The sequence below is a fragment of the Bemisia tabaci genome, chromosome 5 (genome assembly GCF_918797505.1).
Source record: "Bemisia tabaci chromosome 5, PGI_BMITA_v3".
Classification (NCBI taxonomy): Eukaryota; Metazoa; Arthropoda; class Insecta; order Hemiptera; family Aleyrodidae; genus Bemisia; species Bemisia tabaci.
In genome coordinates this window covers 38,530,878-38,768,586 of record NC_092797.1, presented here as the reverse complement: position 1 = coordinate 38,768,586, position 237,709 = coordinate 38,530,878, and the positions used below count along the sequence as shown (strand labels likewise).

The 237,709-nt window shown below is 38.7% G+C and overlaps 2 protein-coding genes and 1 long non-coding RNA gene across 11 annotated transcripts; 1 reads left to right on the top strand and 2 right to left on the bottom strand.

Annotated features, from left to right (window-relative positions):
• The first annotated feature begins 24,649 nt into the window (after positions 1-24,649).
• Positions 24,650-70,107, top strand: LOC109040783 (proton-coupled zinc antiporter SLC30A2). 9 transcript variants are annotated; one of them, XM_019056847.2, is made up of 9 exons: positions 31,663-31,980; positions 44,227-44,415; positions 51,098-51,321; positions 54,706-54,819; positions 55,954-56,254; positions 59,516-59,708; positions 60,515-60,620; positions 61,376-61,510; positions 67,056-70,107. In XM_019056847.2, the coding sequence occupies exons 2-9, from the start codon at positions 44,342-44,344 to the stop codon at positions 67,199-67,201; spliced, it is 1,293 nt and encodes a 430-aa protein (XP_018912392.1). In that variant the 5' UTR covers positions 31,663-31,980; positions 44,227-44,341; the 3' UTR covers positions 67,202-70,107. The 9 variants fall into 9 exon arrangements, with proteins under 9 accessions (XP_018912387.2, XP_018912394.1, XP_018912395.1 ...); XM_019056843.2 differs by having other exon boundaries at positions 44,119-44,415; XM_019056846.2 differs by having other exon boundaries at positions 44,099-44,415.
• On the bottom strand, positions 55,825-62,821 carry LOC109040784 (uncharacterized). Its single transcript, XR_002009875.2, has 2 exons — positions 62,514-62,821; positions 55,825-56,166 (listed from the first exon to the last, which is right to left on the bottom strand). It is a non-coding gene; the product is annotated as an uncharacterized lncRNA (long non-coding RNA).
• Positions 70,108-71,377: 1,270 nt separating the features above from the next.
• Positions 71,378-227,683, bottom strand: LOC109040710 (protein amalgam). The gene is made up of 10 exons (XM_019056718.2): positions 227,583-227,683; positions 164,586-164,683; positions 135,828-136,035; positions 119,913-120,071; positions 105,236-105,364; positions 104,314-104,451; positions 93,461-93,610; positions 84,554-84,601; positions 78,927-79,004; positions 71,378-75,191 (listed from the first exon to the last, which is right to left on the bottom strand). The coding sequence occupies exons 1-10, from the start codon at positions 227,641-227,643 to the stop codon at positions 75,049-75,051; spliced, it is 1,212 nt and encodes a 403-aa protein (XP_018912263.2). The 5' UTR covers positions 227,644-227,683; the 3' UTR covers positions 71,378-75,048.
• Between the last annotated feature and the right edge of the window lie 10,026 nt (positions 227,684-237,709).

Here is a 237,709-nt window from a genome sequence, read left to right as displayed (position 1 = left end):
TCACATACACACTCCAGAGAACATTATGTGCGCGTTTTAATTCATACTTCACTAGTGGAAGACGTAAAATCGTAACATATTACGATTTTACAACATACATTGAAATGGATGTCGCAACGTTAAAACGCTGAGGGATATTCATTCGCAAATTGAATTTTTTAAAAAAAAAATGTAGAACATTTCTAACAGAAAATTTCACTTATTTTGTGCCTAATCACACGAAAATGTTTGCAACGCTGTCGAAAAAAAGAGCACAATCATAAAAAATTGGATTGATTGAGTCAATTTTGCAATTTTGAATTACAGCAACCTTTCTTCGTCGGGAAGACATCGTTTTTTTTTAAACTACTTTTTGTGAACTGCAAAACATCATGACTACGGTTTGGTTGGAGATTCTTTTGGCAATTTTTGCAACACTGATATACTTCCTTTCTAAATAGGGGTATCTGCAATTTAGGTCTAAGTTTTTCGGTTCTGAGATACCTTGAGTTCCTTTTTCTTGAAAGGGTGGCAAATTTACATGATGCCATTCTTAACATTGAACCTTATAGAATAAATAACCTTTAAACATCTTCTTTTCTGTGTTGACACTATAAGACTTCCTTCTCCATGCTGAATTTAGTCCACGCGTTCATTTAAACTGCGAAAGGACCCTCAAAATGACAAATAGCTGTCCCAGAAAGATGTACTGATAGAGATCTAACAACCACATTTCTGTAAATTATGTTATCATGTAGTTGCGCAAATAAAACAATAAATTAATCACTTAATTCATGCACGGGCAAGCTCCTAACAACGCGATAGCGGTGTCATAACAAGTAATAAAGGCGTTTGTTTCATGATTAATCACGTGAAACGCACATTAATTATTTCCAGGTGAAATTGAAGCCCTACAGGTCCCTTGGATTTGTGTTCGCTCTTTCATGTCTTGCGTGCAAATAGACGGGTCAAGTTACTTGCAAGAGGCCCCCACTGGCGCAGCGTGGCACCCTACACCTACAAAGATCAGTGGCGTGGTGTGCTTTGCGATATATCGATCGATCTGTCATTTAAACCTATAGAAAAGCATCGATACACAGGTGTTCGCAATGAACACCTTCCTAATCGATTCTTTACCATAGCTTCAAATAGGAAAATATCGATAATCGATCATTCACGCTTTGCCACTGACAAGGATCCTCCTTAAAGGTGTCTCTTGAGACCGTGAATTAGCGTCTCAGTGCAGCGGGGTCAGCAGGTCATTTTGACGTGATGTCTACGTTTTCTTGGCCAAGGGAGGATGGACCTTGCAGGAGGGTATAAAACAAAAGGCCATGTCTCCTTAAGACGTTTCATAGGATGTTCCTCACGTTCGACTCGCTGGAATGAAACTTTCAGGCTTTTTCCAAGTCAAACATAATAAATAATTTCATCTTCTGCTCTCTGAGTCGCTCTTTGGACTCCACAACGACTCTACTGTGATTAGTATATCAACTAACTCAATATTTTTCTCAAATTCGCGAGTAAGATTTTTCCTTGGGAAAAATGTCATGAAATTCTCCGTGGAGACCTATAAGGTCCGTGCTATGCCTCAATGCCTCGGGCTACGCTACTCTGCAAGGAGAACACCGTAAAAATCTGAGAATGTGTTAAAATTCCTCCTTATGGAGCACTAATTTTTCAGGAAAGTCTCATATACTTCTTGAAATTCTCAGATAATTTAAAGGAGTCACATACAAATAAATAAATTCAAAATAGGGCACCCAAAGTCTATGTGCATGGTTCCTTGGTTCCATGGTTGCCTTAAAATTTCCCATCCGTATTTCTAGGATTTAAGGAATTTTGAAACAATGTCCAGGCAGTCTCTCCGCAAGGTGAGTCGCATTAGACCCACGAACTATTTTTCAACATTCTTAGGCTCCCTCCGCCATCGACGAAATCCAAGATGGTAGAGTGGATTCTTTGTCCCCAGAGGAGAGGCTTTATTTGAAGTATAAGTTGAGTGCAGAAAGAGAGAGAGGGGGGGGGGAGAGAGAGAGCAATAGAAATTTCCATATCCCACGCGGTCCCTCATTACCGCACTTACGGATTTTTACGAGAAATCCCGGACCGCTTTGAGAGCAAACAAATGGTCTAAAATAACAACCGCGGAATTTCGACCCGAGCGATCTACCGAAATAACAAACATCCAGCTTGTTTTCACGCTGATGATCCAAAGCCCCGTTCGAACTCATTTTCCTTGTTATTTTTTTTTACAATCGAGTAATCGAACGTGCTGAAGACTGGGAAAGACTGACGCGTTGCGGTGTTGTTTCTGAAATATTCTCAAGTTTGAAATTTATAATATTTCAGTGAAATATTTACAAAATTTCTCGAGGTTGCGAAATATTTTTTAAATAATTTTGAAAAATGAATGATTGACACTCGAGCAAAGGGAGCGCTCCGTCTCAGTGGAAGGTTAGTGACAGAGTTTTGAATAGGAAATGAGGGCAGTGGCAAGTCGTGAATGATCGATTATCGATTTATCCCTGTACGAAGCTGTGGTAAAGAATCGATTATCAAGGTGTTCGTTGCGAACACCCTGTTTATCGAACCTTTTTTCATAGGTTTAAATGACAGATCAATCGATATATCGCAAAGCACGCTACGGCACCGAATGAGGGAGTGCCAGCTTCCAGCGAGGCAACGGGAAGAAAGAGGGTACAGTGGCGGTTCGAGTGCCGCAGAGCGCCAGAGAGCGCAATGAAAGCGGCTTGTATCGGTGCGAAATTTATGTTTATGGACTAAGTATGCAAATCGCAATCAAATACATAAATTGCTTCAAAATGATTATTGTGTTTTCCTCCATTCAAATTAAAAATTATTACTCTATTCTGCCCTAAGGAAAAAACGCCGTAAGAACCTTCAGACTTCGCCAAATTTCCCTCAATAAAAATCAAATTCACTGAGAAAATTGTGAATATTTTTCCTCAATTTTTCCAGTCAATTTTGTTCACGATTTAATCTAAAATATCTGAAAATTTCAAGGAAGAATATGCATGACTTTCCTCAAAAATACACGCTTTCTTCCGGAAAATTAGGCAACTCTCGAATGTCCATACGGCGTTCTACCTTAGCACGGCAGTATTGGCATATGACTCATAGAGCACTCAATCTTCCTTAGAGGCTAACATCGAATTGAAAAATTATTACCTTCAATAATCATTCGTTAATTATCATTTTTAGTCGATTGGTTTGCTTTTTTTGGCATTTTTTGCATGATATGCTTTAGGACCTAACTTCTACTTTAATTTCAACCTGTAAGTATTGTAAATGACTTGCTGTAAATTGTCACCTCAGTTGTGATAGAATATCCCGAGTAGAGGGGAAATGGCGACTTGCAAACACCTGAGATGTCGAAATGTAACCTAAGTTCAGTGTTGCCGTGGTAGTAGAGGGGAAATGGCGACTTACGCACACCTGAGATGTCGAAATGTAACCTAACCTAAGTTCAGCGTTGCCGTGTGACCTAACCCAAGTACAGCGTTGCCGTGTGACCTAACCTAACCTAACCTAACCTAACCTAACCTAACCTAACCTAACCGAACCAAACCTAACCTAACCTAACCTAAGTCCATTTCAGTCGCGGGTTGCGTGCCTCGCCGACCTAAGGTGCAGATATGCGGGTTGCATACCTTACGGACGGGAGGCGTCCTATGTTGGTCCCTCACTTCGCCGGTGCTCAGCGATAATTTGTGATATGCAGTCCTCACGACTCCCATGAAATGCGGGTTGCATACCTTACGGACTGGAGGCGTCCTCATGTTGGTCGCGCACCTCGCCGGTGCTCAACGATGATTTGCGATGTGCATTCCTCACGAATCTCCGGAAATGCGGGTTGCATACCTTACATACTCCAGGCGTTAACATGCGGGTTGCATACCTTACGGAAGTAAGGCGCTTGTATATGGGTTGCATACCTTACGGCGAGAGTACGGCGTTTACCTAGCCTAACCTCTACACCCCCCCCCCTCAAATGGATGACGTCATCCCACCCGCTCTTTGATTTTCCCGCGCCGATTCAGGTGATCCTCTGTCAACTCCTCCTCCGGCCGCCGTTCAGGGTGCGACCAAGTTTAAACCGGCGTGGCCCGCTTCGCGATTTATCGATTGATCTGTCATTTAAACCTATGAAAAAAGATCGATTATCAGGGTGCTCGCAGCGAACACCTTAATAATCGATTCTTTACCATAGCTTTAAATGGCGAGATATCGACAATCGATCATTCACGCCACGCCACCGGTTTAAACCTGCATCAAAGGCGCAGAGCCGCGCTCGGATCGAACGCTGTCCGAACGAGTCTGAGCCTGCCGGGACAAGTCTGAACCTGTTCGGGTCTCTTTTCCTTCGAGCGACCGGGAACAAGTTCCGAACCTGCCCGACGTTGCCACCTCGTGACTCCTTCATCTCTGCGACGTTGCCGCTCCGTTCAGCCCCCCGGGTGTAATTTCACGGTTTTCCTAAATAAATAAAAATAAAGAAAATAAGAAATGAATAAAAAATAAATACAAATAAAAAACAAGCAGAAAAATCCAACATGAATATGTTGGAAAAGCGTGCCGAATAACTAAAATGTTGGACACAAACCTACTATTTTCACGTCTTTGTTATTTGCATCAATTGGTACTTTTTGCTAAATTTGGGAGAAAATATTGATTCATGAACGTTGAATGTAAATTGATTTTAAAGATTCCGTCCAATTATCTTGATTTTAAGCTGATATGCGGCATTTCGCACGACCGTGATTTGGGCGAACTGCCGTGCATCGAAATCGCGTTGAGTTAATCTCTTTGGATTTCGAACTGTAACTTCTCTCCTATTCGGCCGATTTTTACAAATGAGGTCTCTTTTTATTTGTACTTTAACGGAAAGTAAGGAAAAACTCGCTAAATAGACGGAAAACAATTTTTGTGAAAATTTGGTGGATCCTGGCGTCACGGTGAATGGTTAATCGGGCGTGGAAGATAATAGGTTCGACGAGGCGACCCTCTCCTCGCCGTCTTTTATTGCCTTGCTCGAAACCTGACACCCAAAGCTATATCGGGAGATAACTGCAGTGGTTTGAGTGGATTTCTGCAGGGGCCACGGTTAGTACATGGTATAAAGAGTCACGAGGCTCATCACAGATTGCACTTGCAGTGCAAGACGCTCATTGGCTAAACAGTTTTGGCGGGAAAGAAGGTTCTAGAGTTGAGTCCTCCGAGCGTAAGAAAGCTTCTATGAGGTTTTTGTCAAATGAAATAATACGGTTTTGACAGGAAAATGTTCTCAAGGGTTCCCAATTAGCAGTTCAGTCGGTTTTTTGGTAAGAGACCATCAGGGCTTGACAGTATAATGGTTCAAAAACAAGAAAACGGGTCCGAGGAAAAAAATATTTGGACGGCCCGTTGAATAGCATTGGTTGATCGGTGTGCTGTACCATGGTACATCCGAGTGATTTCAAAAAGCGAGCCCTACTGGCACGCTTAATAGATAAAATGAAAAAAAAGAGAAAATATACTTTTGTGTCTTAATGGACGAGACGCCGTTAAAATTCATGAATAAAATTTCAAAAACTTAAAGATAGACTCGCCCGTCTTAAGAATCGAACCCGGACCGTTCTGATAAGAACTCGATTAGAAATCCGGGCTTCTACCGACCGAGCAAGTCTATCTTCGGAAACGTAACGGTGAAAATAATCCTACAAATAATTTCCTACCCACCGGTGTTGGAGCTTTAGACACCACCCCTAACCTTATATCGACCCAGTTGAACAGATAAATAAACGTAAAAACAAAGTGTTCCGTTTGCAATTTTTATTTCTAAAACAAAAAAGATTACATGGATTTAGCTAAAAGTAAATAATAAACATTTTAAATTCTTGAAAATTATAAACTTACATTCGTTAACGTATTGAAGTCGTGAAATTATAAACTTACATTCATTAACTTATTAAAGTCTCGAAAATTATAAATTTACATTCATTAACGTATTAAAATGATAGTCACAATTGAAGATGTTATAGGTTACACGAATCCAAATAATAGTCTTTACATCAGATCTGGGAGGGATGAGAGTGACAGAGAGAGCGGTGGAGTGGAACAGCATCGTCCTAGAGGAGGCTCGCGGTATAATTGTTCAGCAGCCGGTCAAATTTTACATGAATCGGGAAACCCAAGTTTAAAACCACTGAAACCACGTTTAAAACCACTGAAACCAGGTTTAAAACCAATGAAACCAGGTTTTAAACCACAAAACACATTTAGGAACCACCATATTTCAGTTTAAAACCCCAAAAACTGAGTCTAAAACCGATATAACCACATTCCAAACCGGAGAATCTCTGTTCAGAACCAGGAAACTCGAGGTTAAAACCATTAAACACAATTGTCATCTCCGGAACCTTGTTAAAAACCAGAATAACCACATTGAAAATAACCAAATTTGAAACCGAAGGAACCCTGTTTCAAACCAGGAAAACCACATTGAAAACCGGGAAACCCAAGTTTAAAACCACTGAAACCAATTTTAAAACCACTGAAACCAGGTTTAAAACCAATGAAACCGGGTTTTAAACCACAAAACACATTTAGGAACCACCATATTTCAGTTTAAAACCCCAAAAACTGAGTTCGTTTTGAACAAGGTTCTACCGGTTATAATTGTGGTTTTTCTGGTTTGAATCAGGGTTCCTTCGGTTTCAAATGTGGTTATATTGCCTCCTTGACCCGGTTTTTGTAGATTAAACTGGATTAAAGTGGTTCCAAAGGGGATATTCTCGGTTCTGAACTGGAGTTTGTCGGTTTCCAATGTGGTTATTCCGGTTTTTAACAAGGTTCCGGAGATGACAATTGTGTTTAATGGTTTTAACCTCGAGTTTCCTGGTTCTGAACAGGGATTCTCCGGTTTGGAATGTGGTTATATCGGTTTTAGACTCTGTTTTTGGGGTTTTAAACTGAAATATGGTGGTTCCTAAATGTGTTTTGTGGTTTAAAACCCGGTTTCATTGGTTTTAAACCTGGTTTCAGTGGTTTTAAACTTGGGTTTCCCGGTTTTCAATGTGGTTTTCCTGGTTTGAAACAGGGTTCCTTCGGTTTCAAATTTGGTTATTTTCAATGTGGTTATTCTGGTTTTTAACAAGGTTCCGGAGATGACAATTGTGTTTAATGGTTTTAACCTCGAGTTTCCTGGTTCTGAACAGAGATTCTCCGGTTTGGAATGTGGTTATATCGGTTTTAGACTCAGTTTTTGGGGTTTTAAACTGAAATATGGTGGTTCCTAAATGTGTTTTGTGGTTTAAAACCTGGTTTCATTGGTTTTAAACCTGGTTTCAGTGGTTTTAAACGTGGTTTCAGTGGTTTTAAACTTGGGTTTCCCGATTCATGTAAAATTTGACCGGCTGCTGAACAATTATACCGCGAGCCTCCTCTAGGACGATGCTGTTCCACTCCACCGCTCTCTCTGTCACTCTCATCCCTCCCAGATCTGATGTAAAGACTATTATTTGGATTCGTGTAACCTATAACATCTTCAATTGTGACTATCATTTTAATACGTTAATGAATGTAAATTTATAATTTTCGAGACTTTAATAAGTTAATGAATGTAAGTTTATAATTTCACGACTTCAATACGTTAACGAATGTAAGTTTATAATTTTCAAGAATTTAAAATGTTTATTATTTACTTTTAGCTAAATCCATGTAATCTTTTTTGTTTTAGAAATAAAAATTGCAAACGGAACACTTTGTTTTTACGTTTATTTATCTGTTCAACTGGGTCGATATAAGGTTAGGGGTGGTGTCTAAAGCTCCAACACCGGTGGGTAGGAAATTATTTGTAGGATTATTTTCACCGTTACGTTTCCGAAGATAGACTTGCTCGGTCGGTAGAAGCCCGGATTTCTAATCGAGTTCTTATCAGAACGGTCCGGGTTCGATTCTTAAGACGGGCGAGTCTATCTTTAAGTTTTTGAAATTTTATTCATGAATTTTAACGGCGTCTCGTCCATTAAGACACAAAAGTATATTTTCTCTTTTTTTTCATTTTATCTATTAAGCGTGCCAGTAGGGCTCGCTTTTTGAAATCACTCGGATGTACCATGGTACAGCACACCGATCAACCAATGCTATTCAACGGGCCGTCCAAATATTTTTTTCCTCGGACCCGTTTTCTTGTTTTTGAACCATTATACTGTCAAGCCCTGATGGTCTCTTACCAAAAAACCGACTGAACTGCTAATTGGGAACCCTTGAGAACATTTTCCTGTCAAAACCGTATTATTTCATTTGACAAAAACCTCATAGAAGCTTTCTTACGCTCGGAGGACTCAACTCTAGAACCTTCTTTCCCGCCAAAACTGTTTAGCCAATGAGCGTCTTGCACTGCAAGTGCAATCTGTGATGAGCCTCGTGACTCTTTATACCATGTACTAACCGTGGCCCCTGCAGAAATCCACTCAAACCACTGCAGTTATCTCCCGATATAGCTTTGGGTGTCAGGTTTCGAGCAAGGCAATAAAAGACGGCGAGGAGAGGGTCGCCTCGTCGAACCTATTATCTTCCACGCCCGATTAACCATTCACCGTGACGCCAGGATCCACCAAATTTTCACAAAAATTGTTTTCCGTCTATTTAGCGAGTTTTTCCTTACTTTCCGTTAAAGTACAAATAAAAAGAGACCTCATTTGTAAAAATCGGCCGAATAGGAGAGAAGTTACAGTTCGAAATCCAAAGAGATTAACTCAACGCGATTTCGATGCACGGCAGTTCGCCCAAATCACGGTCGTGCGAAATGCCGCATATCAGCTTAAAATCAAGATAATTGGACGGAATCTTTAAAATCAATTTACATTCAACGTTCATGAATCAATATTTTCTCCCAAATTTAGCAAAAAGTACCAATTGATGCAAATAACAAAGACGTGAAAATAGTAGGTTTGTGTCCAACATTTTAGTTATTCGGCACGCTTTTCCAACATATTCATGTTGGATTTTTCTGCTTGTTTTTTATTTGTATTTATTTTTTATTCATTTCTTATTTTCTTTATTTTTATTTATTTAGGAAAACCGTGAAATTACACCCGGGGGGCTGAACGGAGCGGCAACGTCGCAGAGATGAAGGAGTCACGAGGTGGCAACGTCGGGCAGGTTCGGAACTTGTTCCCGGTCGCTCGAAGGAAAAGAGACCCGAACAGGTTCAGACTTGTCCCGGCAGGCTCAGACTCGTTCGGACAGCGTTCGATCCGAGCGCGGCTCTGCGCCTTTGATGCAGGTTTAAACCGGTGGCGTGGCGTGAATGATCGATTGTCGATATCTCGCCATTTGAAGCTATGGTAAAGAATCGATTATTAAGGTGTTCGCTGCGAGCACCCTGATAATCGATCTTTTTTCATAGGTTTAAATGACAGATCAATCGATAAATCGCGAAGCGGGCCACGCCGGTTTAAACTTGGTCGCACCCTGAACGGCGGCCGGAGGAGGAGTTGACAGAAGATCACCTGAATCGGCGCGGGAAAATCAAAGAGCGGGTGGGATGACGTCATCCATTTGAGGGGGGGGGGTGTAGAGGTTAGGCTAGGTAAACGCCGTACTCTCGCCGTAAGGTATGCAACCCATATACAAGCGCCTTACTTCCGTAAGGTATGCAACCCGCATGTTAACGCCTGGAGTATGTAAGGTATGCAACCCGCATTTCCGGAGATTCGTGAGGAATGCACATCGCAAATCATCGTTGAGCACCGGCGAGGTGCGCGACCAACATGAGAACGCCTCCCGTCCGTAAGGTATGCAACCCGCATTTCATGGGAGTCGTGAGGGACTGCATTTCACAAATTATCGCTGAGCACCGGCGAAGTGAGGGACCAACATAGGACGCCTCCCGTCCGTAAGGTATGCAACCCGCATATCTGCACCTTAGGTCGGCGAGGCACGCAACCCGCGACTGAAATGGACTTAGGTTAGGTTAGGTTAGGTTAGGTTAGGTTAGGTTAGGTTAGGTTAGGTTAGGTTAGGTTAGGTTAGGTTAGGTCACACGGCAACGCTGTACTTGGGTTAGGTCACACGGCAACACTGAACTTAGGTTAGGTTACATTTCGACATCTCAGGTGTGCGCAAGTCGCCATTTCCCCTCTACTACCACGGCAACACTGAACTTAGGTTACATTTCGACATCTCAGGTGTTTGCAAGTCGCCATTTCCCCTCTACTATCCCGTATTTTTCATACCTTTCATGAATTTTCATGAAATATTCCGCTTAAAATTTTACGATTTTATTTCCCTGAAATTCAACAACAATGCAGTGGTTGCGTGCGCCACCAATGTTTAGCTTCAGTCCGGGCTCAAAGTTTAAATTAAGTGAAATTATGCAGATCGGGGAAAGGGTCCAAAGAGATGCGTATAAGGTCAAAGCGCTCTGTTGCAGAAAAAGCGCAAGCCGATTTTCAAATTGACTTGGATCCTCCTTAAAATACGCGCAGAGATGATATCATTTTGAGACAAGTTCAGCGCTTCCGTCGCAGAGTGGACGAGCTGTGGAAATCACATTGAGTAAGCACTACGTTTCCGTCATGAGAAGTTGGATGAAGTCCACCCGCTTTCCATAACACAGGTCATTGGATGTGTTTGTAATTTCGCGGATATTTTTATTCCGCATGAATGTTGAAATTGTTCGGTCAATCGGCGGGTTTATTTATTTATTATGTGATGATTTATCGGATCTTTTAGAGACTTTCGTCCTTGGCGATGCGATGTAGCAGCTTAATTAGGTACCGGAAGCGTTTGGGATGTAAGTCGCATCTTGACGTATTCCCGTTAAAATAACTTAGTGCACATTATTAAGTTCAAGTATGTTACATAGTTCTTTTTTTTTCAATGTTATGTACATACATATCCCCGTCTAACACAAATACATTCTTCCATAATTCATTTTTTATATTCATGGAGAAAATTATGTTCAAGGAGAAGTAATCATTTTGACGAAATAAATAAAACATATATTCCATAAAAATGGTCGAATTAACGAGGTTTGTTAAAATATACTCTCCAGTCGTGGCAGTGTAAAAATAATTTGAAGTGTGGGTGATCGCCAAAAATAATAAATGTTGGTTCATATAAGTACATTAATTGAATTTCAGGAAAACACGAGAAAAAGTCAAAGGTCTGCATTATTTTCTTTTTTTTTTAAGTTTAAAGCAGTAATAGTTTGCGTAGATGCATACGGTTGATTTTACACAAACAAATAAGATATATTAAAACAAACGTTCATACAAATCATCAAAACAGTTTTTTTACAGCATTTTTTTTCATTATTTAGCAGCCTTCATCATCATTAGCTGCACTCTGAAAAAATGCAGTAACCAATTATGTGAACCAAAGTCTGGATATATGTACACGGTATTACCAACAAAATTAGTTTCATGCGTTGAGAAAGTATTATAGCTCAACTCACATTCAGCAGCTGCGTATGAACATTTTTCTTTCAAATTAAGAGAGGTGTTGTAATTTTTTTTTAAAATTGTAAGCAATTATTGATCCGAATTTTTAAGATTTTGTCGAAGTTGCATTTAATATTTGAACAAGCTTGCTTACTGCCTTGCAGCCAGGATAACACTTTTAAACGGTTGGTAGGGGGACGATGGGAAATTATTTTTAAAAAAAGTAGACGAAACCGTAAAAATATGGTGACTTACTTGAAAATGCACGCTAGATGCACGCGTTTCCGCATGTTCAATCTCCGAAGCCATTATTAAAAACACTACCACGTCCTGCGTTTTAACACTAACGTATTTTGCAGAGGCTTCCTCCGAGCAAAAATGAAACTTTCCTTGTACTTTAAACAATTCTCGGATAATGGCAACATTTTCGTAGATAAAAACTCTTTACTCTTTTGATTTTATCCTCATTCTCCCCTCCATGTCTTTATTGATTCGGTGAATTGCAGACGTACCGTTAATATGATTCTTTTTGCGATACACTACAATTGGCTTTAGCACATTTTTCCTGACAAAGTATATCCTCCAGTAATTTGTCATTTACCATACCATAATATGCTATTACTGGCAAAAAAGGCATGCTATGCGTGAAGTTTCCATAGGAGTTCAGCCTTTTTTGCTAAGCTTGGCAGGAGTGGGGAGAAACTAGTTTTCCTCTCTTTTGGACAAATGTCTCTCTTTCAATGTCTTGGAAAGACAAATTTAAAATTTTTATGAAAGGAATCAAATCACGTGGATGCTGAATGATATGTGTCATTCGTCGAATTTGGAATATGATACAGATTCAGTTTAAAAATTGTGCGGTTGATCGGCTTCAAGTTTCAAATATTTCTCGTTCAGTGGCGAGGCGTGAATGAATCGATTGTCGATATTTCCCCATTTGGATCGAAGGTAAAGAATCAATTATTAAGATGTTCCTTGCAAAGACCCTGGGTAGCGATCCTTTACCATAGGTTTCAATGGCGAATCAATCGACACATTGCAAAGCACGCCATTGGTTAATTTCAAACATATTTCTTCTACTATCTGCCTTGCTCAGGAAAATCACAGTATTTGTAAAAATAGGATCTCAGAGAAAATATCGACGGTGAAACTACTATAAAATTCATGTATCATTCTTAATTTTTCCACGCTATATGACGCACTATCATTAAAAACACTTTAAATTTTATCCAGCTATTGTATTGTTTATTGTACATTGTATTGTTTATTGTACATTGTATTGTTCAATACTTTCCCACAATTTATGTGGTCCCAAGGGGAAGAGGGTGGAGGGTCCGTAAAGCGTCGCGTAATTATTGGGGGGGGGGGGGTCCGAAGTTGCGTCACGAACCTTTGCAGGGGGGGGGGGGTGTCGGAAAAGTGCATTGCATAATGTATGAACGCACCCTTATGAGGACTCCTAGGTGTGAGAACTTATCAAAATATCGAGGATTCGTTCAATACAGTTTTCCACTCGGATGTCTATAGGAACATTTTCAGAACTTTCGTTTTTCCTCTCCTCGGTGCAGCACTTGCAGATATGCTCACTTTTCGCGCGGAAAATATACACGGTAACAGTGGCGTAGCATGCTTTGCGATACGTAGATTGGTCTGCCATTTAAACCTGTGAAAAAGGATCGATGAACATGGCGTTCGGAACGAAGCAGTGGCGTGGCGTGAATTGCGATATATCGATTGTTATGCCATTTAAACCTACGGTAAAGAATCGATTATTAAGGTGATCGCTGCGAACACCCTGTTTATCGATCCTTTTCCATAGGTTTAAATGGCTTAACAATCGATATATCGCAATTCACGCCACGCCACTGCAACGAACACTTTCATAATCGATTCTTTACCATAGCCTCAAGTGGGGAAATATCGATACTCCATTATTCACGCCTCGTCGCTGCACAGTAGCAACGAAGACAAGGAAATACGCGGGGTAAAACAAGGAGCAACTTGTAAATGACGAGTGATAGCGTTGTCAAACTGGCCAAAGACACTGATTATGCGCCACGACTGGAAAGCGAGTGGATTTGCGAGCCGTGGACCATTGTCCTTAGCCTTAGCCATTGTCATTTGCGACCCAGAGTAGCGCGGCGACACGGTCAGACACTCTTACTGCCCTGCTAAGAAAAACGCCGTATATGAGCATTCAAATATTGCCAAATTTCCTCTCGGAAAATATTAATTTTAGAGGAAAATTATGAATATTTTTCCTTGAAATTTTCAGGAACTTCAGATCAAAATACGAACAAAATTCTCTGAAAAATTGGAAGAAAAACATTCATAAGTTTACCAAGGAATTCGTGTTTTATCAAAGACAATTTGGCAACGCCTGATGGCTCATACGGCGTTTTCCCTTAGCACGGCAGTCTAGATCGACTATTAATCGAGGAGGACAAGGAGCTGCACTTGCAATGAGCTCCCGAGATGCGCGTCGCACAAAAGTTCAGTACCGGGAAAACCAGACGCACATCTCATTGGCGATGACTCTTAAAAACTTTTCCACAAAACTTAAAATGAAATTCAAAATAACTTGGAAGGAAACTCAAAATGCACATATTTTTCAGAGGACAACTTTTAAAAGACTTTTAAATTTACTAATAAAGACCATTTTTTTCTGGTTCCTTTGTAATAAAAATTTTACGAGAGGTTAAACGAAAGTGGACTGATAAAAAAATCTTTAATCTTTGGCTCCTTATCGTCTGAAGATTTAAAAAAAAAATTGAAATAACTTTTAAGTCAGTTATGCCAGTTTTTTTTAAAGCTTTTCATCGTAAGTTTCATCGGACGTATATTTTACTTTTAAAATATCTGGAAAATGTCTCCGTCTTAGTGAGTATAAACAGTTTGACAATTAGTTAAAAATTATTTGACAAAATGCATATCAGAAGATTGTACATTTTGCTTTAAGAATTCCCAAAATAAATCTTCTTCTTTGAAAAAAACAAATTCTTGTTGTAGTAAAAAAACACACACACACAAAACACATTCCTGGGGTACATGTTTTAATCACAGGACTAGGAGAATCTAAAAGCCCTGACTCTGCCCTCCTTCCATTTGAATATGCCTTTTGTTGACAGAAATATTTATAACATTGATTTTTTTCTTCAATTTTCGCACCAAATGTGCACTTTTGGTTTGTTAGTTGCTTTTTCGGGTACAGCAAACACTTTCATTAGGGGGATTCATATTTTTTTCACGCAATGTTTTTTCTTCCTGCTTGAAATTAATCATGAACCATTGCCCTGAATTTTTCCCTCTATCCTTTGAGTTGTTTATCAAAATATTCATTGGACGATAAGCCATCTTTTAGTTTCTTAGTGCATTGATTATTTTAAACTTAACAACGATCTGATCTGCAAAATTTCCAGAATTGGTATGCTTGCGAGGCCTCTTTGCGACGAGCTGCGATGATCATAAACAAGCCACTAAAAGGGATATAAATTCATAGTGCAATTGAGGGGCACGGGAGAGGCGTGGCTTTGAAGGGGTTGAATGATTGGATAAATGCGGCAGACTCTTGCATTGGAAATGAATGGAAAAGCCATAGTTGTCAGGTCGTAAGTGAAGGCCGATCTTAGATATGAAAAGTAGACAACGAAAGCAGCCACCTTTGAGCACTGATGACATCATATACCGCAACTATACCCAAAAGCTGGCTGCGCAAACGGAGAAAAATGACGAAAGAGGTCGTGGTCTATAATGTTAAGTACACGGTTTGAAAGTAAACATTCACTTTTAAGTTTGGTGGTTTAATTTACTCACACCTTACGAGAGCCAGCGAACAAATGAAAAATGACTCAAGAAGTCGCTTCATAGAAATTTCTTTCTTAGGTCAGTTTAAAATCAAACATATTCTCTAATAGTTGACTATTTTAAGGAGGCCTACTAATCGTGCACAAAATTTCGTTTCATTTTTCCTCGTTTTTCCTAGAATATTCTCTCCAAATTTTACACGAATGTGTCAAAAAAACACAGTCAAAAAAAAATAAAATATAAGCAAATTTTCAAACGCCGCAAACCGCAAAATTGAGAATGGCAACTTTACGTATTAAATCATATTTTCTTTGCCCCTCAGATATCGACTCCAAAAGGATCCTAATTTTCCTTGACGAGAAATTTTGGTTGACTAAATTATACATTTTTGTACGAATTGTTCAAACCATACCTTGCATGTCCACTGCGAAAGGTAAGTCATGGAAAAAGTTTTAATCGTGCTTGACCATTAGTGCAAACTCTTTTGCACTATTTGAGTGTCCAAGCGAACTTGCCACGGCAACTCGGTCAACGGAACAAGGTCGAGGTCAATAATGGGACCACGATCAGCGAATCCTACATAAGCCGCGGTAACATAGCATTACAATACGATCGGAGGCCCATTACGAAGTAGCAAAATTAATTGTGAAATTAAAAAGAGCATGTACCTCCTCTGGACGTAGTCTGAAATGTTTTATAGTATTCCATCGTAAATCATTGATTCTCACACACTTTTAACAATTTGTTATCAAAATAATATTAAATAAAAGCCGAAATGCTGAGCCTTACTCTTTGACTTTCTTTAAAATTTTTGGGAGAAATCTTCCAAAACGCTCTTAATAATTGAAGAAGCCTTCTAAGTACTTAAACAGACCTTATACCTGAACCAAGCATACTGTCTATTATAATGGCGAAGTGTTGCATATCTGAATCAGTCATAGAATTGTGTCTTCTCCACATTATAATACCCCTTACGTTTTCAGCGATTGATTATTTTGACACTCTCGTCGCGGGGTTGCATACTCAAAATATTGAAGGCGATTTTTACGCAAGCATCAGAAATTGAAAACAGTAAACCTTCATCATAAATCATAGGCGCCGACCGAGAAACACCTTAACTTAATGATCGTCCAACATGGATTTGAAGTACAACTTAACGTTGGTCATCATATTTGAAAAGCACAATTTTTTTCTCCGGAAAAATGTAGATATATTTTTTGAAATCAACAGCTGCAGTGTCATGACCACTGCCAATAAATCCGTATATTTTTAATTTGTAACATTGAATGTTCGCATTGCATACTTTTGCGATCTTAGCACCAAAAGCATTCCACTGACGTATTAAAGATTAAAGATGGTGTACTTGTCATAAGATGGATATAAAACGACATCTCCTAAAAGAGGAAGAGAATGTTTCCCTATGTCCTCCTCCAGGTCTCTTCCTTTGAGTTTTTACGATGTTTAGTGGGAGGGGTCAATGTGTGTGACAGTATACCTCTTGCACGGAAAAAAATAATGACGTCGCTTTCGCTTAGATTCAATTTTCTTAACTGCAGTCGATGGATGGAACCACGTCACTATGCATTCCGAGCCTTGCGGAATCCTTGACATTGCTCAAAAGTAAAAAATTCACATTATCATGCACGTCTGCGGTATGATCCGGTCGCATACTCTGACTGTACTCCCGTGCTAAGGAAAAACTCCGTATGAACCCTCAGGCGTTACTAAATTTCATTTGATATAAAACACAAATTTCTTGGAAAACTTATGAACATTTTTCGTACAATTTTTCAGATAATTTTGTTCGCAATGTCACCTAAAGCTCCTGAAACTTTCGAAGCAAAATTTTCATAAATTTCGCACAGAATGGATATTTTATCAAAGGAAATTTGGCAACTCTCAAATGCACATGCGGTGTTCTTTCTTAGCACGGCAGTATATAGGTCGCATTACTTCGCTCGGCTGTGTCGTTCATGCTTTTTGATGATGAAAATGCAACTCACCGAAAATGTCTCTCCGTGAAATCGCTCTTTGCAGTTTCACTTGTATGCAGGGTGCGGCTTTTGATACATTTTTGTAAGAAAATCTATCGTGCATCTCTCTCGCTCTCTCCTCTATACATGTAGTAAAAATCCTGCCTGCATATCACAAGTTTTTCGCCCCTCCCATCTCCTCCATCCTTCATATTTTCGAGTCTTTTCAGACGATACTCACGGGTAATTGAACTCACATACCTATTTTGATTGAATTTTATCAGGGAACAGCACATTTTGACTTTTCCAAGCTTTCAGTTTTCTATTAGAGACACGCATGACTCATAGGGTCAAGTACTCTCCATTGTCGTCAGGTGTTACTCATATTTTTCTTCTTCTCCCTCTCATATTCTTTCTTTTTTTTTATATCTTAATTTATTCAACGTGAATATGCTGTACAATAGCTTCTTATACAATTGCAATCTTCCATAGCACTGTGCTCAGAGGAGAAAAGGGGGCAAAATTAGAAAATTCCATGAATGTTTTAGAATTGATTAAACATTGTATATCTATCAACTATTTCTATTTGATTACAATGGTTGGATTCCATATTTTCTGAAGCTCGTCCTTACTTTTATACTTCTGGTAATTGTAACTGCGAATCACCATGTATGCCTCCACTTAATTTTATGTATTTATCTTTTTAAGTACCTCATGTTTCTTATTGACCATTTTTTTTTTTTTTAAAGAAAAAGAGCATATCGACGGTGAAACTACCAAACCACGTATCTCGGTTTGCGACGTCGCAGACTTCCTGTCATACTTTATTTCTTAAATGAAAAACTACTTAACGTCCAGTTTTGAAAATTTCTGTGATTTTTCGTCTTCGTCCGGAGAAAATTCTGTGAAAATTTCAAGGAATGATATTGATTTGGTCTACTTCAAAAAAATAAAATGTGAGCGTAGATTTTTAAACACCGCAAACGAGATACGTGGTTTGGTAGTTTCACCGTCGATATTGGTCCTACAACTACGCCCCATTCCATGCACTAGTGCATTTTCTCTTTGGTTTTTTTTTTTTGGCTCGACGTCTTTTGCGGAATGTTCACTGTCTCGATCAATACTCATATCAGTGGCTGGATAACGCGGAAGTGAGTCCGAAGCCGATTGTGCAGGTCAGTTGTTTACGATTCGCCGCCTCTTCCGCACGCTCTCACGCAAGGCAAGTTACGAATTTGGCAACGCGAACCTTGCAAGATGAAGTAAGCCCGGGTTAACAATTGGCGCTGGCGGGGGGTGGAGCTCAGCCGTGCAAAAACGAATAAAAAAGCCATAGACGCCCGCCGCGCCGCCTTGCCGCCCGCTCGCTGGCTGCTAGAGCTTCATTCGAAAGGTTACGCTGAGCCGTGCGTGACGTACCGCAACAGGTGTGCTTGCCTGCCGCTAGGGGGCTCCGTGCCAGAGTTTAGACAGTACACCCTTAACTTCTTCAACGTGTACGCGCGAGGCGTTGCAAAAGAGTGCAAAGAAAGCGACGTAGGGTTGTACCCAATATCGATTTCGATTTATAATTGAATTGATGGGTGCCTTTCCGTTATCGACTAGTGATCAATTACTTCGTCCGCGATTGATCGAACATTCAATTCATCAAAAACTTGTTGGATCGTATACAAATTAATCGGCAATCGAACTTTCTCAGGGAAAAAAATCGAAAAAACCCCTCTACATAAACTCATTTAAGCTCAATTAATTTTATTACAATCCTAATCGCTGTTATGAATTATTTTTTCATTTTTAATCGATTAGAAAAGTTCGATTGATCTAGAGGCTATCGATTAGGAAAGTTCGATTGAAATAGGCTATCGATTAGGAAAGTTCGATTGATCTAGGCGATCGCTCAGGGAAGTTCGTTTGATCTGGGCTATCGATTATGAAAGTTCGATTGATCTAGAGGCTATCGATTAGGAAAGTTCGATTGATCTAGGCGATCGATTGGGGAAGTTCGATTGATCTGGGCTATCGATTATGAAAGTTCGATTGATCTAGAGGCTATCGATTAGGAAAGTTCGATTGATCTAGGCGATCGATCAGGGAAGTTCGATTGATCTGAGCTATCGATTATGAAAGTTCGATTGATCTAGGCAATCGATTAGGAAAGTTCGATTGATTTAAGTTATCGGTTAGGAACTTTCGATTAACCTAGGCGATCGATTGGGGAAGTTTAATTGATATGGGCTTTCGATTTGGGAAGTTCGATTGATAGGGGAAGTTTGATTGGTCTAGGCGGTCGATTGTCAAAATTAAGAGGGTTACAAATTTCGATCTATCGATTGGTCGAATGATCGAACAACCCCAGTATCCAGTTGCACGCCGAGAGAATTCGCGCGACATTTTGGCACGAGCGTTTTCAGCCTCGCGCCTCCCTCCCACCGTCCCCCATGACGTATTTTAGTCCACGAGCTCTGATTGGCTCTGGCCGGCGATGTGCCGAGAGTCACGTACACACGCTCTCGCTTGACATTCACTCGCAAACTGCTCGCGAATTCTCGCCTCATGTGCTCGCCCTGCTCCAGCCTGTCCGCGATTTCGCGAGTCTGGCGCGGCGCGGCGTGGCGTGGCGCCACGTCGCGTCGCGGTTTCGCGGTTGGCTAGCTTGCCATCCGGACCTCGACTGGTGGCAATCACGCTCGGCGGGCGCCCCGCCGCTAGGTCGACAGGGCTCCTCGCCGCGCCTAAGGATCCATCGACGTCTCGATGGATCGATCGATGATTTCCGCAAGCTCATCGGTAGAACTAAGCAGGGGTAAGGGTGCGGCTTAAAATGGAAGTCTCTCCGTATAAGATTTACAAATTCCGTGAATTCTTCTATATAAATAGAACTATAAGGGTCGAAATCTTGTGATTCTTAATTCTGAGAAACCGCCGCACGGTGGATCGAGTCAAGAGGAGAGGTCGGACAAAATTTGGAAACTTTAAACGGTTATAACTCCGTTCATACAAAACTTTGAGGTTTTGAAAGTGGCTCCATTGGTTTTCTCGTGAAATTTCCTTTCCATAACACCCTTTGTAATTTAAAATGTGACGAATTAGACATCAAAATTCGCAGTTTTAGTAAGAAAATTCATGTCCGACCTCTTTCGTTGACTCGAACCACTGTGCGCCGGGTCAATTTCCTTAATTTTTGTCGCAAATGAAAGCTGTTGATGTCCAGATGATACCAAATATCCGATCCTTCCAATTTCTGCTCTTGAAAGTCCCATAATCACTCACTTGGGGGTCCAGGGGGCGGGGCCACCTAGCCAGAAGCGGAGGTGAGCGCAGTGAGCTGAAGCAGCCAGTATTTCACAAAACAGGAGACTTTGAAATGTATGATAATGAAAAATTAATTTCTGAGGCTGAGTATGCAACCTGCACTAAAAATTACCTAAAAATGCGAGAAAACTTTTTTTTTTGCATTCAACTCCTGGATTCTTACTATTTATTCTCGCGTGGACGTGGTCACGTTAAACGGAACTGCAAAGTTCGACTGTCTCAGGGCGCTAAGGGGCAATCACTTCTGAACTTTGGTCAAAAAAGTTCGCAGGGGGTCCTTTATTGGCAGATTTAGGGTCCCTTCGAAACTTTTTTAGAAATCTCGTCGGAAGTCACTGAGTCAATGGGCCTCTGAATCAATGAACCTTTGAGTCACCTTTTTGTAACCCTTCTCCAACTACACAAAAAATCCTTATTGTTAGTTCCCATCATGCGTGAGCCATTTTCTTTCAATGTACCTTACTGAGGCAGACCCTTGCATGCAGTATGATACGTCAAGGGTGATGAAATGCTTCAAAAATTGAACAGGGTCTAGTAGCATTGCAGGCACATTTTCATGGAGGAGGAGGGAAGTTTAAAAACTAAAATTGCACAATGCGTTAACATCATAGAAAAAGTTCTAACCCCTACCACCCACTTCCTTGGTCACGCTTTTTATGTAATGTCTCCTGGTTTGAAGTGGAAATTTTGCATAAAGATTCAAAAAGTTGGGTTTATATAATGATTCGTTGTTTCTTCTGACTGATATATTTGATTGTGTAATTCTAAATAAGGCTATTTCATCTGGGACCATGTATTATAAAATCCAGATGAGTGAGGAGATGAGAGGGGAAAAGAAGAGGGAGGGAGTGGGAGAGGGAGAGGGGGAGATAGGGAGGGAGAGAGGAAGAAGAGAGAGACAAGTATAAAAAAATTTCAGCTCTCTTTTGACTTAATTTCTGAATTTTACACAGTACAACATAAGCAAGAGAAATTACATTCGAAGGAAAGAAAACATACAAAGATTTACTTCAAATTACTTTAATGGACAACTGATATGCACTGTTCATGCTATTATTGAGCATGTAACGGCTTATGTCATTTTTAATCTTAACTTGCAATTGAGGTTTATGTTTTGATTACGCTCTTTTTGATTCCTACCCAAAAATATTTCGAGAGAACAAGGATGGAAAGTATAGAATATAAACTTTTAAAAATTTAAATCATATAATTAAAAATTTAATGATTTCCGATTCGATATTCTAGAGTATTTTTGGAATTTTAGTGTCTTAAGAATCCTTGTTAAACACTTTTGAAATCTGTGAACAATAGTTATAATAAATTAAAGTCTCTCTAAAAAAAGTCATGATGATTTTAGCTTCCATTTTTACAGCTATTTCAAGAATTCCATCAAATTTAAAATTGTCTTCATTCTGAATCTAAGAGAGGGTTGTTTAGTGAAAGTTAATTGCTTCTTTATGCGTTGCGCGTTCCTCACTTCCCACTACACACGAGCGTGTACGATATATTGCAGAGTGAAAATTTGAAGGAGCTTTTATTGAGCCAAGGTAGTTTGCTTCTGCTATACGAGCGCGGCTCTAGCAGCACGATTCTACCAGTGGCGTGGCGTGAATTGCGATGTATCGATTGTTCTGCCATTTAAACCTATGATAAAGAATCGATTATTAAGGTGTTCGCTGCGAACACCCTGTTTATCGATCCTTTTCCATAGGTTTAAATGGCATAACAGTCGATCCATCGCAATTAAAGCACGCCACGCCACTGGATTCTGCATTATTTCTTTCGCCATTTATTCTAATAAGTATAGTCACAAGAAGCGTAATTTCAAAAACTACAAGCGGGGGTCATCGTTAAAATTCCGGAGGTTATTTACTTTTGAGGTTACGCGTTAGACATACTTAGGTGAGCCACCTATTGCATCGTTCCATTATCATCTATAAAGCATAGGATCAGGATGCTTCAAGACAGGATCGGCAGCTAAGTGAACTAGGCACCCGCTTTTAGATTCTCTTATTTACTCAAAATTCAAAATTTGGAAACACAGTAAAACATGTATGCTATCATCACATAAAATTAGAATGATCAGGAAAGTTCTTGTAAGATGTCATTAAATTATGCAAAAATATACTTCAGACCACTGGCGTGGTGTGCTTTACGATAAATCTATTTATCTGCCATTTAAACCTATGGGAAAGGTTCGATAAACAGGGTGTTCTTGACAAACACCTTAATGATCGATTCTTTACCAGTTTCAAATGGGGAAATATTGACAATCGATCATTCACGCCTCGCCATTTCTTCAGACGGTTCAAAGCATGTACGAATTTAAAATTAAAAGTTTGTAGTTAAGAATTAATTGCTCATAGCTTGCATTATTTTACTTGTATTATTATTTGACTTCCAGACATTTTTTTTAAAATAGAAGAAAACATCAATATCAATAAAAGAACCCGCAACTTAATAATTTTCAGCGCATATTGATACTTTTTCAATAATAATTGCAGATCTCAAATTATTCTCAAACTGAATATAAACACTACCCTATCGCTATGCCACGCTACTAACCATAACCATAGGTGTCATTCCACGTCAGCTTAACCAGGGCCGGAACGAAACCCCGTCCGATGTAGCTCAAAATTTTTTTTTTTTTTTTTTGGTTTTTACATCGCTCTCTAAGAAAATATAATTTGCAGGAATTTCCACTTCAACGCTCAGTTCGAGGGATATCGATCCGCAAAGATGAGTTGATTTCAGCTATATTTGAAAGAGCACGTTCCCTCGAATCATAGAGAAAAAAAAGGAGGTGTTTGTATTTCGGGCATCTTGGAATTTTTCATAGAGTACCTATAGCTTTGATGACGTCATTGGGTACAGCGACGTTTTTATCCTGTCGATTTTCTTGGAAATGGTGTAATTTAAGGGAAAAAGTCATTCTATAAAAAGTGCTTGAAATTATATAAAGAGTTGATTTAAGTAAAAAAATCGGACATTATGGTCCGTTTTTACAGCGTCAACATAACCCTCAACGAGCGTCTTGTTTACATTGATGACGTAGGTGGGTACAAATCCTCAAGATGCAAACACCTCCTTTTTTTTCTCTATGCTCTCGAATTCCATTTTCTCGACTTCCCACTATTCGATTTTTCGTTGTGATACTGTCTCGATATCGATTTATCGTATTTCCAAAAAGTGCTAATGGAACAAGTTTTTACGCAAATTCTGTATACGCCATTAAAATTGAGCCAAGCATAATTGAAATGACCGTAATTTCGGATTTTTTAAAAGATCCGATTTTTAGGCCATTCATCACGATCCCTCATTTTTACATTTTTATCTCTACTTCAAGCTTGAGGTATAGATTTCAACTAAAATACTTTTAGCGAATGACATCGAGCAGTTAAAGGCCTATAATGATACAAATCGGTCCCTATAGTGATTAAAAAATTAGCGAAAATCCACGATTTTTTACACCTTTGTTGTAACAAAATACCTCAAAAAGTACCAAAGGTATAGATATCAAAAGTAAATATTTTCTCCGGTTTAGCATAAAAATGTATCAAAATCATAAAATCATTAAAATTCCAAGATTCTCACCAATCGCAGTTGAGGACCTTAAATCAGACCGGAAATGGACCGTAACGGCTCAGAAATGACGAAAAACCATTAATTTCTTTCCCGATTCAACCTCAAGGTGTATAGAATCGAATTATCAATATTTCAAAATACCTATCGATTGGTTGAGGACCTTGGGGCAGACCGGAAACGACCCAAAAGAGGGCCGGAAATGGGCCGGCAATGCTCAAAAATGACGGGAATAGGGATATTTGTCGTGTTTTGTGTTGAATCTTGATCATGATCCACGACTATAAACCCTTCTTCATCCTAAAAATATGAGCAAAACAATAAAATCAATAAATATGTATGCAAACTCCATGAAAGTGGATTTGCGCTCGTGTGAAAAAAGTCCGTCATTTTGAATAAGGCGCCAAACTTTTGAATAAGGCGCTAAAATAAATGGCGCGGACTGTTCTCATTGGTCCCTCACATAATGCAGCACCGGTGTTTATTTACTGTTGGTTGATGTGATGCGGTGTTTCGTGTCACCGCGAAATTAGGTTAGAATATTGTTATTTTCTGAAGAATTTTCACTGCTCTACATTTTTTCTGGACGTCTGCCTATCTCTCGTCTCGCATTTTTTTCCTCCCATCGGCAGTTTGTTATCATCGGTGCTCGTGAATTTTAGTCGCCAAACATGTTATTTCAGGAATCATTTTCGTTACATTAACGCAAGAGATAACGGTTTCCCAGCTGCTTCTTCATGTGGTCCATTAGGGTTATTAGTCAATTTTATAAATATGGAACAAATATCTCCAGCTCATCATTCTATCAATCAAGCCTCCTCCAATGTTTTAGCCACCTATAGTGTCTCATTTTGTGATAAATTTGCTAACGATAGAACCTGCACAGTCGATTACTCTGATGATGAAGATGAAACTCGCGATGATGCTTGCCTCTTAGATGATAAAAGATTGAAGAATTCTGTGTCATCTACCTCTGTACCTGGAGTCGGTATTTCAATCCCCAAACCTGTGAAAACCATTAAGACCTGCAAAAGAGGAAACACCATCTGCTGCCAGTGTCATAGTAAATACACGTATACATGTCCTGTCTCTGCCTCTGCACCGGAATTTGACAGGTAAGATAGAAGTTTCAAATCTTTCCTCTTGTTCATTCATTTTGTTAAGCATTTCTCTTGTACTTTTCCTCCTTAAGTTCTTAAATTTTTAACATCAACCATGCTGTCACTCCTTAAGTAGGTCCTTTCAACCGCAAATCTATGGATGTTTTTTTATTCTTGGTCTTGTATTTTCAGTGATCAATAACAGAATGTTTAGAGCTTATGTGGTTTTTGGGAGGAAGTAGTGGGTAGGTAGATAGACCATTGTTTACCGCACAATTCAAACTCATTGGTGTTGTATATAGTGAGGCCATTAAAATCCGAAGAGCATCTAGGGAAATAAATGGTCATAAGAAGTAGCACTGAAGCTCTCTGCGCGTAGGAAATCAAATTTTGCGACATTCAGGCAGGAATGAATTCTCTGAAAAAAACAGTATCTGTGTCAATTGTAGGTATATTCTTTTGGTTCGCCATTTCAAATTATTGAGAGGACATGGAGGTTCATATTATCTTGACTTTATACTTGCAATTTCAGTATTTTATTTAAAATCAGAATTCTCTCTGTGCTCTTTTTTCAAAGTACACCCATTACAAGTTAAGTATGTAGTATTTAATCCTTATTTTTGATGTTGCACCAATTTACCAACTTCTCCACTGACTTCTGCTCTCTCAATGATGCCCCCTGTGTTATGAAATTTTTTCTTCTCTCAGTGTACTTAATTTTTTATTCATCACAAGAGCAGACATTGATCGAAAGTTATTGTTTCATTAACATTGAAAAAGTTAATGTTTCTCTACTGTTGAGATTATCCTTTCTGTTGGATTAGAAAAGGCAATGTTCACCAAAGATACCATTAGTTGCTAGGATTTAATGGGTTTTCTGTAGGCAGAGGGGACTTCAGAAGGGAGGTTGCAACACTTCCTCTGAAAAAACATAGGCATCCTGTTCTCTGCGTTTTGCAAGTGACACACGGGGTTAGGATATCAGCATTCCTAATGTACGCACATCAGTGCGCGGAAGGCTGTGATAATAGCCATTTGTATCCCCCCCTTCCAATGGACTTAAAGGGGGGGGGGGGTTACTAAGTGAGTGGACCGACAAACCGGTCAATTGCAAGCTCTCACCCAGAAATGGATAGGAGAGATGGATGCTCTTTGGGGTTGACATACTCTTAATATGATGAAATGCGTGAAAACTGGAAAATGGGTTTTTTTTACCTATATTATTTTTTTTTACGAAAGCGCTGGAAAAATCGCGTATGTGCCGTGACAGCGATATACGTGAAATGTTTATGTTTTTACAAAACTGTCGAATGTGTCGCAAATTTGCCGCGATATTGTGATGACCAACGCGTGATTTCTAATTTTTTTACAAAACCGCTGGAAAAATCGCGTGTTTGCCGAGATACTGAGATGGAGGTTACGCATAATTTCTTATGTTTCATAAAACCGCTGGAAAAATGGCGTATTTTTGTAATGCTCACGGAAACTTGCATAAAGACGTTTTCTAAATCAACACAGGTCCAAGCGGACACCAAACGCGCAATTATTCGAACTCCGGAGTAGTCATGTGGTATCACGCGAAAATGAAGGAAAATCTTAGCCTCTCGCTCGTCTCGGTTTTCTGATATTCATGAGAAAATGAGTTAATACCTACACAACAGCTGGAAAAATCGTGTGTTTGCCGCGATATTGACGCACAAAACACATAATTTTTTATGTTTTTAACACTGACGTAATTACAAATGTAAGTATCATATGCTCGCATCGTAAAGTGTGGAAATCAAGCGCGCAACTATTCGAACTCCGGAGTAGGTATGTGGTATCACACGAAAATGAAGGAAAATCTTAGCTTGTCGCCTGTCTTAGTTTGCTGATATTCATGAATGCCTCGAAATTAATGTGAAAATGAGTTAATACCTACATAACAGCTGGGAAAATCGTGTGTTTGCCGCGATATTGACGCCCAAAACACATAAGTAATTTTTTATGGTTTTAATACTGACGTTTAAAAACGTAGGTATCATATGCTCGCATCGTGAAGTGTGGAAATCAAGCGCGCAACTATTCGAACTCTCGAGTAGGTATGTGGTATCACACGAAAATGAAGGAAAATTTTAGCTTTTCGCCTGTCTTAGTTTTCTGATATTCATGAATGCCACAAAACTAATGGGAAAATGAGTCGATACCTACAAAACAGTTGGAAAAATCGTGAATTTGCCGCGATATTGACGTACAAAACAGTTGATTTTTTATGTTATTACACACCGCTGGAAAAATACCGCAATATTAAGGGTGTAAACGCGTATTCTTTAATTTCATCACAAAACTTAAGAACTAATCGTGTATTTGCCATGGTATTGAGATGAGCAATGAATTTAACGATGATGAAAGTTTCTCTCAGAACTAAACGGCACACAAATTTGACGTATCTATGCTAAATTTACGCGAACTCTAGGCATATAGTTCCTTTAGCATAAACACGTCCAATTGAAGGGGTTGACGCAGTGAAAGCTGTTAATCACTCTTCAAGAAAAATTCTAACCAGGAAGCTTAGCGGGGATCAGTTCTTATTGGACGGGGACATGTCCCAAGAAATAACCGTACTTACGTTGAGAGGTATCACCTGGATCATTGCGTGCCCCAGCGATGTGCGAACTGCTGCCTGTCAACTTTTTTCGTAGTGCCGTGTGGAGAAGTCGGGTATCAGCTCGCTCATTTTCGGATCCATCTCGCTCTTTTTCATTAAGACTCGCCACATTGTCAAATCTCTCTGTGGAACTTCGGAATACTTAAAGTGTGAAAGGGGTTTGATGTCAGTTGAGGAAATTTCCTAGGGAAAGGACCTGTAAGGCTTGAAATTCTGCTAAGATTGCAACTTAGGTCTCGGAGATAGTGCTATTTATCTAAAATATTAGCTAGGATTTACTCTATAACTGTCGCAGCCAGTGTCAACTTTTCCAGAATACTCTAGTTAGAATAATGTGGACCCAGCCTTATTCCACAGCTCTGTTATTCATGTGTGCGCATTTCCCCCAAAATAACCTCATTTTTCTATGAAAATATTTGGCTGTATTATAATTTATTTTTCTGCAAATGGTACATTTCGATGACCAAAATGCGAAACCACGTATCTGCGTTCGTGACGTTGTAGCCTTCGACTGATTTTTTTTTTTTTTTTGAAAACTTTAGTCAACGTAATATGTTGAAAACTTCCCTGTTTTTTCTTATCTATGAAGCTATTTCAAGCTATGAGGTTATGGCTTGTCTCTTTTTCCAAAAAATAAAATAGTAGTGGAAATTTTGAAACGCCGCAGTATAGATACGTGGTCTCGCATTTCGGCCTACATAATCTCAGACAAATTGCAAGCAAGTCTTGAATAGGCCCTTTTAGCAAGTATGTCCTCAATCGAAGAGAAGAAATTCAAAGCCCGACTCAAAGAGTTCATTTAAATTTTCTCTAATCTTTGGTCTTATTTTTAAAACTAGTCTTTTAACTCCAAAGGACCCCACAATTTCGGTGCTTCGAATCTGGCCGATCATTGTAATGTTTCTACCTTCTTTTCTTTTCCTTCGAGTAAGTACACAAAAATAAAACTAGACAAAAGTGTTCATGGAAACTTCTCACTATCGTATAGGAAAAGTACGCTATGTGTCGAAGGATAGGATGTACCTAGTGATGAAAATATTTTCTTTGCAATAATGAAACATACTAGGAACTTCAAAAACTATCAATTTGAGACAAGTAAAGCAAGTAATTTTTATTATTCTGCATTTAATCTGACCTCTAAGGAGTCAATCTCTGATCTTAATTGAACCGTTTCTTACAAGAGGGCCTAAGCATTGACATCTAATTAACAATCCTCAGACATCATGGAAGGTTAAGAAAACTGAGAGCAAAAAGAGCTTGGTGATTCGGCTCTTTTAAAAATAAACGGCCCAATTATATGATCGTTACTAAGTCGATGGAAATCACCCAGAACTATCGGCAGCTCTTATTATTTCATCCAGCGCTGAGTTTTGTCCTATTAGTCTTGTGGGTACATGGGATAAATCTGCCCTTCATGTTGCATAGATTATATGCCTCGGAAAACTTGTGGAAAATTCCCATTGAGCACATCTATCGTTTCGAGTTTCTTTTTATTTTTATTCAGTTTAAAATCGCTGTACAACAGAGAAAAAGCAGAAATTTGAAATGAGCGAGGGAGCATCTATGAATGACTTCACATGCATTTTTCAAGATTTTAAAATCCCTGCGTCAAGTACCTCTGAGGAAGTTTTTGGCACAGTTCAGGCGCTTTCACACGCTGCCCTCCCTCCTAATTAGGTGCCATATTCGTCATCGGAAGACGGCGTTGAATAATATTTTTTTGTATATTTTTAATTGTTTTTCGGTTTTTTAATGCCCTATATAAACATCATAACACTCTCTTTGCGAATTATGAACGTCACTGTCAAGGCTGTACGACAGCCTTCCCTTCGCATCAAATACAGGCACAATTATAAACTTCATAGAAGATCATTTTTAGCCAAACGTAAATCTGTTGAACATCTCGTTGTATCTGAATTCTTTGTTCTATCATACTACTTTTTCTTTAATTTTGCATGTGAAGATAGTTGGTCCCAATCGAAGCGAAATAGCATGTCAAAAGCCACAACCACCTTGAAGGAACTTAAACATTCAATTGTCCGCAGTGATAGTTATTGGTAAATATTTCCCCCAAGTGTGTAGATTTATGTAGTCGTAGATAAATTCTCAATAGATATATGAGAACACTTTTGAGATCCGAGGAAACTTAAGTAATTTTTTGGACGCACTGCTTAGTATCTAAAGTTGTTTAGATTCGAAACAGAGAAAATATTAATCACCCGTAGAAATTAGAAGCTTAGGTACGTCGCTTCAATTTTGCCGCAACACTTTCCTTTTTTCTATTTTTTTTTTCATTTATTTATTTTGTTTTAAATTTAATTTACCGTGGTTAATGTATTGCTCTCAGATTTTTTTTCCAATAATATACACTGGGCAGCATATTTCGATGTGTGCTGTTGAGAAATCTGCATCTCATTATTAGTCGCTGCTTAAATACTTTCAGTGGCGATTCTCACAAATTGGCAACACCGTTTTTCCTCAATTCAAATCCATTCTATCCAAATATTGAGATATGTCTCACCTTAAATCGATTGTTCTCCGTGCATTTTAATGGTCAGTATCCAGAGTTGCCGATTCTACACCGTTTTTTTTTTTTTTTTTTTTTTTTTTTTTTTTTTATTGGTTTAAAACATCTTACGATGAGTATTGCACCTTTTGAGCGCAACGAAACGTGTGGTCGATGTGTTTTTTTCTAGAAATCAACGATAAAGGAAATCACGGAACTTGCTTTCTCGCTTGTCTCAACATGCATTCATCATCGAAAAATTATCGCAATGATAATTATTTACTTGCAAGTTTTTTTCCAGTTCCCCATACTGATACTAGCTCCTTCCTTAGTTTGCCGTGCGCATAGCCTTTGAATAGAGTAGTTTATACTAATTGGCATTTACTTTTTTGCTTTTGTCGGTTTTTTATTTTCTGAAATGTATTTGAAGACCCCTTTCTTTACCTCTAAGAAGAACGAATAAACGGAAGAAAAATCATCAGTAGGTACGAAGATCCGCCATTTGACAATTTTTTTAAAGAAAAAATATTCTGCTGAAAAATTTTTAGTCAATTTTCATATTTTATTCGAGTCGAGATGTACATAAGCAGGTGTTGTTTTATCGTCATAATGCATCGCAAAAAATTAAGGAAGCTCATGAAAATGTAAATCTCTAATGTGACGATAGAATTGAAATGTTTGACGAAAGGAGGACCTTTTTGTCATGAAATATGTTGCAAAGATCGTGATACCTCTCCTCAGTATCATAGTGACCCTTCTATTTGCCTTGAAATTATTTCCCCCACAAATTTTCTTGAAATTTAAAGAACATTCAAGGGTCAACATATTTCAAGGTTAATTGGGTTGTTAAGTATATGTGCAATATGTCTCCAAAGTTGCAAATGTTTGCAGAATTTTGTGGTGAAGAGGTCTCTCTTGCATGAAGCCATTACCTTCTGTAATTATCGTGAGATTAACACCCCCCTCCCCCTAAAAAAATAAGACTGTTAACAAAAAGTAAAAATTGTACAGAAAATTTTCAGCAAGGAGTTTTTCCCGAAAAATAATTGTCAGGGCTCCTCTTACACATAATCACGCAAGTGCGGCGGTGACCTATCGAAGAAAGCTCCGAATCCAGCCGAGGGTGACCAGAAAGATATCTTTCAACGCAGCGGAAGATTTCTATCCTTTACATGAATATTGCACACGGCACAAATGAAAACAAATACCTTTAACTATCTGAATTCCCATCGTGTCGAAAGAAAGTGCCGGGCGCAAATCTGAAGATTTTGATTGTTGGGATGGATAATGCGAGGACAGAGTAAGAACACCTAGATTTCTTAACTCATAATCGTTAACGCCTTACTTCGTCTACCACCCCTTCTTGCTTCCCACCTAATTTTGGATGCTACAAGTAGCATTGTTAAAGGCATTTCTAAATATTTTTATCTTTTACGGTAGCTACGGTCGAGTGAATTTATCAAGCGCGCTCTCATCTCTCAACCAGTTGTGCGTTCTCAAAGCTCTTCATCACACGCGGAAGTTAGTGCTCACGTGCGGTTTTTCATCCCTCTCATTTTCTGGAAAACGACGTATCGCATTCCCGCCCCCTCCCCACACGCCCTCTCCCGTTTCTCATCGCGTGGTATGCGATTTTGCTCTGCTGGTATTTTCATCCCTGTTTTTGTGCTTTTTCTACTCATTTTTTTCGGTGTTCAGTTGGCCTCTCCCGTTTCTCATCGTGTGGTGTGCGAATTTGCTCTGCTGGTATTTTCATCCCTGTTTTTGTGCTTTTTTACTCATTTTTTCGGTGTTCGGTTTGTGGTGTTTGTTAAAAAATTTTCAGCCTTGAAGTTAGAATTTTAACCTATAGTTACATTTTCTGCTTGATTTTTCCCCCTTGGTTCATTCGTTTACTTTTTTTGAAAGTTGTATGTTGATTTGGGCGTATTTCTTTGTGCGTGTCTGTGCTTTTAATTTATTTTTAAAAAAATTATGAAATTTTATTTTTCTAGCCCCCAAAAATTATAGTTTTGTCTATTCTGCCACCTCCTCCTTCTCCTTTCTTCCAAGTGTGCCCGGGGCAGAAATACTTACTTTCATATTTTCCAAAGTTCTTTCTTTCACTAACACGTGGTCTATCATCCCGCAGCAAGACTTCTGTTCTCATTTTTCAGATTTTGCATCTACTAACACGAGGTCTATCATCCCTTAGTTATAAATCTCTATTACCTTGTCTCTAAATTTTAATTTTTTCTCCAAATTTTAACGAGGGGTGTCCCTGCTTTGCTTCATTTCTCCAATTTCATCCAACGAAGTAGATGTTTTCCCTCTTAGAATTTTAAATCACTCTCCGTCTTTTTCATCATCTAATTTTAAAGTTTTTCACTTTATGTCCTTAGACAGGCCTGGACATTTTCGGCATGGCTCTTCTTTTAGATTGTTTTCATCTCGACCTTTGTGTAAAATGTTTTAGTTTTTGGAAAGAATAGAGCGTAGGCTCAAATGTTGAAATTTTCAACTACAGGACTTAAGATTTAAATACAGAGATAACAGTTAAGTTCAATACTCAGAATATTTTAACATCAAGGTAATTTTGGTTACCTAACATGAACTTAATTATGAGTAATTGAAAGTTGAACTTGAAGTTTGTTGTGCATTTATTAGTTTATCCACGTGGTGGGCAAACCTTTGAATATGAGAGGCATCACACCAGGAATTTTATTTTCAAGTTAATTGGTTTATTTTCGTATCGGCCTGCTCACGATTTTGTTAATCGGTCCTATGCCATAATTTGATTATATTCCTTCTTCTTTTTTCTGCGTTCAAGTTCAAATGATAATCCCTAGTTCGAATTATTTTCACGACGGCGTGTGAAAAAGGACCAGTATCAGTGATAAAAATTGGAAATTATAAATCTTGATGAAGTTTTGTGTATAAGTTGCATCATGAATACAAGTGGAAGAAATTAGGAAAATGAATAGTCGTAAAACGTCCAGTGATTCGCAACATGTCTCAGATTATGCAATTAAGAAATTGTCTTTAGTTTTTACATTTTTATGGGAGAGTACGCATCTGTTTTTGTGCATTTTATTCAAATTCGTACCGTCGCGGTTCTGTCGAAAATTGAATTTGCTAGCCCAAAAAAAAGTTCTAGTTCGTTGCCTGCTCAATCAATCCGACCTAACTAAAAATCTTGATCAAATTGTCAGCCTATTTTTAAATGGCTCTTCTTATCAATCCTTCTTTTTTTCTTTTCTTTTTTTTCTTTTAAAAAAAACCTTTTTAGCATGTAACATGCACCGAGACAATTTTACTAAATTGCACGACTGAAACACGGAAAATTGCTGTAAAATCAATAACATAGAGAATTGAACGACCGGCCTTGACATCAGAATTTTTTTTTTTTCTTTTCCCAATCGTTGCCTTATCTTTTTCCTCAGTTCAAAAGCTTGTAATCTCATGCAAAAAAAGAAAATTAAACTATTATAACGTAGTTCTATTATCATAATTTCCCCTAGTACCTATTGAATTCAGAGTAAATTTTAGCAACTCTTCAAGGGGAAAAAGATCTTAAATTTATTTCGAAAATGAGAAATTAACTATTGGCAAGCACAAGGTAGATTTCGAGTCTTATGAAAAGAAAAGACATATTATTAGATACAATATTATTTGTATTTGTATCGTAATATTCAAGCACAAGCAAATATTCAAGGCGTGTGACAAAATCTAGTCCGCTGTTCAAAATGCCTGCTTAATCGCTCAAATGTAGTAGTTTGACAAAGACAAGAGGGTCGTATTGAATTTAACCTCTAAAGTGCCCAGATCAGACTCGTGCATCATATTCAAAGCAACTTGTACACCTGTTCTCTTCATCTCAAAGTGAGCTGACAGCTATATCTTTCCATCGTGTAAAAAAGAAATTATCTCTAGTTTCGCTTATCATTTGCTTTTTAACTTATGTTTCCTGCTGTTTTCACCGAGTGCGCTAGAACTTTCTGCCAGAATGGATTTAAATTGTTCCGTCATCATTTTCAACCTGTACTGCCGTACTAAGGAAAAACGCCGTATGAACACTCGAGAGTTGCCAAATTTCCTCGGATACAACATGAATTTTTGAGGAAAGTTATTCATATTTTTCTTTGAAATTTTCAGATATTTTAGATCAAAGTGCGAATAAAATTGTCTGAAAAATTCTAAGAAAAATATTCACGATTTTTCCCATAATTCGTTTTATATTGAAGGAAATATGACAACGCCTGAAGGTTCATACGGCGTTCTTCCTTACGTTACACGGCAGTGTAATTCTCGCGTCACCTTAATTTTTACCCATCTCTTTGATTCTGGGATGCGTTCTCTTCCATATTTTTTATTCCATTATCAAATGCACTAAAAGTTCAGCGCATGTGAAAGTTAGGAAGAGGGGAGAGAGTGAAAGAGCAATTGCAACCGATTGCATTCTAGATACTTACATGCGGGTGAGTTGAACGCATCTACATGCGCGAAACGGTATTAATAATGCCAGTTTTGAGAAACTCGTGCATTTTTTCTGAGCTTATTCAAAAGTCACGCACCACTGGCCATGAGGGGGGGGGGGGGGTGGCCATCTGAAATTTTTGAGTTGCACCCCTCCCCCTCCCCCTGAGCGAGTCAAAAACTGGAAAGTACCTATAAAAAAGTTTCCCTCTCAATATGAGGAAAAACGTCACAAACCGCAAAATATCTTAATTAGAACTAAAGTTATGGCCAGTAGTGCGTGGCTTTTGAATAACCCTGTATGTGATTGTCAGATTTATCATTTATCTGCGATGGCCGGGACACCAACTGGTGTTAAAAGTGTCAACACTTCGAAGTTTGGCTGCCCCAATGTAGAAAATTTTATAAAGCCATCAGAATCTCAATTTGCAAGGAAAGGAAGCTATCGCATTCTGAAGGGGGTTCTCTGGGATCAGATAATTTCGAATAAAATTGGCGGTGATCCGTGGAGATTTCGCGAAGAGAGTTCGTTTGTAACGAGCGATGAATCTGAAATAATGCGGGCCAAGGTTGGTAGCAGGGAGAGAAGGAGATCTGAATGGTGTCAATTGTCTTCGTATTGGATGTTTGATGGAGGATGATAAGATACTTTTCGTTGATCAGGTTGCTTCGATGTTACGATTGCCAAAACAAACCTTTTATCGATGAGCATTAGCATAGTTTTGCGAGAGATTTTTTGGGTTTGAGAGGTTTTCTCTCCAATAGAATACTTTCATAGGCTTCGTCTTGATGCTTCACGCAGAGGTTTTAATTATTAAAACTGCCACTCATACTCAATTATACCGTTGAAAGTCTTGTTGATATTTACACCTAGTCATCTCTATAGAAGTTCAATTATTTCCTATTAAACAGACTCGGGTAACATTAAATTAAAAATCGTATAGGAGAAGGATAATAGACCTTGTGGCTATCGGACGTCAGCAGCTCGTTTTTTTTTTTTTTTTTTTTTTTTTTTTTTTTTTTTTTTTTTTTTTTTTTCTTTCCAAATTTGATGGAGCCCATTACAGAACATGCGAGTGTGGGAGTGTGTTATATACTAAATATTTAAGTTAACATATGCGCGACTCAAAACGTGACAGATTTAATGATGTGTAAAGAAGTTGGAGGCATTGCGGTTGATGTTAGTGTTTAATTATCACTTAATTGGACGTATTTTTGCCGAACGGAACTATGTGCATTATGACGTGAACCCTGTCATGCATATATTCTTATGGGTCTCAGGGCTCATATCTTATTGCGCGTATTTCCGTTTTGCAGAAATACGTTCAATTCGTTCAAGCGGCACGTGGCCCAAAAAGTCCCGATCATCTCTACACTACCTCGTTTAATCTTCAGCAGTAAAAAACGTTGAAATGAAAGAAAGTGGTGTAATATTTTACGATCCTTATTTCTGATAATTTTTGGCGAAGAGTGAGCGTACTTTTTCTTACACTGGAAAAAAAACACATTGGACCTAGAGTCCAGACTCTTGAAAACATTGATAAGAAAAAATACTCTTGATTCAATCGGAATTTTGCTTGAATCAAAACTAAATTCGCTTAAATTAAGAGGCTTGGTTCTTGATTTAAGGTAGATTCTGATTGAATCAAGAGTACTTTTTCTTGTCGATGTTTTTAAGAGTCTGGACTCTAGATCTAATGTGTTTTTTTTTTTTTTTTTTTTTTTTTTTTCCAGTGCAGCTGAGGTTCAAAATTCTCATCGAGTTTACTCAACGCATTCTATACTTCTTTCATGGAAATACTCACTAGTTAGGAGCTTGAGGAGATTGAATCCTGCAACACATCAAACGTACCCTGAATTTTGTGGAATATGTTTAAGTGTGCTAAAAATTCCACAGTTTTCAATACATCCTTAGAATTCCTGACAAAGAATATTCCTTCACCTTCCGGCCAAAGTATCATGAACACCAAGCGACGTATAAAAATTTCCTTTTTTTTTGCCTTTTTATTTTTTATAGAGAAATTGTTCAACGAAGCTGTCCAAAAATTTCACTGAATTTTTTTTTTGTGCAGCCGATAAAATTCAGTGAAAGTCTCAAACAGGTTCAACTTACATATATCTCTGTAAAAATATTAAATGGCGGCGGAAATTTTGAGACTTCGCGTGGCGCTTGTGATACTTTAACCGGGAGGTGCCGATTTATCCAGTTTCAGAGTCAATGTATAAAAGAAATATAAAGAAAAAACGAAAAAGCAGCGAAAAGAACAATATTTTTTCTCAATCGTTCTACGTGTATGTAATAGACTCAGCAGTCATCCCCGCCTATTTTTATCGATTTATAATGAATTAATTGCCGTCGTCGTCAAAAATGGTGCCGCGTGCATGACAAACGTCTTCGCAAAGATATCCTCAGCAGACATAGTATAATTTAAGCAAAAATTAAGTCATTCATACCAATGGATGATATAGATTAACAACGTCACTGAGCGGAGGTTTATGTAATTTCGTCCAATCAATGTTCGTGCTCAAAAAAAGATTTGGACAAGCTCTCACCGTGGGATTGAGTCGCAGGAGTGCCCTAGCTTTGAGTTTTCGTGTACCTTGTGTAAACTCTCGCTCAGTATGTCTTATCTTTCCAATAGTTTCCAAATTTGCCCGAAAACCACACATTATGCATCACATTGACGTTGAGTTTAGTATGGCATCAGGCATTTGTTGGTTTTTAGCGCCAATCTGTCAACGTTGGGATTCATTTTCTGTAATTATTTCGGATCCTCCAGTCGCACCTTCATATTCGTTTTCTTACGAAATTCTCAATGTACCTGTTGTGCTTTTGATAAAGTAGTAACGTAAAATCTCAACAATCATGGGAACGAGTGAGTTGATATATGTAGGAGCCTACGAAATAAATATCTTGTCCAATTTTCTTCAAATTTTTCATGGTACATCCGTCACTCGTATGGCACCATGGTCTTCATGAAGACTGCCCAAGGCCTGAAAATATACACTGAAAAAGTTTCGGTGGCCTCAGATGAGATCCGGTCCAAATTCTCGGCATAATTTCTCATTTTTTAAAATTATTTTAGCGATTCTCTCGGCTTTTTCTTCCACCTGTTTCTCTTCATTCCGATTTTTAACTAACTTTACACCTATGTAAATGGCGTTCTGTTGTGGAACAATAAAACAGTTCAAGGAGTTTTCAAAAGATTATGAGTCTCACGTTAAATCTGCGGCATCGAGAATAAAATGCTCCAGTCTAGTTAAAAAATAATTTGTCCAAAAACTCGATTAGGTTCATGATATTCCTTAGCCATAAATGTTTGAAGTCGCACTCTTTGAGGTCGAACTGTTAATCAAAATATTGATGTAGAATTTTGGAGACGCGGAAAGTATCTCTGTAAGCAAATCTCTAAAGCAGTCGCATGATACAAAACTTCTTTCTTTATCATCGAGCAGTAATCTGGCAACAATGCCAACAACTTTTTCCGCACGCGTATCACTGAGTGGGTAAGGAAAGCCGAAACGCCTTCAGATTTTCGTGTATGCAACACGCGCATCCATCGAGTACGAATAGTCGCATGCAGGCGCCTTAATCAAATTCACGTTGTTGCAGGTGGAGAGGCTGTAGCGAGGGCCTTATGATTCGTCCGACGAAATTCGATCGATCATTCACGAGTTTTTCGATAGACTCACGGGTTTTTCGATAGACTCACAGGTTTTGTCGATCGATTCACGGGTTTGTCGATAGAATTACGGGTTTTCCGATATACTCGTGGGTTTTTTCGATCGATTCAAGGAGTTGTCAACCGACTTACGGTTTTGTCGATCGATTCACGGGTTTTTTGATCGATTCACGGATTTTTCGATCGATTCACGGGTTTGTCGATAGAATTACGAGACTTTCAATAGACTCTTGGGTTTTATCGATCGATTCAAGGAGTTGTCAACCGACTTACGGTTTTGTTGATCGATTCACGGGTTTCGTCGATAGATTCACGGATTTTTCGATCGATTCACGGGTTTGTCGATAGAATCACGAGACTTTCGATAGACTCGTGGGTTTTGTCGATCGATTCAAGAGTTGTCAACCGAACTTACGGTTTTGTCGATCGATTCACGGGTTTTTTTTATCGATTCACGGATTTTTCGATCGATTCACGGGTTTGTCGATGGATTCATAGTCTTATATCTATTCACTGTCGAGCGAATCTCGTCAATCAGTCCACGTTTTTATTTCTCGAATCCATCGAATCGAATCCATACCCTCCGGTTCAAGGTGCTCCCCCATCGATCGCCAATTTTTCCACGGATCGGGGTGTTGCTGCAACGAGCCGCTTGAGAAAGCTCCGTACGACCCGAAGATAATTATGTAAATGGAACCAGAGTCGGCACCCGGCACTCGGTCCCGGCCCGGGTTAATTATCTTGACGCAAGCTTTTTATCGTTTCGAGCACCTCCGTGTCGCACAGTGGTTCGAGTCAATGGGGGAGGTAGGACAACATTTTGAAACTTGAAAAGCTAATAACTCCATTTATACAAAACTCTGATGTTCTAAAAGTGATTCCATTGGTTCTCTCGTCAAATTTTCTTCAAGAAGTACCCCTTGAAGTTTAAAATGTGGCGAAATAAACATCAAAATTTGCAGTTTTAGTAAAAAATTGCATGTCCGACTTCTCTAATTGACTCGATCCACTGTGCGTCGCGCCCCTAGTTACCTCTCTCTTGCAGCGACACCTCATTTTCATCCGGGCGGAGATTTTTCACTCGGCACTCCAAACCGAAAGCCCGCTCGGCCGCTAAAACCCACGCATGCACACTTTCCGAAAGTTTGGTTTTTAAAACAAGTCTGACGTCATCCTCACCGAGCTTTTCCACTGAGCTTTCGAGACTTCATCGGCCATCGTGTCGCGAACTTTTGTCTTCGAGTGTTAGTGAAATTTTCCCGCCATTCGATTCCGTTCTCGAAATAATCGTGTTTACAAGTGTCGCCTCTCCATTTTGAGAGACACCGACAGTGTTACATTCACTTGAAAGAATTTGTGCCGTTCAATTTTCCTGTCAATTAACTTCCGGTTTGAAAAAATTGTGCGCCGAAAAGTCACAACTTGAGTTTTGCAGAAAACAGACGCTGGTTTACAAACAAACTAGTTTTCTCGCCAATTTCGATTTTTGTGCTCTTGAGTGTCGCTTTTTAAGTCCCAAAAACATCAACGATTTTTATAAAGTCAATTATTTTTCTAATTAATTTTTGAATGGAGTTAATTCAATTAAATTTTTGCGACGGTAAATTCCTATGTATTCATGATCGTTCTCCAATGTGTCACTTTTTAAAGCTTGTGGAAAACGAACTTTTACGTACAAGCGAGTATCCATAAAAATTCGCGGGCTGGTTTTCCCCACCAATCTAAATAGTTGTTCCTCAGAATGGCGCTTTCGGAGTTCCCTCAAAACTCGTAGTGTAATTAACTTTTGTAGATAGTATACAGTTTAACCTCAGAAATTTCTAGATATCCATCTACTCATAGCAGGACACAATTTTTTTATCCGGAGTTTCGCGTCAACGCAACCAGCTGTACAAATATTTCGAACTTTTAATTATTGTTTTTTAATGGCCCTGCCATTTTAAGTGGTTGTGTTGCAAATCGGAGCTTTTAATGTTCGCGAAAATCTAATCACACGAGCCTTCTGAGCCACGTTTATCCAAACGGAGACTTTTGCTGACATTCAGTGAAAAAGAACGCGCTCTAGCCAAGTGGTCCTCAAAATGCAGCTTCCAGATTCCTGATTCAGTAATCTTCTTCACACCATACTGGGTTTTTAATCGCGATATCAACTCAAAAAATTTGGATTTGCTGTAGTGAATGTGCCTTATCGCGTATCTTTTTTTCTTGGATAGTTTTCTTGAAACATAATTTGCGCCTAGTTCGCGTTTCCTAATCCACTTAACATCCTTAAAATTCACCTCCAAAATTCAAATTAATGGCGAATTACGCGTTTACGCGTTTTTTAAACTCGATAATGACTTGAAAAAACATTTGCGTCAGTTATAGTGCTATTTTTATCGTGAAAAATTTTTGCGGAACATAATTTGTGTCTTTTCTTGTGATTTACACTACCCAAAGTCACGTCGACTGTTTGGGACCACTCTCGAAAGTTCGGCTTTGATGTGAATCACACGTGTTTTTTGGCGTTATCAATTAACACACGGGCGGTTTACCACACTCTCATGTGTGATACGCCATCCTCTTCGTTCTGGTCTGCGGCAACATATTTCCGGCTTTTCGGTGTAATAATCGTGTTAATTTTGTTGTTTATCTCGTTTTGCGTTCTGGTCGCTTATCTCTGTGCGTTGAGATTTATGATTTTGTGCAGTTCCGCCAGGATATTCGGGATAGTTGACCCGCGACCAATATTGCATGTGTTCGGCGTCAAAGACTTAGAAAACGAACAGTGAGCTTTTTCCGGCATCTCTTTGAGTCATCGATAACTATTGAGTCGTAATTTAGAGTTATACTTTTAAAAACTATCGTGTAGTTACAGTTCCAATTGTTGGTGAGACGCGGTTTGAATTTTGACGAAGAATTAGCTACTTTTTCGGACTGTGCAAATAATTCTGAAGACTAACAAGCGGAATCTCAAAGTTTTTTTATTTCAAAAATTTAATTAAAAAATTGATTTATTTTCGTTTTCTGACCGGCTGCCTTAGTTATATATCATATGCGTCAAGCCGTCGGTATTTTAATCATTATCGTTTATTTTTCTGACCCGTTTTAACCCTGAAATTCGGTAAAATTTCAGTCAGTTAGATTGATTTCAAATTCTGCGCGCGTATTATGCCGAAACAGCCTTTGATGAAGTGGATAGACATTCGATTTTAAATCCAGTTTAGTACATTCATTTGCTGCTGATATCCGGTGTGTGACATGACCCCATATGGCACCTGTGGATCTGAATGTCCTGTTTCTCCAAGGCACGTGCATGGAGCACAAATTAAGATCACATTTTCTAAGCAAGTCCATGGAGACATTCCAGCTATAATTTTCTATGCACTTTAGTGCCACGTGTGTTTTCGATATGTCTGCGACTATTCACATAGCGAACGACCCCCAACATGAGTGAGTTCACTGAATTTTTTTTATCAGTCGTATGCATGTCATGTACTTGAAATGTCTCTGGTGGCGGGAGCCTGATCTCAAAGTTTTTTAACCAAACACTTGGCTAAAAACAATCGGAAACAATACGATCTCTTAAGTCAAATGTGCTGGACAGTATTTCCCGGACGCCTGGAGATCTACCAAATGCTCTACCTGATGTAAATTGTGAGGTTATATGCCAATCACTTAATGTCACATTCATATTTGTACCTTAAACAGTTGCCTTTCCCTAGAAGACCCTAACATTGTGATTAAGGAGGGTTTAATGAGATCTATAATACATACATACATTGTAGTCGTTTTTATACAGCGTTCTCTGACGCTCAGCGACGCCTAACCCCCACAGTACTCGGTCCTTCCACAACCCTTCAAGGAGTTGGCACTCTCTCATTTCATTCAAAAACTCCTGTCTCCGCTCTCTCACCGGGCGTCCCCTTCGTCTCCTCCCAGGAGGAACTTAATCCAGCATCTTCTTTGGCAGCCTCTCTTTCTCAATACCGTATCATAATAAGTACAATTTTTGCATAAACTTCGAGTTAAATTCAGTCTTGAAACTCGAAGAATCGTGCCTTCGATCTGTCTGTGACCGGTGAGAAAATGTTAATTTTTTCCCCAATGTTGTGGTCTAATTATCTAAATCTCCTCCTCCTTCTGACACATGATAGTTCAGAACTTTCCCGTTATCATGCGTGCATAGGCAATAAGTCTCAGATGTTTGTGCATGTTCAATTACATTGATGTTTCGTAAACTTGTTCAACAATTTGTCCTACTAAGGGAAGCGATGTGGAGGGGTTGAGCCATAAAATGACCAGAACCACCACCTCATCATGAAAAGCATAATTTAAAAACTGATTTTATTTTTTTACCTTCCCAATTTTTAGGCTGCCCTACCCTAGGATTTCGGGTCTAGCTTACCATATCAACGCAAAAAAAATTCTAAGTTTTCAATAAATTAAATGAAAGTCGTATACATTTATGAGATATCGTATGTGAACTCGTCGTTTCAAGAAGAAACATTATGATCGTTTAATCTAACATTGTATTGCCTAGATACTATTCCACGATATCTCATCAAACCTATATTTTTCTGTGTTTATATGTATGTCCAACATGACTCTATTTATTCACTAATCTTGGTTCGTAAATGTGTTTTAATGCTTCTTTTTTGGATGTGACAAATTCCCATCAAAATTAAGCTCATCCATATTCATCAGTGTTTATGGATTTGCACATTGGCTAGCCTAATTTTGATGGTGATTAGTCATGAATTATTTGACCTACCACCGAAGTTAGCATACGGGTAATTCCAATAATTCCTCAATGAACTGAAGCATAGAACCCATCTATGTTGCCCTATTATCTCAAGGCAATTCGCCACTATTTGACACCTACCATTTACGTACCAAAATATCAGCTCTCACTTCTGTTGCATTAATTAATCATGTATATATGTGGGTGCTTTAAAACAATTCTATGAATAATTTCATTGAACGAAAGGCAATAGACTCAATGTCGGTCCATCATTGATAATCGAGAGGTAACATGAATATGATATCCAGGAGCCATTGCATCAATCAGATATGGCTTTTTCATAACGTGACGAATATATGAGATTAACATTATGAGATTATAATATGGATTACATTTTGCAATAAGGAACCACTATTTTTAGCTCTTCCATAAAAGCACGTATCCGCATAAGGAAATCAATGGCATATATATGTCGTTTCTACAATGAGCCAGAAATAGTGGTTCCTTATTGCAAAATGTAATCCATTTATGAGTTTAATCATGGCCCTTGCATTCACAAAACTCAGGTGACATGTGTGCTGAGGCCTTAATAAGTATATGCCACAATAAGTGCGATTTTTTTTGGCAAGTGATTTATCCGCAGATCAAACCTGAACAAGTTAGGATTTAACTCGATCTTTTATCTCCTTGAGCTCAAGTAAACCCTTCAGCTTTAAATTAATTATCTTTTAAATATTGTGTGTGCTTGCGCGTGTTCTGCGCATGGGTATGTTTGCATTTCTTTGCGTGGGTGATGGGCAAGTTTTGCTTTATGTGCTATCTCTCATCCTAACCTTCAAATCTTCCACCAATTTTTAAAAAGAGGGATGATGATCGCACAGTGAAAAATTGATCATTGTAGAAAGCTGACTCCTACTCCAAGTTTAAAGCATTTACTTGATCGTAAATTGCGCATAGCCGTCATGGTTTTTTGTGGCATTTTCGAAATCGATGTCCCTGTATTGTGCAGTTTCCGGACGTTGTGATAGTTGACTCTTGAAAACTCTGTTCGGTTCCTTCTCACGGTGATCTTGAAATTGTCACATTTCGTGTCGGAAATAGTGTAGTCAATTTCTAAAAGAGTCATGTTCCCCAAGAAAGAATCGGAAAAAGGCTATTTGGTTTTACGAAGCGTCGACGAAAAAACCAGCCTTAAAAAGTAAGTTTTTTCTTGCTTGTGTTTTTCTCCTGTAGCTACTCTTTTTTCTTTCTTTTTCATCTATTTATTTTTTTATTTTCATTTCCTTTTTTTAAAGATTTCTTTCCTCTCAAACCTAGTCCAACGAAATTTCTATTTTTTCTTTATTCGCTGGTCTAGGGTAAACCGTAGATGACGTGAAGAGGAGGCGTGGCATAGTTGAATATGACGTCAGTCTTATATAGGAGTGAAAAACCTCCTCTATAGAACATTCTAAGCGCGAATTCCCGAGTAATATGTAGGAGGGGGAGGCTTAATTATTGCCGTAACCCTGACGTAATTTTTAAGGGGGCGGGTTTCAACGCTGCTTGATATGTACTTGAAATGGGAGCAGCTGGTCAAAAATCCGAAAAGAACGTGACATCACTAATGTGACGGTCCTTGATTTTAGAACAAGCTGTTTTCAACGCAAATTAGTAAAATTCATTTATTTTCGGGAATTGTTCTTTATATAGCTCTCAACAACCCAAAATTCTTGATCGACCGGCCTAATGTATCTCCTCTGCACCTTTGAAAATCATCGATGCAGGTACGGAATGAGTAACTGAAACTAATGCTGATATTAAATGGAATTCGTCGCTAGGTTGACAAAAAGACGTAACTGTATTTAGAGATGAGCTCGGGACAGCGTTGAGTTCTATGGACGACAGGGTCCATCGCATAATGCAGTTACGCCCTTTGGTCTGGAGGGCGATGGATTGTGGTAATTTTATCACTCGCCGCGGGTTTTCCGCGTATTTAATTCACGCGATTTCCAAGTGAAATCTAACTTGCGGACAATAGTACCCGGATCGCTGAATTGTCCAAGTCGAGTCGTCGCACATGGCCGAATTTCGGCTCTTCACCGATGCAACATCCGATGATCCAAACCGCACCACGGCCATCAGAACGCGATCGGCTTGTCGCTGAAACTCGGTCTCAGTTATTTTTGCAGAGTGCAAGTCCGACAAATCGCACACTGGTCTTTCGCGGCAATAACGATGGCAGAAGGTGATTATCAACTTGTGTTTGAATCAGGTCAATCGCTAAAATGTATTTTATTCATTTTAGGTGGCCTTATAAGCATCAACTTTTGGAATTGGATGTATTTATGCTTAAAGGAACTATATGCATAGGGATTGCGTGCAACAGAGTTCCTTTTAGCATAAATACGTCCAATTGGACTGCATTTTGCAATTTGGAACTATACATTCTGGCTCTTCTAGAAAGACACGTATGTGCATAGGGAAACTAATGCACATACGTTGTTTTTAAACCGGGCTAGAATTTATAGTTCCAAATTGCAAAATGTAGTCCAATTGAAGTTTGCTTTGCACGAGGGCAGACATTTTTCAAACTGTCATTTTAATGTCGATTTTTAGGATAACGTTAATCCTTTGTATCTACTTTTCCTATTTTATTTCTCTAAATGCTCAAAATTCTTGAGAATAATCACAGGAAACTAAATGTGCAATTTTCGTAATTCCTCTCTTTCCTTTTCTTTTTTTCAACTTTTCCCGGGGAAACAATGGATGAAAAATCTATTAATGAGGAACTTTGCACGAAAGTGCAAATCCATTAGTTATTTTTTGTCAATATCACTAAATTCTCTGTATTTAGTTTTTTTTCTCAATATTACTAAATTCTCTGTATTTTTTTTACCCGTCTCTCGATGGAAACAAGCGTAAAGTATTTCTGTCCCCTCTCTCACGAATAGATGAAGACTCCGGTGCTTCGTCAAATCCAATGTTTCAACATTTCGTTCCAAATAATGTTCATCAAGTTATCATTTTGAGGTGTATCACAAGTATCTCTTCTCTTACAATTAGTATAATCTTTTACTTGGAATTGATAAAAATTAACGTTCAACCGTAAGGTGGAGGAATAATTTACAAGAGCAAGCAGCCAATAGCTGTCGAAATCGTTTTGTCATTTATTTATCTTCCATCTCTGTTTCTTTTTTTTCATTAAAATTTCCAATCAGCTGTATGACCCACGGTGCATCACGTCGCGTTGCGCCCGCTGCAATCGGGGGAAGTCATAATTACCTCATCAAACGCGTAGGTGATGGAGCGATTCGAGTATATTTCGCCCTTTGATAATGCAGACTGAAGGATCAAACTGATCTAAGTCTGCTTGAATAACTTTATCTCAAAACAAACAGCAATATGTAAAGTACAACCGCCCCCTGATCTTTTGTCAACAACTGTCATTATTTTCCTTGGTCAACAATCGTCCAAAATGCGCAACAATTTTATACAAGCAAGTTAACTCTTAAGTTTCAGTCTTGACCTTCAAATTTTCGTCTTTCAGAGTGCTTTTTTTCGGTGTTATAAAATAAGGGAATATGGTCCATTGAATTCTACATGCTTATTCCGTTGCTTCCCACAGTTGAGAACGGTAAAAAGAGGAAGAAAAGCCTGGAAAAACTGTTTTAAAAGCCAAAAAGGCATTTTCCCTCGCGGTAGATGTAGCTTTAGATTGAAATAAAAAATATTTTCAAGTCAGACCCCCTCCCCCAAAACTTAAAAAAAAACTCCAAAAACAAAGAATAAAATATAGAGAGAGACAAAAACGTGAGAAATACGAAAGAGAAAGTCATCAAAAATGGGTTTCAAGAAATATAAAATTTCAGTTTCCTTAGGGACTCTCCTGGCTACCAGCTCCCACTATTCACCGAGGGGGTGGGGGTGGAGGTGCATCATTTTTACCCTCAAGGAAGGCTACCAACCCCTGAGTAGTGAAAGTAGTGAATTAATCCCCCCCTTCGTTAGAAATAATCCTTCTGTATGATCAAACGCGTGTCTAAACTTAAAAATAAAACGAGAATAAAAAAACCCGTTAAAATTTGAAGAACCTGTCATCCATCGTCCGTAGTGAGATTTTTTCTGCATTTAAAGGCGTTATCTAGACCCACGTTAGTATTTCCGGTCGATGTGTTTGCTTATCCACTCCAGTTGTAACTGCATTCATCGTGAGATTACGTTCATTCATACCTCTTTATCAGACAGGTGAGCATGGTCGGGATTCGAACCCTGAGTCCGTGACCCAGAGAGCAGCGATTGTGAGGCCATGTATTTATACAAAGCAAACATAGCGTATCTGAGGCGATTGCTCTCTACCTCTCTCGGTGACACAATAAAGTGACGCACTGGCCGGGAGTCGAACTGGGAGCCCGTGACCTAGAGAGCAGTTATCTCTCAACGTAACTGCTTCGCACTCTCTCCCCATCTGATGCACCGACCGAGCGCATTTCCCAGTAGTTCACGGTCCGAAATGAAAGTGTCAAGTTCAATGTTGATGTCATCCGGATCTCCCTCTCGCGCACAGTGGCGAAGACAGAAGTTTTATAAAAAATATACTTCGATTCAACCGATCATGAATGGAGCTCCTGTGTACCTCAGAGTCAGGGATTAGTAATTCAAAAATTTTTTCTCGGGAAAAAATTCGTGAGGGACACGTTACTGCCACTGGGTTTCTCTGAAACGAAATTCTAAGTTCATAAAAAGCTCTCAAGGTCAAGACTGTTATGAAAGGGATCACAGTCCCTGCCATGACAGCGAAGAGAGCAGTAAGTGCAAACATGAAGTTTTGAGAAAACGGGCTCAGAAGCTTCTGACCGGAAAATTTTATTGTAAGAAGCGTCCATTCTTTGTCAAATTGCCACTAATCGTCCGAAAGACTCCTAGAAATCGTTTAGACGCTTAAAAATCGACTGATTTTATTTCAATTACATAAAAAAGGTATTTTTCATTTTCATGCTAGGTTATTGTTAGGCAAGACAGCCGTAAGTGCTATCTTCTGCAATGCTTTCGTGGTTGCGTTTTGGACACACAAAAACAGCATTTTCAGGTTAGAAATTCGCAAAGAGCGGCGGCACTTTACTTGAAAGCACTGTTTTCATTGGCTCTCTGGAGGAATATTGTCATTTACTGCTGTCTTGCCTAAAACTACGTCATTTTTTGCGCACTTACGGCTTCCTCATATGTCTCGTTTTGATACAATTAAGATGAAGTTTCGCTGTTATAGCAAGTTCAGTGATTTCATCTAAAAGAGTTTAGACGAATTTTGAAGAAAATTCGATTTCGAAAATTTTACACTTACTGCTCTCTTCGCTATCCCGACAGTACCCTATGCAGAGACTTCATATCTGTATCCGATCAAACTCTTCATGCGTATGTCTCTTAAATACATTAACAGGGTTGCTCTCTGTGGGTTGATTCCAAAGTTGTAGCAATGGCAACCCTGCCAATGTATTCTCTCTATCTATGCATGGAAAGTTCGACTAGGTTTGGAGGTTGGCTCACAGCATGGGATACTGAGAGTACGCGATCCCTAACTAACACACTTATTTTGATACTCATATGATAATTTTGACGTAGGGCTTATTAGTGTGTCTGAAGTTACGCATCACTGTAATACCCTATCCAACAGACACACAATTTTCTGTTTCTGTCAACATCTATATCTGCGAAAACTTTTAACTATCATTGTAAAGTTTTGCTCCTCGTATGGTTTGCAATGATTGTCTTAATCCGCCGTCAATTAGATGCTTCATGAATCTCTATGTCTATCTACCTTGTAATCGTTGAACTTTACACTTCTCATCCGTGATATGTTTTACTCCTAACCCTTAAGCAGAATTGTCAGTATTTCCAGGCGTTCGAAGATCAAATATGCTGATGCATATGCCTTGTTGCAGTCAGTTACATAATACTGCATGCAAATTTTTGTGATGCAAGGAAGTTTTTTAATTCTTTTTCTTTGCTATGCGCAAAGCAACGCGCGTTGGAGAAAGTATCAATTTTTATTTTGTGATGTATTAACGGCAAAACTCCTATAGTCCACACTATATCTGATTACGACAGTGATGTAGCCAGACTTTTTCAATAACGAATGCCTGTTGAAACAATCTTGCTAAAGATAACTCTTCATCCAAATTTGTGCTAGAAGATACTAAGCTACTGACAATTTAGGCTGCTACAAATTAACACACGCTGCTCTCTAGTTGGAAAAATAAGTACTTTTTTTAATGAGTCTTTACTCTTGGAGCTGTGGTATATGAGGCCTGCAAAGGAGGTCGAAAAATTGGGACAAGCGTCTAACGTTATTGAAAGATAACGTCGTGAGGATTAACGTTGGTTTCAACTTAACGTTATAAGAATTAACGTAACGTTATAAGGATTAACGTTGGCTATTACGTTATTTTGGGATGCCCGCGTGGAACACGATCGAAATTTTAAAAGTAAACATAGGTCGGAATTTAGGGATATTAAACTCTAAGTCGAATTGAAGTTACATTTTCAGACTTTTCCAGATTTATCAGCTTCTTCTCAACTACATATAATTCTGAAACAGGGAAACGGATGAAAAGCACTAGAGCAAATCTCGATGGTTTAATTGAAATCGCGCTTTAATCTGTAACAGCGTGCTAACCACTTTGACATTTGTCCTTAATTTGTCGCGTGAATTTCCGTGTTTACCGTAAATCCCATTTATATTTGCATTCGAGACGTGATTAAGTGTATGAGGTCACAGACATAGCAGATTGAAATTCTCACCGCCAGCGTATAACGTTCAGTGCGAGGCGTCAACTATCGAATTTCGATATTTTCCCATTTGAAGCTGTGGTAAAGAATCGATTATTGAGGTGCTCGTTGCGAACATCTTGTTTATCGATCCTTTTCCATAGGTTTAAATGGCAGATCGATCCATATATCGCAAAGCACGCCACGCCACGCCACTGGATCGCATGTATTTACTGCTGAGTTTGCAGACTTCAAAATGTTATCAGTGGGGATTTTGGAAAAGTAAGCCTAATTTTTTACCGATAGTTGTATTTTCTCGGAAAAACTCAATATTTCGAGGATCAAAAATAAAAATATTGAAGTGAAAAAAGTCAGTCGCTGTTTTAATGTAAGTCAATTTTTTCCACTGCAGAAGCAACACGAAGATGAAAATAGTCTTTCTCCCCTCATTATCTTAATCTTGGGAAAGCGTTTATAGCGGAGTTTACCTCGGTCTTACATACCCCTCATAATGAATCGCTAGATAGCAGAGAATCAAAGCAGCACAAGACTAAATTTTTTCCTCATCATAATCAAAACTCAACGAGCACAATTAAAATTTTAATTATCATCTTGTTAATCAGAAATGAGCGATTAAAGCCCCCCCTTCTCCCCTCATACAAATGTTGCCTTTTCCTAACAACCCCCAAGCTTTAGATCCCTCCAAAAATTGCACCTACGGTTTGATTTCCTTTTCCAGGGTGCCTACAAATCGGAAATTTCCGGAAAGTCCGGAAATGCATCAGCACTGATTTTTTAAGGGCGGTCCAGAAGTATCGAAAAAGTGAGGAAAATCCGCTAGAAGGTCCGGAACTTTTCTCACTCTTTTGTCATTTTTGTCACAATTTAAGCGGGAAAATCAAATTTTTGAAATTTTTCGGATTTCGTCAATTGGAGGTACTAAAAAAGTACTGCATTTTTCTGTTGAGAAGTTACTGAACTTCTCAGGAATGTACTGAAAAAATACTGTAAAAGTGCTGATTTTTCGCCAGCCTGTCTCAGTTGACACCCTGCTTGTCTAAGTTAAGTTTGTTTTAAAATAAGTTTTCTGCCTGACCCACCAGTCATACTCACATGTGTGTTTTTGTCTTTTTCAGTTCGGATACAATTGTGTATGGGGCTGCGCTGCAGAGCGACAACGTGAGCAATGGAAAAGACAACGGAAGCATAACCAGCAGCACCACTCATCGAGTCATATATTGCGTCCATGGCAAAGCTAGCGGCTGTTGCCCCTCACTCACCGGTGCTCCTAGCAAAAATGGCAGTATGCCCCCTGATGGTGGCCCTGCCAGCCCTTTGCCATCAGACACTATCACTATTTGTAAGTCCAAGTTGTTCTCGATATCTGTGCATAAAATAATGTTTTCAAGATTTTCCTTGAAATACCTTAGGTTTTGAGCTCTATTGATATTAGACGCAATCCTAAGTTTTAGGAAGCACTTGACAACAGGATATACATAAAAAAGTCATTATGGCCTTTAGGTTTGAGAATATGGCTTCATATACCTCAAAGCCATCCATCAGAGCCAGTTTTTAAGTTTAAGTCGTGAATGCAAAAAATTTGCTTATAAAATGGTAGAATATCAATAAACTTTAATATTCTCATTCGATTGGAGCAAAAAACTGTACAAGAAAATACAGTATCAAAAATAAAATAATGAAGCAAACTCTTTTGTACGTCAATAAAATTGAATATTTGGCAGACGCGTTTCAGGCGCATTCCATCTCATCCTTTTGCGACTGATCAGCCGTACCGAAGATTGAGCCCAGCTGCATCTGCCAAAAATTTTAATTTATTTTCGTGCAAGTGAGTTTGCTTGCATAGTTTTATTTGCATAGTATTATTCAACTCTTGGTTTTTCCAAAAGCATCAATCTTTCGTTGATAAATGCAAGAGACACCCCAAAAGGCTCACAAAAATCAAGAAATCCACTTGTATATCATTTATTCATATCTCAATAAATTCATTGCCTCTCTTTTCATGGAGTTGCTTCTTATAGCTTTCAGAAAGAGGTGTGTGAAAAAACGGCCAAAAATGCCTCAAGGCATTTTCGAATTTTGATCACTTGGGGTGATACAGTAGCTTTCGAGACACCCAAAACCGGTCGCCGTTTTGCTTAGAAGCGCCGGGTTGCGACGTTGCCATTTTTTAAAGTGGAAACCTTTAAAAATTCATATCTCCGCCGCATCTCAACCGATTTCAATGAACTTTTTTTTAAAATGTTCCTCTTAAATAGAGCTTTCTAGTGATGTATAGTTTCTTGGGGTTTACTTGGCTTTAAGTGGCACTTACGCGGTTTTAGCAGTTTTTGATAGACACAAAAATTTAGTTTTTATTTTGCCACGATCGTGGAATCGACGGAATCTAAACAAAAACCAGTCTAAATGAAAGTTCAGATTCTCACCTTTCTAACGAGCACAAGATCATCCCGGGGAAACGTTTAGTTCCCGAGATATGACCGCTCAAAGTTGGTCACATGCGCTTTTGCGCAATGTGAATGCGTGTTATCACTGAGTCATTCGCGAACTAGGGGTCCCTTACGTTCAATTTACGTTGAAATAATTACACAGAGCAGTAAGGTGTACAACACGAGCCGTATTTTCACCTTCGGCTGCCGATGTGCGACGTTGCCATTTTTTGAAGTGAAAACTCTTAAAGATGCATAATTCCGCTGCATTTCAACCGATTTCAATGAACTTTTTTTTAAAATGTTCCTCTTAAATAGAGCTATCTAATGGCATTTAGGTTTCTGGATTTTATTTACCTTAGGGAGGCACTTAGGTCGTTTATATGGTTCTTTGCAGAGATTTTTCATACAAAAAATAGTGTTGCTATTTATATTTTTTTTTCTCGGCGGATTGTGGGAGGGTTTAAAATGGCAAAATTTAAAAGAAAGAACTTTTAAAAAAAGGGATTCTTTTAAGCACTATTCTTACGTGTACAAATATTGAAAGCGACGCTCTCATTGTACAGGAGAAGGTGGTGTTGCTAATTTACCAAGATTTTTACATTATACTTTAAGCGATGGTGATCTTCCGATCTAGTTTGAATGTTAAAAAAAATCGGGGGAAATACCTACAGACCCCCTCCTGAAAAAAAAGAAAAAAAAATAGCAACACTATTTTTTGTATGAAAAATCTCTGCAAAGAACCATATAAACGACCTAAGTGCCTCCCTAAGGTAAATAAAATCCAGAAACCTAAATGCCATTAGATAGCTCTATTTAAGAGGAACATTTTAAAAAAAAGTTCATTGAAATCGGTTGAAATGCAGCGGAATTATGCATCTTTAAGAGTTTTCACTTCAAAAAATGGCAACGTCGCACATCGGCAGCCGAAGGTGAAAATACGGCTCGTGTTGTACACCTTACTGCTCTGTGTAATTATTTCAACGTAAATTGAACGTAAGGGACCCCTAGTTCGCGAATGACTCAGTGATAACACGCATTCACATTGCGCAAAAGCGCATGTGACCAACTTTGAGCGGTCATATCTCGGGAACTAAACGTTTCCCCGGGATGATCTTGTGCTCGTTAGAAAGGTGAGAATCTGAACTTTCATTTAGACTGGTTTTTGTTTAGATTCCGTCGATTCCACGATCGTGGCAAAATAAAAACTAAATTTTTGTGTCTATCAAAAACTGCTAAAACCGCGTAAGTGCCACTTAAAGCCAAGTAAACCCCAAGAAACTATACATCACTAGAAAGCTCTATTTAAGAGGAACATTTTAAAAAAAAGTTCATTGAAATCGGTTGAGATGCGGCGGAGATATGAATTTTTAAAGGTTTCCACTTTAAAAAATGGCAACGTCGCAACCCGGCGCTTCTAAGCAAAACGGCGACCGGTTTTGGGTGTCTCGAAAGCTACTGTATCACCCCAAGTGATCAAAATTCGAAAATGCCTTGAGGCATTTTTGGCCGTTTTTTCACACACCTCTTTGTAATTCGTACCATTATCTCATCATTAGTCTTTTGGGCTTGAAAATCATTCATGTTTCATTTTTTTATCAGGTAAAACATACAAAAATTGATGTTGTTACAATGAAATTAATACAACTTTGGAATTGTTGACTTGCAGACTCTAATTGCAGTAAAGTTGGTGTGATTAGTATGCAATTGTGATAACTGATAATTTCAGGCCATAAATCTTTCAATTCTAACTACTCAACTCAAATCGATAAAAGTACTTCAGCAATCTCAAAAAAGAAGAAAGAAGACAAAGAAAGAAATGGTTTTCTTTATGTCATTTCATGAGTGTTTCAGCCAGTTGAAAAGATAAAAGAAAAAGGGAAGAAAAAGAAAAGAAAAAAAGAAAGAAAAAAAGTAAGAAAAAAGAAAAGAAAAACCAGCAAGGGTATTTATCTGAAATTAGATAATCTAATTTGGTCTTAAATGAAAAGATAATGCAGGTCTCGCCTTTTCGTCAGGAACTCATCCCTCACTAAGCACTATCTCATGAAGAATCTGAAGCTCAGATAGCATTGAATGTGACGCTTCCAAAATATTTGGATGAAAGAATTTTTCTTTTAAAAAGTAAGCTTACATGTGTTTTAGAAGCTGTAAGCCTGTCAGTTTCTCCTACTTTTAGACGTTGAACTAAGTTGTAGAGAACTTTACCATGCCAGGGTTATTTCTTGAAAATTTACTTCTCAGCTTTGATAATCGTGAGACTTGTTTTAGTGAAAATGATTTGCTTTATTCTGCAGATGATGAACATTACTGCCATAATGAGGAAAGGACTACAACGAACACAAAAGCACGGAAGAAGCTCATTATTGCCAGTATACTATGTATCATATTCATGATAGGAGAAATTATAGGTAAGTTTCTCAAAATAGTCAAAATTCGTAAAAATTTTATTTTAGAACAAAATATTTCAGCTGAAGAGTAATATTTTTAGGTTCAGTAAATCAGTTATTTATAAAATAATATTGTTCTAATCGTTAATGGAGTTTATGCCAAAGAAGCCTCAACATTTTAAGACTGCAACACCGTCTTCATTTCAGTGTCAAAAATGAATATAAGAATCAAGATGGTGTACCATCTCTCTAATTTTAAAAGTGTTGAAATTTGTTTTGCGTATACTCAAAGATCATCAAAAAATGATGACTGGTTCAAACATCAAATTTTCTACAATGCAAACTATTTGAGTTGTCAGGAGTTAAGAATTGGAGTAAATTAGAGGGTCAGCTATGCTACCTTTGTTAGATTACTTTGTCACAAAAATTGCCATGAAAATATATTCCTGATCAGGTGAGGCCACATGTGGAAGGATTTATAATAGTGAAAAAACTTTGATATAAATCAGAAAGTCAGCGTAAAGAAAAAAAGGTCTTAGTGGTAATTTTATTCAAAGGTCAGTTCGAAAAATAAAGATATTATGGAAACCCAAGTTTTTTCTATGGCTTATTAGGCCTAAAATAAATAGACTTGCTTGTGGGAACAAAAGCTCTGGAAGATTTCATACTTTTAACTCTCTGGCAGTTTCTTTTTGATCAGTATGACCTTCACAATTCTCAAGTAGTGTTGCCCTCATTGACTATCAATGTTGGCTTTTTGGTAGAAACTAATTTCTATTGTGAATTAAGTTAGATGCAGCTAATCTGTATCTTTGCATAATGTAGGCTACTCGAGAACAAAAATTGCTACCATCAGAACTTATGGAGCTTCTACTTGTTGGCTTTTCAATTTACAGCATTAGGCGTGATCAGTCACTGATTTCTGTTGTCAATAGGCCAATTATGCCCCTGTTTGCCTAATTTTATCCACAAGAAATTCAATTTCAAGTACATAATATGTACATTGTTAATAAATTAAATAGGTAATTAATTAATCAAGTTGTTTTATTGTGTCAAAAGTACAGCAGAAAAAATGCTAATAAATAACATTTTTTTTTATCAATCGTGTTCGTTTTTCTTCTAATACTTACATGTTTTTGTATGTTGCTCTAATAGGTGGCTATTTATCAAGTAGTTTAGCAATTGCCACTGATGCGGCTCATTTGCTTACTGATTTCGCCAGTTTTATGATATCATTGTTTGCGCTGTGGGTAGCCAACAGGCCTCCTACGCAAAGCATGCCGTTTGGATGGTACCGAGCGGAAGTCATTGGTGCTTTAACATCTGTTCTTATGATCTGGATCGTCACAGGAATCCTTGTTTACATGGCTGTAGAAAGAATAATCAAAAAAGATTTCGAAATTGATGCAAAAATCATGTTAATTACATCAGCTGTTGGTGTGCTTGTTAACATCATGTACGTATCTCAAGAAATATTATCCTACAATTTCTCCATAATCTCCTTGTTCATCGTAAGGTCTCCATCGTTTTACCATCAATATCAAGTTAGAATGATAATTCAGTTCGATGAATGAATTTTTGTATGTAGAGAAAATACCCTAATCCTATTCACCCTGAATGGACCTGTAGACAAGGCACGACTTTCAGCATTCTGATACATGTTTCTTAACTAAAATTCCACGCTGAATACGACGTGCACAACAAAAAGTACCGAAATCAACTCCTTCCAAAGTTATTTAATGATTCTTGATGCGTGAATTCAAAGCACCCGCTCATGAAGACTCAATGCTCTGCATGATTCACATCGAGTGCTAAACGTTATAATGACAGTCTCTGCAATATAAAAATCTGGCAACCTCAATCTTGACACTTTGGCTCAGCTGCAGCAAATTGCTGATAGTTTGAACAACACATGGTGGGAAATGAACATTACTCGATTGAGAAGCTTGTTGAAACCGTTGTAGTGCGCGATTCGACTCATGTAGAGCTTTGAGTTTCTTGTCAGCGGGCAGTTCAAAGTCTTCGTAACCAATGTGACATAGAAACGTTAATATCTTCGTTTGGAGTTTGTTTCATTAGTTTTTGTTGCGCAAATCGTGCTCTACGTGATATCCTGGTTATGAAACATGTATCAGAATGCTTAAATTCGTACCTTGTCTATTTATTTCTAAGGACGACGGACCGGTCTCATGGGAAAAGTGGGCCCGGTTAAATCGGCTGGCGTTTTGATATGTTGTAGGTCTTAACCTACTGATCAAAAGTGTCAATGGGCATTTCTCCCTATCTCGAAGTTTTACCCCCCATTTTGGGGGTCAAAGTTGCCAATTCGGCGTATAATTGGCAGTTTTGACACCCGGGTTTATTGGTCGCCTATGAGATTCTTTGATGGTTTCTTGAGTCTTTTGTATCCTCTGAATAGGCTAGAGACCATCCGAACTCAAAAACTGACAATTTTGCCTTATGGGTAAGGGGGGGGGGGTGTTCACGCCACCGATTTCAGAGTCGGCGAGCCGTATTAAACCGATTCTTTCGCCATGTTTTGGAGAATTTTTTATGCGAATGATTGCGACTGCATCTAGAAAGGTCGACTAAGATGCAGCTCAGAATATACCCCCGGGCGGGAAGGGGGGGGGGGTGCGACCGAACTCGAGCAGCGTAACTGGCTTGCGCGGGTCGGATCAAACCGATCCTTCTATTATGTTTTGGAGAACTTTTTTGCAAATGAGTCAGGCTGCTTCTTGAAAGGTCTAAGATGCAGCTCAAAATCTAGGCGGGGAGGCGAAAACTGGGCCGAAAAGCCGACCGAACTCGGGCAGCGAAAGTTGCCCGAGTTTGATTGTTGATCGGTTGATGAGTTGATAGGTTGACCGATGATTTTGTCATGTTTTGGAGTTTTTTTTTTTTTTTCATCCCAATGAAACAGACTGCATTTCGGAAGGTCGACTGAGATGGAGCACGGAATATGCTGTATGAGAAAGGAGGCTTCTCAATCCGCACCCTCCCTCGCAATAGGATCTCTCAGCATAGGTCAGTGTGGCACTGACACTAGTAGAGTGACACTTTTGAATGTGGCTAGGACAATTAAAACTTCATACCGTTTAACGCATCATTCAATTTTCAGCATATCCTGATGCATTTCAGAATTTCGACGAGGGGAGGGGTTATTTGCTTTTGAAAAGAAAAAAAATTAAAAAGAAGAAGTACATGACCTTGTTTATTTCTTAGATTTTCTGATTACGTAAAAAAATCTCAGCGAGCTCGCCTCACTTTCTGCACTGAGAGCTTCCAGGATTTGATCCATTACTTATGGAGCTCCAGTAGAAAGAATGAAAAACCCAGAACTCGTCAAATACCTTCAGAACTGATTGCATTGCATATATTGCCTTTTTGCGAATGCTTTGCTTTCTTCCTTGCCTTTCTTGACATTCTACAAAACTGTTTAATGCTCGATAATAATGTGCGATTTCATTTAAAAAATCACCTAGATGATATATTTCTGAAATCAACCGACGTTATATACGTCTCAGCCGTAGGAATCATCTGCACCATTAGCTTTTCGCTTATAGAAATATTGGGCTCAGTCGGAAATGCGTGTCAGCTAAAACGACCCTCGGAATTATGTATGAGTGATGGTGGTGGTAAAAAATGCCACTATACTAGTGTCAGTGCCACACTGACCTATGCTGAGAGATCCTATTGCGAGGGAGGGTGTGGATTGAGAAACCTCCTTTCTCATACAGCATATTCCGTGCTCCATCTCAGTCGACACTTCGAAATGCAGTCTGTTTCATTGGGATGGAAAAAAAACTCCAAAAAATGACAAAATCATCGGTTTGATGCAACTCGCGAGAGCTAGTTTCGCTGCCCGAGTTCGGTCGGCTTTTCGGCCCAGTTTTCGCTTCCCCCCCCCCCCCCCGGGGGGGGGGTATATTTTGAGCTGCATCTTAGTAGACCTTTCAAGAAGCAGCCTGAGTCACTTGCAAAAAAGTTCTCCAAAACATAATAGAAGGATCGGTTTGATCCGACCCGCGCAAGCCAGTTACGCTGCTCGAGTTCGGTCGCACCCCCCCCCCCCCCCTCCCGCCCGGGGGTATATTCTGAGCTGCATCTTAGTCGACCTTTCTAGATGCAGTCGCAATCATTTGCATAAAAAATTCTCCAAAACATGGCGAAAGAATCGGTTTAATACGGCTCGCCGACTCTGAAATCGGTGGCGTGAACACCCCCCCCCCCCCTTACCCATAAGGCAAAATTGTCAGTTTTTGAGTTCGGATGGTCTCTAGCCTATTCAGAGGATACAAAAGACTCAAGAAACCATCAAAGAATCTCATAGGCGACCAATAAACCCGGGTGTCAAAACTGCCAATTATACGCCGAATTGGCAACTTTGACCCCCAAAATGGGGGGTAAAACTTCGAGATAGGGAGAAATGCCCATTGACACTTTTGTTCAGTAGGTTAAGACCTACAACATATCAAAACGCCAGCCGATTTAACCGGGCCCACTTTTCCCATAAGACCGGTCCGTCGTCCTTTATTCCCTGTCTCCAAAGTTCATGTAATTTTGCTGATAGCTATGGCTAAAATTGTTTTAAAAAAATCACTTCTTTGGAGAAACTTTGAAGGGTCATCCAATATTTAGGCGCCTAGCACATGTTATCGATATTTTGTGCCTGTCTGTAATTTTTATTATTTTTCTTTTTTTCTTTTCATTTCAGTATGGCATTTTCATTGCATCAACATGGGCATTCTCATGGAGGGAAAACTCACACTTCAACAGGAGATAGTGAAGAAGAATCTCATCATAGTCATAGGGATAACATCAATGTCCGGGCTGCATTTATTCATGTTATAGGGGACTTTATTCAAAGTTTCGGAGTTTTGCTAGCTGCTCTAGTCATCTATTTTAAGGTTGGTACTGATGTATTGTCAATGACAGTTGAACGCAGTCTGAAGCCACAAATTTATGCTGAGATTTTCATCAGCATTGATATAGGTGGATGGATTATGACTCATGCCAAAAGCCTGACCCAAAATTTCCCTCCCTGACTGGTGCCATCGCTGCTGATAAGTGAGCTTACGGTGTTACTTAAAAAACATGAAAAACTGTCACTAGTATTACCATCATAGCATGCTTTTCTCTCTCCTTTCTGTCTCAGAAACTTCTTTCAAAGATTTACTCTGATTTTTTCAATGGGAACATTTTTACAAGATTGAAGATAGCACACAATGAAGGTTCTTGTTTGGAATTTATAAATTAACCACCTTATTTCATCATTGGAACATGAGGCTGGGCATTCCTCTAGACTGACTCTTCTCATTTTTATCTCAGAAATACTTGTTCAAACTACTGCACAAGCATATTGTGACACTTCCTTGAGATGTACACAAGTGAAGAAAGGAAGAAAGAAAAAAATATACTAAAAGTGCGGTTCAAATACTTTAGGTACTTTACAGAATAATAGGTGTGGGTCGTAAGTGACAGGATGATGTTCATAAGTATCTATCTTTTACTCAATGGCAACCAGTGCATTAAATTGGCTTTGGAGAGATTGACAATGCTGCTTGCTGATAAAAAAAAAAGTGCAGTTAAGTTTGAAAATGAACAGTTTAGGCATGAACTTTTTTACTCTGGTATGAAGATTTTTCTTCTTAATTGTAAATTAAATATGTATCACATATTTTTCGAAGTTATGACTCAAATTCTCTTTTTACAGCCTGAGTGGAGCTTGGTGGACCCCATCTGTACATTTTTATTCTCAGTCCTCGTTTTAATCACCACATTTGCCATCATCCGTGATACTTTGGTCGTATTGATGGAAGGTTTGTGTTTACAGTCTTTCTCTAGGTTTTAGTCTATTTTGTTAATGAATTTGAAAAAAGTTAAGTGTAGATATTAGCGTCCTTTTTTTCCTGAACCAAAGTTTCTTTTGACGCATACCTTTAAAGTTTCCCTTTTTTATACATTATTTTCAAAATGGTCCTGACGGAGAACTTGAAAATATCAGGCACTTATTTACCGTCAAAAATCAGGCTGAAAATGTCTAACCAATAGACAAAATTTAATTTGTAAAAAGTTATTAAATCTACTACATACATACATACAGTCGCTCCTATAACGCACTCAGGCGCTCTGCGACGCCCAATTACTACATGTACCTATCTTCATTCTATTATTCTTCCCTCCATTATATCTACTAACTTTTGAAAATGTATATTCATCTGAAGACCTACATTTTTAGCATCCACCAAAGCATTGAAAATTGTTTGAGTCGCAAAGTTGACGATCTCTATCAAGATCAGCATTCATAAAAGCCAAATTGTCCAAGTTTTACATAATCTCTAAAATTTAAGCGTCTATAAGAGCTGAACGGGTTATTTCATTGATTTTCTTTATTTTTTATTTTATTAATTTCCGTTATAAGAGTTATAAAATAGACGAAGTTCCTCCTCAAACCATCCTCATAGGTACAATAAATCAATATTCATTTTATGAAGTCTTCTCACTTGTTTCAAGGATATTTATGCAAATATTTGTTTACATTTATTTCACCCTCCATTTTTTTCATTTCTTTTAGGTATACCAAGTGGTGTCAATTTTGCGGATGTACTGAACACATTCCTCAGCATTGAAGGAGTTATGAAAGTGCATAACCTAAGAATTTGGGCTTTGAGCTTGGATAAAACTGCATTATCAGCTCATTTAGCTGTCCGTAAGTACCTATTTGCCAATTGACTTGAAATTTTTTTACATAACAGTCACTGTTCAAATGATATGTGAGGTAGACGATCACAGCAGGCAGTGACATAGAGTTGATGTAGGGTCGAAATTTCAACTTCTAGCAATTGAGATCAAATCATTGCTGTTACTTAGAGAGCTGTGATACTATTGCAACCAAAATTTTTGGAGTCTGTTTCCTTCTTTTTTTGTGGAAGCTCAATATATTCGGATACCAATCACCATGATTGTAATATTTCAGTCGTTGTTTGATGTTTGTATCAAATAGTAGACCCCACATATCTACAACACACTATTGTCAATACTTCCTCTTTATTTTTTTTTATTTAACATTTTTCACAGAATTTGCTTTTAAGTATGTAGTTGCTGTGGCTCTCCAAAGCCACTGTGAGGTTAAACTTATAAACACTTTCAAATACCTAAAAAAGACAAAATCTAAAATGTTTGCATCATTATGCACCCTAAAATGGGATGACCTCCTCTTTTCCTCCCTGCCTACGGTTAAGTATATCCGATCAGGTTGAATTACTGCATTGTCAATTGAATCGGCGCATGCGAAAACGTCCGTTGTCCAATACAGAGTTTCATAATTGCGGTGGGTTTCTTTTGTCCCACGGCACTGATGAATAGGATTGATCTCTTTTGTAAACGTTTAATTACACTTAGGGGATTATTTATAAAATTGTTCTACATTCCTAACGTATTAAACCTTGTGTTGTTAAGTTACAACGAAATTGTCCACTCAAATTCTGAAACACTGTCTTGGACATGGGACGTTTTCGCATACGTCGATTCAATTGAGGTGGTGACAATAGTGTAGGATCCTATCTAGTCTCAATTTTAAGAGCTCATAAATGGTCTCCTACTTCCGAATTCCACTGAAACATTTATGTGTGTTTCACAGTCTTTAATCACCTTAGTTCTGTTTTTGTGGGTATCATCTAACATTTCTAAACTATAGCCAAGAAATGATATACCTGAGTTTTCCATTCTAATGCTTTTTGTGAGTTGCCTCATTCTGGCGTCAGTGCTGCATCTGCTCTGTTATACCTTTCTTCAAAGAATATCGCACTTAATTTACCACAGATGACTTGAATTAATTCCTTTCTTACCGAATCTTGAAGCAAGAACAATAAAAAACATAACAGAAAAAATAGAGAACGAACTATAACTTGTCTCTACTCTACACCACTCCACAATAAATAAAATTTGCTATTATGTTAAGAAGGACACTACACATGTTCGTATCCTAAAAATGGTGAAAATATAAGGGGAAAACATTAGTGCGTACCAGGGGTCTAAGAGAGGGAGAAATGACCCAGAATACCTGCAAGCAGAGCTTTTATTTGTCTGAAGATGCTGCTTTAAATTTGAGTAATCGAACTATCAATTGAATCATCAGGAGGTAATAGTCCTTCTTTACTGATATGAAGGCAAGAAAGTCAGATGTGCTAAAAAATGATACAAAAGCTGAATTTTGTATGAGAGAGGAAACAGTTGGAGTAACAGAGACATGAACAGAAGAAATTAATCTCGTTGGCATTAGCTTATGATGATATAATTGCTTCGAGTGTTTAATTTACTCAAAACGGCTTGTCTTTGAAAAAGATTATTTTTACCCAGTTCTGTTTCATAATTGTGTTCACTTTTTCAAAATATTTGTTGGACACGACAGCCAATTTTCTTCCTATGGCTAGGCTTGACTCAGACTTGACTTTGTAACTCATCCTTGGATGATTTATTTCACCCTTTGAAGATAGGATTTTTACCTATGTTTTGCAGAGCATTACCTACCTACGTATAGTCCGAGAGCCAGACGACTTTGAGTGACAAACTCGGGATACATGTTTTGACCCCCTAAATCGATAGCCTTGCATGCACTGAAACGGAAAATTTTTGTCTGCCGCCCTCTAGCCTGTGCCATCACCCTCATCTAGGCCCTCAAAGTGGTCCAAAAAACACCATCTGGTGACAAACTCCTGACGCTCGGCAGACAAGTCTATTATTAAAGATCATACCCAGGGTGACTAGAAAAACTTTGTCTGCCGCCTTCTAGCCTGTGCCATCACCCTCATCTAGGCCCTCAAAGTGGTCCAAAAAACACCATCTGGTGACAAACTCCTGACGCTCGGCAGACAAGTCTATTATTAAAGATCATACCCAGGGTGACTAGAAAAACTTTGTCTGCCGCCTTCTAGCCTGTGCCATCACCCTCATCTAGGCCCTCAAAGTGGTCCAAAAAACACCATCTGGTGACAAACTCCTGACGCCTAGTGCGGTTGCAGATGTACTCCTGTGAGCAGCTTGTGTAATAAAGTTTGAATGATACATCATTCTCTTCGTTTTTTCGTGTAGAATCCGATTTTCGATGTTGTCAAGTCCAAAAATGATGCTGGTGCCCCCAATTCAAGATGGCGCCCAAAATGGCCGCCCCGGAGGTCAAAATTCCAAAATTTGAGAATATTGTCGAGTTTGGTATCCATTTATATGTAATTTTGGTCGTAGAATTCATATCTGGTGTCAAAAAATAATTTCAACCCCTTAGGGTCCGTCAAATCCAAGATGGCGGCCAAAATTTCAACTTTAATGATAATTACCCAAGATGCACCTTTCACTGTCGAATGACGTGTCTTCATTTATGTTAATTAGGTCAGAAAACCTACAAGGGAGGTCTACAATGCCACTGCACCCTATGGAGGGCCAGGGTTCACCCCCTCCTACCCCCAATATGGCCGCCGCGGAGGGCATAAATAGTGACATTCTCTCAGAACGTCATAGTAGGTGTCCATTCCTATGTAATTTGAGGCGTAAATTCCAAATTTCAAGTCATAAATCGCAAATGTGAGACTTGCAATGGCTTATACCCTATATGGGGCCAGGGGAACCCCCTCAACCCCCTCTTCTTTCTAATATGGCTGCCATGGGGGGCATAAATAGTGAAATTCTCTCAGGACGTCATGTGAGGTGTCGATTCATAACATTGGGACCATATACGTTTTCAGATCCCAGAAATCGTCCAGAATTAAGAAAACACATAACTTCCAAGGGAAATTATGAACTTGATTTATCGACTTTTTTCACCCTGAAATGTCCGCTATTCCAATATTCGCCCACATAGGAACAGTGAAATTCTCTCAAAGCGGCATAGTAGGTGTCGATTTGTTTTTAATCTGAGGCGTGGATTTCGAATCACAAGTCAAATTATGTAAATATCCCATAGTGACGAAAATACTTATATATTGCAACCGCTTTGGCCTACATTTTGGACTAAAAATGCTGCTTGGGTTCATTTTTGTCGAAAGAGCTGGAAATGAATCGGTGATTTTAATGGTAATTGACAAATTTCACGCGTATTCTTTTTCTATGTACGCAAAGGACTCAGATGGGTGTCTGTTTTTTTCATTTTTAAAAATTCCCACAAAAATATAATTTTTTTGCCGACGAAGTATGTATCTGCATTCAGAGTTCCTATGTTATTGTTTATGAACGCACTCAGTTTAATTGCAATTAAAACAACTGGATAATTGAGTGCTTTTTGTAGCGCAGGGTTTCGTCTCCTAGTAGAAGCGACACCTACAGTTTCCTGCGTTATCTGCAACAAAACGCACGCTCCTGCTGGAAGAAAATCGATTACCCTAATAATTTCCCTTGGAAGTTATGTGTTTTCTTAATTCTGGACGATTTCTGGGATCTGAAAACGTATATGGTCCCAATGTTATGAATCGACACCTCACATGACGTCCTGAGAGAATTTCACTATTTATGCCCCCCATGGCAGCCATATTAGAAAGAAGAGGGGGTTGAGGGGGTTCCCCTGGCCCCATATAGGGTATAAGCCATTGCAAGTTTCACATTTGCGATTTATGACTTGAAATTTGGAATTTACGCCTCAAATTACATAGGAATGGACACCTACTATGACGTTCTGAGAGAATGTCACTATTTATGCCCTCCGCGGCGGCCATATTGGGGGTAGGAGGGGGTGAACCCTGGCCCTCCATAGGGTGCAGTGGCATTGTAGACCTCCCTTGTAGGTTTTCTGACCTAATTAACATAAATGAAGACACGTCATTCGACAGTGAAAGGTGCATCTTGGGTAATTATCATTAAAGTTGAAATTTTGGCCGCCATCTTGGATTTGACGGACCCTAAGGGGTTGAAATTATTTTTTGACACCAGATATGAATTCTACGACCAAAATTACATATAGATGGATACCAAACTCGACAATATTCTTAAATTTTGGAATTTTGACCTCCGGGGCGGCCATTTTGGGCGCCATCTTGAATTGGGGGCACCAGCATCATTTTTGGACTTGACAACATCGAAAATCGGATTCTACACGAAAAAACGAAGAGAATGATGTATCATTCAAACTTTATTACACAAGCTGCTCACAGGAGTACATCTGCAACCGCACTAGGCGTCAGGAGTTTGTCACCAGATGGTGTTTTTTGGACCACTTTGAGGGCCTAGATGAGGGTGATGGCACAGGCTAGAAGGCGGCAGACAAAGTTTTTCTAGTCACCCTGGGTATGATCTTTAATAATAGACTTGTCTGCCGAGCGTCAGGAGTTTGTCACCAGATGGTGTTTTTTGGACCACTTTGAGGGCCTAGATGAGGGTGATGGCACAGGCTAGAAGGCGGCAGACAAAGTTTTTCTAGTCACCCTGGGTATGATCTTTAATAATAGACTTGTCTGCCGAGCGTCAGGAGTTTGTCACCAGATGGTGTTTTTTGGACCACTTTGAGGGCCTAGATGAGGGTGATGGCACAGGCTAGAGGGCGGCAGACAAAAATTTTCCGTTTCAGTGCATGCAAGGCTATCGATTTAGGGGGTCAAAACATGTATCCCGAGTTTGTCACTCAAAGTCGTCTGGCTCTCGGACTAGTAAACAGCCCCTTTATTCTTTTAGATTCTCAAATAATGAATGTATAAAATCATGATCTTACTAACGCATGCATGAGGTTGTGACCGACCCTGAAAGATTGGAAGACATTTTAAAATATTTTTCATAATTTAAGAGATTTCTAGAATTTAATTTTTCATGTTCAAGATTTCTCTAAGCAGATTCAAAATATAAGGTTTGGTTTACTAGATCGTTGAAATTTGAAAAAAGTCCTCATATTTATGCAAAATATATTTTAAAAGTTTGTATGGAATACTGAGAAAATTGAACTAATAGACCCTTGAAAAGGTACGAATTTAGGTATTCTGATAAATGTTTTCTCTTCTAAGTTTCACATGCAACACAATTTGCGTGATGAAAATTACTGAAATTAATTTTTAATCAAGGAATCAAAATTATCAAGGTATCAATTTTTTTTTCGCTCTTTATGGAAAATTAGAATTTCCTGCTCACAAGAAGAACCAGAGTTTGTATGAACGATCATTTCCGTCAAAATCGACTTCTAGCTGAATCATCATATGGTTGAAAAAAAGTACATTTCAGTTGAAAGTAATTACTCTACAGCAATATCTTTTTTCATTTTCTAATCTCATTCTCTCTCATTGCAGGTCCAGGATGTGACTCAGCGCAGATACTAAAATGTGCATCAAGAAAAATCCACAACAAGTTCCACTTTTTTGAAATAACTCTGCAAATTGAAGAATTTCATGAGCAAATGGAAAATTGTGCGCAGTGTCAACCTCCTTTAAAATGACCTCTGGCAGTCTATTTTCTAGTAATAATCGTGCCTTTCAATAGTGAAATGTTTTTTCTTTTATAAATTTCTTTTGAGTTCCTCAGCATAGTGGAACTATGCAGTATCCCTCCTCCCCTCTGTGTAAAAAGTTTGTAAATTTATTCGTACTTGTAAATTTCTTTATCCCCTAATAGCGGTCATAAACTATTGCAAATGGGAGTTAATATCGCTTCATACGTATGTTATTAATGTTTAAAAAATAATGTTTGAGGTGGTTCCTTTACGTTCAAGGTGCTACATCAGTGTATGTTGATTACTAATCGTTTTAAATCAACTTTCAAAACCATTTCCAAAGGCTGAATTTGAGTCGTCTGTCACCAGGTGAGTTTTGACACCACAATATTCAAATTGAATTTTCTGGATAAAATAGATTTGAATATATATTTTAAATGCATACTCCTGTGTAAAATACATGCTCATAGCCCATGTTTAGTAAAAATGTTACCCTGGGAAAAAATAGAGGCAAAGATATTTTTGCATTTTCATGTCATGCTCATTACGAATTATGGTTTCTTCATGTCTCATGAAAATACTCAAACCATCATTTCCTTGAAAGCAGTGATTGAACCATATTCTGCAAGAACCCTGTTTTACACTGTCAATGGAGGTATTCGATTACCTCTGACAATTTTCTATTTTGTTGGTTTTTGTTTTGATCTCCTTGGATAATTTTTTTTCCTTTTTATTTTTTTCTCTCTCATTTTTATGGTGTCCACTGCTCAGTTAATGGATACTATTATGTATTTTTTCATCTTAAAAAACATCCGCAGGGAAATACTCACTTAGTCTTTTTAGAACCGTCCTCTGGTGCCTGACTTTGAAAAAAGTGAGCACATGATTCTAATTATTTATGTCAAGGTTTTTGAGCGAGGAAAAGCTGTTAATTTAGGTGAGCAATTATGAATGTCTAATGAGTAAGAAAATTCTCTAACTAAAAATACTTCAAAGGTCAATGTTCAATCAATCATGTTTGAATCAAGAGAGAATCTTTCGTCATGTGTTCCCTCTGTCATAATGGTATCCCGCCTGCTTTTTTATTCCTCCCTGTATTAGAAAACATTTTGTTAGATGGCATCAACCATGAATCAGAGGTGCAATGAAATCAGTAGCCTGGTCAAATAAAAGCGTCCTAAACCATTCCATCCCGGCATGGTGTTAGAATATTAGTCCAATACAAGACACTTTTTCTTAGGATCCTGTAGTCTCATAATCGTGCTAAGTGATTATCAGGTTCTGTAATCAAGTGATAAACGTATGCATATAAAATTATCGAGGCCCAGGACAAAAATAATTTGTGTAGCTTTCCTTACTCCAAGAGCAATAGATCCAGTTCTCTGTATGAGCCGTATTGTTTGGAAATAGGTTCTGATATTAACTGTTGATGACTCTGTAATAGTTGAGTAGTGTTTTTCTGTAAAGTAATTTTAAAATAATTGAAAACTAATAATACTTATGTATTTTTATTATTTTTTGTGATAGCTAATTTTGTTTGTTTGTTTTAAAGTTAAATGAAGATTACGATTCTTTTTATTTTGAATGGTTTAATTTAGTGAATTATATGAAATTTCAATATTATGTCAGGCACTTATCTACAACTACTGCTTCTTAGGATCTAATTCAATTTTGCGTTGACAAGAGCAAAATAAACACAATTCTGGTTGTGATAAATAAATGGGTCAAGAGAAGTAAAGCAATGAATTTCCCTTAAAAACAATTCTATTTTAATTGTATGTATGATGTACTATGTATGAAAGTATACTCATCAGTCTGTATACCAAAATCTTAAAATGCAGGTATAATAATCGTTACCCCTTTGAATAAGAGGACTCCCTCCTTTTTTTTTTCAAAACATATAATCACTCAATCTCTCTACATTTACAAGATTACATTCCGAAGCATTGCTTAAACTCTGTTTTCTCTCCATTTGAGCTCTCAGGATTTAAGATTAAACTTTTCTTATTTCATTTCATTTTGAAAGACTTGAAATGTGTTAATTCTCTCTAAAACTGTGCTCTGCATTTATTTATTTATTTTTTCTTCCTTCTTATTTTCTGCTTTGTTTAATAATTTTCTAACTATGCAAAGACTCTGGTCACTTTCCAAAGTTTTTTAAAAAATGCAATTTTAAATTCAAAGGAACGTATGTGTGCAACAGAAGTTCACCTATCTGAGCAGATTTTCCGTACTTAGTAGATTTTTTTTCTACACATGCATTCAAGTAGTCCCTCTACCATCGATGCATAGTGATTTTGTTAAGCTCCTTCCAAACAAAACGCAGAAGCAATATGTTCGGTGGCTAAAATATCGCTAAAACAGCAGTAGGTGAGAAGTTTTATTGTTAATTGAAAAGCTCTGTTTAATAAAAAAGTAATTTGTTTTTGTTACATATTTTATTTTGTTTTTATGATGAAGTTTTTTTAGTATCTAAATCTTAATATGGATTCTTATGCACCACGTTCTGTTTTGATTTTGAAATTTTCTAACAAGAAACAATTGATTATTGAGTTGTTTGCATTTGCTCAATTTTTCTTTGTACAAGTATCTGCATAATATTTGCATTTTTAAGTCATATCGCTCAAAATATCTTTGGCTGGGCTAAACACTCGGTATTCATGTTTCATAGAGATAAACTTTATCACAAAACCAGTAACTGAAGTTGTGTCCTGAACCAACAGAGCCCTTCAAGGAGCATGCCAAAAACTTGTTCAACATCCAACATCCCTTGTTCTTGTAATATTTATTTGAGTTAAATATTTTTCTATCTGTTATTTTGTATCAACATAAAAAATTGATTGTTACTCGTCGAAATATTTTATTTTTTATATTTTGTTATTTTGAATAAATACAGCATTATTCAAAGTTAACGTAGATCTCCATCTATCCTATCATCCATTAATTTTTTTCTCTTTTTTTAAATATCTTCTTGGTTTGAAGACTCTTTTTTCATTTTACTCATTCTGATTTTAGCCATTTAAAATGAAATGTAATAATAATAACTGATGAATTTTGAAAGATTATGTTGCAGTTGATGCTCACTACAATTAGTTTTTTCCAGTATCTTTGTATGGAAGGAGGGGGGATGGGTAAAAAAAGGATGTGGCTCCAAATAAAAAAATATTCTTTATAATCGGATTTACAAAACAAGATCTTCAAAATAAGGCAGTCCTGGGCAATCTGTTACGATTAAAAGAGGATAATGTATGTTTATTGTTCATTAGTGTGGAAAGAGAGAAAAACCTACTTTGATTGTTGTCAGTATACGGAACTTCTTAATGGAAATTGTCGGCACGATTTGCAAATGTGTTACAATATTTCCTGGCACTTCCTGACTTAAGTCATCAAAGCAAGGGCGGGGAGATGCGTGTTTATTCCGTTCACGCAAAACGCGACAGTCTGTTCTGCCGTGCTAAAGAAAAACACCGTATGAGCATTCGAATGTTGCTAGATTTCCTCTCCTAAAATATTTATTTATGAAGAAAGTTATGAATATTTTTCCTTAAAATTCTCAGAAACTATAGATAATAATACGAAAAAAAAAAAAAAAATTCTGAAAAATGGTAAGAAGAAGGTTTCCAAATGCTCCCGAAAATGTATTATTCGTCCAAGGAGATTTGGCAATGTCTATTCAGGCACAAGGCGTTTTCCCCTAGCATTGCGGTGTTGTCGCCGGTTGAAAACGCCTACAGTTTTGTAAGATACTTCACGGCCCACTCCGGGCTATATTTGTATCCAAAATCATTGTGTATTATACATTTAATACTGACTCGTAGGATCTTTCAGTCGCTAACCGAACATTCATTAAGGACTGTCTCGTATTTGAATGAAAAGATGGTTTTTCTTGTAAATAATCGTACCGACAGTCTAGTTACGGCAATTTGCCGGAATCACTTATCGCCAAGACGGCAAAATGCTAGAATCATTTACCGCCAAGACTGCAAAATGCCGAAATCCCTTAGGTATCGCCAAAACGGCAAAACGCCGGAATCTCCTCAGAGACTTAAACGCAGAGCAGAAAAGTAAGCGAACCGACGAATGCGAGTTGCATGAAGATCTAGTTCTAGCAAAATGTGGTAATGCTGAGCGTGTGACCTAACAGAACATCATAATACTCGGGTGGAAATGAGGAGAGACAAGTTTTGTACTATTAAAATATGTATTTGTTTCACATATGTTACAAGGAATCGAATCCGATAATTTAAATGCTCTGTACAAAGTTGGTTTATAATGGGTGTTGATTTACGTATCACAAACAAACACTTACACCCTAACGTAAAGTAGGTAAATATGTACACGGAAATAAATTTTAATGCTTGGTCTGTCAGACTATGAAACAGATTTTTGGCCGATGGAGTGTTCTGTACACTTAAGCGTTCAAAACCATCTGAAAGGGAAAATGGGAAATCAAATTTCTGCAATGTTTCCTGAGGAAATAATTCTTTTACTTAGGTATTGACAAACATTTCTCTCGAAATTTTGTTTTAAAATCATCTTTTTACAGTACGAAATAAACACCGAAAAAAAGTGAAGTTGATTTAACATTCTCGTTGTAAAAAAAAGTGTCCGAGAACTCACAAAAGGCTAAATTGCCCGCTGCGACAGTTAGATTTACATCTTGACATTGCTAATATTACTGCTGTAGGAGGGAATTCAATATTTTGTAAGTTCTCGCACACTTTTTTTACATCCAGAATGTAAAATCAGCTTCATTCTTTTTTCAGTGAACAGAAAGAAAATATAAAAATCAGGATTATACGTCATTGTAACAGACTACTGGCCCGTGTTTTTTATGGCATTTGATTTAACATCAAAACGCAATGTGAAATTTTGCCGAAATTCAGTAAAATCAAACAATTTTTGTCAAATTTTCTGGGTAAAAACAACTGAATGTAGGGAATGGACTTTAAGTTAACAAAATAAAATTGGAACTTATCAGGATTCTTAACCTCCTAATTACAGTCGTAAAAAAACAGATTTTGGAAAAAAAGGTAAAAGACGCAGGAAAACGATGGATTGCTGTCATTACAAATATTTAAGACTAGGGGGAATCTCCTTGAGACCAACATAATATCAAGCCGATAATTTCGTCGCCTCGTTGACTTGAAGGGCGTACCTCGATTTCCACGTGAGCCGTGTTCTCCGTTTAACACGATGCTTTCCGCGGCTCAAGTGACAATAGAGTTACGCTCTTACTTCAGACGAGCGAAAATTAGTCTGTGAGGTGTAAATGCATCAATTTAACAATTGTTTAAAATTGCAATCACTTGCAAGTACAGCATTATACGTATAATACGTGTAATTAAATCTCAATTAATAAATTAAATCTCAATTTCAAAGTTTGCGCTAAGGATTACTCGGCTCAATGCATGTCATCTGTCATCTTGATTGATGTAGGTATCTGTTTAATTTTAGTGTAAAATGAAGATGGCTGACGCAGTAGGTAGGCTAACTTATTTTAAGTGATCACCAGTGGCATTCAGGGCCGGATTTTCCTACTTGCCGCCCATGGGCCGCCTGTATTTTGCCGCCCCCTTCTCATTCGTTTTGAAACATCAATAAAAACCATCAAGTGAACGTGCCAGCGGGGGAGGGGTGCATAAGATGCATTTACTCGTGTTGAACACATTTTTTGGGAAAGCCCCGTCAACACTACTAGCCAAAGGTCACGGAACTTTGCGCGAAAGTCGAGTTTCGTAAACCTATCTCTGATGGAGAAGGCCTTCCATGCATAAGAAATGAACGAAAACATGTTGAAAGAACAAACACAAAATTCGGTTTAATGATTTTAACTTCCGCCGCCGCGCCGCGCCGACCGCACCGTGTTTGGCGCAATGCGTGAAGCATTCACGCAGTCTTGTAGGCGCTGTGCGTTTCACGCTGACTGCACTGTGTTTGGCGCAATGCGTGAAGTATTCATGCATTCTTGTAGGCGCTATCCGTTTCACGCTGACCACAATAACCGCACTGTGTTTGATGCAATGCGTGAAGTATTCGTGCAGTCTTGTAGGCGCTAATATGTGTTACATGCCGATTATCGCGCCGAGGGCTTCTCCTTTTCATCTCAAGTCCTCGTCATCATTTCTCCCTAAGACGCGCTGTTCCAGGCCAAATTGTGTGTTTGGTTTCTCTCCTAACTCGACTAATTGAAGGTGCTGTCTCTTGTATCACAGAAAGACGACAAAATTAGAAATTACTATACTCTCAGGAAATGAGAGATCTTGTAACCTTTTCACGTTTGTAATTTTTCTTTTTCTAACTCCGATTTTTTTTATACCTACAAAAAAATTTCAAAATTTGCCGCCCCCTAGATTTGCCGCCATGGGCCGCGGTCCATGTGGCCACCCCCTTAATCCGACCCTGGTGGCATTAGTATTTTTGATTCTTCTGCCATGAAAGTATCTATAAAGAAAGATTGATAAAATTAAGAAAAATAATTTGAAAAGAAGTTGAAAGTGAACCGCCTAGGCTCATTACAATATGAATGTGTGGTTGGCAACCCTTGTTAGGTTTGCACTCTTCCACCATGGACACAATATCACTGTCCTACCACAGTAATGAAACTCAGGTACCCAATATCTAGAGAACATTTTCATAAGTTTGAAGATACGAATTTGAAGAGCATGCATCTTACCTAAAACCATTTTTGATCACATTTTTTTTTAGACATTTTCATATTCGTTTTACACCGAGCAATACAAACATTTCACATACCTACATCGCAATTTTATTTCATTCCCAACTTTTGAGTCGTCCATAAGTCTCAGGTTTATTTGGTCTAAAATAGAAGTATACATTAAATGGAAATGGAACCCCTGCAATAGGAAATGAAATAAATTTACGAGGTAGTTATCGAGCATAACACAGCCATCTCGTTTTGTGTTCCATGAAAACATGTACAAGTTACAACCTTATTAGTCTTTGCAGTATACAAAATTTTATAATATAGACGTTCCATTTATGTCGACCACATAAAATAAAAAAAATTAAAAACATTCTTAATTGAAAAAAAGAGGGGCAATGTCTACAAAAAATTTGCTTTAAAGGTAACTATGTGTAATGGGATAATCTGGTTCAAATAAAAATAAAAAAAAATTTAAAAAAAACAAAACAAAAAAAAACATTGTACTTCCATTTTTGGTTGTTTCAAAAGAAAGAGCAAGAGGAAGGAAAAATTTACATAAATTACAACTTTCAGCGTCTCTTATGCTAAAAATGTGTAGTAAAGAGTAGGGTCAAGTTAATACACCAACACTCTTCAGTCACAGTGACATCGTTCATTAAATTATGATTTTAGAGACGTAAAGTTCATTTTGATACAAAAGTTCCGAACTTTGTCAGCCCTCGAATTGTATCGTTTCAATGTGAAAGAGGTGTGGTGAGTGAGAAATCTCTCGATATGAAAACTGATGATGTAAAATACTAGCCATACTTTCAGTCACTACGATAAGCTGCATGGAGAATGAATTGGACTACATTTTGCAATTTGGAACTATAAATTCTAGTCCGGTTTAAAAACAACGTATGTGCCATTAGTTTCCCTATGAGCATAAGTGTTTTTACAGAGGAGCCAGAAATTGTAGTTCCGAATTGCAAAATTTAGTCCAATTGGACTACATTTTGAAGGCTAAATTTTTTTTGGAGGAACTAAAATTTCTATCTCACAATCAGTTTAGAAACAACCATTAGTTTTCTTATGCACATAAGTGCAACCGATTAAGCCAGAAATGTTAATTCCGAATTACTAAAAGTAGTCCAATTGGTTCACGACTGGAGTGGACGGACGCACCGAAAAGAATATTCATATTAAATCAATTGGCCGGAATGAGAGCAGGCAGGAGTAGAAGGTACCAATAAGATGAGAGAGAAAATAGTTTTGAGCACGCTGGCCCGCCAGAACCAACCATGAATTCATCCTCGTACTCTTCATACTCTTTGTACTGGGACTGTTTATCTGTAACAAAAAATTCATCAAATATAAATCATTGTGCCATCTTTGAAAAGTTCCATACCCATGCAAGTCTAGGAAAAAAGAGACCTTAATCTAAAAAAAAACTCTAAATTGAGTCATTGATACCAAAGCGTACAAGAGAGTATTACGGAACTTTTGGGACCACTCGAAAAACCACCCAAAAATGTCATATCAAGGCAAAGCTATGGCATTTCGTCGGTAAAGCTGTCGGAACGCGCGACCATCTCGTTTTCTATCTTTCAAAATCCCACACTGGAAAAAAACACACATTGGATCTAGAGTCCAGACTCTTAAAAACATCGACAAGAAAAAATACTCTTGACTCAATCAGATTTAAGCTTAAATCAAGAACCAAGCCTCTTAATTTCCTTTTGATTTAAGCTTAAATTTGCTTTAATCAAGAGTCCTTTTTCTTGTCAATGTTTTCAAGAGTCTGGACTCTAGATCCAATGTGTTTTTTTCCTCAGTGATTTTATCCCAGGAATACAGTTGACCAGCGCTATTGTTTGACATTTTCACTGAATGTTTTCCAGAATAGAATAGCCCGTGAAAAACCCAAGAAAAATGAGAAAAATTCTCAGGAAATGACTTTGAGGATTTTTAATGTAAAAATAAAATATTAATTGCGGGGGGCCTCCTGAAACGGCGAGAACCGTTCGTATTTTATTATTTCAAGAGAACACTGCTCGAATTTTTTGGTAAAATGTTCGGTGAACATTATTGATAGAGCGCGTAGAGAAGTCAAAAAAAATGTCACGCAGACACAAAGATGAGACCTTTTTTAGAAAAAGGAATCGTGGCAGAAGATTAGAAACATCGCAAATCGAGATTTATGGATTGGTCCACCATCGAAATGCGAGCTTTAGCCAAGAGTTTTCCTTTTTTTCCTCTCACCCGCAAAAGTTTCCCCCTCGCTCGCGGGCGGGTGCGGTTCAGTGGCGTGGCGTGAATTGCGATATATCGATTGTTAAGCCATTTAAACCTATGGAAAAAGAATCGATATATGAGGGTGTTCGCAGCGAACACCTTAATAATCGATTTTTTACCATACGTTTAAATGGCACAACAATCGATATATCGCATATTCACGCCACGCCACTGGTGCGGTTGTGTTATTTTCAAGGATGAGGGTTAGGAACAATTGATTTACTTTCGGGCTTTTGTCAAAGTTTCCAGAAGCTGTTGTCGAGGCAAACTTTGGGATCGCCAACCGCCGAGTGGTGTCTACAGGTGCATTGAAATATCCTCCCCCGAAATTGGGGGGGAGGGGAAAAGCACGAGTGGATATTCGTGTACCGCCGCGCGTCATAAATCAGCTTGATCAAGGAAATACGACACAAGTGCACACAAATCGAGCTGTGTTCAAAATAGGGGCCGCAGTTGTCTACGATATGATAGAAGCCGTGACATTAGCGGATCCATCAAATTGACGAAATCCCCCCCCCCCCCCATTTAAACCTATGGAAATGTATCGATTCTTGTACTGCTGTACAAAGCAAAAACGCCGTAAACGCCATTTTAATTTTTTTGGAAACAATGTATCAAAGCAGAAAAATTTGAGTACCTAGGGACAATGTTTTTACAGAATTTGTTTGCAAATACTATCAAGAATTTAACCTGAACATTTGAGGTGCATGGGTAAAACAGTTTTTATTTTATATAGAGTGCTAAGTTCCAAAAAACGCAGGAAAATCTTGATGGATTTACGGCGTCAGTGTAGAGACCAGGTGCTCTCACAAGAATCGATTATTTAACATAGGTTCAAGTAGGGGAAATCCGGTGTTGCCAAATTGCTGGATCTGCCTCTGAGCCGTAAGTGCTGTATCTTCGTGATCGCCCTGGTAAAAATTGGCAGTAGAATCTGTGTTCCAAAATACCATAGACCTACAGCCGGCTGTAAGATTTCCAATAGCTTCTATAGCCGGCTACACAATTGCTTATAGCCTTTTGTAGCCGATGGCGATTAATCAACAGCCAGGCGATAAAGTGTATGCTAAACGTTACTAATTACGGATGCTAGGACTTAGTGAGTTTTTGGAATACTGCTCTCTTTTTGGGCCGTAGTATCTTGATTAATTTTGCGAGGAAAGCTCCGTACTTTTGATGGATGCCTGCCATTACTAATGTAATATTAGAGCGCCTTCAGTTTCGTATGATACTGTGCAATACCTCTGGTGTGAAATAGTTGCTTCAAGCGCCGTGGCAGGCGGGCAGCCAGCGCGAACGCGCATTGGCGCCTACAAACCTAACAGGGATACTTCACGCGTTGCGCAATGCGTGAAGTATCCCTGTTAGGTTTGTAGGCGCCAGTGCGTCGCCGCTCCGCTTTGTGTTAGGCTCTAATATTTAATCTGGCGGAGTCAGCGTTATTCAACTCATGATTTTGAAATGTTTGCACAACCTGTATGGATTATTCTCATTTTAATTGATGAAAAAAAAATATGTGTTAAAGGGAAATATAATGTGTGTTTTGTAAATATTAAGGTGGTCCCGTATCAAACTTAATTATTTCCAAAACAAACGAATTTCTACACAATTTCTTATAGCCTTTTATAATCGATGGCGAAAAAGCAACAGCCAGGCGATAAAGTGTAAAGCCCGGCGATAGGAACTATAGCCCGGCTGCATAATTTTTTATCGCTTCGTATAGCCCGGCCGTATGATTTTCTCCGCATTCTACAGCCAGCTATATGATTTTCTGTAGCCTTCTTTAGCCGGCTATAAGAATTCCTATGGTATTTTGAAACGCAGCTCTTATCGCCAATGTTTACCAGGGCACCGCTGATACAGACGAGTGTAAAGTGGGTTTTTAGCTTTGGCACAGTGAATTTTGGGAGTAATGGATTCAATTTGAGTGTCAGCAATAGGTTTAATTATTTTATAAAAATCAAAAAAATCGTTAATCTATGGATCAATTTTTAAGAAACAAAACTCACGACAAAAAGGCCTCCAGGACTATGTTGGAATCATTATGTTTAAAAATCTTGAAAGAAATTCAAGATTAAAATCTTAAATTGAAGTTAAATGTTTTGCTTTCAGCATAGAAATTCGGTCGATGATTGTATAGCACTTGTGGGAACACTTTAAAACCCTCATTGTTGGATTTTTTGTACGAATATGTTTTGAATAATTGGACGAGAGGCAATCTGATTTTCGAAAATAATACATAAAATTGTTAGAATCAAAACTTTATCGGTGGCAATACTTGGAACTTGCTAAGTTCGATAAACTCAATTCAAATTCCACGCTGTAATGAAATAAGTTTTTAAAAGGTTTTGTAATTTGCGAATATCACCATCATTTCAGTTTTCGTTCCTAAAACTACAAGATGACAGAAAGTACTAATCGTTTTACTTTTAAAAAATAACGACACTTTAACCTGAGATAATGAGAAGAGATTGGAAGAGAAATAGCTGGAAATAAGAGGCACAGGATCTGATTAAAAATTATCATAGTGGTGTATACGAAATTGCGTTGCTCTATTTTGAAGGGGCTAGGGAGCCATTTTTTGAGAGATGATGTTCTGTAGTCTCCCCTCCATTCCTCAAATACCTTTACATTGTATGTATTTGTCCAAAGTCAATCACAGAATTGTTTTTCTTGGACTAAGCTTATCATAATGTTTTTGAAACCATTTGAACGCCTACTGATTGTTTCATGTTATGTACTTATAGGATAATCTACACCAATACGTGAATACACAGATATTATTTCTACCTTTAGATCCTCCACCATCCTCCGCATCATCAATGTCATTCTTCGTTTTATTTCTACTCAATTTATGCCGATTTTTTTCTGCAACAAAAATATATAAAACTATATTTAATATAAAATTCAAATGTACAAAGGAAATAGAAACATCGAGAAATAGTATACGAAAACATAACAAAAAATAGGGAAACATAAGTATAATAACACAGATCCTTCCAGAAACGATGACTCTTTACAGACAATAGTGCAACGCAAACAAACAATCTGCAGTTACCTATAATTTATTCTAAGAAGGGAATTTGATGACTAACTTCAAGAAACAACGATATCAATCTAAGACACTCTGAGGACTTCTGTTACATTTACTTTGGCGATAGACAATCGATCATCAACATTGGTAGACTCAGTCCTTCCTGATTTTCCTTTGCTTTTCCAAATTAGTCCCTAAAAAATATAAATGCATGAGAAAAACTGGTATTTTATCATTCTTTTCTGTTTCAAAACTGCATTTATATTCATGTTCCTTTTCAGTTGAAACCCGTCAAAAATTATCGTTCATAATGTTCACCGATTTTTAATGACTATAAAAAGAAGCATATTATTACAAAAATATCAATTCAAAACTTAGGTCATTAATATATCGATGGCTGAGGTAAAATAATACGTATACCTCCGATAGTGGCATCGCGAATACATGGTAATGATTTATTATTTTAAAAGATAACTGATGAACAAAATTGTTTCTCGGCATTTTCCGGAAACCATCCTCACTCGTTTACAACATCCACGGAAAATTTCAAGGGGATATAGAGTACTGTGGTATTGAAACAGAAACAAATGCGACAAAAATGTACCCAAAAACGGTTATAATAACTTGATTTCGTCCAATTTGAACCTCAAAGAAATAATTGAAGTCCCATGCGTTACAGATAATACATCTGGAAAGCCTTTACTCTCTACGCTTTTGAGAGGAAAAAGCAAATTCGGGGCCCATACAAGCGAGTAGCCTTCAACTTGTCACACTGTGTATTGAATTTTCTGAGTAGCCGCGGCGTGGTAAACTATCGCGTCGGAGGACGAAAAGAAAGCAGCAACAATGATTGATCATAGGCGAGGGGCATAAAGATGGCGCTCCTTAACCCTCTCGAGGTCTTAAACTTCGGTTAGCACGGCTCAGCTGTCAATAGACGCACATAATTTATTTTGACCCCGAGACTGTAAATAAGTTCCTTGACACATTATGAAGTGACTATTAATCTTTACCTCGGGAAGTACCTCATGATTAGATGTGAGCCGGGGGGAATCTGTGGTAGGATATAATGTCAGCGAGTATTTTCGCTGAAACACAATCACGAGCTTTACCGTGATAGTCAATGTCTCCTATAACGCTAGGCACGTACGTTACCAGTGCCATGTTACGCTGAGAAACATTTTCTAATTTTGTTTTTACTCTACAGTGAATTTTTGAACATCTCTGAACCGCGTTAAGCAGAAAGGAACCAAGCCACATCAGCTATTGTCAAATTTATCTGAAAATTTTATTTTTTTACAGGATGTTACAAGATGTTCGCTCGGATTCCTTTGAAAATTTTAAGGACTTTTATTCTTATTTTACAGAAAATTATCTGAAATCCGCACTCAAATCCGCACAACTGTTTTCCTGTAAAAAATTAATTTGCCCAAATAAATTTGGCTACAGTTGATGAGGCTTGGTTTCCTTCTGCTTAACGCGTTCCATTTGATCGTGATGGACCCTGAGAATTCAAGATAGGTTTTTGCCTATCTCATTGTTAGTTTTATCGATCTTCTTAGAGAGGTGAAAGGGAGTGTTTTTAGTTGGGATGTTACACGTCAATTTCCGCGACCGGATTTTTTACTCGCAAAATATTTTTTCGGGTTTCTGGTAGTTAATTTATTTCTCGAAAGAGAATCCTCTTTGATTTAACCGGACATTTATTTAAAGTGCCAGGACACGTATCTTTGAAATAACAGGAATACCGTTTGAAACAAAGAGATTTCCTTTTGATTCAACGAGAATTCTTATCCGTTCATATCCTATCTTAAAAATATTTAACTGAAAAGTTGTCCTTCATATTGAGCCTTACGAAGGAATGAAACTTGAAACATTCCCTCTGCGTTCCAAGTCCACTTGATTCACTTTCGCTAAACTCTATCCAGTGTTAATTTGACATAACGGTAAGATAGAAGACACAAAATTACAAGGATAGTTGGTTTTTTAGAGTCCCTTTATAGAGAGAGCCAAGACAACGCGGCTCATGGATGTCACAAATCATGGGAATAAGGAATACACAAATTGAAAGTTTTTCAAAATCTTTGATTAACTCATTCCCGAATTCCTGTCTCCGTCCCCTCTTTCATTCCGTTCCTTCCTTACCGTGCCCTTAATTCCTCGATCCATTCCAGTTTATAATCTTTGCAATTGGTAAAAATGTAATTTTTATTCCCGTTGTGAAAATAGGAGGCCTAAAACAAAGGAACCAATACGCATTGTCTTTACTCTCAGTATTAAGGGACTCTAGTTTATTCAAGTCTAATAATTATTGGCACACGCACACATAAAACAATAGCTAAGGGGAGGGGTCTGAAAAAAACTCATGTTTTTTATGTAAGGTCCTTGGGTTGCCATTATTTGAAAGGATCGATGCGATCATAAGAAACAATGCTCATGTAAGGATACACCTTAATTTGAACACGCCTCGAAAGCAGCCCAGCTTGAGAAAATACTTTATGCTAAGGCTTCATTCCATGGCGGGAATTTCATAACCCTATAGGGGGTTGGAACGAGTACGAAACCATGCCCCTGGTGCTTTTTGAAAAGGCGGTAAAATACCCGAGCCCTTAAAGCACAAAGTTATTAAACTCCCCGTGTGATGTCAACAGACAATGAGGGAGGGCACAATAAAATCCACCTGAAACCAGGGGCTGTAAATTTTGTTTCCACCCATAAAAACAGATTCACTTGATAATATAAAACCGATTCGATTCATTGAATTTCCGGATTGTTGGTCTCGATTTGCTCGTAAAGGCTATTTTGGCAGAGTAGCTATAGCCTATCCTTGTTAAACTTCCAATCGCCAAATAAAACGAGGCTACTGTATAGAATAATACCAGACTGAATACTGCTGTGCTAAGGAAAAACGCCGTATGAACATTCGAGAGTTGCCAAATTTCGTTGGATAAAATGTTTGATTTTGAGGAAAATTAAGAATATTTTTCCTTGAAATTTTCAGACACTTTAGATCAAATTACAAACAAAGTTATCTGAGAAATTGGCGGGAAAATATTCCGAAAATTTCCTGAAAATAATTGATTTGCCAGAGAAAATTAGGCAACGCCTGGAGGCTCATACGGCGTTTTTCCTTGGCACGACGTCAGTGCTGTGCTAAGGAAAAACGCCGTATGGACATTCGAAAGTTGCCAAATTTTCTCCATAAAATTTTTATTTTTGAGGAAAGTTATGAATATTTTCTTTTGATATTTTCAAATAATTTAGATCTAATTATACGAAGAAAATTCTGTACAAAATTGAACGGAAAATATTCACGAGTATTCCTGTATATTCGTATTTAATCAAAGGAAATTTGGCAACTGACGAATGCTCATGCACGACAGAGCAGAATAGACCTGCAACACAAATGATTCGATCGACCTGAAAGATATCTTATTTTGACCCTTTGTGCAAATATTCATGTATGAACTGTAAAACAGAGGATCTTCTCTAAGAGGTGAAAGGCAGGGGGAGAAAGAAAGGGAGGAATTGCAGGGATATAAAAAAGAGAAAACATTTACAAAGTATGGATTTTCACCTATAATATATGATTCTATATCCCTTTTTATGGTATCTTTCAAAAGTAGAATCTGTAGATAAATTTGCGAAAAAGCAATGGATTTCATCATTTTAGAGCGCGAGAAAAAATGAGGTTAATGGATACATAGGTAGACTTCTGGGTGAAGGTTATCAAATTCATCGTAGCATTAATCATACCTGCCCTTACATGTCTAAGAGAGAAGGAAATGTCTTATGGTCGGTGAAACTACCAGACCACGTATCTTGATTGTGGTGTTTAAAAATCTCCACTCCCGTTTTTATTTTTTTAAGGAGAACGAGTCAATATCATTTCTTGAAATTTTCACTTTTTTTGCACAGAGAAGAAATAACACGGAAGTTTTCAACAATTGACCTGAAATAGTTTTCTATTAAAAAAAAGTATGACAGGATCACTATTACGACGCAAACCGAGATACGTGGTCTGGTAGTTTATTTCATGCTAGGCAGAACGGAAATATTTACTGTGTTCTGCAAGCATGCCTCGTTATACATTCCGAACATACAAAAATCAATTTTAAGAATAGAAACTGCCAGTAAAACGTAAAATAAGCAGCCATGAGTAAAGCTCTTTCGATGAAAATTGTGGAATTTTTTTTCGTTTAGTCTGTAACGACGTCAATTTTTGCCCGTTTCATGATATCTCATAATTCTCACTGAAAAAAAAACACATTGGGTTTAGAGTCCAGACTCTTAAAAACATCGACAAGAAAAAGTACTCTTGATTCAATCAGAATCTAGCTTAAATCAAGAACCAAGCCTCTTAATTTAAGCGGATATCGTTTTGATTCAAGTAAAAATCCGATTGAATCAAGAGTATTTTTTCTTGTCAAAGTTTTCAAAAGTCTGGACTCTAGATCCAATGTGGTTTTTTTTTCTTCTTCACAGTGCTCGTTTTTTACCAATGAGCGACGGATAACTCTGTCTCAACCGAATTTATCAGTTCATTCACATAAGATAAGTCGAATTTTTGAGACTCGATTTCAAAAATCGGGATTTTATTTTTCTCTTTGGAAACATGGTTGGTTGGTAGATACGTTTATTTGGTGCTTTCAACAATTGAGCCATGAACACCTTAGAGGAGAGATCAAAATATAGTACAGAATTTAAAAATTTAAAGTATGGGTCACAAAAGGTAGTACAAAATTAAGAGTTAGGACAAGGAAAGAATACATTAAATTTGGAGATTAATTCGTTTGAAAAAGAGAGGGATTTCACGAAAATACTTTGAAAGGATGGATGGCCGAGCAGGTAAAGCGCGTAAAATATGCGATATGGTAGAGCACAGGTAAGGAACTTTGACGGCAGCGCGGCGTGGCGTGCAGGTTGCGTCTCGGTGAAAACGCGGCGCGGCGCCGGATTTTTGTGCGTCATAAAATACGGCCGGAGTGAAATAAGTAGATACTAATTTATCGGCTGTTCTTCGGAATATTCCTCGAGCTGAAATAAACATGAGTTATGACCGAGAGCGGGGCTAATTACTTCCGAGTACAGGGGTTGCGGCAGGAACAAGTCTGCGGGGTTGCTGCGTCGCGAGCCTGGCGGAGTTCGCTCGCGCGAGCGCACCTGCCTCGCTCGACCACTGTGCGTCGCGCCGATTTGATTCACCGGTTAATTTACGTGAATTTCAATTACCGCACCAATGACGATGCAATCTTTCGGGTGTCTACGGAGTAAAGGTCTCACATGTACACATTTAGAAATTTTCCGTGTTTGCGGTTGCGTTGGGTAAGTTGTTTTTTGGTTAGGTCAATGAAGAAACCTGATGTAATTATGAAGAACCTACCTCTAAATTTGAACTTGATATCCTGTTTACCGGTAGGCGAAAGAACAGCTGAAACAGAGAAACAAATAAAGAATTAAACATGTGGCAAAATACGGACCATTAATTTAATCAGAGAAAATAATCCTGGTGCACAGCTGAATCAAATATTGTTATCCAGGAATTTGAATGATAATCTATCCGGATTTTGCATCCAAGTTCATGTTACTTATTGAATGAAGACAGTTAGTAGGTTCTGCGCGCACGTGCAAACCTACAGAAAATTATGATATAACTATGATATACGCACAAGTTCTAATCTTGGAAGATATTTTTAAGATATTTTTAAACTTATAATTATTAAAAAAAATATCGATCAATATGTTAACTGCTTCAGATTGACGACTAGGACACTAGTGCCCAGCTAAAATGTCTTAAATGCTCCTTTTTTATAAAAACCAATCGATTTTAAAGACGTGAAAAGATAAGGACTTCGGACTGATGGATGCTCAGTCGTTATGATCTTAAGCTTTAAATGGCCATCATCGAAAAAGGATCGATAAACAGGATGTTCGCAGGGAACGCCTTAATATCGATTCTTTACCATAGGTTTAAATGGTATAACAATCGATACATCGCAATTCACGCCACACCACTGATGACCATGCGGACTCTTTTTTCCTATAGCTAGAACGATGTGGATTGAGGGAAATAAGCTTTTCAGATGATCATTAAAAATCGAGAGATGTCCTCTTAGGTGCTTAAGAAGCCCGTTCTCCACAGCTAGCCAATTACTCCACATTAATTGAATAAATATTATTCAGGAGTCCTAATCGTCCATGTGATTTTTGAGTTACGTTAAATTCTAGTCCGAATGGAGGAGTTAGAAAATATTATAAGGTAAAATTTCCGAACTGCGTATCTCTGTTAGCGGCGTTGCAAACATCGTATCATCCTTCCGAATTTCAGTAAGAGACTATACTGACTGAACGCGAGCCCATAAAAACTACCGTTAATTTTCCTCTTTGTTGGATAACATTTTCTGAAAATTCAACGGAATGGTGCTGATCTGCCACCTTGGATCTATGATTCTTGAAAATAAAACTGAAAATTCGACTTTTACGTCGAAAAATACCACCTGCCACCAAGTTTTACAAAAACCTATGGAACAGGAGACGAGATAGCATTTTACGCCACATCCACCATCTTAGATGTTTTAATTGTAAAAATTTGAGTTGAATTCAAGATTCTTGTCAAAAAATGCCACCTGGCACCAAGTTTCACAAAAATTGATCGAACAGGTGCCGAATATTGTAAGATCAACGGGACTTTACAAACTGGTAAACGATACCAATCAATGCACGAACGTCAGTGCGCCTTCATTTTCGCCTGATACTGTGCAACACTCTTGTGCTGAAATAGTTGCTCAGAGCGCCTTCCACAGTATAGCCTCGGCTTCACGATTCCCGCTGAGACTGAACTCAAGCGTGAGCGCAGTTACACATTTTATCATCATCGACGGTGAGGTAAAAACATTCACTCCTCGATTTGCGACGTTGAAACTTTTTTCACTACTTATTTTATACAGCTGATTTTAAGCGAATGTGAACATTTTAAAATCTTTCATTATTTTTCTGAGATGTGACGAACATTTTTTTAAAGGTTTCATTCAAGTCTATTTGTGTGATTTCCTTAAAAAAAGGGCAAAGAGGAAGGGATGGGAACCTTCCAACGAACAAAAACGGATCCAAAATATTATAACCCTTGAAATAAACGGGCTCGGAGAGTTTATAAAGCGCCGAAACATACTAAATGACAATCAGTTTTTTAATTAGATTGTGTCCGTTTAAACTTAAAATGTAAAGATAGTAAACTTTGATTAAATAGACAAACGAGCAAAAATTTAAAACCGGGACGTTTTGTGTTATTATAACTTCATTTTCAACGGGCCAAAAAAGAAAATGAACCGATCGGGATAAAAGCAAGTTCAAGCTTGTGTCGAAAGCAAGAACTTACTATTTGTCTATTATCGGTCGAATACGTTGTTCATCATTTTATTGAACACCATTGAGCGTAAGAAGGTTTACCGTCTTGTGTTATTAGCCTTCAGTCGCTATAAGATTACACCATTCTGGAAGCTGACGTTATTATTAACGAATCATTTTTCCGCTGAACACTGCACGTGCAGCATACGCACTTGAAAGGGGGCAAAATTGGCGTAATCATCGCGCTAATTGTCGGAATCCGAGAAGCAAAGCGATAAGTTATTCCGTCGGTGGGGTGTGTTTTTGTCACTCGCGGTTGGAATCTGTACTCCTAATATCGAAGCCGCTGGTTATGCGGTCGTGGTTTCCGGAATGGTTACTGTTCATTTCTCAGCGGGCAGTTAGAAACTTTGATTAATGCTGAATTTTCACCTTTTGTGAAACATTTGCCCGTATTAATTGTATTTGAGCGATGAGGGTCAACAGCGATGCAGTTGGAGCCGTATTCTTAATCATTCCTTCAACAGCGCATTCTCTTAGAGGCGGGCTTCATATGATTTTATAATTGAGGGTTGTTGTTCAAGGGCGCATAAAAAGGACAATTTTTTGTAGTAATTGATTAAATACGACAGTTTCACTTTGGAAACAGATTTGTAGAGGGGCTTACAATGATTTCGCTGCAAATAAGTAAAAACAATGCAAAATAAAATATCGACGGTGAGACTACCATACCACCTGTCTCATTTGCGGTGTTCAAAAATCTCCGTTTCCATTTTATTTCTTTGAAGAAGAACAAATTAATTTCATTTCTCATAGTTTTTACCGAGTTTTTTTTTGCACACAGAAGAAAAATCTTGCAAGTTTTCAAGAGTTTACATTTTCCCATTGCAGTTTTTCATTTAAAATATAAAGTCACTGGAAAAAAAACACATTGGATCTAGAGTCCAGACTCTCAAAAACATCGACAAGAAAAAGTACTCTTGAATCAATCAGAATCTAGCTTAAATTGAAAACCAAGCCTCTTAATTTAAGCGGATTTCGTTTTGATTCAAGCAAAAATCCGATTGAATCAAGAGTATTTTTCTTGTCAATGTTTTCAAGAGTCTGGACTCTAGCCAATGTGTTTTTTTTCCAGTGTGCGTATGACAGGAGGTCTCCATCTAGGCTAAGATGACTGGGCCAAACAGAGATATGGTAACTGCATTGACCATGCTATCCCTATAAATGCACTCTATATGTAATCCCTTTGATGAATTGATGCCAAATATCGTTTAGAAAGGCTTCCAGTTACTTTCACCTATTTTCAAATGAATAATTTTCGCGGTCCTTTTCCCCAACTATTGCAGCGGACGAGTTCAAGAGATCATCAATTAGAGACTCCATAAAACATGCAAAGAATGATTTCCCCGTCAGTGTGGGTGAAAAGGCGAGTGAAAAATAAACCGGGTTGAAAACTGGGAAACAGAAATTAATCTTCAAGTCGCAGGACGATTTCAATCGATCTGCATAATGGATTCGCGCCCTGATTCATTTCGGGTGTTTGTTTTGAATCGGGAGATTAATGGAAACTTGCACCGGGTAAATGTCACGGAATGAAATAATAAAAAATAAAGGAAAAAGCCGAATGAATGAATGAATAAATAAAATAAATAAAAGCACTCTGTGTCACTCGAAAAGACCTTCGTGTCACACACGAAGCGGACATGATGTTGAATACCCGTGAATACGTTTTAAGGGAGTTAAGATGAAATGATAAATCATTTCCGACGTAGCGGTGACGTACAGTGGGAGTAGCGCCACTTATTTGGCGGAACATTTTTTACAACAGGTAGCGGGGGTTAAAACCATTCATCGCTCCCCCCTCACCCCCGTGCCGATCAAAATCATGTGGAAAAGTTTTTTCGTCGCTCAAACGTTATTTTTCGTTCCAAAAAGGGCGCACTGATTGAAAATTATATAGTTTTCACGTCCTGTCGGTCACGAAAAATGAAGGTCGTGGACCTGTAAAACTTCGATTTAACCGTATCAAGCTCTCTATTATTCGATGGTAAAACTCCTAAACCACATATCTCGTTTGCGGTTTTACCGTTAATCACTTGCGGTCAGTGGCGTGGCGTGAATTGCGATTTATCGATTGATCTGCCATTTAAACCTATCGTAAAGAATCGATTATTAAGGTGTTCGCTGCGAACGCCGTGTTTATCGATCCTTTTCCATAGGTTTAAATGGTATAGCGATCGATATATCGCAATTTACGACACGCCACTGCTTGCGGTTGGAATGCGAAGACGAACCGAAACGTAACCATCGTATAAGCTGAAAAAATATAGTCCAATGATCCTGTCCATGTGGTGGTGGAACACAGAGTGTAACGTAATCTCTGATTAATTCCAGATTTTCTCGATTTTCCCATCATTTCCGTGTCAATGTCAACGCAAACTGCACTAAAATCAGTTTGCACCTATGGTTAGTTCGTGTTTCAATGTCCATATCGACCGAAAGTAGAAGTATCCTAAGGGAGTGTTCAAAAAACACGTAACGCACTTTTTTGCCATTTTGACCCCCCCCCCCCCCCCCTTGCAACGATTTTGTGAGGTTGGTGCCCATCCTTCAGTACGTAAAAACGAAACGGCGTAACGCTCTCCTTAACCCCAGACCCCCTTCCTTCCGAGAGCGTTATGCAGTTTGAACCGCGTTATTAGCAGAAAGGAGCTTAACCACATCAGATGTTGAAAAATTTAATTGAGAAGTTTAATTATTTACATGAAAACGGCTGTGTGGATTATTGCGCACATTTTAATTAATTTTCTGCATAGTGCGAAGCAAATGCTTTACGTAAGAAAAATGCTTAAAAAATGTTTTATTCTTTACTTTAAGCAATGCTTTGAATGAAAAGAAAAGAAAATCCGCACAAACATTCTCTTGTATAAAACTAAATTGCCCAGTTAAATTTGGCAATAGCTGCCAGCTGGTATAACTTGGTTCCTTTCTGCTGAACACGGTTCATTTATGAACGTTCTCTAGGAACACGAACAATTTTTTCCAGTGTAGATCCATCGGCACGAACCACTGTGCGTAATTCCACGCTGGAAACGCACACGACTTGACCTAGTGAACGTCGGCGACGCGCGGCGCGGCGCGGTGGCGGCGACCGCAAAATGAGACAATTTCATGCAGAAAAAAAGGCTTCAAGAGCGCGAGCAGGGGCGGGGAGGAGAAGAATTTTAAACTTCCTGAATAATACACGCTGACTAAACATAAACGTGTAAGCTCCTCTTTCAAAGATTATATTTTATTCCGGTCGGTGACGATGAGTCGGGCGCCCGGGCGTGGGAGAGCCGCAACCCGCGGTGCAGCGTAAGCCCCGCCGGCCACGTGTTCCCGGGCTACTCGGAGCCCACGCTCAAACGCCCGTCCCGGGGACGCTCGAGCACAAGTCACATCAGGAGCAAGTAAGGATTATCATTACTTTAATTTACTGCTCGTGAAATTCGATCAAAGCTGACGGCTTTCCACTCTCAACCACCCCCGGAGTCTCTCGTGTTGCGTCCGTGCCCCTTAGCCCCCCCCTCCGACCCCCCGCCCCCGGTGAATGACTTCGGTACACAACTTGAGCTCTCGTGCCGTTATCATATCAACCGTTCTGCTACTCCGTCCCCCGCACAAATTCCACTCGCGAGTATTTATTTTCCATTTCGTCTTTTTCTTTCGCGAGAGAGCGTAACTGCATTTCGACGTTGCCTAAATTCTCTTCGTAAATCGCATTTTTACTGGGAAAATCTTACACATTTATTACAGAAAATTTCTTCAATTTTTCCCCGGATTCCATGCAGAAATAAGGAATATTTTGAATAAAAATTGCACAGGTGGGCTTTTGTAAAAAATTGAATTCTTTGGGTCAATTTTGCAACCTTGGAATGTAGTTACGTTCCTTCGTCTGGGGAACGACGATTTTTCCTAGCCGTGACCACGCGTACTTCTTCGTTTCTCAGATGGAAGAAGGTAACTACGTTTCAACGTTGCAAAATCTCCAATCGTGAGCTGTATTTTCACCATCTACTTTCGGGCATTTCTAATTGAAAATTTTGCTAATTTTCCCTCTGTTCAAGGCGAAACTTCAGATTTTTTGCAATGCATTCTGGGTATGATCGATTTCTATATGTATAATTTTCTAGTGCCACTTGACTCTGAAATCAATTACGCTCTGTTCCGAATATGAGTGCTTTTTTCCAACTTTACAAGGGTGGACTAATGCACTTATTATTAGCTTATCAATTGCCAGAATGAATCATCAAAAACTCGGCGGAAGCATGGAATTATGATTGAGTCATTCGGTTATTTGCACTGATTGATTTAGGTGAGTAGGGTGGCAATGCATTTCTTCCCTCTTCGAGTGCACCCGCCGTAAAACGCCGTATAAGCATTTGAATGTTGCCAACCTCGCTGCGGTAAAATATGTATTTTTTTGAAAAAAATAGTCAACGTATTCTCTTGAAATTTTCTTTGATTTTTCTATTGTGTTTGCACCGTATTCTGGAGCGGAAATTTTGAAACAACGCATTAGAAGTACGTTGCTTCGCACTTTGGCCATCGATCTACTAGTCTTGTTCCTCGAACACTCGAGAGCACTGGACCGGACGCACGCATTATCGGAGCCCCCCCCCCCCCCCCCCCCACGGCAGATGCGGTCCTCTTTTGACCCTGGAGCCGCAGTTCGCCCCCGCGGTGGATCCTCCGTGGGGTGCGCTGGTAATCTCGTCTCCGTGCTTATGGATTGTGACAATCGTCACCGGATAATTATCGAGATAATGCTCTGAATTTCACTGCGGTGTTCCGTCGGCCGCTTTGATCCGGGCTTAATTTAAACGAGTGACTTCGAATCGCATTAGAGTCAACCTGCAATTATGCACCACGGCGCGGTTGAGGGAAGTGGCATCCCGCGTCACGGGGAGGACACCACGCGCCAGGCATGAGGCATCCGTGCCAGAGTTGTAAATTCGTATATTTAAAGTCACTAGATTACCCTTTGGTCTAGGAAAAGTGTGAGCAATTTATTGCGAAAAATGCCAATACTGCGGGTGCAGCACCAGACTGCAGATGAAAACCTCGCATGAACCAGAGCGCACACACTGGAGGGTATGGACATGTCTGTAATTTTGGAGGTTAGGGCATGGAACTCTTAGGGCCCAAAAGGGCAGCCAACCTACGAATTCAAATTTTCCGGAATGATCTATTATTAAAGTGGGTGAGTTGCGCTATGCGCTGGTCACAGAATCGTGTTTTGATGCTTAATTCGTGTAGATTAGCTGAACATGATGAAATCTGACCAAACAGCAACTTCCAACGTTCAATATTAACAGAGATATTGCCTTTTGAAAAGTAGAATTTTTGACGTCATCCATCGCGGTAGTGACACCCTTGGTTTTTTCTACCTTGTTTTCATTAAAGTTTCACGGTTAACAAGCAGTGGAAATAATGTGCGTCACACCACTGATGAAACTAAGGTGGAAGAAACCAAGGGTGTCACTACCGCGGTAGATGACATCATAAACCGAATTTTACAAAGCGTGTTATCTCGGTTATTATTGAATTATTGAGCGTAGAAAGTTGCTGTTTTGACAGATCTTATTATTTTTAGCTGATCTCCAAGATTCGAGCATCAAAACATAGTTCTGCGACCAGCGCAACTGTACCATTGTTACGAACCGCTGTTTTCATAGCACGTTTTTTACTTTGTTTTTGCATGTATTTACTCATTTTTACCTTTTAGGTAAACACTTGAGGCGCGAAACACATCAAGGGGGCGTAGCCTCTAGTGCACTTTAAAACTTGAATCAAAAATCTACAGGTTGCACCAAGAGTAAGTTTAGAGATTGACTTTAAGTCCTAAATAAGCAACATTTGTAAACAGCATAAGATAGATCCCTGGACGGAGAAAATTGTTACCTCACGAAGTATTTGAAATGTATATTTTTGTAGATCAGCAATTTGATCCGAATAGAGGTCGGGATGCGTGCCGAATTCGACAAGAAACAACCGTACTAGCCGCACCGACACGGTGCGTTGCATTGCGCGCCGTTGAAACCTAACTCGAGCAACTATATCAACTCTCCAGAGATCATATTGCATACCTGCCGAAATGAAGGAGTTTTGAATGAACGCGGCTGTTACCCGTTGCCCGTTGCCGTAGTCTATTGTGAGCGTCGCGGTTATAAGCAACGACTAAGCACTCCAGGAAAGATAGATTTAGTGGTATTCAAATTACTATCGATGACTAAAGTGCAAAACCACGTATCTCCAACGCGGTGTTTCACGATTTCTACTCCGATTTTATTTTTTAACCAATTCAAAGTTTTAACACCATGAAGAAAACTTCAAATTCTGTTGAAGACTGTTGCGTATGCACCAAACTATATATCAGGCACATTAGCCCAAGATAAGAATTACGGGCTTATCATGTATTAAAACTGATAGACAAAGCAATAGACAAAAAGGACATAGGGAGTATGGAGCGATCCTATTGGTTAGAATGTGTGGTTCCTATAGACTAAGGGAGAGAATGATCTACTAAATGTCGGGTTCCTCGTGGGTTGCCGTTAGTTAGTCTATTACCTACTGCATCATTCAAACACAAACTGATTGCGGTAGACGCACTCGTGGTTAGTAGTTAGAGTTTTTTACCCAACGTGCGTTAAAAATTCAGCATAAAGATGTATTGAGATTTTCAGCTTTATGCTGAATTTTTAGCGCACGTTGGCTAAAAAACTCCACCTACTACTGCATTATTGTCCATTGCAACCGCACCCGCCCCCGCCAATAGAATCCCTCCATATCCCTTTTGTCTTCTTTGTCTATAGCCTTGTCTATCAATTTTAAAAATCGGCCTGCTGTTGTGAATGTGAACAAGAAATGAAAGTATTAGGCTGAAAAAAATGGTTATACTCACGGTAAACTTTGATTGCACCGTCGGTGTCGCCGAGGGAATTTTTCGAGACACATTTGTAGTTGCCGTAATCACTAGCCGACACGGACTTGACGATCAGTTTCATATGCGTCCTGTAGTCGGATTCAATTATCACGGGCTCGTATTTTTGACCTGAAACACGGAAATACACGGGGCTCATTCCACGTAATTTAATTACTCGCCATGTATGCACGGCTGATATGTGATAAATCACAAACGTCACTGCAGATCTGAAATGTGCGAAATCCCGCTCAGCCCCACGCTTCCGTCGCCCTTTGATCATCCCCCGTGAATTTCTCCAGCTTTTCCATTTTATTTAATTCTTCGCAAAGTGAAATTGCACTTATTTTTATTCATTTTATGCTCCGGCCCAATCCGGGAGTAATGTCAGGTTACGTGACAAAGTGACGATTTACTCTTCCGCCATTCCTCTTCATAGCTTGACATGCTTGTGCTTAATTTACTTCCGAAAATTTAAGAGACAATTTATAATCGTGGGCGTATTTTTTATAAATGGATCATATTTTGCAATGAGGAACCACTATTTTTGGCTCATTTTAGGAACTACATATACTTATGCCATTGGTTTCCATATGTAGAAAGGTGATTATACAGAAGAGCCAGAGATAGTGGTTCTTTATTGCAAAATGTAATTCAAATGCTCATGGATAAAAGATGTATGTTGTTGGATGATCTAGGCATCTCAAATTAATTGTAAAGTACCCCAATAAATTAGGTCACCAACCCAAATGTCGCGGTACTACCACAGTTAGGTATTTGGAAATGCCCATATCATCCAACAAATTGGGGTAGTATGACAACTTCAGGGGAAAACATTTAACGATTTTTTTTCTGTGCTGTTATCAAAAATATCAAACGTGATTATTTAAGTAAATAAAAATACTACTCAATTAGGCCTACCATCCCCAAGGGAATGAGCAGAATAAGAGGAAAATACACTACTGCTAAATAATGCTACTTATTCAAGGAGAAAAAACTTCATGCGTGGGACCCGAAGTTGAGGTCATACGGAAACTGAAGTTTCCGGATTACGCATTCGAAAACTTGAGGTCCAGCGACTAAAGTTTGGGTCAGACATCTGAGATACTTCGGTATGTACCGGAGTAATTCAGATTCGAAAACTTCAGAGATCCATTAAATGGCCTCTATACTTCGGGTCCCACGCACGAAGTTTTTTCTCCGTGTTAATTTCTCTCTCCTTTCTACGCTTAGTTGAGAATTGGTTCTATGCACTAGCCATCTCTATATTTGAAGGGGGGTTGGCAACAAAATGATTTTTTAATTTAATTTAATTTTACGTTCTCTTTGTTTTAAAGGCAAAGGACGACAGCTTTAATTTTAAATTCACGTTGGCGATCATAAGAATAAACCAAAATCTGAGAAGATTGTTGTAGGTTAAGGCTCCGGTGTTCGGTAGTGGTATGCTTCATATTGAAGCTTAATTTGGAGGCGCTCACACTCATAAAGCGAGGTAAAAGATTCTCTCAAAAAAGGGCGCAGAGAGTTTCAGAACCCAACGCAGAGTTCATTAAAATAATCAAATTAAAGATTTAACCTGAGGCTTTCATATAATTGTGTGGCCCACCCTTTTTCCAATGATTCACGTTAACGCCAGAAAAAAAGCAATTAGAAACAAAATCAAGAAGAATTAAGCCATGCCTCCTTTGTCACTTCACGAGGAGGGACACTGTCAAAAATCGAGTTTTTGTTAATAATTAATTACTCTTTGTTTCATCAGTCACAAATGTACACAAAATCATGAGTACCAACAAAGAATAAACCTTACATTGAGTTGAACAGAGTATTATTTTTTCATAATTCGTCCTTAAAATGAATTAGGAGTCTGCTGGTGGATTGCGATGTTTGGGGAACACAAGCTTTTTCGCAAAGCCCCCTTCCCCCCTCCTAAAAATTATTCCTTGGTAATGGACTAAAATTTATTCCTTGGAAGTCCAGTGGATTTAATGGCCTCATTCAATGTAACAATTCTGTAGGGAAAGGGACTGTCAGCACTCATACTGCGCCTATATGATAACCGGACCAAGTTCTATCAGAAAGGAACCAACCCAAATTTTCGAAAAAATTGAGTTAAGAATGTTTTTGAGTTCCTCTAGTTGTATATTTTCTTCTGCTAAAAGTTCAATGTCGAAAAAAAATATTAGTTTGTGAAAAGCGGGGTTACAGTTTACTTCCTGCATTGAGTCTTATGGAGGAATAAAATTTCAAACCTCTTTTTCTCAGTTTCAACTTGATGTAGTTTCTTTCCTTTCTGATAAGCTCGGTCCAATTCTCATCTCACAAAGTATCTTCATGGAGAGCGGTATAACAATTCGTAGGGCGACAAAGCGCAGCTCGGATTTTCTTTGATTTAACACTAAAACTTGCCGCGACAGACTATACGATTATTTCATTAAACAAGAAGAGCACTGATGAATTGCATTAATTTTCGAATGGGACTTGTTAGCCAAAAAGAGTGCCGCGTTGCGAAGGCGCACAGTGGAAATCTTCATGTGCTATGTTTGGCTTCGACACTAGATATGTCTGAAATATGGAACGCACAAGATATTGTGACATCATTGAATAGAAATCATATCGCACTGAGAAAAAAAGTACATCAGGAGATGGAAATGTCTTAAACATAATATTGTTAAACTTGCAGTGACCAATAGGTTATGAATTGATTATCTCGCATGTAAAACATGAACCAAATTAATAAAATCATCTCAATTTTCGATTGAGACGATTTTCAAAATTCCATGCATATTTCAATGAATGGAAATTAATCGGAATCATAATTCTTTAATGAGATTTTCGCTGAATTGCGACCGGAGATTTAACTGGAGGATGAAGGTTGAAGGATGGATACGTCGGGACATAATTTCTCTCGTAGTTCATTCACTCTCCCATATTTTCCCAACCAATTTATTTCGATCGTATTAAGAGCGACTCGCGGTCTTTAACCTTAGCCCCCGACCTTATGCCGCGTCTAATCAATATTCTTTTTTAAGACTTTCATAAGATACATTACTCTCAAAGGTGTATTTAACAATATTCCCTTTCTGTTCCCGTCTAGAGGTCTCTGACATACCGAGACGTACCCTCCGTACTCATCTCAGTGACTGAAAATACTGTTCCTACACCCGAAAGTTCTGTATCTATGAGCCCGGTGTGGGCGGTGTGACAATTGTGACATGAATGGGCCTGTTGCAAACTTCAGCTAGAGCATAAAGAGGGTTTTATTTATTTATTTATTTATTTATTTATTTATTTATTTAGAAAAATCACGCTGAGCACATCAGGGAAGTCTGAAATACACTCCTAACTTCACAATCTGCGTAAGAAGTATGAGTTTTTAAGCTATTCCCGCTTCAAAAACGATACTACAACACAGATGAACATTTCGTATGAGGAGTCGTATCATCCCTTGCGTACTAGGATGCTACACAATTTTCAATATGGCTGACGCTTCCACCCGCAAACCGCGAGGAATCACCTTAGTCTTTATCAACGCAAGTAAAATGTAAATATAAACACGCTGGTTGATAACATTTCGTCTGGTCGTGTGTGTTTTGGCGGGTTGGCATCGGCCATATTTAATATCGCGTAGTATCCTCGTGCGCATAAGGGTTAGATGAACGACTGCTCCTCTATAACTAAATGTCCATCTATACCGGATAAACATTTTTGAAGCGGATAACTTAAGAGAAATGACTCTTCTTTTTGCTTTACACGTAAAAAATAGTCAGTACTGATGACAGAACCTTCTGTTCACAGGTGACCTGCACTTTCTTTGCTATACTCACAGAACTTTTCTGTCGTTAGAACAGAACTTCGGTCGTGAGCACAGAGTCCTCTGTCCTCATAACGGAAACTTCTGTAGCTGTAACAAAGAAAAAGCAAGAGCCCTGTGAACAGAACTATATTTTTTCACTGTAGCTGAAGTTTGCAACAGGCTCATTCTTTCAGTCACGACTTCCAGATTTCGAGATTTTTCCGGAGCTCGTCTTCTTCCTTTTCTTTTACTTTTCAACGCCTTCAATTTTCGATTCGGGTCCACTGAGTGTCGAGAAAATCCACCAGCGACTGTCAAAACTTTGGATAGAAATGCCACGTGAGCTCGTTGGAGCTCCGTCGGAGCGTGGATACGGGAGGTGGGGGGGGGGGGGGGGGTGGGTTGCAGCGCGGGGACCAGTTGCTGCCATTGATTGAGCCATTGTCTGGTCTGTTATTTGCAAGCTTTTCAACCGGGAGGAAGTGTCGATTGTGGGTTTTTAAAATATGCACCCACTTGAGTCTGGCGCGAGCGTTGACCAGGAATACGTGAGTAAACCCGCTGTTTCTACTTAGAGGCCTTTGTGCATATTCAAAGCGTCGTAACTGAGTTATGAAGTGCTCGCTTCGTTATCGCCGTTACTTCTCATAATCTGCCGCTCGATTGTTGAACCGCTATCGAACGATGTTGATCGATATTTAGCATTGGGAAGATAGGGAGTTATCGATCGAGTCCATTCGATAACGATTAACGATTCGATGATCGACCCGTTGCTAGCACTATTGTCCTGTTTTCCGGTGAAAATCCCCCGAGGAAAGTTGCGTGGCCTGGGATAGAGAGTTCCAAGGGGTTTTTAGTCTGAAACGCCCCACCCCCGTGACCGAAAAATCTCACCCAAAAATTTAATTTTCGTGATTTTCAGAATATTTTTACCTAAAGGCCCCGGACAATCAGTTTTCGCCGAAGACTCCCAGTTAAAATTTCTGGCTACGCGACTGATGGACACCGATGTAATTCCACGAAACGAAATACTGCTCTTTACTTAGAAAAACTTTACAATAGAAAAAGTGGTTTCCAAAATATGTGGTCCTTAATCAGTAAAATGGTAGTTTTTATAGCTACACCGGTGATAGAAATTGTGGAGTCTTCAAAAGAAAAAAAAACTCGCTGTTTTCCTACATATACTGAATGGTGAAAAAATTATGTAAAATTTACGAAAAAAGATTTTACGAAGAAATTTTACGAATTACGAAGAAAGTTCTGAGACAAATCTCAACATCAAAATGAAAAGTGAGACTTATTGCCTATGACATTTTCGTCAGTAGGTATAATAATATGAAAAACAACAAACAACATAAGTATGATCGTGGTATCATGAATAACCTCCAAATATTTAGTGCGATCGTATTTAGTTAGCATATCGGAAATAAATGCCATAAGAACGCACAGAACTCTGTTTGGTGCTGTATTGGGAAACGAGAGCAAAATTTGAGATTTTTGCTTACATACTATAGGCATATTACTGTTGACATTTATCATTGGAAAATTATAGATTTTCACTTAGTGGATGTTATTCTCTTAAAATTTGCAAATTTTCCTCTAACATGGGACTTTCCCCAATCTTCTCCTCAATCCTTTCATCCGACGTGTTTTCTAAACAAAAATTATATATATACTGGAAGAAAGGCTCTAATTTATGAAATACACAGTTCTGAATCAATTTTCTGAGGTGATATCGATGTCCGAATAAGTAATTCACATTTTACGCATTAACAAATGGGAACTGAACACCAGTAAGCTTCCGATCTATTAAGGGTCATTTAAAGGAAGGAAAATCATAGACGGTAAATTATTGGTTTCAGCAAAAACGACGAGCGCCGTCGCTGCGTCATGGGAGTTCACTTGTTCGTGATAACAGCTCAAATGCACGTGTAAGTGCATGTTCTAAAGTATATTTACTAAACATGGCATGAACGGGAGGTACATTCCTATATTTACCTTCCTCCGCTGTTTTTTGACTGAGGATTCGTGTGTTTCAAATCGAACCAAGTGGCGCCTTTGAAGTTGTTTCCATATCATTATATACACATTCTCCTCGCTTTGTAAGAAAACATCGCGGTTATAAATTCATGAGGCGTAATACGATTATTCTACTCTCAGACCGTTTTTTTCTTGCTTTTTTTTAAGGTACCTACACCGTGCGATTTGTTGAGAAAACTAAAAGAATCATTGAAAAAAAAGAATCTTAAAGCTGCCAAGAAGTATAGTTTTTCTTGAATCAAGACTTTTGTTGCTTAATATAAACTATTCTGTTGCTTGGCCCTAGCATCGTTTCTCTTGTATCAAGAAAAATTCAGCTTAGATCAAGATGAAAAATTATTGGCGGCAAATGGGCCTGTTGCATGCAAGAGATGCAGCCGTGCGAATAGACTTTTCAGAGGTTAAATGACACGAAAATTACGATGGTCACATTAAAAAATTCTGAAATACACTCCTTACTGCGCAATTTGCGTTGTTAGGAACGCGCTTTTTCAAATTTCCCGCGTCTGGGGGCAGTTTTCTAACGGAAACAATTAACGGCAACTCGCGGCTATTTCCGGTCAACTAAAACTGACAACATAACCTAAAAATCGGAGCTCGTGATATCGTGAAATGAAATGTAGGAGGATTGCGTTGGATATTTAAAAGTTGATCGATTTGGTTAGCGCATAAAGCGTACATGGACCACTATAAGAGATCACGTTGGGTTTGTAAACAAACTGAAGGAAACAATAACAACAACAACAACGACTCGGCATCTTCCTGGAATCACCAAGCCCGCCGTTTGCTCGTTTCCGGTGATTAGAAAACTGCCCCCAGACGCGGGAAATTTGAAAAAGCGCGTTCCTAACAACGCAAATTGCGCAGTAAGGAGTGTATTTCAGACTTTTTTAATGTGACCAACGTAATTTTCGTGTCATTTAACCTTTAAAAAGTCTATTCGTGCGGCTGTATCTCTTGCATGCAACAGGCCCATTCAAGAATCATCATACTTGAGCCAATCACCTTTTTTTTCAGTGAATGACGTTGAAATTTCTCAAGAGTCAAATTTCTATCAAATAAAATATTCAAACTGAGGAACTAGGTAGTTAAAATGCACCTGCTTTAGTTTTAATAATCGCAAAAAAAGTATACGTATTTCTCTCTGAAACAACGAAATTAAGGCGCAGAGTATATTTTTCAGAGGAACTATTGTCTTCGAGTTTGGTTACGGTTTATTTTGTTTAATTGGTGTGTAATTTCACGATGATCCGATAATTCTGAGTCCAATGCGATGCGCATGGCGAAGGTAGCACTTAAAATAGCTTATTCTCAAAACAATGTTTTTTTAATTCAAATTTCTGATTTAACATATTTTTGTATTCTTTATGTCTTATAATGTCCTCAAGATATTCCTCGAATTGGTATAATTCCAAAAGCTATATTTGGAATCATTTGACACCAGTTTCCCTGCTCTTTAAACTCATCAAAATGAGAATATTCGAGGGGATTTTTTTTTTTTTTTTTTTTTTTTTTTTTTTTTTTTTTGCCAAAGCAATTTATTTGGAGTATGGAATTTTGCTGCAAGGAGCTGTTTCATTGATAAACGTGGTTTTTTTTCTCTTCTATGATGTAGGCTAAGTCTAAAAAGAAAGTCATTTTGAATTATTTTCCTTTTATTCATACTATGACTATAGATTTTTGCAAGAATTTATTAGAATAATGAGTCATTTTTTCAAGAATATTGAGTCATAATTTTGATTCTATATTAATTACGATTTGTCATGCCACTCAATTCAAATATTTTTTTGGAATAAAGCGTTTTGTCGTGGCGGAAAGAAATGCGGGTTTCACTGTTCGTCGTGCGCTCTGAGCATTTCCGTAGCTAAAATCACTCAAAACGAGGCATCAATAATTAACCTTTGACGGTAATCTATGAAATTTTCGACGAGAGCTATTTTAGGTTATTTTAAGCCAGGAATACATTAAGGTAATGCTTTGGTTCATATCACTTGAGCACATCAGAGGACAAATATAGGTAACAATACGGACTGGGAGAAGGGGAAAGACTAAATATTGACTTTTGAAGCAAGTACCGAATAAGAGGACAATGCACTTGATACGTAAACACACCCTTGAGCCACTCTCATCTTTAATGCCGGAGTCTATTGAACGATAGACATGTACATGCGAGCTTTCATTCTCTGCTTAAAGAATTTCCTCATTTCCGCATGGTGTCTTTACTTTTTCATATCCCCTCAACACAAGGAGAAAAAAACTTTGGTTACAAGGCCCAAATTTCGGCTCACATAGAATACCAATAAAGCCTCGAGCTCAGATAATCGAAGTTGTTGGTAAAAAATGTGTCTCGATATGGCTAGAGAAATATTTGGTATTCTGAAACGATTTTCAGGTCCCATAACCGAAAAGTAAGGTCACGTGAAACAAATTATTTAGTGTTCGACTTAGACCGGAACTTTCTTTATAGTGTACGTGTATTATTCTTAAAATTGAAACAAGGAGCCCTTTGTTCATTTCAAACTACCGAAAAACGCAAAAATCTATAGATTTTAGATACTTTTGATGTAATTTCGTCAAGCAAAGCTTAACATTTTTGCATACGTGATTTCAATTGTATTGAAAATGCTAGAAACTGAGTATATTCAGTCTCGAAATAACTGTAGGAAATGCCAGAAACTTCCCAGTTTGAAAACATAGTGTTATCATTCAAGTTATCGATTCACGTACTTACAGATTTTTAATATTCAGTCAATTGTTCAGAAAAGTTCAAAGAAGATTCCTTACGATTAGACTTCACAAAAAATAAGATTCCTAATTCTAAATCCATAACTCTTATATTTTCGCTCTGAAATATTGTGATTTGCTGTGACCGTTGTGAGAATTTTTTGGGGAACTTAAAGGCATTGATGCTTTGGCCCTCACAGCAGGTATTTTGAATAACGACTATACATAACTCCGTAGAAGCATCGAAAGGGAATTGACAAATGATCAGTTTCGTCAAGTTTTAGAGGTATACCGGCATGCTCACACGTTTACTATACACAAAGGGACATTTTTTATGTTGTAGGTGAAAAAACTTCTAAGTTTTTTTTTAAAGGAAAAAAAAACACTTAACAATAATTTGGCTCGTTGTACAACACACACAATAATTCAGTTTATTTCCGAGGGTTTTCTCCGAGAATGTCCTCGGATATCGATCTTCATTCCCGATCTTGAGGCCTAATGTATTTACGTTTTGAATGAAGCACTCCATCTTTGTCAGGGCGGAAGGAGGGGTCGAGGATTTGTCAAGTTGTAATATTCGCCAACAAAGGGTAATGCACTCGGTGGATTGTAACACAAGTTGCCGAGCACCCTCCGTTGTCCATCCCTCATAAGCTGAATGGGCCATCATCGAGGAGAGAGCCAGCTGATGGATGCCTCATAACAGCCTCTGTTCTCTCCCCGTCTCGGCCTTAACATACTCTTTTCGGCGCCCTGAGGTGTGCTCCCGGCCGCTGCACGTGACCTCGCGTGATTGATTAGAATAAGCCCCGGTTCGGATCATATTCTATGCTGGGTGACTCCTCTACGATGAGATATGGTTCAAGACGATCGATGACGTCCCTTAATAAAATAACGATCGATTTTTGAGTTGAATCAGTGAGAACGAAAACTCACCAACTCGAAAAAATGAAAATAATCAAGATACATACAAAACTACACAGAGGTTAGTCCGAGAAAACGATGTTTGGTGCCTTGAGGCTAAGGACACTTCAAATGCCCAAGTTGGAAGAGTTGCGGTAACTTCAATGCTCTTTATGAAAATTGACTGCATGTCTTTAATGGAAAGTGAACATTTTCGAGCTACCGAGTTGGTGTGTTTTCGTTCTCACTGACTCAGTTGATCGAGCTGGAGTTTTCTTCTTCCCTTTTTTTCTTTTTGCAGTTTATTTAGCTTCTATTCCTGTTTATCTAGTAACTTAGGAATCTACAGCCATGTATTGCCATGAGTTTTAACATAGAGATTATTTTATTGTCAGTAGGCATCAGGGGATTTTGGCACATCCATGCTCCGGTTTTTAAATTTTTAAATATTAAGGTCGAGTAGAATTTGTTTCTGCAGATCCACTCGTCAGTTCCGTGAAAATTTTTCGCCAAAACCGGGATTTGAACCCTGAACCTATTAGTCCAGAGCCAGACGCGCTGGCCGCCAGGCTAACGTGGCCGGCCAGCCGGAGTTTTCCTCCCTTAAAATAGTTAATTTTATTTCAAGAGAATGTACGATCAAAAGGCACTAAGTCGTGTTTAATCGCCTCCCTTAAGTGGAGCGTAGTTAATTTTCATGTGAGCCATAAATACATGAAATTATATGCGGCATAGGGCTCAATTAACTCTATAAGATCAGTTATGACCTTCGTCAGAGGAGCGACGATATGCGAATTTCAGAAAGCCGAAAATACGGTACTTTTTTTGGCATGATGTATTTTGTTAAAAAAATGCACAAAAATGGCCTGAATACTTCAACTAAAGAACACAAGAAAATGGATAACCAAGGCTAATCACAAATGCCGGTAGAAGAATCTTTATTTTTTAAATTTTTATACACTTTTTGTTTCCTGGTCGAAAACAGGGTTGAAACCGCCCCAAAACGTCCCGTGTTTGACGTTTTTTAGCCTTGGTTATCCATTTTTTTTGGTTTTTAGTTGTATTTTTTAGGCTAAAACTATTGCTTAGGAAAAGCATGATTGGACGAGGATTGAACTGAAATTCCGAAGAAAAAAAAATGTGACAGAAATTACATCGACATCGTTACTTATTTTCGTACGAAAGCTTCAAATAAATTTTACTGACATAAAACAGCTGTGTATTTTCCGTTTTGATCTGGCATAGTTTCATTATATTTCATCTCAACCGAAAGTTTTTCAGTGATTCGCCTGAAAAAAATGTTTAAACGCGCACCGCCAAAGTCCAAACAAAAAAAAAACAAGTATTTAAAATGAAATAAAAATATGACTCTTACCATGAGTGATAACTTCGCCCCTTTCTCTAGTCCAATATGATATTGATTTAGGATATGCTTCTGAATGGCATTCTAAGACTAGTCTTTGGCCCTGGTACGCAGCAACCAGCTGACTTTGTATCCAAATCATTGGAGGAACTGCAAAACAAAATGAAGCGTACCATAGGATTGAAGCAAAACAAATTTAGTGGTTTATAGGTATTTTTGAGCAGTAGCATCTGAATCTGTGCAAAGAATGCCGGAGGAGAGGTTGCCCAAACAAGTTTTGGATTGGGTACCACCTGGGAAGAGGCGACGGGGACGTCCCGTAAAGGGTTGGCGGCAGGGTGTTGGCGAAGAGATGTTGCGGTGTCAGTTGCCCGATAACCTCTGGGAAGACAGGCATATGTGGCGTTTGGGTGTCGTAGAACGCCAGAGTGCATTATAAAGCGACTTTATATACATAGCATCTGTATAACTACACCAGAAGAAGATGAATTGAAGGCCACGCCACAATAAATATACTTCCTTTTTATTTAAATGCCTCCTATTCTTCCGTGACATCGTTGAAATTAATACTTGAAATATTTGGGTGGGTGTCACTGTTGAAGTTTTTAACTGAAAGTTTTTTTTTATCTTAAAACGATTAAAATAGGTTAAGCTTAGATTGGTTGATAAAATTAGGAATGATAAAAGAGTCATCCTATTTGAAAGAAGGTTGCGTTGCGTAAAAATTGAAAAGAGATGTTCCAAAGCTTTAACTAACTTTCCAAAACAGCTGAGCTTAGGAGAAGTAAGAGTGAGGGTTCGCACGGAGAATTTGCTGGAAAGGTAGAGGTAAGATTAGAGCTGAAGCGTTTGTTTCATTTAAGTGGTCTTAACAAAATTAGATGACCACCGGGCATTGTGGATGAGAAGCCTAAGTAAACGAAGTGCTACTTACACTCAACGGTCAGCATTATTCGTTTGCTGACGGAAGGCGGGACGCCGTTGGAGGCTATGCACATGTAAGGTCCCATGTGGAGGCGATTCACCCTGGATATGTTGAAAGTTGGTCCTTCCACGCTGAACACTGAGAACAAAGAACGAAGAAAAGGCTGAATAATACCTCATATGCTTAAATCAGGTTAGCTCGTTCGACACTGGAGCTCGCTCTATTAAATGAATCATGGCTTGAGGTGTGTTGCCAAGTTCTGGGGCACTATCTTGCAGGAGAAACGAGGGTTTCAGTTTCAGGGAAATCAAGTTAAAAATACTCGGTTTAGCCTTTCAAGCTTCGAAATCAGGTTTACAGTAACCAACCTTCTTTAAATTTATGTGTTGCAGGCAAATAGTCAAATCAGGCATTTTTTCAAATGCCCGAACAGATAGTCAAATTTTTAGAAGCTTATACAAGATTTTTTATGTTTTCACAAAGACCTATCGAATTTTCAATATTTTGAGAGTAAAAATCCATCAAAGTACAAACTATCATTGTATTTTTCGTTAAAAAATGCTCCTCTCATGTCCTCAGCGGTCAAAATCGTGAAAAAGCTTTATTTTATAAAATGTTGCATTTGTTTCGAGATAAATAGGCATTTAAGGACTGAAAAAACATAATGTGCACTATATGAACCCAATTATTACAGAGAATTATTTTTCTTACTAAAGAATCATTCTGTCTATCCAGTTAGCAAAATAATCAGAATTTCAGTCTGAGTAAAGAATATTTGACGATTTACTTAAGCACTTAATAACATGCCACGCCGGGAAGAATTTCAACACGAAAGTTCGGTTAATACAGGAAGTAAAACACAAAATGATCCTAGCCTTCGGTTGACAATTTCAAGAGGAAATGACAACTAATTTTCTTGAAGAAATGTACCTAATAAAAAACGAGTGGTGAACCAACGTCGCAATCGGAGGAATACATTTTCTCGGTCTCTCCATTATTTCCTGCGCTAAATTCACTTCAAACTGTACCAAAATCAACACAAAATCTGTGTCGGTTTGTATTCTTTTCCTATATTAGCCAAAATTAACACAATAACACAAATATTTTTATCAGTGCTGATTTGACTATTTAATTTCCTGCGATATATCTATATATTTGAAGTGAAAAATAATGATCACGTTAAATATTTAATGAACTCCTAAAGACTATCCTAGGAAGAGTGGGTGGAAAATGGCAAGTTTGGGTTAAAAATTTGCAGGACGGTGGTTGATACGAAACTCAAAAGAACACTGCCGTGCTAAGGAAGAACGTTGTATGAATATTCGAGAGTTGTCAAATTTCCCTTGATAAAATGTTTATTTTTGAGGAGCATTATGAATATTTTTCCTTGAAATTTTCAAGAAATTTTCAGGAAATTTAGGTGAAATTGCTAACAAAATTATCTAAAAAAATGAAAGGAAAATATTCATAAGTTTAGGAGGAAATCTGTGCTTTATCAAAGGAAATTTGGCAACGCCTAAAGGTTCATACGGCGTTTTTCCTCATCAGCACGGCAAAATACGAGGCCGAAGCGCCTTCGCATATGAGCGCGAGTCTCCAGGATCCATCGTTCACTTTAACAACAGTTTTATGTTTGTCAGCCCCGTGCAGGTCTCATACGGGTAAAATTACTCAGGTGTAAACACTTTCATAAAAGCGCTCAAATTCCGGCGAGCTGAAGGCGCGAGAGGAAAAAAGTCTACCTCGTCAGGTTCATGAACTTAATAAAAATCTACACATCGGCGCTGACAAATATAAAATAAAATATTCATTCGCCCTTTAATAAGACTTTCGTAATTCCTGATTCTCCATTGTGAGCGACGGAATACGTGTTGCGAGGGCCCGGGGGATGAAAAAGGGGGCAGGGGGCCTCGTAACCCCGCGAACAAACACGCGGCGCGCACTATTCTCCCGCCCGGGCGCTCTGCGTCTGCGGGCCGTATTTTAAAATTGAAGAATGGAGCGAGAAATCCGACGACACTAGCTTCAATTTGCCACTTTTGCCCGGGAGCTCTCGAGTTCAATATTGCGCTCGGCGAAAATTCAAATCTGAAATTAAAAGCCGCTCTGCTTTTGTGTTTTCTCTGGGGAGCCCTTTTGGCACACGTGAAAACGTGGGCTTCAGTTAGTTTTGGCGGAAAAAAGAATATAGCGATTGGAGGAAGAATAAGATGTGGCAATGGATGTCTTGATTCACGAAATCGTCAAGCCTTCTTGACACGGCATCAAGTCAGGTCATAAAATAGATTTAATAGTTAGGCAGAAACGAAGAGCTTTTATTAGTTCACACGGTGAATTGGACATATTTATGCTCAAAAGGACTGTGTGTAAATGAATTAAATCAAAAGGAAGTATCGTACCTATGCATATATGGATTCAAAAGGGGGTGTAGGGGGCTAACGCCCCCCATTATTCCCGAGGAAAATTCGAAATAAGAAAAAGGAAAGAAAGATATGAAAAGGAAGAAACGAAAAAGAGGAGAAGGAAGGTCACTCATAATATGTAGGGCTAATTCATGAACAAATTTACTTAAACTGCATTATTAGATGCTTTAAAATTTTGAAAATTTTCTGGAGAAGCCCCCCCCCCCCCCGGATCCCCCTCGCACCCCTCCCCCGCTCGAGGTTTCTGGATCCTAGATAGGACGTCCTATGTACATCAGTCCCATCTAACGTCCCAAAATAACGTCTAATTTATTGTATGACCTTGTTAATATGATCACTTGAGTTCATATCTTTATGAAGACTAAATGCATTGTAATCATTCAGTCAGATCTGCTGATGAGAGAACTTACGCGGTCATTCAAAATGATTTAAACAAACTCTTTCCATTTTAAGTACGTTTTTTTAAAATTATTCCTTAAAATTTACTCTAAAACAAGTTAAGAGAAACAAGAGTTCTGGAACATGATAAGAATCGGTTGAAAAATCCTCAAACATCCGAAAACTTTAGATAGTAAATGTTTGATCCCATTTACAAGCGAAATAGTATTTCATTTCAATGAACTTTCACGACTTGCTCTCTTCAAAGAACTAAAAATCTACGGCATCATCATAGACAAACTCTGTGATACCTTTATACTGTTTAACACCCTAAATGTGCTATTTTTTGTCTTCTGCTCCTAAAAGAATTCTATCTTTCTTTCATGCAACTTGTGAATACTTAGAGCTCATTTTTATAAACTCCAGCTTCCATGTGGACCTTTCAAAAAAAAAAGTGGAGAAAGAGAGGAGAGGAAAGTACGCAATTAATAAACAAACGTGCAATATTAATATTGCGAGACAACTCATTTTCCTCTGACCTTTCATACGTACCGGTTGAAGACACGAAGGTTCCTCTCAAACAATGTTTATTTTTCAAATAAACTTGCTGTAATTATATTAAGTGAACGTCACCCTTATTTTTGCATGACAAATCTCCCCCTTGAATTTGATAATTTCAGCCAACATCCTCTCATCACATCGTAGGTTTTACAGAAATTAAATTTCCAAAAAATACAGTTTCTCACGGTTGAACCCTGGAGGAGAGTTGGAAATATCCGTGGTCATTTCTAGCTTCGTCCACGATAAGTCTGAATGCAAATTTGATTAAAGTTAAATATTTCATCCTCATTACCTATTCTTTCAATTGAGATATTCTTTGTAGAAACTTCTTACTTAACTAGTGGTAAAAAACAAAATCAAACAAACAATAAATAAATACTCAATAATTTGATGAAAAAATTATTCAAAAAAGGGTATATTTCTGGGATAACAGATTCTTTATGACCTTTTTAATGGCATATTATGCACATAAATTCACAATTTAAGCAGCATTGCAAAGTAGTCTGTTCTCATATGTACAAAAATCCAGTCCCGTGTGCAACTTTCTGAAAAAAGTTGGCGAGTGGTATCAATCTCTTCGTTATGATGTCTAGAATCAGAATTTGGATGGTGATAACCTTGAAAATCGTGCAGAAAGCGCCTAAAGCCCAAAAACAAAATGGCGGCCGCTCGGTAGGCCTTATTTTTGAAAATTCCGTATTATAGCATGTGAGGTATCGATTCCTATGTTTTTTGGGTCGTAAAATCCGAATATGATGTTTAAAATACCCTCCGATCAAAAAAAATGTCGCAAATCCAACATGGCGGCCTTTAAATACCCACCCGGCGCGAAAATCGCTGAGTTCTCATTTGGCCGTCTAGTAAGGCGGCCAATGATTGTATTGTGTGGTCCCAGGTTTCAAAAAAGAGTTACAACTCACTGTACGGCCCATGAAAAAAAACCAAAATCCAATATGGCGGCCAAAATGGCCGCCGATCGAAACCTGTATTTTTGGTATCGGCGTATGGCGTCGAGTGGGGTATCGTTTCTGATGTATTTTGGGTCGCACATTACGAATATGAAGTCAAAAATTACTCTTGGCCAATATTGAAGCTCGTAAATTCATCATGGCGGCTAAAATGGCAGGCACGGATAGAATAAAAGCAATTACACACAGCGGTAGTCCTGATTTAATACATTTGTGGGGCCTCTCAAACCAAATTCAAAGTTAAAATTCATCTGATCACACGTATACGCCTTTGCCATCCACTTTGACACTATAAATGGCTGCTACAATAGCCGATCTTAAATGATAAAATAACCACGTAAAATGTGGATGTCGAGGTAAGTAGTGAAACCATGCATCCTCGGGACGGCTATCAAATTTTAGGGTGTACTTACCTTTTGCGAAGTTTCTTATCGGAGTATCCAGGAGAATTTGTCTGCAAAGTCTGCTAATCGGCCGCGAATAAAAATAAAAGTACAAAATACTCACAAAAGTCTAAAACTGGACCCGACAAGCGAGTAAGACTTAACACTGTTAGAAGATTTTATGTGTGTTTGGGCAAATAAATAATAAGCAAAGTAGATGAATCATGTTTTTCGATGTATTTCCTTCAATGATTACAAAAATGTATTTTCAATTTAAAAGTTGTGTTATATAGATTTTGCCTCAAATTACCCAAAATCATTAAATACCTTCACATATTACCATGCCATACCGTCTTACCTTACAATATTACCATGCCATACAATATTACCTTACCATAGTACCATGCCACACTATATGACCATGCCATACCCTAGTACCTTACCAATTACCATGTTACCTTGCCAATTTTTCCTTAACATATTAACATTTTAAGTATAGAAGCTCTGAGAAAATATCTTGAGTTCTGATTGATTTACTCATCACAACTGTCGCTGGATTCATCAATGGCCTCTTCGTCTTCTCCCTCATCATCGGAGGATTCTATGTTGTCACAATTTGAAGCATCACCTTCACATTTGCACATTTCTGTGCATTTTAACCCTTGTGACCTACAGACGCAAGGTAAAGTGCAGCGCTTTTTAACACAGTTGCATCGGCAAAGTTCCCAGACCAAGTCTGGAATGCAAGGAATAGTTGAGGTTATCGGCTCATATTTGTCCTCAACTTTTTGCCATCCAAAATTGATAGGTGAAGGGGTTTCAGGTGAAGTAGGTCAATAAACTTTAGCTTTGCGACGCATCCCCATGCTCACCGCTGAAGTTGGAATGTTTATAGGGCAGGGTATGAAAAAGTTTATTGACCTACTTCCGATTTACAACGCCCTTGGACCTCTTAAAGCATCTGCTCTTGTAGGCTTGCATGCGCTGTCAGGCGCTGACATTACAGGATCCTTTGCACGTAAGGGGAAACCAAAATGGTGGAAAACCTTTCAGTCCGCAGATAATGAATTATTGGAAGCATTAGTACAGCTTGGGAAAACATCGCTCCTACCTGAAGACGTTAGAGCACAGCTAGAGAAATGTGTTTGTCAGCTGTACCTTCCAAAGACCACATTAACAGATATAGGCGATGTAAGATGGTGGCTGTTCTCCAAGAAGCAATGCCAAGATGAAAATCTGCCTCCCACAAAAGCAGCCTTAAATCCAGCTCTTCTGAGAGCACACTTACAAGCTTTAGTTTGGAATCAGGATCTGGTTCAATTCCCTGAAACCCCTTCACCTATCAATTTTGGATGGCAAAAAGTTGAGGACAAATATGAGCCGATAACCTCAACTATTCCTTGCATTCCAGACTTGGTCTGGGAACTTTGCCGATGCAACTGTGTTAAAAAGCGCTGCACTTTACCTTGCGTCTGTAGGTCACAAGGGTTAAAATGCACAGAAATGTGCAAATGTGAAGGTGATGCTTCAAATTGTGACAACATAGAATCCTCCGATGATGAGGGAGAAGACGAAGAGGCCATTGATGAATCCAGCGACAGTTGTGATGAGTAAATCAATCAGAACTCAAGATATTTTCTCAGAGCTTCTATACTTAAAATGTTAATATGTTAAGGAAAAATTGGCAAGGTAACATGGTAATTGGTAAGGTACTAGGGTATGGCATGGTCATATAGTGTGGCATGGTACTATGGTAAGGTAATATTGTATGGCATGGTAATATTGTAAGGTAAGACGGTATGGCATGGTAATATGTGAAGGTATTTAATGATTTTGGGTAATTTGAGGCAAAATCTATATAACACAACTTTTAAATTGAAAATACATTTTTGTAATCATTGAAGGAAATACATCGAAAAACATGATTCATCTACTTTGCTTATTATTTATTTGCCCAAACACACATAAAATCTTCTAACAGTGTTAAGTCTTACTCGCTTGTCGGGTCCAGTTTTAGACTTTTGTGAGTATTTTGTACTTTTATTTTTATTCGCGGCCGATTAGCAGACTTTGCAGACAAATTCTCCTGGATACTCCGATAAGAAACTTCGCAAAAGGTAAGTACACCCTAAAATTTGATAGCCGTCCCGAGGATGCATGGTTTCACTACTTACCTCGACATCCACATTTTACGTGGTTATTTTATCATTTAAGATCGGCTATTGTAGCAGCCATTTATAGTGTCAAAGTGGATGGCAAAGGCGTATACGTGTGATCAGATGAATTTTAACTTTGAATTTGGTTTGAGAGGCCCCACAAATGTATTAAATCAGGACTACCGCTGTGTGTAATTGCTTTTATTCTATCCGTGCCTGCCATTTTAGCCGCCATGATGAATTTACGAGCTTCAATATTGGCCAAGAGTAATTTTTGACTTCATATTCGTAATGTGCGACCCAAAATACATCAGAAACGATACCCCACTCGACGCCATACGCCGATACCAAAAATACAGGTTTCGATCGGCGGCCATTTTGGCCGCCATATTGGATTTTGGTTTTTTTTCATGGGCCGTACAGTGAGTTGTAACTCTTTTTTGAAACCTGGGACCACACAATACAATCATTGGCCGCCTTACTAGACGGCCAAATGAGAACTCAGCGATTTTCGCGCCGGGTGGGTATTTAAAGGCCGCCATGTTGGATTTGCGACATTTTTTTTGATCGGAGGGTATTTTAAACATCATATTCGGATTTTACGACCCAAAAAACATAGGAATCGATACCTCACATGCTATAATACGGAATTTTCAAAAATAAGGCCTACCGAGCGGCCGCCATTTTGTTTTTGGGCTTTAGGCGCTTTCTGCACGATTTTCAAGGTTATCACCATCCAAATTCTGATTCTAGACATCATAACGAAGAGATTGATACCACTCACCAACTTTTTTCAGAAAGTTGCACACGGATGTACATATGAGAACAGACTAAAGTGCAAACATCGTTTTTACATTAATGACTCATTTAATTGCATCGTATTTGTTCGTTGCTGATGTTATGCCCCAAGTTCCGGAGAGAAATAAGTCAGCAGAATTTGTTCAAATTTGCCCGCAGTAGTTTTTTTTTTTTATTTTATGAATTGAGTGTCATTTTCGACAATGAATACTTTCAAATTAAGAATAAGAAAAATAAGACTTGATCGATTTATTTAAAATTTTGTATTTGGAAAGGGAAAAAAATAATGTAAAAAAAAGGAAGGGAGAAAAAATTTGAAAAAAAAAAAAAAATATTGAAGAAATATGTGTTAATATCCTCTATTCTCACGGCCTGTGCATGGGGCTAAATTAATTTACCGCCGACGCTCCAGAAAGAAACAGGGAGCAGATAAGATTTGACAGTTATTGACTTATTACTCTGATGGCCATTCATCATCGATTTGACACGCGGCAAACTTTTGATGGCTCCTTCTCCTTCTGCATCATTCGCGCAGGTGCCAAACTTTACAGAAATGCCACTTTTTTCCATTATGGTTCTCACAATTTTCTAGCCATGTAGAGGTGTCGTCAACTAAGTTGACCATTGTTTACTCTCGGTTTACAAGCGCCAATGACGAATTTGGGCCCCTGCACAAAGTGGCGTTCGCTACTATTTACCTCGAAAACATCCATCTAATGATCGTATCGTAAAAAAACTACTTTCCCGTTATGATTCGCCACTTTCATGTGTGTGATTTCTGTGTGGCTAAAAATTAAAGTGTTACAAGGTTTGAAAGTATTAAAAAACTTATCTAAGCTTGTGTTCTTGCATCTGCAAGAGTCGGATGTTTTTATGTGGAAAGAAGTGACGCGGAAACGCTTGCAAACTAAAAGTAAACAATGGTCAACTTAGCTGACGACACCTCTATCTTTGTCACTTAGGCCATCAGCAAGTGCATACTTACAATATGCTCATCTTCGGCAGGGGGGCTAATATTTAAACTATCAATACTTTGCTTCTTTGAGGGACGTAAAATGAGCCCATTGGAAACTTTTGACCGGGGAAAAAATTGTGTTCCTTCTCGAAAATGGCTAAAAAAATCAGGATTAGTACATTAACGTGTTTGTATTCACGATTTCTTCGCATTGATGAAGTGCTCTCAATTTCGATTTGCGCGCGGAAGCGTCGGCTATGTTAGATATTGCTATTGCAAAAGAAATGAAGCGGGAAGCTCAAAAATACGCGCATTTCTTACGCAGACTGTAAAGTTAGGAGTGTATTTCAGAGGCTATGCGCTCATCGTGATTTTTGAGATATTTACTGATAGAGATGATTCTTATTTTTGCTCTAGCAAAAGTTTGCAACAGGCCCATTAAAACGCGGACCTTTTATAAATTAATACCTACTTCATTTGCTTGATATAATCGAGTTTGATTTGTTTTGTCTCTGAGAGATAGAAGGGGTCGTTTGAAATGCAGTGCTCCATGCAGTTTTTGTGACGTCATTTACAGACCAGCTCAAAAAAGAAAAGAAATATGGCAAACGTGACCAAAATTCTGAACTTTTTCGTCGAAAGAGGGAGTTCTTTTCTTTCGGGGAACGTGTTTTGTAAATAAAAATGAGAGAAGAGTAAAATGACTAAAAGGGGGCTGTAGGTGTCAAATCATTTGAACGGAAGGAAGGGAAGGAACCTGTAGAGAAAAAGGGTGGGTCTAATCTTTTAGAGTTCTGGCTTGATGTCTTTTCAATGCCCAGAAAAGTGCGGCTATTCAATCACTTTTAAGTCACAGAAATTTCGGCCGAAGTCCAATCACACGCCCCGAAGTTTCAAAGGACTAATCTCTCATGAGCGTGGATAATTACTTTCACATTTATAGGGCTTGAATTTTGCGGAAGGGGATGTAGGCCTAGGGAACCTCGTAATTTCCACTGGTTTTTTCAGATCTACACAGAAATATGATTATAATTTGATGTCTATTCAGAATAGCTAATTTTTTAAAGTTTAACGAAACCCCTTATGTAAATTAGGAAAACAAATACAAAAGAGATGAATAGATTTTGAAAGTTTTAGCTCCGTTTTGATTATTCTGAATAATCTAGTTACTCAATAATCTTAGTTTGAGCCAATGGTGACAGTAAACTTTCATGACTCGAAGGCAATAGTTTACTTTATAAATATGATTTTTTTTTAAATGAATGAATTAAATATGAGAGAACGGAGCAACCACAATATAGTGCGATCAGAAATATTTACTAAGCTAGTTTTTTTTTTTTTTTTTTTTTTTTTTTTTTTTTTTTTTTTTTAATAATAAGCTAGCGCACACAGATTTTTATTTTATTTTCGCCAGTCTAAACTCAGTGCTCAGTTACACATTTCTGATCTCTTGAAAGCATCATCATTAGCTTTTCAATATGCTCCAATTATCTTAAAATACCTCCTTTTCTTTGTGTGTAATTCAAGAGAGAAGAAGAAAAAGTTTATCTGCCGAGACGAAGCAACAGAGAAAGCCCAAAAAATGGCGGAAATCTAAAATCACGAGAGGAAGATTGATGTAACCCTAGTATTTAGCGTTGACACTCGGAATCATGTTGGAGCCTGGAGACATATGCAACCGTGACTTTCACGCACGTTTAATCTTCCTTGCGATGTTGCCAGAACTGCGTGAATTCTCGGAGCCATTGCTGTGACGAGAGCCACCGGTTGAATATGATTCCAGTTTGGTAACTGTAACCTCTAATCTGTCAAGTTTCCGTTTTTAATTTGACCTCTCGGCTTTGTTAAGGCTTGAAGCTTCCACTCAATCAAAAAACGCGGGACGGGGCTGAAAGTATTCGTAGAAGTCTTGGTTGCTAAGTGCAACGTTGGCAATTCTCAGTGCTGGGACATCAACATGTATAAGAATCGCGTCAGGTGCAAGGATACCACTATTCGGGCTCGAACGTACCTAAAATTGCCTACTCACTAATTGAAGGCAGATCTGGGAGCGGAGGCTCTTGTCAAATATGAATATGGTACCAAAGCAATTTCTAAAGTTACATGCTGTGGTGGTGGATTCTGTCAGACACCGTGGTTCTCAAATGATAGCGGCAATATTGGACGAAGATACTAAGAAACTAATGAGTAAAATTTTTCGGGTGTATTTCCTTTTTTCCTTTACTATAGTATACAAATCCCAACCTATAAAAAAGAGCAGAAATCTTCTGTTTTATTAGAAATGGGCTCTTCTTTTCTCATTTCCTCAATCAGCTTAAAAGTCAAAGATTAAGACTAATCTTAAATTCACATACAGTATATTTAGAAGTTGAGAGAACGTAAAAGCTTGTCGATGTTATTTATTTTTTTATCACTGCGAGAGAAAAAGTTCAGTTTATTTTGGTTTGCATGAATGAAATATATTTTTATATGCCCTTTCTTGAATCCCGACAATCATGGGAACTTTTACTTTCTGCGAGTCAACATTTTCTTTTAAGCTGAAACTTTCATTGTACCTTCACTTGAATACCGAGCTACAAGTTGAGTGAATCCACTGACAGGTTTACTAAACAATGGTTACTTTGTCAAACGGAAGTCTCAAACAGCCTATTGTTGCTAAACACATAACAAGGATTGAGTGGAGGAATCTCAAAAATAGAAGTTTCCAGCCGGCATTGAGAGGGTTTTCGGGTATTACTTTGCCGAGTTATAGGAGAGCGTGATATGAACATTCGAAGGTTGCCAAATTCCTGCCGATGAAATATTTAATTTAATTTAAAAACAACTAGTGTTTTCCTTGCAATTTTCAGATACGCTGCATGCATCGGAAACCGAGTTAAACGTTAAAACATTCCAAGACAAATATGTGCAATTGTTTTAGAGAATTCTTATTTAGTGAAACATTTGGCAACGTTCTGCAGTTCATACGACATTTTTCGTCAGCATGGTGGTATTTGAAAAATAGGAATTCAAAACCGGGTAAACGTAATCAGGTGTTGCTGAAATTTTGCAACTGTTTCTTTCATTTGACGAAGACATATGGACTACATTTTGCAATGAGGGACTAGAATTTCTGGCTCTGTTTAAAAACAATTTATTTATCTTAAGCATCCTTATAGACATATGTATTTTTACGGATGAGCCGGAAATTTTAGTTCCCAATTGCAAAATGCAATATTACCTGGGAAGAGCATTCTTTAGGGTAAGAATAAGATTCAAATTTCTGGAAAATTCCCTATAAAAATTTTCATGAAGCGAGGGCATCTCGTTGATTTACAGTGAAAAATACCATGCACAATTTTGGAAACTCCTGATGGCGCTTACTAGATTTCGAATTGTTATTGTGTCCGTTTTGTCGTTTCTCAAGTGAGGAAACGTGATTCCGATTAAAAATTGCAAAATCGATAAAAATATTTAAAGTTTTACAGGAACATTACAGCGGAATTCTTGTCGAAATGCTAGTTTAAGCCTGTCCCCAGAAGAAAACTCAGAACAATTTTCAGTCAGAATCGCCCGATTTTCTCTAACTCATTCAGTAAGTGCATTTATTTTACAATAATGAAATGGACCGCGTTCAGCAGGAAGGAACCAAGCCACATCAGCTATTGCCAAATTTAACTGCGTAATTTAATTTTTTGCATAAAAACTGCCGTGCGGATTTCCGTGCAAATTTTAGTGACTTTCTTACATAACGCGCAGCAAAATTCTTAAAAATTTTCCAAGGAATCCAAGTAACAATCTCTTGTAAAAAATTAAATTTACCGATTAAATTTGGCAATAGCTGATGTGGCTTGGTTCCTTTCTGCTCAACGCAGTCCAAATCTGCCGTGCCAAGAAAAATGCCTTTCTTCTGAACATTTTTCTTCCAATTGTTTAGATAATTTTGTTTGCAATGTCAGCTAAAGCTTTTAAAACTTTCGAAGCAAAATTTGCATTATTTTCCGACAAAATAAACATTTCATCGAAGGAAATTTGGCAATTCTCAAATGCTCATACGGCGTTCTTCCTTAGTACGGCAGAAATGAACTTGCGTTCTTTCGTCTGGGAAACGGCGATTTGTCACAAGTTCTAATTTCGTTCCGAAAATGTCGAGTATACAGACGTTGACATGGCAAGGACGAGGGGCTTAGTTAGGTATACCGGGTATACCGTGTTTGTAAAGAAGAGGATCACAAAACGAGACAGCTTAATTTTTACATGCACCGGAGGCGGTGTCCGTGGCGGTGCGAGTGTGGGATCCGTGTAAAGGTTTCTTCGTGTGGGTGTTCAGGGCTGGTGTGTGTGCGAGCCTGTATGTGCTTGATTAAGTGCGGAGAGGCAGTGGCCGAATAATTTTTCCGCATCTTAAGCCGAGGATTATGAAGGCAGCGCGCAAGAACGGAGCGCCGCCGTTTTTGCATAAAACATTGTCTCTCGACGTAGATTTTAAGCACGTGGCTCGCATTTGCATAAATCGCCATCGTTTAAGCAATGATGAGTCGCGGTTTTTCATACCGCGGCCACTTCCAGGCAGACCTGCCTATACTGCCGCGCTGAGGAAAAACGTCGTATGAGCCTTCAGACGCTGCCAGATTTCCTTCAGTAAAAACTGAATTTACTTAGAAAATTGTGAATATTTTTATTCCAAAATTTTCCGACAATTTTGTAAGCAATTCACTTTAAAATATCTCAAAATTTCAATGGAAAATATGCTTAAATTGCGTCAAAAATACACGTTTTACCAAGGAAAATTTGGCAACTCTAGAATGTCCATGCGGCGTTCTTCCTTAGCACGGTGACAGTGTAGCTCGAGAATAGAAGGTGGCTTTTTTATTTTTTGATTCTTCATTAACCGGAGGTCTACCACCTTTGCGCTCATACGGGTATTCAATGGGTCTGTTGTACAAAAGAGATACAAGCAACTGAATACACTCGCCAAGGATAAATTCGCTCGAAAATCGTGTTGGTCACATCAACAAAATCAGAAATTCGCTCCCGTAATCTGCGCACTTTGTAACACGCTTTTTCGAATTTCCCGCGTATGCGGCAGTTTTTCGTGGTGGCCGACAGTCAGGTTCGCCCGGAGAGGGACCTATTCGAAATAATCAAAAAATCGCCCGAACTATCATAAACTCTTCTTGCGTAACATTTCAATCGATTCAAAGTTATTGTTTTTGCGAAATAAAGAAAGAGAAAGGAAACAAACGCTCTAATTAAATTGAAATAGATTGATAGCTCAAGGAAAACGATTGATCAACATTAAAAAGTTAGTGAAAGTTACTTTGTCACTCAGATTGGTTTTTCTGACTCCTGCTCGTGCAAACCTGTTCTGGCGTTACTGAGAAAAACTGCCCGCATACGCAGGTAACTCGAAAAAGCGCGCTACGTGATACGCAGATTGCGCGCTAAGACGATACGATTGTGTGATTTGACTGACAGATTTCAGACTTTTTTGACGTCCTAAACGTGATTTTCGTGAGATTTTACCTTCAAGAACGTGCATTTGTTTGGCTGTACTATCTCTTGCGTGCAAGACCAATTCAAGATCCGCCTTCATTCAAAGAGTAGGCGATGTCGGGTATGCACGCACGCTAGCCCAAATAGTGGTTATCCGTAGACCTGACGTGGTTATGACGCATGTCGTTGCACAAGCATATTAAGATTTGCCAAAGTTGCTTGCGTATTAATTGGTGTATATTTGAAATATAAATCCAAAAGCGTTCTAAGCTCTGAAAATATGGCGCGTCTATTAGAAAAGACACAAAAACTCGTGCTTGGTGAAAATACTTGAATTAGGTTTGATTATGCTGAAGTGCTTAGGTACGACCATGGCTTGCGCCGTTTCTTCATAGGGCGCAAGATACATACCCCCTCATTAATATCCTCAGAGAACATGATTGACAAGTTGAAAATTTCCTAAATTAATTCACTAGCCGAAAATAAAAGATTTCGTTAGAAGTTAAAATCATAGTTGATTAAAAGTCTCTTATCCTCAAAGGACGACGATACTTTAATGAGTGGAAATCTCTTTCAGATGAACACGTACCTTCCACGCCGGCTGTGAGGGGGATCGGGGCGCCGCCCTCTCGTTTCCACGTGATGTTGGGCATGGGTATGCCCGATGCGGCACATCGAAGCGACACATTTCCACCCTCCCGAACAACCGTATCGGCACTGGTCGGAGAGTCCAAAATGTCTGGTGGAACTGTAACACACACACACACACACACAAAAAAATCAGTAAATGTAGAGAAGAATGATTCTTTGAAACGGAGGCCGAATTTTGTCGGTCTTTCCACCGTGCTTCAATATACTTCGGACGAATCTCGATTGCACTTAAGTCCGGGTTAGCCGGTTGGCGCCTCTGATTGGCCGGTGGTGCGGTTTGGAATCATCAATGAATGTTGCACCGCTACGTGAAAGAACCGACAAAATTCGGCCCCAGCAGCGGCGTGGCGTGCTTTGCGATATATCGATTGTTATGCCATTTAAACCTGTCAAATAGGATCGATTAACAGGGTGTTCGCAACGAACACATTAATAATCGATTCTTTACCATAGCTTCCAATGGGGAGATATCGATATATATCGAAGCACGCCACGCCACTGGGCCCTAGGTGTAACTACACAAATGGACCGCATTTAGCAAAAAGGAACCAGCGCGATCAGTGTTTTGAAAACCGTATATATTGAGAGATTAATATATTGACAAATGTTTGCAAATCACCAAGAGGTCCTTTTGAAGCCCTTTAGAGAAACCATGTCATGCATACAAAACATGTCATGTATTTTTATAATAATACATCGATGACAAATTGACAAAAGCATTAAGGCGAAAAAAAATTCACTAAAAAATGTACAGAACTTTCAGTAAACGCCAGCGCTGATACATTTTGTCAAGATTACAGAGCTGAAAGTTGTGTGCCTTAATGACAAAGATTAAGGGATAAAGTGTTTTTAATTTCGACCAACACAAACTCAAAAAGAAGTTTTACACGACAGTCATTTTCACACCAGATGATCCTTCCGAAGAATTAGATTCGCGAGGAAATATTTGTCCTATTTTTTCGATTTCCATTTTTATACACACAAAAAGATTCCCCGTTGTAGCAATAAGAATTGAAAGATTTGGTAAACAAAGCGTCGAAAAATCGAGTTGTCCTCTTGTTAATTTCGAAAGAAAACTTTTTTAATAACGCCTGCATTTTTCTTTGCTCGAGTGCCAGAGTTAAAGATCGACCCCCCATGCCAACAAGTTAACGGTGCGATTTGGAACGCTCTTTTTGAGGACTTTTCCTCCTTTTTAAAATATTCGCTCTCCTCCTTCCAGGGAACAGTGCAATCAATAAAAAAAAGTTTCCCTCATTGACAAGTTTTAATCTTCGTTTCGAGTGTTTCCTTGTCGGAAATTACTCCTTCATGTTGTTTAGGGGGAAATTCTTGAGAGACCAGAAACATAAGAACAGAAATAATTAAATAAAAATGTATGTAGGAGTAGTGGTTGCAGAAGTGGTTGTTTCTGTTGTTTTATTCGAACAACAGACGTCGTTTCGTTGTTGTTGTATTACTTTGGGTCTCAAGAACCTTAACCCATAACCCCCCGGATTCTAGTCGAATGGATAAAGTATGAAAATAAATACGATATACGGAAAATAAAACTGAACGAAGGTCAAAAACTAACGAGAAGGTCTTGTGTCTTCTCTCTGTCACGATTTCTGTTCAAAAATGACAAGTCAACGTTGAAGAACTCCATTTAGAGTGAATTTTTGTCATCATATGGAATGAATTCTACATGGCTGAATTTTATTTTAGATAAAGCAAAAATCGTTATAAATTCCTCGAGCTTAAAAAAAGGCCAGATAAGGACGCATTTATCGATGGCAAGAGTGCAAGACCACGTATTTCCATTGCAATGTGTCGAAATTTCCGCTCCAATTTTAGTTTTTTAAAGAGGAACAAGTCAACTTCGTGGCTTGAAATTTAAACAGAATATTTTGCTTATGTGGAGGAAAATCAAGGAAGTTTTCAAGAACTTACGTCAGCTGGTTTTTCAAAGAAAAAATGAAGTATGATAGGAAGTCTGCAACGTTGCACACGGAGAAACATGGTTTCGCTCTTTAGCTATCGATACGTAAAAATCACCAAGTCCTCCTCCTGCTAATTTCTCTTCTGCGGTGATCCCTATAGACGGGCTAGTTTCCAATAGTTATGTTACTAAATTGCACAATCCTTGAGCTCCCTCTTCAATCCTGATCAGTGGCGTGGCGTAAATTGCGATTTATCGATTGTTATGCCATTTAGCCCTATGGAAAAGGATCGATTAACAGGGTGTTTGCAGCGAACACCTTATAATCGATTCTTCACCATAGGTTTAAGTAGCATAACAATCGATATATCGCAATTCACGCCACGGCACATGCCTGATCTTGACGATAATCAAGAATATTCAAAGCTTTTAAGGTTGCATCCACGAGGAGGAACAGCAGAGATAAGGAGTGATTTGGATTTGGCCTCCTTTCACCTCTCTATTATTTTGGAGGTAGTTATGGATATCCTAACTGTGGGGTTTAATCCTTGCGAGGCCGGAAAACTTAATTTTGATCTGCACCTTATATCAAAGCGCCTAGAGCATGAAATGTGTCAGTTATTGCTTTACCCTCAAAATGGCAACGGTTTAAATAAATCTGAAAGGTAGGCAAACAAGAAGGTGTTATTGGGAGGATGGAACAGCCGTGATAAGAGAAAACGTCGTATGAAAACTCGAGTGTTGCCAAATTGTCTTCGATAAAATAGTTATTTCTTAAGAAACTCTGAAGTGTTTTTCTGAAAATTTTCAGAGAGTTAAGATTGAAGAGAAATTAAACGCTTTGAGGAAAGACATACATGAGAGCCGATGTCACAGTGATCTTTGGCTTTCTGTGACGCCTAACCATCAGAGTCCCCTGTCCTCTCGAACCTTTCAGGGAGTTGGCACTCCTTAATTTCTTGTGATATCCTGTAGGCATTCTTTTATTGGGCATCCCTTTGTTTCCTCTCAGGAGGAATCAAATCAAGAATCTTTTCTGATAGTCTTCACTCCGTCATCCTTTTTACGAGACACTACCAGAGTAGCTCTTTGGGCATGCCGTCAAACACGACGTCATGTTCGACTGCCATGATCTGATGCACTATTTTAAAATTGAAATTTTTGATTGCATAAAAATTGAAAGAAAAATATCTAAAAAATTGAAAAATTCGAACTTTCTTTGAGAAATTGAAAGAAAAATTCGAAAGTTTCCCGGAAAATTTAAGTGCATTCGTTGGCGGATTCAGGAAAGGAACGTGTGCCCCTCTCCCGGTTTGTCTCAAAAAAGGAGTGAGAAGATAGAAAGGAAGAATAAAAGAAAGAAACGCAGGTGAGAAGGAGGAAGGACGCTCATATTTGGTACTTATTCATGAAAAAATTGACTCAAACTGCATGTAAGACGATTTAAATTATCGACAATTTTCTGGAGAAGCCCCCCGAAGCCCCCTCACGCCCCCTCCCCTCCCCGTTCAAAGTGGCTGGCTCCTCCTATGAATTCATCGAAGGAAATTTGGCAAGGAGTAAAATCTCATACGACGTTCTCGCTTAGCGCGGTAGAGGAGAGACGCAGGAGCGCCGGGACCGGTAGGCAATAACATGCAAATGGGGTGTTAGGGCCCGAAACATGTTTTGATGCCGATTGACTCGTTACGGTAAACAGACGAGCGTGGATTCAATTTAAGTAGCTCCGGATTACTCAGGAACTTGGAGCACACGCAACGCCATTCCTCGGAATCCTATTTCCCTCTTAATTAGTCGCAGCTCTTTCGGCTCGCGACTTTGATTAGACAATTTTCGCCAATGAGCTTCCTCCGTGTTTTAATTACGACCATTGTAACTACCATTTCATTAATTCACCCGCTATCCACTTCATCAAGGGGTTAAACCTCAAATTCACAATCAAAGGCTCCAGACATGTATTCCTATCGGTGCACGTTTCGTTAACGTATTGATGACTGAAGTTAAAAGTGTTTAAATCCGATTGCGATGTTGTAAATCTCCGCTTTCCTGTTAAAAATAATATAATTCTGTTCCCATGTCGGAAATGATATTGAGTTATCCCGACTCGACTGTCGGCTCGAATTTGACTACATTTCAATTTTGTTGACTCTAATACCAATTTACTTCAATTGACTCTACGATGACTTCAATTGATTCTACAGTTAACGCAACTGACTCTTAGATCAAAGTCTCATTGACTCAATCTACGAGTTTTATTGACTCAACGTGTTTTCAACAGAGGAACAGGATTTCATTATTACATATTCTATATTTGTATAGACACAAGGCCCGCGGGTTGTATGGGGCTAGTACTTACAAGGTCTATACAAATTCATCGTAAAAAGGAATCAAACAGCAAATTGAAAAAAAAATTAATAAGGAAAATCTAATGTCAACACAGCCGAACATAGAAGAGACGTAATCAAGCGTCGTTATTTAACTTTTTTTCCGAATCTGTGCGGCACTTATTGGTAGCAAAGAGCGGAGCATCAAGCGTTCTCGCCTGGCGCCATCGCGCCTTTAATTTTGCGGACGCAACACGGACATCCATCGAGTACGAATAGTTGTATCTCTGCGCCGTCATCAACGCGAATCCTATCTCATGCTCTATTACCACGTTGTGTTGGCTCAGTTATGCTGTCATAATTCAGTTGTACTTAATTTCTTTCCTCTTTTACTTCCTAATGCTGCACCATATTACAACTGAGGTGTTTTTGCAAATGGCGCAGACAGTTTGAACTATTTAAAGTATGTTTCGCGTATTTTTTTACCTGCTCAATCTTTAAGGTTTTAATTCAATGCGTCCCCGTGTCAGAGCAAACGTGAGGCTACGAAGATCTTTTCAAGTGTTAAAAAAACTTTAAATCAGAAACGGACCCTTCAATGGAGGAAGTGAGGGAGATGAAAAGGAAAAAGAAATAGGACACCTGCATGAGGGGAAAGAAGGAGTCAGAGAGAACGAAGAAGGTTGCCAATTTGTGTAGCAAGTTGAGAAAGTTTCACAAGATGCAAGCCCGCCTGGCAAGAAGGAATCCGGAACGGTATTTCAAAAGGCAGGAGACTTAGAAATGCGTAAAATAAAGGTAGCATTGATGCGAACTAGAGCGAGGATCGGGGAGGAGGAGGAGAGGAGAGGAAGCGGGGGCCGGGAAAAAATATCGGGGCTGTAATCACATAAAGGCTCTCTTTGCTTTTTAGCAGGAAACACAATAAAGTTAGACGTGAAAAGTTTTTGTTCTGCTCGATAGTATAATTGAATGAAAAGTGATTTCGAACAAAACTTTCCAACTTCCTCTAATTATTTATCAGCTGTCTAAAAAGTACATAAGCTCCTTGTGAGTGCAGTTAGCGTAATTTTATTATTTCATCAAACCGGTGAGCTCGGCCCCGATATGGGTTGGGCCCCCGCGCGCCGTGCCGCCCCACAGTGGATCGCGCCAATCGGAGAGGTCGGACACGAAATTTTTGACTAAAACTGCAAATTTTGATGTTTATTTCGTCACATTTTAAATTTTAAAGGGTGGTTTGAGAAGAAAATTTCACGAAGAAACCAATGGGACCACTTTTAGAACCTCGAAGTTTTGTATCAACGGAGTTTAAAGTTTTCAAATTTTGTCCGACCTCTCTTATTGACTCGAACCACTGTGCGGCCGTAGCGTGCATGGCGTTTGGCTCCTCGGTAATGCGACTTCAACGTGTGGTGAGAATGTTGGATGCACCCGACGTTGTGAAATGAGCGCACAATTAAGGTGTAAAGAAACCACAGTTTAATTTATTCATTTTATACATTCAACTATAAAACTGAGCATTTGCAAGTTGAATTTGGGGAAAATTTCTCTCTATCACACTACTTTCTTTTCATCAGCTGTACGATTCACTGTCGAGAGAGAGAAGCTATCGTAAAATTTAACTTGGCCAATTTTTCCACTTTGAGGGTCTAATCGTTCGTGAAACCAAGAAGGCCAGCGAGTTTAGAATCGCAGTTTAGAGAAAATAGACTTATTGTTAGTGCTGCTTGAGTGGATAATTCTGTCGATTTAATTCCTCCGTTCTTCGTAACATTTCAATAATCTTCCATAAGACAGTTATTAATCAAATAAGTGGTTAAAAATCGCGAATTTTACTTTTGTTTATAGACATATTAAGAAGACTTATTAATTTCTCATTCAGCAAATTAGACGAGGATGCACTCGTTCCCATGCTCCTGTTTCCCAACACATAACACAACAATTTCAAGGTTAGGTGACGCCAGAAAAAAGTTACCATTATTTGCATAATAAAGCAGTGAGCACAATAATTCTCTCGTGGGATAATGCAGACTTTCTTTTATTTAGTCAGAAGTGATTTTCACTGCTTTTAACCAACCCTCGTACACTCTGCAGATAACGCAAAGTTTGTTCCTTTAGTAAATTCATTAATTTTATTTCAATTTCGGCCATGGAGTAATTTTGAGGAAAACTCAACTTCGAAAATTTGGTCGTTTTTGATCTCTTCAGTGTCCTGCGGTATTGCCAAGTCATGATTGCGATTGCAATCTGGCATCGCTGAGGGATGATGCGGTGTTTAAATTTGCAAGAAAGCGCAATGTATTCCGTGTTCGACGGACCTTGGTCGTTAGACAGGTCAGCCATGATCCCATGACGTTGATGAGACGAAACTCGCCCTGCGCGATGGCGGCGCCGGTGGGGCAGCCTGCATAATTAACGACGTTTACTCACTTCGAAAAATTCGGCAGGCCTCAGCTAAGCGGTTCTTCTCATCCAAACTATTCGAAAACAACCGGAATGGCTATTAATTAATTCAACCTCAATCAGCTCTAATTAACTAGGCGTTTTATACCGCCAAGATTGCTTATAGTCGCTCGTAAACTGTCTGCAAGATTGGCGCCCGAAACTTTAAGGGGAAAATTAAATAAACTTTTTCTCTCAATAATTATAGCTTACGCACTTTAGGGGTGAACTAAGGGCTTATTTTAAGAAAGTCTGGATGGATTTGGGAATCAGTTCAATTGGGAAAGGGAGTGCTGCATATCCTACAAACTGAAGCTACAATTTTAAAGATACATTGCCTTTTAAAATTCTAGCACATTCTGGTTACTAGATTAAGTCGTTACTTATACACTGAAAAAAAAACTCCGGCCGTGGGAGCCGCAATTACGGGCTATATAGACATACCGTCCGTTCTGGGCTCAAAGGCCGAAAATTCCGGCTGCTGGAGGCGTAGCTTCGATTGCTCCGGGTTCAGAGGCCGAAGCTACGGCTCCAGCAGCCGGAATTTTCGGCCTTGAGCCCGGAACGGACGGTATGTCTATATAGCCCGTAATTGCGGCTCCCACGGCCGGAGTTTTTTTTTTTTCAGTGTACCTTTTTTTATTTGTGTAATTTAAAAAAAAATGTTCAGCTGTGTTAGTCATGTAGTTTTGTTCCGGTGACTGAAGCAATTCAGGTCAGTGAAAGGTAAAACGTTCCGTGGAAAGTTCAAGAATTTACTTTCTATATTATGAAGATACCCATAACTCTTTGCAATAACGTCGATTGACGTCATCTACAGTAACAATGATCATTAAAAATGACTTTATAAAACAACTTAATAAATCGTTGAAGAATGTTTCAAAAAAATTGTTGGGGTGTTTTTAAATTAAATTAACATCTGGTAAAATTCACGTAAAAAATCCTTATACATATAATGGACGTAGAAAAAAAGTGTCTGATTTACAAGCCTGTTCCCTGCAACACGTTAAAATACTACGTGCAAATCATCTATTACTTTTGGATTGTTCTAAAATAAAAGTATGTTATATGAGTCAATTACATTGGTCAATTAAATTTAATTTAATCACATTCAAATCAAAATGAATGGATATCACAGGTCCACACTGATAAATTTCTCATTTTTGATATATCATCCCGACTGTGCGAAGATCGCCTTGAGTGCACAGAATTAGAATGCTGAACCCGAAACTTTGATGAACTTTTGAACGCAATCCCAAAGTGCAGAGTGAGTTACCATCGGATAACATCATATAGGGTTGCGAAGTTTCCCTCACATGATACACTCGGATTTTCCGCGTAAATCCGGCAACGGTGGGGAACGTCATCAGGAGGAAATACAAAACGAGATTCATTGTCTCTGCCAAGAGGGAAGTTTGTCGGTCGCATTATGACGAAATAAATCTGGTCACCAACCACCAACAAACTCAGATAAACGCACGGGCTGCACCTCCGACCGTTCAATTTAAAATTCCCACTCAGTCTTTGGGGTTCAGCGCCATGAATAATACTGAACAACCTTCCTCGTAGTTGCCACGCCTGTGCGTAAAAAGTCCCCAATGTGTTTGCTTTTGTGTGCTCAAAAGCAGGAAAGCAGTTCAAAATTGTAATTTGTAAGTCGCAGGTAAATAATCAAACCAAAGATTTCGTCAAGTGCCAAGACAAAATGTCAAATAATATCACTTAGATTTAAATCCTGACCTTTCTGCTGATTTTTGACAAAATAATTATTTATCTTCATAAAGGGGAGGGATTTTGAAAAAATTGTATCTTTGTATACTAGCAGTAATGATTTTTAGCCGAGGTATAAACATTTCTTTTCAAAAGATACAGACTTTTGTTTCCATGGATCTCTTCTCCCGCTTTTTCCCGTGCCTTGCTGTGGGACGGGTTTCAGACCTCGATGGATTGGTGTATGATTGAACTCATTTTACAATACGGAGTTTTGAAAATTTTGAAAATTTTGAAAATTACAAGTATATGAACATGTTAAAAAGGAAAATGCAAATATAATTCATTATTTGATGAATTTCACCTTCAAAATATTAAAAATTTGAGTGGTCTTTGTATACATTTACGAAACATTTTAAACTTTCAAAATTTGAGTATCTGCCTTGGCATTTGATAAAATGCCTGATTTGACTATTTGCCAGCGACAACGAGTTAGAGTATATTTCAGGGTCGTTCTCTATCCTTGTACGTGGTTTTAATAAGGTACGCACGATAAGGTATGATGTGGTCTCTTTACTCATTGTCAGTTTTTTACAGAGACTCCCGTAACCTCCATCGACAAGCCTGATCTGAATCAGGGCTGGAAAGCAAATGCACCATAATAAAAAAGAAAAAGGCCACAATGTAGTTCAATACACTCTCTCTGAAAAGCATGACAGCATGGTGCAATTATTCAATACCAAAATCATAGATGCTCACCGAGGTATGATAGGATTAAATTCTCAGAACAGACGCGTGTAATTCCTAGCTGCACTGCGTTGAAAACTGTTGAGTACATCGATGAATAATGAACAAGTTTCTGATACGTTCTCCTCGTTAAATGAAAAATCGCAGATGATCAAATGGATTGTGATGCGTTCAGCTGAATGCATTTCCTGCTTTCACAGAATTTCAATTCCGCTGGTAATTCAACCTGTTCAAACTTTCAGTTCGCACTAAAAGAAATTTCGAAATGCGACTTAATTTGGGATCGATGGAAGTGCTGGATTATAATTTGAAATTTTGACGTTGGACTGTTCAAATTTTTATAATTTGACACAAAATCATAGTTATGGCAACAACGGTGAGATCGTTTGCGTTTAAAGAGAGGGTATGTAGAGTTGAGCTCATAGAGTGGAAGCGGTCCAGTGGGCATCATTCTATTGGCAGCTAGTTTGGACACGACTTCACGGTATAAGTTCAGCGTGACTGCGCAATATTCTTCAAGAAAATCAAGTCCGAACAGCTAGAAGAATTTTTTTTTTATGAACCTCCTTTACTCAAAATTATTCATATTCATAATTTTAAAAAAAAAATTAAACATTGGAAGCAATTATGGTTCCAAAAAATACTATATGGACTGCATTTTGCGATTTGGACCTATGAATTCCGGCCCGGTTTAAAAACAACGTATGTGCCATTAGTTTCCCTATGCACATAAGTGTTTTTTCAGATGAGCCTAAATTTATAGGTCCAAATTGCAAAATGCAGTCCATATGACAGTCTCATTTTTGGAAACTCAATTCCACATTTTAAATGAGTCTTAAATCAGGGTTTCTCGATATTTATTTTGGTATCGGCTCATTTAGATACCCACAGTAATCTTAAAAATCACTTCTCTGAAAATATCATCAATTGTATCTCCAGTGGCTTTCCTTATTCAACCTCACCACATGCTTGCTGCTTGGTACACAAACAATTAGGTGACAAAGAATCATGCGCTGTACATCTCAGACATCTAAAGCACCTTCCAGCTTGTCGCTTCGCAATATTCCTTTTTTTTTCGCGAGGTCTGAACAAAATTACCCGCATCTCTCGGTTGAATCGACACCGGATATCTTTGGCAAATACACTTTGATCAGGTAAAAATTAGGAGAGTTCGTTTGGAGAGCGGGAATCTTTTTTCTAGAAAACTTGTCATTTGAATACTAATAAGTCCCATTTTCATTCAAATACAAAGTTTGAATGTCTGCACATTGGTTCAATATTCAAACGGTTCTTCGTAATTTTTATGTGATATATATTTTTCCGTGATATTGAAGAAATAATGTTATATTTCAGATAGTATTGGGTATTTTTGATAACTTATGAATCTAACAATTGCTTAACTTTGATTCATTGACTGGGGATGAAATGGCTAATACGACGTGCGCCCTACATTTCATTAGACTATCTTATCGTTATCTGAAAAAGAAAAGAATGGCTTTCAAAGCTCCCCATAATGAATCTTCATGCAAGATACAAATTGATTCTCAGCCATGCCTCCAATTTATTTTTCACTTCACAGTTGTTAGTGACTTGGGTTGCACTCCCGGAGCTACATCTCTTAATTGTTGTATATTTTACAAGATCATTATGGTGTAGTTTATTTAAAGCTGCTTGACAGTTTATTTATGGTTTACTCATTTTCTCATGTATTAAAGTATTATGATTTTTTTTAAAATTTGATAAAGTGATCATTAATTTAAAAGTATTTTGGATCTATTGAAGTCTTATTTTAATTTTGGAAAGTGTGTATCAAATCTCATGATGAAAAGAATGCGCTGGCCAGTTATGCGAGTTCACATGCATTTCTACCACTCCCATCCCTCGCTCATCCGAATGTTGAGAGTTTCAAACTCCCTAGCGCTTGTTAGACGATCAAAGTGCAAACATTTTCAGCCCCGAGGAACTTTTCCGCCACATTTCATCCAGAATAACTGCGACCTAAGGGCGCATAACTTATCACACATATCCTCTATTCATATTTACAGGATTGCATTCGTAATTTGAGCTTTCATAGGTCCTTTACAACGACTTTCGGCGGCAGCTAACCGGAAAATTGCATGTTAACGACTCCGAAACATAAATAGTGTACATATAATGGAGTTTCATGCTTTACATCGGACTTTTTCTTCTTCTCAAAAAATACGGACGCGGGCGGTTAAACAACAGCCATTAATAACAAACCCAACAACAGGTGATTGTAACTAATGAAGACGAGTGTGTCGTTCTTAAACAAATTAAGATTCCAACCGTGGAAAAAATACAGGAATTAAGCTTTTTACCTTAAAACGTGCGGCTTGAAACACGGTGCATACACAAGGTAGCGATAGAAAAGCCATGCTCGGACTTCTTGCTGGTTGGCACGGGTAGAGGGAAGCGGGATTTTTCCTTGTTTTAAATTTTAGCGGGGATTACGTCACTTAATTAAGTTGCAATATCACGAGTGGTGGCCATGTCCTCAGAGGCATTTAAGCTTAGTGACGGACTTTTAATATGCTCGTCCGTTCCTTTTTTTTTTTTTTTTTTTTTTTTTGTCTTTATTACCCCAGAGACACTGTGATCCCCTTTCATGGCTTCAGTCCGTGATTACTTTGACTCTACCAAGAATCGCAGTTTTTTCGTTGGGGTTGCTTTGGAGTTAGGTGGTTTTAGCCCAGCATGACAAAATGTTAGGCCCCTCATTCCTGCTATAAAAGTGTGGGCGAGCGTGCATGCATGATCTTATGGCCTACATCCAAATGACAGAGGTAGCGTTTGCAACATCGAGTCCCTGGTTTTAAAAGTTACTCTAAGCACTTTTTTCCCCTACAACCTTTGTTTCTTTGCGGAATTTATCAGGTGATACACAATGTTATTGACATCTTATCCTGCCAAGTTTACGTTCATGTTATAGTGATTCAGATACAGCGGTGTGCGGCGCGGCGATAATGATCGATTATTGCTATTTTTCCATTTGAAGCTATGGTGAAGAATCGATTATCAGGGAGTTTGTTGCAAACATTTAGCCTATATTAGAGCTATGATCAAATTTTATTTCGTGAACACTACAAAGATAATTATGAGTTTGCATCCCTGGTTGAATCCTGCATAATGATAAGTATGGAGAAATGAATAATGAACTTTGATGTTTCGATCAAAAGCATCCGTACTGCCGGGTTATGGAAAAACGCCTTATGGGCCTTCAAATGTTACCAAATTCCCTCTCAGAAAAAATGATTTTTAAAGAAAGCTGTTAATGTTGTTTTTTTTTAAAATTTGCATACACTTAAGCTCAGATTACGAACAAAATTCTATGGAAAATCAAAAGAAAAATATTTACAAAAAATCCTCCCAAAAATCCTTGATTTGTTAAAAGAAATTTGGCAACGCCTGAAGGCTCATGCGACGTTTCTCCTTAACACAGGAGGGAAGGGGTATGGAGATATGAGGCTACCAGAGCAGAAAAAGGGAAACCGGAAACTTAGGTTTCGGAGTTTACGAACGTAAGAAACCCGGGCACACTTCTCCGGTTAACGAATTCCTGTGGGACCCCTGATTTTCTTAGCGGCAAACGGAGCCAATCTCCCGAATCCAAAACGGAGCGGAACTTTCAGTCCGCCGAACACATTCCTTTCGTTTGTATGAAAAACTAAGAGGGCTCGGTCAAAATGTTTCACTAATGGCGAGTCACGGAATATCAAAGCGGAAGTGTGCATGGAGTGGTTGGAGTGAAGATTGAAATTAATGAGCAAGAACAAAATTATCCGATCTAATGTGTCAAAACGTGAAATTCGAAGCTCGATTGTTTTTTGGTGTAAAGCAAGAAAATCGCAAAACGATTGCAGACTTTCTTATTTATTTTCCATCGAAAAAAATAAAATGCTAAAAATGTGTCTGGTGATCCTTAGATACTGGCTTGACTGCCCGTGCAGTTCACTTTAAATCCTGAAAATGCAATCAAATAACTGGAGGGACAGCCAAACCAATATACAGGGATCTTCAAACACATTCTTAACAGCCTATGCTGCTATCATAGCATGCCATTGTTTTCTGTGTCGTCCAAAGTATAAGAGCAATCTTTCTTACAACACCTGGCTCGTTTGTGCTTTATTTTTTTTAGCATTTTGTAAAAGTATGACTCGGTCAGTTTAAAAATATGAACGATGAATGATTATTACAAATGGCAGAGCGCATTTTGCGAGGAATAAAATCGAAAAAAATAATAGAATGGCCTGCTACATATGAATCTCTTCTGAAATATTTACAGAGCACCCGACCGTTAACCGACGTTTAACTTATTTTCCTACTTTTAAGAGATATTTTTTGGTTACCCTCAATTAAAAGTGGTAAAATACATTTTGTCAAAATATGCATTTTAACGGTGAACATTTGAGGTCGCAACAAATTAAACGTTGCACGAAAAAAAATGTCAATTTTTTTTTAAAATCCTGATTGGTCAGTGCAAGTACGTAAGCTTAAGGCCGGTATAGTAAAAATTCAAGAGCCTCATTAGAACTGGAGCCCTTACGTTTCTCCCTCAAGGATCAGCATAATCTCGTTACGACGGAGGGGCTGGAAAAAAAAACTTCATCACAAGAGTAACTTTCTTCGAGGTAGTATCATGTTACATCCACTAAGCACTGGCTGAATAAGGAAGGGATTCTTGGATGTCGAAGCGCCTCGATCACAGATGAAATTTCGGCCTAATGTCAAAAGACTTAAGCAAATGTACCTTGCAGGAAGTGCTTCCACATTTTTCCCCGTATTATTTGTCGACAAGTTCGTGTAATAATTTAACTGTGTTCATAATGATGTTCCGCAAATTCACAAAAATATCATAAAAATTATCTTTTTCTCTTATGTTATGCTTTGAAAGAGATTAAATTTGCTAATTTTTGGTTTTTGGACTTTTGAAATCTCTCCTCCCAATTTGTTTTTTTAAATATATTTTTCACCCTTTCCGATTCTCTTATCGAACATTCTTATCCACGCTACTCGCGTCTGATAAATGTGTTTTAAATTGACGGACTAATATAATACCCATCATGATTAAATGTGATGTTGTGTAATGTTCATTGCGTATACTGAGGAACTAAAATTTAAAATGTAAACATTTTCATTAAAGAATACCAGCTGTCGGCTTGGAGCTCCGAGATACGAAAGCTTGAAATCTTTGATGAGTAACCTAAAAAGTAAAGGTATAAATGAAACGAATAAGGAGTTTTAAGCTGTATTTGCTCTCAGGAAAAGGATCAGAATTCGGGATTAAATGCTGCCAAGTTCCTCACAATCTTGTCTGCGCTTACTAAGCTGATAAGAGTCACACTTTTGGTTTTCAATTTGGCAACATAACATAATCGTATGGATAAATGAGCAAAGGGTTTAATTGAATGAGCTCGTTCACGAATCAAATGAGTCTCACATGCATCAGCGATAGACATTCATCAGGCGCACAAAGTCGCTGTAACTGCGTTGTCATCCGACGGTTAAGTTGGCTTCCGCAAGTCCCATTATTACAACAGGTAGAGTTAGGCTAGGCGATTGCACAAGGCTGAATCTCTGAATTAGTCACGCTGCTATGAGTTGCTCTGTCAGCTAGCTCCTCATTATGGTGCCCTCAGGATCCATAGGGATTTACGATCTGTGCATGTAGCTGTGTATAAAATTTAGCGAAAAACATCGAAACGCGTAGAGGCTATTAACATCCACATTAAAAGTTAGAAAAGCCGCAAATTTAGTGGGGTTTTAGTTGTACGGCTTCCACTTCTAGTGAAAATTACTTCCTTAAAATAAACAGATTTTTGTTATTATTATAGTCATGTGCCTATATATCTTTGAATAACTAAGTGGCACAAGAGTGCTGGATCCAAGCTACTCTGCGGGGAAAACAAGAACAAATTCAAAAATTTCAATTAGAGTATAAAATGTTGAGCTCTAAGATTCGTATAAAAAAAGAGAAAAAAAAACAGGTTTAAAAAACACGCAATTCGTGATTCGTCATCACAGAAAATTTGCAAAACACTCGTATTTATAAATGTATGCAGGTTGCACATTGAAGACAGCTAGCTAGTAGTCTGACACACAGAATATCATCATATCATCATCATGACAATATATAATTCCGTAAGCCCGATCATTTGGGTCAAAATTTAGCGGGGGCCTTTTAATCCCCATTTTTCGATGCCGCGCGCGATTATCCTAACGCGAGTTCGAATAATCGCGCCGAACACGGTGAGGTCGGTGTCAAACTCGTATCAGCGCCTGCAAGACTGTAGGAATACTTTACGCATTGCGTCAAACAGTGCGGCCGTCGTTAAACGCATATTAGTGCCTACAAGACTGCATGAATACTTCTCGCATTGCACCAAACGCAATGCGAGAGTTATTAGCGATAACTAATCGACCACGGGTATAGGCACATTGCCGCTAAATGGATTGAAGGCGTATCACATTGTGAAGATGACTCGACACTCGACTGAGCTCTCTTCCTTGGCTTGCGCGACGCAAAAATCGCCCCAAAACTAGCACCGCGCGTTTTTTCTGCAAGATACTCACGCTTTCCTAAAATGAGCGACGCGTGATAAAATTTAGACTGGTTGGGAAAAACAAAACTTCCTGATGGTCGGTGGCATACTACAATAAGATATTAGGAAAATGTTGAGTAAAAACGCACCTATAACTTCGAGAAATCCAACTTGGCTTTTCATTGGATCTGTGTTAATTTGACACATGTACCAGCCTCTGTCTGATTCTTTGAGCTCCTTGATGTGAAGGTGCCACGTTCTCTCGTCCGTATTGCTCACGCCGATCCGATGATTTTTTGTGATCACATGATGGTGGATCGTTAAAATTGTCTGCGTGTCGACGCGAAGCCAAGCGACCTGTGAACAATATTAAAAAAATCAATTAAAGTATGAGGGACTAAATGATATTTTGACGATTGTTTTATTAGTGTACTCATAAAAAAGTAACCCATTTTGGGGGTCTTGTCCGTACGCTTTAAAAAATTAAAGCAAACGCCAAAGAGGCTAACTCATTTTTACCAAACTCGTCAGTTAGGTAGTATTGTTCCATGGCCCTCAATGTGTTCCCTAAGGTTCAGAATAGAATATAAAAATAATAGTTCGACGTCATTCGTCAAGAATAGAATGTAAAAATAATATAGTCTGACGTCATTCAGGCAAGACCGCACCAGGAAATAGTTACAGAGGTCGCTTTCGCGGTCTGCTAAAATTATGTCATTTTCCGAAGCTATTGTTATGGGATGAAGCCGCAGCGCCTAAGAGGGTTGCGCTTCGGATGAAAAGCGACTCCAAATTAATTATTATCAATCAATAAGTTTGGCTCAGTTATCGGGTATGGTTTTGTCAGCCACCTGAAATTTCCGAGCGACTCCGAGACGAGCGAAACGTAACCAGGGGTAGTATCTTCCCTGTCAAAGACCGCAGTAGCGTTTGATAGGTTCATCATCTTGTTGGATCGAAAGAAACGCACGGAAAGAATGGATTGCTGATTTAACAATTAAATTGTTAAAAAAATATGTCCGGCATGTTCCAAATGTACATTTTACAATTGTGGAAAGCGAATTTAGGGGGTGGTTAAATTAGCATTTTTTTATTATCAAATCTGCATTGGAACATTCAGAACACTTATTTAACTACAAAATTGTAAAATCAGTAATACTTATCATCATTTTCCGTGCGGAATTATTTGTTTGATCGATGAATTGCATACAAAATCCTCGCGAAAAAAATAATTACACTTGAAAAAAAAAACACATTGGATCTAGAGTCCAGACTCTTACAAACATCGACAAGAAAAAATACTCTTGATTTAATCAGATTTAAGCTTAAATCAAGAACCAAGCATCTTAATTTGAGCGGATTTTCTTTCGATTTAAGCTTAAATCTGATTGAACCAAGAGTCCTTTTTCTTGTCAATGTTTTCAAGAGTCTGGACTCTAGATCCAATGTGTTTTTTTTCCAAAGTACAACACGAATAAATGAATGCGTGATCAATGAGGTTTTTAACAATAATTCGTTTTATTTTAGTCTCGTCGCTATACGTGAGTTTTTATCGATAAGTGCATACTATCACACGACACGGAAAAAAATAGGGTAGTCGACACAACCAGCGGCTAGTTAAAGATGCGCTAGCTACTGTGCGGTAGTTACGATAACTACCGCACGATAGCTGGCGCATTTTTAACTAGCCGCTGGTTGTGTCGACCACCCTATTTTTTTTCCGTGGAAACTATATAAAATCAAAATCGATTTCCTAATTTCCGACATGCGGTTTCAAAATGCCCATGTGGGGGATGTCCCGTGAAGGGATGGTGGCAGGATCGTGGACGAAGAGATTTTGCGTTTTTGGTGGGCCAAGAATCTTTAAGAAGTTATGCACGTGTGTCGTTCGGGTGTTGCAGGGCGCCAGAATGCATCATGAGAACGACTTATATGTATCTATTTTTCAAAATGATCGTTTTTTATACATTCATGTAGAAAAAAAATAAAAATGCTGCTGCATTAAATGTTTAATAACCATGTTTATGTGGGCAACATGAACTCATGCAAAATCCGGGGAAAAAGTCTTAGGGGTTATCCCCCAATATTATGGTACTACCCCAATTTGTTGGATGATAAAGACATTTCCAATTAATCGTGGTAGTACTGCAACTCAAGTTGGGAAAGTACCGCGACATTTGGGTTCGTAACCTAATTTATTAAGGTACCACGGTGGTACTACCACCACAATTAATTGGAAATGTCCATATCATTTAACAATGCTATGCTTTTTTCCCGTGATTTCAAAATGTAAAACCAAAAAGTCTCCCTCGTCTCAATGGAATTCGACAGTAATTTTTCAAAATTGTTAGAGGGGCCACAGGTTAATCCAATTCCATCACCAACATAACAGAAACTCCGGTATCAGTCTGATGGCTTTCTCTCCCTCATCTTGGGGGCTATCATCCAGAAAATATTCATTAAATAGATACTGATCAACATTGACGATCCTTAAAGGGGTGTCACTTTTTCTTTAGAACCTCCCCTCCGAAATCACACACGTCTTTAGAGACTATAGAGCGTCGACTTGGCTTCGGCATCAGATAAGAAAGAACTCAACTCCAAAGGCCAAAAATACTGCCAGGCTAAGGAAAAACGCCGTATGAACCTTCAGACGTTGCCGAATCTACTTCGATAAAAACATAATTTCTGGGAAAATTGTAAATATTTTACCCAAATATTTTCAGCAAATTATGTACGCAATTTAATCTAAAATAGCTGAACATCACTGGAAAGAAACACATTGGATCTAGAGTCCAGACTCTTAAAAACATCGACCAGAAAAAACACTCTGATTCAATCAGATTTAAGCTTAAATCAAGAACCAAGCTTCTTAATTTGAGCGGATTTCCTTTTGATTTAAGCTTAAATCTGATTGAATCAAGAGTCCTTTTTCTTGTCAATGTTTTCAAGAGTCTGGACTCTAGATCCAATGTGTTTTTTCCAGTGATGTCAAGGAAAAAAATGAGTAAATTGCGTCGAAAATAAATGTTTTATGAGGGAAAATTCGGCAGCTCTCGAATGTTGATACGGCGTTCTTCCTTAGTAGAGTACGTCTGCGTTCGATCCGATCTCACCCACGAAAATATTTCTCCGGATGCGTTTTCCATCCTGTCGTTGTTTCCGTCGCCCCCTCGTCTGGTCCCTGCGAAAGGATTATGCACCCTCCACGCTATCTGCTCAGCTGACGCGTTTGCCGCTTTTTAATCAGGAGCCGGTGGGCGGGCGGGGGTGTGGGTGGAGGGGTTCCTCCGGCTTGTAAACCTGGGGTGGAACAGGGAGACTACAGGGCGGAAACTCGCCGAATTCGAGTCGGCGGGCTGGGGAGGCGTGCGTTCCGTTTTGCAACATTTCGAGGGCGCGAGGCGGTCCTCCCCGGAGCTCGGTGGCACGGAGGTAATCGGAATTCAGACTGTGGACTTTGATAAGACGCTTGTTTTGCTTTGCCGGGTGAGGACGGTCAAGGGTGAGATTTTCTTTCCCTTAGACTGATGCTCTTCACATTGACGTTCGAGGAGAAAGATGAGTCATAGCATTGACAACGCACTGTTAATTGAATTATATTTTGCAATAAGGAACCACTCTCTCTGGCTCTCCCATAAAAGCACATATGGGAGTACTTCTGTCAAGCGGAGCTAAGCGCCATACTGCCATGCTAAGGAAGAACGCCGTAAGAACTTTTAGACGTTGCCACATTTCCTTCAATAAAACCTTAATTTACTACGAATATTGTGAATTTTTTCTTCAATTTTTTCAGGCAATTTTGCTCGCAATTTCGTCTAAAATGTCTGAACATTTCAAGGAAAAATACGCATAATCGTTCTAAAAAATACATGTTTTATTCGGGGCAATTTGGCAACTCTCGAATGTTCATATACGCCGTTCTTCCTTAGCACGGCCGCATAGGGGGAGGAAGGGAAAAGGGGACTTCGATTGGCGGGTGTTGCGGAACGCGATGCTAGTCCGTCCTATGCTCGCAATGCTTTTCCATGGCGCTTAGTTCCGTGTGACAAAACAAGCTATCCGGGATTCTAAAATCCTCATATGGCGCTTAGTTCCGTCTACCAGAAATACGCCCATATCTGCACAGGGAAACCAATGGCATGTATGTTGTTTCTAAAATGTACCAAAAATAGTGAGCCCTGAGACCCACAAGAATACGTGCATAACAGGGCTCACGTCATACTGCACATAGTTCCGTTTGATAGAAATACGTCCATTTGAACTTCATTCTGTAATAAGAAGCCACTATTTCTGGCTCAAACGTAAAAGACCTATCTGCATAGAGAAGCTGACGCCTCTTATGTTGTTTCTAGAATGAGCCGAACATAGTGGTTTCTAATTGCTGAACGTATTCCAATTTATTCATAATAGCTTTTTACCAAATCCACAGTGCGGAGAATCAAGTTCTGGAGGACGAAGTCGTGGCGCTTCCCGGAGCCGGGGGCGACTTCTTCAAGCTCTCGAGCCTTTTTGCAATGCGTGAGCGACGATGCTCGAGTCGGCGGCGCGACATGGCGCACAGTTGAATGAGGCATCGGGAAAGTTTGGACATTATATTTCTAATATTTTTATTAAGACTATGGATTGTTATGTTTATTTTGCCACATTTAAACAACACTGGAAAAAACACACATTGGATCTAGAGTCCAGACTCTTAAAAACATCGACAAGAAAAAATACTCTTGATTCGATCAGATTTAAGCTTAAATCAAGAATCAAGCCTCTTAATTTGAGCGGATTTCCTTTTGATTTAAGCTCAAATCTGATTGAATCAAGAGTCCTTTTTCTTGTAAATGTTTTCAAGAGTCTGGACTCTAGATTCAAGGTGTTTTTTTTTTTCCAGTGAATTATGGGATGCTTATGACAGAAAATTTTACAAGAAAACCAATGAAACCACTTTTAAACTTCTACGTTTCGTACTGACGAAGATATGATGCTTCTGGAGTCTCCACATCATGCCCGATTTGACCCACCTCCCTCTCTTCCTCCTTCCCACTCCCCCTTTCTCTCTTTCTCTCTCTCCCCCTCTATCTCTCCCTCCCTCTCTCTCTGACGAATTGGACCTATTTATGCTTAAAGAGAGAGGTGAAGGGTGAGAGGGAAAGAACGAGTGTGCTAGCTAGTTTAAGGCCGTAAGAATGAATTAGAATTAGAAATCGCCAGTGACGTCAGCACCGAAGACTGAGACTCACACGGGGACGGTAACGCTCCTTACCTCATAAACCCTGTTCATAATGCTCTTATTATGTGCCCACGGCTCATGAGTTAGCATGCTTTAGCGCTTAGTTCCTTTTGATTTGATGTCAAGTTCCGCACATTTCACCGTTTTGCCAAAAGGAATCACGCCGACTTTTACATCGTTTCTTGTACACACTGGAAAAAAAACACATTGGATCTAGAGTCCAGACTCTTGAAAACATTGATAAGAAAAAATTCTCTTGATTCAATCAGATTTTTGCTTAAATTAAAAGAAAATCCGCTCAAATTAAGAGGCTTGGTTCTTGATTTAAACAAAAATCCGATTGAATCAAGAGTATTTTTTCTTGTCGATGTTTTTAAGAGTCTGGACTCTAGATCAAACGTGTTTTTTTCCAGTGCAGCTTGCACTGGCACACCCCATCTTTCCCACACGTCTCTAGTTCCTTTTATCATAGATTGTCACCTTCCGTCCAAAGTATTACAAGCACAATGCGACGTTTAAAAATTTCGCCGTCATTTTATTTTTTCACAGAGAGAATTTTGATTGAATCTGTTTGAAAATTTCTCCGAATTTTACCGGCAGCACAAAAGAAATCCAGTGAAATTTTCGGACAGCTTCGTTCCGGACTATTCTTCTGTAAAAAATAAAATGGCGGCGGAAATTTTTAAACGTCGCTTGGCGCTTGTGATACATTGGTACGAAATGCGTGCAGTTGTTCCCCTGTGCGACGGCTCGGAGGTGCATTTAATTACGGATGCGGGGCATATTCTGCGTGCGCCACCGCCAACCCCCTCCCCCCATCCGCCGCCCCCAAGCCTATAATTGCGAGCAACGACCCAAAATGACATAAATTGAAATTACAAAGGCTCGTGACACTTTCAGTCGATTCGGCGAAACCCACGGTTCCGAGTCTTCAGCCGCCGATTTGCACTCTCAACGAGCTACATTTTCGTCACTGCGTCGTCACGATTTCTTGTCTCGTTGAACCTCTGTCGAGCTCGGTAAAAACTGAGTCAGTCGATGTTAAAACTTACGACTTTCAAAACATTAGATCGTGCGCAGTTAACAACAATAACTGAACATACCGGATGGTTCACTTTCGTACTTTACTTGGACCTTCCGTCCTAAGGTACACCTCGATGGTTCAGGTAACAATGAATCGGCTGGTAAAATAAATGAAACGCATGGGTGCATTCAGTACTTGTACACTTGTGTGTTAAAATTAAATCAAATACGGAGCCATTAGCCGATTTTCACCACAGTGATATGCAAACTTAGGATATGCATGTTTTAATAAAAAACAATGTGCAAGAGGGATGTTGATTCATACAAATTTTACCTTAACATGGTGAAAAATAAGAAATATATAAACATCCTCTTGCATATTGTTTTTCATTAAAGCATGACCTGAATGGGCCTGTTGCAAACTTTTGCTAGAGCAAAAATAAGAGCTGTTTCTTGTAGATAATGCCTCAAAAATCACGATGAGCGCATCGGCAAAATCTGAAATGCACTCATAACTTCACAATCTGCGTAAGAAATTTGCGTTTTTTTAAGCTTCCCGCTTCAAAAACGATACTACGGCACAGGTCTGTGAACATTTTTTTAGAGGAGTCGCTCCATCGTCGGCGATATTCATCATGGCCGACGCTTGCGCGCAGTTCCGCGCGTAATTCGAGGAGGGTTCAAGGTCAATCAATTCGGGCGTGGAAAATATGAACGTTAACACACCGATTGTTATCTGGTCTAATCCAGTTCAGGTGTTATCTCGTCCCTTCAAACGTGTTTTGGCGGATTGGCGTCGGCCATGATGATTATTGCCGACGACGGAACGACTCCTCTTACAAAATGTTCACCTGTGCCGTAGTATCGTTTTTGAAGCGGGAAGCTCAAAAAACCGCAAATTTCTTACGCAGACTGTGAAGTTATGAGTGCATTTCAAACTTTGCCGATGCGCTCATCGTGATTTTTGAGGCATTATCTATAAGAAACAACTCTTATTTTTGCTCTAGCAAAAGTTTGCAACAGGCCCATTAGCATATTATTGCAGCGAAAATCGGCTAATAGCTCAGTATTTGATTTAATTTTATTATGTGTAGCCGAAAACTGAATAATTTCCTTGTGTGTTAAAAGTGCTGATTAGTGAGATTACAGAGCTCACAGTGAGAAGGAGGTGTTGGGCTGATAATTGAAATTGATAGGCAAATTGATGGACAAGGAGGACAAAGGGAAAACGGATGGATCTTATTGGTTAATGAAACGGGACTCTAATGGGGTGTCGTTAGTTAGTCTAATACTTGGCTTATTTGTCCCTAGCAATTACCACTTATATCCAGCCTATAGGATCAATCCAATTTCTTTTTGTCATCTTTGTCTAAAACTGTGTCCATCAATTTCAATAATCAGCCAACTTAACGATGGACGATTCGAAGCTTTGAACCATACTGCGGGCATATGCCGGAGCAACCAGGACAACATATTAAATTTACTGTTTTTTCCCTTGCATACACTAAAAAAAATTAAAATTAGAACGAAATAAAAAAAATATTACCACTCTGTCTAAGTGAAGAAAATACTTAAAATTGCAGAGGGAATAAAAAATATCAATTCGTTCTGAATATAGATCTGCTGGCAAGTGAATTGGGCCCCCTTTGAAAATTGTAGAATCAACTCACAATAAAAGAGGGAAAGAAGCAATTGGCACATGAAGCCATAAACAAATATGTAATATCTCTATTACAGATGTTGATGGATCATCTTGAGCATTTTTACAAGTATTAAATTGATTAAAGTCAACAAAAAATACCATCTCTTGGCTTAACCAGACGTTGTCAAATTTCCTCGGTTGCTCTTTAAAAAATGGAGACCAAGTGAGATATTTTTTATGACTCGCAGATTCTGAGGTTTATTTTCGGTGTTGTCAAACGGCGATAGCCTCCAGAATATTCTTTAAAGTTTATCGAAATATTAATAACCTACTCAAATATGTCACTTAAAAATCTAGGCATATTTTTGGAAAGTTCAATCCGTGGTCAATTTTTGAATTTGAGAATTTGTAAAATGAACGAATTACTAGAAAAACCGACAAACTCTCCATTCAATCTATGTCCCAATTCTCCAAGTGATGCTGCATATATGACTGGTGACTTGACAGTCAAATTGCATGTTCGTCGCACACCCGAAAAATGTTTGAATGAACAATTAGGAAAAGCATAATGGTTGTCACCGTGATTGACGGTTCGCAGTGGGATGTGTCTAATTACTGACAGTCAGTGCAAAAAGCGTGTCAAAGACTGACGGATTATCCAGCGCTCAAACATTTGATCTAGGTTCATATCGAGTGGAGAGGCATCTAGTGGTGTCATAAATTGTACACTCATAGACGCATTCAATTTCCATGGTGAAAATGACTCTGCCGTAATTGTTTTTTTTTTAATGAAAACGGATACAAATATGAGAATGTTGTTCTCATTTAAATGTGTGTCAAATAAAAATCAATAGTCGCTGAAAGTCATCAACTTATCCAAAATTAATAGACGTGTCTAATGTAAGATAATATTTAAGATTGCAACTGTTTAGATCTGTAGAATCTGTTTTAGATCAATCTTTCCAATCGACTACATTTTGCAATGTGGAACTTTTCTACAGCTCATTTTAAAAACAACGTATGTGTTACCTCAACGATTTAGTCATTAGAGAAGTCATTTAAGAGATTATCAATGAAATTGAATCTCCATTTCATTTCATTTACCTATTTGAAGTCAACTGTGAGATTATTTAGACGAGCCATCGGGAAGAGAAATTTAACAATAAAATATTTTAAATCTTTAAGCGTGTAAGTCATTCGTCAAACTAAATTAGCTCAGCTCTGTTTATTCTTTCCCCGTCGCAGAATACGCACATGGGAGGTAGTTTGATTTTACTGATAGAAACGAATAAAATAATTGGTGCAAGTTTACATCCAGTTCATGTTCCAGCGGGCAAAGCTCCCGTGCTAAGGAAAAACGCCGTATGAGCCTTGAGGCGTTGCTAAATTTCCTTCAACAAATCAAGAATTTACGGGAGGATTTGTAAATACTTTCTTCCGATTTTTCAGAGAATTTTTTTCGTAATCTGATGTAAAGTGTATGCAAATTTCAAAGAAAAACATTCACAATTTTCCTCAAAATTGATTTTTTCTGAGAGGGAATTTGGCAACATTTGAAGGCTCATACGGCGTTTTTCCTTAGCGCGGCAGAAGGGATCGGGGCAGTAGAGTGAACAGACACGGGACGAAAAAGGTTGAGTCATTGTTTGAATTCTGGCAGTGGCTGCGAGTGAGTGAGCCGGCCGGAGTGAGTGCTGTCCGAGCAAAACGAGATATGTGACCCTCCTCAAACACTGCTTCCCGGGAAAATCCGAACAATATCCCGGAAAACTTCAGCTCGCGGGAAAGTCAAGCTTCGAGATAAAGGGGGTGCCGTGCACGGCGCAGAGACGCATCAGAAGAGGGGTTGGTGCACTCCACGATTTACGACAAAAATGACCACGTCCTAAGGAAAAACGCCGTATGAGCCTTCAGACGTTGCCAAATTTCTTTAAATAAAAATCAATTTACTGAGAAAATTGTGTAGAATTTTTCCTCAAATTTTTCAGTCAATTTTGTTCACGATTGAATCTAAAATATCTGAAAATTTCAAAGGAAGAATATGCGTAACTTTCCTAAAAAATACATGTTTTATTCGGGGAATAATATAAATTATAATATCAAGGAAATTAGAAGACTCAAAAGGAAGAGGCCATGGGAGCTTGTCACCAACGCTGATTCTGACTATTCAGAGTTAATAATACTCACTATATTTGAATTTCACTCATTTCATCCACCTAATCCTTATGAGTCCTTATTAATCTTAAAATTAAGTCACAAGTTTAACTATAATCATTATAGAAATAAGTAATTATCCAGTTATTACTTTTATATACCCTTATGTACATACATTAAGATAATTGTATATATTTCCTCCTTGGAAGGTTACAATAAATGTATGTATGTATGAGCCGCTTTTACGGCGCGCTAGGGCGCTCTGCGACGCCTACTCTCCATAGGAATCTGTCATAGTAGAGATCCTCCGGAAGCTGGCATCTCTCCATCTCTTCACGGATGCCCTCTACCCACCGCTTAGCTGGCCGCCCTCTCCGTCAATAAATGAACTCTTAAAAAAAAAAATCTGGGAAATTTGGCAACTCTCGAATTTTCATACGGCGTTTTGCCTTAGCAAGGGCAGTCCAGAATAATGAAATTACGACTACTTGGCAACGCTCGCGGAGCTTCTTGAGACGAGAGACAGCGGAGCTAATTCCGGAGCCCGAACCGAAACGGGGAATATAAACCTGTTTATTAAATTATTTATAATAATCAGACGGCGCGGAATATGGCATTTGTGAGGACGCAAGCATCTGACATTTGGAGCGGCACCCCCGCGGGAGCTACGCACGGTCTTGGGGTAAAAATGTCAGTCTCGGCTGACTGACACCTCGCAAGATTGGGGTCCCGACTCGACGTGCGGTGCGCCACCGCGCTCCCGCGTGATATAGACATGTTTAAGATAAAATCAAGTATTCTATCAGCTTCAAGTACCCATGCAAATCGCTCTCAAATCGGTTTACATTTCCCTCGGCTTTTTATTAGGTTCGGCCCGACTTTCTCCGTTCAATATCCTCGGATAGCGCGGAGGCATTGTTGCGGAAATTTCGCTCCTCCGGTGGGGTCCGCGCGGCGAGGGTAGGCGGATCCCGGGAGAGTTGAGTCGGAGGAGCTCGGGTCAGGATGCCCGTGAATGGCGGCGCAGTGTGGCTTTTACGATTTTTAATACCCGGGCCTTGATATTACCTCGCTGGAATTTATTTGTGGGCGAATTGCTTATTATACAGAACGGAGCTTCAAAAGGAGAGCTGAGGTTATCAATAAGGAAGGTGCAAAAATTACGCAGTCTAAAAATATGGCAAAGACAGAGAATGACGAATGAAGAACAACTTGATCCTTCATTCGTTATTCTCTGCCTTTCACACCAGTCAAAGCACATCATGAATAAACAACTTAATTTGGGGAATTGCTGCAATAAAACAGAGGACAAATAAAAAAATTACCCCGGGAACGTTTCGAAATAGATAACGATATCGTTATCAACCTGACAAAAAAAATATATTAAAAAAATAAAATGAAATAAATAAAAGTGAGTCGTCGATTCACTGTTATTACGGGATCGAAACTGGCAGAGAATATCCTCACACCTCGAGAAGCTCTAAAATGGGAGGAAGTCCTAGGCCGTCATTATTTTCAGCAACAAATGGACAAAGCCAAAATACAAAATTAAATTGTGGTAGGATCGAAGTTTTTATCACGGAACCATTCGACTTTAGTGAACTGACTAGCTGTGGCAACATAGTGCCAATCTACTCAGGAAGAAACTAAAGACAAACCCAATATACATTCACACGTAATAAACCTATTTAACTCCACGCCCTCCGAAAGAGAGTATTCTCGAAAAAAATTGATACCTCTAACATAAAAATTTGGAAGCAAGTTTATCGTCGTAATTTAAGGTAATTTTGCTTCATAAAAGTGAGATAGGTTGGCAAACTATAGTCAGTACGGAAAATTGGAGAAAATTGCATGGAAGAACTCATAACACCACTGTTTAAACTCTATTTGCGTCAGGTGCAATGGATGCATGGATTTTATAACAACTCCTTGATACAACTATTGTTGATCAGCGGCTGTCTGTGTTGCATACCAACAAATTGAAGGCGTTTCGGATTTTCTCAAGCTGGACCGCAAGTAGACGCAGCGTACGGTGCGACGCTGATCGTGGGGCTTTCCCTCGTATCAGTAAAAATGTCTCTCTTTCAAAGGCTAGCTATTCGGAGTGAAAGGGATCGTATATGACACGGCTGACTCCTACTATCCCATGAAATACAGATTTCAGCTCCGTATATTTGTGTATGTTCAAGTGCAATCATAAAATATTCTTCTGTAAAACAAGTAAACGTAATCGTCGGACACAATTGGCCATGGATCAATGATTTTCGAAATATTTTCTCTAATTTTCAGTGTATCAATGACTCGAGAAGTGAAACGCGCATTGCCACTGCGGCGTTTCAAAATCCAAGGGTGCGTCTCTTTGTGTAAATAAAAATTATGACCTGAATAACCTCTTTATGAGATTGTTTTTAAATATTTTGGAACGGGTGAGGGAAATTCACAAAATGTAATTCTCATTAAAAAATAAAGTGAAAAAAGAACATTAGTGTATATTTACAATGTTGCAATCCAAGGTACGCATTTTTTATCTCACCTATTAATATGCCACAAAAAAGAGGGAAATAACACAGGGGAAAAAGAAGTAGGGGTAATCCCTTAAAATTATGGCACCATTCCATTTTGTTGGATGATATTGGCATTTCTAATTAATTGTGGTAGGACCGCAACAATTGCATTAGTAACCTAATTTATTGGCATACCACCACAATTTTAAGTTCCCTAATCAAGTTGGGTCTTAACCCCTACCTCTTTTTTCCGTAAAAAAGAAGCTCTTTTTTAAAAATTTATTTATTTCGCATGTTTATTTTTTAATCTACTTTAGTGATCGAAACAAAACTGTGCGACTTCTGCTACTTATTCTTAGAAGCGAAACAAGGGTGTGCACCCTGCGCGCTGAAGGATAGGTATCCGTGTCTCTGTGTGTAAGTTGAGAGTGTGTGAGTGACGCGAAGAAAGCATCCGGGACCCGATGGCGACCGACGGGGGGGGGGGGGGGGGCTGTGTGAGGGTGGTGATCAGGCAAACAGGTCCAGTAAACTTACCTCGCTTTGATGATAAAACATAAGTTCATTTCACTGGAAAATATTTTGATGTGAAGTTAGTTTTGAAGTCTGGAGCCTCGGCTTTTCTAATCAGCGTTACCTTTGACCGGATCCTTTACCCTGAGAACCTCAGACTCCCCCCCCCCCCATTAGCCCCCTCACGTCACTCCCCCCACCCCGCATCCGGCACCGTTCCACGCGCAGACTCGCGAGTAAAAATGAGCAGCTACTAATTAGAAAGCGTACAATAAGTGACGTACAAACGACACTTTTCATTTTTCTATCGTCCCACTCGCGACGCAGTGGTGAATGATGCCGTGTGAGGGAAAAACGGCGTATGAACTTCCGGATGTTGCCAAATCTCCTCGAATGTATTATTTATTTTTAGGAAATTTATGAATATTGTTTTTCCTGAAATTTTAAAAAACTTTAAATAAAAGTGCGCTTCAAATCCTCTAAAAATGGAGAATTCGCACAATTTTTTTTGGTGCTTCATCTGAGAGTACCTAATGAGCTGAGTACGCAGTATTTTTCATAATTTTTTCTGATATGGGGAATTGGAGGTATATAGATTTAAAAGTGAGAAATTTTGCTGCCTTGTGACGTCATCTGGCGGCATTTTCCATTTAAACACATGTATTTTAGCAGATTAGGTTATTTTGCCGTATTTTCTCTAATAATTGCCCAATTTAGAAACCAAGGATATCCTCGAACTTAGTTTTCCTAGTAATAACATTTTGAAGATGGAATTTACAACATTTTAAACACCTGCAAATTCATCATTGGAAGGAAAAAGTTCAAAACATTCGCTGGAAATTAGTACATTATGTACCGAAAAAAAGATGCGAAAGAAACATCCCGGATGTTACGGTTGTAAAAAAATGTGCGACAACTCTTGGATGTTGCACTGGTAAAAGAACACATTGGATCTAGAGTCCAGAGCTCCAGACTCCTAAAAACATCGACAAGAAAAAGTACTCTTGAGTCAATCAGAATCTAGCTTAAACCAAGAACCAAGCCTCTTAATTTAAGCGGATTTCGTTCTCAAGCAAAAATCCGATTGAATCAAGAGTATTTTTTCTTGTCAATGTTTTCAAGAGTCTGGACTCTAGATCCAATGTGTTTTTTTTCCAGTGTGCTACTAACACATTGGCAGTTAACGTAGCATGATAGGATGTAAAAGTAACATCCTGGGATGTTACTTTAACAGCCAGAGTGGTAATGACAACATCCAAGAGTTGTCGCACATTTTTTTAACATCCAGCACTTTACATTTTACTCCACATTCCACCACATTTACGCCACACTCCAGCATTTTACTACAGCACCTCTTTTTTTCGGTGTGGAGGGAAATTTGGCAATGTCTACAGCGCCCATACGACGTTCTTGCCTAGGACGCGACGGCGAACGGTGGAAAATTCTTGATGATGCTGAGGGATGCGACTCGGGGATTTTTGAGTTGGGAGCCCGGGATTGGTTTCCGCGCTGCGCGTGCCTTCGTTTGCCATCACCTCGATTGCATTCTTTGATCTCGTTTCGTAATCTGCATCCATCTCACTCAACCAGCCCCCGACGCTCTCTTTCTGCTTTTGTTTCCGAAGTTTTTATTACGGCGTAACTCTCAAAAAGGTGCGCGGAAGGAAATACATCGGGACTGGGACGGGTAAAATGACTGAAAACGCCTGTAAATATGCACCACAAAGGAATCCGTGAGGATGAAAAGGCCGGTGTTGCCGCTGGCGGTTTAAATGTGTCCCCGGTTGGGATACATGACGCCCGTGCCAAGGAAAACAACGCATGATCACTCACACCCCCGTGCTATGCTGCCGTGCTAAGGAAGGACGTCGTATGAACATTGGAAAGTTGCCAAATTTCCCTTAATAGATCGTATTCGATACATCAAACGGCTGAGATTGTATCGATATCGATTGGTTTAAAACATAAACATAGCCTCAAAAGTAAATTCAGAAATCTAAGAGAACGGGTCTTTTGAGACAGATTTTTTATTCTTTTGAGTACCAAATGCAAATTCAAAGTGAAATTGTCAGGAAATTTCTCATTTTCAGCTTTTCCAACTTAAATCCCCACAGTTTGGTTTGAGGTTATGTTCTATGTTTTGAACTAAACGATACATCGAACCGTTATCGAATACGGTCTATAAAATGTCCCTTTTTGAAAAAAGTTACGAGTATTTTTCCTTGAAATTTTTAAGAGCTTTTGGTGAAATTGGAGACAAAATTATCTGAAAAATCGGAAGAAAAATATTTTTAAGTTCATCAGGAAATCCGTGTTTTAGAAATGGAAATTTGGCAACGCTTTTATACGGCGTTTTCCCTCAGCACGGTAGTACTGCAATCAGTTTCTATAATCTAAGTTGTACGAAGAAATTGCTAGCCTCTTACCAGTCTTTCTTGGTGTTTAATAAATATTTGCTAGTCAATATTTCGTTTGAAAATTCAATTTTTCGATGTTCGAAAGTTGGGTGTCGAACTCATTTCAAAAACGTCGATTAGGGATCAATTAACGCGTCTGGGCGCGCTAGACAATGGCAGCACATAGCGGGGCATTCCGATTTCACGCCTCACGCCATCGCGCCTTCAATTTTTCAGATGCAGCACGGACATCCATCGAGTACGAATAGTTGTATCTCTGCGCCGTCATCAAGGCGCGTCCTATCCTTTACTCTATTTCCATGTTGAGTTGGTTTCGCTTGTATTATTTTTAAAGTGGTTCTTCATGGGCTACGCCAGCAACAAAACAAAAGATATGAGAGACGTTCTTGAAGAGAACAGTTTGGTACTCCGCCATGCTAAGGAAGAACGCCGTATGAACTTTCAGGCGTTGCCAAATTTTCTTTGGTATATCACGAATTCTCAGGAAAATTTGTCAATATTTTTCTTCCAATTTTTCATTTAATTTTGTTCCCAATTGTATCATAAGTCTCTAAATATTTCAAGGAAAAATATTCATAGCTTCCCTCAAAAATAAACATTTTATCGAAGGAAATTTGGCGACTCTCGAATTTTGATACGGCGTTTTTCCTTATAGCAATGCAGTATCCAACAGAGGTTCTCATTACAGAGATAAGTCCTGTAGTGCTCTAATTCCGCGAATGATACGTAGCTTATAAGGCCAGTTACACGCTCTGAAACTTACTTGGACACGATCTTGACGGATTTTGTTTTATTTTTACGGAGTTTTTACATATATCTTAGGTTTTGATTCCTCTTCTACTATGAACTGGAATATTCAGCGAAAGAGCAAATTGTTTTGAGAGCTAGTCCGGCTGCCATAGTTAATGTTATTGGAAGCACATGTTTCAAATTTAAAACTAAAAATACATTTCGGTTTGATTTAAAGGTTTAACAGAGGAAAATTGTCAACCTTGAGACGTTTCTTTCATCCAAACTTGCACCTAAATTTTTATTAAACGAGTATCAATGAGTTTTTGCATATTTTCCCTACCCGAGTACTTTTGTGGACTATCTTGACTTACTAAACGTTAGAAAGAAACATTCAAATTGACTTTATTGCTCTTTTTCCTTTACGTACATGACGTGTGAGGCATCAGAAGACTTAACAATCTTTCACGTTTAACTTTAATTTCTTTATTTTTTTTTATTTTTTTAAATTCTTTTTTCAGGAATAAAAATTACGAAGTGAGCGAACGCCATTTGATAAAAAAATCGGGCAACTGCATGAAATGACAGCGAATAATTTATTGCATCCTGAGGCACCAAGTCATTCAGTTGTGTTGATTTATTCGTTTCACTCTTCGAGGTTCGACAATAGAATCCACGCGCTGAAACTCGATATGTGACAGAGGGGCCTTTAAAAAGTCGTTGAAATTGTATTTTGTATAGCGTAGACATTTTAAATCGATAAAAAACATTCTACAACTTTTCTAAAAGTCGAATGTGCATGATGTGCATTGTAAGATATTCTATCAACGGATTTAAAATGCAGAAATCGATAGTATGGTTCACAGAAAACAGGGTCTAAAAATGTGTGCTCGCATTTCATCTCTCTTCAGATTAATTCAATTACCCTCTCGCATAATCTGATAATAAACGTACGTAAGTATTTTGGAATTTACTGATGTTCTGAAATCTTCATATTTGAAATCTCACATGTTCTTCATTTGTATTAGATGTGCAAACTGCCTAGTTGCTGAGACACCTCTTCAAAAGAATTAATTGTGATCTACTATTGATACTACATGTTTTCACGGCAAAAACATTGAACAAAAATTAAAAAAATTTATTTGGCAGTAATTATAATAGTTGAGCTAAAAGTAACCGAGCAGTTGAGGTGAAAATTAACTGTTGCATTGCTGTCCGGGCACTTTAAAGAATATCACTCAACACGTCCGATGAAAATTGCTGTAAATTGGATTCTTTTTTTCATCAGAATGACCGGAGCCAGGCTTTTGTGACACCAATCAGAGTTTTGAATTAAATAAAGTGAGAAAATTGAATAGTTGGGTTGCCTCCTGGGAAAGTCCTCGAATGAATATTTTAGTAACCCTCTGTACAGGATAATGAGCATTATTTGCCAGCAGCCAGCAGGATGATCTCATCCAATGACAAGCGAAGCATGAGCCGGATTATAGATGGAAAAGCAGATAGCTGAGAAACGAGTTTCGGTATTGGCAACACTTGAAGCACCCCTCATTATTTCCGCAACAATCTTCAATCTTTTTTAGCCTCAGCCTGCGAATGAATAGCACTTGAAATTGCTTCAACCCCACGCCTCAATCGACTGGTAAAGGAGCAAAATGATTGGGATTCCGTTCGGAGATTATGACAACGAATAAAAAGGTGCGCTAGAATGGGCCGGCATTAAGGATACACCTACATCGAAGCATATTCTCTGTTGGGTCTGGCAATAAGAGGGGATGGAGGGCACTCAATTAAATATACGATTCATAACGCCGCAATTACCAGGGCAGAGGGGGCTTAGTTTAGCCAAGAAATAATCGGACTTTTAACAATGTCAGCAATGATTCGCTACCCATTATAGGCCGGGCTCAAACCCCCGATCGGTTTGGATAAAGGGAGGAAATAACGCCGACCCCATTCCCAAGCATGGTTAACACTTTTTAAGTCCATCTCGCGAAAAGCTGAGTATCAGAGATTATGGAGGGTCCCGGTTTGCCGAGGGGTTGCAGAAGAAGGGAGCAATTAAATGCTTCTCCCCGCGTCCGTATAGTTTCATTTTAACCCCACGCCCAATAAATCAAGCCTGTCTTTTATAGGGGCTAAAAAATTTACTCGATTTGGCCCATGAATAGTGAGGCCGTTTTAGTCATGGACGAGATAATGATTATTTATTTACATTACGGATTGTTAACTTGCGTCATCAGTCGTAATTTGAAGGGTGACGGAATATTGAGTCATCATAATTGAATTTTATTTCTTTGCTCAGTGAGGCTATGTGAGCATTATGTGATTTTTAGCGCATTTGTCAACCACTCATATATTATGTTTGGTCCACCGACACAGTTCATGTGGAATAAATCTGTAAAAATGTACATTTTATTTTAAAGAACTCAAATGTAGTCCCTAGTCTTATCCTTCAAACCAGTGACTTATTATCGATTAAAATACATTCGTTTTCTTATTGAAATTCTCCTAAAAATATGTGAATACGTACATTTCAATGAAAATTTTAGGCATCTCAAGATCAGCTCTTTCGGAGTAATTTTGATTGTAATTTTAGCTTGTGTTCTTCGATAAAACACGCGCGGAGGGAAAATCACAAACAAAATATCAACTCTCGGTAATGAAAATCTGAAAATTTGTATTTTTCTTTTTTTTAAATCAAACAGCCTATTTCTCATGTTTTAAAAGCACTTAGAGGTTAGGCGTAAGCAATACGTGAATGGACTAGTGCATCCCACTTTTTTTTGTTCCACGCTAATAAATTGTAAGTTTGAGCAATCTACATGAATTGAACATCGTTTTACTGAGATTGAATATTTATTCGAGAATAACTTTCCTAAAATGGATTACATCAAATTATACTTTTGCACAACGATTGGACGTATTCAAACAAAAAATGTCAGGCTACATTAGTTCAATGGCATGTGCGTGGTAGTCAAGAGCTATTGACTTATACGTCAATTTGTATGTATCTGTATATAAATGGCCAAAGTGCGAAACCACGTATCTCCGCTTGCGACGTTTTAGTCTTCCTTCCATGCTTTATTTTTCCCTTGAAAAACTACTTAACGTTACTTCTTGAAAACTTCCTTGATTTTCCTATGTTAGCGTTATGCTCCGTATATTTTCAAACTGTAAAGTTGGATTGTTTCTCTTAGAAAAAATAAAATAGTAGCGGAGAGTTTTAATCATATGAATGGAGTAACGAGGTTTCGCAATTTGGTCATCAATAATCGGAAACGGGATGCATACAAATACCGCTCTCAAAAAAAACTCTATGAAAAGCCAGAGGCAGTCAAAAATTTGAACCTCTATTGTGGATACACTCCTTTTGGCTGATGCAGTTTTCAAGACTTGGAGTACTACGACGCAAAATAAGTCTTCCACAAGTCAAGCAGAACAGCAAGGAAACTTCAAAATAAACGAATAATTCTTTCTCAAGCTGAAATATGGCTTCATGCCGTATAGTCATCTCTCAAAGGCAGCGCTTCAGTTTTAAACATACTGCACTTCGAAAAAATGTACCAATATTTTTGGTCCATCTGTTGAAAAAAAAATTCTACTTACGAAAATAGTAGCACACATGTCTCGTTATCTAAAATCAGCCGGAAATGAAGGTTTGTTCTGAAATTTAGTCCAAATGCTCAAAACAATTCGCAACCTAAATACCTTTAAACAATTTTGTTTTTACTGAAATTTCTCAGTGAGGATAGACTTTTAGTGCATGGGTCCAATTTTTTCACTTTAAGATTCCTTCGTTCTTCTCAGAATGTTCGAAAACCGAGGAATTTTCGTGACTCATTTCCGTTCATTGTCTCTGTCCGGTTCATTTACCTAGTTTCCATTAACTTTGACTGGTTATGACAGTGCCCATTGTGCGTCTGTCCCTTCCAAGTCGGGTCTAAAAGGGTTCGCTGAGATTTTCTTTGTTTACACAACCCATTTTCTCTAAGATTTCGGGGGGAGGAGTCATTTCTTTCTCCCTGCAACGAGGATCTGGTCTGAGTCATAAATGCAAGAAGCACAGGCCAGTGAAAGTTCGGTATGAGGTTTCGAGAGGGATCAGGCGCGCGCGTGGGGAGGCTGGAATCCCGTTGCAGTGCAATGCGCAGTTGCCTAATTTTCAGGCGTCCAATTTCCCCTTCAAAACCACACCGAAAAAAAGGATGCTGATTTAACATTCTGGATGTAAAAAAGTGTGCAACAGCTCACAAAACACTAAAATAACCGCCACAGCAGTTACTTTTACATCTTGACATTGCTAAAGTAACTGCTTTATCTGTTAATTCAGCGTTTCGTGAGTTTTCGCATACTTTTTGACTCCAGAATGTTAAATTAGCATCCTTTTTTTAGGGTGACATAAGTGCTTGGACAAACAATGAGTAGCAGAGAGATGGATACCACTATTCCAGCTCGAGGGAGCTAGGTCACCTCTGAACAGATAATCTGAAAATACCGGGACTATTTTCAACTTCCATTGAATGCTGCAGGAACGCCTTACTAAGTGATACTATTATTTTAACTTCCCAGTAGCTAATATTGCAAATCAGTCAAATTGAAGGTGAATCGTGTCTCTCGCTCTTAAATCAATTCGTCCAGGCTCAATACGTGAAAGTAATGGACTCGAATACATGATATAATTTTTTCAACCTCCGAGTAGCCCTATTGTATTGCCATCAGCTTGACGTGTACTAATATTAGCGCGTGAATTTTCGTCCAATGCGGAGCACGGGTTAGCTGTTAACCCGGACTTACCGTAGAGTCTCTCGTCGGTTGCTATTAGTTAGTCTATCGATCTTACCTCCATTGTCCATTGCAACTACCCGTTTCCACCAATATGATCGCTCTATTTGCTCTTTGCCTTTTTCATCTATCGTTTTTGAAAGAAAGAATGAGCGAAAAGAATGAACTATGAATGATCGTGCCAAAAAGATTCTTAAGGCAACTGAGATGGATTTCTGGCGAAGATCAGCCGGAATCTCGAGGAGAGATCACGTAAGGAACGAAAGAGTCCGTGAGATCATGAACGCCGAGCAGAACATCGTGCATGAAATTATGACCCAACAGCCTGTCTGGTATGGTCATGTTCAACGAATGGCAGATGATAGGTTGCCTAAGAAGGTACTAGATTGGGTTCCTCCTGGGAGAAGACGTAGAGGACGCACAGCAAAATCGTGGATGGGTGGCATTCAAGATGAAATCACAAGATGCCATTTACCAGATGACCTTTGGATCGATAGGCAAGGATGGCGATTAGGTGTCGCAGAGCGCCCGGGCGCGCTGTAAAGCGCGCGACTGGAATGTATGTATCTATCGTTTTTTCGATCAATTTTTATTATCAGCCAGCTGATTGGTTAGAAATCGGAGTGAACGGCTGCTCGTTGGACGATGACCAGCCTCACCCTCGCGGAGACAATTTTCCGCGGGGCGGCAACCGTGTGCGGCGGAGGCGACACAATGCAGGGATAACACGAACACCCCACGGTTTTCAATATCAGCTTTTCACCCCTCGACCCTCTCGCGGGCCCCATTGTTGAGTGGTCCAAGTTGAGTCTGTGGTTCTGCTCCGGGTTAATCCGCCGATTTTTATCTGGCCCAGGTTTCGGCCCGCTCCCGACACCCCCTTCCCCCCGCCCCTCCGACCGCCACCGTATGCCACATTGCCGCGGCGCGACACTTCGCGATCGCTATGACTTATTGCCTCCGCCCCCCTCCCCCCTCCCCCCGCCGGCGTCCCGTTTCTCCCAAATTGAATTTTACGCTGTTTTATTTCATTTTAAATCTGTATTGTTTAGTCGGGCCATTGTGCGCTTGTTTATTTACTCGGCTCGATCCGGCCCTCCTCTCCGGGATTATCCGTTTGCGTGCGAAAACATTTCACTTTTCTGTCAGTTTGATGACTCTATGAATGTATCCCTGAGTGGCCTTTTATTGCGGTTCGGCACTTCGTATTGTGATGACTTCTTCGATGCGGTGTTTGCTTGCGAGGAGGACGTAGGGGAAACTTGCAGTTTCGGGAAGTGCCTTGCTAAAAACGACCATGTTTGTGCGAAAAATGGACATATTTATGCTAAAAGGAACTATGTTCCACGCAAACTCTATGCACATAGTTCTTTTTAGCATAAATAAGTGCAAATATGATACCGAATTCGTCGTTCCCTGGGCGAGGGAGCGTAACTCTATTCCAAGGTTGCAAAATTGACTAGAAGAATCTTATATTTTATATGAATATACCTGTATGTGATTTTTGCCCAAAATGTGTTTGATTTTTCAGTTAGAATTGCCCAAGATTTTCATGGTAAAAAGGCACTTATCGAAAGGAAATTTGGCAACATTGAAACGTAGTTAAGTTCCCTCGTGCGAGAACCGACAAATTTGTCAAATTGCTCAAAAAGACCAACATGGAACAGTCCTAAGACCAAGTTGGTGTCGTGTTGGTATTATGTTTACTGCATGCCCACTTTCCCATAGAGCAGGTTTTTTTTGGTAAAATTAATAGCGTCCGACATTTTGGAGTTTAACAATTGTCTTCTAATTGACGAGCATATAGCGTTGATATATTTATCCAGCTATTTCACTTGTATATAAATTAGAACAGCAGATCCTCGCAACCGATGAAGCGTCGTTGAGTTTGGATAACATTTTGTAAGGTTGGGTTAGGATAGGTCAGGTTAAGGTTGCAAAAATGCGCTATGTTCTATTTGTACCTAGAATGAATCCACATAAAAATGAGATGGTCTCAAGAGATTTAGCTCAATGCCTTAGGATCATTTTGTCATGGTTCGTTTTACAGGTCTACCGGGCTAATTTCCATTACCTACATTTGCGACTATCATCAGAAAATAAACTTTAAACAAGTCCAATCTCCTTACACCTTTGATATACGACTCGAGAATAGGTCTTTCGAGGGCACGGAGCCTCCTCTGGGGTTGGACTGCGTAGCGGCCAGGGGGCGTACCCCTTGTTTTTTAAACTCAATGTCAAAGACAAATTAAATCAAATGAATATTAATTCATCAAAATTCTGTAATCACCAATAGTCAGTAATTATCGCAGTATTAAAACGACGCGGATTTTTGTCGAGCCAATTAAACGGACAGACTTCAAAGGAGGAAGTGGAAAAATTAAAGACAAGGTGTCAATGACACTTAAATCACTTAGGAAGATAATCTCACTTGTTGATTGGACTTGCAGACTGAAACCCCTGAAGTTAATTATGCATAATTCGCCGAGTTGAAAGTGAAAAGTGGGCGTGGGAAGTCCTAACCGCACTCCCGAGCCATCTTACCGAGGCTTCATTCATAAAATTCACCACCGGAGTGTTCGCCGTTCAACGGTCGAGAGAGAGGGGGGAGGGGGGGAGCGAAATAAAGAAGACGTCAAAAATCAATGTCTGCTGTTCATCGTTGAATATTTAACTTTCCTCCCATGAAGAGGAGACCCGTGGTAGGGGATTAAATACCATAATCATCGAATGTTTTCGTTCTCCCACTGACCACGGAGCACGAAGGCGAAAAGGAAGCAAACTTTTATCGATTTTGCCTTTTTTCCTTCACCTCGATTACGGGCGTGCGTATGCTCACTAATTTGTGATAGCGCCAGGCAAAATGTGCCTTAAGGTTTATCTTCAGCATACTTCCGAAAAAATTCGCAACGTTGCGCTGCTAAAATTGACTAAAAATCAACAATTGGATCGCTTTTAGCAAAAAAGACCTAGCGCAATTACAGTGTTTTCAAAGTCGTAAAACTTTCTCTCTCCTTTTACAAATACCAGCATTAACATTTACACAATTATTTTCCTTTAAAATTAACCATCATTGGTGGGAAGCAAAACCGATTCGCTATTTTAGGATATTTTTTTAGATAATTATGAAGGAGCAACATTTTTACAACACTGTAATCGCGCTTTTCTTTTTTGCGATCCAAGTATGCCGATATCATGACAGTTGTATGGATTGAATTTTACCAAAAGCTTTTCACCGTTGCTAGGATTGTACAACTCACATTCTTTGCAAAAAATTACTGAAATCATGCAATAAATTATAGTTACAAAGGTAATGTTCGTCTTTACTTTGTAGATTATTGGGAGTAAAGATATAACTGGTTTAGATGATCAGTTTTTATTTGCAGAGTAAAAAAAGTTGCACAATCTCAGTGACATTGTAATGCTATCGGCTCCTTTTTGCAAAATGCAATCCATATTATATTGTAAGTCATCAGTTCTGGCAGCACATCTCAAGAATGTATGAAACTATACAAGAGCCATGAAATTTCAATGAGAAAATGTTAAAACTTGATTAATGTTATCACTGACAAGACTCAGATGAGTACCAGGGAGCTTAATGTATACTGCCAGGGGAGATGGTTGCGACTAGAAAAAACGAATGCTCGTAATTGATCAAAATTCAACCCTTGCTTTTAATTTTAATTTTCCGAGCATCGAAAATATATTTCGCGCCAACTTTTATTTCCATGAAATTAGGAAAAATCTAGCAACAACTTATGATTCTTCAAATTTAATAAGTCTACATCTAATTTCCACATTGCCTCAAGGGCTCGTGGTTCATTATATCAAATGGAATCGAACGAAGCTTGGCAACAAATGATTTGTGCTTCTAATTTCCGTTTAAATCGTCCATCCATCGGTAATTTGGTCTGGCAAAGGCCTATTGTTTGATCGACACCCAAATTTACTCCGCGGAGGACGTTTGAGTGGTCAACATGTTGAAACAAACCGACGGTGAAACTACCAAACCACGTATCTCGTTTGCGGTGTTTAAAAATCTACGCTCACATTTTATTTTTTGGAAGTAGACCAAATCAATATCATTCCTTGAAATTTTCACAGAATTTTCTCCGCGCGAAGAGGAAAAATCACAGACATTTTCAAGACTGGACGTTAAATAGTTTTTCATTTAAAAAATAAAGTATGACAGGAAGTCTGCGACGTCGCAAACCGAGATACGTGGTTTGGTAGTTTCACCGTCGAAACGTAATCGAACAGTGGGTCGACCTGCTGCACACAACAGTTACAAATAAATGAATAGACATTTGGACGGTGAAACCTCCCAAAAATCATGCCAGGTACGTCAAGAAAATTTGAAATTCTCTATTTAATGCAAAATTTACTTAGTCTATATCACGCATTTTCAAATTTTTCGCTCACGCAAAGCACTTATCTAATCTAAATATACGTACAATTTTGCGTGTTTCTAATCCTAACAAGTATTATTTCAGTTGTTTAGTTCCGATTTTGGGGGAGGGTTTCATAATTTTTAGGGAAGCAAATATGGATTCCCGTTTAGAACCCCCATAATTAGATTACATTTTGCAATAAGGAACCATAATCTCCTGCTCTTCCATAAAAGCACATTTCGCCATCAGGAAACCGATGATTCATATGTTGTTCCTAAAATAAGTCAGTAACCTTATTGCAAAATGTGGTCCAATTGAGAAATTCGATCTCAAAACCACATAAAAACACCAAACAACTGGGCTAACTGTATAAGTGTCTGTCACGGTTCATAATTTCTCGGAAAATCTAATTACAACCGAACATCTGCAACGTCGCGAGGTTAAGACCAAGTGTCTCATTTCGCCTTCAATTTTGATGATACTTCCAACACATCCATAGAACACGAATAGTGGTATCCCAGCGCCGTGTGAGTCCGAGAGCCTTATTCTGTTGTTACCTCTTGATATTCTCATTGCAAAGGTATTTTAACGCTAGTTTCTCGGTTTGATCAGGGCGTGAAATTGAGAAAAACTAAGTCAACGTTTGCCGAAATGTCAGGGAAAGTTGTTTCGTTTTGATAGAAAGGGATTGTCCCTTTTTGCCGCCGTTTTTGCAAGCTTTAAAACTTATTAATGTCAAAAGTTTACAAGTGCATAATGCAAAGTATGGTTTGAAATTCTGACACGGTGTTCTGTAGACTATTAAAAAACGCTCAGCATGAGAGACTGAAAAATTTTCGTTTAGACTTCAAATCGATCTTTTAGCAGTGCTAAATAACTCATGTTTCTAACGTGCGGTATATGTTTCCTGAGCAACACAAAATCACACATATCCGTAGTTCCAAATGCATTGTAATTATGCATTTCACAAAGAATGCATCAGCGTCAATACTCATAGAGAGATATAGTCACGAATTCTATAAATATTGAATAACTTTTTCATTAACCCTCTAGATTGCATAGCGTTACGAATCCGTAACAAGGTCTTTTTGGGGTTTTTAAAAATTTAATATTTTTTCTGTGGTATGATTTTGCAAATATTCCTCAATTCCCAAAAATTCAAAATTTTGAAAATAATATTAGGTACTCTATGTTTTTTATCCAAGCTAAAAAATAAATTAGTGTCACCCACAATCCAATATTCAAAATTCATTCTACAACTATAGCGATAGACGGTTAATTGAAGAGGGCCATTCGTTTGGAAAATTTAAGAAAAATTAAATATGGTTAAGTTCTTTCGACTAGAAACCAACGATATATATCCGACAAATGGGAGGAAACGTGTGAGAACTGTGCCTGTAATGAACAGGTGCGCTGATGAGACATAATTTACTCTAGATACGGCAGAGGCCAAGTCATAATTTTACGGGAAAGGCAAATGAAAGGATGCGTCCTGAGGAGTTGACAGCGGGGGTCTTTCACACTGCGAGATAGGGGGAGCCGTTGCCCCCGTCAAAGCAGTGAAACCCCGAACGCCTGTTCAAACATTCTGATACTCTTCCTCGAATCTACGCTATTCCACCGAGGGGGTGGATACGTCGGTGTTTACAAACCGTTATTTTTGCTCAATATGACCATGTTCGAAAAAAACTAATCGCCCATCTACTAACCGAGCCCGACTTCAAAGGGGAACCTTTGAACTGTCGATTGACTGACTTTGCTGCTGCTCCTCGCCCCCCCCCCCACCCCTCCCTCCGCCCCCCTATACGGTCGTGCCCCCTGAGTGGGACGCCTCGCCTTCGTTGCGTTTCATAAACATTGCCAGATTTCTAATTATGAGAATTTTTAAACCCAAAGTTTCCCAAGGGGCTGCCAAAATCCCTGAGTTTTGAACTTAGTCTTCTTACGTATTTATTGGGCTTTTTGCATATTTTGGAGAGATTTTCTTCATATTTTAGGGTGGTTTCACGATAACTGGAATAGTTTTATCGCCGTAACAGACAACACATTTTCGGCCATTTATATATTAAAATTGAAAAAAAGAGCGATAAATCTTTAAAAAGCGTTTTAATATACGTAACCTTTTGAAGGTGAATGAAAAAAAATTAGAGTGATCATCATTAGTACTAAAAATATGACCGGAAAATGTGTTGTCTATTACGGCGACAAAACTATTCCAGTTATCGTGAAACCACCCTTTAATAGAATTACGTGAAGAACCCTAAGTTGTTGAAAGTTAGCACGTAGAAGATTTAAAATTCCCAATAAGATGGCGCCTCTCCGAAACATTGGATTTCGAAATTTCATCAGGATTAGAGCTATATCTCAGGTTCTCATCGGATTGCATTTTGGAATTAGGATCTGTTATCTCCGGCTCATTTTAGGAGCAGCATATGTGAATTTAGTTTCCCTATGCAAAAAGGTGTTTTTAAGAATGAGGCAGAAATAGTACTACCTCATTGCAAAAAGAACCACGCCAAATGAGTTTATGCACTTTTAGACTGCGGAGATCCGTTATCTCGATTCTTGCATTTACCATGCTAAGATTTTTTTTATTTGATTTTGTGTGTGTGTGTGTGAGCGTGTCTTACTGGGAGGTTTTAATATTTCCCCCGTTAAGGTTTTCAAGGTTACACCCGGATCTGTAGATCCATTTCGCCTAACAACAAAACTGCAAAAGAAAAATTTGGAAGAAATTTGGAGGAGCTTAGTGAAACTAGAACAATTATTGAATGACACATTTCCTGTGTTGTTCCACGCTAGGATGTTGTTGACCATCCTCTGTTGCAGTCTAAAAGTGCGTTAACTTATTTGGCGTGAACTTTAAGATTCGACCGGTGGTGGACCCACGAAATCATTCGACCCTATTCTCTCTTGTTGTTAATTCTCCTTCTCCTTTTTCTTCTTCCTCTTCTTATTTTTCTTCTTCTTAAAACGCATTTGCTAGGACTATGTAAAATCGTTATACCATACATGCCTCGGGTTTTCAATTATTTCAGGAATAAGTCAAATACGTTGAGAATTACAAACTACTGGGGTATTTATCCATTAACACTATCCCTCCGTTTGAAATCAACACTCAATAAAATTAACTGCATAGTAAAGGTAATTTATCGATTATTACGATGAGTCAATTCAACTGTCAGCCTCAAATCCATGATTGTTTCTGATGAAAATAATGGCAACGGCAAAGATGAGCTGACAACCATGTGCTTGATTAATATGGATGCAATTCCCCTGACGGACTGCGAAATGCCCCCGAGTTTATTTACTTGCGTTTTTTAACTCGATCCGAAACGGTCTCTTGGAAATGATTGCAGTTCGAACAAAACGCTTTGTCGAGTTTTAGAAGGGATTTTGTCCCTTATCGTGCTCAATACAAAACACAACTTAACACATGAATCTTATTTTCGGAAAAAATGAAAAATGAAAAGATGAAAATCAACTATCGTTACATTTTACTACTTCATTACTAATCGCTCTTACCTTATACGTTCCTAGGTCATTGACAACGCAGGTCATCATGGCTTCTCGCCCCAACGGAACTGTAACATTTGCTATCGGTTCACCGAACGATGGTGACTCTGGAACAAAAAGAAATAACGGACAATTTTAGAAACCAATATTCGGATAGTTTCGGGGCCTTTTAATTTCTTCGAACTTGAAGATGAATGAAACTCATACGAAAACATTTCGCATGAATTTCCTTCCTCCCGGCGTTCATATACATGAGGAAGATTCAGATCTCCTCACTCAGGTACGATATAAAATATGATTCATTGAAATCAATCAAGACAGAGGAAGCAGTATACAGAATTTCATCGAAGGATTCATGATTCATCGGATTGAGCAATAAACAATCACCAACCTTTTGTTTGCGTCGGTAATTCGGTATACGTAACAGCGCTCTTGACCGCATTTTTCTTCTTCTTCTCGTTTGTCCACAAATACTTAATTTTATCGACTCCTTTATTGCAAGTTGTTACCAGAAGTTCTCTGAACGAGAGTTCCTGTTATCAAGGTCCTTTTCATTGTCCAGACGGTTTTAATAGGTCTTGGTACTTAGAATATTTCGAAGTCTCAATGGAAGCATTTAAAGTATTACTTCACATTTATTCCCACCTGAACGTATATTTATACACCACGAGAGAAATAGTTAGTTAGTTAGTTAGTTATTTTATTTTTAGACATTCAGCATCCTAGGCTATTAATGTCTTTACAAAGAATTTGGAAAATGGTTGTATTTTGTGTTTTTGTGGTACATACAGTTCATATAAAAAGTGGAACTTGAACAAACCCGGTGCATTTGCCGTTGAACTTAACACAGAAAACAACAAAACGACCGGAAAAACTCCAGAATCAACCAAATATCCGAATTAGTTTATATTTCATTCCCCATAGTAATCTTTACCGAACTTACGCGTTATTTCTCCACTCAATGTAACATATTGATCCATACCATCTGATGTAAACACATTCAGTTGTTCTGTGGACAGTTCGATTAAAAAATAGACACAAGGGTAGATATCATCAAGACCAATGAGATATTCATGAGGTGAGTGATGTTCTTCCGTTAACCACTCGTCCACATTTTATCATCCCGATTAATTAGGGCTCCAACCTTTTCGAGAATTTTCACGCACTTTTGGTCTGATTTTAATCCACGAGGTTGCATTAGCATATTTCCGTGTTTTTTTCACGCTCGAAGCTCAGTCGAGAAGGCGAGGTAACCGTCCGGGGAAGGGGTGGGCCGAATTCCGCTTTGTTGCGGCCTCCGCGAACAATATGACACTCCGGAGATAAATTTATCGAGGGACGTTTAATGTGCGTCGCCATTGTAAAACGTAAGCTGGGCTTGAGGAACCGGCCGCGCGCGAGGCTTAAGGTCTTTAGTGCACGCGAGCGGTTTTTTCATCCTTTTTTCGGCGACGTTAAATTAGTGGAAAGTTTAAAACGTATCTTTCGAAGAATGGTCCTCGGGTCCCGCGGGAGCGTTGAGATTGAAGTGGGGTCACCTTTCTGCTCCTCTTCCCGGTGCACGCTCCAGAGGGTCTCGGGCAGGCCCTTTGATGTCGCTGACGGTGTATGATACGACGATCAATGTGACGTTGATTAAATAAGAGTGGCAATTTGCGCTTTGTTTCGAGCGCCCGGGTCCGGATTTATAGCCGGTGACGATCTGAAATTAATACTTCCGGCGTTGTTTTTTATTGCTGGAAAATTTCCGGAAAACCGATCTGAGGATTCCAAACGGAGACCATGAAGACTCTTAGTTTTTTTCATTTTTTTACATTTTTTTGCATTTTTTTCATTTTTTCATTTTTTTCATTTTTCTTATTTTTCCCATTTTTTTCATTTTTTTTTTTTTTTTTTTTTTTTTTTTTTTTTTTTTTTTTTTTTTTTTTACAAAGAAGAACAGTACTTCATTCTATTAAATCGCAGGGTGTCACTTGATCTATTGAAATAATAGAATAACTGTAAAACAAGCGGGAAAGCTCAAATACGTTTCTATTACATAGATAAGGGTTCAGCTGTTTTCTATTCAGGCGCATTTTTAAGTTCTCCCAAAAAAATGAGCACCGTTGAGATTAAAAAACTCGCTCACCAGTATTTCAACCGTCAATTTTGAGAAAACTACACTCCCGTTAAAAAAAATTATAGAAAAATGATTATCGCCTTCCGTGCGGCCATGACATCAGAAGCATTAGCTACAGGGCCGGATTAAGGGGGTGGCCACATGGGCCGCGGCCCATGGCGGCAAATCCAAGGGGCAAATCTGCAAAAATTTGCAATTTTTTAAAGTGTAGGTATAAAAAAAATCGGATTCATAAAAACGAAATTACAAACGAGAAAAGGCGACAAAATCTCTCATTTCCTGAGAGTATAGTAATTCCTAATTTTGTCTTCTCTTAGTGATACAAGGGACAGCACCCTTAATAAGTTGAGTTACGAGAGAAACCAAACACGCAATTTGGCCAAGAACGGCGCGACTTAGAGAGAAATGATAACGCGGACTTGAGATGAAAAGGAGAAGCCCTCGGCGCGGCGATCGGCATGTAACACATATTAGCGCCTACAAGACTGCACGAATACTTCACGCATTGCATCAAATACAGTGCGGTCATTGCGGCCAGCGTGAAACGGATAGCGCTTACAAGAATGCATGAATACTTTCCGCATTGCGCCAAACACAGTGCGGTCAGCGTGAAACGCTTAGCGCCTACAAGACTGCCTGAATACTTCACGCATTGCGTCCAACACGGCGGCGGAAATTAAAATCATTGAACCACATTTATGTTTGTTCTTTCATGATTTTTTCGTTCATTTCTTATGAATGGAAGGCCTTGTCCACACAGAGATAGGTTTACGGAACTTAACTTTCGCGCAAAGTTTCGTGAACTTTTGCTAGTAGTGTTGACAGGGCTCTCCCCCCCAAAAATGTGTTCAATACGAGTAAATGCGTCTTATGCACCCCTCCCCCGCTGGCACGTTCATTTGATGGTTTTTATCGAGTTTCAAAACGAATGAGAAGGGGGCGGCAAAATATAGGCGGCCCATGGGCGGCAAGTAGGTGAATCCGACCCTGATTAGCTAAAGATTTCACTGATTAATCTTTTCTAAATATTTTAAGCCCTTCTCCACCATCCTGTTGTGCTGGTGCACTATTTGAACGCATTGTCACTAGTATACTAGAATTCTAGAGGCAGGTTGAAATAAAAAAGGCCCTATCGGATGAGTGCTTAAAAGATTTTCCGAACATGGAATATTATCAGAAATAAGCAAATGAGTGATGCAATAATCATCGTAAAAGTAAAACATAATAGAATGATATTTTTAATGAAATGGAGTATATTCCCAATGAATTTGAATATACTTAGGATGAAAGTTTGCTGAATGTAGGGACGAGGAAGCTAGCGCTCGAAAGTGAAAACTGCGGAAAAAAATCCGTTGTGACACAGCACGGTGCTCGCGGAGCGTACCGCAACAGGAAACAGTTAAAACTAGATAATAGTCCTCCATTTCCGTCTGAAACCTAATTAGCCATACGGAGCTGCATGGGTGCCAATTATGCGAGAAAATGGAGGTGTAACATCGCTTTTTCTATCTTGAAATTACTACAAGGCGTCCATTCGTAAAGTTTTCAAAAAGGCACTTAATGAGACGTGAGCTGAGACACTCTAACCTCGATGTATATCCGTGTGATAACATGGTGACAAATTAAACTTTTGCAAACGTACTTTTATTTCCTATCCCAGAAATAAAGTCGACTTACAGCTATAGTGTATTTATTTTTGCAACAGGTAAAAGTAGGCTGGTCTCTTCAAAACTGTCTCTTTTTCAAATAAATTCAACATTTTCTTTTGGTGACACAAATACCTTAGGCCGGAATTTTAAGACGTTACTCGAAACTTCCTCGACTCGAGATTTACTCGACTGGAGGAACCTCCAAACCGTCTCGACTCGAAACTCACTCGACTCGAGAAAAAACTCCTCAACTCGAAAATCTACTCAACTCGAAAATCTCCTCGACTCGAAACTCCGTCGTCCAAAAAAAAAAAATGGCTTCCAGGTGAGAGAATGACATTCAACGTCAATTAAAGAACAGATTAGGAATTTATTTGGAATAATAATCATGGAAAAGTGCGTCAAATTAAACTTTAGCGGCTACTTTCATAAATTCCCGGGCCATGAGTTAATTTCTGATTCATCCGCTTGAGTATAGACTCTATTAGTGCCACGTCACAGTCGGTATCGATTGTATCGAACTGGATCCAAACAATCAAACATAACCTTACTATTCAATATGAAACTAAAGAATTTCAGAGATAATTCGCCCAGTTTGAGAAAAAAGTTGTGTTAGAGACAGCTCTTTTAATCGCGGAACGTTCCCGCATTGTTAAGTTGACGGGATAAAGCAGTTTCAGAAAGGTGAAAATACCCACGAGGGCCACCATGATTTAGGCCACTCCAGAGACAAATAGAGACCGAGCACGCCCTATTCCGCCAATGTATTTTGAGTGAGGCACATCTAATTCTCGCGGATTCAACAGAACAACGGTCATCATTTTTCTGATTTCGCCTAAAGTTGACTGGTGCTAGTCGTATCTGGTGAGCTTTTGGCAATATGGCGATTTGTTTACATTCTTCCTTATCACTTGCAAAGCGGAAAATTTTCTAATTTTTCCTTTGAAACTCTCCGAATTTGTCATAAAATGACATTTTACCAAGTAAATAATTAATTCACCCCTTCTACTCAACATTTGTGATACTTTCGGTGGTTTCACTTCTTGCAGTGAGAAACAGATTCCTCGAGACAGCCTGGTCCTCAGATTGTTCAACTTCCATATGGATAATTATTTTAGCAATCGAAATGTTCTTTGACTGTAAATGGTGTATAATTTCTTCAGGATAATTCTCTGTAAATAATTCTGTTTCCAAAATCCTATCCCGAAGCCTGATGTAATGCATTGAATGCGGAGCATTTCGACTGAAGAGTCGATATGTGTCTTTAAGGAGCTGTGTAAATGAAACGGTTGGATAAGCCTGTAAGCAGTACAATTTCTTTTGTGTGTGAAAAATAACTGAATGTCCAGAATTCTAAACATCTGACCGTATCTCAAGTACCTGCAGGAAATGTTGGTCAGGTCAGAGTTTGTGAATCCTTGGCAGCAGTTACTGAAATTCTCCTACGTACTTAACAACTTTGCTCATTAAAGTTTGGTAAGTGAGTTAGTTAGTTAGTTATTATGAAATGTAAACCAACAATAAGTAGTACGCGGTTTGAATCTTCGCCTGTTCTAGTCAAGAGGTAGATTTGACGCATTATGAAAAAGCTAAAAACTGCAAATAAGCTGTCACATTTCTTTCTTGAAAGATGCCTGTTCAAACTAAATTTAGTTTCTTTATTTCTGAATGATGAAAGAACCTTTAAGGGCCGAAATATCACGAATTTTGATCTGTAAGTTGTAAGAGAGCACTCTGGTGAGATCCTCTTTCCTTTTTTCGAGTTACACATTTTCCAATTTTACAGGAAGTAGTATTAGTTGCATGCAGTATCACAATTTATATGTATTCAATGTGTTTCCTCATCGAAATGAGCGAAGAAAAAACATTAACTTTTATTTTCACCGAATTAATGAGTTTTACTGCCAACTAAGCTAGCAAATGTTAACGGTGAAGCTACTTTATTTGTTTCACGACTCCCAATTTCAGGAATTCTAAGGCGAAGTTGATAGCGTATACATCATTTCTCACTTAATGCAAGGTTGAAATACTTTATGATGGTGGTGGAAGAGACAATTCTGGTAAAATTGAGAGAATAATCAGGAGGAAAAGTTCTTAAACAAATCTCAGGAACTCCATCAGATGATGGGCACTTCACCCTCCAAGGATTTTTACACTATGGAGTTATGGACTAATACTGACAAGCATAATATGATGGATCTGAGCGGTCTCTTACTTACCTAACTTTGATGAGCGAAGGCCTTAAATATGTAGAAGAATTGCATTAACTGCTGCCAAGGATTCACAAACTCTGACCTGACCAACATTTCTTTTAGGTACTTGAGATACAGTCAGATGTTTAGAATTCTGGACATTCAGTTATTTTCCACACACAAAAGAATTCGTACAGCTTGCGAGCTTATCCAAAAGTTTCATTTACACGCCTCCTTAACAACAAATATCGACGCTTTGCAGCCATAACACTCCGCTTTCAACGCACTACATCAGGCTTAGAGATAGGATGTTGGAGACATCAAGCATTTGATCCACGATTAATACTTATCATAGTGAGCAGCTTATGACATAGACAGTAAATTTTTTTTCGTCAAATTTCAATACAGTGTATCTGTAAGACTGGCAGTGCTGCTGTGATCAGGTTCTTGACAGATCTCAAATAGCTAAAATATCTCTATCCTGCGACATGATATGGAGGTTAATAGATTGAGAATTTGATCACAAGGTATTGATACTGTCTAGAAAAAATTATACACCATTTAAAGTCAAAAGAAAGTTCGATAACTAAAATTATCCATTATGAAGTTGAACAATCTGCGGACCAGGCTCAGAGTCTCGAGGAATCTGCTTCTCACTACATAAGGTGAAACCACCGAAAGTATCACAAATGTTGATTAAAAGGGGCGAATTAATGTTATACCTTCTAATAGGTCATTTTATGACAATTTGGAAGAGTTTCAAATGAAAAATTGGAAAATTTTCCGCTTTGCAATTGATTAGGAAGAATGTAAACAAGCCGCCATAATGCCAACAGCCGAGTAGCATCAGTCAACTTTAGGCGAAATCAGAAAATACATGACTGTTGTTCCGTTGGATCCCCGAGAATTAGATGTGCCTCACTGAAAACCCAACGTGCTCGGTCTCTATTTGTCTCTGGGCCACTCCTATGCCACTCCAGTTTCTTGGCTTTTGACAGTGAAATTCTGGGAGGGAGGTGTCAAGATGAGGTTATGTTTGATTGTTTGGATCCAGTTCGATACAATCGATACCGACTGTGACGTGGCACTAATAGCGTCTATGCATTCGTGAGATGGTGGCTGGTGAGAAGGCGGCCCCCATAGAGAAAAAAAAGGAGGTGTTTGCATTTCGGGCATCTTGGAGTATTTTGATGACTTGATGACGTAGGTGGGTACAGCTGGGTACAGGGACGTCCCCTTCACACTGTACCCACCTACGTCATCAAGTCATCAAAAAATTCCAAGATGCCCGAAATGCAAACACCTCCTTTATTTTCTCTATGGGCGGCCCCGGCCATTCATTGTATTTGTTTGTTTGTTTATCAGTGCCAGACCAGTAATCCTTTGATGTTTACTTTTTGCAGGCAAAGACCCCCTCGGAATGAGCAGGCAAGATGGCTGCGTGGCGCGACGGGAACTCAGAGCAGTTCGAGCACTCTCTAACCAATACCTACTCTAACCCATCCTATCGTCTGCCGTCTCCCCTCCTTATCTATCCAAATAATCATGTTTCCAATTATGTAAAATGAATCAGTGAGTTCGGAAACACTCCAACACGGGTTTTTTTCGATTTTCACTTTTTTACGGTTTAGTTACACTTCTGGATAAGTAGAAGCATCTGCACGCAAAAGGATATTTCGAAATTGCAATCGGAAGTGCTCGAAACGGCGACGGGAAAAGGGAAGAATCGAAGAATTTCATTGGAAATACCAATTTTTGGCCGATCAAGGGAAACGGGTGACTATCCGATGCGGTTTTCTTTTTTCGGTTCAGTATACCTTGTGCCAACAAGTTATATAAATATTCAAGCGTTATTCAGGTCAAAAAATATAAATTTTTCAGGGCAGACTATGAAAAATCAGTATCTGAAACTTGGTGCGTTAAAGTCTCTAGAGTACTTCTTGCGTCCTTTGGCACCAAAAAAGTTTTTCTTAAAGTAACTTCTTCGCCCGCTGCGAAGTTTTAGGTGTTTCCTGAAATTTTTTTTTCCGAGTTGGTGTATTTTCGAACTCACTGATTCAAATGTCATCTTAGGTACCTAATGCTATATTTATGCTCCCATATATTTCACCCCTTGATGCCTGACTGGTAAAATTCACCACTTTTTGGATCGTTATGTACTTTTGTAGGTATAAGTTATCAAAAGCAGAAATGTGCAAAGATATTTTTTTAGCAAATTTTTCAAGAAATATGCTAAGTGCCTCGTTACCTTTCACAGGATGTTTCCCAGAAGTTGTACCATTGTGCCACAAAAATAAATTTATAAATTTGTGCGAATGCTGAGTTAAATTTTTAGCTTTGATGGTTCATCTTCACATGGAAATATTTTTGGTAGAATTACAAATTCCACAATGATAGTCTAGCAACACAGCTAACTTAGCAAAAGCCCTCATATTTCTTGAAGTCAGGAGAGGGTAATATTTCTCCCCCCCCCTCCTCTAAACTAGTTCCCCCAATGCTCCTGAAAACATCTCTGCTGAGCGCAAAAATCCTCAAACTCATCCCTCATCATCTGGCATCCCCATGGCTCAGATATAAATGAAGCCCCTCCCCCCCCTTATTTTCCATCAAAATTCAAAATGTAAGTAGGTATACGTTTAGAATTTGATTTCAATGCCTCAGAACGCTGCGGGGTCCCCACACAAGCTTGTGATTTCTCCAGATATGCTAAAGATTTTCCCTCCTTAGGTAATCCTTAAATTATATCAGAAAAATGTCTTGCCAAAGAATTTTGAGAATTACCCTGGTTAGTACTTGGTTTGAACTCTTTTAGAAATTTAATCCCGATGAAAAAGGTCAATTCCCTGAGCTGAGCAGTTTAATTTTTCTCCGCGAGTGAAATTTGTGCTTGGCGCCATTATGTGATGTGCAAAGAGTAGAGGAGAGGAGAGAGCAACAGAGTATAATCATGGAGTCCGAGCGAGCTTCATGCACGCTCCACCAGCTACTCCCGCTCTGTGATCGCCTGCTCATTCGTAGGGGGTCTTTGCCTGCAAAAACGCTCAATCGTAATCCTTTTAATTAATTGTTTCAAAGTTAATAATTCGATTTCTTAGTGGTTTTTGTGTTTCTTTATGTGATATAGCCCTTTGTGTCATAGTTCAAGCGTTCAGTGGATCCTAATCGTCTTTGAGAACACGGCTAAACCCACACCACAGATGCTTAACATTCATGCGATTGAATGGAAGTGAATTTCTCGGTGATTGAACCTTTCTTTTCTCCTCAGTACTTATTTTCATCATACATGTATTCCATCAAGAATTCTCTGTGAAATTTCTCGGAAATGCGTGATTTATTCTCCGGAGAAAAGTTGATAGTGTAGCCCTTATCCAAGCGTCAGCGTCTCAAATATGTACCAATTATGAAACCCTGTGCTTTATTATTTCATTTATATTGTCTACATGTGATTTATAGCAAAGGAATATCCGTTTCTCTCAGGTAACTTATCAAAAATTACAAACCATACCCTCACTCAAAAGCATCTTCTTTCAAAGCCCTTTGGTTAAGATTGTGATTCATCAAGTTGTCAGCTAGTTTTCACAAACACAAGTTCTATCGAGTCAACATTGAACATTAAACACTGTACCTATGAAGCAGATTTGTGACTTTAGAGATCAGGTTTTTCTTCATTTTCCAGTTTCTGAACATGATTTAATAGAAGTTTTCTACTTGGCCTCTGAAAGCACAAGCATAGGCCACATTACGCGATTCGTATCTCTCATGATTATCAATCTTATTCTACCTAATAAGCGTTTTAGAGCTCACTGAGTGTATGTTGAGACAAAAGTCTAGTATTTTCTTGTCACTGCTCACCAATGGTGCTGTCTGAAAGCATGTATCAACCTGTTATATTGCTGCTGACTTGGAGCTGATCAGATAATGACATTCGTCTCAACATGCGATGAGCAAGCTCTAACAGCGATGCGCAACTGATTGCCTAATCTAGAAAACTTTGCTATCATGATGCTTTTCTTTGAGTTTTTTTTTTTTTTTTTTTTTTTTTTACTACTTCAAATAGCCCTCAAGGGCTAATCCTACGCTTTAAGTCCCATCCCCCCTCCGTCCCTACTGAACCAGTCCCAGGCAACAATTGTTTGAGACCATCAAACTCGGGTCGCCTGGCCGGGAATCGAACCCGGGACCTCCCGATCATAGAGCAAGCGCTACAACCACTACACCATAGGAGGCCGACAAATAGGAGTTGGTATGTCAAGTGCTCATAATTCTTTGAAATTAAAATGTGTACGGTCTCCTGGCCCTCAGGTATTTACCTAAGTTAATCCTGAATCAAAGGAATCTCTACTGAGTCATAATATTCACTTATCCCGACACACTGCAGCACATGGGCAGTTCGAATGCTATTCTCATCAAAGTGTCAGACTCAAGAGTTTCCAAGATGGCCATTGCCCAGCATTTAAGAGAGCAACCTACCTCAGCAGTTTGTGTATCTAGTGGCTGTCTCATTCAAAGATCATGGTTCTCTGCTGATTTGATATTAAACAATTTGCGGAGACCATGGATTGATTGTCCACAGCTGTCAATTTCAACGCAACTCATCAGCCTCTGAATTCACTCTTCCACGTACCCTCTCATCCTTCAAATCTTCTATCATATAGTGCAGAGAGTTTGATTTTCTGTGAGTATTCATGACATCATGTTCTATAACTTTCATTCCTTCAGCACACAGTATTTTTCTTTTAGGTTCGGCTATTAACCTTGACCTGAAATGCCCATTTTGTTTTGACTACATGCTTAGCTAAAATTACTTCATCACCAAGTGTCCACATTTGTAGTGAAGTGGTGAAGCTGCTCATAAATTAACTGATTTGATTCTCTCTTCTCAGAAACATTGGAATCCCTCACTCAAATATTGCTTCATTTTTGTTGATGGGACAAACTTGATCTTTTCTCAGCGATTCATTTCTCCTCTAGTTCTTATGATGATTTTTTGGGGGGAAGGAGGGAGAGGCCAAGGTGCAAAAAGTTAGAGTGAGCATGTTCATGTGTTTTCTCATGTCCTTTTGTATGTTTTTAATTATGCTCTCACTATTTTTGCAATACCTGGCACCCATGGCGTCACTAGAAATCGCCCTGATAAATTCTATTTTTTAAGGAATTCATTGCTCGGGAAGCCTAACCAGTGGAAATTGTTTGTATGTTTCTCTGAGACTCGGCGCTCAGTTGTTAGAAATCTGAGGCCCCAAAATCATCATTCTGCCTCACTTTACTGAAGAAGTAAATGAGGCCATTTTTAATCCAATCTGTCAATTTTTATGTTGATTTTCTAGGGAGTTACCTACAGGAGTGTTAGCAAAGAATGGGGGAATAATGAGTTGCTCGAACATTTTTCTCCCTGAAAAACTGAAAATTCAGTGTCAGGTTCTTCAGGTTTTTTTTGGAGGAGTAGGAGGGAGGGCGGGGGACGAAGATGAATTCAGGATGAAAGCTATTTCTTTATTTCGTGGAAAACCCATGTTTAAATTAAAGTAAATTAGGTTAAAAACCAAGATAGACTTTTGCAAGTTATTATTTTTGATTAAAAACAATACCTCAGGGAACCAAATGTTTTTTCACCGAAACAAACGATGTAATGTCTTAGATGACAAAAAACGGGAATAACTTTTAAAACTATCATAAAAATATTTTATTGAACATCAATTACATCAACTCCACGTCAAATGAAACCCATTAATACCCTTGGAATTGCATTAGGATCACTATTTGATGAGGACTTTTAATTTGAAAGTAGCTTCGTAAAGTGCATGACCAAAATCCCAAGTGCACAGATTGCCATAAGTAGCAATTACATTGTAACAATATTGCAATTCCACTGAGTGTTGTGTATGTTGCCTAGCTCCTATTTGAAGGGGTCCCGTTTATTGAAACTTGTTGCAATTTTTCAATGCATTGCATATTGCCTATCTTTCTGACACATGGAACTCATTTTGTTGATTGTTTAAAATCAGCATAAATCGACTAAATGATGTAAAAATGTTGCAATTTAATGGTAAAAAAATTACAATTGTATTGAAATCAAACTGCAATTTAATTTCAATATTTTCGTTGCACTGTGCTACTTGGGATGCGTAGTACCCGTGGCGCTGTACTCTTCAGTAGCTCTTTCTGAGGTTCACTTTCTTTGATGAAGCTTTGAGGGAAAGGAGGGGATGCTCTTCGCACGGGGGTGGATTTAAGGATTTTTTTACTCTGAAAAATTAACCCTCTATGACAATATAAAATGTTGAAATTCAATGTCCGTGACCCCCAAAAAATCGCCCTTCAGCTACCGTTTCAAAACACCGAAGTTGTAAGGTAGTTGCAACTGAGAAGGAGAAGTTCTAGAGGAAAAACAGTATACTTTTTTCTTTGAAGGGAAAAATAGCATACATATCTAAAGTAAACAAGGGAAAGTGGGTAAAATTAAACTTTAGCAATAAAATTCATAAAAAAATTCACTTCATTCAAATTCACTTTCATAACAAAACAAATCACTTTCAACCAAGTTTCCTCAGAACTCCCTTGAGGGACCTCAGTACCTCACTCACGAAAATCTCGAGATTGACTCAACGAAATTCACTTGAGGAAATTTGGAGGTGACTCGAAGCGCGTTTCGAGTCGAGGAAATTTCGAGTCGCGTCTTAAAATACCGTCAATTCTCGAGGACACTCGAAAAGCGTACTCAAGGAAATCTCGAGTCGAGGAAGTTTCGAGTAACGTCTTAAAATTCCGGCCTAAATCTTAACCTTTTTTTCCTATTATTTTGAAGACATTTTCTTGAATCTCCCGCATTGTTAAAAAAGTTCAGAGCCATAGTTAATAGCAATTCTCGATTTACTGATAAAGTATTTGTAATCCTGTAGTAATTTAGGTTAATATAGGAAGTGAAACACTAACCATTGTGTTAATGGTGTAGTTCGCGATGAATTTAGCGCAGAAAACAATGGAGATACTGGGAAACTCCAGAGTCAACCAGACTTGGGTTATTGACTGCTTGGGTTATTATGTGTTTTACTTCCCGTATTACCTAATCGCAATTTGGTGCTGAGTTTTTTCTCTGTGTGTTCTTTAAAAAATACCAACCCTTACTCCAGACCAATTCATGAGTTGGACTCCTAATGGTTCGATCCTTGTCTCCATTCTCTGGTCTACAGATTTCCTTTAAATTTATTACCCATACTTTGATTTTGAGTTAACCTTATTGAACATAATAACTTTAAAGTTCTTACTTCGGTTTTGGGATTGGGGCCAGCAAACACAAAAAAAGCTACTTTAAGATTCGATTAGCACGGTTAAAGATATTTGAAGCTTGTCCTTCTTAGCATTTCATGGAGTAAAATATGTAAGGAAGTGAATGGCCCAAAAACTTTCCTCTTTTGCAAAATTTTCTTTGCATGGACAGCGGCCGCAACTCTGTTCTAAACTGATACCGCGACCTCAATTAAACCATCACTGCATGAGTGGATTGCCAGCCGCTGCAGTTTGAATCATCCTCAGTGTAAACGTTCACCATACTCTAACGTAAACCTCTCCTTTTTCTCGGTTAGTGCTGCCTCTCAAACACTCAGCTGAATAATTGAAGAGATTCAAGCACCGTGAGATTGTTAGGGCTAGCCAACAAGATCTCCTGGTTTTTGAAGCTGCGACTTGAGTGTGCTAGTAAAATATGAACAGTTAGAATTCCTTCATTATAATGGCCAACTACAAGAGGTTTGAAGTAGAGAGAACCTCACACATTTTCTCCTCAAAATATTACGTAGAAAACGATTCATGCAACGAGAAGCTCGAAAATCAATTCCAGATCGAGCTATTTAACAGGTATTTTTAACAGAGATCAAATGGAAGTTAGATTAAACAAATGACGCCACTCGTATGTTTTCCTTTCAGACAGTGTTAGTTGTATAAGCACTCATATTTCGTTCATGAGTTGATTTCCAAAATTCCAATTGCATGATCGTTATTCCCTCGTGAAATTTTCAAGAGAATAAATCTTGCATATTGCTTTTTATCATACTATGTCCAGGGGCCCATTGAACGAGAGTAAAATTAAATTGAAATTGACGGAATATGATTGCTACCTGCTACATGACCATAAATTTCGGGCGAGCCTGCAGCCTGCTGTTTCAATATTTTCAAAGTAAAACTCAGTCTTTCAATTGCTGCAGATCGTTAAGACGGCGCTTGGCTGGGGAGATAGGGCCGCGTATCGGCTAAAACGGGACCCCTAACATGGACAGATCCAGACACTTCGAACGGGAGGGAGGGGGCGTAAGGGGGGGTCCGGGGGCTTCCCCCAGAAAAATTTCAAAATTTTAAAGCATCTCACATGCAGTTTGAGTCAATGTCGTCATGAATAATTAATTACCAAATCCAAGCATCCTGCCTTCTTCTTTCCTTCGTTCCTTTCTTCTGCCTTTTTACCGTTCATTTTCCTTCTTTTTATCGGAAAAATAGGGGGCACGCTGTCTAGGCCCCCTGGATCCCCCTATGCCCCCAGTAAAAACTTTCCGATTAAATTAGGAAAATATGATGAGCATCTACTGAATATAAGCTTATACCACAATAAAAATTCATTTCCGACACAGATAATAATTTAGAAAGGCAGTCGGTGACTCGGCGTGTTCAATTGGAATAGAAACAACGCGAAGAACAGCGCGGAAGAAAGGGAAATAATCGCAATTGGGTTCCTGTTGCATTAGAAATACGCAAAATTTCCAAAGGGGAACGCGGTGGCTGAGTGATAAGTGTCATGAACAATAAAACGCCGACCGAAAACAAAGCAAAACTTCATCCTCGCCCGCCTTGGATTCGGAATGTTGCTGCCAAATCACAAGTTGAATTCTCTCGCCCCAGCCACGAGTAAATGTTGAGTAATGTTTGGCGCAACAACTTGCAAGTTTGGCAAATGAGCTTCACAGCCAAGGGTTGACGTAACAACCCTCGTCAATAGGCCTAATTTACAATTATGCTCACAACGTTGGAAGATTTCCGTAAATTTATGACTGAAGTATCGATGAACATAAAGCAGAAGCATCGACTCCTCAGGCGAATTTTTGTAACTGAATTCGGTTAATTTTTTGGATGTTTGGAATTTGGTCAAATATCAGAATCGAGTATCTAATTTTCAACCAAATCCTGAAGAAAATGAGCCAAATACCGCGGTTAGGCAAAAAAGCGCGCCAATTGGCCAATGAAACATGCTTTATTCTACAATGTGGTTAGTTAATTAATTTTTCCCTCCGATCAGCAACTAAAGTAACATGAAATTGTAATACAAATATATATGTAAAAAATTAGTGCACTATCACATTTCACCCATCACCGCGGTTGTTGTTGCTCAGTTGCTGTCTTTGTTGCACAAAACATCATCATTTTTGAAAAATTCGTCGCTTTTGGAGGTTCCTGGTAAAACCGTTTACTCCCATCCTATTTTCGATCTACCTTCGGAGGTTTCAGGAATTACCTGTATAGATTAAATGCTTTGAAATACTCTATAATCATGCACGTGGTCGATAACTCAAAAAACCATATAATTTCTGAAAAGAAACAATGATAAAAATACCACTCTAAAGCCACCTTCACTCCTTATACTTTTTCAATATCCTGATACCTAAATTATAATTAGGAGGATTTTACGATTTATCCGGCTTCAAATATTCTAGCCATTCTAATATTTTCCAATTGTGTGCACTCAGAAAAATTTTTAATTACCAGAAAAATGACCGACGGTTCGGCATCGCGGCAAACTTTTCAATGAGAGCTGTTCTGATAGTGATCCAAACTTTCCGCAATCGAATTTCGCGTTATTGAATCATCCGGAAAGTTTAGGGTCCCACACTGGAAGGTTGCTTCCTGTTTTACCGCGTTGGGCGGATTCATCACCCTCACCCGTCTGTCCGTGTGTTTTAGGGGGAACATGTCTCTCCGGGAAAAAAGGACGGTGGCCTCGACCGAGGAGAACTTGGGAATTGGGTATAGAGAGCCCTTTCATTGCGGTCGCGGCGCGCCACGGTGAAGCGTGCCTTCGAGTGACGGTTTAGACATATATCCTTGTCCTCGATCATGTAGTAGTGATTTAGTTTATTTATTTTTGAGTGATACCCTACGACTTAGGCTATCTTAAACCTCTTTGTGAAGAAAAGAACGAGTTTTTAGAGAAGAAATAATGAACAGCGCAGACATTTTTAATACGAACTGATTGCGGTCGTGAGATAGTATGTTGGAATTTTGTCAGCAAACGTGCGTTAATAAAATCAGCATAATTTTGAAAATCTCAATACAGAGGGAAAAAGCCCACACACAAGCACAATTTTCAGCTTTATGCTGATTTTTAACGCACGTTGGCTAAAAAAAATTCCAACATACATTGTTTAATCGTTACCACAATATCCTTTGCTTTGTCTCCATACTGTGCTTGTTTCCGTTTGTCTGATTATTTTGTAGTGGTGCTTCGAGAGCCATGTTCGCGACAAAATCAAAAACAGGAGAGACGTGATCAAGCCACGTTTTTTGTACTTTTCTCGCGAATCTGAACGACACTTCAGTGGTAGTATTAAGCGGAGCATTGCAAGTTCACGCCTCGCTCCATCGCGCCTTCAATTTTGCAGATACAACACGCACCTTCATCGAGCACAAATAGTTGTATCTCTGCGCCGTCATCAACGCGCGTACTTTTCCCTGTTCTATTTCCATATCGTGTCAATGGTTTTTACTTTCTCGCTCTCCTAGGGTAGAGGAAGTATTCTTTGACGACTTTCCCTAGAAATTACAAGCCGGGTAAATTTGATTAGTACTACATCTCTTTTCGGGTAACTATCGAATCGTTCACCGAACAGCTGTAGAGCCAACTTAAAGCAATCTACTGAACCAACGAGACAAAGTTTCGAACATTTTACTGCAGTTGTCTAGCGTGTATATAAAATAAAATAAAATAATAAAAATGAATATCAACAACAAACAACAACGAGGGTAAGAGCAACATTTGAAAGCTTGTTCGTGTGTGGTAAAACCAAAGTGACCAGCACCGTGCGCAAGGAGAAAAAATAAAGAGGAAAAACAAGCGCGGAAGATGAATTCTCTTGCTGTGAGTATGAGGTAGACCAAGGGGATGCCGGACTCGATATCCACGTTGAAGTAAGCAAAAATGAAGTCGGAATCCTCTCAGCTTGGCCAGGTTGTTGAAGCTTAACTACTCATAACCGCGCGGTGAAATCAGCGATACGCGTGTTCTCATTTTTTGCATGATTCCCAGATTGAATCGGAGCGGATCCAAATTCATGGCATAAAAAGAGGAGCGGAGGGATTAAAACGCAGGGATGAACTGAAGGATCCCCAAGATAGAGATACAGCTGTTGTCAGGTTTATCGTTTTAAATACCAGTATATTATTTTGCGTGTGCAAGGCACACTGCAAAAAAAACACATATTTGATGTAGAGTACAGACTCTTGAAAACATTGACGAGAAAAAATACTCTTGATTAAATCAGATTTTTGCTTAGATCAAAAGGAAATCCGCTCAAATTAAGAGGCTTGATTCTTGATTTAAGCAAAAATCCGACTGAATCAAGAGTATTTTTCCTTGTCTATGTTTTTATGAGTCTGGACTCTAGATTCAATGTGTGTTTTTTTTTTTTTTTTTTTTTTTTTTTTTTTTTTTCAATGTAAAATGCACCGCGTTTTGCATGAAAGCCACGTGAGACATTACCAAATAATTTAACTGGGTAATTTAATTTTTTACGTGAAAATAGTTGTACTGATTTTTGTGCAAATTTCAGAGAATATTCTCATCTAACTTCTCTCCCGAATCTGAGCGACACCTCACTGTCAGCAAAGAACGGAGTAGAGCGAGTTCATGCGTCGCGCCATCGCGCCTTCAATTTTACAGATGCAACACGGGCAACCGCCGAGCACGAATAGTTGTATCTCTGCGCCGTAAACAACACGCGTTGAGGTTCCTCTTATTTTTGGAGTAGCGGAATGGTGAATGAAGAGGTTTCGAATTTGAGAGCTTTGGGTTAAATTGACAGCGTTTAGCAGAAAGGAACCAAGTCACATCAGCAATTGCCAAATTCAAATTGGTAATTTAAATTTTTATATGAAAACGGTTGTGCGGATTTTTATGAATTTAAGAGGATTTTCTGCAGAGTGCAAAGTAAATGACTTTAAATTCCAAAGAAATCCGCACGAACGTTCTCTAGTAAAACATTAAATTGCCCAGTTAATTTTGGTGATAGCTGATCTGGCTTGTTGGTTCCTTCCTGCTGAACACAGTCCAAATATAATCGTAGTTTCCGTGGGTCTGCACAAGTTAGTACAAGAAAAAAATTAAATCGGTTGATAATCAAAATTATCTTGTTTTAATTTCGAAGAAAATTTCGATTCATGCATATAAGTTATACACATAGTACGCACTGATCTTTATCTGTTTGAGGATGCTTATTAAAGTATAATAAAGTATTAAGATACTCGATGTTCCCCTTCTAATCTAAAAGTAGGTCATATTATTCACCGGCTTGCACGAATAGTCGTCGTTTTCCCCTTGTACTTAGGTATGCTTACCTGAAATCTTATGCTGTGATTATTATCTTGACTTACAGGATGTTAATCACATGCCACGAGATTTTCATAGTTTTAGAAACGATGTTTTACGTAAAAATTACTGTAGAATTATTAAAGATAGGGAAAAAAAGAAAAGAGAGAACAAATTCACTCCATAATTATTAAAATTCAATTCAATTTAATCCCCCGTAGTCTCCTTACAAATGCATGCTTACATTCAAATGATCTGAACTTAAATTTTGTTCTCAAAAAGCTTCTTTGACTATCATCGAGTCTTCAGATCTTTCCTTTAAAATCTGTTTAGGTATTACCCCAATACACATTGATAAAATACGAGCCACTCTTCTGTCATTCGAATGCATGTGCGGCATCGTGGAGAAATTGTGTCACTATAAGTCCACTTGGCTTAAATAATCTTATTAAAGAATGAACTGAATTTGACATCTTCACGTTACCTGCTCGTTTACATTAGAAATGATTCATGGATAAAGCTCTCTTCAAATCAAAGTTCCATGAATAATTACTTTGGGGTCCTTATAAGCTCCCGTTAATTTCATTTCTAAGCTATTTTGCTTCGCTTTGAAGGAACTAGATAAGCCTACGATCTGACTACTCTAAAGTCGGCCGGAGATGTAATGAAGCTGACCTTAGCTAACAAAAATAACAGCATGCATGCTTGCATTCATTATTCAATATCACAGGGATGAATAGAGAGCCCCTTTGTTGCCAGCTTCAGCAAAGAATCCGTCGTGCAAATTATGATCTAAAAAGGAGAAAAGAATATTTATGCTCGAAATGGATTGCCTTATTTAATGACATCCTTATAATCGATTTAATGCTCTGACTACACATATCAACGGTTCTTTGTAAGTAGCAACAGTCTTGATAATTACAAACTTTAAAGTGAGTTTCAGAACACAGTGTTCATAAATCTTATGATCAATTCGATTTATAAGTTACTTAATAACCCCAGGGCTTGGTTCCAGTACATGTTTATATTCAGAGACATTTTTAGAAATTTGAAGAGAACATGGCTAATGTTTAAAAATTCCACTGAGCCGTTCACCCTATAGGAACTGTTTAAATGGATGCCGTGGGAGACAAAATTCAATTTTTGATGTTTCAGTTGTTGAGCTTCATATTTTAATAAGATTTTCACCATTATTACTTCAGTTTTTTCCTCCACAATCGTTATTTTATATGTTTGCTTCCTCTGCAAAGAGATCGTGATTATGATTCTTCCTATAATTTCCATTATCGATTAAGGATATGAAGGATGCAGAATGCACATATTTCAACGTTCTGAAGAGAATTGCACTAATGCTGAGGAGGAATAGTTAAAAAATACAATGTTCTTCGGCAGCTCGTACAAACTGAAAAGTCTCCTCAGTTTTAATAAGCATCGTTAGTTTCACTTCGTCGTTAGTTTCTTTGTTGTTCCACTGTTTCACTTCGCGAAGATGCCATTGGAAAGTTGTCAACTTTACAGTCACTCTTTGCAAACTTTCTCCATTTTTTGGAGCAAGAACAGGATCATCCTCTAAACTTGCAAACTATTCAAGCGATGATTATGGACAGGCGTTGTTTCCAGTCTAGCGTGTTTCATTACTTCCAAGTTAGTCAGATTGTTAGTCAGTGAGTTATTTAACGATGGTCAACGACGAGAGTATTTAATTGGAGTTTGAGGGTTCCGATAATAGTTTGAGGTCAAGATGTTTCAGGAGATTGTGCGTAGTCAAAATAATGGAATTATTATTTCACAGTTCACGAGGGAATCTTTTGTCACTTTGTAGCGTTTTATCTCTCCATTTCAAATTGATACATATGAACGTGCTTTCTTTTATTCACGAAATGGGTTTTAGTAGGTCTAATCCTTCAAGAGTCCATGCATTATTGAATTTTAATTTCGAATACAATATGTGAATCATTCATAAACTTTTCATTCCTAAAAACAGAGGATCAGCTAGTTGTTCACGGAGTTTTGTATTAAAAAAGTGTTCTTTAGTGGCCACAATAAAGATATTAAAGTAATTAACTAATGAAAATTTTCAAATAGCGTTAACTCCTTACCTTAATCGTAAGCAAGGTTACGTAACATCAAAGAAGGCTAATTTCAGGGAAATTTGAACAAAATAGAAAACGCTGAGAAGGGTTCCTGCAGAAAAAATGCGTCGGTCCTTTTTTCGGCAGCTGCATGTATTTAAGAAACCTATAAGCTATTTTCAACGAGGTGAACTTTGAAAATGTTTCTTCATTTCTGCACCATTTGATATTAAACCTAATCTATAATAACGATACTTCGGGCTTGTAATTCATAAAATTGTACTTTACAATTTTAAAAATAACTATCTCGCCGTTTGTCCGCTATGTCACCCTCCTATTATCGAATTCTAGGCAGGTTGAAATCAAGTATCACTTTCTGTTGACTGAGCGCTTAATTTGTAATTATATTAATCAAATTCAGTTCAAGTTCATCGGATCTAAACATAGAATATGGGCAATGAGTGATTTTCTTTTGAAATTAAGTTTTTGAAAGTATGATATTGCTTTCAATTAAATAAAATTGCAAGTTTCATTTTCATTTAAATAATGACACGAGAAATTTTTTTTAAATATAGTTCTTAGACTCATTCCATAAAGTTGTGCGTATTGGTCAATTTTCATGATGAAAAAGTATCGTTTAAAGAAATATATACACAAGCAAATACATATTTGCAGAGTTAATTGCAGAGAGAGTTAAAAAAAATTTTTTTATTGTTTTTAAGGTGTACTTATTCTAAGCTCCACTCGAATAAATCATAGCTGATTCAATATAACCTCAATGAAAAATAGAGGCTATATAAATTTGAGCTCTGTTAATTATTAAAATTATTTGAAATCGCTGAAATTTCACAACGCTGTGCTAGTAACGAGCAACCGAGTAGAGGGATAAATGCCAGAGCAAATGAAGCAGAACCGCCAAGCTGTGCAACCTTCCCACCTAGTTGCAAATTCGCACAGGGATCCCTCCATTCCTCCTATTTTTCTCGACCTGAATTAAGGCAATTTGACACGCTCTATTCCTCCAACTTTTGTTTAACAAACGCCTCGATCCGAGATTCCTTTCCGTTTTGTCGGGCCTATATCCACGAAAGCCTACAAACCTCTCGCATACCGCTATAATTCATAAGCCAAATCCAAAATCCCAAACATTTGTGCTCGTATGCTTGACTGCTAAAACCATTTTAACACGGAACGTTTTATTTAATCGGGCCGTGAGAGTAATTAAATCCCAAATTTTTCTATTTTTCTTGTTTTTGCACTTGGTTTTGTAGATAACTTACAAAAAAGAGCACTGTTTGATCCGTTTCGAAGTATTCAAATCTCCCGAACTGAGCCAACTGAAAAATGTTATTATGTAGTAATTATAAAATTCTGGAGGGTTTTTTGTCTTCCTTGTTTAGATTTAATTCAATATTTTTCGAAAGAAACAATATTTTTTTTTTTTTACTCTTCATTTTGAATTGAGTATTCCATTTTGTCATTTGGAAAGCAATCAATAATGCTACTTGACAGGCACAGTTAATGTACTATTTGTACAACTATTGAAGTAGGCATACGCACTTTTAGCAGAACACATACACGGTGAAACAAACTTTAAGAGAGCGTAAATCGGAAAACACGATTTTTCATGAGAGCAAAAGACACTAATTACATACCTCATTATTATCAGTATAGGGGATAGTATTGTTCTGAAGAATAGCCAGGATAAGATGTTTTTATAGACTTTATCAGCGTTTTGAACAATTTTTTGTATTGTCAGGCAATCCGGCAAAATATCGAGGTTGGCTTTTTTGATGCTAAGAGCCGATATTGCGATCCCGAGATATGCAAATTTACCATTAAGGCTTTAAGTCGGTTTCCACGCAAAATACATTCAGCCGTCCTTTTCATTATGGAGGAAAATTGTTGACTGCCTATTTTGTCATTTTACAAAATGTTTCTCATTTTTTAATTGCCAGAAACATCGAAATGACTTGGACATGTACACTCCTTTTTTGGACAGGTGCTTTTAATTGAGTAGATGATGATAAATGCCAATTTTCTCGGTGGAGTAGTTGTATTTTTTCACCTTAAATACATTGAAAATTAATTATCGTAAGCCAAAAAATTCAAAGCGAGGTTAGATCCTTACAACAGGCAATGAAGTGGCGTTGAAAATGTCCTCGCCGTCTTTCCATCAATTCTGCCTGAGAGCTAATGAATACAGGATACTTTTTCAGGAAGTGAGATCCAATGCGCGGGGAACAACACTCGCGTTTGATACACGGCTCCCCAGCTACAACGCATTTCATTTGAAAAGCATTGAAAGAAAACAAAGTCGCAGCACTTGTAAAACAAATTCAAAAGTTTCGAGTCAAGCGGTTGGGGAGAAGCTTTTGTAGCGGGAGTCGAGCCCTCCATCAGACCTTGTCCCGAGTTGATAGTTTGAATGTGACGCGGAAAGGCTCTGAAAAGCTCAGGTTTAATTAAATTTTAAAAGTGGTGTACGCGGGGAATTTATCACTGAGCGGCCAAGAACAAAATGACGTTACGCAAGATTGTTTTCAGAGGCGTGCGAAGTGCAAGCCCCACTCTCGTCACCAACAAAAATGAGTTACATCGTCGAGGCTCGGAAGGTGCACATTCCCAGAAAACCAGAGGCTAAGTGTAAGTTTCCCTAACGCGCCTACACCTTCTTGCGTCACCTCAGAGTTTTTGATCAAAAATACCCCGAGGTTTGAATGAACGAAATGTTTACATCTCGATAGAGTCCCTTCATACCCAGAGTTAAGACAACTCACTTTTGGTTGGGCTGAAAGTGGCCTAAAAAAAAATCCAATTCTAATTGGTTCTCGCTCATGGAGGCCGAAACGAGTGCATCAAGATGGCGGTACCTCGAATGTGAACAAGAATAATGAAAATATTACCTAATTGTGGTTTATAAAGAGTAAATTGTTATTTCCATCGGTCTAAAATGAAAATAGATTAAGAAATTATTCACAGACCAATCTCATTTTCGAAGAGATTGTCAACTCCCTGATGACCTGTGGGAAGACCGAGCTTTGTGGCGATTAGGCGTCGCACAGCGCCAAAGAGCGCTATAAAAGCGACTCATATATATATATCTCATTTTCGTTTTAATTGATCAATTTGTTGATGTTGTTGTTTTTGTGTGACAGACATCGCAGGATTCCTGATCCTTATCCCTCAATATCGTTCGTTTGGGTGCACTCGTTTCGGCCTCCATGGCCAGCCAAGGCCGGCTGCCAGTCAGCTAATAATCGAGTTGTCTTAACTCTGGGTATAAAGGGACTCTACATCTCGAGAGTTTTTACTGGAAATAAATGTGTAAAAATCAAGTAAATTTTACACCATACTACCGTGCTAAGGAAGAAGGAAGAACAATAGAGAGTTACTGAATTTGCCCGGATAAAACATGTAATTTTTAGGAAAATTATGCCTGTTCTTCCTTGAAATTTTCAAATATTATAGATTGAGTTGTGAACATAATAGTGTCATAAACCTTTAAAGAAAAATATTCAGTATTATCTCATTGGATTGGTGTTTTATCTGAGGAATTCAGCCATTTGTGGTTTTTATCACCCAGGTCTTGATGCACATGGAGTGGCAAGTGAATATTTTTTCATCAACGGTTCATGAAATCAATGTAGAGGAATCAAATATATGTTCTAAGAACAGGGTAGATAATGTCAATACCATGGTTTTCTCAGTGCCGATTTATCGGATTTAATCATGAGATATTTATTTTAAGAGTATGGCGTAACTGATTTTTTAGGCAAAAGTATGATTGAATCGGTTTTTGTTAGACGAAAATAAGTCCAAAAAATCATGAGCTCCGGATTTTGTTGAACACGCGAGACGCTAGGAGTCATGAGTTTTTGAATTTTTGCCTGTCTAATTGACGATTCAACTGAACATCCTTTATTAAAATTTTATTATAATTTAATCTTCAAAAAACCCCGATGAGAAAAAAATTCGGGGCTTTTCCAATTTTATAATTGTGTTTCCAGCTCTACTACACTGGAAAAAAACACATTGAATTTAGAGTCCAGACTCTTAAAAACATCGACAAGAAAAAAATACTCTTGATTCAATCAGATTAAAGCTTAAATCAAGAACCAAGCCTCTTAATTTGAGCGGATTTTCTTTTGATTTAAGCTAGATTCTGACTGAATCAAAGAGTCCTTTTTTTTTGTCAATGTTTTCAAGAGTCTGGACTCTAGAGCCAATGTGTTTTTTTTTCCCAGTGTAGCGTTAAATGTTTATGGCAGAACACAATTATCAGCGCAGACTGTTGGATGTTTGAAACAGTTAATACGCCATCGTTCATGCACGGAAAACAGGATATGGGTAAAGCGACAGCGCTAAGCGGAGGCAATGCATCAAAATATAAAACTGCTCGTACAAGGGCGCAAAACGCGGGAGTGAGCCGAGTGGAGTGTGTCGGCGCCTATGCGTGCCAAACGCAACATGGGGGCTGCGCATGTCGAAACGGTTAATGAAGACGGTATTTGTATCGTTTATAATAACAACTTAATTGGGAGCAAAACGGATGAGGGATGAGGACAGCCCCTACGCTTGTATTTTATCGAGGGCCTTGGCTATTGGTTCACAATGTTCCACGTCTCACGATAGCAGGGAGCGTTTTAAAAATTTTAATTTATCGGCGAAAAATATCAAGGTGCGCACGCAATTAAATGTTCCCTAGGAAAGCTTAAAAAAGGTATCGAGGACGAAGGAAAAATACCACCTAACTGACAATTTTGGCAAAAATGATCCGATGAATCCATTAACCCATATATGCGCCCCAAACTATTTTTTTTTATTTGATTTTTTATTTTCTTATTATTTTTGACGTTATGTAAACAGGGTAAACACGTGTTGAGGCACAACAAAAATAAAATAAGCATGCCTATATCCCAGACATGGATTTGTCTGTGTTGAACGCATGAAATTCCCTAATTTACACTAACACTCAAAGTTAAAAACTGCGATAGGTCGATAACGACCCAATGGGCATATATGGGTATCCCTGATAAAAATTGGCAGTAGGGTCTGTGTCCCAAAATACTATAGACCTGCGGCCAGCTGTTAGATTTCCTATTGCTTCTATAGTCGGCTATACAATTTCTAATAGTCTTACATATACGCAATAAAGTTACAGCCAGGCGATAAACTGCATGGTCCGGCTAGGAGTTATAGCCCGGCTGTATAATTTTCTTCGCTTTCTACAGCCAGCTATATTATTTTTTATCGCCTTCTAGCCGGCTATAAGAATTCCTATGGTATTTTAAAACGCAGCTCCTATTGCCAATTTTTACCAGAGGTCCATCCTCAAACTCAAAGAGAACGTTGTATTCTGATTTCCTACTTTTGAATTTAAATACAGTGAAAAATTTATCTGTAACTATACTGTAATTGGCAACTTCTGGCCTGATTCTCGACGCAAATTACAATCCTTGCGACGTCAAAATAAGATGAGACGTATGCAAATAACCCGTCCAGAGTTCTGAAGATCGATCGGGGGAACCTAGTAGGTTACTTGTTGACAAAGCAAAGGTACGACGTGAAAACTCTATTCCCACTCGATAAAAATGACGTTTTTGGTTTACATAAGTTTAAATGCGTGTTCCCCCGTTGAACAGATCAAAGCAGAGTTGCCACTTTCCTACCGAGCGTCTGCTGATTTCAAAATCATCGGAGCGTTATTACTGAATTCATTCACAGAAAATAATTAAGAGCTTTGTATATTTTCCAGAAGTTAAAAAATTCTTCAGCCAGAAAGCAATCGAGATAAGTTGGTAGACATGGTTTAATTTTGTTCCTTCCAATAGGAAATAGAATCACAATTTTACTTAAAGCTGATCGATGGTTTGATATTTCAACATTAGGGCTTCAGTAATAATTTTGCTTGTACTGGCTTAAGGACAGGGCTCTCTTTCTCGTAAAATTATTCAATATTTGAAAAAAAACCATCAACAGAGGGAATAGGTGAACAACAGATTAACCGCAGGATTTACGAGGTGCTTGACAAATTGTTGAAATTTTAGAGGGCACAGAAAGAATATTGATCCTAAGGCTATTTTTCATGTAGAAAATAAAACCCCATGAAATCTCATTGAAATTTTCCGTGTAATTCAACCTTAAACTTCAAGATAGATCTCTGCCTTAGGTAACACACTGGAAAAAAAAACACATTGGATCTAGAGTCCGGACTCTCAAAAACATCGACAAGAAAAAGTACTCTTGATTCAATCAGAATCTAGCTTAAATCAAGAACCAAGCCTCTTAATTTAAGCGGATTTTGTTTTGATTCAAGCACAAATCCGATTGAATCAAGAGTATTTTTTCTTGTCATTGTTTTCAAGAGTCTGGACTCTAGATCCGATGTGTTTTTTCCCCAGTGCATTTAAAGTCCTTTTCATAACAGGGAAAAACGCCAGAGGTTATCCCCTAAAATTTTGGCACTCCGTTCATTTTTTGGATACATGGACGTTTCCAACTACTTTTGGAATTACCACCCCCAACTATTTTTTCCGTGATATTCGACTATTTTCATACAAAAAATGGTAACATGAACTCGACCGCAAACGGCGGGAAACCGTGGCAACGCGAAAGATCCACGTCTTGACAAGTCGGCAGAAAGGACTCGTAAAATAAATTCGATTTCAACGGAGTACTCGAGCGGAGTTATTACCCGGAAAATGGAATGACACAAAAGAGACAGATAATCTCGGGCCCGATTCCCGGCCTCAATTGGCCGCAGTCGAGGCCGCGGGACCCGCCGCTCGCGACCCACCCGCGCCTTCAGCCGCATCAACTATGCAATTGCCTCGACACACTCGCTCGCCGATGGACCCGCACCCGCCCGTCGTTCAGACTCAACCGTCATCAACGTTGCCAAGTTACGGATAATGGAGATGTTACATGTGCGAGGAATTTGCGATTTGACCATCGATTCTTATGTAAAAGTTCCCGAGAAACACGATAGTGCCACTGATTTTCCCTAAAATCAACTCCAAAGCTCAAAAAAAGGTCTCAAAGTTGAAGCCAAATGGAGGGGATAGCCCACGCTATCCTGAGAGTCCACCTCTACATCAAGACAAACTCTCCATGCAAAGATAGGGAGCAAATACGTTAGCAGGGTTGCCATTTTTTTAGTTTTAGATTCCCCAAATAAAATAGCAGCCCTGTCAATGTATTTGCTCCCTATCTTTGCATGGAGAGTTTGTTTTGATGTAGAGGTGGACTCTCAGGATACCGTGGGATATCCCCTCCATCTTGCCTCAACTTTGAGAGCTTTTTATGAGCTTAGGAGTTGATATTAGGGAAATCCAGTGGCACTATCGAGTTTCTTGCGAACTTTTACATGAGAATCAATAGTCAAATCATAAAATCCTCACGAATGCACCATCTCCATTGTGAACATTTTCCCCCAAAATATTTATAAAAATTTTATACGAAATTTAATTTTAAATATCTAAAAATTTCGAGGAAAAACATGCACGAATGTTGTCAAAAATCCATGTTTTATCAAAGGAAATTCGGTAACTCCCGAATATTCTTACGGCGTTCTTCCTTAGCACGGCAGTTTAGGTGGGGAAGAGCAGATTTCTCAGCCAATATCTGACAACAATGACCTGCGTCGTCGTCCCGACACAATGACGCAATCTTCAAACGAAACATCGCGCTCTTATCAATCTTTTTATTTAATTATCGAGTATGCGAAATCAGTTACGGGTGAGGTGAAAATATAAATTTCAAACTGTTGACATCCGCAGAGGTCGAAGCTTTTAAACTATAGAGCTCTATCATAGGGATGGTTTGACGGACTGCGGTCTTTTTGACCCAAAGTTTGCTATATTTGGATGAAAGCATAAAGAGACTCAATAGTATTCCAGCCATGCGCGGTTGCCTTCAAGTGAGCGTATATGCAAGAGGCTTTTCTAGGAGTTGGAATAGTCGTATCGCATTCTCCTGCCAAGATCGTAAACTGACGCCGCCGGCCACAACGTTTACAGGCGTTCTGATACATAGCTCGCGCTTTCGATCTGTTATTTGGATTTCATTTAACGTGTTGTTTACTTTTAATTAATTATATCGGCTGAAGGCTAATTTTAGGACTTATACTGGGATTCTACCGGCAAATTCTGCGACAGTTTACCACCTGAAAAAAAATTCATACAGCTCAAGGTAAGTTTAAAATTTTGCAGGAGCCTCGAAAACTCTAGGTTAATATAAAGCAAACTTTTGTGTGAACATATTTTCAAGCATAATGTTGTGATGGTTATTAAAAGATCAATTAATTAAGTACTCAATAAATTATTTCTTCTTAGCATTGAAAATACTCTCCGTTCGTGTCATAAAACGTAGCAAATTCCGATAGCTTTATTGAATCATGAAAATTAAATAAGGGAAGAAGTATAATGTGCTCGAAGTCAAAGTAAGAGCGCAGAACTTCGGACGTCAGATAAGACTAAAATTTTCGAACGGGGAAAAAAAGAAGTAGGTTAAAATAACAGAGGCAGCTATTTAACCGCTTTTTGAATTATTTATCAGGAGCATGCATCGGTTAGTCGTGACTTTTGAAATAGGAAACGCGCGGTGGCGAAGAGAGAGGGGTTGCAAAAAGATCCATCTTGAAGCGGGTGAAACGGGGGATCAAAAATTCAAAGTACGATGAGCTAGAGTCAAGGAGCCGGGCACGCGAGGTCTATCCAGATCTCTGAAAGTTTACCAACTCCAGTCACCCGAGTTGACTCAAACGCCTAAATAATGACCAAAATTTGTTAACTTTGTCAGGCTTTTTCATTTCCAACTTCTTAAACGCTCGCTAGCGTCAGTAATCAAGGGGGAGCCGACTTGGATGGTCGGGGCTACCCTTTTAAACTCGCCCTTTAAGCACGACACACCACGAATGCACTCAGTGCATATTTGATAAGGAACGCTTGAACACTTGACTCTGCGAAATAAATCACTTAGCGGGCGGTGGGGCGAGGGGACGGGATCCTCAATCTACGTTTAAACATCCTTTTCATGCTCAAATAAATAAATAATAAAACAGAGAACCGAGGGGAAGGCTTGTGAAAATATACGGGCGGAGAGGCGAAGTGTCAACAATCGAATTAGATTTTTTTTTCCACGTTGTTGGCTGGCTCTGGGAGGGCTTACCCGCTTTGACTGGGCGGGTGAATTATTAGGCTGAATCAAGGCTCATCATTGACTGCTAGCGTTTCGCGGGATTGTTTTAATCATCTCCTCCATCGGGTTCTCCTCGGAGGGATGGGACTTCAGCTGGGAATGAAAATAGCATCGTTTATATCGCCACCGATACCCCTCTGCCCTCCAAGATATCTGGTAGATAAGATTATGTCTAGCGCCATGCAAAACTCAAGGGGTACTTTTGAATTTTTTTAAGAGTCGTGTGTTGATAGTGAAATCTCATTAGTTGCCAAAAATAATGAGATCCGTTCAAATTTTTACTTCAAAATTATAAAAAAACCAATATTTTGAATTGTTCTTCCACCCTCAAATTTTTAATGTAAAAATACACAACTGTGTCTACTATGTTTTTTTTTTTTCAAATCTCCCTAATACGCTCTAAAATTAAATGATAGGAATTCAAAAAGGCGCGGAATTACTGTCAGAGATTTTAGAGAACTGCAAATAATTAAACATTATTTTGGCAAACCGAAATCGTTTTAATCAAACTTAAATTACAGCTGAGGAGTTGTGTGATTGCACTTAAAAAATTAAGGTGTGTACGCACAGGAGTACCTATTTTAATTATAGAAAACGTATGGAATTCCTTGGGATTTTTTTTTTTTTTTTTTTTTTTTTTTGAGGACAGTTAAATTAAAGGAGTCAAATCATAAAATTCTTGACGATGGCCTTTGCTGAAATGTATTTTTTCTAGTGTTAGCCCGTTAATTAAAATTTATCAAAATGTTGGGGGTATGCGAGGGGGCTGTAAATTTCCCCTTGGACCCCCAAAATTCGATTTCCACCAATTATTTTTCGTTTGTGTGAATACGACTAAAAATTACTATTTACTGATTCTACTGCCGTAATGTCGTCAAAAAGAATACTTGTGCCTGCCCTCTTGACCAGAATACTTCAAATATTTTACTCCTTTATGGATGGATCCTCTACAGATTTGATAAATCTTGATAGTTTTTGTGAGAACTGAGTCTCGTTATTAAACGTATTTTCCTCTAGTTGAGTAAATTACCACATTTATTACGTCACTCATACAAGTAATGAAAATCAGATCGTATTATGAAAGTAAAAGCTTTCCGAGACTTTTTACGCACGTGCGAGGCTCAAAACACGCAACCGTGGGAGACAAGACAGGTACTTAGGAGCCCTCACCACTTCACATTTCAGTTCGATTCCGTGGCTCCGAACTGTTGGTAACTGCTTCGTAGATCAGTGATGCTGAGCCCTGACGACGCGTTGATGAGAACGTGCTCCCGGCTGATTGGCTCCGGCAATAAGCGGAATCGCTCGTCGAAGCTCAGATTCAATTGTAAATCATTAATCGGTGTCTCTTGTGTTGACTCAAAACGTCGTTTTCGACGTGTCCCGCATTCAACAACAAAATACACGGTGAGTAAGCGCTGGAGCCACGTGGAGCAACTCAATTGAAGGAGATTTGATGATGTCAAATTTTGCAAAAACATGGCGGATTTTTCAGTTTCTTACTGAAAAAAAACCATGATTGGAACGACCAACTTAGTGGTTTCAGAATAAACTGTTGATTTACGGTAGCTGTAATCATCGATATTGGGCTAGACGGTATAATCTCGATTTTTTCCGATTCACAGGAGATATGGAATAATGCAAGAATGTTTTTTCATATCATAAAGTGCACCAGAAGAAACTAATAGCTTTCAGAAGTCGACGCTCCTCTGATGTAAGGACGTATCTCAATTTCCACGTGGGCTCTGGTTTTTGTGTAATTCTACGCTAGCCAGGGCTCTTATGGAAATAGACATACACCCTTACGTTCGAAGAGCGACGAAATCCGACGCCTATCTCTATTAATACCGATGTAATGCCCTTAGCAGCTATGATGATTTTAGTATTTCCTCTGATTCAATGAATTGGACCAAAGTTTCGAATCAAAGTGCACGCCGGATAGTTTAGAATTAGATTTTAAGCGAATTCAAATATAATAAACTTTAAAAAAGCCTTAGACCCGTCGAACCCTTTGAATTTGAATTTCGGCGAACAATCTCGAAAATTTCTCAATTTTTATTACTGAAACCACAAGAGAGAGAGAGAGAGAAAAAAAAAATGAAAGATGAGCATTGTAGTCCATGATACTTACAGAGTTTTGAAATCAGCGGGCTGATTGTTGAAATTTGATATAGACAAAGCTATAGGTAAAGAAGACAAACAGAAGTGGGAGGGATCCTTAGGGTGAAAATGGATATGTGCAATGACAAAAGAGGTAAGTAATGGACTAATTAACAACAGCAACCCATGAGAGACCCTTTAGATAGTCTATTATATTTTACCTCGGTCTATAGCTACCAACTTTTTCAACCAAAGGGATCGCTCAATTTTTTCTTTTTCTTATTCTTTGTCTATGGCTTCGTTTATCAATTTCAACAATCAGCTTACTGAAGCTATAAATGCACCAAACAAACTTTCAGAACAAAGTTTGTTTTTTATGAATTTCAAACACTATAAAAGTATTTGTTGGTTTCATATTTTATTTCTTTTTGCGTGTTGTTCTTCATACATATCATTGATGATTTGAATTCCCCGGCAGAACTCGTTCGTTCTGGAAACCAGTTACACGAGCTGAAGCACGGCTGAGGTTTGTTAATTTTTTCCGTGCGATTTCACAACGAAAAGCACCGGCCTGGTATCGGTTATGACGCGACAGGTATGAAATATGACGGGGCCGGCCGGGTGGTGATTCTGGCGCGCGCCGAGAATTGCATTTTTGACGGCAATTTTCGACCCCTTCGAATCGGAACACCCCCGGCTCGGAGGAGGTGAACTTACCAATCGCCCGACTTATTGTTGAGCTCAAAGAGAATCCGACGAGGAAATGAATCAGAATTAATGTTTCTTTTGTGCGCGGCTGCAATAAGGAAGCTGCGAAGGGAGGGAAAATCTTCGGGGGGTGGGGGCGGCGTTGGGGGTGGATGTATCGGCGGGAACAGACGCCGGCTCATGACAGGGGTCGTCCTCGGAGTCTGCCCCAACCGGCCTACGGTTTGATGCACACAGTCAACAGAGAATTTGTTTTATACCGCGACTCCCCATACGCTACCACCCGCACACTTCATCCCCCTCGGGGCGCACTGTGGAACCACCCTAGAATTTCCGGGACAATCGACTTCTTCGCGGAGTTTTAACAGGGTGAGGTCCGCGTTACACGCTCAAATGGTGAGCATGATGTGGACATTATTGGGTTTAAAATATTTCATTTTGACATTTTTCTCAGATCAAAAAATCAAAGATTGGCACCTAACAGTGAATTCATCACATATCATAAATATTCACAGTATGGTCACTGGTGATTGCCAGTGACAGAAAATTGGCCATGGGTAGATTGCAGAATCAGACCTTTGTATGAACGGGTAAATTCCAGCCTAATTTTAGTCGGAATCTCACTTTCATTTTTGACGATCGGAGGCGGCAATTTTTCATTAAAAACAATCACTACAAAATGAGTTGGGGGAGAAGGGTCGTTACGTATTTTTGCACGGCGCTGCAGACTTGCGTAACGAGTCCTTTCCGGAGGGGTGGGGGAGGGGGTCAAGCTATACAAATTTTATAATCTCTTTTCTCCTAGAGAAGGTATGAATTAATTGAAGCACTGTACTCAACAAGTTTTCTCTCCAAAAGTTCACGAGGAAGCAAAGTCATACGATGATAAGTCTGAACATCATCTCCTGAGCAAGATGCACATGTTTACAAACAATGATAGTTAAGGGGTAAAAATTCATACCACGGCATTTAAATCATCTAAACTTCCATTTGATCTGTGTTGAAAATACTTGTTGATCTCTTGCTCAGAAGTTGATTTCTGAAAATCATGCGGCATGAATATTCTTCCACGTAGGATTTTGAAGAGAAAACACGTGACATTTTGTTCAAGTTCAGAACTTGTCGAGTGACCGATCGCATGAAATTCAGCATTTGCAACTGCACGAAGCGGAAATCCACGCAAGTCTCGACTCAGCGAAGAACATCCCCGTGTGCGGCTCTGCGTTGACAGGCGGCTCGTTTCCTTCGGCGAAATGATAAATCGGAGCTTCAAGGGCGAGAACACGCCCCGAAGCCAAGCCTCGCGGGGTCGGAGGTGGTGACTCCCAAATCCGCGGCCGGCCGCCACCGCCTCGTTACGCCGCGGAAGCTACGAGTGTCGGGTGTCCCTGTCCATCCCTGTCCATCCCTGACCACCCCCCAGCAGCCCGTCGCCCGAAGACCCGTCAGTCGTCGCCGCAACGATAATGCCTCCGCGCTCCATTGCGCTGCTTTTTTATTCGGGTGCATTGGCTTCCTCGATAATGACAAAATTACATCTAGCCGTAAAAGTCCGAAGAGAACGTATATCCGATGTATCGAACAAATTGTACACATCCGTTCCCACACCATGTAGCTGTCAGTGTTAAAAATATGTTTTTCGACCATTTTCCTGGCGAGTGGGGCTCAAAGTTTTTTCAGCTTGCCCTCTGCGGAGTGGGTACATTGTGCTGGTCACAGAATGGTGATTTGATGGTCAATACTCATACGTTTTTATTTCCCCCACAAAAGGACGTTTTCCTCATTCCACGGGTTCAAAAGTGATTTACGTAATTCCTTTTTTGAGGCGAAAGTGACTATTTCTGCCCAACATTGTGCTAATTTTATCAGTAATGCACAAAAAGTTTCATTAAATTGGGAAGCGAAAAGTCAATTTAAAAATTTTAAGAAAAATCAAACAAAAGAGAAAAACCAAACAGAAAAATTATGAGCATATGTCTTTAATTGATAATACTTAAGTATATTGAGTGGGAATTTTACACCATTGAATTTAAGGTACGTTCTCTCATCGAGAAAAACGTCTTTTTCTAACAAGTTTTTAGATTTGGAATCTTGCATCTGTAACCCCAAATTTTTAACTTTTAATTTGCTGCAGAGAGAGCTTAACTGAATTGCATTTTGCAAAAAGAAACCAAAAGCATTTTAATATCACGAGGATTGTGCATTTGTGCAACTTACATTCTTTCCTATAAAATCACTGTGATCATGCAAAAAAATATATATATATATATATTTTTTTTAATTTCATAATTTTTTGCTTGAATTCACAGTTTACGGGAGTAAAGATAAACTAGCTTAGGTGATCGGTTTACATTCGCAAGGTAATACAAGTCGCACTATTAGCGACATCGGAATGCTCGTAGTTCCTTTTTGCAGAACGCGATCCAACTGACACCGTAAGTCAAACGGTCTTAAATGACACACATGTAAAAATCACATAAATCGAAAGCTTGTTGTGAAATTGTCATAATTCTCCTTCCTTTTTTCCGAATTTGCCGCTCGGACTCTCAGTCGAATTGAAGGTGAGTCGATGGTAGCGCCGTGGGGGGGGGGGGGGGGGGGGGGTAAGGTAAGGGCGCTCACGGTGGTAGGAACGGTGGCGGCGGCGGCGCACCGCTGCATAATTGTAATTTATGAATAGCTCCGGAGCCCGGCGCGCGCACGCAAGATTAATAAGGTATATAAATTTCAGCTTCTTGCCGTATGCTCCGCGCTTTGTTCCTCGAAATATTTTCCGAAACGGCGCGATTAGCGGGGGCGCTGCACACAGGAATAAACGCACGAATTACTGCCGTTTGAACCCCCTTTCACGCCTGGGCGCTCCTCCGAAACGCTAAAAATTTCTCTTAAGTAAGTTATCGCGACTTCCGACTGTTTCGCGCCCGTTACCGCTTTTTATGGCACTTCCGAGATTTCCCCTTTGTTCAGACCGCCGCCGCCGCCGTGCATATGACCGCCCCGCACCGCCCGGAACGTCTCATGAATAATGTTAGGACCAACATATATATGTACATACTTATCGCAAATAACCGAACATGCCCTGACGGGGGATCCTGGAGGGATGGATACCCCTCCAGAGTCCGCAAAAAGATGGAAAATTGGGGGAGACGGGAGAGAAGTGGTGAAAAGCAGCGAGAGGTGAAAAATGCACCGAATTCCTCGCCGTGGAAAATATGCTCTGCACGCACCTAGCGAGTTTGTTCTCGGAATCCCACTTCGTACGTCTATTTCGATGAATATGTGTCTCTATATGTAACAAGGTGGTAAAATAGTGCTGAGTGTACACTACTTGCGGGGAGAACAAGGCCAAGAATTTTAAAAAAAATTATCAGAGTCAAGAATTTTGAGCTCCAATGAGTACTACTACAATACTGAGGGGGTAAGGGTAGAGTATCCGTCATGACATTCCGTATGACATTTTGGGTCTTTTCAGACCTCATGTGTAGACAATGAGAAAAAATTCGAAGTTGGGTTCAGACCCAACCTGCAACTATTTTAACTCCGCGATGGGCCGGGTTGCATACGCTCGATTTTGCGGGCGAAATCTAAGACTGCCCACGGCACGGCACAGGTGCATTTTCGAGTCTTTGTAATCCATGCAAAACCTACATAAGGTGAGGAGGTTTCTGGAGGTTTGGTTGTTGCTTATAATTATTTTATTTTACTATAAACCCCCAACTAGCCACCACCACTTTTATTTCTGGAAAGTTCTGCCAAATTCAAAATTAAAGTGAGGTCCATGTCATAGTTTCGCAGGAAGCGTGAAGAGTGAATTAAGCATGGCGGAGTAAATGATGTACGCAATCCTCGACGACAAATGAATTGTTTGTGAGGACATTAGTGCCATGTCTCTCAACGGGGCCGGAGGCACACCAACGAAGGAACGCTTGTTGACAAGGGTCATTTTCATCTGAGCTTAACGTGCTGCGCTGGATTCGGACTGCACCCCTCCCCCTCCCTCCCGACTCCAACACCCCCACGCGGGCGGAGCGGGAGAAATGAACCAAGCACGATGGGAGGGCTGAAAAGTCCACTTCGCCCGTAATTACAGAGCAGCCAGTAATCATCCATTCAAATTGGAGCTGAACTTAAGGCATTTAAATAAATCGCGGGCAACTCCGAGCTCGAAACTGAAGGAGTCTCCGGCCGCGGAAACAACGGTTTTTATAATGGCGTAAGTAGGTAAAATGTCGCTACAACAGGCCACTGTAGAGTGCGCTGCGGATCACGTTCGCTGGCTCGTTCCATGGCCCTGGCTGGGCGCGCGTTCGTTTGAGAACAATGACGTGTTTTGTTCTCCACGGCTAGGCTGTCGTTGCGAGTTAGCGGGTGTAATTATTCAGCTAGGAAAAAACCTTCGGCGGATTTGTCAGATTGAGGTAACTCAAAGTTGCAACCTTTTGAATGAGAGAAAGAGCTTATCAAACAAGGGATAATAACATTTCATAGAAAAAGCAGAGGTTTAATTGTCATAACAAGATATGGATTACGATCGTACGTCTATCACCTGAACTCGTCAAAATAACGACATGGTATTTAGAATGAGTCTATCGATCATTTATTATCGATCGATCGATTTCGATCGATCTTTGGCCTCAAAATTTCTCATCCTCTTAAGACGTTTGAACTTAATTTTTGGTTTTATTTCAATAAAGACTGATTTTGTCATAAAATATGTAACTCAAGGAAGACTTTATGCCCAAAGTAATGGACGTGATAACGATTATTCAAGATTATCCCAATTTTAGCAAATCTGTCCGTGCCATTTGCAAAAACACTTCAGTTATGATATTAACGCAGCTCTTAGGAGATAGAGGGAGAAAGAGATTAGAGTAAAAAGGATTATAACACCATAACGAAACCAACACAACATGGAAATAAAGCAAGAGAAAGGACTGATGAAGGCGCAGAGATACAACTATTCGCACTTGATGGATGTCCGTGTTGCATCTGCAAAATTGAAGGCGCGATGCCGCGAAACTTGAACTCGAAATGTTCCGCTCCATATACTGGCAATGAGGTGCCGCTCAGATTTGGGGAACAAGTTGAATGGACCGCGTTAAGCAGGACATTATCAAGCCATATCAGCTGTTGCCAAATTTAATTGGAAAATTTAGTATTTTACATGAAAACGATTGTGCAGATTTTTGTGCAAATTTCAATGAATTTTCTGCATAGTACGAGGCAAATATGTTAAAATTTTCTAGAGAACCCGCACAAACGTTATCCTGTATAAAATGGAATTGCCCAGTTAAATTTATCAACAGCTGATATGGCTTGGTTCCTTTCTCCTAAACGCGAACCACATCCACATAATCTGACCATTTTTTTAGGCTGACATACTCTTCGTTGTACAGTCATGGTGAGGGTAACGCTAGCGGAAGACACCTGAGGCGCAAATCACTGTACTGCCGTGCTAAGGAAGAACGTCGTATGAACATTCGACAGTTGCCAAATTTCCCTTGATAAAACATTTATTTTGGACGACATTCATGCACATTTTTCTTTAAAGTTTTCAGATATTTTAGAGTAAATTGCGTGCAAAATTGTCTAAAAATGTTGGAAAAAAAATATTCAAAATTATCCCAGTAAAGTCGGCTTTCATCGAAGGAAACTTGGCAACGTCTGAAGGCTCATACGGCGTTCTTCCGTGGCACGGCAGCGCAGAAGGCCGGACCGAGAAGCGGTCAGGGGGCGTAGCACCCTCGTTTTCATTTTAAAGTCTTAGTCTGCCTCGAGAGTCGATAAAATTTTAAAAATCGAGGGCCCAATCCCCAATCCCGAGAATCAGGTAATGGAGGTTGGCTCCAGACATCGGATCCATCCGTAGCGAGGACAGACTCCTCAGTCACTCCGACGACACGACACGACGCAACGGTGAGAGTGCTCAGGGACCCGGAGCCGACCGACGGAGCACAACCCGGTGAGCTCTTTAGCGACAGAAGTGAAAAATAATGAGTTGTCAATTCTTTTTCACAGAGCGCCAGCAAAATGGAGCTTCGATTGACTGCCGAGCATGAGCCCTCCTCGGCGCGGGGCGGCGAATAAATTCGTTAGACTTGCTAATGCAACTCTCAGCGGCGTCGCGAGTTTTTGCATTCGCCCCCTCGCCCCACCCCCTCCGCCCCCGCACAGGGTGAGGGTGATGGTTGCCGAATCGAGCTGAAAAATTGTGAATTTTGGGTCTACAGGGTGTCCTTGGGTCAGACCACCCGATTGAAGGAGGAGATCTCCATAGGTCAGAATAGGAATTTTTTCTAGTTCAGGGTAACCAAAACTTGCAATTCTAACGTAAAATGTTGTAAGCTGAAATCACAGAGGGGTGTAAAAGAGTCCAAGAGGAGGAAAGGATCAAGTTTTTTTTTCTCTCTGCGAGATCTCCATAACCACCTGCAATTCCCCCTTCACTTGAGATAGCGATATTTCCGGTCATTGGTGAAATTCAGCGCTAAAAACGTATAATAGAAGAATTTTTCATGATCTTTTGCGACCAAAATTTATTCTAAATTGGCTACTTCCTACAATTTTCACTGCCTAATCCATAGATGATCTCTAAAACATTGGACTGTTAAGTCAAAACAGAATTTCAAGGGTTTTTGAATCTTTCAGGGTAAAAAAAATGGCTCCTTGCCGTGGGCCCTTTAAAAGCCCCCTTTATTCACCGAGCAGTAGTTTGATGGTGTGGATAATTCAGTGCAAAACATCAATGGGTTTTCCATGAGTTTTGGTCCACGACCGTCGCCAAAATGAAGAAAAAAATACTTCGTTTTTCTCCATAAATTTAAAGGAAGAGGGAAGTAATTCCAGTTGAGGGAATTTTCGGGGTAAAAATAATTAAGGAACACGTCTTATTCAGACCCATAAACCGAACTACATTTTGCAATAAGGGACTGCAAATTCTGACTCAGTCTAAAAACAACGTATATGCCGTTACTTTCCCTATGCGCATAAGTGTTTTTACAGATTTGCAAGAAATTGCAGCTCCGAATTGCAAAATATGCATAATCTAACTGCGCTCCTGCAGTCGGGCGCTTTAAATCTGGAGCACCTTGTATAACTGAATGTAAACTATGCACTTCTTAATGAGACGATCCGGCAAGGTTGGCGAGGGTGCAGCCGAAGAAAGTGGCAAACATTCTAACACTTCGCTATCAGATCGGAAACACGCGAATAAAAACTTTGCTCGCTCTGCGTCCGATCGGCGCTCTGGCGCTCTCGCGTGCGAGTAATGAATAATCGCCTCGCCGCGGCGCGTTTCCCCGGGATTTGGCATCGCGGCGACGGGTGCATGACGCCGGATAATATCTGCATAATTTACGGTTATCTTTTTCGTTTTTACGGCCCCGAAATGTGGACAACCTCTCGACCGGCGAGGGTCGTCACGCTGGACGCGCCAAGAGACATTTTCCCACCCGCCGATGATGGAGTCCTTCGTGCTGTGGTTCGGTATTGGCGATAGATAGATCGAGTTCAACTTCAGTTTGACAAACACAGATTGTAGGGCTCCTATCATATATGGGTACATTGGGTGAGGACGAATTAGAAATTGAGAGGAGGGTAAGAAGGAAAGTGAAAGGAGAAAGGAGAGAAAGAAGGAGAGGGGTAGATGTGCGGTGGATGGCAAATTGCCCAAGCGTTTGTTAGGTGCCTCTCGGAGGAAGGCTCGTGGTCATACAGTAAAAGATTGGAAGTGAAGGAATGGATCTGCGGGCTGATAATTGAAATCGATAGACAAAAAAACAGACAAAAAAGGCATAGATACTATGGAGTGATCTGATTGGTTCAGATGGGCGGTTCACTGGTAAAAAAAAAAACATCTTGAACCAATGCCGCGGTGCATTGACTTGAGAGTGCAGTTTCTTGTCGCCGGATTTAAGAGGCTTCAAACGAGTCCAGACTCTTAAATCCGGCGACTAGAAACTGTACTCTTACTCTACTCTAACCTACCTTCTTTGTCCATTGCAACCATCCGCTCCAACCAATAGGTCCCTCCATATCCCTATAGTCTTCTTTGTCTACCGCTTTGTCCACCAATTTCAAAATCAGCCTCTTAATGGGGAAAATGTGTTGGAATACGTCTGATCATTTTCTTAAAAACCCTGTCGCCGATTTGTTTCTTTTTTTCCATTCAAAATGTAGGAAAATTTCAGAAACAACCACATTCCGATTTCAAATCGCACTCACACATTCATTTTTCTGACTCCCGAGATATAGGACGAGTTGACTAAAATAGTCTTCACCATTTCTCTCGAACTCCCATCTCAGGCGCTTCAGGTTATTAAGAATGACCGATTCAATGGTAGCATGAATGATACGGAAACCGATTGAACGTTTCAAACTCGGCCAAACAATTACACGCAACTATTACTGCTCCAAAGCCGCCGAAATTGCCTGCTCGAGTTTTGAAGGCGAACTGGTAGGAGAACGGGTTACAATGAACAGCATCTTACTTATGACAATCCTCGGGTCTAATAGATCCGAGTCGGTTACACTAAGGTTCACAAAACAAAGACAGTGTTCGTCACCAGAGAATCGGCTGAATCGATCGTGTATTTTTTGCCTCGCTCAAAAATCACACGAAGAACCATACCAAAGAAAAAAAAACATTACGATGGATTGAAAGGTCAATTTATTGGTGTGAAGCTCATTCTAGAGAATATTCGAGTCACGTGCTGAACCCTCAAAAAGCATAATACATGGACTCCACAGGCAAAATTTTCCATCGGCTCCTGATGGAAATATTAATTTATGCGTTTTTAAATACGGCGCAAACCTCGACTCGAGAAATTAAAACCGGCAATATATCTTCTTCCCCTTTATGTGCTGTTCTCGACTTTTATAAAGAGCCTCCCAATCCATGAACCCCGGCGAAACAGGTATCGCATTACGAGTTGCGATACTCTCGATGCGACTCTCATTATAAATGCACTCGCCATTGAAATTCAATAAAGCAGAGTGACTCGACGATGTATCGAAATAAGACGACTTGAAGACAGAGACTGGGGAAAGCAGTTCCGCCTCACCCTCACTGTTGAGAATCTTCTCTCCTCCCCCCCCCCATTTTTACCCACCTGGTGCGCAGAAAAAAAACCCTTCCCTTCCTCGTTCAGTTGCACGCCAGAGGTATGAAAATACGAATATTCTTCGGTCCGTATCTCTGCCGTGCTGAGGAAGAACGCCGCATGAGCCTTCAGGCGTTGCCAAATTTCCTCTAGCAAATCACTAATTTTCAGGAAAATTTTTGAATATTTTTCCCCCAATTTTTCAGATAATTTCGTTTGTGATTTGATCTGAAGTGTCTGAAAATTTCAATCGAAAATAATCATAACTTTCCTCAAATATAATCATTTAATTGAAGGAAATTTGGCAACGCCTGAAGGTTCATACGGCGTTCTTCCTTAGCACGGCAGATCTGGTGCAGTGCTCTGATTGTGTTACGGGAACGCTCCCGGATTTATGCCCAAAAGTTGGAAGCTTCGGTTGTCTTCTTCGGCTATTCCTCGGAGTTTATGACAGGAGAGAAAACTCCGAATGTTAGAATGTAATGGTTTTCCAAAACTTCTTACCGAAAATTAATTTTGGTTTGCTTCAAAAATGGGATTCACAAAATATGGCCTTGGAAGAGGCTTGCAAGAGACACAGTAAAATAAAACCGGAATATACCTGAATCACAAACGAAAGAATAACAAAGAATTTTATTGATTACATGCGACTTATTCTCATGTTTTTTGAAGTATACCGAGGGAAAAGTATGCGAGATAGAGAGTAAGCAAGGATATCATTTATATTTCAGAATAAATAAGAGGGGTCCTAAAATTTGAAAAAAAGGACAATGGATACGAATCACCGGTAGCTACATTTTTTGTTATTGTTTTGATATCAAAGTTTGAAGAGGTAGTTCACAGCCCGTTTATGAGAAACTTTAAAATCCGTGGAATATAATGAGGTATCGAATGTTTTTATTTATTAATTTGACACTCGTGCATTTGTCTATACTCGTATCTTGCATAATTAACCACCCAATTTTATTTCAGTGTGTACTTGTGCGGATTAACTGACGAGAACCCAATTGAAATGTGCAAATTGATCAGTATGATACAAATTCGCCAATGAAAGATCGTAGGTAATGTTTGATTCTCTGGGCACATTATCAATTAATGAGAATGGTAACATATACTGTATCCTATTACATCCAATTTTTCAAGTAAAAAAATGCTTGGGTGATAAACGTGATTTCTGTAGACAGTCGATTAACCGTCATTAGTATTTAAAAATGAATTTCGAGAGCTAATCATGAAGATGTGCATTTAAATAGAATGCTTGCTTGCTTTTGAGGATATTTATAATAGGGCAACGATTAATCGGGTTAAGGACTCGAGAAATGAGAGAGGGGCAATCCATTTTAATTATGTGCGCAAAACGATTTGAGGCTAATCTTGTGAAGCGTTTGAACCCCAGCTAAGAGAGGTTTCTTATCAGAGTCCTAACTCCATTAAATTTCAGAGCTTATTCAAATGGCCGGACGATATTAATGAATATAAAAATTATTATAAACATTAATTTGCATCTGGCCAGGAGCAAATATGAATTTTAAGTACGCCTGGCTCGCCCAAAAATTAAACAGCCATTGAAGTTATTCCAGCTTTTTTCCAAGCGTCTTTTTAAACAGTCCTCTTTTTATTCCGACCATAAACAAGTTCCGTTTTCAATTCTTCGCCCCCTCAAAAATGTAGACTTTTTATCGCCAGCAGAGGAGTTCCTAATGCAGGATAATAATAAAAAAACAACGGAAAGCAAAAAGCTATGAATATTTGTCATTACATTATCTTGTTATTAAACGTTATGCACACTGAAATCAATCATGAGTTTGCAGGTGTGTAATTGCAAAATTCGAACATTATGAACAGAGATTTATCACTGTTTATACTTCATACATTTAAATGTACACATGTTTAGAAATAGATAAATACTGACTTTTTTCAAAATCTTGTTTGCGTTGTTTCAAAATCTCCACTCTTCTTTCGTTTATCAGGGAAGAACGAATCAATTCTATCATTTGAAATTTTCACAGAATATTCTTTAACCATAGAATGAATATTGGAGAAGTTTTCATGGAATTACGTTGACTTTCTTTATAGTAGGAAAGAACTACTACAGGAGGTTGGTAGAGCCGCGAATCAAGTTGGCAAGTTCTCGCAGTTTTACCCTCGATATACATTGATTTTTGCAAGAATTAAATCAGTCTATTGCGTAAATTTTGTCTCTTCTTGGAATTTTTGGATTTTAGGTCTATAAATATCGCGACATAAATATCGCACTGAAACTAAATTTCCATGCGTGATAGCAAAGTAGCATCACGCTGATACGCTTTTCCACGCCGATTACCCGTACAAACATATCAAGGGAAGGGGTGAAGAAATTCGCTCAACTCATAGAAAGCCTGCAGTCAGTGTCCAGACTGGCGTCTCGGTAATCGACTACGCCAACAATCCGCGAGGGATCGAATTGCGTCGATACTTGCCCCAGTGTTGCATCATGGAAATAATCGCAAATCGAACCGCGATCCCATCGATACCTCGATGTTTTGATTACGGTTGATTGTCACCCTGTCACGAGAATGGACAGAGGACCTCGCGTGCGGCTAGATTCCTCATTCCGATTTGTCAAAATACATTCCGCGTTCGGAATTTACAACATAATTAACGTGAATACATTTAGCTCCCTCCTCTGCGGACTTGGAAACTGTTCCAGGCTTCGGAGCCCCCCTTTCCGTGATCGGTTTTACGCCACCTCAAATCTGCGTGCCCGATAAAATGTCCGCTTTTATTGCCGCGCAAAACCAATTAGTAATTTGGGCCGGTTCCTCGTAGTATCATTCCTGATCTGCGCCGAGCCTTTTTATATTTTGACCGGCTCGCGTATCCGGCCGGCTCCCCCGCCCGCGCTTTATGTTTCCTCCTCCGCGTCGTTAAATGGACGAACGATTTTATGTCGACTTCAAAAAAAGGGAACAGAAATGCTAATGTCGGAGGAGTTATGAATTAATGAATGCAAAGATTTTTGCTGTCCAGGTAAGTTGACGAGTTACCCATGATGGACGAGACTTAAATTGCCGCAGCTCTCGCCTGATACAGGGAAATTGTAAACTTTTCTGGAAAAATGGAGACAACTAAAAAAAATAAAAATCCTACAATGTAAAACACAAAATAGTTATTTTAGTGCCTGATTTGACTCAAGTAGGCTTTGATTGCAAGGCAACAGGACTGTTTGAATCGGCAGCTTATAATTCTTGAGTTTTTCTCTCTCCAGCAGTTCATCTCCTCAAAACTTTGATACCACTATACGTGCCCCTGAGCGGCCGTTTTGCCTATACTCTCAATTGAAGGCGAATCATCTGTTTACGCTCTACGAGATGTCAAGCAGGAACCGTTCCGTTCGCTTCGTTCGTGCATGCGTTGGAGTATTACGTCAACTTTCCTCTTTTTTCTACTTAATCCAAATTTTAAAACGCATCCATGCTCAACTATGCTACAACTTATGAGCCATTCTAAAATTGGCATTAGCATAAACAATATTGGTCGTATTCATGCTGAATGGAAGTATATTCAAATAAATTAAAAGAAAAGGAACTGCGTACCTTTATGGTTTGTGTGCTTTATACTTCTTTTCTTTGTTTTGTTCATTTGTACTTACAAAACCTACTCCTACTATTGTGTGGTATTTTAGGCTCCAATGTTTTGAATATACATATTTAGATAAAACAATAATCGTTATGATAACTGAAGTTCTACACACATTCAATCACTAGAAAATTGGTTCGTTGGTATTAGATGTATAGAATTGTTATACATTTACTCTCGGTTTATTGGCCATAAATGCCTTTTCGTTGTTCCCCAGACAAGAGAACACGACTAAATTTAAATGTTGCCAAATTTCAACGCCCAATTTTTACTTTTACTGGAAAATTTTTTCCACTGATTTTTGTCAAAAATCGGCAAAATTTTGGACAGATATCACGTTGGCTTTTAGAGATGAATGAAGTAATTACGTTCAAATAATTTGTAGCCTTAGGAACGGATCCTTTATAATCAGGAATCTACTAAGGAATACCTACCTCTTTTATCTGTATGGTAGATCATAGATCAATAAATTGGCGGTCATTTTGGCAATGAATGCCGTGATCGCGACAAGCTGATAACATTTTGGAGCTCCCATTACCAAAACCATAACCCAAAATTACGAGGAAACAGATTTCTCCGGCTCGAACCACCGCCGAAGAATACGAGGCCCCGTTTGAGTGGGGCAAGTTAAGTGGTCCACATTCGCACGTCCCGTACGCAAACATCTTTCTCGGTTACGTCTCCACCGCGGAGAACTTGCAGAAAAGGGGGCCAAAAAAACAGTTATAGGATTCCTGCTGGAGCGAGGACCCGCGTACTAATGGGTTTCTCTCAAAGCAAAACATACGGAAACGACGATTTTCCTATATGATAGGTACACACATTTGTCAGGCGCATAAAAATACTGTTATGAGCTCCTATTCGGTTGCCTCGGTGACATAGCGACTGATCGTTTATTGCCGGGGGCTCGGTCCCTCAGGTGTGCTAACTATGAATTGATACGGACAAGCCGATAAAATTGGACCCGAGTTTTTCTTATTTAAATTCGATTCAGATCCTTCGTCGAAATGGAAACTTGTGTTTTCTCTCATCTCTTTCTATTGCGTCACTATCTCCGGTGCTGCCGTTTCCACTTTCTTCACGCTGCGTAAACAAAAACTGCGACTCTTGGTCTAGCTTGGAAAATCTCGTTAATTTTCTAAAAATTCAGATTCATTTAGCTGTAATTATTATTGGTATAAATCAATGTTGTAATTCGTCGTTTCCAAGACAAAGAAACGTACTTTCATCCGAAGTTGCAAAATCTATTTACAAGTTTCCTTTTTTCATGCAAAAATGACGGAGCGATCGCTGACCAAAATTTCGTTGATTTTTCAAGGTAAATTGTGGAAAAACTGTGAAATTGCCAGAAACTGTTCAAGTAAAATTTTAATGGAAATTTGGCAACGTTGAAATTAAGTCACCTCTTCTCGTCAGGGAACACAAAAGAGAAAGATAGGGATTGTTGGAAGATAGGGGTTTTTCAAATTAATTGTGGTAGTACCCAAATAAATTAGGTTAACCAAAATGTTGCGGTGCTTACAAATTAGATGTCTGCTACTATACAATAAAGACTACATAGAGAAAATAATGATGGTTCTTGTTGTGTAATGATCAATGGCGTAACTGTGTAAAATATACACGAGATATTTTTATTTCTCTAGCTTTGAGTAAAAGTAAGCCATTTTTACACTAAAATAATTGCATCCTGTAAAATGGTTTTTACTTCTAACATTTCTATGCACATGAATATATAACACTTTAGCTCAATGGATATGTTCTCATAAGAGCAATTTCAGCCATGATCATTACTCCTAATCTTCATTCCAAACTTATATTCTATTCAATTCAATCAATAAAATAAATAAAAACACACAAACGAAACCGCGATAAAATCAGACAAAAATCAGCTGAACCTTCCCAGACTAATACGCTCGAACACCATTTCATTTATCCAAACTATAATTTATCCGCCTATTTTCTTTTCATTTATACCTGCTTTTAATTTATTTTCCTCGACCGTCTGAAAGGGTACGCTCTCAACGCGAATAAATAATTAAATAAACGGGAAACGTGTAAAACTAAAGTCTTGTGACTGAAAAGCAGCGAGGTATCATGAGTGGCGATTCGCATTGTTGCCACGATTTCATAGAAATCTCTCTGCGTGGTAAATAATTAAAGAAAGGGGACGGAATGAAGTATTAAGGGGTCCTTTCGCACTATGACTGATCATGAGTGATTTTCAGTTATTCATTGGATAGCACCATGAACACGTATTTGCATGCACGTATTTTGCATATTGCAGTTATAAAATTCCACTTGATTCGCAATCGCGTTTAAAGCGTTGAATTCATTCGTCTCCGGTGCAGGAAAATGATTGGAACTTCATGATTTGAGAAAAATTCAGAAGAAAAAATCGAAAAAAACAGGTCACGCATCTAAAGTCATGCTAATGTTAAGGAAAAATTGAGATTGAATCTTATTTCAAAACCCTATCTTTCTTTACTTCTGAGGAGAAAACATCGTTCGTCAGATTTGCAATTGCCTTTTTGCAAAATCAAAGATATGTTTAAAGATATGTATGTATATCATATATATCCTTCCATTAATCAGCCAACCATCTTAAGAATATAACGATGTATTATTTATTTGTGACTGTTTGTCCCAGATATTTAAACAAATAAAAAACAACAGGTAAAAAAAAATAAAACTTAATAAACAGGTTACAAGTTACATTTGCTATAAAATAACCAGCATCGTTTAGTATTTTACAAAATATTATACTAAAAAAACTTTGAATTTCTTTTTTATTACTAAAAAAAAGTACGTGTAATCATGTAAGGGCATCAGGTGCCGTATAGGTAAAATTTTACTAACATAAAAAAAAATCCCGATCCTTCTATTCATATATTTATATTTTTTGTAAATTGTTTAAAATAAATTAAAATTCAAAAGTAATCAATTTTAGTTAAAATATTTCAGTCAAGGTAAAAATTCGACTTTACTTCTGTACAATTTTCGGGAAGGAAAGTCACTTCAGAGAAAGAAATCCCTTTTTAATATTCGCCGGTTAGGCACCTGCGTGAATTGATGAGCCAACATTCTTTTTTTCATCCTCTTTTTTTCTGTGCGCGTCTTTTATTTTGGCTGAATGCAACGGCGATGGTTGAATTAAGTGCCCTTTTCCCGGTTTCAGTTCAATTCAGCCGAGTTTGTAGTTCAGTTTGCAAAACAAACGGATGCCGAGAACGGGGGAGGTGCTCGAAAAATCGCATTTCATTGATGATGATGATTGAGAGCTTCGACCTGCCCTAATCCCAGACTCCCCACCCTGCTCTACGGTTTCCAAGCCACGCATGCTGCTTTTGCACCCCGTTTGTGCGCTACAGAAATAAAGGAAAATAATTCTGCTCATGAAAAATCACAGTGGGTTTTCCTTTCATTTCAGATATCATACGTGTTCAATCCCTCTCGTTGTTTATATCTTAACAATGACACCTTTAAAATACCAGAAAAAAATATGACCCAAGTTGAAAATTTAAACTGGATGGAGAATTTGCACCCAAAATTTTTGTTGCTTCGCTCGACCCTCGTTCGCAGTATTTTTCATGATTTTGTTCTGAAATGGAAAATTGTGGAAAAAGAGTTATAAAAGTAAGAACATACGCCGCCTTGTGACGTATCTGACGTCATCTTCCTTTTAAACATATGTATTTTAGCAGATTACGTTATTTTTTCGTAATTCCTTCAATAATTCAGTAAGTTGGAATTTTTAGCCAGCGTGCGTTAAAAATCAGCATAAAGCTGAAAATCTTAGCACAGAGAGAAAAAGCTCACACAACAGAAAAATTGTTCCCCAAAGAGATACGCTGTTTGGTGCAACACTAGTAACGACTTTCAATAATTGTTCAACTTAGAAACCAAGGATATCCTCATGCTCAGTTTTCTTAGGAGTTTCATTTTGAAAATGAAATCTACAAAATTTCAGACACCTGCAAATTCTCCATTGAGTCTCGTTAAACCTGCAATGTTCATAACTTCAGTTTTGAGCTTTTTGTGTTGATAAAATTTTTCCAGAGTTAGTGTAATCACAAAAGTGGGGTGTGAAGACCTTTTTTGGAACTATGGTGACCTCCTGCCGGAACAAGTTTTCAAATCCTAAATCTCATCGCCCCTGGAGGAGGGTGGAAAAAACGCACAAGAACAAAATGAAACCTTATTTTAAAGGGCGCCCTTTCTTTCGAACTTTCCAAACGGTCCTCGACCCTTTTTCTTGAAGAGCCTCGAATGAAAGGCTCCCCCTCCTTACATAAAAATCTTACATTACACAGTCATAATCCACGTGAGTTCTCTCAAGTGATTCAAATGGACGTATTTCTATCAAACGGAACTATGTGCATTAAGACATGAGCCCTGAGACCCATACGAATACATGCATACCAGGGCTCACGTCATAATGCACATAGTTCCGTTTGACAGAAATGCGTCCAAATAACATAAAGAAACATTTTTGCCCGTGTGCTTTCCTACACTTGCTTTCTCTTTCGTTTTCGCTGCTTTTTTCTCCCTTTTTCACGAACAATAGGCCATGCCTGTTTGTTCGGCAATAATAAGGTTTCATCGCTCTGAATCGGAGCAAACATCACCCGCGCAAACAAAAACACTCATTAAGGGGCGAAATGTAAAACAAGGGCGGGGATAATTATTTGATACTTTTCCTTACAGGGTTGCACTTTGGGGGAAGAATTTGGATATTGCTAGGGGTTCTCCGTGCGGAATGAGAGAGGTTTTCCGCACAACGTGCACGCTGTGTTTTCAAGCGACATAATGAGCCGAGGTTTTGCGTGAATGCTGGTTCGTTTGATTGGATCAAACGGGGCGTAATAATAATTAGCCTACCCACGAAGATCAATTCTCGGTTGGTTGACATCATTTTTCGGCGCGCAATTTTAGGCAAATCTTAGTGTCGACTTTTTTATACACTTTCAGTCGTAACCTAAATCCCTCCTTACACAACTCCTCTCTCTGGGAAAGCCTCATATACACTGAAAAAAAGGTGCTTGGCTCAAGCACGAAGATTCTTGAATTTGCTGCCAAGAATTGTTTTCATCTGTGATTTAAGCTGAATCTTTCTTGATGCGAGGAAAATAAGGCTTGGTTTAAGCAAAAAAGTAGTTTATATCAAGCAGAAAAATTCTTGGTTTAAGAAAAAATACTTCTTGGCGGCAAATTTAAGATTCTTTTTTTTTCGGTGTAGTTCACGGTGAATGCGTTGTTTTGATGGGTGCCCAACGCTTTAATGAGGGAAAACCTATAAAAGAGAGAGACCAAATTCAGCGAAAAAGTTTCGTGGAATGGAAAGTTTTTTAGGTGCAACATTTTTAACTTGGAAGTATAAACTGATCATCCGACCAAGTTTCATCTGTACTCCCAATAAAGTATGCATTCAAGACAAAAATTACTTTTGTAAATTCAATTTTTTTCATGATTTTAGTAATTTTATTGCAAAGAATGTAAGTTGCACAATCCTAGCAACATTGGAGTGTTCTTGGTTCTTTTTGCAAAATGCAATCCAAGACAGGCCTAGCTTATTAACTGCATGTTGATTCCTTTATTTCCTAACGGAGTTCTCAAGGATGGGTAAAAACTTCTCCCGCCACATCAAACCGCTTCAATAACCATAAGGATTCAACTAAGAATGTCTAAGAATGTAGATAATAAATTCAGGAGGTAACGAGGTTTGTCACTCCCCCTTTCAATCATAACCACCCCCTATTGGTTTTATTCTCGCAGGAGTCAGAGCTCTCGTACATGAAACGAAACACGTTTCCTCTGTGGATCCCTTTTCCGAGAAGCGAAAGTTGATTTCATGTTAAACACACCCCGGACTCCAGCTGTGATTAATCAAGAGCGACACAGCGATCGGGGATCTTACGCAATTTGTCCCTCCGCGCCATCCACAATCCTCTTCAAAAACTAATTTTTCCGAGCGTTTTCCCGCTTTCAGCTTCAGTGATCGTTATTTTTTAGTGTGCGCTAAAACCTGAACACGCTTTCTAACATTATGGATGTTATATTAAAAACAATCCTTGACCGGTTTGATTGTTATGTTGATCATTCATTGGTACGTATTTGAATATGTCGAAAGGCAGTTTGACGGCCATCTCTCGGACGAAGAAACTTAACTCTATTCAAGAACTTAATTCTTAAGAAACTTACCTCTTAAGAAGAAACTCAACTCTATTTCAAGTTTGCTAAATTGACTCAAACAATTCAATTTTTTACAAACATGTGTGCGCATAATTTTTGTTGGAAATTTTTCTGATTTTTACATGAGATCAGGGAAAAATCAGGAAAATCATTAACATGCTAAATTCTCCTAGTATGCAATTTACGAGGAGGAATTGAATAACATTGAAATATAGTTACGTTCTTTTGTGAGGAAAACGACGTAATATATTCCTTTGTCAGATAATAATACTCATACCTAACTCATTAATGATAGGTGGAACTCAACCATAGTAACCGTGACGATACTTTACGTGTCAGTCTTGTAAAATTAAACATCATCAATGATCCTCAAAATCACATCAAGATTTTCATGGTCATCACAGTAGTGATATACTGGACCGTAATATGGCCCGCTTTTGTTTTTCTCTCCGGAGACTCGTGTACTCTGGCACGTAAAATTACTGTGCTACAATTTGGTAACACCGTCTTGATGATCGATCATTGGTGATCTTTTCGTGATTGCAAAGCTCATGGAAAATGTTTAATTTTTACCAGAGATTCAGTGTTCAAAGAGACGTTAACCACTTTCGGATGTCAACGCTTAGATTCGCGCCCAATGACTGGTAATCGAATAGTTGAGCAATTAAAATTTAAAGTAATGCTAACCCAATTGACAATAAGTTGCCTTGCTAAGTGCTTATTTCAACTTTTATCAGTCAATACTGAACAAAATTTTATTTCATTTTTTGCTCAATAAGTTGCTCATCAATTATCATTACGCGAAAAATAGCGTTGACTTCCGAATTTAACTCTACCTTCACCCGATTACATTGTTTAGATTGTTACAGTGTAGGATCTCTAAAATTTGTTGTCTTGAATAGGCTCAACTCAATGACTTGATCAGGTCGAAAAATGAGTTTGTTACTCTGGTGAGTCTCGTGTAGAGCACACTTGCAGTGGCGTGGTGTGTTTTGCGATGTATCGATTAATCTACCATTTAGACCTATGGAAAAGGATCGATAAAGAGGAAGTTCGCAACGAACACTCTCTTTATCGATTCTTTACAATAGTTTCAAATAGGGAAAATTCGATAAATCGATCATTCACACCTCGCACCGGCTTACAGAAGTAGAAAAATAAGGGTTAGGCGAGTGATGGGAGATTATTATTAGTGTAAACAGTTGGATGACTCAAGACCCCACGCTCAAGCGGCCACCACTCTCCAACTGGTGCACAGTGGACCGAGTCAATGGGAGAGATCGGACAAAATTTGGATATTTTGAAAGCTCATAACTCCATAAATACAACATTTTAAGGTTCTAAAAGTGGTTTCATTGGTTTCCTCGTAAAATTTTCTCCAAGAAGCACCCCTTATTATTTGAAATCTGATCAAGTAAACATAAAAATATGCAGTTTCAGTCAAAAATTTCATATGTGACCTCTCTGATTGACTCGATCCACTGTGCGGTGGAAAGAACCTGCCGACGGCGAGACGCGTAAGGTTAAAGGGGGTAAGTGGAAAAGAGCCAAAGAAGGGGAGGGATGAGAGGGGATGACTCCAAGGGAACACAGTTGTTGTATGGAAGTGTCATAAACTCGCGAATTGCGTGCTGTGTTAACCATTTGGATTGCGTGGATTAGCTCTATACACGTTAACTCCCCAGTAAGTTCACCTTGTTATCCTGTCTGCCGTTACTCATACTTCTCCGATTTGGGCCTACAGGGTGTCTGTAAAAAATCATACCGAGAGATCTGAAATAGTGCTCAGTGCACATTCACGTTTCGAAAATTAGCTCATTTGCGTTCCATTAACATGTTTTTCTCTTTCTCACGAAATTCCGATTGTGCCACGGGTCAGTCTTGATGTGATCAGCTTAAATCACGCTTTGATAATCAAAGCTTATCGATTCGTAAAATATAATCAGCTTTGTTCAAGAGCCTTGTTGTTTCTTCGTTAGATATTTACGGGGATATCGTCCTTCAAGACAGCCTGCCTCTACAAACAACTTTTGTTGTTTGGAGGGGGAACACTAAGGAAATAGTTATCCTAATTGTAGAATTCAGGAATATATTTTTGAGCAGTAGAGTAGGTGAATAAATGTTCTTACGGATAAACATTTCTGTTGGAAAAGTTTGAGCGATCAAACTCGTCTGATAGAATATCGATAAAAATTTAATTCTACCGATTAAGAAGGCCAGGCTGGTAAGCTGAAAAATGAGGGTCATCAGGTAAAGTTAGGATTGATACATCACGAAAATTGCTGACCATAGGATGTTCAGCAGATTGAAAGTTACAAGCAGTATAAGGGTAACAAGAAGAATATTTTTGATTCAATTTTCGATATTGTTATGACCTATGGCAGTAAATTTTGGTTATTGAAGAAGCGAGCCCTGACGGCGCTCTAGACAACGGCTATGGATATCATGACCAAACCGTTTGTATAGTATGGACATGTGTAGAATATGGCCAACACCAGGCTGCTGAATTTTTTTTGTTTTGGATTAGGTCTCTTGAGTTAGATGTCGTCGTAGAGGGCATACAAAAAGAGATGAAGGGATCCCAGCTTCCGGGAAATCTCTACCTTGATAGACCTCTGTGCCGACTATAGGTATCGCAAAGCGCCTGGTTTACTAGTAGTGATTATTATTTTAAAAAATCGGGCAGATAAAGACCGCATGAATTGTACCATATGGTTTTTATTTCATCTTCTCAAAGCGCTTCCACACATCATTACTTTGACGAAATGGTTGATCGATGACTGGCAATACTACCTTCATTTAAAGAGTTTGAAATCAAACTTTAAATAATAAAAAGTATGCTTATTTAATCTTGAAACAATACATCTTAAAATGTATACATTCACAGAACCAAAAGATATTTTTAGATAAAAAGGACAGTTTAAAAAATTTCAAAACGGAAAGCTCACTTTCTGGGCACCGTGTGCCTGAAATAAACCATTTGCCCTTTCTTTTCCCTCATTTCACCCGTCTATTGGCTTGCGTCGGGTTGAACCAACAATTGCGCCCGTTTACCCCTCTTATTTATATATTTGTTTTATTTCACTATTCTGGAAAATATTTTACTTCTCAATTTGGTTTTTATTTTATATGAACACGACACTTTCAACGCGCGGTTAGTATGCAGGGTGATTTATAGTGATGTGATACCCTCAATATTCGTTTTATGCTTGGCCTCACTACATAGCACGTGAAAGTTGGTTTGACCTTAATTAACAAAGAATTTAATATCAAAAATTTTAAGGAGCTTTATTCGATACATTCAGTTAGTCAGCCTCCAATTGAATTACTTATTCGATGTTGATTTTGAAAATAATTAAAAGTTTCTCCAAAACAATATACTGACCGAGCTAGCATTTCAATGTTTTAGGGAATTCCTTGAGTTATGAATAAGACTATTTTTAAGTGTTTAAATGAAAATTGTACGAGATTCACCAGAAAAAAAAGAAAAAAAAGTTCAATTTCCTAAAGTAAAATGGAGTGAGTTGCGAGTTTTACGAAATTTTAAGTCAAGATAGGTGATTTTCAAGTTTCACAAGCACAATGTCGATTCTGAGTTTTCGTTTGGTTTTATTCAGAAAATCAAACCCGTGGCAAATGAATACTAGTCTCAAATACAATGAGCAGCAAATTTTGTTTCAAGTGATCAAAGTAGCCCCTTTCCTTAGGGAAATTTTGATGATTTTTTTATTTTTATATTAGCAGATGCCCTTTGAGTAAGAGGGTCACAAAAAATATATAGGAATGAATTTGGAGAACATTGAGAACTCTATTAGTCGGTTGCGGTGAGGGAAAGACAAAATAAGTAGACAGCAAGTGTCAAAACACATTGGTTAAGTGTTCCTTGACTGAAACAGAACACTTGAGGGACTTGAGTGGGAAGACGAGGGGTTGGTGATATTGAAATTAGTGAGAGCGTAATGTAACTTGACAGGGTTTGTTGCCAGTTCAATCGGAAAACCATTCTTTAAGACAATCTCATCTAAAATTTTCCGGAAGAAATTATCAGGATCGTTTAAGGATGAATTAGCTCACCTTTTCAATGTGCCTGGAGGCCGGACTCTTGTTCAAATATTTGGAGGAGAGGAACAATTTGGTTGACAACAATCTCGCATTAATATCAAAGAATGATAGCAAAAAATGTGAATTTTGCTTTGTGAAACCTCTTTTTAGTCATTCAAACAGTACGAATTATAAAAATTGATTGGATGCATGATAACTACAAAAACAAAGTAAGTGATGATTAATAGTCCTCGATGCCGAATTACTTTTACAATTCGTAGGAGATACGTTTTTACAGATTGTGAGTAATTTTTAAAGAAAAAATGTTTCTTTTTCAACCAGAATTATGCAGAGCACAAGATACAAACGCAGTTCTAAAAAGCTGGCGATTCTACAGGTCCACTTTGCTAAATAAGGAGGAAAAGAGCCGTGCATGGAAGGAGATCATAATTATCGAACCCGTCTATGGTAGATAAGAATATGATAGTAAAATCACATAATTTTCAATGTTTTACAAGGATATGCTGCGAGAAACCCAAAAACTTGTTGGTTCTTCAAACTACTGAAAAAAAGCTCCAACTCTTAACGCCTAAAATTCGGATTATATCAACGAACCTTCCTTTCGTTAAGGCTTACAGGCCGAAAGTTCCGGGTGCAAGAGCTGTTACTCCGGCCACTGAGCCCCGAAGTAGTCAAATCTACAGTTCCTGCATTCAGAACTTTCGGTCTCTGAGCCCAGAACTGACGGTACATCCATACAGTTTGTAATTACGTGGCTCAGAGCAGCATTTGGTCTATCTTTCACTTATTAATATCTCCTTTTGCCCACCATTATTATAAATCCCCTGTGATACACTAGGTATTGGCATCATCTTTTGGAGAATAGCAGATTTTAAGTTTCAATACAAAATGTATCATTTATCGGCACTATCTTGCGACAGTTCCCAAAGTGAGGTTAAATGTCAAGTATGCTCAATTTAAGCTATCGGATAAAGAAGCAGACGTGTTTACTATTGAGAGTAAGTACATTTTGAAGCTGTTGCCAGCCGTCTAGTAAAATTATAATAATTTCAATGCTCCTGAGTATAAAAATAATGAAGATTACAATATGGAGCATATGGCAACAGTCTTTTGAGATGAAACGCTCAGGGCCGTCCGCAGGGATTGAGCGCAAGAAGTCATCTTGCCACTCAAATCGTGGCATCAACTGGAAGTCCCTCAAAGTCATGGCTTATTAGCATACATGCATACTAAAATTCATGTCTAATTCAAAGTGTAGATATTTTTGGATATGATATCTCCTCTCCAAGGGAGCATATTAGCGAAGAATACTTGGTTTGAAAAACTTTCCTGGCAAACAAGAGCCTAACTGAATTTCAGCGTTGCGGCATGTCCACTCATAAATCGTACTTTTACTAGAAAAGTGTTCGACTTTACTGAGTGAAAATTTCACCGATTTTTGCTCTGATAAGACGAAAAAATCAGCAAAAATTTGGAAAATTGCTTATTCGTATTTTTGCAAGAAACCGGATTGTACTATAGTCACTTTTGGTAAAACAATTTTTTGAGTAAAAGTACCTTGAATAGACGTACTTGAATCAAAAGGAACTAATCCATTTTGACATGGACCTTAAAACCATAAAAATCAATAAAAAATAGGGCTCATATCACAATAGTCCCTGTTGCTTCAGATACGTCCAAACGGAGTCAGGTCCCTTCATCAATTAGAGTGAGCCAATGAAAGGTGACCAGGAGTCGTTTGCACGACCCTAATACTGTCGTGCTTAGGAAAAATGTCGTATGAGCCTTCAGGCGTTGCCAAATTGTCTTTATCAAAAACCGAATTTCCTGGAAAAATTTTGAAATATTATTTTTCGAATTATTCAGATAATTTGGTTCGCAACTTGATTTAACAAATCCGAAAATTTCACGGAAGAATTTGCATAACTTTCCTCTAAAATACATGTTTTTTTCGGAGAGATTTGGCAACTCTTGAATGTTCATACGGAGTTTTTCCTTAGCACGGCAGTACAGGAGTTTGGAGGAACAGGTTAAAACATAACACTTGGATGTCAAGAAAGAACCTACGTGAATTTCAACGTTGCAAAATGTAGACTATCAAATGAGATTTTTACGAAGAAACTGTTGAACAATTCTCATGGAAAATTTCACGGAGTTTCGATTTTTTAAAAATGTAAAATCAGCAGTATTTAAGACAAACTGCAATGTGAAGTCTCTGCAATTAATTTAATTGTTTGAGTAAATTTCGCAGCCTAGAAATGGAGTTATACGCTCCTCGGACGATTTGCGTGGACCGATGATGAATGGTGGTCTGGAGACCTTTTTCACGACCATGCAAGGAGCGTGGTTAGGCGGGGAGGGCGAGCTAAAACATAATGCTCGGATAGCATGAAATGAATTAAAGGAATTAAAATTGATTGAATTAAAAATGAATAAGCGAAAATAGGGAAACTAAACGGGGGAGTCCCGGGTCGTATCGAAACCGGCGGTTTATCCGGGGGAAACGCTGGGAATTTTAATCACTCGACGCGACTTTTATTTATCAACGCTTGACTGGGCTCTATTTCGCGCTCAAGGTTTGATTACACAAAATGAGATGAATTTTAAAGTTGAAAGTCTCGGTCTCGATACCGGATCGGATTCGCGCTTAGCACCCATTCGACTTTCGCCCCGTGCCCGTGCTCCGTGCCCCCCTTCCCCCCCTTGCACCCCCCGCCGCCCCCGACCCCCATACCCGTCTCCCCAGATTTCCATACTTTGCCCCGTTCTGCTCTTTTTCTCATAATTATTAGTACGCAATTAGATCACGGATCAATGCATCTTGAGAGGCCACTCGTCCCGCGTTGCCACCTAGTCGTAACCTCACTTTTTTCACAGGTGAGAATAGTTTTGATCGACATGAACTGATCGATATTGATCGATCGATACTTGCAAGTTCAGTCGATAATGAACTACTAGAAATAAGTCTGAACTAGAAGTAGCGTTTAAAATCTGACGTGGAATTAGAGCCTCGAATAGTCCTAAACTCGCTTTTTTGAGGTGATCGATACTTGCAAATTTCATCGATAATGAGCCACTAGAAATAAGTCTGAACTAGAAAAAATGTTTGAAATGTAACGTGGAATTCGAGCCCCATGTGATCCTAAATTCACTTCTTTTGAGGTGAGGATAGTTTCGATCGACATGAACTGATCGATGTGGATTGATCAATACTTGCAAATTTAATCGAAAGTGAGCCACTAGAAATAAGTTTGAACTATAAATAATGTTTAAAATATAACGTGGAATTCGAGCCTCATAGTCCTAACCTCACTTTATTTAAGGTGAGAGATGTTTCGATCGACATGAGCCGATCAACATTGTAATAAACACACTACAGTCACTGAAATGAACGTCGTAGGCTGTCAAAATAAAAATATGTTTGATATTTGAGAAGATTCCCAATTTGTCTATTTGCCTGCGACCGATACATACCTCTTTAATTGATAGTAGGCCCCTAGATATGGTCTGAACTGAAAATATTGTGCAAAATCTAACGCGGAAAACAATTAACCGAATCGAAAGTCTAGAATTTTACTCGAGACAAAGATTTTTAACCTATTTTTAACATAGATTAAAAGGAAGGTAGGCGATAAAAATGGCATAATTTATATTTTTGCCCTTCAATTGAGAGCACATGTATCTTGTTTAGGAATTGATTTTCAGATTTCCCGTTTTTCGATTCCTTTCCGTCGTGAAATTTCGAAGTGTTTTCACTCGTACCATATTGTCTAGAGACCCATCGGACTGTTTTCGCATTACTAGCTCATAAACAACGTACAGACGAAGAAATTGTAGACCCTCGGATCTCTTTTTGCAGACTTTCTGTCGTACTTTATTCTCTAAACAGAAAACCGCACTCAACGTAATTCACTGAAAACTTTATTGAGTTTCCTCTGTGTGTGAAAAATATTCTTTGAAAATTTCAAGTCGTGATGTCGATCTTCTTTGTTCTTCTCTGAAAGAAAATAATAGGAGCGAAGATTTTTCAACCTCGCAATTGATGTATACATTTCTGTGGTTCACCGTCGATATGAGTCATTAGTTTACTTCCGCGGATGGGCGTTTTTATATGTGAACTAGAGATTTGAGGTGGTGCTTCATTGCAAAATCACATCCCAATCGGACATCATTCTTAAGCAAAATCAGCGTAACTCCATCAAACGTTGCCTACGAGTCTGCATGGTTTATTTCTTCACAAAAAACTAAGCAAAATCTTGACCAAAAAATTTTGTGAGTATGCCTCCTGAAAACCGCAAAAAATGTTAAAATGTTAAGATATCCGTGATCCATGTGAAGCGCACATGTTTGAAACTCGGCCACACGTACACAAATCTAATTTTTGACTAATTATTTATTCAAAACTACCTATAACTTCCCTGAAGTTCTTTCAAGGGTAATTGTATTAATCTCAATTTCCATGGAGAATCCTTTTCCCCGTAATTTCTTGCAAACTGGAGGATCTTTTTTTACGGACTGAAAGTCAATTCTACTATACCACCATGCTAAGTAAGAACGCCATATGAACATTTAGAGTTGCCAAATTGCACTGGATAAAACATGTATTTTTGAGAAAGATTATAAGTATTTTTCCTTGAAATTTGCAGACTTTTTAGACAAAATTGCGAACAAAATTGCCTGAAAAAAACTGAGAAAAACACTCATAATTTTCCCAGTAAATTAGGATTTTATTGAAGGAATTTTGACAACGTCTGAAGGTTGTTTATACGGCGTTTTTCCTTAGCACGGCAGTATACTGCCATGCCAAAAAAGACATCGTGAGAGCAATCGCATGTTGACAAATTGCCTCCTGTAAAATGTTTATTTCTTAAAAGCAATGTACATATTTTCTTTGACATTTCCAGGAACGCCAGATTGAATTTTTAGTATTTTTTTTTAAATACCCAGGGAAAATCATTCATGAATTTTCTCTAAAATTCACATTTAATCAGAGGCACTTTGGCAACACCTCCATGTTCATACGCCGTTTTTCCGGAACACGGTGTAACGACTTTGTTCCATCTCAAAATCTGTAAGATGTCAGTTAAGCACATTTTGTCGGCGTTCCTCCAGTTCTTCTCCTCCACGTCTTTTCATTCGTAGGCTCATTTACATAACTGCATAACTGCTTTCATTGAAAACGTTGTTTTCTCAAATTAAAGAGGGAGTTTGGTTTGCGGAAACGTGATTAAAACTGCGAACGACGATGGGAGTAACTGATTTACGTTAATGCTCTTCATTCTAAAAAGAATCGTCCTGGGTCATTTTTAGAGTATCATAAACTTTGAAAAATGTACCTCGTTAATTGTAAGAGCTTTGCAAGCCGATTATACCGCACGCACTTTTGAATACTAAGTAAAAATTACCGCAATATCAAATATAAAGATTAAATGAGGAAAAATACTGGTGACAATACTTGTTTATTTTAAAGGAGTGTCTTTTAGGAATGAAGAATAAAAACAATTCTCTAATTTTCGGATGAATCCCTCAGTAGAATGCTTGCATTTTTTCATCATTAAAGTCTCTCCAAAAGACGGCAAGGAAGAAAAAGAAAAAAAGGAAGAGGAAAAAAATAAAATAAAATAAAAATTATGATACAATTAAAAATTAGATCCCACATATCTGTAAGAAAAGGACGCACTTCCCTAGGATTATTTTTTTCAGGAATGTTCTTATTTCTTAATTTGTTGTCAAGTTATGAAAGTTATGTTGTGTCCAAAGTCGACTACTTGAAAGAAAGGCAAGTAGACTTTAACGCGCCTTACAAGCCTTTAACCCCTTAAATGTCTTTAATATAATTAACCCGAAAAGTTAATGTTTTCATATATTAAAATTGCATTTATTTCTCCTATCTCCTCCTACCTTCGGGAAAGAATTTTTTGCACATCTTTACCGCTGAGGTTTTTTAATTACGTGATATTAATTTCAAAAGTGTAAATCTGGTCGATGTCGCATCTGAAAGTAGAGGAAAATCAAATAAAAAATCCGATATTCAAAGGGATGCCAATGTTTGCAAGGATCTATTATTCGGTGGGTTGACTGAAATAATTGACTGTGACACTTCAATTGGAAACTGCCAACTTCAATTTTCATTAAACCTATCGACAAACGGCAAACATTATTTTAAAAAAGTGCAGCCTCAAGGGTTAAATAACTGAAGGATATGAAACAACTAAACGAAAGTATTTGTATAAAAATATTGTGAACAAATCCGGTTCCAAACACATATCACAAATGCAAGTCATTACAGATTTAGTATTCTAGAGCGTTAATTCCCTCTTACTCAAAACTTTCAGCCGAAATGAATGGCGATTTTGATTTTCTAAATGTGAGAAAAAAGCTTTAAGTAAAAATTATCTGACACGCGAGAACATTCATGAAAAAAAAAAAAAAAAAAAAAAAAAACGGCAAAAATAGTGCTTCCCTAGAAATTTTGAAATCATCTTTCGCGGCACTCAGATATAAAAACCACCAAAAAATACACAGGGAAAGAGAAATGACAATTTGGGAAGGCATCCTGATTACATTGGGTTGTCACACTTTCTTCCTCGATAGTGAATTTTGGAGACTAAAATACTGCAAAAAAAGAAAGAAAAAATAGGATAGGAGGGAGAACACAGCAGAAAATTGAAGTCCGCTTAAATTTTACGGCTCGTTCATCATAAACGTGTCATATACGAGGTGGTTTTTTTTTTTCTATTGTATTTCTTTATACAGAGAATGAAGAATATTGAATTATTTTACACAAGAGAAAGAACAAAAATAATAAATAATAAAAAAAAAGCTTCAGAAATTTGAGCAAAGTCTTAGCTTATTAGTGATTCCCTACAGGACCTGTTTAGTTTGATACAAGTTAATTTTGCACACGGTGAGGACATTGAGTCATAAATTTTGAAAATTTTGAGATTTGAGGTAAAAACTGTTGACTTTTGGTTTGAGAAAAACAATCGATATCGGATTTAAAAAACGAAATTAAGTAAAACATGAAAGAACAAATTTCAAAATTTAAAAAAAAATTCCATGCTAAAAACCATTTATGAAAACGATGAATTTAAATTCAAAATTCCCTAGCTACATTGGTTTTATAAACCTTATTCCTACAATACAACTGAGCTTTGGATAAACTTGCATGAAAAAAGGGCAAGAGGATAAAAAATGGGGAGGGGGCAAAGAAGAAGAAAAGAAAATTTTGAAGTACGCCCAAAGCTTGCGGCTGATTATAGTATAAAAAAGGTAAATATTTTTAGAGGTGGCTTATTATTTAAATATTTTGAAGATAAGGGAGAGAGTGGTGTGAGTGGTGACTTGTAAGATCACGAAACAATTGTCATCCGATCAAAGAGAGAAAGAAACAAACAAAGTGAAGGATGAAAAATTTCCACGTGACTTACCGGTGAAATCAGACGAGACGGCGAACGCGAAAAGCACGAGAAGTAACACGCGAGATTCCATTGGACCAGCATGCCGACTGAAGTCACGGCGAATACTAACCCTCGAGTCCACAACCCCTACGCGAGATCTACCCCAAAGTCAGGGAACGCGCCGCAGCGCAGCGCCTCCGATCTCCCCGCCTTCTTCCAACCAACCCTGTTGCCGGCCCCCGCATCGCCCACCCATCAATCTTGTGGAGCTGATCATGATCCGAACGCATTGCTAAAGTTCCTTCACGGATGGAACCAGTTCACCAGAATGGAACCAAGTAACAATATTTCTTTATTTTAAAGGAGTGCATTCTAGGAATGAAGAATGAAAAAAAAAAAAAAAAACCTTTAAATTTCGGATGGATCCCTCAGTAGAATGCTTGTAGTCTCTCCAAAAAAGACAAGAAGGAAAAAGTAATTATCATAGATCCAAACGCATCGCTAATGAGGTTCCTTCATGGATGGAACTAGTTCACAAGAATGGAACCAAATAACAATATTTGTTTATTTTGAAGGAGTGCCTCCTAGGAATGAAGAATAAAAACGAACCTTTAGATTTCGGATGAATTTCTCAGTAGAATGCTTGCAGTCTCTCCAAAGGAAAACAAGGAAGAAAAAGTAATGGTCATGGAACCAAACGCATTGCTAAGGTTCATTCATGGATGGAACCAGTTCAGCAGAATGGGACCAAGTAACAATATTTCTTTATTTTAAAGGAGTGCATTCTAGGAATGAAGAATGAAAAAAAAAAAACCTTTAAATTTCGGATGGATCCCTCAGTAGAATGCTTGTAGTCTCTCCAAAAAAGACAAGGAGGAAAAAGTAATTATCATAGATCCAAACGCATCGCTAATGAGGTTCCTTCATGGATGGAACTAGTTCACAAGAATGGAACCAAATAACAATATTTGTTTATTTTGAAGGAGAAACGCATCGCTAATAAGGTTCCTTCATGGATGGAATTAGTTCACTAGAATGGAACCAAATAACAATATTTGTTTATTTTGAAGGAGTGCCTCCTAGGAATGAAGAATAAAAACGAACCTTTTAGATTTCGTATGAATTTCTCAGCAGAATGCTTGCAGTCTCTCCAAAGGAAACAAGAAAGAAAAAGTAATGATCATGGAACCAAAAGCATTGCTAAGGTTCCTTCATGGATGGAACCGGTTTAGCAGAATGGAGCCAAGTAACTTGGGGAACGACCCATCTCATATTTTTTTCTCTTTTTAGGAAAAAAATGAAAAAAAACCACTTGACTTCATCGTTTCTCAGACAGAGGAACGTAACTCCATACTTAGGTTGCTACTTGAAAAATAGATCATTAGACAATGGTGCAAATTTCAGCACTATGTTCAGCATATGTTCTCTCGTCAAAATTCAAGTTAAACACGATTTGATAAATGAAATTTACACAAATTGACTCCTATCCAAGATATTAACGTTTTCTTATGCTTAAATTCAAACGTCCTCCTCATAAAAAAACATTTATCTACATAGGTCTTTGTAGTAAGAACATATTGTAACCTAATTATCGACGCTTTGGCTCAACTATCGCACTTGCTGCACACCCTGGAGAACACAAGGTAAGGAAAAGTATAAATCCTCTTTTTGAGAAGACTGTTAAAACCGGTGTGATGCGCGATTTTGGAGGGCGGACACTACATTGATTTTCTAGGAGAGTGGGAAAATTCAAGTTTTTTGGAACCAATGTCAAATGAAACGGTTAATACCTTATTTTGGAGTCAATATCAGTAATTTTCGTCGCACGAATCGTGTTCTACTCGAAATTTTGAAGAGGAAACGTGATAAAAATGCTTAAATTCGTACCTTGTTTGGTGGTCTATTCAAAATTTTACAAAATTATGACCGGGCAATACATATCAAAAATGTTGCAGATTTTTGCGTATAATCAAAGGAATATCGGGAAAATTTTTGGTTAGAAATACCCGACAAATTAGAGTAAAGATGCAATTTGCAACAGAACATTTTTGCAGCATTGCCATGTGGTTCCGTACGTTTTATAGCACGTGGTAGAATAGTGCTGGGTTCCCTCCAAAATTAACTGTAATGATTTTCAGTGTAAGTTCGGGAAGACGGGTGAGGAAATATCGAGAGCATTAATTTAGTCTGATCCACTGAAAGGCTTTGCTAGGGTTCTGTGCAGAGACAAACACCGGTTCCACTTTTACCTGTATCAATTTTCTCAAAAACTAGGGGACCAACAGTTTAAAGAGATAAAACCACAGTTATATTATTTTTCTTACGGCATAAAACTTAATTACAATATTTCAAAATTTGCGCCCGACAATAGATTCACCCAATTGATAAGTACATTTCAACCACTCAAACTGAAATGAAGACAAGAAACACGAGAAACTCGACTTACGAATTTCAGTTCGCCTTCAACTCGGAGGGTAGGCAATATGCTTACGTAGGAGTTCGAATAGTTGCCGACTCGAAAAACACTGCATCTTACGGAGTAGTTCTGCAGGCGTTTTTGATCTGTAGGCAGGTATGACCCATCAAAACTGCCGTGCCAAGGAAAAACGTCACTGGAGCATCCGAATGTTGCCAAAATCTATCTAATGAAATGTTATTAATTGTTAAATCGGATACACGCGTATTTTATTTTAAAATGTTCAGACACGCTAAATTAAAAAACAAATTAGAAAATCTTTAAAAAGTCAAAAGCCAAATATTGGTAAGTTTTTTTTTGTAGAAAATGTGTATACTGATAAGAGAAATTTTGTGATGTTCAAATGTTTCTTATCTAGATAGAAATATAAATTAACTTTTTTGACCTATTCATTTTAACGATTGTGGTAGATATATTTGATGAAGCGTTTACGCTTTGTTTTAGCTAATTTTTGAACCGTCTGTTCAAATGTTGTAATAATTCATGCAAAATACGAGAATGTTCCTCTTGCGTATTTTTAAAATACCCAAGAAGAAGTCTTAGCAATGTTTTTTTTTTTTTTTTTTTAACACTCAATAACTGGAAAGATTGAGTGAGGAAAAAAATAGAGGAAAATTCTGTGTAACTTTTAAATACAGCGGAAAATCCATAAGTAAAGACAGACCAAAAATGCACAAATTCAGTTTTTTTAACATGTTTTACTTGCACTTCATATGAGTCTCGCACGTTCCAACCCATACATAATGCGAAAAAACTCGCTCATTTGTGAACTCACCAATTCATTAAAATTCACAGAAAAAGAACGTAAAATATTCGACTAAAACGTTGAACATCTGACATAAATAAAATATTTAATTACTGCGCCGTAAAAAATCACACAAAGGCTACACGAAGAGATAGATTTTTGCTGTGGATCACTATTTTTGGTCACACCAGAACTTACACAACATGTAAAGAAAGAAAAATTACGGTATCAACAGCATTGAAGGTAGATACCGGACCACTTCAAAATTTTCCGAAAAAAAAAAAAAAAAAAAAAAATCCCTACAAAACTGTCTGGTTTACTGGTATAATGTGAAATATTAAGATCCATTTCAAGGATTTATGAGAGTCACTCTGATGAATTTTACTCAGGCATCGTAAAAATTGCTTTTTTCATGACACTACATTAGGTACATTCTTGAACCTCCTTCAATCAGAATTTATACCACATGACACCTACCCAAAGATAGGAGCTGTATGCTGCCGTGCTAAGGAAGAACACCGTATGAGCCATCAGAAGTTGCCAAATTTGTTGCTAAAAAAGAATTTACTGGGGAAATTGTAAATATTTTTTCCAAAATTTTCAGACAATTTTTTAGGCGATTTAATCTAAAATACCTGAAAATTTCACGGGAAAATATGCTTAAATTGCCTTAAAATTACATGATATAACAAGGAAAATTTGGCAACTCTTGAATGTTCACACGGCGTTCTTCCATAGCAAGGCAGTATGAGTAACGCCCATAAATACGGCGGTCAATATTTGACGGAGCCGAGAGGAATCAGAGGAGTCGCGCTGTACGCAAACAAGGATTGACTTGCCGAGGTTTCATAGCTCCATGGCTGGCACAGCACCTACATAAAGCACCGGAGAGAGAATGAAATTAGAAAATTGGTCGGGGCCGCCGAGGGAGAGGGGGGGAGGTAAGGGGGGGGGGGGCTCGAGCGGGGGAAAAATTGCGGCGACTTGCAAAGAGAATCACGTTTTGAACACATCATCGTCTAGCATTATTCTAATTACGAGTGGATCACCCTCGCATGCAAACGTCTTCATTAGGCTGGCGTCACACCACGGCACTCGCGCACCCAGCGCCCATCGCTCGCCAGTCTTATGGACACACGTCGTCGTCCTTCTAACGTAACAACGTATCTCTATCACCACGTGAGCTCTGTCTTACATATAAATCTATGCTTTCTGGGGCTCAATCGGATATCGAGATACGGTTTTATGTTAAAGAAGCGACGACGTGAGCCGGGTCTTAAAAACTAACAGTAACTGCCACAACCGCCACCCCTGGCCCCCGCCCCTCCGTCGGCGTAACCGGCCCCACCCCCCGCGCAAACCTCATCATCGCGGTTATTAACCAGCGGAACAGAAGAGCCCTCGTCTGGAGTTGCACTTCTTTCTCATCAAGCGAGCGCCTTCAAGTTATGCAAACCTCGTTGCATCGTTTCTTGCCCACCAGCGATTAGACCGCTCCGGGGAGGAGTAACGGCGCGAAAGTTTCTTGGCTCTGAGCTATGCTCGCGGCTGGAACTTCGAATGCGCGGGATAATATCTGAAACGCCGATTGCGTGCCTATCTGACGGGCCGAAAAGAAGCGCGCTTTGGAAATCTCGGGTGAAAGATCCGGAATGCGCTTCTCATACTTTTTTGCGGAATAAACTCCGCTCCTGCAAAGGGGATCTACGCTTTTTGTGAAGTTAACTTTACTGTTATGAAGTTGAGGTATGTAAATAGTTCATTTTGGCAAAAATTCGTATGTTATGTTTGCGCTGATTTTTGATCCTCCAGGATGTTGATCTAATCTTCACGAGTTTTGATTGTTACATTCACTTTGAAAATCTCGTAGTATGAATGAGATCTGGAGTGCGCTTCAGTTTTGTGGAACAGGATGTACTTTTTTGCGGAACTAACTCCGCTTCAAAGCGGGATCGACTATTTTTGTAAAGCTAACTTTACTCTTATGAAGTAGAGGTCAATCGTGTGTAAATAGTTCCTTTAGCAAAAATACGTATATTTGAGGATTTTTGCACTGATGATATGCGATTAACCCAATGTCACAACCAAAATACTGAAACTTTTTACCTCCCTTCATTAAAAATCTGAATTTTTGTATGTGCACCCATCTTTCATATTCTGTGTAAAGACATTAATAGCCTAAGTTCCTGAATGTCTCTATATAAATTAACTAACTGACTAACTCTTTCAGGGTATCAAACTAATCTAGTTTGGATTGTTATATTTCGTAGAGTGGCTAAAAATAATAAGATGCTTACAGACTCCAAGATTTTGTGTTCAGTTGCAGCAAATATATGTTTTCCCTGTAGAAAAAGCTGTAAATTATGTAATTCAGTAAGATTTAGTGATGAAAATATGATTCATTGGCACTTGGCACATACAAATACATCAAGTTTCTTCACAAAAATTGTATCGCAATTTATGATAGAAAATGACAAATCGTCACCTTCCAGGCAAAGTATCACAAGCGCCATGCGACGTTTAAAAATTTCCGCCGCCATTATGTTTTTTCACAGAGAAATTGTTCAACGAAGCTGTCCGAAAATTACATCGAATTTTCTTTGTGCTTCCGATAAAATCTAGTAAAATTTTCAAACAGATTCAACCAACAATTTCTCCGTAAAAAAATAAAATGGCGGCGGAAATTTTTAAACGTCGCATGGCGCTTGTGATACTTTGCCTGGAACTTGACGAAATGTCGCAGGGATACATTCCAAGGCCGAATCATTCATCGTTTACAACTGTATAGTAGCGTAGCATGTGTCAAAAGAGTGTTAAAAATCGAACCGGAGAGGTTCTTTCATCATAAATTGGTCAAAATTACACGGAGTTATTGAAATCCATTGACCAAATTTCCATTTTTTTTTTAATACAAATTCATTTAAACTTTGAATACATTTTTCTCAGTTTTATCAATATGTTGATGCTCTGAACCTTCCAAATTTCAGCGAGATTGATGATAATTTTTTTCAAAGAGCGCACCTGCAAAACACTCTTAGGTATATATACTTTTTGATGCATCATTTCATCCGCACTTTCAGATATGGTTTTGGGCATCTCCGGCAGTGATTCGTGAATGCATCACGCCAAATCGCCTTTATTTTCTTTGGATGCATCGAGGAAGAATGTGATTCACTTTTTCTGACCTTAGGTTACCCTCTGAGCGTATAATTGGTAGGTCACTGTGAATTGACCTTTATGATCATCATTCTTATCGATGAAAAAACTAGAAAAATTAAATTAAAATCAATGCGCAGACTGAATGCTTGCAGTACATTCAATCGCTGAACGCGCACAAATTCTGCGATGAAAACTTGAAAACCTCACATCACAAGTCAACCTGGGGAGAAAAAACCGAGCACACACATAGGAGTGTGGTCGAAATCAAACTCACTTCTCATTGAAGCTCACATCAATCCGGCTTCTCAATCGGTATTGAACTTCTCGCCCTAGCTTATTTCTAAAAATGAACAAGAATAATTCCATCGACTATGGCTTGGGCATAGGTCTTTTGACTTATGAAAGCAAATTATTTGCTTGCGGTGCAATTTATGATTAAATTATTAATTCATACCTGCCCCAACTTTAGAATACAAAACCGATCATTACATGCATTCCCCTAATTAACATCCAACAAAACTTAGACTAGGCAGTTTAATTGGTGTCATTATTTACTATTTGCAAACTAACCTCATCATAGATCCCGAGGAATGAGGAATGACGTTGTAACTTACAAAATAAGTATACATATTAATCATCGAGCATTTTAGCCGAATCAGTGGCGAGGCAAGAATGATCGATAATCGATATTTTCCCATTTAAAGCTATTGTAAAGAATCGATTATTGAGGTGTTCGCCGCGAACACCCTGTTTGTCGATTCTTCTCCATAGGTTTAAATGGCAGATCAATCGATATATCGCAAAGCACGCCACGCCAATGAGTCGAATTGTGCCCGAGCGTGAATACGAGTCCCAACTTCCGAATTATATTTCGCATGCACAATTGAAGACACAATAACATAACGTAAACAGTAGCGCACCAAATGCGTGCCTTTTTTCGGAGGAGGAAGAAAAATTGGAAAAAAAGAAGAGAAATGAAGATGCAGTAGAAGGATAAGGAGAAGAAAAAATATGAAAAAGCGTGGAGAGGAAAACTGGTAGAAGATAAAGTAAAATAGAGAGAAGAAAAGTTATAAAAAAAGACGATAAGGAGGTTTAGGGATCGGAAGGAAAAGAAAGGGAAGAACAATTAGAAGTAGGAGAAAAACAAAATTAATTTAACGATTTTTAGAAAATGCTGCCGCTTCTCCTAATCGTCTAGTTAATAATAATAAAAATAATTTAATTTTTCTCTTCTACCCTTCCCGTTTCTGTCCTTCTCATTCTGAATCCTCTGAATATATGTTTTGTTTTTTTTTTTTGTTTTTTTCAAAAACCCCATCTAGGCTTCACCTCTTGCTTCATCTCATCCAATTATAGCAACCGCCAAATCTGAAAGACTAGAGCCGGCAGGATAAGGGCAAAGGCGATTTTAAAAAATCCTCCCTCCTACAAAAATAAAAAAATTGAATAAAATAATAGAAAAGTGCAATAACTGTTCCGTCATTTTATTTGTATTGTCATGTAGACGAGAGGAAACTATGTTCCTTTTATTCGCACGTGATTTTCGTTTCCTGGAGCTTTATATATGTCCATCATGCGCTGAAAAGGGTGTGGAGCCAGGATAGGAGCGGAGCGCATCGTTCTGAGGTTGTTTGACTCACGTCACTCGCAGAAGATTCCACTCAAACGCGAACACAACGTACGCATATCGGGTTATCGGCATGGAAATCGGGTCGTTGACTAGTTTAGATCAAAACTCATCGAATTTGGCCGTGCTCTCAGGCAAATTTGTGCAAATCATCTTGCAGTTACGATCCTCACATGATTTGCGCACATCAAAAGAGATTAATATGCGCACATCTTCGGGTAATTAGCATGATAAATCTGTGCTCATCCATTCAAGAAGGAATAGGAGCTATTGATGGACGTATCCTTCATATTCAATTATAAATTCAATTATGCGAGTCACTATTTATACGCTAGAATTGATGTAAACTGTAAATTAAATGGACTACATTTTGCAATTTGGAACTATAAATTCTAGCCCGGTTTAAAAACAACGTATGTGCCAATAGTTTCCCTATGCACATAAGTGTTTTTCCACAAGAGCCAGAATTTATAGTTCCTAATTGCAAAATGCAGTCCAAATAACCCTCTAACACAAAAAATATCATTTCCAATATACAGATTCCAATATCAAACGAATATGGCTATTGGCCAAGGATGTTCATAAATGAACGTTTTTCCGCAAAAATAAGTGAATTTATGAAAAAAAACTGAGTAAAAGAGCACCACGCAAATGCCGAGTCGTAACAATTGTAATTATAAATCATTTCGGATGCTTTGAGTTTATAAGTTGGCTACTCTTTTGGCCCTAAAAGCACCATGACCAAATGGCCTGGATACACGCTCAAATTTTCATCAATTTCCGATCAAATGGTGACTGGTGCGCACCATCTACCATCAATTTTTTACGGCCTACAAAAATTTGATGGTAGATGATGGAACTTTGGGTATCATCCGTCATCTGATGTCCGCTCAACCGTGCCTATTTCATGCATATTTCAATCAACACGCTGTTTTAATTATTTTTAGGTAACAATTTAGATAACTCTCGACCGCTATTTTTGTCATCATTTTGATCGGAATTTGACAGAAATTTGAGCGTATATCCAGGCCTTAACCTTAAAATCACCGATTTGTCCGTATTCTCCCTATATAGGTCCTCTAGAGTAAGCATTAGGAATTTTGCGTGGGTCGCGGGTCGAAAAGCTCTGGCTCGAGCTGTGGGAAATGGTCGAGTTAGAAAGAGAAAGCTCGGAGTGTATGGAAGAAATTAACCGAACAAAGCTGGTGATGGAGAGAGCAGGAAGTGGCGTGCTTGAACGGCGTCAAGAGAGGCAACGAATCAATTCTCACCCGTCAATCTACTCCAAATTGATTCCTCGTATGCAACGGCCCCGGCCCCGGGAACCGCGGCTCCGGAATCGATATCGAAACAACCTCGATCGATACATCCCACGTCCAAGATAGGGATGTCTCGATCGAAGTCGTTTCGATAGCGATTCGATATATCGAAGCGGACCAGGAACGAGAGCAGGAGCGAGTCTCATGACGGCCGACACCCCGACAGCTACGTGCCGTCATGACGTTATGACGCTATGACGTTGCGCTCCCCCGGTGTCTAAACACGGAATAAATTTAAATCAAGCCACGCGCCCCAACGTTCAACGTTCACGTGCACCCGACGCGACGTCGACGTCCGTAGCCGCAGTTCGGCAGGCGTTTACAAGTGGGAGGAGTTCTCCGGGAGCCAGGTCTCAAGCCCCTCCCGTAATAAAAAATAACGGCCCTGAAAATCGGGGAGGAGGACCGACGGTTTAAATTTTATGGGTTAATCTGTGCTCGCCGGTGTTCGAGGGAAAGGAAGCATCGGTTCTACGAACGGAATATTTCGGCGGGCGCTTTTTAAGTTCGGGAGACTCGACGGCCCCCACTTGAGGGAGTCGACCGCTTCGGTTGGCACAACACTGCGAGTTTCAGTTTGATGATTCGAAGACCAAGCTTATTGCGAACCGAGAACTCAGTTCGATCACCCCAAAAACTTAGTTCTACGAACCGAAGACCTATCGACGGTGAAACTACCAGACCACGTATCTCGGTTTGCGACGCAGTAGACTTCCTGTCATACTTTATTTTTTTAAATGGTAAACTACTCAACGTCAATGTTTGAAAACTTCCATGTTTTTTTTTCTCTTTATGCAAAGAAAACTGTGTAAAAATTTTAAGAGCTGA

What these genes read in the sequence shown, in the direction of transcription:
- LOC109040783 (XM_019056842.2), top strand. Translation starts at nt 24,878, where the DNA reads ATGGAACAAATATCTCCAGCTCATCATTCTATCAATCAAGCCTCCTCC. An exon ending in GGTGTGCTTGTTAACATCAT is followed by an intron (nt 56,255 to 59,515) that starts GTACGTATCTCA and finishes TTTTCATTTCAG; the next exon opens with TATGGCATTTTCATTGCATC. An exon ending in CTCTAGTCATCTATTTTAAG is followed by an intron (nt 59,709 to 60,514) that starts GTTGGTACTGAT and finishes CTCTTTTTACAG; the next exon opens with CCTGAGTGGAGCTTGGTGGA.
- LOC109040710 (XM_019056718.2), bottom strand. Translation starts at nt 227,643, where the DNA reads ATGGAATCTCGCGTGTTACTTCTCGTGCTTTTCGCGTTCGCCGTCTCG. An exon ending in TGGATTTCTCGAAGTTATAG is followed by an intron (nt 120,072 to 135,827) that starts GTGCGTTTTTAC and finishes TGTGTGTTACAG; the next exon opens with TTCCACCAGACATTTTGGAC. An exon ending in TATCAAGTTCAAATTTAGAG is followed by an intron (nt 79,005 to 84,553) that starts GTAGGTTCTTCA and finishes TTTTTGTTGCAG; the next exon opens with AAAAAAATCGGCATAAATTG.